At 33.5% G+C, this 229,122-nt stretch overlaps 3 protein-coding genes and 1 long non-coding RNA gene across 5 annotated transcripts; 3 read left to right on the plus strand and 1 right to left on the minus strand.

Moving 5' to 3' along the window:
* Positions 1–31,909: 31,909 nt before the first annotated feature.
* Positions 31,910–161,233, plus strand: LOC128997873 (neuroligin-1-like). The gene is made up of 12 exons (XM_054423651.1): positions 31,910–31,946; positions 80,717–80,964; positions 88,670–88,970; positions 134,488–134,640; positions 147,214–147,399; positions 147,515–147,701; positions 149,623–149,805; positions 150,499–150,745; positions 152,176–152,309; positions 153,856–153,959; positions 154,973–155,113; positions 156,727–161,233. Exons 2-12 carry the CDS (start codon positions 80,854–80,856, stop codon positions 157,128–157,130), a joined length of 2,151 nt encoding a protein of 716 aa, XP_054279626.1. The 5' UTR covers positions 31,910–31,946; positions 80,717–80,853; the 3' UTR covers positions 157,131–161,233.
* LOC128997874 (uncharacterized) lies at positions 137,794–141,368 on the plus strand. 2 transcript variants are annotated; one of them, XR_008491162.1, is made up of 3 exons: positions 137,794–137,881; positions 138,520–138,684; positions 139,601–140,136. It is a non-coding gene; the product is annotated as an uncharacterized LOC128997874 (long non-coding RNA). The 2 variants fall into 2 exon arrangements; XR_008491163.1 differs by lacking the exon at positions 137,794–137,881 and adding an exon at positions 141,355–141,368 and having other exon boundaries at positions 138,251–138,684; positions 139,601–139,711.
* A 10,954-nt stretch (positions 161,234–172,187) lies between the features above and the next one.
* Positions 172,188–178,312, plus strand: LOC128998875 (peptidoglycan recognition protein 1-like). The gene is made up of 4 exons (XM_054425232.1): positions 172,188–172,368; positions 172,985–173,189; positions 175,227–175,354; positions 177,954–178,312. The coding sequence occupies exons 1-4, from the start codon at positions 172,188–172,190 to the stop codon at positions 178,310–178,312; spliced, it is 873 nt and encodes a 290-aa protein (XP_054281207.1).
* Positions 178,313–181,988: 3,676 nt separating this feature from the next.
* LOC128998340 (pleckstrin homology domain-containing family M member 1) lies at positions 181,989–224,240 on the minus strand. The gene is made up of 10 exons (XM_054424442.1): positions 224,166–224,240; positions 211,607–212,028; positions 203,547–204,138; positions 201,877–202,193; positions 198,656–198,721; positions 195,796–195,914; positions 194,882–195,113; positions 190,523–190,654; positions 186,691–186,861; positions 181,989–183,255 (listed from the first exon to the last, which is right to left on the minus strand). Exons 2-10 carry the CDS (start codon positions 211,910–211,912, stop codon positions 183,127–183,129), a joined length of 2,064 nt encoding a protein of 687 aa, XP_054280417.1. The 5' UTR covers positions 211,913–212,028; positions 224,166–224,240; the 3' UTR covers positions 181,989–183,126.
* Between the last annotated feature and the right edge of the window lie 4,882 nt (positions 224,241–229,122).

Below are 229,122 nucleotides of genomic sequence, written 5' to 3' on the forward strand. Positions count from 1 at the left end.
TGATTATAAGCCCTCACATACGTTGATGGTTGGTGGTTCTCACCACAAGTCCGCCGTGCGACCTCCTGTGCTCGGTGTTTGGATTTGGCCTTCTTAATTTCCACAGGTGACACCTTTGAAAACTGTGGCTAAATTTATTTCATTTACTCTATTTATTTAAACTGCGTTTTTAATAAATTATAACAACAGCTCCAAAACTAAATAATATCAAACCGATGAGTAGGTATGGAACAAATTAGATGCTAGGATGTTAAAATAATTCGAAACTGAATGTTCAAATATTTCCAATTACGGATAAGTTCAGCCGTTATTCACTATTTTGTATTTTCGTAATGCTTATTTTGGAAAACCACAAACATAGCACTGATTCAGAAGAGGTAGGGTCATTACCAATGGTTATGATCCTGAACATTTCTCAACAGATTATTTTAACTTTGTGGATTCCTAACAAATGCTCTTACTAAACTTTTTATTCTGTTATCTATTTTATATTATAAATTTGTATCTATTAGCAAATATGATTCTTAAAATACCCCTCCTTGAATTTTCTTTTCGGAGTTTATTACGGTAAATAATAAATTGTATAAATTGTTATAAATTGAGCCCTACCTAGATAAATGATAATTATGATTAATAGCAAATTGAAAATATCGCAACCTGATTAAAGAAAACAATCTGGAAATGAAAACCATCAACAAGTATACAAAATGGCGGATAGACCTATATATTTGAATATTTTAGGACATTTATTTGCTATAACTAATTTATTCGATCTAAATACTTAAGCCAAGATTTCCACATTGACAATATATTTTAGGAACTTATAAAGTCACTATTTCCCTCGGTATAACTTATAGATAAATAAATTTTGCTGTGGTTTAGTTAGTACGGAGCGATGGTTCTAGGTTAAACAACATGTATTATGCTGGTTTGATGACGTTGTGCGGACGCATGACGCTCTGCATAGGAAGCTGAGAGAACGCAATTATTTTTTGTGTAATCCCATTTACGCGGAATGGCCTCAGACCTTTCTGAGCCACACAACACAATACAACACGATCGTAACACTGCCCGACTGTGTTAGGTATTGCGGTGGATGAATAGCAGTACAGCTAAAAAGTGGTTACATTGAATATGATCACACACGTAATCCAACCGACCAAACAATAAACATCAAACGTGGTATGTAGTAAGGTATAAACGAGTTTAACGTGTTTGAATTATTGAAAATATTTGAATATCGATGAGTATTTAAAGGATAGTATATGACTGGCTGGGTAGCTGGGTGATTATAACGCTCGCCTATCAATCGAAAGATCACCCCGAAAAAAGGTCCCGAGAAAAGTTAGAAGCTTTTTGGTGGTTCGAAACTGTACCCAGCTGTCCCTTATGCATTGGGCTTTAAATAACTGATCCTAGCCAATGTAACAGCTGATCTTAGTAACAAAGCTACATAGATCATCTACTCACTCCATTCTACACTCATTCTTCGCTCATACAGTATTTTGCTTAAAATACACAGCTAGTCCCCATCTCAATGGATAATTGATAATAAATTGATAATTGATTATTTATAATACAAAAAAGGCAAAATCCCCGTTTCCAATGTAGATAATAGACATAGTAAACATAAATACCCCCGCCGCAGCAAACCTGCAGACTAAGCGAATTTCCATTTGACTGATTGGATTTACACTGAAATGTCTACTTAAAAATATAACATTTATTCTTGATTTAAATAGAATTAGTTTAACAAGTACTTAGGTTTGCTGCATCAGGGAGGGTAAAACTGTTTTTTTTTTTGTAAAATGTGAATAGTTAGTAAGAAATAAAAACATTTTCCAAATTTGATCAAAATATGTTCACAAACAAGCAAACTACAACAGTTTACTTATTCTCCATAAGAATAACATGGGAATTTTAAATGTACAATTTTTTGGTATTTTCTCCGTAACCATTAGGCGCATAATAACGCTTCAATATACTAAATTATTTGTTTTTTTAAGCTCTACAAAATGGTTTGGAAAGAAATTGCTAAATTTTATTTTTTTTGGGTCAAAAATGGGAAAAACCTATTTTTACCCCATAAAACCCCCCGTAAACCCCCGTTCCCATGGTCCGATCATGCTGGATCGCGAACTCGTTCGAATAAACGTACGTTTACACGTTTGTACCAAATTTCATCAAAATCGGATCATTTTTGCTCGAGTTATCGTGCTGACGGACACACACACACACACACACACACACATATATATATATATATAAATATGTAAATATATAAATATATATATATATATATATATATATATATATAGTACAGGTAAAATAATACAAAAACACTCCATATAAACAACAAAATGTGTACATTCATGAAATTTCACCCGTGAGTTACTAATAATATGAGAAATGAAGATCCGATGAGTCCCCAAAATTTTGGGCGTGCTAAGGCCCTTTTTGTTCCGAAGGGCCCTTAATCCTGAATAATTTTGTTTTTACGTTTAAGGTCGTGTGAGGTGTGGTTTTCGATGGTTTTAGTTATTTTAAATCTTTAATTATTGAAAATAACTGCAATTCTTTACTATATAAGAGGGAAGGATCACAAGGAGTAAGAGAAAATATTAAATACCCCCGTCACAGCAAACCTGCACACCTAGCGAATTTCCGTTTTACTTACTTGATTTTCAATTAAATCTAAAATAGCGTTGCGTTTAATGATAACCTAGGTTTGCTGCTACAAGGCGGCTAATAAAGTGTGTTTATAGTAAAATATTAAAAGCATAGTATAAAACAAATAAATTTAATAAGTTTGATCAAAATATATCTATTAACAAAAAAAAAATCATTTTACACTATTCTACATAAGAATAACATGGGAATTTTAAATTTATAATTTTAGTATTTTTATCCGTAACTAGTATCATACAAAAACACGTTAATATACTAAATTATTTTTTTAAGCTATTTAAAATGTTCTAGAGAAAAATTGGGAAACTTTGTGTTTTGAGGGTAAAGTAAATAAGAAAACCCAATTTTTACCCCATAAACCTCGTTCCCATTGTTCAGGACAAAAATGCTTGTGCCGACAATGCTGCTCTGATGTCTTAGTGCTGTCCTGGTCGTCATAACCACGAAAGATAACTGTACTTGGATTGATTGAAAATAAGTTTGAGGAACTTAAGATACAAGTTGCAAACGTCAGTATGTATGAAAGGTGTTTTTGCACCACATTGTTCGTGCTTTAAGATTGGTGTTGCCTGTTCTGCAATATGCTAGGTTTTAGGTTTGTAAAGGGGAATCCTGCTTGAACACCAACTTGGACAAAATCAGTAAAGATGGACAAGTTGCTAAGAATAATAAAATTTTTAATGAGTCGTCTGAGAATAATTATTGTGATAATGAAATTGTAAAGAGAGATACTACATAAATTGTAGAAAAATAGCTTTAGTTTAAGTACTTCATTTTAATATGTAATGTAAGGTTATATACAAATGCAATTGTTTTAATTTTTAATAAATGTAAAAAAATAACTTAAATACTACCTTAGAAAAATACATATCAATTTGAAATTGGTCTTAATAGATTTGCATAATAAACACGTTGAAAGATTATTCACACCACCTTAAAAGTTGAAATTTTTGCTTAGTAACCTATGTTATCATGTTATAGTGTGAAACTACATCCATCCCCTTCATCCCCTTTTAGCGAACATCCCATTTAGGAGATAAGCTATTACCGAAGGTCTCATGGTAAAACATAGACCCGAAACCGATTTACGTTTTCATTTCGATGGCCCCAGAAGCCTAAAGCACCATCTACTCAAAATAGTATATATGTGTTTATATCCATATATAATATAATATATCCATGTTATATACGTGTCCATAAACATGATAACTCGAGTAATTTAGGTTCAATTTTAACGAAACCAGCATAATCGGTCCATGGAACAGGGTTTTATGTGGTAAAAATATGTAATCTTTGACCCTCAAAAGACAAAGTTTCCCAATTTTTCTCTACAGCATTTTAAAGAGCTCAAAGAAAACAAATAATTTAGTATATTAACGTGTTTTGTAAGTGTGTTAGTTACGAATAAAATTCAAAAATAGTAAATTTAAAATTCCATGTTATTCTTAAGGAGAATAGTGTAAAATGATTTTGTTTGTTTGTTTATAGATATGTCTTAGTAAAACTTGTCAAATTTATTTGTTTTATACTAGGCTATTAAGATGTTACTATAAACACACTTTATTAGCCTCCTTGTAGCAGCAAACCTAAGTATTCATTAAACTATTAGACCTCATTTCATTAAACTATTAGATTTAATTGAAAATCGGGCAAATTAAAATTCGCTTAGTCTGCAGGTTTGCTGTGACGGGGGTATTTAATATTTTCTCTTACTCCTTGAGATCCTTCCCTCTTATATAGTAAAGAATTAGTTATTTTCAATAATCTCCTTTTATATAGAGCATGCATGGAGGTAACTAATTTTATCACTTTATGAATAAATGTTTAAATATCGTAAAAAGTAATAATATTTCTAAACACCCTGTACGGAGTGGTTTAATACACATAAAACTAGTCCCAATCGATTTAAAATAACTAAAACCATCGAAAACCACACCTCACACGACCTTAAACGTAAAAACAAAATTATTCAGGATTAAGGGCCCTTCGGAACAAAAAGGGTCCCAAAAAGGGCCTTAGCACGCCCAAAATTTTGGGGACTCATCGGATCTTCAATTCTCATATTATTAGTAACTCACAGGTGAAATTTCATGAATGTACAAATTTTGTTGTTTATAAAACCCTATTTTACCTGTACTAATATATGAATTTGAACGGATGGTGTTTTTGGCCTCTAGGGACCTCAAAACGAAAAAAAATCGGTCCCGCGTCCAGGTCTTACCAAGAGTACTACGGTAATAGCTTATTCCCTATATGGGAAATTCGCTAAAAACGGGAATTTTCACATTTTTGGCTGCCTTTTTTGAGTATTTTCAAGAAATGCGTAATAGTAAATTGTAAAAAATTTGATTCTCCTTCGGAAAATTTCCTTCCACCTTGGTCGATTTCCTCGTCATTAAAAAGTTATTTGTAAAAACGTAAGCAACCTCTGAATTTAGAGTGTTGAAAAAAGTTGGGAGAATCTTTTTGAACATTGTACAATTAAATCTACAGCTCTACTGGATGGATTTTGTTAAATAATGTGTCGTTGGAAGGCATTAACACACGTTGTGTTGTTTTTTCATCTAATGTGTTATTTATAGCGGTAAGTTTTATAGTAAGTTATAAAGCGTTAAAACCCCGATATTCATTTGTAAACACCTGGTATATTTAGATAACCGAACAAATATGGTGGGGATATACAAAATGTATGATTAATAAATAAGTCCTATGTATTCAAAAAGGTTATAAAAACAAAGATAATATTTTTATAACAAGTTTTATTGCTTATACGTATTTATAAACAGCGCTAGTGATCAGGGTGGGTGCATGGGTGCCGGTGCCCCCCTTAAATACACTAGTATCATTAATTTAATAACTGTTCAGTGGTTGGATTTATTTTTTATTTTTATTGAAATGAAAAGTCCTTTTTTACCTTGCATTAATCTATAAGAATGCTATTTTAGTACATGCTACTGTTTGTGTCAATGATATAAGTGACCTAGAGTTTAAGTTACGTAAGACAAGTTGGTTATTCATATTCCATTAGAATAACCCGTTATAAGTTATAATTAAGTTACTCGTTTCACAACATGGTATGACCACGGAATATAGAATAGTGAAGAAAATATTTTGTCTTTCGAATCTGTTGTATGTTGATATGTTATCACCACTAAATGTATGATATGTCGTACTTTCTATAATCAATGGCCTTAGAAAAGGATAGATACTGAAATGGCTTAAAACCTGTTTATTTTATTATCTTAAATTATTAATAATAAATACGTAAGTTTAATATAAAAAAAATTAAATAAAAAAAAATAAAAATGTAAATATAGAGACCAAATGTAATAGTATATTTCATTACTAGGACCGAAAGTGGCATTTTTTTTCCGGCGCGCGAACCAAATTTCACGTACGAGGCGAAGCCGCGAAAAGTGTCGGAAAAAAGCGGAACGATACTTTTCATCACGACGCAAAAATACACATTTACAGAATAACATACCTCAGTAGTATTAAAATAGGGTTAGACCAATATTTATTATTTAAAATACACTTCACAACGTATGTAGGCCTATTATTATAGATTATTTTAGATAAATACATTAAAAAATACTTCGTCACTTACTTTAGTTGACTTAACCTTAACATGTTGTATTTTGTACCAGTTTTTAAACTTTCTGTATTAATCTTCTTATCTTTCTCGTGATTTCTCTGGTGCAAGGTGATTAGGTACCTCTGAAGTTGTTTTCATCAAATTATCAGAAATGTTGACATACTTGGAGCAAAGAATAAATAAACACCATTATGAAAAATTTCAAACATGCACTATGCTAAAAACACGGAATAACAAACTAATGCCTGCTTCTGTTCTAGGTATACATTTAGATTGTGCAACAATGAAAACAGCTGATTCTAATAAACCGTAACAAAACACTAGCGTGCGTAGTGGATAAATGGATAACTAATCAATAGTGAGGGAAAGTAAATTTAAAGCGAGGGAAAATGTAATCATTGTTGTTTTTTAGATAACTTAATGCTATTAGTTTCTTCGATATAGTAGCTGTGAAATTTCAGCTAGTTTTATCCAGTAAATTTTGATTGAGAGAAAGACATACAAGACAGAGCCGTAATATACATACACTAAAATAAATTTAACTACAATTTAGACTTTGGATATCCAATAAAAGATAACTGATAAACAAATAGTAGCAAGATGTGAACCAATCCTGTTTTGAGTATCACATTCTAGTCAATGTAGGCACCCTTCGATATTTATTATGGACCAAACGAGTTTTTCTTTTACAAGTTGTTTAGCACAGTGCATAATTGACCGTAGACTTATTTTGGAAGCGTATAACAATGATAATTTAATCATAAAAGAATGTTCACTTTTTCTACCTATTGAAAATATTTAGCCAAAATCCCATATAGGAAATAAGCTATTACCGTGTAGGTCCCGGATATGATAGGACCTGGTCCCGGGGTCAATGAAAACGAAGTTTTCATTTCCCCCAAGACGAAAACACCATCCGTTCAAATTCATATACTGTATACCAGGATAACCTTAAACTGAAAAACTCCGTGTCTTATGGTCTTTTTAGAATGTAGATGGAATTTTAAAACTAATTTATTCTTTGAATTTCCTCTCCAAATTTACTCTTTTAGGAGCTAAATGATACAGAATGTACACAGCAAGCCACGTTTCCCCCAGGTCTAACAAAAAAATAAAATAATTAAAACACAAGGCGTTCTATACGAAGTTTTACGCCACACTATACTGTTTTGACGAATTTCCCTTTCAAGGATTTAGTCCAGAAAACAGCTGTTTGGGGTTTCATTACGTACTACTGTACTGTAATGAGTTTTACGCCACACTACATCATTTTGATGAACTTCCCACGCAAGGATTTAGTCCAGAAAAAAGCTGTTTGCCACCAGCTTATTTAAATGGGGTTTCATTTCGTACTACTGTACTGTAATGAGTATTACCGGACACCAATCAGCTGATTATACTGTATTTAGGTGGCAATGAATGGTTATAAACAAAAACATAACCTCTCTTGCAGGTTATGACTAGTGATTTTTAGTCCTTTAGTTGGTGAAAATATATAAGGATTCGTACAGATTTAGTAGTATGGCGTAAACTATCGTACGTAACTCGTCCAAAATGTGTGTACCGGACTCGTATGGTAATCCCGTACTCGACTTCGTCTCGCACGGGAACGACCACACTCGTCTGGTAAACAGCTATTTTCAGGACTAGTAACGTAAATACTATAAAGTTACACTAAACCCTTACAAGTATAAAAAATGCTTTACCGTTTCTTCAAGAATAAGCTACGATAGGTTAGAATATTGTAAAATGTGGTCCTTAGTGTAGAATGGAGTACGATGCCATGTGTATCTTTAGACCAGCTGGTTATTCAGCCAGGACTGATCATTTAAAGCCCGACTATCAAGGACAGCTGGGTCCAGTTTTATACCATCAAAAAGCTACTGGCCTTCCTCAGGCTTGAAACGTCGACCGACTTTGCACATTAGTTTACTCAGCTACCCAGGTGCATTTATATCAGAATATTTCTTGTATTTTGAGCTTTACTTTACAAAATTGAAAGATTAACATAATGTCTACCAAAATTGGGGAGCATTAGTCGTAGAGTGTCTGTGGAGCCAGTAGCGCGTGTATGAGAGCTTGGGAGCGTTGTGGTAATGTTTGTTGAACGGTTTGTTTATGAGTTTGTTTATGCAACATTTTGAAACCACCAGGATTGTGGACATAGGAGAGATTGGCTCCTTGAAACTACGCTACTCCGGAGTTGAGTGTTTATATTTTAGTGGATTTCCCATATAGGGAATAAGCTATGACCGTAGATATCATGGTAAATCAATGTTAAATCAGCTTGTTTGTGTTAATGTCTACAGAAGCAAAACACTTCAAAATCATCCGATTTTGATGAAATTCAATACAAACGTGTAACCCTACAACTATTATAATTATTAGTTTTCCCCATTTTGACCCTCAAAACAAAATATTTCAAATTTCTCTTTAAACCATTTTGAAGATCTCAAAGAAATTATTATTTAATACTGTATATAGAAACGTAGTTGTACTCCTTAAGATTACGGAAGAAATTCCATAAAACTGTAAATTTAAGATTCCCATGATATTCTTTTAGAGAGTAAGCAAACTGTTGTAGCTTGCTTGTTTATGATATTTTGATCAAACTTGACAAAAAACACTTTATTAGTTTCCCTGGGGGTAAGTACTCCTGAAACCCTATGTTATTTAAATAGGGAATAAACCTGTCATTTCAAAGAATGTATTTCAGTGAAAATCCAACAACAATTCTGTACATTATAATCTCGATTCCCTTAATTCAATGTACATGTCAGAGTGACTTAGTTACAAAATACAGAGTAACTTAGCGATAAATGTGGACAAGCAAACATAAAAGGTAGTATGGTCTTACAAATACGATGGTGTTACTAGGGCATATGTCAAAGCTTTATACACAGTAATTGAATGATCGAACGAAGAGTGAGAGAGTACATTTTCTGTTAGCAGTATATATATGACAAGGAATCTAAAACGCATGATAAATAAAAAAAATCCTTTAAGTTGAAATATTATTTTGTAGTAAATTAAGACGGTTGATGACTATTTATACGGGATCAACTTATATCGTTGCACGGGATAAATAAAACTGTCCTAGGACGCTAGGCACGAGCCCGGAATTGTTTTTCACATTACTTCAGGCTAGACCTAGGGTTTACGACATTGTCACTTAGATAAAATCCATTGGTGATTTGGCGGGATTTGAACTCGGGACCCCAGGAACCGGAGTCCCGCGCTCCAACCACTAGGCCAGCTCGCTCACCCATTTATACGGGATATGACTCATGACTACAGTAATCTTAAACAACATACATATGAACACCTCCTTACTTCGCTGTGGTTTTAACAACAAAATAAGCATGTAATTCATCTGTTTTAGCGAATTTCCCTATAGGGAAGTAGCTATTACCGTAGGAGGCACGGTAAGACCTAGACCCGGGACCGATTTACTTTTTCATTTTGATGTCCCCAGAGGCCAAAAACACCATTCGTTCAAATTTTTATATATGTATATATATATACTTATATAGACTTATATATATATATATATACGTCCATAAACGCGATAACTTGAGTAATTTTTGTCCGATTTTGATGAAATTTGGTTTAAAGGTGTAAAGCGGGATAAACTTGAATGAGTTCGCGAACCAGCACGATCGGACCATGGGAACGGGGCTTTACGGGGGGTTTTTATGGGGTAAAAATTGGTTTTTCTCACTTTTGACCCTCAAAACACAAAATTTCCCGATTTCTCTTTAGACCTTTTTAAAGAGCTTAAAAAAACAAATAATTTAGTATATAAAAGTATTTTTGTTCGATTATTATTAACAGAGAAAATTGAAAAAATTCTAAATTTAAAATTCCCATGTTATTGTTATGGAGAATATTGTCAAATGTTGTAGTTTGCTTGTTTATGGATATATTTCGATCAAACTTGGCAAATTTATTTATTTTGTACTAAGCTATCAATATTTTACTCAAAAACACACTTTATTAGTTTCCTTGTAGCAGCAAACCTAGGTACTCGTTAAACCTAATGTTATTAAAATATATTTAACTGAAAATCAATTCGGACAAATGGAAATTCGCTTAGTCAGCAGGTTTGCTGCGGCGGGGGTATTTGTTGTACACATCGATGTATTATTAACCCTACATATTAGTACCGGTATTATACCTACAATATACATCGATGTCAAGATTGATATCAAGGCAAAACCATCTCATGGTATTACCGGCCTAACGGATGTTACTGTTGATGCTTACAAGTTCTAACAAGCACGAATAGCGTACAGTGTCACAATTTTTAATTAATTTAATTCAAAATAAGTAAATAAAGTTAACAAATTTAACTTCACGCTGTATTCCAATACTACATATATTACATACGCGTACATTATACAATCTGTATCTAAAGTTGCAAACGAATTAAATTTCGCGATCAGATACCCGCTACCTACCATGCAACCGACACCACTGCAATGCTGGATAATCTTACAAATTTTTCATAACTGTGCAATGTTAGTTTGCGAAACGATCGCGTAAAGATAGTGTTAATGACACGAGTAGAAATTTAAGATACACGCCTTGGCGAGTGCCTTAAAACCTTTACTAAGTAGCCGTTTCAGTTCAGTTTTTAGAATTGAAAAGTTTCTCATAACAGCATTGTTTACTTTCATAACAGCATAGTTTTACTCATAACAACACGGGTAACGGACCAATGAGGTACAAGGATTGAGAGAAAAGAAGTAAAATTGTAACGCTTCAAACTTCAACTTATCAGGCCAATTTTATTGTTGAGTGGTGCAATTAGTGATTGGTACAATGAGTCGTTGCATCACTGTCAGTGGCAATGAGAGGTTATAAACGAAAACATGACTTCTCTTAGAAGTTATGAATAGTGATGTTTAGTTATTAAAAAGCGGTCGCAGGTAAAGTAGTGTACGCAACTCGCGTAAATAGTCTTAACGAGACAGGTAGAAGTTTTTAAGGCACTCGCCAATGCTCGTAACTTTACGTGATCGTTGCGCAAACTACTACAGTATTGCACAAGACCAGCCACAACAATGCATTTGTTTGAGGCCAATCACAAAACATTTGAATGTGTTATCACAGCAAATTTAAACATTGATATTTGCCAAATGACGAAAGTCAGCATTCATTTAAGTGCGTTCACTTAAAAATTCGTGTTCAAAGATGTAACCTAGGTTGGGTCTACGCATTAGATATAGTTAACCTTAACAGTTAAGCTTTAAACTGAGAAGTTTCGAGTCAATTATTGTTTGTGTGAAGCTGCAAGAGGTTAACATCACTTCAAATTAATTCAATTATTTACACCATACATGTAAAAAAACAGGAAAATGTTTTAAATCAATGGATCCTAATTAACAGTCAAGTATACCCCTTAAAAACTAGTAAAACCAAGGCATCTAACGATCTAACGAACGAGGCATTCTAACGGTTTTATTTATTAGGATGAAAATAAAACCTCAAAATTGTCTAACTGATGTAAAACCAACGGAATAATATATCTACCATGGGTCAAGCTGGAAACAACAGACAATTAACAAATTATGTATTTAAATGGGGAAAACACAAAGTTTCTTTATTATAGATCATTATAATGTGAGTAGGTATTTGTTAAAAAATCAATGAGCTATGACAGTGCGTAAGAAGGAAATACAATTATCCAATTTTTACTTCTGAAGCAATAGCGTTGGACTAAAAGAAATTTTTCTGACTTAGGATTAAGAAAAAGAATATCTTTACTGTCGTTACATATGACGGTAAAATAGATAACGTCAGAATGAATATTTCTAGAATTGATCTTAAAATAATTTAATAAAAGAAAAATTACAACTATCGTAAAATATTGTGAGGAAAACTAACAAAGCAAAACTACAAATTACATATTTTATATTCTAAAACCCCTCCCATCTGTCTAGAAGCCATTCAGCCGAACTATTTTTAAATTTATGAACAATATGATAAAATATGATCAGAATTTATTTCCGTAAATATAGCTAATACCATACAACTTTTAGAGTAAGTATGTATACAGAAATAGATTGTATTCGAGACGATATTTTTTCTACGAGGTAATTACTCGTTCCCTCTACGACTACACGTTTCAAAGCTATGATCAAAATATGAACAGACAGTATAATTATTTTAATTCCTCCCTGCACATGTAGTTTATCACGATTACTACAGTAATAGTAATTTACACATAGCGGTATTTGTGAAAAACTAGTTCTCTTAATGGAAAAACATTTGTATTTATTACTTTGAATTTAACGGCGATCAGTAATTTTTCATTAAGTCGTAGTTATTTCTCCAGGGGTGCTTTAAAAGCGGATGTTGATGCTACTCTCCCCAGAGAGGGTGTATTTATCGTCCAAGGCAACACTGTCAACTTGGTGAGTTGAAACATAAAGCTGAAGAAACTTAATTAAGCGCTTGTTTGAGTTACAGTATAATTAAAATCTATTTTGGTTTACGTTGTATATTGAATAAAAATATATATATATTGAAATTGAAGTGATTTGGAAATGTTCTGTGAAACAATTTACTACCTTTTCAATATTTCGTTTCATTTTCAAGTAACATATACAGAACACCTTTTATGATCGCTGGGGTTTCAAAATCGCCATTCAGTACCAGTATATAATACTCAATTGTTGTGTAGATAATAGATTAATAGTCAATACTGTAATATCATGTAGGCCTTGAATATAAGTTTTCCATTGTTGGTAATTGAAGTAGATATAAAACCAGAATATGACCCCACTTTCGGCGTTTTTGGACTCAGGACTTTTAAATTTTTTGGCGAAAAAACACCCCAAATAGGTATAATATGATGGTTTTACCCCATTTTTGGCGTTTTAGAGGCTATATGGGGGCACTTTTTTGGTAAAAAAATGTTATTAATACTGAAAAACATGTCTGGAAATGAAGAGCTTTTTTTGACCACTTTTTTTAAAGACCCGGCTCTCGGCACGCGAACTCAGGCGCACTCCCGACCTATAGGCATACTTCTGATCCCCAGCGATGACAAACTAAAAGTCTTATGAAAAAATGTTTGAAACAAAAATTGAGGAATATCTAGTCATCTATACTTTTCCCACTGGCAGTTTTTCTCTGACCGAAAAATAAAAAAAATCCTCGCTTACTCACTTTTTCATGTTTACTCAAAGTAACCTTTTTATATTTTCCATAATTAATAATTATACACTAGCACAAATTAAATTATATTTATATTGTATTAAACAGTAGTTCATGTAGAATTTTAATATATAAATTTCATGTTATAAATATTTTTATTAGAAGCTAGACAAACATGTAAGTGATAGGAGGCGCATCACTTTGAACATCGTCATGCCTCCGACAGTGCCGTGCTGGCAACACCTGGAGTTTGAAACCATTGCTATTGCTGAAATTATATTATAACACATTTACATACAAAAGAAACTGGTAAATGGTTTTAATTGTTTAAACTTTTTATGCTGTATTATTATGTAGAAGGTCATGTAGTATGTAGGCTGGAATTTTAGCTGTTTTGTTGTATATCAAGCCTTTTTGAGATATAAATAAACAATAAAGCAGACCTTTATTTACTAATGCTGATATTATATTACAATGCATTGGCATACAAATGAAAACGGTTTGATTTATTTGTACTCATATAAAATAATATAATTCTTTTGAGTTATAGGGACGTCTGGTGATAAAATCACAAATTTAGAACATTTATAATGGACTTTTAAAATAATGGAATTAAGTATAGACTTATAACATTTTCATGATAACTGTTTGATTTATTTGTACTCATTTAAAATAATGTTAAAATAGTATTTGATTTTTATTGTTTTTTATCAAAAGTTGAAACCAATGTAGTGTGCCTAAATGTTTATTTACTGTTTTTTCTGTATCTCAAGCCAATAGATAGAATAGGACAAAGAGGTGTTTTTGGTGTTTTACCTATGAGAATAACATGGGGAGATTTTAAGCCACTTTTTAAAAATTGTGCTTACTCTCTATACATTTCTATGCAAATGTCCATCTCCAAAAATATTTCCAATCCCCATTAATGTCTGTATCATGTGAGATTTGCACCAGTTGGTTTGAAATATTTATAAATATAACGTGTTGCTGGAATCACCTTAGATGGCAAGAAACATGTAGTCTTGGGACCTCTGGTAAAATATTGGAGTTTTCCTAGTATGGACTAAATATTTTTGAAAATTGAAAAAAATATGTTTTTTACTCAACTATTTTAGTGTCTTGAAACATGTATTACCGAGGAATCAGGCAAATATTTCGTGCCGAAATTATATTTTACCTTACGTGAGAACTTGGAATCATTATTTAAACTCAGTCCTACTCCACAGTATTATTGCAGGCTTGCTTCTCGTCCCAAGTGGTGAATTGTGTACAGTTTATGTGTGGTACAAAGACTAGTTTCTCTTTTTAGTTGTGACCAGCTCATTTCTAAGATGCTTAATGGTATCCACTTTGCCTCTGAACATAAGTAAATTGTAATCTTCAGTTTAGGACTTAAAGTTAATGTCGGATGCGATGCCTCTTTAATCGGAAGTTTGGGTTGTGATGAGCTCAACCTCTATCACCAATATCAGCATAGATCCATTGAACTATTATGTGTTATTGTACTTTGTGCTGATTAATATGTGTTTGGTAAATTAGCATGGCACAACACACAATCCCACATCTTGCTAATCGTAGTTGGTAGTTTAACTTAGCAACGATAATAACAAATTATTATGTCATTGCATTATTATGTCATGTCGGGGGTCTATTTGGTGGTCAAAGTAGAAGTAGGGAGCATTGACTTTCTACAATCATGATGAGATATCCAGCCAGAGCCTCAGACTGTAATAAAAAAATAGATGAAAATGCAAACTCTAAAGGCCCTGACCATGTTGTATACTTCCAGGCTGGAACAACCTTTACGTGGAATATTGTATATAAATTGTTTGTATACATAAGACTCTTGTAGTGAATGTACTCTTTGATGAAAATACAAAATAAAGATGAAAACTACTTTATGCAAAGAAGAGAACGTAATTGTGAAGGGTAGCTACAAACAATTGCATTTTAGTGAGCAATGAAAGTTGCTATAATTATTGGGATTGTTTTGGATAAGTTTATAGATATGCATTGTGTTTACAGGAATTAATCATAGTGGGGATGCCATTTACATCGAGACATATTGATTTTGTTAAAGTGATAAAATGAAGACCATGATAGTGGTGGATAAAGATTTTAATTGTTGAGCAATCGATATGAGAAGGAGTTTCTTGTTAAACAATAACCTGGAAAACCAATACAACATAATGCATTGTCATCCCTCATTGGTATTGTACCTTACAAGCTCTTTTGTTCTTTACTCATTTTCAAAAACATATAAATTACAAAATAAGCCATTTGTTGTTTATTTTACTGTTATGTATTGTAAGTTTATATATTGAAATAAATGGTTAAATAAATGTAAGTTGAAAAATGAGCCTTATTTTGTCACTAGTTTATTTACATTGATTTGAATCACATTTTTGAACTAACAGATGATTAAATTATTAATTGCATAACATTTGAAACATAGAGATACAACATTTATATTATTAACTGGAAACTATAGATCTATATTATTGTATGAGCATAATTTCTGTATTTCATATATGTAAAAGCAATGAGACCATGCTAAATTACAGAATTCAATAACAAAGGAAGTTGATATTGTGCTATATACCTGAGGGTGTAAATATAGAGGTGGGTATTTCCATAGAGACCTAATGATGAATCAGAATGTGAAAGTTCTATGGTAGAAATATCAAGAAAGCAAGAGTGATCATCAGAGGTAACATGGTCATTAGGGAATTCATAGAGAGGGGTCAGTCAGGTTGAACTAGTATATTGCAATGATTCATCCAATATAGAAACAATAGTTACAAATAACCAGAACCAATCACTGAATATTGTAGTTAGTCTTCCTATCCTACTGTTAAAATATGAAACTCATTTTTACATGAGTTAGTGAGTTCATGCCCGGCAACATGAGTGTAATAATGGTTCCAAATGTATTTATCTTATTTTATGGTAGATTTCATTGTGTATGCTTACTCTATGGTAAAACTCTTTGAGATCATTTAATATTTAACACACTTAGAGATTAGTGAATAAATCATCAAAGTGTGATATAAATATGCTGGGTGAAACGTATTAAAACTTGCTATTATGTGTTATTGTACTTTGTGTTGATTAATATGTGTTTGGTAAATTAGCATGGCACAACACACAATCCCACATATTGCTAATCGTAGTTGGTAGTTTAGGTGGTCAAAGTAGAAGTAGGGAGCATTGACTTTCTACAATCATTATCAATTAATTTTATCAATTAAAGGATTGTCAAATGTCTCGGTTTTGCTAACTATGACCTGGTGTCCCGAAAAGGGCTCTTAAGACCATAAGATGACTATACATAAAGTTTGGACTATTGAATGTGATGTGAATTTATGCATACTTCATCATACAAATGTTACACTATAGTATTTTTACGAGTTCTGACTGTGACTGTGATGTGAATTTGTGTGTATTTCATCACATAAATTTCACACTATTTTCACACATTTCACACCACTATTATGATGTGTTGTGCCTGCATGGGTGTGTTGAGCCATGGATATCATAAACCACAAAGCTATAAGGACGTATGCTAGAACTGATCTAACCTCTGCCAAACCCTGAATACGAGCCTGGAGGCACAGACTTCGGACCAAGGATCAATTGTAAATAGACAAACCTGCATGATAGGATATAGAACACTGAAAAATGCAAATGTTAGAAACTTTAGTCTTTTACTTATTTAGTCTTACCATCCTCTGTTTTGGAGGAAACTGCCTTACAACCAACATGATGAAGATTGTATTAATACTCATGATCTTGGTCATTATAAAATTGATCAAACATAAATCTGTATTTGCCATTATTCATAGACCTTTCCTTGTCTATTATGAAAAAGCCATCAAACACTGGTGGTAAAGACTTCTATATTGATTAAAAGTCATTATTAATATGATTGTTAAATATAAGGTTTTAAATTTATATTGCCTTGTTTGGATAATATTAGAAAATGTACGTTATCGCATAAATGTTTGTGTACTTTCTAAGTAAAAGCAGTTAATATTTTTATGTTGACCCATTGAGAGAAATTGTATACTATTTGTACTATAAAAGGTCTATTCATGCATATCAGTCCAGTAAAAGTTCTGTTATAATCCAGTCATAGGTCAGTCTCAATTGCATCCATAGTTTCTCAGTCAACCTGTCAGTCATTTGGTTACAGTCTGTTTTTTAACTCTTCATTAACCGATGTTATATAACATTTTTTATTTGAAACACAATATTCTATAACATTTTCATTGGCCAGTTTTTGTTGATTGTTATAAACTGTACTTGATATACAAACACATACGTTGTCATCAGTCAGGCGTCCAAACAATTAAAAAATATCGTTGAGAAGAAATCGGTTGTTGTATTTAACAACATAAAGGTCGATTCACAAACGGTATGTAATAGTTTAATCACGTCTCAGTGTATACAGCAACTGACTGTGACTGTGATGTGAATTTGATTAGTTGTGTGTAATGTGTGAAAATAGTGTGAAATTTTTTAAATTGCTTCCAGTTTATATGTTGTCATTAAGCAAGCGTTTAAAAATCCAACAATATCGTTGAGAAGAAACCAGCTGTTTTATTTGACGACATAAAAATCAATTCACACATAACACGTCACAGTTCAATCACATCAGTTACGACACAGTGTATACACCAACTGACTGTGACTGTGATGTGAATTTGTGTGTACTTCGTCACACAAATTTTACACAAATTTCACATATATTTTCACACATTTCACACAAATATCATAATAGTTGTGTGAAATGTGTGAAAATATATGTGAAATTTGTGTAAAATTTGTGTGACGAAGTACACACAAATTCACATCACAGTCACAGTCAGTTGGTGTATACACTGTGTCGTAACTGATGTGATTGAACTGTGACGTGTTATGTGTGAATTGATTTTTATGTCGTCAAATAAAACAGCTGGTTTCTTCTCAACGATATTGTTGGATTTTTAAACGCTTGCTTAATGACAACATATAAACTGGAAGCAATTTAAAAAATTTCACACTATTTTCACACATTACACACAACTAATCAAATTCACATCACAGTCACAGTCAGTTGCTGTATACACTGAGACGTGATTAAACTATTACATACCGTTTGTGAATCGACCTTTATGTTGTTAAATACAACAACCGATTTCTTCTCAACGATATTTTTTAATTGTTTGGACGCCTGACTGATGACAACGTATGTGTTTGTATATCAAGTACAGTTTATAACAATCAACAAAAACTGGCCAATGAAAATGTTATAGAATATTGTGTTTCAAATAAAAAATGTTATATAACATCGGTTAATGAAGAGTTAAAAAACAGACTGTAACCAAATGACTGACAGGTTGACTGAGAAACTATGGATGCAATTGAGACTGACCTATGACTGGATTATAACAGAACTTTTACTGGACTGATATGCATGAATAGACCTTTTATAGTACAAATAGTATACAATTTCTCTCAATGGGTCAACATAAAAATATTAACTGCTTTTACTTAGAAAGTACACAAACATTTATGCGATAACGTACATTTTCTAATATTATCCAAACAAGGCAATATAAATTTAAAACCTTATATTTAACAATCATATTAATAATGACTTTTAATCAATATAGAAGTCTTTACCACCAGTGTTTGATGGCTTTTTCATAATAGACAAGGAAAGGTCTATGAATAATGGCAAATACAGATTTATGTTTGATCAATTTTATAATGACCAAGATCATGAGTATTAATACAATCTTCATCATGTTGGTTGTAAGGCAGTTTCCTCCAAAACAGAGGATGGTAAGACTAAATAAGTAAAAGACTAAAGTTTCTAACATTTGCATTTTTCAGTGTTCTATATCCTATCATGCAGGTTTGTCTATTTACAATTGATCCTTGGTCCGAAGTCTGTGCCTCCAGGCTCGTATTCAGGGTTTGGCAGAGGTTAGATCAGTTCTAGCATACGTCCTTATAGCTTTGTGGTTTATGATATCCATGGCTCAACACACCCATGCAGGCACAACACATCATAATAGTGGTGTGAAATGTGTGAAAATAGTGTGAAATTTATGTGATGAAATACACACAAATTCACATCACAGTCACAGTCAGAACTCGTAAAAATACTATAGTGTAACATTTGTATGATGAAGTATGCATAAATTCACATCACATTCAATAGTCCAAACTTTATGTATAGTCATCTTATGGTCTTAAGAGCCCTTTTCGGGACACCAGGTCATAGTTAGCAAAACCGAGACATTTGACAATCCTTTAATTGATAAAATTAATTGATAATGATTGTAGAAAGTCAATGCTCCCTACTTCTACTTTGACCACCTAAACTACCAACTACGATTAGCAATATGTGGGATTGTGTGTTGTGCCATGCTAATTTACCAAACACATATTAATCAACACAAAGTACAATAACACATAATAGCAAGTTTTAATACGTTTCACCCAGCATATTTATATCACACTTTGATGATTTATTCACTAATCTCTAAGTGTGTTAAATATTAAATGATCTCAAAGAGTTTTACCATAGAGTAAGCATACACAATGAAATCTACCATAAAATAAGATAAATACATTTGGAACCATTATTACACTCATGTTGCCGGGCATGAACTCACTAACTCATGTAAAAATGAGTTTCATATTTTAACAGTAGGATAGGAAGACTAACTACAATATTCAGTGATTGGTTCTGGTTATTTGTAACTATTGTTTCTATATTGGATGAATCATTGCAATATACTAGTTCAACCTGACTGACCCCTCTCTATGAATTCCCTAATGACCATGTTACCTCTGATGATCACTCTTGCTTTCTTGATATTTCTACCATAGAACTTTCACATTCTGATTCATCATTAGGTCTCTATGGAAATACCCACCTCTATATTTACACCCTCAGGTATATAGCACAATATCAACTTCCTTTGTTATTGAATTCTGTAATTTAGCATGGTCTCATTGCTTTTACATATATGAAATACAGAAATTATGCTCATACAATAATATAGATCTATAGTTTCCAGTTAATAATATAAATGTTGTATCTCTATGTTTCAAATGTTATGCAATTAATAATTTAATCATCTGTTAGTTCAAAAATGTGATTCAAATCAATGTAAATAAACTAGTGACAAAATAAGGCTCATTTTTCAACTTACATTTATTTAACCATTTATTTCAATATATAAACTTACAATACATAACAGTAAAATAAACAACAAATGGCTTATTTTGTAATTTATATGTTTTTGAAAATGAGTAAAGAACAAAAGAGCTTGTAAGGTACAATACCAATGAGGGATGACAATGCATTATGTTGTATTGGTTTTCCAGGTTATTGTTTAACAAGAAACTCCTTCTCATATTGATTGCTCAACAAATAAAATCTTTATCCACCACTATCATGGTCTTCGTTTTATCACTTTAACTAAATCGATATGTCTCGATGTAAATGGCATCCCCACTATGATTAATTCCTGTAAACACAATGCACATCTATAAACTTACCCAAAACAATCCCAATAATTATAGCAACTTTCATTGCTCACTAAAATGCAATTGTTTGTAGCTACCCTTCACAATTACTTTCTCTTCTTTGCATAAAGTAGTTTTCATCTTTATTTTGTATTTTCATCAAAGAGTACATTCACTACAAGAGTCTTATGTATACAAACAATTTATATACAATATTCCAAGTAAAGGTTGTTCCAGCCTGGAAGTATACAACATGGTCGTCAGGGCCTTTAGAGTTTGCATTTTCATCTATTTTTTTATTACAGTCTGAGGCTCTGGCTGGATATCTCATCATGATTGTAGAAAGTCAATGCTCCCTACTTCTACTTTGACCACCAAATAGACCCCCGACATGACATAATAATGCAATGACATAATAATTTGTTATTATCGTTGCTAAGTTAAACTACCAACTACGATTAGCAAGATGTGGGATTGTGTGTTGTGCCATGCTAATTTACCAAACATATATTAATCAGCACAAAGTACAATAACACATAATAGTTCAATGGATCTATGCTGATATTGGTGATAGGGGTTGAGCTCATCACAACCCAAACTTCCGATTAAAGAGGCATCGCATCCGACATTAATTTTAAGTCCTAAACTGAAGATTACAATTTGCTTATGTTCAGAGACAAAGTGGATACCATCTAGCATCTTAGGAATGAGCTGGTCACAACTAAAAAGAAAACCCAGTCTTTGCACCACACATAAACTGTACACAATTCACCACTTGGGACGAGAAGCAAGCCTGCAATAATACTGTGGAGCAGGACTAAGTTTAAATAGTAAATCCAAGTCCTCACATAAGATAAAAATATAATTTCGGCACGAAATATTTGCCTGATTCCTCGGTAATACATGTTTTAAGACCCTAAAATAGTTGAGTATAAAACATATTTTTTTCAATTTTTCACAAATATTTAGTCCAAACTAGGACAAATCCAATATTTTACCAGAGGTCCCAAGACTACATGTTTATTGCCATTTAAGGCAATTCCAGCAACACGTTATATTTATAAATATTTCAAACCAACTGGTGCAAATCTCACATGATACAAAGATTAATGGGGATTGGAAATATTTTTGGAGATGGACATTTGCATAGAAATGTATAGAGAGTAAGCACAATTTTTAAAAAGTGGCTTAAAATCTCCCCATGTTATTCTCATAGGTAAAACACCAAAAACACCTCTTTGTCCTATTCTATCTATTGGCTTGAGATACAGAAAAAACAGTAAATAAACATTTAGGCACACTACATTGGTTTCAACTTTTGATAAAAAACAATAAAAATCAAATACTATTTTAACATTATTTTAAATGAGTACAAATAAATCAAACAGTTATCATGAAAATGTTATAAGTCTATACTTAATTCCATTATTTTAAAAGTCCATTATAAATGTTCTAAATTTGTGATTTTATCACCAGACGTCCCTATAACTCAAAAGAATTATATTATTTTATATGAGTACAAATAAATCAAACCGTTTTCATTTGTATGCCAATGCATTGTAATATAATATCAGCATTAGTAAATAAAGGTCTGCTTTATTGTTTATTTATATCTCAAAAAGGCTTGATATACAACAAAACAGCTAAAATTCCAGCCTACATACTACATGACCTTCTACATAATAATACAGCATAAAAAGTTTAAACAATTAAAACCATTTACCAGTTTCTTTTGTATGTAAATGTGTTATAATATAATTTCAGCAATAGCAATGGTTTCAAACTCCAGGTGTTGCCAGCACGGCACTGTCGGAGGCATGACGATGTTCAAAGTGATGCGCCTCCTATCACTTACATGTTTGTCTAGCTTCTAATAAAAATATTTATAACATGAAATTTATATATTAAAATTCTACATGAACTACTGTTTAATACAATATAAATATAATTTAATTTGTGCTAGTGTATAATTATTAATTATGGAAAATATAAAAAGGTTACTTTGAGTAAACATGAAAAAGTGAGTAAGCGAGGATTTTTTTTATTTTTCGGTCAGAGAAAAACTGCCAGTGGGAAAAGTATAGATGACTAGATATTCCTCAATTTTTGTTTCAAACATTTTTTCATAAGACTTTTAGTTTGTCATCGCTGGGGATCAGAAGTATGCCTATAGGTCGGGAGTGCGCCTGAGTTCGCGTGCCGAGAGCCGGGTCTTTAAAAAAAGTGGTCAAAAAAAGCTCTTCATTTCCAGACATGTTTTTCAGTATTAATAACATTTTTTTACCAAAAAAGTGCCCCCATATAGCCTCTAAAACGCCAAAAATGGGGTAAAACCATCATATTATACCTATTTGGGGTGTTTTTTCGCCAAAAAATTTAAAAGTCCTGAGTCCAAAAACGCCGAAAGTGGGGTCATATTCTGGTTTTATATCTAGTAATTGATATTCTGCAAATACAAAATAAATAAATTAGAAATTGATTGAAATTCATTTGGATTTGTATGATGGTAATATCACGAGTGTTAACTTTGAAGTATTGTTTTTATTGTTGTTGTTAATGTTGTTACAGGTTTCAATTTCACTCTACACAAATTCAATTCAATTGACAGCTATTTAAAACAATGCAGTTTTTGTAAGGGACAAGTTTTTCTGTTTTTGGACACAAATCTCTTTGGGAAATGGAATGCGGAAGAGGTCACTTGGATTTGGACATTAAATATGAAAAACGACGCCAAGGGACGCAAAGCTAAACGCTTTGTGGTGGATATGCTGAGATAAAAAACTGAAATTGACTTCAATGTTAATCGAAGCTCCCATCAGTTTTATCGTAAAGGAAAATTAGAAATTAATAAACAGAAATGGCTTCATGCTAGAAATTGATTAGTTAATTAAACGTTACATGACATATGTGTGATCTTAAACAACTAAGAAACATAATTGGTTATTGGATTTTTGCTATACAGTATTAGAACGCTACTGAGTATTTTTAAAGCTTTGCCGTGATAATATGTTTAAGAGTATAAAACAACAAAAAACCTTGAAAAGTTCAGAATACAGTTTGCAATACAAAATGTGTACCAAGAGAACACAAACAATTCCTATATTTCGCAATAACGATTGTAACCCTATTTAAAATAATAGTTTAAAGCTTCAATTCTATTGCGGCAGTTTGCCAGTTGTTGTATTGTTTCTGTTCTTCCATAGAACGAAGCAATTTACAGGGTAGGGAGGAATTTGTATGATGTACTCGAACATATTATTCTTAAAACATCTCCTCCATATCTGAAATTTTGAGAAATTCAAACAATGGATCCAGAGTGAGAGTCATACACAAATCTACTAGTTGCGTATAGAAAATTAAAATAATAGTCTGAAATATACGAAAACATAACTAACTTGGAAAACAATGTGTGATTAAAAATGATCTTGCTTTGACATTCTCTGATTAAAATGTAAAGTGTAGTATTGGTTTTTTGCCCTTTAGTATGACTACATAATCAACGGGCTACAGGCATTTGGTGTGTACCGTAACGCTTGAGCATTTTTGAAGAGTGACGAATAGTCGGTGATATTTGTGTGGCATGCGTTTCCCGTTCGCAGGAAATTATTGTTGCAGTTTTTGGTAGGCAGGAGAGAAAATCTAAATTTACGAATTTAACTTAATCCAATAACTATACTGACCTTTAGATTGCCTTTGACACTTAAAATATTTCATAAATTGTGATATTTGACCAATAGGTTATTTCTTATTTTATTGCAATTGAAGTTGTTTGTATATTATTAAAGTATTAGTAGTAAATTATTTAAACGAAATTCTCCGTTTTAGGGTTAAACACAAGCAAACGTTCGACCCAAGATACTTTTTATTTCGAAAATAAGAGTAAAAACTACACAGCATGCGAGGGAAGCTTTAAGGATGAAAAATATTGGGGATTTAAACTAATCTTTCCATCGACCTTTTAAATTGATACACCATCGTACGACTTGCCTCAGAACTCCTCTCCTATCGTGCTTCGAAACTCATTAGTGAAAATGAAAATACCTACCATAAAGTAAACTATTAGTTATTTTTCCAAATTACAAAATGCATTCTAGTTCGTTAAAATGTAAACGTTTATTCTGAACGAATGTCTACAATGGCTATTATAACATGTACTCAAACATTTCTATGAGTAAATTGTTACCAAGTTTCTTAATATATGGGAAAATTATATGTATTACAATTTACAACTTACCTTACAATTTATTTGCTATAAATGAAACTATAAAATGTTTCATGAGTTTAATTGTTTGCTATTTCTTAAATTTTCATAGTTTTAGCGAATTTCCCATATAGGGAATAAGCTATTACCGTAGTACTCATGGTAAGACCTGGACCCGGGACCGATTTAATTTTTCGTTTTAAGGTCCCTAGAGGCCAAAAACACCATCCGTTCAAATGTTTGATATGTGTCCGTTAGCACGATAAATTATCAGATTTTGATGAAATTTGGTACACCTACAAATATTCGAATGAGTTCGCGAACCAGCATGATCGGACTATGGTATCAGGGGTTTATGGGGGTTTTATGGTTTCCCATTTTTGACCCTGAAAACAAAAAAAATCATTTTGTAGAGCTCAAAAAACAAATAATTTAGCATATTGAAGCGTTATTATGCGCCTATGGTTATGGAGAAAATTCCAAAAATTGTAAATTTAAAATTCCCGTGTTATTCTTATGGAGAATAAGCCAACTGTTTATGAAGATATTTAAATCAAATTTGGAAAATAAATTCTTTTGCTTACTAAACAACTACAGTATTAACATTAATAAAAAAAATACATTTTTTACCCTTTCTGTTGCAGCAAAGAGCAAACCTAAGTACTCGTTAAACTAATTCGCTAAGTCTGCAGGTTTGCTGCGGTGGGGGTATTTTAAATTATATTTCTTGTTTCTTTAATTTCTTGTTCAGTTTTTCTTCGTAATAAATTAATAGTAAATGTATTTCTTATCATGCATAGCTTTGTGTGGTCACATTACTTGGAGGTTGTAATGTTTATTGTAACGTAAAGTCGTAGCAAATTAAGTTTTTAGTCTTAAACTAATTAATTGATATCTGTTTACGTTGGTGGTTTTAATTGTGACATGACCTCGTTATTGTGTAACTGTTTGTGTACCAGCCACGAGTCTATGATTTCTTTGATGCTATCTAATGTATCTAAAATGTAATGTTAAGTAAAATAAGAAATATTCGTAAATAAAATTAATGAAAAACACATGATTTATAAGAAGCTGAAGTTTCAGCTCTTATTACCTGAACTTAATATTAAAAATATATAAAACCAACATTTTTAGCAATATATAATTTATATACCCAAACAAAAACGAGTCGAAACAACTTATTATTGCACATGCATTGAAAGTATATTGATTGTTATGGGTATATTTGTTATAGTGTAAAAAGATTAGTGTATAGGTTTGCACTAGAGACTAGAGCTTAAGCGGTACCACCATGACCATGCCAAGCTTTATGTTTATCTGTTTAGTCGCTCTAGAAATAAAGAGACCGGTGAGTAAATGGTATAAGGGTTTGCACGTGTATAATAGTAAAATAAACCTACATAACATGATGTTTTTAAAACCAATCACACTACGCATAGTGGACAAGTTTGAAATTTACTAATTATTATAGGGGACATAATATATATATATAAACTCGAGTATTCCTAACGATTGCTCAATATTTGAGAGTACCGCAGTCTAGATTCTTTAATAAAATGGATTACACGATAGTTAATTACGCTATAAAAATTATTTCAACATTTTTGAACCAGTGCAGGGTGATTTTTTACGCGCAACCCAAATTTAATTGTGAGACACATTTTAATGAATTTTGGTAACTCTGTCTTCTTTACTTCATTGCCAATCTCCTGTATGCGTTGTTGGATACCTATGAGGTTCAGTGTTACAGTATTGGGAATGTATTGAAAATAAGACACAACATGGCGTTTCTCTAATCTCGAAGTTGAAAGTAAATCATTGATAAAACCACGGATTTGATTTCCTAAAATTTGTACATGCCAGTAACAGTAAAAAATTTACTAAAACCGAATCATTAGTAGGCTAAACAAAATACCCCCGTCGCAGCAAACCTGCAGACTAAGCGAATTTCTATTTGCCTGATTGGATTTTCACTTAAATCTAGAGATTTGAGTTTTCCTTAAATTATGATTTGGTTCCCTTAAACTTGTAAACTTATATGTCAATTGAAAGTTGATTTATTAGGTACTGAAATCACACCTAGAAACTTAAATTCAAACCCTTACGCCGTTTTATTGAAAATAAATATAAAAAAACCCAAAGCCTAAACCTATGCAACAAAAAACGCATACCAGGTGATCGGCAATAAAGTAAAGAAAACAGGGATACTAAAATATAAGGTTGTTTTCGTATAAAAATGTGTCTCACAGTACTTTAGGGGTAATTTGGGCTGGGCGTTATGAAATCAGAGTATGCTTAAGCACATAAACTAGCTGACTAAATCAATTTAATATCTGTAAGCAATTTACTCACGTTCCTTCATTTCAATTCATTTATTTCCAACGGTAAACACAATTTTTACAATAATAAATAAATTTATGGTAGAGACAAGTCAGTCTTATGAGTAAACAATAATAAACAAGCAGATTAAAACTTTAAATTTGAAAACAAAATGGGTATTTCAAAAACAAGAAATCGTAATGTATAACAAGAATCTAGATTTAGAATAGAATTGAGGCAGTGTATAACAGAGATGATAAAAATGTGAAATAACAACCAATAATAAATATGAAACGACAACAATAATGAATGACAGTGGATATAAATATAAAACAGCAATAACAGCATAAACAGATAATAAACAGCAAGAGATGTAGAATAACAATAGCAATAACAGGTCACTTCTTTAACTTATAATACTTAACTTAACTACTCAACTTTAACGTATAATATAATTGATACCATACAAAATATAACCTAGCTTACTTCTCTGAGAGAGGTTATGTTTTCGCAGGACTACAAACATTGTTTGTTTGTAGTCCTGATGTTTTCATTTATAACCTCTCATTGCCACTGACAGTGATGTAACGAAACATTTTACTAAACACTAATTGCACCACTCAACAATTAAATTGGCCTGAACAGCTGATTAGTTGAAGTTAGAATCATTACAATTTTACTTCTTCTATCTCAATCCATAAACCTCATCGGCCCGTTACCCGTGTTGTTATGAGTAAAACTATTCTGTTATGAAAGTAAACAATGCTGTTATGAGAAACTTTTCAATTCTAAGAACTGTACTGAAATGGCTACTTTAAAAAACGGTCGTAGGTAAAAATATTTACAGTATAAACACACTTCAACGTATACAGTAACTTATACCCTACAAAACACTCACCAGCTGAATAAATCTCTCTAATAGTTGTAAGTAGTTTATCAGCCTACCTAATACTGACGAAATATTTATAAACATACCGGTACTTCAACTTATACAGTAACTTATACCAGACAAAACACTCACCAGCTGAATAAATCTCTCTAATATTTGTAAGTAGTTTATCAGCCTACCTAATACTGACGAAATATTTATAAATATACCGGTACTTCAACTTATACAGTAACTTATACCAGACAAAACACTCACCAGCTGAATAAATCCCTCTAATATTTGTAAGTAGTTTATCAGCCTACCTAATACTGACGAAATATTTATAAACATACCGGTACTTCAACTTATACAGTAACTTATACCAGACAAAACACTCACCAGCTGAATAAATCTCTCTAATAGTTGTAAGTAGTTTATCAGCCTACCTAATACTGACGAAATATTTATAAACATACCGGTACTTCAACTTATACAGTAACTTATACCAGACAAAACACTCACCAGCTGAATAAATCCCTCTAATATTTGTAAATAGTTTATGAGCCTACCTAATACTGACGAAATATTTATAAACATACTTCAACGTATACGGTAACTTATACCCTACAAAACACTCACCAGCTGAATAAATGCTTCTAATATTTGTAAGCAGTTTATCAGCCTACCTAATACTGACGAAATATATACAAATTCACTTGGATGCATACAGGGGATTATAGCAAACGACACATAAAGTAGTTGGGAAAATCCATGTATAAATTTTGTAAGCCATTTATCGTCTATTTGATACCGACAAACGTGTCGTACTCACGGCTAGTGACACTTCGTGTGGTTTGCTCAACACCAGTAATTGAAAGCGAAAGGCTGAATCATCACAAGTAATACTGGACGTCTTTAATCGTAATCCTCTAAGATGTTCTTCGGAAACGAGCTTTTCCAGCCGTCTGCTTTTTTAACCGATCAGTTTTATGTATTTGGATGAGACTAGGGATTTTGTCCGTATGGAAATGGAAATCGAACCTAGTGTTGAAATTCTGGGCATCGTAACTTTTTAATAGCGATTGATGATATTGGACAGTACAAAAATTTTTTTGGAAAGATTGAAAAATATGAATAAAAATGAATAATAGTGATGGTATTGACTTAATAATGTATGTAGAGTCTTTACGAGAACGGGATTAAATCCTTTTCATTGCATTTGACGATTTTTATCTGGATTTGTTGTGATAAATAGAGGTTTGGAAAAAAGGCTTTGGAAACATTACCTAAACATTTTAATGGATTATATAGAGTGAGACAGAGCACCCGTACACATACTTTTAACGGGAGTACGTCTTCACCTAGGATTGTTGTTAATTGCATTACCAAACAATGCCGTTATTTTAGTTTTAGACTTTTAAAAGTAAAATGCATTTTATATGGAAAAAATTAGTTTTTTGGTTAATTACTCAAATAATAAAAGAAATAGACACTAGGTGTAAAATAGAAAGTTGTTCATCTTAACAAGACGCTTAAATTGATATGCCATTTGTCATATGTTGCTATTTGATTTTTTGGATTTACAAGGCTACCAACATTACAATGAAATAAAATTTTGGTAAGAAATGATAATTTTAATAATTATTACATGTGCCACAACATTGTAAAGCTGTGTTTACCAGGATTAAGAATGTTCAATAAGAACGGAAAAATGTTTAGCAGTTTAGAAAATACAGGGTATTACGTAAATACGGGAAAAATTCACAAAAATGGCTGCCATTTTGAAACTAATTGAGATAACTGAGTTCTGTTTCCACCAAAATGTTGCTCTAAGCAAGCCCTTTCTAAAAATGTATACTAGGATATAGGTTGACATCAGGATATTTTGAGATTTGAACCCATGAACTCCATTTCTTGAACACCCTGTGCTTGAATCATGCTCAAAGTATTTTAAATGGATTCTTCGTAGGTATGAGGGAATAATTTTATTTTGCGTTTCTAAGTAAAAACGTACTCCCGTAAAAGTATGTGTACGGGTGGTCTGCCCTACCCTGTATTCACCAAACTGGGTACACCTTTTAAAGTAATAGCATTGAACTTATTGAGAAAATAGCTCTAAATGTACCACGGTGCCATTTGAAATAGCCTTCGCCCAATGTACCAAACCAAATCATTATGAATGTAGCCTCATAAATTCGAATATTCCCCCACAATCCCACATTAACAACACTTCATGTAAATGCGTTTGCAAATAATTAAGAAAGTTTAATATTAAAAAATGCCTACATTTCAACCCCGTAAATTTGGTGTCTTCAATATTTAACTTGATAGTATACAGTAATAGTAATATTAGAGAGCAGAGTAAGTATGAACTATAATCTCGTTATATTTCTAGAGAATCAATATTGTATACAGCGTTTCAATTAAGGATAAACAAATTCAAGATAATTATCTCGTGCCAACAATATTGTTTTTGACGTCTAGGAATATCTTTACTAAACAGAATTACTATAAACATGTATTTTTGTAACTAGGGCATACTTTCTATTTTAGGCAACATAAAAAATTGTTCTTTACACTGAATGACTCTTATATTTTTTTATAATAAGAACTACAAACCGTATAAACCATTAATTTAACAATTCAAAGTATTAACTAAATATTTTTGTGAAGAGTAACTTTATCACTGAACTTAATAACTTAATTACAAAACTATTGCCAATTCACTTGCGTATATCGTAGTATGCAGGTAGTGCTCATTTTAAGACTTTTAAGACACAGCTTTCCATAAAAGTTAGTACAATTCTCGTGCTACAAAAGAAAATTACAATATATCTTTTAGTGTGGACTAATTGTTTAACTATGTAATACTCAAGTATTTATGTCTCCTTTTACAGATTTTCATAGACATTTAAGCGAAGTTTATGGTCCAATTTTTCGTCATCCAAGGGATCGGGACTGCGGCGTTAAACTGAAAAAATGGATAACAGCAATTCCTTTATGAATTAGTACAGTTTGTAAAATTACGACAGTTTGAAAGAAATTGCACAGAGTTCATTTGAATTAAACATAGTATAATTTAATTCGCATTTTATACATGTCAGTGTATTGTAAAAGCCTATAGTAAAAATAACGAAATAAGCATTTTTAGGTGACGTTTAATATTTAGCTTATTTAATAAGTAAGGTTTTATAATATTCTAAATAATATATCTAAAAAAGATACAGCGATGATTGTTGTTTGTGTAGGTGGGTCGTTATTGCTAGAAGCCTTTCAGGTTAAATAGAGAATCAAATTATGTCTTCGGAGAAACAAAACCCCCAAAATAAACCGTGATTACTTAAGAGCTTACCCCTCCCTTTTCCAGCGGATAATACATAGGACCATATCCGTGTATGACTATATAACAGATATGTCAATATCTGTATGTCACTGACGAAGGAGCCGCGCGCGCTTGAACCACCCTCCTGTGCTCCCACCACCCCTAGACTCTCACCCCACAGTCACATCTTGTTCCTCTCCTACTACAGTAGTGCTACTTCGTGGTCCCGGCACTCATCCATGCACGAACACCTCTCTCATCGGTAAGTAAATCATCTCATCTCATTGCATCTCTCCAATGAACCCCCTGCTCTAATCAATCTAAGATGATCAAAGACAATAATAACTTTGATCGGGGAAGATTTGTACAAAGCGGTTACGATAGTAATCCACGATCCTATTTGCAGGTGGGAAAGTTAATTTCGCAATGAAATCGTAGTGTATGAATTCGAGATTAATATGAATGTGAATGGCTGGAAATTGGACAGAGACCAGGTTTATTCATGTGTAATTGAATACTGGAAAACGTTGAATAGCGGTAGGCTATTTGATCGCAGCGTATTTTTTATTCACATTTCAATTGGAAAGGTGAATACTGGTGGAAATTATATTCCAGATTCAAATTAAAATATCACAATTAGCTAATTAAAAGTTGATTTATTTCATCGATGAAAGGTATATTAATGCATGTTTTTTTTATTATGTAAACATACACGCCATCGTATTGTAAATATATTTATGTTTTATATCCAAGCTAGTTTTTTTTCTTTTCTTTTTTTATGTCATTAATTATATACAATGAACTGTTACGAATTCTAGGTTTCACTACTGATTAATATGATAACAATTTAAATGTGTGTTGATCAAGTATGTTTCCACTAATACTGAGAAGACAGTCAAATAGTGAATCTATTTTAAGTGACAATAATTTACTAATGAAGCATAAATGTTATTCAATTTAATCGTATTTTATAAGATATTCTAAGGTTTCACTTAACATCGAGTTAAAAGTACCAAAGCTGTAATGTACGTTGTGAAACTTAATATTATTCAGCTTATTACAGCTAAGTCTTCCAAGAACTTAACATCTGCGAAACTTAATTAGTAGTTAATTATCGACGTATAATCTATTAATCAACAAACTGTGTAAAGGTAAAGTATATCAGTAATAAGGCCTCTAAACACCCTCTTAAAGTTTCCCAATGCCGATGGTAAATTGTTAATATCGCCAACCTGCTTTTAAAGGTGTAAGGTAATAAGAAAATGCAAACTTTTTCAATTATTAGTTGCCTTGCACCAACATCGATTTGACGAAAAGCGAAAATCATGTTTTAGAGGTTAAATACAATTTTTCTAACGTTTAGTTAGTTCCTTTATAGATAAATTGGAACCATCCGGCTCCTAGTCACATCCTATATGTAGTCACATTGCATTGTTGTTATCTTTCATGTCATCCCTATGGAAAAATTGATTGCAGCAGATTAATGGATTTATAAGTGGAACATGAAATTTGGCACATTTCTTCATTTCCTCGTCTGCTTACGAAATTGTATAAAACAAAAATTTTAGCTTTTCTCGTAGCAGTAAAGCTATGTATCCATTGAGCCAATCTATCATATCAACTATGTAAAAGATTTTAAAAATGTAAATTGTGAGAAATTGACAGCTCGCAGGATGATGGGAGAAGGTTCAAATTTAAGCTCTTGGTCACAGGGGGTCGAGAGAAATACCAGATTATGTCAAAATCTACCAAAAAGATGATAAATTAAATAATTAAAACATTTTTCAAACGGATTGAAAAACGTTTGCTTGTTTACAATACACATGACACCGTGATTAAAAATGTATTATCATTTTTATTTTACTTGTAATTCTGTTTATAGAGCGCGTAAAGTTTGTTTACTAATCAACAAATAATTTAGATGAATTCTGCTTTCACTAAAGTGATCTAAAAATGATCGACTTACAATTTTCAGAGCTGCTGCGTATCATAGACGACTTGGTAAAATGCATTATCTTTCGTTTGTCCTTTAAATAAACATTTTTATAATGAATCAAGTGACTGTGCATGGAAGGGGACGGCCTGCACGACGTGGAACAGTTCTAAGGAACAGAAGAGAAATAAGGAATAGAGCTCATAATGAATATACTAGAAATATTTCGCAAGATTCTTCATCATTTAGAAGACCATTACATAATGGGTTGACTGTTTTGGCAATTTTTAAAGAAATTATGTCCCCACATGCCTCTAATACCATTTATAATAGCCACAAATCTAAGTGCCATAGTCCTCGTAGTATAACCATGTTTGATTTAATACTTAAATAGCTGTAAATGTGTTAACTCTGTTGTAACATGGGTATCCTTTAAGACTATGATAAATTGAAAATATCGGTGCCAAATATTAATTAAGAAAGAGGTTACTCAGTTTACGTTAAACAGCCTGGAACGTTGAAACGCTGATTAAGTATGCTTTATTTTAACTAAGGCACCGTAATATCCTGTATAGGTCAAGTGTTGACCAAGAGAATTCACTGCTTGCATAAAATGTTGGTCATTGGTAACCATAGTTAGTGTTTGGGTATGTAGCTGAGCAAATAATTTATATTGTAGCATCTGTCCTGGTATTGGATTTTACAGTTCATTAAAAATCTCTAAAAATTTTCCCAAAACGTTGTTTTATGTTCTATTAGAACATTTTACCGCACCACAACGCAATATCTAACATGTTGGTCCTTCGAGCCGGATTTCTTAAGTGTTCTTTTGTAAATATATAACCTTCAAAGTGTTTGTGATTTTTCACTGAAAATCCACTAGCGTAGGCACAACAAGAAAATTATAAATAATATCACAAAGAATGTCAGTGATGGTAATCATAAACTTGACAATTGATCAAGGTTTTTTGATAGATCGTTTAATGTAATGTTGTAACAAAATCTGGAAATATGAACTAAATTAATCTGTAAACATATTAGCTCTAATAAACCAGCAATATTTTGTTGATAATGGTTGAAATTTACAAGTGTATTTAATGCATCATAACATAATGCCATAATAATTATATTGCCTAATATAATATAATATAATATCATACAATATCATGCTATCATCAAATAATGTCAATGTTAACGCATCGTGGCTAATATCATGGTGGAAGGAAAATACATAGGTGTGCTATTCCCGTCATATACTGACGTCACTCTGATTGCAAACACCATTTTACCATTTAGAAAAATTATAAAAACAATAACAATCTAATCAAAACAAACATATACTTATATGGCAATACAATCAGCTGATTTTTTTTGTTTCCAATCTGGGTGACGTCAGCATATGACGGGAATTGCACACCTATGTATTTTCCTTCCACCATGGACTATTCCACCATATAGGAATGGAACTCAGAACATTAGTAAGAGGCGCGGTTCAGATCCTTCCTACCATAGATGATCCTTGATATTCGATGCAGTACAAACAATTACTTAAATCAGTAAATCAATAAGCTGTTCATCCACATAAGAATGTCAGACTTTATTCAGTGTATATGCAATAAAGTTTAAATAAGGAAAAATGTCTAATATAAACAATATTATTCAGTTTTTTCCTTCCAGTTTTTCCCGGTATTTTTTATTCCAGTTACTAGAATAAAAATGTATTGAGAATAATGGAAAAAGGTGGGATCAAATATTTATCTTTTCTTCTTCTCTGATATTTATTCCTATTTTCCTTATTGCGCAACTAAACATAGAGCAACGAGGAAACAATTACAGTTGATTTAGTGACAATATATTTTAACAGGAGTTTACAACTGTTTATTGAAGCCGGGGTTTGGCTATGTTTGTGCCGTGTTAACTGTACGATGGCCATTGGATCAGACCATCATACATCATGGTCTATTCATCAATTTGGACTGTTCATCAATATATTTCAATGAACGATAACATACAAATCTCGTGATCAAGATGGCTCCGCCAAGAAACAAGTCACTAAAATGTGGCTCATGTAACAAAATCATTAATTTAAAATCTGACAAAATCCAATGTAGTGGTGAATGTAAATATATGTTTCATTTAAATTGTACCAGTTTATCAAAATCAAACTTTGTGGGAAATTGTTCTCAAATTGATTGGAAGTGTGATATATGCTCCGTCGCTGAAAGTAACGTGAGTAACAACACAGACAATTCGGTAGCTTACGACACCAACTCAATTGTCAACCATATCTGCCCTTGTTCAGAGAAAATTGAATATTTGATATCAAAAATCAATGAACTATCTCAAAACAACTCAGAAATTAAAGCAGAAATTTCCGAAATTAAAATAGAAAATGTAAGGTTAAAAACTGCTTTGTCTAATCAGGCAGAGGCTGTCAGTGATCTTATGTTAAAAGATAGTAACACTTTTGCAAGTGTTTTGAGAAATAAATCTAAAATGATTGCTAATAGTGAAAAATTTATAGACTCATCTAAATCTTCAAATGACAACTCAAAGAATATTATTCACAATCATAAAGACAATTCTAATTATAATCTTAGTAGTTGTCATCAGTCTGTCAATAATTCGACTACTTTGCCCGTGTCGTCTGCCGCCAAAAGTTCTGCTAGTTTTCCTGCGACGTCTGCTCCTGTAGTAGACAAGCGAAACAGCGAAACTGTTACGCCTGCCAAACAAAAAACATCAGTGAAGAGGAATGGTGGAAAACGTCAAACTGAACTGTCAAAACCGTATAAACATAACCCTAACCTACCAACTACAACAAGTACAAGTGCAGTTAACACTAATGGTCTTAAGAAGGTGTACAAACAAATACAAAGTTCTGGAAAACAACATTTTAATAACGAAAATTCTATCACAGGTTCTGCCAATACTAGCAACAAACTAAAAACTGTCAACAAATACAGGTATTTATTTATCTCAAGGCTGGCTACAGACGTTGACTGTGACACAGTTAATAAATATATAAGTGATGAAATTAGTGGTGATTATAAAGTCACACAAATGAGGAACAGATTCCCAGGCTATCGAACATTTAAGGTAGGGGTTCCTGCTCACTTGTGGGACAAAATATATTTGCCTGAGTTCTGGCCTACTGGGGCATATATAAATGCCTTCAGGTTTGCTAAAAAAGCAACAAGCACTGTTAAGCACCAGGAAAATTTTTTAGAAACTCCCCCCGACTCTGTAGATTTAACGTAGAGTCTGAAGTGTCAGATAACTCTGACACACAACTCTCTTCGCATAACAAAGCGATTGGGAACTCCTCTAACATTTGCTTGCCCCAGTCATCTAATAAAACACTATCTAGGTCAGCTAAAAAATTAAACATCCTCCTGTGGAATATTCAATCTATTACCAACAAACTAGATTATCTACGATTGCTTGGGTATGACAGTAGTGTGGATGTGATTTGTTTGACTGAACACTGGGTCTCGCAAAATGATATTAATAGCTTAAGCCTAAGAGGCTACTTAGTTGCAACCTCTTTTGCTAGATCAATGTCTAAACATGGTGGGTCTGCTATACTTGTAAAAGAGAACCTAGGCTTTATAATTTACGATAAGTTAAATTTGAGTATATTAGTGGAAGAACTCACGTTTGAAGCCTCAGCGGTGTACATCGTTAAGTACAAAACAGTGATTGTAAACTTCTACAGACCACCCTCAGGTAATGTTTCTTTATTTCTGGATAAACTGCATGATGTATTCTCAACTATGCATGGTGTGAAACTTGACTTCTTTTGCACAGGTGATTTTAACATAGACTTCCTGTCTGACAGCATTGAAGTCCGGGAACTTAAAAACCTAATATCTAGTTTTGGTCTTCACACTGCAATTAATGAAATCACTAGGCCTAATGTTGTAGCTGGAAGTGTAAACAAAGGTACCTGCTTGGACAATATTGTGACCTCAGTACACCCAGATAGATGGGAAGCCTCAGTTATACACACTCCTGTCTCAGATCATAATGCGGCCTTTCTGTCAATGAACATTGAGTCATATTCTAAATCTAATCCAATTTCTTTACCGAGAAAAGTTACTAGGAAATTAAATCCTCAGAATTCTTTAACATTTTTATCTAACCTTGGCCAGTTGAATTGGTTTGAACTGTATGACCATAGCCTAGACTTAAATGCTAAATTCAAAGTGTTTTTCGACAAACTGTTGTGGGCCTTAAATAGTTCGATTCCTTTGAAAACTGTCGGTTCTAACAACAAACCTAACAAAAGGTGGTATCATCAAGGACTTGTAAAAATGAAAAATGAGCTGGACCGGCTATATTTTTTGTTTTGTAATGCAGGGACTGCTGAAATTAAAACTAAGTACAACTCATTAAAGTTGCAGTACCGCAAAGAAATCAAGAAAGCCAAACTTGACCATAACAACAGTTTATTGCAAAACTCTAGTAATATTTCTAAAACATCCTGGTCAATCATTAATGAATTAAGCAACTGTAACAGTAAGCCTTTGTCTATTCCTGACTGCCTAACTGCCGATGGACTGAACTCTTACTTTGTCGACTGTGTTGAAAACCTGAGAAGTAATGTTCCCGCCTCTTCTAATGGTCCTGAGCAATATCTAAGTAATTTGACATCTTGCAACGTTCTTCCGACTATTGAGGACAACAATGCTTTTAGGCTTGAACTATTTACTGTAGAAGAGGTGTATGCAGCCATCAACAGTCTTAACAATAGCTCTTGTTTAGATATTTACGGAATTAATGTCCCCATCTTGAAGTTAGCTTCTAGTTACATAAGTGAAGTTTTGACATACCTATTTAATCTCTGTATAACACAAGGTTGCTACCCAAACAAGTTCAAGATTTCTAAGGTTATACCAGTCCATAAAAAGGGGCCTAAAAATGTTATTGCTAACTATAGGCCTATATCTATTATCCCTGCAGTGTCGAAGGTCTTGGAACATCTCGTACATCGTAGATTTTCTCAGTATCTTGAGGATAGTAACCTTTTAGCAAGTAGTCAGTTTGGCTTTAGGCCCAAACACAGCACTGTCCAAGCAACCCAGGCACTGATATCAAATTGCTTTCAAAGTTTAGAGGCCAAAAGTGGCATAGTGTTTAGATCGTACGACATGTCTAAGGCCTTTGACACAGTGGCTCATGATCTCCTTGTGGATAAGCTTTCTTGCTATAACCTTGATGCAGTTTTGGTTAAGTTCTTTCAATCTTATCTAAGTGACAGATGGCAAAAAGTCTATCTAAACGGCACTTATTCTAGCCCTGTTCGAGTGCCCCACGGAGTGCCCCAAGGCTCTATATTGGGCCCTACCCTGTTTATACTGTATATAAATGACTTACCTTGTAATATTAATGACTTATCTGTAAAAAGCTTTCTTTTTGCTGATGACTTGGCCTTGTGTGTACGGGGTAACTCTTTGAATGACGTTACAGATACATTGGATACAAAATCTGCTGTTATTAATGACTGGTGTAATGCAAACAAGTTATGTCTTAATGCTGATAAGACTCAAGACCTAACTATTAGTCTTAGCAGTAATGGTAATGATGTAAACACTCTGAAGTTTTTGGGTTTTCACTTGCAGTCAAACTTGAAGTGGTTTTCACATGTAGATTTTGTAGCTTCTAAGATTGTAAAAGGCATATTTATGATAAGAGCACTTAGATCCACTGTTTCAGTTGATGTCCTTATTTGTATATATTATGGCCACATTCATAGCTATTTGTCCTATGGTACCTCACTGTGGGCCAACAGTTTTTATGCTAACAGGTTGCTCTTTACTTTACAAAAGAAGGCGGTGAGGTTAATTTGTAGTGTGAATAGAAGAACACATTGTAAGCCCCTTTTTGTGGGTCTTAACATTCTCACATTTCCATCTTTGTATGTTTTGGCAAGTTTGTTATATGTAAAAGAAAACATTTCTCACTTTGAAAAGATATCTGATGTGCACAACTACTGTACTAGATCAAAAGATAATCTGTCTACACTAAGGCATAAGTATACAGCCACTCAAAATAGTTTTGAGTACCAAGGTGTTAAAATGTACAATTTCTTGCCTGCATCCATCAAAAACCTGTGTGTTTTAAAATTCAAACATGCTATAAAAACTACTCTAACCCAGGCTTGCCTGTATAAACATGAAGAGTACTTTGGTTTAGAGTTTTAGATATTTTAGTTGCCAGAGCCATCTTGATTGTTTTGTTTTTATTTTGACGATTGTCATGAACTTTGTACATAGTTTTAACGACAATAAATCATTTCATTTCATTTCATTTCATTTCATTTCATTTCATTTCATTTCATTTCATTTCATTTCATTTCATTTCATTTCATTTCATTTCATTACATTTTGTATGAGTATTTCAATTAATATTATTTACATAATTGCTTCAATAAAAGTATTAAATGATATATTATGATGAATATACAAATAACCTGTTGAACACCTGTAATACGAAATATTTATTTTAACAATAAGTATCATTATAACTATCACGATACTATTAATGAAAAACATATTATTGTAATATCATATAAATATCTCTTAGCTTTAAAAGAAACACGAAAAAATACCTTAGTTTAAAATACAGGATGTTCAAAAAATGGTAGGATGTTTCTTTTGCATAGGTAGTGATTTCTTCGGTTAAAATAAGAAGAAAATCAAGAATAAAACTTTTTCCAAAATCGCTTCGTTAACCAGATTTTCGCCATTTTGTATTTTTTTTTTCATAAATATTTTTTATCATTGGATAGATCCAACTGATCTTTATGAAACTTGGTAAGTATGTTAAGGTAGAATCGGCCTAAGTGCGAAAAAATTTGATCGTGTTCAAATTCAGGATGTCAAAATAGTGCCCATTTTAAAGTTTTAAATTTAAATGACTTAAAAGTGGCTGATTTTATGAAAAACCCTTAAAAAAACTTTCATATCGTATTAAAAATGCCCTATTCAACGACACCAAGTTAAAAAAGATCGAACAAAAATGTTTGAAATATTACGATTTTTTGTTCGAAAACAAGGCAAACCAGAAGCTTAGCATTCAATTTCGTTTTACGACAGAAAATTGTGAAATTTCGAACCAGCCAAAGATATTTTTTTTAGTACTTGGGTCCCTTCTACCTTAACATACATACCAAGTTTAATAAAGATTGGAAAAAGTTTTACTCTCTATTTTCTTCTTATTTTGACCGAAGAAATCACTATGCAAAATATGTAATCATTAATAATCGTTTTTTGAACACCCATATTATACATTTTGTGCGAACAAATTATTTTATAATTTATCCTGGGATAACAATTTTGTACGAATACTTCAGCTTGAACAAATAGATAATATTGTGTGTAAACAGAATTAAAATCCAACTTTTAGATTTTGTTTGCTTACTTAAAAACATGAAATGAAAATTATGATACAATAATCGTATACATAGACTTGTCAACGTTGTTCAATGTAAACTTATCTTCTGTTTCACTTTGAAATATAATTGTTAATTAAATGACTCAGTTTTACTCCTGTTGACAAAATATTTGTCCCACGTTACTTCTTGATTCACCAACAATATGCTTCCACTGTCGACTGTCTTATGCGTGACAACGTTATGGCCCCTTGATTTTTTACTCAGACTTTTTAATATTTTATTTAGCTAGATCTAGAGAGCCATAAAAATTCCGTTGTTAAATCTATAATATAAGTAGGGATTTTTGAACTAAAGTTCTCACAAATAAAATATATTAAATGTCAAAAATACCTTAACCATAATACATCCAGTTGTCAGCTCTTAAAATACGTGACCTAAATTAATATTTATCTTCTTACGCAAAAATATAAGTACATCTAGTATACTTTTAATTTATAAAATAACCCAAGTAATAAATAAAACTAATAAATGAATTACTTAATAGTTTCTTCAATGTTTAAATTGTCATCTAGCATAATTTACTTAATTTGACTTTTACTCTCATTGAAGCGTTTTACGTGATTCTGCTATCTACGTAAAGCAGCCCTAGTAATTAGGGATGGGGCACTAGAAAGTTGTCCAAATGAAACCATTTCCTATCATTTTTAAAACTTGCGAGATAAAATTCTCTTTATCCGACGATTACCGGCGATTCGCTCAGGAAACTTGTTAACAAAGTTTTTAAACAATTTGAAACCCCTGCTACCGACATAAACTAGTTCAGTTTAAGCTTAACCTCGATTTTACCGTTACTTATGTTTTGTACTGATACTGGTCTTAATCGGTTGAAAGAAAACTCCAGTATATCCGTGTATTTACATTAATTTTTATTTCTTGTTTCAGTAAAAATAATATTACCAAAATACAAATAACAATCTTACCAGATCATACCATATTCGTAACAAGATTTGTATCCCGAAACTAACTGTAATTAAATGCTTAGGTTTTAACCATTTTTTTTAATGTTATAAGACTTATTTGTAATTATTTTATCAGGCACATAACAATGTAATCAAATTAGGTTTAAATTGTGTGTACGTAAACAGGTGCATACATATGTATATGCTTGTACAGTCAAAACTAGGTTAAAATGAATAAAAATGACACTAAACCCCCCAAAAAAACAAACATGAATATCTTTTTAATATCAAATAATGGTGACGTGCACCTCTCTCTTAACCGACTCCCACGGAACCGGACAATGTCGGTTAACCTAAAGGGTCTATTTCATTGCAACCATGCAAACATGTAGAATACTACGGAAACCAATTTGCATCATTGATTTTATACTAGTTAAATACTCTGCTGCATATATCACTGCTTAGTTGTATTGTTTCCTTATAAAATATATTGAAATATGTACAGGGATTTTGACGTATAAATCAGTCAATTAAATCACACGATTATGTATAATTATGTTCTAAAATGTACTTGAAAAATCAGGTTCATAACATAACTGACGACATTGACAAGATTACATTTTATTGTTGCGATAATAATGGAAACGGACGTATCATTATTCCAAAAAAAGTTTTGTTAAACAAATTAGTTTTAAAATTACAGGCTGATAAATCAACCAATTTTTCCCCGGGCAAAGTTTGGGGGAAGCTTGGTTCAAATTCGAATTAGACCTACAGTAAAAGTATCTGAAATTTTATAAATAAAATTATTATTAGATTACTCTGCACCTGAAAACAAATTAAATATCCTGACCAATCAAAATTGTTGTTATTGTTTTGAACCGTCATATTAAAGCTTAGTAAGCTATTACAACAAAAACAAAATACTGTAGTCTTGTTATAAATTAACCAATTAACCTATTGGGTTAGTAATTATTATCTTTAACTATCAAATGATACATGATAAACGAAAAATCAATTTTTTGTTGTTACTAGAATAGCAGTTATAATTGTTGCTACACAAATCATAAATTTGACATTATTGGTATAAAAAGTGTATTACTTCGGAATGGAAGTTACTCAACCTTTTACTTGCATATCAAGTAAGCGATAAAATTATCGATGTACTTTCAATTTAAAAACAAAAAGAACTTATCGTTGTGCAAAAGTAGACCGAACGCTGGAATACGATGCTGATGAGATATTGAACTTGTTATACTTCAAAACACCGCTGATCCCTGATCCACTTCCACTAGCTTTTGAACGCCGTCACAATGATCCAGTGATCCCTTATTCTAAATGATCCAGAGGTAAACATCACTTTGTGGAGTTTCAATAAAATGTTCAATTCCAAGCATTGGAATTACATCTGTAACTTTTACCGCCTAGGAATAACTAAAGGCGAATCATATACATTGATTTTGTATCGGTAAGCAAGTAAAATATATTGAGCGAAAATACGGGTTTCGTTATATTTTTTTTATTTTTTTTAGGGAGAGGAGGGAAAATGCTTTTACGCACACAGGTAGCCAGCCTGTATTGTGAGACTCCTGAAATTATCACAGACTACTCACTAAAAACCCCCTCTATTTGCGGTTTCTAAAAATGGGTTTCTATTAAACTGCAGTTCTGCGGTTCTGCAGTTAAATTTTTTCTGACAATTAAACAATTTCTTGAACAGCATGTTACGAATATAGGGGGAGCGAGCTGGTCTAGTGGAGTTCGGGCCTTTGGTGCCTGAGGTCCCAGGTTCAAATCCCGCCAATCACCAATAGGTTTTATCCATGTGATAATGCCGCGACGCTCGAGGAATACTGTAACGTGAAATGATGTGTAAAACAGTTCCTGGCTAGAACCTAGAGTAAGGTTTGACAAAAAAGAAATAAAAATATACGGATATAATAACCAACAATTCTTTATAGTATCTACAATTATAATGTAAACAAAATAAAAATAAATAAACAAATACAAGGTAAATAAATAATATAAATAATAAATTATATGACATAGATTTACAAGAAAGTGTAGAAAGACGGATTTAATTATATCAGTTTAGTTTTCCTAAAGTAAGGAAGCAACCTATTATCTTTTAATTGATGTAATTATATCACCCATTTACATCATTGGTCGGTTCGGCTTACAAATTACCCCATAAATATGTCTAGATCACCTAAAATAAACATTCTACTGAAATTGTACAATGTATTGTTTGGATTATTTTCCGATTACTAGCTTACATACCATGCTCATAAAAGTTCATGAAATATACTTTTTTGTTTACGAAAATAATTACAAAACTATTCTGCTATTGCTATATCTTTTATGTTAATCAAGTATAATAAACTCATTAACAAAATTATAGCGTGACACAGTTTCATGCCTGGTTCGCTAATATAGTGGAAATAGTTTTCTTTTTTACATTTAGAACCTTTATATCAAGTAATCTATAACATCAGCCAGTTTTATTTAAAATAAGAAAAAATGCTTAATTACATTTTACCATAGTTAGCAGGTACATAATAGTCTTGTTGTCACTAAACAAGTTTCAATAATGTTATAGCCATAATGGCACCTTAATTTTATGGATAGTAAATACAATTACATTAACGGAAAGTAAATAAAACAAACGTCTTAACACTTAAAACATATATTTACGCTTATACTGTTACTCACAAGACGGTAAATATACAAAAAAAGATGGTAAGTGGTGATCGATTTCGATTACACACTCCAATCATCATCAGACCCAATAGGCGAATGACAAGAATCTTGTATGGCGTCCCTACTTATACCCTATTGGCTACCGGAAGCACCGGCCAATACATTTTTATAAGTACAACTGGAATCAAAATGTATTTGTTCATCAATCAACTTATTTCTATTTTTACATTATTCCTTATAAATATACAATTCTTCCCAAGCATTCATTACATATCCTTTCTTACAATTCTTTAAAATACATAGATTATCCTCTATTCAAGACTAGGGACGCCATTCAATATTCTTGTCATTCGCCGATTGGGTCTGATGATGATTGTAGTGTCCAATCGAAATCGATCTTACCATCTTTTTTGTATATTTACCGTATTGTGAGTAACAGTAAGCGTAAATATATGTTTTGAGTGTTATAAGACGTTTGTTTCATTTACTCTCCGTAAATTTAATAACACGTACAATGCTGATCAAGAAGTTATTTAATTACATTAAATACATCTTTAAAAAGTATGTATATATTGAAATACGTATCTTTTTATGAAACAAAATTCTTTTGGATTGGAAAATTACGAAATTTAAGGTAAAGCAGTTCAGTAGAATTTCAGCAAGATTTTATATACAATATGAAAGTAATTTATTTTCGGATTGTCTACATTGTAAACCAAGTGTGCAGAAGGTAAGCCTATCACGGGCTCAGTGCATATACTCCCACTATGTATTACTTATGTTGCCATTAGCTTGACAGATTATACGCCACTGCCGCAGTCTTGAAAGCTCGTCTTAACCATACAATAGATTTTTAGTATTTCATTTCAATAAAAATCATCGCATTGGATTTCGTAAAGGAAGATCTCATAGAGATAGTTTACCAATAATAAAGTTGATTTTGTTCCTTTTGATAAATGAACATACAGCTTAAAGGAGAATTATACCGCTGCTTAAGGCATTATCAAATAGTAGATATCGGTGATTAATTAATTAATTATACATACCAACGGCAGAAACATTTGGAAAAAAAGCAACAAACAGTTTCCAACTTATACACAAAAACAATGTGACAATCGATAGACAAAAGAAAAAATCTACAATAATAACGATACAATTATAACAATATAAATAAATAGAATATAAATAAATTACAATATAAATAAACAACAATATAAATAAATAACAATATAAATAATAACAATACCCGTTACAATAAATATGTAAATGAATATAATGAATGACAAAAAGTTGAAAAATAGCGTAGGCTGAATAACAACAAAAAGGATTGATGGTGAGCCAATGCACAGACAAAAGTTAGATTAAGGAATTTCATTTCGTTGCTCGCCAAGGACAATGAGGAACTTTCTTCGAGCTAGTTTGAAGCCGTCGAAGAAGTAGTCCATTGCGCTTGACACCGTGTTTCCCAGGCGAAGAATCCTAGCGAGTGGACTGTTGGCGTCATAGGATTGGCTGGATTTGAGCCCGGGCCTCGTAGTCCCTTATTCTACCCATAGATTAGCTGTAGAACGTTTACAATTTTAATAATCCAGATTTTTTATTTGACAATGTCCACGCTTTAATCATGATACGTGGTTGATTCAGCTATGATAATTATTATTACCGATACTTCCATTACCAATTGAGATGAGGGCTAGACTAGACGTGAGTTTAACCAATGACTATATATACCTAGGTATATATAGGACTCTTTATATTTATATATAGTCAATGCTTTAACCCAAATGTGGATGGAGAATAAATAATGAATGGAGTGAGGAGCCAGGATAGTAAAAGCCCAACAGGGACAGCTGGTATGACCTTAAACCAATATCAGACAAATTTTGAGACAAATTCTCCTACAAAATTTAATAAAGTCGACCTACACAAATCCTCAACTACTCAACAAGTATATAGTATGTCATGCCTCACAATATACATTGTATATTGATTCAAGAGCATTATAATAAGGTTCTTAAAATATGAGCTTTGTAACGAGTTTCATACTGAAAGGAGAGTCAGAATAAAAGAATTCATACCCTCACGACAGCAATCCTGCAGATTAAGCGAATTTCTATTTCCCTTGCTGGAATTTTACTAAATTGTTCCCTTAAAATTGTCAGATGTATTTCCTATCTAAATATAATAAATTTTAATGATTACTTATGTTTACTGCTACAGAAAATATAATAAGGTGGGTTTTTATTAAAATATTAATAGCTTAGTATGAAATAAACAAATCCGCCAAATTACATTAAAAATATGTCCATAAACAAGCAAACTACAACAGTTTATTTATTCTCCATAAGAATAACTGGGAGTTTTAAATTTACTATTTTTTGGGATTTTTCTGTAACTGTTAGGCATACAACAATGCTTTAATTTACTATACTAAATTATTTTTTAAGCTGTACAAATTGGCTTAGAAAAAATTGCGAAATTTTATATTTTTAGGGCAAAAATGAGAAAACCCAATTTTTAACCCACAAAACACCTATTCTCATAGTAAAATCATGCTGTCTCGTGTACACGTTTTACTAAATGTAGGTTTACACTTATTCCAATTTACATAAAAATTGGATTATTTTTGCTTGAGTTATTGTGCCAACAGACATATTTATATGAATTTGAACGGATGGTGTTTTTTTGCCTCTAGGGACCTGAAAACGAAAAAGTAAATTGGTACCACGTCCAGGTCTTACCATGAGACCCACGGTAATACATTATTCCATACATGGTAAATTCGCTAATTTGTGATTGTAAATTTAATATAAAAAACTGAAATTCTAGAGTTTTTGTACATTTACAGAACGGTATATGACGTTGCTAGTGTTATAGGATATATCCACTCATGTGTTTGTTTTGCTATATTCGTTGTGCTTGTTGAGTAAATAGAGAAATATTTACTATTGATATGTTTCAAATAGGTTGACTCAACCTTATCTACCTAACTCACATATTACAAATACATATAACATAAAATCAATCTGACGATACTCTACATTTTCTACTGTATACAAGTTCTTATGACAATACAATTCTGTGTAGTACCTCTACTAATACAGAACTGCAGCGTGTCCCTACAAAGACCAAACTGTTTCATAAATAATTCAAAACACTACTTTCGTATATTTTTGTTATATTGCTGTCCTAGCTTAAAACAAACGCTGGTCTTTGATCAACTTTATTTTATTTTATTTTCATTCCAACGGCCAAAGACCATTACAAAAATGATTAGTACGATAGTTATAATCTTAAATTAATAAATATGTACAGTTATACAATTTAATAAATATATATTTAACAGGAATAATGTGTGATGAATAACAGATAAATATATAAATAACATTTTAAGAGTTTAGCAAGACAAGAGAGCAAGAAACACCACTCAGTTGACATGCACATTGATTAATAAATATTCTAACCTATCTATAGATAACAAATATAACAACCTATAATAAATTTTGTTGCTGGCGCAGGGAAGTCAACCGGACCGTAGCCTTCCTTCGAAAACTTTTACAAACGTATAAATTTAATATAAAAAATTTTAGACTACATATATATATTTAAAATAATAGTGGTTTTATAAATAAAACACCAAAGTATTTTCTAATATGTTTGTCAAATCGGTTCTCCAAGCTAAAAAAAGCCAAAGTAGTTTTTGCTCTACTTTGATAAAAAATATTAATTTGGTGCAAAACATCGTTTTGACATTACGAAAACAATATCCCGACTAAGCGTTCATACATGAATACAGAGCTCTTCGATAATAATAGGTTCCACAAAGTCTTCGAACAAAGAAGAACGCTTGAGCGCCAGTAATAGGGATGGCCTTACTAGGAGCGCAATAAAAACTCTTGCCTCCTTCCCCCCCGCGTCCACAAAAATCGCGCCCCCTTCCCCCGCGTCCACAAAAATCGTGCCCCCTTCCCCCCGCGTCCACAAAAATCGTGCCCCCTTCCCCATCGTCCACAAAAGGCGTGCCCCCTTTCCCCCGTGTCCACAACACTCGTTCTCTTCTCCCAGCTCCACAATCTACTTGACAAACGCCCTTTCCAGCCAACGCCGTTTTAACTCTTGTATTCATAATACAACAATATTGGAATGGGTTCCCTATAAAAGCACATTCATAGTAAAAGAGTTGTCATAACATACGTCAAACCTGTACTCTCGACAATCCCTCCTTCACAACAACCAAGTCCTCTGCTCTTCCATCACATTTCGATTTGTAGTTTAATAATATTTGCAAATATTCAGACTTATAATACTTGTAGTTTTGATAGTTTGACCAGTTGGTTTTAATTGTTGTGTAACATTTATGCTAATCCATACTTAAATAAACGTACACATTGAGGGTGTACATAAAGACCCGCACAGGTTTAATTTGTTATGAACTATGACAGACAAATCAAAAAGATTTGGTATATCAACACGACACCTAAAAATCTAATTTTTGAAGGAACTGTGTGTTTTCTTTGATTGTTGCCTGAAGTAGGAGTGTGATATCAAAATTGCGTATTTTTATCGCATTTTGTGTGCATAATAATGCCTTAAAATATTTGACACTGACTACCAAACACCTTGTATAAAACATCCTTAGTAAGTTCTGAAAGATTACTCCATTATAGAGGAAATAGACCAAGATGAACCAGAATGATGGTTAACGGACCTCGCTGTAGCAAATTAATTAAAGAAAATCCAATCTCACATCTAACAAACTTCATGTTACAAAGTTCCCGTCTTTTTATTCCTTATATACCGTCACTTAATCCTTCTAAATAAGATCAACATTATAGCAATGTAATAATATTCACCCCTCACACTGTTGTTCTTAGTTGTTATTGAACCGTTCGAACTACAAATCTTATGTTGTTTACACGACTTCTCTGCTTAAAGAATTACAGTCCTTGCCACTTTTTACCTCTTGAACGAAATAAATGAGGATACATTTAAACGAGTATTTGTGTTGTTCCTATAATAATTCAGATACATTATAACACTATCGTATTACCCTCTATCATTGTACTTTGATCATTGATCAAACTAGTTTCTACAGTTTAAAAATTGTATTTAAATATTGCTACCTATAAGTAAGAGTGCAGACGAAAGCCCTAAAACATATTAACAAATTAATTAAGTAATTACATTTTATCATGCATACGAGCTCGTGTAAAACAGAGTAAATATGATTTCACTTTCGAGATATCCTTGTCAACAACCAGCGTGGGATAGCAAACATATTCTTCAATCTTTTAAAAACAGTTTCCTTAACATACCTTTCCCCATCTTTAACTTTCTCTTCATCAAATATATACAGGGTGTTGAAAATGTCTGGAACCAACATTATATCTGGTGAGTGGTTAAAGAAAAACAACTGATATTTTGTGTATGGATATACTATGGTTTTACCTATCTTTTGGTGCCTTATGAAATTTTTTACCGCTTATAGGGAACGCCCTGTGGAGGATGCAGTAAAAAGTTTTAATGGAAGCCTATGGTAAATGATACATGATTTTAAAGGCCATTTTTTTCTGAGTAAGGAGCCACCAGTTTCATCTCAAAAGGACCACCCTAGCGAAAATGGCGACTGTTTGAAATTTAAAAACCCAATTATAGGGAACGTCCTGTGGAGGATGCAGTAAAAAAAACAGTCGCCATTTTTGCTAGGGTGGTCCTTTTGAGATGAAACTTGTGGCTCCTTACTCAGAAAAAAATGACCTTTAAAATGATGTATCATTTACCATAGGCTTTTCATTAAAACTTTTTACTGCATCCTCCACAGGACGTTTCCTATAAGTGGGTTTTTAAATTTCAAACAGTCGCCATTTTCGCTAGGGTGGTCCTTTTGAGATGAAACTTGTGGCTCCTTACTCAGAAAAAAATGGCCTTTAAAATCATGTATCATTTACCATAGGCTTCCATTAAAACATTTTACTGCATCCTCCACAGGGCGTTCCCTATAAGTGGTAAACAATTTCATAAGGCACCAAAAGATAGGTAAAACCATAGTATATCCATACACAAAATATCAGTTGTTTTTCTTTAACCACTCACCAGATATAATGTTGGTTCCAGACATTTTCAACACCCTGTATATTTAGAGTATGTTTGTATACATTCGGAACTAACAGAGTCTTTATTTTCTGATTGATGACTGATTTTTCAATAGTTTCTTGTCAAAATACCTTAAAATGATTCAGTGATATCATAATTTGAACATATATTCAATTAAATACAAATCAATACTAGTAGTGGCCTGTTTGTTCGTATTAGATTTCGTTAGGTATATTTAATAATACAATCAAAGTAGATTTTCCTGCTAAAATGCCAGACAATTTATTTTATGTTTAACACCTTTTAAAAGCATTGAATCTCGTACAAATCACAGTATAAAGTTGAATGTGTGACAGAAACTAAACATAATACAAGCCAACTACTTGAAGTACAACATTGGTAAATGCTACTCTCTGTTTCCTGAAATGTATTTTTGGAACAAATGTATTAATTCTTGTGAATCGTCTACAATGCACCAATGTTGGAAATATATATGTTTATTTGTGTTTATAAACCGCATGGTCACCTACCATAGTAATCCATAGTAATACCATAGTAATTGACAAAAATCCTAATTCTGATTATGTATTATACCAGGTCAAGTGAGAATAGTTAAACAAAGCGACAATGACTGTTACTCTTGATACACACAATACTTCCTACCACCATAATTAACTTACCTTAACACACAAATTTAACTTTTAGTTGTGTATAAAATGTCATTTAGGTTATGTTAATTACTTACTGAATGTTAGTGTTTTATAGAAACGCCAATGATGAAATCAGCTGATTTAGCGATTGGGAATGGTCATACCCTCTCTACAACGGAAATGAGCTATTTTGCATACTGTTTACAGGTGTGGCAATGTGATCATTCCCATGCAGTGGTAGGAAAAATAATATACGTGAAAATGATCTCCTTCCACAGCTAACTAAAACCATTGAGACCATGCTTCACTTGCGTTATGCAGACTAGCCAATCCCTAGGGAAAGTGATGAGATATAACTAATCATCTATGTGCTCCATAGCTTCAGACTGTTTAAACCCACTAGATTGACCATCTGTCTATCCCCATCCCAACACAATATAGTAAATGCTTTATATCCATGTGGAATTGGATATTAAGAGACAACTTTGATCTTAACCACGTGATAATATCCCATGGGGGGTCGGCTTAAATAAACTGGGAGGTTATCATAGTTTTTTTACGGTTCCTTGATTACTGGTCGGTTCTTGATGGCCTACTGCGGAAGATAGTCGTGGATGGACTGTTAAGATAATTCGATTTTATTGTACACCTCGAGTAGGTAGATAGAGTAGGTACACTGATCATTATTATTTATTGCCGTAGCTGTTCAAACTTAATTTCAATCGCTACAATTCTGGTTTAAAGTAGACACGGTTGAAGAACTTAAATATATAAAATTGGTTACGGTTAGTAGGGCTCAATGGAATAAAATATATAGGCCTATAAAAATAAAGTATACCAAAAGCATAAGAAATAAGAAACTAATATAATCCATGGAATCAATAGAAGGTTTGACTGAATTAAGAGTTTATGTACTAAGTGTTTGAAAAATAAATTTCTTACTCCTGTTTGATAATTTTAATTCCCTAACTAGTAGTGGAAATTCTCATGTAAGTTCAACTAACAATGGAACTATCTTATGCTGTTCACATTGAAACCAAAGCTTCAGGTCCTGGGCAAAGGATAACGATGGCCAGCTTTTAGAGGATTAATTATAATGAAGACAGTCCTCACGTGATGACACGATAAGATTATTCGTACAATAGTTAGAGACTATCTTCATCAAGAAATGTATCTTGTGAAGAACAATGTAGATGCAACGAGATTATCTAAATTTAAATACTTATGATGTGATTAGTTGATGTTAAGGAAACTATAGACCCAATCTTTTTATAAATTAAAATGTTTACAGAGAGTTAATTGTACTTCTATTAAGGTAGACGATGATTTTCCTCACACTTCAGGGGCGTCCCTGAGGAGGTACCGCATAACTGTATTATGTGTTAAAATCATTAACGTATCGATAGGTCAATATGCACATAAAATTAAATGTCTTAATTAGAAGAATACAATGCCACAAATTTGAGCTCAAAAGAACAACCGAGTAAAAAATTAAAGCCGTTAAAAGATTCAAAATGGCAGATCCAATATATATTTGAACGGCTGACATTTTCGACCCGGTTTTCGTTTGAGTTCGGCATTCACAACATGGGTCTTTATAATTGAACATTTTTAGTTAACCCCTATCTACCCATAAAGGGAGAGGGGGCAAACTTTTTATTTCTTGCAAAAATGAAAAAAATCATCATTTCATATGTTGAAGTTACAACATTTTATCTTACGCCGTTTAATTTATTTTTGGCGTATTAAGACTTTTTCAATACCCTATTTCACAACGTACATTAAAGAAATTGCTTCTCAGATTTTTAAATTTATATGTTCATACATTAACTATTTGCACTATTTTGCACTATTTGACTATTTGCACGGAACAAAATAGTCTTCTAAAGTAAGTAATGGAATAGCTCTTAAACCCATTCCGTTTACTATCGTGATGTCTGACTGTTTGAATAACGTATGTTTTACATTGAATTGCAAAATCATCCATTCCTTAATCTTATTTGTTGCAACACCTTGCCGTAAAATAAACTGGAATAACTGCTCTACTTACTTTTTCTAATATTTACACTAACGTATCAGAGTCTTATTTTTAATTTACTGCATCAATCCAACTATTTAGGTAAAAAGATAACCACTCACAAAGCACTGAACTCATAATACCTTTATTTTGTAATCTACATAGTTTAATAACGAAATATGTATCACTAACTACAACGTAAGCAACTAATCTGCAACTGTTGAGGGAGTTCCAATTAGTATTTGATACTATACGGCTGATTAGAATAGTTATGTTCAAATTTGGATTAATCTGGACTAACTGCTATTGAAAATACGTCATGTTTCCAACTGTTGATAACTGTTGTAGTTGGTAACTCGTTCATATCCAAAACCTACATTTAATAACATTTTTATTGTTAATTGTTAAATCCGTTTCCAGTACAAAGAGCAAACCTATAAAGCTTAAAGAGGTACAAATAACAACTGACCCATCTCCCTTTATCAGGCTCTATCAGACCAGGATTCTATGGTAGTATTTGGTGTCTACAGAATATGGTTATAGTTGTGATGATTTCTTTGAACTTCTTTGAATATGTCTGTACTACATTCTAGCAAAGATCCCAACAAAATTATATAAGGTGTCTTCAACGTTGATGTTTTGAATGCCAGGTTTACAACTACCAGTTTTCTATAAAACTAATGCGATCATAGGGTCTTTGCTACACTGTATCATAATTTAAAGTTTTAAGACGGCTTGGTAAAGAGTGTCATCTAGCTAAAATACTGGTTAACATTAAGAAGGAAAACTTCTATCAGTCTGTTTCATCAGTTGTCCCGTTTGTTTGCTTTCTTTGAAGTTAGACTATTTTGACCCACTTAAAGTTGTTTAACAATTTGTTCAATATCGTGATTGTTAAATTAAATTTTGTTTATGGGGTTTAAAATCAACAATCACATCTTGATATATTTAAAATTCATTGAACGCGTTTCATTTATAGTTGTTCTACAATTATTCTGAAAACCTAATTAATGTCAAGGGTTGTTATGTATTCTAATAATATTACCAACACAAATCTGGTTTTAATAGCTAAACATGGCGTAAAAGCTATTTAGTTTTGTTCAAAATATAGCTATCGGTGTGTTAACGAATCTTTATAAAAAAAACTGTATTTAACTTTTTATATGCAAGAAATATGTTTTACATTACTAGTCCGGAAAAAAGGTGTTCACCCGACGAGTATGGTAAACGCATTTTGGACGAATGACGTACGATATCTTTCACCATACTATTCTAGACTAACCTAAAAAAATACCCCCGCCACAGCAAACCTGCAGGCTAAGTGAATTACCATTTACCTAATTGGGTTTTTACTGAACACCTTTAAAATGTCATATTTATTCCCTAGGCCTATTTAAATAACATTATTTTAATGAGTATTTTGGATTGCTGCTACAGGGAAGTTAGTTAAGTGTTTTTACAGCTAGTATAGTATAAAATAAATACATTTTCCAAATTTGATGAAAAGGTTTTCTTAAGAAAATAGACTACACCAGTTTGTTAGAACAATTGAAAATAGTAGCCTGTGTATAATGTTATGTTAATAATGAAACCCATGGAAATATCTACTTTGTGCTGTTGTTTAGTTCTCTTAGCTGTGTGTTTTTAGAAATTCTGTTCTTAAAAGATATTAAAAGTAAATTTAACATAATCCTAAATATTCTCAATAGTACTGTCCTAATTACTTCATGTAAACCTCAAACTCACAGGTTATGGGCCCAAACAGGCCATGGTAATTACATTAAATTGAGATGAAGGTCAATTTGTGTTAGTAAGAGATGGGAACACCAGTATTGTGTGTGCTGAAACATTTTGATGGTAAAAACATCAGTAATTGGCTATTTAGGCTGGAGTTGTAACTGGAACAGCATAAGGTGTTGAATGCCGTAACTAATGATATTACAGAAGAGGAAAACTCTAGGCTGGCATTGATTGAACAGGACGTAACAGCCAGAGGTCTAATTGTTCAACACACCACAGATGATGTTGACCGTGAAGATTCAAAGAACGGCGAAGGGAATGATGGAAATTCTCAAAAAGACGTATGGAACGACGGGGCTTGGGGTACGATATACGCTGGAACTAAGTAACCTGTAATATAGTAGTGAGTTGCCTCTTTTGTCTTTTTTACAAAATTTTAGATGTTGGTAAATGACCTGAAGTCTGCGGGTGGTAGTAGGGATAGCAAAGAGATCATTACCACTCTTTTGTCGTCCATGCCTGCACAGTACCAATCGGTCACTCGTACTGATGATATTCTCTTTGATCAGAATCCTGAATCAATAACATTAGATTTTTTAAAGAATAAACTACTGTCAGAAGAAATTCGTACTAAGGAAGATTGTAAAACAGAATTTTATGATCCTTCTGCCTTTGCTGGTCTAAAGAAGCCAAACTTCCTTAAACTGAAGTCAAATTTTCAAAGTCAGCATGGATCATTACTTTAAGGATTATAATTCAAAATCGTACGTTTAAGTATCGTTGTTATGAATGTAACGAGAAGGGTTATCGTAAAGCAGACTGTCCAAAGCTGAAGTCTGATACAAAGTCTGAACTGATCCAAAGTCTCATGTAGCGAAGATGACACTTGTTTTTTATCTGAAGGTAAGGAAGCTCTCATTGGCACTGAAGATATTGTAGACTTTGTGGTAGATTCTGGTTCTACACATCATCTGGTTGATTATAACACTGGAGCATTTCTTGAAAATTGTAAAATTTGTTGGTTTTAATATTCAAGTGGCAAGGTCACCCAACAACTAAAGACTATTAGATGTGCTGATTTAGGGTTATTACTTCCAAGCAGGAAAAGTGTCACAATCGAAAATCTAATTGAGTGTCCGAACCTTACACGAAATGTATTGTCTATGCGTAGAATTGAGAAAAAGGACATACCGTTTATAATTTCACAAAGTAGAGTTTCTAAGTTTCTCTTAATTAACCTAGCGGGCAAAAACTTCTGGAATGTCAGATATATTGTAACTTAAACTAATACAAGGTAGTGGAAATCAACTTTTGTTGCAAGACCGATGGGACAAGCAAAACTAGAAGCAAACTAGAAACAGTTTTTCCTCTTTGCCAATTGAAAGGAAACCAAAGAAAATTCTTGAGGTTGTTTTAAGTGATGTTTGTGGTCCATTTGAAACTAAGACATATGATGATATGAGGTACTTTGTCTCTTTTCTAGACCATTACTCAAATTATACGTATATTAATTTAATGAGAGCTAAGAATGAAGTATTAGAACATTTTAAATCATTTAAAGCCTCAGTTACCACACATTTTGGAAGTAAAATTGACCGCTTTCGGTGTGAATATACCTTCGGTAAGCGTCTAAAAAATGTGGAAAATGTGGAATGTCTAAAGTGTCGTGGAAAATGTATAACCATAGAGTATACTGTATCACGGGATCCACAACAGAATGGATGCAGTGAACGTCTTAGTTGATTTTGAATTAAATTAGTTTTAAAATATTTGCGTTGCATTTTAATTTACTCAAAAATTCCACATAATGAGTCTGGGGTGATGCTTTACGGTAATCTGTTTATTTAATAATTCGCATACCTACTGCATCTCTTGACGAAAATGTTACACCTGCTGAAATATGGTAGGCCTATAAATATGAACCTGAGCTGGAAAAAATCCAACTGTTAGATTTTTTCCAGCTAAGGTTCATATTATATGTGTAGTGTATTGTCAGGTTGATAAGGAATTTCGGAAGAAGCTTGATGGCCGTAGTTCCAAAATTATCATGGTTAAAGATGTTAAGTTCTTTGAAAATGAACTGCTGTACTATGATGTTGAAGACAGAAAAGACTCTCTACAGTCTGACTCTTCAATCCACATAAATGATGAATACTCAAATGACATTTATGGGTAAGTTAAAGGACATGTTAATCAACTGCATGAAATTGAACAAGAGGAAATATTACAAGAGCCAGAGGTTAATGACAACCACCTAAATGGATCGGACGACAATATGCGAAGGTCAACGGGCCAAAAGAAACTAGCAACAAGGCTGGATGACTATGAGGTAAATCATGTATCTGCTTATTCTGTGGATGAACTTTTGAACTATAGTCCGAAGACCTATGAGGAGGCGATTCAAAATGAAGGATGTCCAGTCCTTAACCTTGTGGACACCCGACGAGTCTGTGGCTGCCCACCATCCGAAGATCTGATTGCTACACGCAGCCAGCTGAAATCTACGGGATCAGGCTTGCCTTCTATTGCAAGATGAAGGATGGTGTATTGCAGCGACTGAAGAAATACACAGAAACGAAACTTGGGATCTGGCAGAAGCTCCTACGATCATTGATTCTCGGGGGAAAGTCTGTTAATGGCAACATAGTTAGGAAAGCACGGCTTGTTGCTCACGGATTTCTTCAGGGGGAGAAGTCATGAGAAGAAAATATTTGCTCCGGTAGCACGCATGATTACAATAAGAACTTCCCTTTAATGTTTTGGTTGTACATAGTTTTTTCTTCAATAGTTTTTTTTATTCAATTTTTTAACCTATCAATTAACCTATTGTTAACTTATTGCGAACCTATTAAGTGCGCATTTCTTAATAGGAATCTTACCAGCCCTGTTTATATGAAACCGCCTAAAGGGGTAAACACTGAGGATGGTATCATGTGCAAACTCAAAAGATCTCTATATGACATTAAAATAAGTGCCAAAATGCATAAGTAATTAGTAGTTTACGTGATCGTTGAGTAAACTACTATTATAATATGTGTAGTAAATCTAAAAATATTGATATAATCCAAGTATGCAAAATATAAATAAATACTGCATAGATAAATACAATACCAGGTTAAAAATTGTGAGTAAGTAATTTTACACAAAAAGAAACATTAATAACGTATTTAGTATTTAATGACAGCTGCTGAAGAGGGGGGGGGGGGGGTTGAAATCGATAGACTCGCGGCATCTTTATGAATATTTATAGTCTTGCATTCAAACCCGTTATTATAAGAAAGAGTTTATGAAGAACTTTTCGATGGTTCAAGAAGTGGAAAAAGTAAAAAAGTTAAATTGGGTAACTTATAAACTTAAGTTATATACCCGATGTGATCAATTGTACCTACAATAACCTATTAGTTATGAAAATAGTACGATATAAACGTACCGGTAGACAATACCTTATCGTTGTTTCTAACTTCGTTATAAGATAATTTCATTGAAAGGATGGTTGTTCGAAGAAAGCTTCTTCGAATTACTTTTCTCCAGCTTGCCCACATGTATATTTTCAATATATCTAGCTGAGAGGTTTTCGAGAAAATTAAATTTTCTAGTTACACTCTTGTGGGGTTTTTTTTATTTCTCATAGCGGTTTTCTTGGAGGGGATTTTCTGATTGCATTGCACTTTATTTTTTTGTGTCGCCAAAATAACATAAAAAGGTAAAATTATTATATTTTCCTCGCCATTGTATTCCCAAACAGATTTAGCCATTGAGGTGTTACGGTAAGTTAATGTACATAGTTAAGGTAAATTTTCTAATCAAAATTTTGATCAAAACAAGATTGCCTCGTCAGAATTCACACTCAATTACATCTAGCATCCGGTTGATCCACACAACATTTCTTATTTATGCAATCAGGGGGCGAAATTTTGAATTCCTCGCGTATTCACTACTAATAAAATTCTAAGTAATGATAATCTTAGTAAATTTGAATAGAGATAGAGTTTCATGTACGATCTACAACGAAAGAATAAAAAATAAATTACTGCAAGTCACATACATTATTGTTTTAATTTCTATAACATAAAGAATTATAATATGCTAATAAATATTTATCGCAAATATACGAACTTAACAATTGTTTGATTTGTATTAATTACGACAAAAATATATATTTGAACTGAAAAATATACTTATTTTGTTCTAATGGTACATGAATTCTCAGAAAATACCCTTTACCTACGCTGCCAGAACAATACACGCTGTTTACTGTTCCAGTGGTTGATTTTAATTAAATATTGTAATATTTTCAAATACTCAGCCTTGGTTTAAACACGGCACTTTAAGGGTAAGTTATTAATAGAAGTAATTATTTACAATATGCAGTAATATTAGGTAGGACTACGAATATAACAAAAAAATGTATTTATGAAACTCTCAAAAACCTTCTAAAATAATTTTTTTTCATTAATCTAGGATAACAATTTTTGCTACAGTTGTCATAAGAAACATGTTTTATACAATTATATATAATAATAAATTTTTTTATCATGTAGTTTATTACAAACTATAAAAATGCAGCTAATTTTATAATAATATAATTATAATTATAGCTCTAATTGTATTGTAATACGCATAATTATATTTAAATACAGTTTGTTTATTTCTTCAACATATTAAAAATATCTAAAAACAAAAGGTACCAACGTTATTGTTTAAATACGGTATTAAATAATTGAATAACTAGACTTAAGTAAAATACTTGTTTTTTAGGTCTTACCTTCCTCGTATATGTTGATTTGCACGCTGGCCATACGTCGTATTCTACCCTTCCCCGGAGAACATACATTGCAGAGCTCCAGGCAACATGCCAACATATACCTTACCCTACCTGGTCCTGGAATTGAGGGGTGTGTTTTACAACTAAGGGTGGATGTTAATTGTTCTTCTATTACATGATTTTACCTTATGTTTAACTTAATGTTTGAAAACTACTATTGCTTATGTAAAACACAATTCAACATATTTTAGTATCAGTTTGAATATATATTTTTTTAAGCGAATTTCCCTACAGGGAAAAGCTATTACCGTAGGTGGAATAGCAAGACCTGGACTTGGAACCGACGTTTTTTTTATTTTTATGTCCCAAGCGGTGAAAATTCCTATGCGCTAACATTTTTTACATATATGTGTCCGTGATCACGGTGACTCTAGTAATTTTGGTCCGATTTTGATTAAATTTGCATGACCAACACATGAACACATGGGCTGGGTACACTTGAATGATTTTGCGAACCAGCAAGATTGGGCTATGGGGTTTTGATATTTTAAAATAATCATTTTCTTCATTTAAGCCCTTTAAACAACGACAAAAAAACATTTGAACCCCCGCACCGTGTAGAGCTGCAAAAAGAAATAAAGTAGTATATCGATATATATAGTATATAGGTATATTGAAGTGTTGTTGTAACTGTTGTAAGATTTATGGTTAAGTAGAAAATTCCAAAACATGATACATTTATTCTAATGGAGAAAAAGTATAATTTTGCAGTTTGATTATCAATGGATGTATGTTGATCAAATTTGGCAGATTTATTTAATACTATAATATTAACATTTAACAAAAAAAAACGTTTCCTTCTTTCTACAATAAGTAATCGTTAGATCTAATTTTATTTAAATAGGGAATCGATCTGGCAAGTTTAAGGGAATAGTTTAGTCAAAATACAATCAGATAAATGGAAATTCACTTAGTTTGCAGGTTTGCTGCGGCGGGGGTAATTTATAGAAACCAAAGTTTGGCTAAAGAAATAAAATAAAATAGTGCTTTAAGCGATGAAGTGTATTTTGGCTCAATTATTTTTTTATATCATTGATAATAATAGAAATTCCTTTATTGTAGTAGACAATATTTACATTGTACGGAAAACTTCGTCCTACATAAGAACAATGATGAAATAATCTACTATACAGTAAGTATGTTAAAATACTATAATTACTCATTGCACTGCAAATTGTATTATTTATTACATTTAAACCCCCAGGGAGCTGTAGTTTTGTTCTTGATATGGGACATAATTGTGAACGTGAAACTCATCCACTGTCTTACTTCAATCTTGGTTTAAACAGAAGGGACCCCTCCATACTAGTAAATCTCAGGGGCAGTTTAGGAGTTCAGCGCTTACTTGGGAAGGGATCATTTCAAACGCAGTTGTATGGTGACAGTAGTTGACAATGCTGAACCAACCGTTCCTCTAGACCCATTGCTGTGAACAACAGTCCTGGACCCAGACAGATATTGACGTCAGCAATAAAATCTCAGTTACCGGTAGTTTATTTAATAAATTCTTATCCTTTATATATTTAATATAAAGGAAAAGTATTTAATATAAAAGCACGTATTATACTTGCGATGTTTTACTAGATTTAGTGTCGCCCCAACGCGTCCTTTTGATTCCCGCCCTGTACACTCACAAAACATCCATATTCTAAAGAACAATAAACATATATGTTGATCAGGCCATAGCGGTTGGTTGTTTAACCGTTTAGTTGTTATGGCGTACTTTGGGATTTTAAAAATAACATGACTATTCACTTTTAATTTGACGTTATAAGCCAAACCCACGTATGAAAGATATTAAAACTGGCAAAATTTGAAAGAGGGTTAAATAAGGAAATAAGAACATTTCAACGTACATGTAGACAGTGGATTTTTCAGGGCTATGATGGCCCGATTGCCTACTCTTTATAATTCTGGAATGGACTCTGTTTACGTGTGTTTCCCAGGTCAGCGCTACATCTGAGTGCATCTCTCAACACTTTGTGGATTCAGCATGAAACAGTTTTTCTAAATTATCCTTCATGCCGCTTTTTTACTGGTTTTATACACTTGTTTGACAAAAATATTATTTCAAATCATCAATTATTTTCCTAATTTTTACTTCTGGTAGTCTATTCACTGAATTAAAGTTCTCACTAGAATCTTGAGTAGAATTCAAATGTGAGCTATATGAGGACCTTTGTAAGGCTATTTGCAATGGCTTAGCTATGGTGGTGAAAACTGAAGGGGTCAGATTTTAATTAAAAGTATAAAATCCAGTACAATGTTGTTTTTAGTTTTTTTTTTATTATTTAAAGGTAATTTTACATGATATTATCTATAACAACGGATGACTGCATCATGTTATGCTTCATAGATTATACAGGGTGAGTCCCTACTGAATGCATCAATTTTAAAAGCTTATTCTACTCGTTAAAATGAACAACGAAATGCATATAGACTCTGGTCTGGCCTTAACCATTTAGTTGTTATGGCGTACTTTGGGATTTTAAAAATAACATGACTATTCCTTTTAATTTGACGTTATTAGCCAAACCCACGTATGAAAGATATTAAAACTGGCAAAATTTGAAAGAGGGTTAAATTTACTGCAAATTAAACACAACACCAAAGTAACAACTCTTCACACAATGGTTTGTAAATAGCCATGTTGTAAATGTAAAATTTATTTGTATTAAAACTTTTGTTTAAATTGTTTGGCTAAAGAAAGTCAGTAAAATGTTTGATATTCTAATATTCAATTAAATAAAAAACGTTGTTATTTATCAATCTTTAAAATGGCGTATTATTAATTATTATTTTTCTAAATGTACCTAATGAGGGGATTTCATATTTTATAATAAGCTTAAATAGAAACCAATTGAATATATAGATATATATATTTAGTTAGGGATTAGTTTATAATTGCTACAGTTCCAATTCCAAATCAGCAGATTCGGTAAACTGATTTATTGGTAGTGAAATTAGAGGTGTACAGTTATTTGTTTTGTATTTTAGCATTAACGCTATGAATTCAAATGCTGCACCTCTATCACGTTTTAAACGAATAGTTGCATTTTTTCCCACAAACCCCCCTCCTAATGTTAATACACCATTTTAAATATTGATAAATAAGGAAGTTTTTTTATTCAATTGAATATTATAATATCAAACATATTACTGACTTTCTTTAGTCATAAAATTTAAACAAAATTTGTAATAAAAATAAATTTTACATTTAAAGCTATTTACAAACCATTGTGTGAAGAGTTGTTACTTTGGTATTGTGTTTAATTTGCTCTTAATTTAACTCTCAGAGCTAATTTAACTCTCTTTCAAATGATAGCAGTTTTAATATCTTTCATACGTGGGTTTGGCTTATAACGTCAAATAAACAGTAAATAGTCATGTTATTTTAAAAATCATAAATTAAGCCATAACAACTAAACAGTTAAGGTCAGACCAGGGTTTATGTGCGTTTTATTGTTCATTTTGACGAGTAGAATAAGAATAAGCTGTTAAAATTAATGCATTCAGTAGCGCAACTCACCCTGTATACCAGTTGCAGGAAAACCCTAAGTAATCTTTTTAAGCATTTTATGATTTTATGACAGGGTGGTAGGTCCGATCCCTGCAAGCCAGATTTTTCTCGCTAGTTTGTAAAACGAACAACATATTTATTGTAAATAATAAAATGTGAATTTTTTCCAGCATCCTAAAACTTATTCAATTTATATGTCGTTACATTGTTTTCATGTTCATATTGGAAGGAAACATTAAATTAAAATATATTTAGTAAATATACCATGATATCATTGCAAACAGAATTATTTGAATCTTAAATATTTTTACGTAACGTATTTTATGGTAACGATTATACAAAAAGATAATATATGTATTATAGCGTATGTATGGCAATGAATTTTGACCATAAGTTGTGTATTTGGTTACGATTCCTATGAAATGTCATTCTTTCGGCGGATAAGTTTCATCGCACGACACATTGTAATAGTTCCCTTCGGCGGCGCTGTTTGATTTGGGTTAGTTTTTCTTCATCAAAAGTCCCTAGAGACTAGAGAAGCTTTTTACCGGAGAAGCTTTTCTGTTTTTGATTTCCCCCCAGAAAATGAGTAAATTGTGTAAGCTACAAGATAATCTTTCATTCTTGAAGCGGTAAATACTTAAGTCTAATTTAGATCAGATCTTCTAAATTCAGTTGAATAAAATCTACATGTTTTAGCGCACATTCAATACTTTTTCCTTGTTTCTATTTCCAAGACAATTTATAGTCAATAATGAGAATTTGTGTTGATGATGTTCTATAAGTAATTAGAAGGATGTCATTTCGACCATGAGAAGTGTCAGTAGCTTTATGAAGGTTCGAAACTGGACCAGCTGCCGTTTAGAATTGAATTTCTGATAAATTAGCCTAGTTAACGATAGCGCTAATCTCAGTCAGTAAAACGCTACACAGATCTTCATACGCCATTCTATACACACATTGCATTCTGCATTAATATCACATTCAGCTTAAAATGTGCATATACGTTTTTTTTTAGTTTTTTTAAGAGGTTTGCGATTTCTTTTAACCTTGCATTTGCCCGTCCACTAAGCGTGCGTGAAACGTATACAGCAAATCAAGGGGTGAGCCGGTACAGTACGAAGTAAAGTGTGCTTCACTGTCTTAAAAGTAATAGATAGTGAAAAGTAACATGCATCATAGTGTTCATGTAATATGCATGCATAGCAATAGATAAATCATTAACAAGCAACAAGTGATGAACAAATTTAGTTTGCAAGAAGTAAATAGGACCAGAGTGAAAGTAAAATAAAGGTTCCAATACACAGGTTCATAGTTTTACGAATAAACATAAATAAGAAACAACAAAAGCACCGCTACAGTTAAGCACTTAAACATAGTTATTTTAAATGTACCAAAAGTTCTAATTCTCGTCGAATTTAATACATTGTGTGATTCCATTTTGTGGCACGCAAGTCTGCAGCGGCAAGCTTTTTCATTAAACCGTAGTTGTATTGCGTTTCTTTACAAGTTTCTAGATAGAAACTATTAGTAATTTTAATTAGTCACCATTCCGCTATTTTGTAGAATGCCTCTTGATTTGAAATAGTTGCCAGCTTGAACGCTCCTGCAAAGTGTGTCCTGCAAAGTGTAAACGAATGAAATCAAGTCTTGTGAAATAGTATTCTATTTGAACTTGTAGCCTATAACCTATATTCCCGCATGATGATTTTTCTATCCTATGTGCATAACTATTGCGATTTTCATCTATCCTTCTATGGATTGGTAAGATGCAACAGTAGCATCAAGTCTGTTGACAATAATCTGTGGATAATGTTTGTCTGTAGTGTAATAGTTGGGTGTTTTATTTATTATTGTGAAAGGGAACTAACGTTGTGCGAGTAGGCAAGATGTGTTGTAAAACAATACCTCAAGGGTTAATCAACAAAGAGCTGTTGCTTTAAGTAGGTCAGTGTACTTGCTCTGGAGGGTGGTTTGTAAGATGCAGTTAGTGGGTTATTTGGGAAACAGGATCCCGTAGGAGGAACTGGAGTCAATGTTTTTAGCCTCGAGTTTATATTGTAAGTAAGTTATATTACAAAATGTGGAGAATGTGGCTTTGAATTGTTTTACAAATCAGAATGCCCATTATTTACACTAACCCTTACTATTAATTGTGAGTGTAGAAGACATAAATTAATTATTACTTAAGAATAAATGAATCTTGAGGATTGTTTTTCACTTCATAAGTCATTAGGCTTTATGGCACACTTTACTTTAGACTAAGCTTAAAGGTTCACTGAATTATCACTTACAATCCATTTTTTATCTGCGGGATCTGAACCAAGGACCTCGGGAGACCTCGCTCCCAAGAACCCTGATAATATCACAACATGTTGTATGGTATGTTTTCTATCATATGGTAAAACATGCATAGAGATAGAAAAATCAAATGGAATAATATTGGCTACACAAAATCAAAATAAATATCTTAAACAACTTCATTGTTATCGCCACTGGATAGTAGTTTAATTATTAGCTTAAGATACTTGCAAATTACTTAATTGCTAGCTATGGATAGTTTGTTGCAGTGGCAATATTCAATATCCAAATAAACGCTGGAGAGGAGAACATTTCCATGGTTGTTAAGGTTTAGTTTCGTATGGTTATTAAGGATTATGTTCCTTAACAAAGGACATATTAAGCACGACATCGCAAGAGCTCCTTATAGAAGTGTATTTGCTGTAGCAGTAACGATTCCTAAGAAAATGTTATTCTTACCTTCACTTTTTACCTTAAAAAGAGAATAATTTCTAGATTTTCATGCATATTTTGATATCATTTACATAGCAATAATGAAATTTAAAACCTTTAAATTAAAATCTGCCTTATTTTATTCTATAACATTCAACCTACGGTAGTAAATAAATTATTATTTAAATGATTATTATTAATTAATTATTGTGTTTTTACAAAAAATAATTATGATGGACTAACCGTTTGTATGGAATAATTCTATTTTACCGAGAATATCATTTTTTATTTTTTTATAAAGCGCTGCTGAAAATTTTAAAAGATTTTAAGAAGATCTTCTACAAAATAACCAACACAGATAATATGGAGTGTCTTACGAAATAGTTTGTAAAATAATCCTCAAAACCCTTATTATAAGTATTAAAATACTTCATGGCCAATTCTAAAAAGATTTTAGTAGTTTACTGGAAAATATTCCTTTGAAAATATTACAATAATAGTCTACTATTTAAAATCTTCACTTAAATGAAATTGCATTTTTTTAAGACATCGCTTTGCTGTCTTTAAACTAGTTCTGATAAATTAATGTCATCATCAAAGAAAATAACGTTGTAACATTTTGTCAAGGCTCCAGTAATCTTGATTTGTTGGCCTTTGAATGTAACATTTCAGTCAACGCTTAGCATTCTTAACATTTTAGGTCATCTGTTCGTAATCAAAAAAGCGATTATATGTATATATATCCGAAAGTACAAAAACTACGTCAAATAACACTTGTACTGAAACTTTTATACTGTACTCAAAAGACTGTAAATACATATAAATATATATATACCACTATACATTGGCATACCAGCAAGATAGGATAATATGAACGGTTGTTAGAAATTGTAAAATTATTCAAGAAATGTTTTTATTTTCATTTTACTGGTAAGACGTTAAAATACCCATTAGCATTATAGCCATCGCATTGAGCTTAAAAACTAAATAGTTCTGTATATTGAAATATTGTTAGATGCCTAATGATTACGGAGAAAAGAACTGCAAATTTAATTGATCATGTTATTATTTTGGATAAATTATTGCAGTTTGCTTGTTTTTATGGATGTATTCCATACAATTTGGCATATTTTTTTATTTCATACTAAGGTATTGACAATTCACTAAAACTCTTAATACACATTCTCTGTGCCAGCGAAACTTAGTACTTGTTCAACCTAATGTTATTTAAATAGGGAAGAAATCATCCAAATTAAATAAAATATTTTTGTAAAATCCAATCAGGCAAACGGGAATCCACTGAGACTGCAGGTTTACTGAAGTGGTGTTATTTTAAAATCAAAATAGCACATATTTTTATCAACAAAATGAAGTTGGTCCGAAATCAGAATGGCCTACAGTATATCCACAAACTCCACGAAGCCAATAAATCATTCATGATTCTAGAGGGCTTGACCATTGATCATCCATGCCAGTCGCCAAAGCCAGCAGGTTATTTATTCTGTAGAACTATCACCAACAGTATTACAGTATTGTCAACCTCACCAATTAATCTACGTTGAAAAAGGCACGATTCAAAATGCCACTATACAAATATACCTCGTTAACTATGTAGATAATTAGATTGGATGATTTTTTAAGTTTATAACTTTAGTTTTTTAAGTAACTTTAATTTTATAAGTAACTTTACTTTTATAAGTTAAAGTAAGAGTACTTGTAATATTAGATAATTTGCTGACTGAAAAAAATGTGAATTGGTTTAAAAAGTCTCAACGGTTTGATTGATTTCAATTTAGATCGAATTTGGGTCATTTCTTAAATATTATTCAAATGTGTATTATTTGCCGGAAAGTCAAGACGAATGTTTTTAGAAACTTCTAATTTTTTCAGCATCATACAGTAAGATTGTAATAAATAAAACAGTGTATATAATTTATAAATAAGTTCTATAGTCTATCAAATAAATTATAATCACTCATATGATTATTTAAGTTGATTTTTAAATCTATTGAGAAAAAATAGGACACAAATTTCCAGCATTTAAAAGTACTCATTTTAAAATGTATAAACAAGTCTTAACGATCTTATGTCGTAGTTTTAAATGTCTGTGTACATTGTAAATGTGCTATTTGCTGAGTTAAGGACACACAAATGCAGGTCACGTTGAGACTTCTTGACAGGGTCGCCATCCGAAGCCCCTTTGACACTCATTAAGACCAATTACGCGCTAATCCTCAGATAGATTGAAATTCGCCAATAAATTCCACCTCTTAACCCCTCACCCTTTAACATAGCTGTAGACTGTTACATATTATTTTGGGTTTAATATATTATTCACATTATCCAAATAAGTTTTAGAACCGTTAGAAATTTCCAAACATATATAATGTCAAATAACGACCAAGAAATAAATTGAAATTCACCAATAGGTTTCACCCTATACGCCTCTAAATAGCTTCTATGTTGCCATAAACTATTTTTATTTTGATTTTTTATTTATATTGCGTACAAGAGATAAACATGTCCAAACACATTATGTGTAAATTTAACCCACTATCCTAAGATGGATAGACATTCGCCTATAAATTCCCTCCCTCTTAAACCATTCTCCACGAGCTTTTATAGTATTCTTGTGATTTTATAATTGGTTTTTATTTTATTTGCGTTGCCTAAAAAGTTTGAAGATTTATTGAAATATTCGAATACATTATAGGTAACTTTAACTTATCTATTAGATTGAAATTCCAATTAAATCCTTTACCTTCTACATAGACTAGACAATATATACTATTATATTGATTTTATACTGGTTTCAGAGAGTTTCCTTTATAACAATAAGATATTGTCGTAGGCCTGGGACTTAAATAATTCTTTTCAGGTGTGTCTGTCAACGATCTACTTTTCCCAGGTTGTGTCCCTTCCCTTGTTGTATTCTTGGACCTGCCTTTGGAAGAGGATGGACTCTTTAAGAGGCATAGCAGGATTTACAACAACCAGCAGCTGTTGAAAATAAAGCAGATTGTAGATTTATTTAATCTTGAACTACCTTGACGTTGGTAATCAAATAATCATGGCTCTTTGCAGTAGATCTTTAATCTGTCTTGTGATAGGTATGATCAACTGCATTTAGTGGGCAGTATTTTACATAAGACGACAAAAGCTCTTCTCTTTTCGATCATATCAATTATCTGACGATTCATTCCCTCTCTGCTTCGTAGCACAGTATAAGAAAACACAATAATTGGTTACTAACACTTCTCATAAGTTTACACGCATTTAGTTACAATACAAACTAATTTACAAGCAGATAGGAACAAAAAGTTTGCCATAAAGTGATATATTGTACCTCTGAAAGTCCCAAGCTACAACACATGGCCAGGTATTACAGTTTTACTTACAACTCTTTCATAAGCTATGTCTGGTGAACTAAGCTATTTGCTATTTCAAGAAAATTAGTATAGTTTTCTTTTACACTAACTTAAAACTCTCTAACGTTAATTAAAAAAAAAATAGGAAGAACTAAGACGAATACCTAAGATACATTTTACTTAGCGGACTAAAAAAATCACCTAAGCCACAATAGGACAGTATGAGAGTGGTCCAAGTGGTTGGAGGAAAAACTAAAATGGTCCAATAAAATATCATGATCAAAAATGTCATCCCAAGGTACAACACCTTCCCTTAATATTAAATTGAACGCAAAATGACTTGGGTAATTTATTTAAACGACCATTCGGTACAAATAATAGATAAAAGGAAAATTGTATTACTAAAATAGCCATTCAGGTACATAATCAGAGTATCAATGATTTGTATGCTTATATAATATTTCCTATGTAGGTCTATCCGGAAATTTATGTCTGTTATTTAGAAAACCCACATAGAAATGCTGTTTTCAATGTGGTTATCAAATGGTTAAAATATTTCTCTCAAAGGCGAGGATTTGATCAAACGAAAAAATTAGTCAATAATTTAAATTTGAAGTTCGCTACAGAATCAGGATCGATTTCAATCAGATATTTCATTGAAACAATTATTCTGAACATAATCTTAAACACACCAAAGATGGTGCAAGTGCTCAGTTGGCTAAGGCTTTATCTAGAATGACCATAAAAAATCATTTCCCTCAAAAGATTGAACTAAAAAAATATTATGCTGGTGAAAATATTTATAATAATCTGATGAATATTTTAGACGATTCAACAGAGGGTAAACACTGTCATTTTGTATAGTATCTAATAACTTAACCGTCCGTGAACGACTCTCCAAACACCGCACAAATCCGGTCAGGAAATCTACTTGTTATACTCCAATCATGCGTGAATTACTTTCAGGTTTACTTCGCTGTGTTTGATTGGTATTACTCGGTTATCTTTTTAAAACAGCTGGATTTTGGTTTCTACAGGGTGTCCCGTAACTCTCTGGACATATGTATATTATTTATCTGTTATTATTTATCCAATCTAAACAAATAAGGTATCATTGAAAACTACATAAAATTTACAAACTTTTTTGTCACTTGCACTTTTTTTGTAAAGTTAACGGTTTTCGTGAAATTTGGCATCAAATATTTTAAATGGCCGCCATTTTGAAACGGTTAATGATTTTTTAGTATAATTTCTAACGATAAAAGATCTTAATAAGATAAACATTTTTGTAAAATATCAAAGCTGTATCTCAAACCATTTAGGAGTTATTCGTTTTTTTGTAAAAAACACATAAATGCCGACAGTCAGTAAACTAGACCCCACAGACCCATGTTCCTATGGTGAAATGTGTTTGTCTTGACCTAAGGAATAACGCTATATACATATGTCCAGAGAGTTACGGGACACCCTGTATATGAATGTTTTCTAGAAAAACTAGGGGAAACCTGTCGAAATCGACGGTTACTTTCAAGGTTTACGTCAATTATTTATCTATTTAAGTTCAAATGAGTGATAAAAAAAAATTGTAACTCAAGTGTATTTCACCGAAGGTTTTTAGATCAAAACATATAGGATAACGTAATTAGAATTGAGTAAATATATCTAAAATTAATTTCCATAGGCGAGAAATAATCAAATTTATGTTTTTTGATTGAGGAATCCAGTATATTGAACTTAACTAATTCAAACGATCAATATCTCAAATGAAAGCCTTTATTTCTAGGAGTATTTTAAGACCAAGATATATAAAATAACTAAAATAAAAATTGAGTTACGTATCATTGATTGCAGATAAGTCCTACAATAATTACAATTATTGTTGATTCGTGATTCAGCAGCGTGCTTCAGGTACGTCCGATCTTAATCATCAATAGCTCAGATGAAAACTGGTATTTCACCAAAGGTTCTTAGACCAAAAAGTATAGGATAATGTAATTAGAACTGGTGAAATACATCTTTAAATAAAGTAAGAATTCGAAAAAATCTAATTTATTTTTTTGGTCGAGTAATACAGTAGATAAACAAATGATAACGTTCCATGGAAAATCTGTGCATGCATGTCTTTAATTAAAGGCCAAAATAATAATGAAAATCGGTCGGGTAGAAGAGCCAAACGAACTCGGAAAAAAATTAACTCCCATAAGAAATGTACAGGGAGGAAGTCACAACTCAAAATATACTCAGATAAATTAATTCCGATGCTTGGTGGCAAAACCTGTGCGTGCGTACCTTTAATTTTAGACGAAAACTAAGAAAATCGGTTGGGGAAGAGCAAAACTAACACGGAAAGGAAAACCCAATACTTTTTAATATAATGTAGAAGGCAATCGTATAGTTTAATTTATTTGCTCTGAACGGCTGAACTAATTTGTAATGTTTTTGGTATAGGAACGTTCATAAATTTAAATGGATTATTTCATTTTGTAAAATCCTCTTGATCGCCGAAATCAAGCTAACGTTTTTCAATCACCATTCACTTTCAAACGTAACCGTAAAAGTCACAACTGAAGATGGACACTAGCAGTTCGAATCTATACTCGAAGCAATAGGGCATTTGAAGGACCATGGTAATTGAAACCATTTTAGCTAATTACTTAATTATTTGTTTTATAAAAACATATAATATTAAAGGTTATAACAATAATAACATAAATTCATTCTAGCAATAAATTACACGAACAGATTAAACACTCAAAAACTGTAAGATTTTGATAAGGCATAATAAAATGTTGACCCGGTATGATATGAACTGCTTCCCTGCAATTGCGTTCTCCTGTAGAAGTTTAGGTCAACTCTATGATCATATTCGAGAATCATTCAATGAAGTAGGTAGGGTTTGACAGGAAACCCTAGACGTCAGTTATTCTCCTCGAAGGACCAAATCGTTCTTTATGGCACAGAACGTGCCATGTCTATCCCTAGTCTTTCTATCCCGTGGGGTAGCTGTACAGTATTCCAGTTATGAAAAACCTTAGTCATATTTACTTGGGTCTTCTCATTTGGCATTTGAAAACTGTATTCATGAGCCATTTGACCTAAATTAGGGTCAGAATGACTTATTTCTGCTAACCACATCAACATGTGTTAAACATGTGACCCAGACATAGTGTCTTGACAGATAACAATTATAATATACAGTATAGTTTTACTTTTACTTATAAAAAGTGCATTACATTCTCCTTCATGGGATCCTATTTACGTAAAACAATATCAAATATTACGTGCCAACGCCAATCTGATATTAATATTCTTTAAAGTTCAATAATGAGTTATCAAAGAGCTATATTGCTTTTGAATTAACTTTTACCATCTAATATCCCAGTGCGTTTCCTAAAGAGGATATTGCTTTTATAAGGGATACTGTAATAGGGTTCATAATAATGAAAGGTATATTGTAATTTACCAAGAAATATCTGACACAAACTTTATTACTAACCCCATTGAATAGGGGTTTACGAAATTTTAAAACTAACGGATAATTAGTCAGATTTTAAAGACTGCATTTTATCGTAACACAATCAAACTTACTTTACCATCACTACGGTCAAATAAGATAAATAAACCCTGGAAATAAAGGAGTTTCAACTATATAATTTTATACAAATTGTAAACCTAAAGCGTACCATACAACAGGTATTAAAGTATTATTGGCTATATACAAAATAAATATTTTAATAAGTACTCGTCTTAAATGCCAGGGTAGCGGATTTCTACCCCTAGAAATTTACTCCCATGAAAAAAACTCGTTAGTGAGCTACAGCGTGTTAAAATTTGAAAAATTAGCTTGCCGTGTGGTTATAGCGTTGTTATTTTCATTTTGTCATTGGCTTTTTTCAAAGTTTAACACGCTGTAGCTCCTAAACTAGTAGGCTTAGAGAGAAAATGTCAAGAATAAAAAATTCTTAAAATTGCACCTAGAATCTTAAACAATCATAAAAATACAGGGTGTCCCATAAGAAGTTTTAGTTAGTCGCCATATTGGAAAATGGCGGCCATTTTTTAAACATTGGAATTCATATTTTCTAATTTCATTAACAACTAGTTGAAGTTCCCCATTTAATGTTCTCTCTAATTCTATTAGTTTCTGAGATAACAACGGTGACACAGTTAAGTTGTTCACCCTGTATACATACAGCTACCATACCATAAACATTTTAACGAATTGTGTTTTTGGCCTCTAGGGACTTCAAAATGAAAAATTATATCGGTCCCGGCTCCAGCTCTTACCGTGCCACCTACGGTAATAACTACTTCCCTATAAGGAAATTCGCTAAAACGAAACGGCCGCCAATTAGGTTGGTTCAGAAAAATCCCTTAACGCATTACATACAATGAATAATTATGATTTGTAGTAAAGGGTTATAAATAATACATCTTTTGAACTACAATTGATTAATAAAAAGTGGCCAGATAATCGGACACAAAGGCTTTCACGTTACGGGGGGTAGATTTCCGGGGGTAGAATTCCGGGGGTAGAATTCCAGGGTTGACAATATCTGATTTGACCACTTGGGGTAGATTTCTGGGGGTAGATGTCCGGGGGTGGATTTCCGGGTGTACTTTTTTTGGGAAGATTTCTGGGATTAGATTTCTGCGGGTAAATGTCCGGGTGTAGATTTCCCGGGGTAAAATTCCGGTATCTGATTTATTTTGATTAATTACAACTGTTAAGTAAACCGTAAAATGTGAGTTGATTTAAATAAAAATAATAATTTATCCTTCCTAAAAGTTCGCGGCCGGAAATCTACCGCCCAACACGTGATATCAAAATGACGTAGGCGTTTTTCATGGGGGTAAATATCCGGGGGTAGAATTTCAGCGTCTCTAAATGCCTACCTTTCTTTTACTTTTTAGCGTGACCAAAAACTGTAGGTTCCAAACCACCGAACGTCGTATGTGAATAGCAAATTGCCATTGGTGGTTGGTGGGAGTTGAACCTAAACCTTCAGGAAATAAGGCCTGCATTCCACTCGGGCAATTGTTTCTCAATAAATAATGTGCAATGTGTTCCAGACATCCGTTTGAAATTCGCCCTAATTTAGATGTTTGGTATAAACTTAAAGGAGATTACATTTTGTCACTAATGCCAGTAAAAAAGATGTTTACAAAAACGCTTCTGAATGTTTAAGTTTCAGTCATAAAATCTAAAGTAGCCAATCTAAACTGATTTTCCTCGCATATAAACTTACGACTGTATGTGCGATAAAATACTCGTATTCATAAGCCGTGCGAAAGCACTTGTGAACTACATTATCGTCGGCTAATAGCTTTACATAAACTGTAGCAGTAAACTAGTGTTAATTTTAGGTGTAATCACAATTTCCATTGTCTTACTTCATCAGGCAAGCTTGAGAATTTAGCTAAGGCCAGTCGATCCCCTTCTCTTGGAATAAATTAGATTAGGAATAAATTAATCTCAGCCGAGTGGTCCAGAAACGGCGTCAGATATAGACTGTTATTATTGTTGGGCGGCTTTTATTGCTTCACTCTGCAGTTTTGTCACTGCACCTCATCATCTGTAAGAGCTTACTTCATGATTCCTGACTTTTCAGTTCGTACAACAATATCCATCCAATAACAGGCTTAGTAGCCTATCCCCCATGTACTGACAATGTTATGGGAAAATACGATCTCAAACGTTCTTACGTTTTGCTATGAACCAATAGTTATTGTTATAATTTGTTTATGTGTATTAAGTGAAGTGCGTAGAACTTTTATTTTGATTTCGCAGCCAAATAAGGACTCTATCACCCTGTGACCCATGTGATCAGAACAGTTTGGCCAAATACAGTATTTATTGCTATTTGTTTGGGATTTCATTTCGACTACGTGTAAAACCCCTATTTTTATCTAAAGAGATAATTATTGATGTCATTAATTCAAAGGAATACAATTTTCAGAAAACTATATCTTGAGGTGAGTTTTACGTCGAATAAACGTCGAATATTTTATTTATTATGGATTGGGTAAGTCATTTTATTTGTTGATCCTACAACTGGAATCCAACCGACTTAAACAAATCAAACCAATACACTGTCTCTGTCTAGTATAGTTGTGGAGACAATATTATTTGAATATACATACAGTTTTTGACTTTCCGAAAAATGAAAATAACAATCGTAAATACAAAACGAGACTAAATATTCCTATAGACGGAATTATGTTTTAATACTTTCTTTCATATTCCTTTCTATTTTAAACAAAATTGAAAAGAACAATAAGAAAGGCAGAAACTGATAAGTTGAATAGGATTTATACATTTTGAAGTAGGAGAAGAAATGCATTTTCATGGAAGAAAGGTTAAGATTCAGAAGAATTCCTTTTTCCAAGAGAAAATAAAATTTCCAACAAAGTGGCTCAGAGTTGATATTCTGATGAATCAGTTTAACGATGAAAAGGAAGGACAAAACGGTTTAACAATGAGTTTAGAATTAGAATTTAAGTGTTATGTCACTTTTAATACAGTGATGCAAAAGTAAATTTCTCACCAAAAACTTATAAAAATTATTAAATAATAAATATAAATTCTGAGATACTATGACACACTTTTAAATAATTCCTTTGATGAAAGCGATATAATTTAAAAACATAGTTGGTACAACAACGTATGAATTCAAGGCAATATAAGATTTAAATTATTAGTATAATTATGTTTCAAAGGAGAACTATGGTAAACCAGGAGAAAAAGAAAAATGTTGTCGTTTACGTGTTTATGAAATGTTGTATACATTAGGCAAATTTATTTATTTCATTCTATACTATGGTGAAAAAGTTTTTTTTTACCTTCCCCGTATCAGAAATGCTAAGCACTTATTAAATCTAATTCTACCGGAAAAGGAATAAATATGTCTTGTTTATGAAAATATTTTAGTAAAAAATCCAATCAGGCAAATTTAAATTCACTTAGTCTGCAGGTTTGCTGTGGTGGGGTATTTTATATATTAGTTGTTTGAATTATAATATGTGATGGGACCAATAGGTTAATGTTGTTATAGTTTAAGTATGTTTAAGTATATGCTAGTGATAACACCTTAAGCTTAGAGTAGCTCACTCTCTGTTCCAAGGCCGACAGGAGGTTTACATTGGAATTGATGTATAGTTTACTTTAGTCTGGAGCTTAATAAATACTCTGAAACCCCTTTTTATATTGGATATCCTGTGAACAAACTAGTCAATTGTTTATTATTTTGCCCACCAAGTGAAATTGTGAATAAACACAATGCATATGGAAATTCGTAAAAATCTTTTTTATTAATCTTTGTATATGCATTGTTATTGTTGCTCTTGCCATATTTTAAATAGCTTAAGAGTTTTATAGAAAATTGTATTAATATTGTCAACAATATCTAAAATAAAATTTTATTTACATAAAATTATATTTCATGGCGCATGAAGTCTATAAAAAAGGAAATGGTAAATTAATAGAATATAATGGTTAATTTTCCTCTTCACTAATTTTGAGGTCCAAAATAGAATTGGAACTGGAGAACTTATCAAATTAGTGTAACTAAACTATTAAACGTGGACCTAATATAATTTCAAAGTTCTAGAATCCAGGGTTCCATGGATAGAATAGATATAAATTACACGAGACATTTTATTTCATCTAAGGAAACAAAATTAAGAATGGTAATCAATCTGAACATTATCCTGCTTATAACTTGGGTAATTTATTCATAATCTTAAACTTTGTCGGGATTCTCCAGAGAAGTACAAGTTGGTGTAAAACTAATTGTGTGTAGGTAAATGGGCCACAAGGGGCTGGGTCGGGAAGGGGGAGTGGTGGCTGTCTCCGCATTAATTTAATCAACAGAACGGTTTAGATTACACTTGACAAGATGGTATAAACCGACCGTTTTAGATACGGTTATCATAACTTATCAACAATGTATCTCAAATTTGGACTTAAATGCCACATCTATTTTACTGAGCTTTGAGAAGTAGATGTGTTTATGAAATGTATCAATTTAGGTCACTTGTGGATAACTTGACTGAATCATGTCACCAGAGACTCTGTAATCATAGTTAGATTCCTACATCAATATTTTAATAAGGGACGCGAGTTAGGCTTTTCCCCCAAATGATGAGCACAGGAAGGGCGAAAAGCCTTGTGTAGGGTCTACTGACCAAGGCCAGCTGTTTAAGATAGGGGTTTTTTCTTTTAAAGAGGTTGGCGGCCTCTTTTAACCTTGCATTTGCCCGGCCACATAGACTAAGCGCCCGTGCGTGGATCGTTTACAGCAAAGCAAGGAGTGAGCCGGTACAGTACAAAGGTGAACTACTATAGTTCGGCCGCTTAGAAAGCGACCTCCTCCAGCATTGGTTTAGCATTAGAGCGCAGGTCGTTTTCTAAGCGGCCGAACTATACAAAGGTGACGCTACCGACGGAGCCACCGACTTACTCAAACAAATGGGCTGAAACCCAGTAGCTATTAACCGAATAGCTACCAAAATGAAAGACATTTCAACCACTAAAAAGGTCTCCGACTATGTTATGGGATCGAACCAGAAAACTCCACATCGTGAGGCAAGCACTATGCTCACACATCTGCTTACCTCTCTCTATTATAAGATGTTTAGATTGGTACGATTTCCCCCAACTTGCATTGTTGTTTTAAATAAAATGAAAAATAATTTCATTTCAATAAACATCTAATGTACTCAATTACACAATTGATTAAGTTTTAATTTGGAGTAGTCAGAGTAGTTCAGAAACTCCAATTGCAAATTTGATTAACCATAAAATCAATTGTCAGTAACTAAAATAATAGTACATATTATCTTAAACGAAAAAGAAAAGTCCAGGACTCGTCATAAACACACACACTGTTTAAAAAAATTATGTTTATCATAATTATCTGAAATCTAGTGTTACATATTCATTTGTTGATTGATATGACTAATTATTTGATCTATTCTTTGAACCCTTCATGTATGAATGTCAATAACTCAATTTAAATTGGTCGATTAAGATATTTATTTATAAATATATGGATTATTTGAACAATCTGAATTTGTTTGATAAGTTAAAAATTTGTTTTATTACTGGTAAAAACTTATTTGCAGAATTTATAAAGCCAATACAAATTATCAAGGCCAATAACCCTGGTCATTTAGGCTGGAGGATATATAGTTAGTCAAAAGTAATTCATTGACTAATATGATGTGTTTAGTTGTTAAACTAAATATGAACAATGAAGTAAAATGCTGTCTCATAAAATAATAAATAAATGGTAGCATTCCTTTCAATTAGATCACTCCAATTCACTTGGCTTACTTTGACTCATTTCCTTTTATCTCCTATGGGAGCATAGGACATCCAGAAGAGCTTTCCATTAGCCCCTATCTCCAGCACGTGCCTTAACTTCTCCTCAAGTCTTGGTAACCCCTTTTGCTTCTTTAATAATGGTCCTCTTCCGGGTTTCTTAGGGTCGACCTCTTCTTCAGACACCTTGCGGGTTCCAATCTAGTGCCTCTTTCTCAATGGTTCCGTCTGACTTCCTTCGTGTATGTTTTAACCACATCCACTTCCTCTCTCGAATCTGCAGTTTGACCTGAATTTGGCTTTTTCTCTCTCCAAAAATCTCCTTTTGTAATGGATCTCTGGCCAATTAATGTTCATGATGCGGCGAATACACCTATTGATGAACACTTGCAGCTAGTTGTACAAAGGTGGCGTTTGCTTTTTAATGCGAGTTTTGATATCATCATTAGCTCCTCCATTTGTTGAAACAACACTTCACAAGTAAGAAAACGTGTCGACTCCTCTATTTCTTCTCAATCGTAGCTTAGAGCGTGTCTGTTTTCGGCATTCATATTCAGAACATTGGTTTTCCGTTTATTTATTTTAAGTCCCGCCGCGTCAGCTACTTCCTTCAGCGTATTCAACTTCAACTACATATCCGTGTATCTCTGTGAAAGCAGGTATATATCATCTGCATAATCCAGATATTCAAGACGTCTGTGCAGTCTCCATTAAATTCCTCGTCAACTACCATCAATTGTCCTCCTAAAAGCTTTATCCAACGCCAAAAGAAAAAGGATTAGGGTCAAGCTGCATCCCTGATGAATGCCCGTTCAAACGGAGATGGGCTGCGTCAACTTTCCTTGATGAAGTTCCTGGCATTGACATGCGTCAAATTATCACAAAATGAAACTCATATACACATGGTCCTTAAATTAACCGTGCCTTTTCTGGTATTTAACTTTATAAAACTATCCTTTAACCATTGCAAATATTTGAGTAGACTACCTATACCCAACCAATATTAACAACTTAACAATATTGTATTCTGTTATGTTTGTATAGAACAAGTAAAAAATAGTTTTAAAGTAGTATGAGTTGTTTCCATTTTTAACTGACTGGTAAGTGTGTATGTGGGCCTAATTATTCCAAATACCATTTAAATATGTAGCAAGGAAGGGGGAAACATAAGGGTAGAACTCAGGATGGTGGTTCCACTTCAGCTCTAGGTCCCAATCTACTAATTCTAGGTCTACTAATTTTGGTGTACACATATAAAAAAAATAAAATTAGGAAATTTCCTACTCCATCAAAGATTTGAAAATGTCCTAGCTACAACAAAATTACGATCCAAGACTGTGTGTTGTTTTCATCAGTATTTATTTAAACAAATTCATAATAAGAGGAATTTCAACTTTAGATCCAAGCCCAAATGATTAGTTGGGTTTGCTCCTATGAAGACAACAAAACAGTTGTACTTAAATATAACAGCAAATGAGGCAATAAAAGTCTTTACTAAATTTTATGAAAATGTGCGAATGAAGATAAACAAGCAATCGCCAATAACGTCGAAAAACGTATTGCATAATATAAACCACTTCAAATATCTCCGTTAAGGGTTTAGAATACACATTTTATATAGGTACTTATCTTTTTCTTCATCTTATTCCATTAGTGAAAACGTATAATTATCACCGTTACTAAACGGTAAAAGGATTTGTTGTTTAAACACCCATGATCTTGATATAATTTCTAGTGAGGTGTATATGTATAGTTGTGTTTATTTTACAGGCATTGAAACACGATGGACGAAGTGTCATGCTAAAGGAGTATTTTCGGAGAGAAAGAAGAGGACTGGATATGAGTTGGTGGTGATGGGCAGCCTGGAGTACAGAGGACAGAAGAAGCATGGCCGTGAATGATGTGGAATGGCAGCGTGGCTGTGTGTCGTGGCGACCATGTGGCTAGTGGGGCCTGTGGAGTCGGGCCCTCGCTACAGCTCACGTATAGTGGACACCCAGACAGGCCCAGTCAGAGGGGTGAGTAGCAGAGTATAGAGTACGTAACTAGTGGGCCCCGTGTAGCTGGGGCCCCGCTACAGCTCACGTATAGTGGACACCCAGACAGGCCCAGTCAGAGGGGTGAGTATCAGAGTATAGAGTACGTAACTAGTGGGCCCCGTGTAGCTGGGGCCCTCGCTACAGCTCACGTATAGTGGACACCCAGACAGGCCCAGTCAGAGGGGTGAGTGTCAGAGTATAGAGTACGTAACTAGTGAACTAGGGGGGCTCTTAGAATAGGGGCCCCGCTACAGCTCACGTATAGTGGACACCCAGACAGGCCCAGTCAGAGGGGTGAGTAGCAGAGTAAAGAGTACGTAACTAGTGAACTAGTGGGGCTCTTAGAATAGGGGCCTCGCTACAGCTCACGTATAGTGGACACCCAGACAGGCCCAGTCAGAGGGGTGAGTAGCAGAGTATAGAGTACGTAGCTAGTGAACTAGTGGGGCTCTTAGAATAGGGGCCTCACTACAGCTCACGTATAGTGGACACCCAGACAGGCCCAGTCAGAGGGGTGAGTAGCAGAGTATAGAGTACGTAGCTAGTGAACTAGTGGGGCTCTTAGAATAGGGGCCTCACTACAGCTCACGTATAGTGGACACCCAGACAGGCCCAGTCAGAGGGGTGAGTAGCAGAGTATAGAGTACGTAACTAGTGAACTAGTGGGGCTCTTAGAATAGGGGCCTCACCACAGCTCACGTATAGTGGACACCCAGACAGGCCCAGTCAGAGGGGTGAGTAGCAGAGTATAGAGTACGTAGCTAGTGAACTAGTGGGGCTCTTAGAATAGGGGCCTCACTACAGCTCACGTATAGTGGACACCCAGACAGGCCCAGTCAGAGGGGTGAGTCTTAGAGTATAGAGTACGTAGCTAGTGGGGCCTGTGGAGTCGGGCCCTCGCTACAGCTCACGTATAGTGGACACCCAGACAGGCCCAGTCAGAGGGGTGAGTAGCAGAGTATAGAGTACGTAGCTAGTGGGCCCCGTGTAGCCGGGGCCCCGCTACAGCTCACTTATAGTGGACACCCAGACAGGCCCAGTCAGAGGGGTGAGTCTTAGAGTATAGAGTACGTAGCTAGTGAACTAGTGGGGCTCTTAGAATAGGGGCCTCACTACAGCTCACGTATAGTGGACACCCAGACAGGCCCAGTCAGAGGGGTGAGTCTTAGAGTATAGAGTACGTAGCTAGTGGGGCCTGTGGAGTCGGGCCCTCGCTACAGCTCACGTATAGTAGACACCCAGACAGACCCAGTCAGAGGGGTGAGTAGTCGTAATTGACAATTAAGGTTTTAAATTTGGTTGCAAGGATCTTTTCTCATGTCATCGTGCAAAGAACTGAGTAGATGGTATTTGATGTACGTTTTAATTGATCTTTTGGTATCCATTCAAGTACCTGTCGTTGAGTTGATATTTAGTGTTAATTATGATTGACTAATTTTCATTATATTTTTTTTTTTATTCTGTTAAGAGATGCCGAAATCTATTAGCGAATTTATTCACCAAAACCCTGTGACACACATCTATTTGAGGACATTCAGATTTAATTCTCTGGCGTAAGCTTAGGGAAAAATCACAGATACTGCTTTGTTGTTTTGTGATTTCATAAAATCGAAATTAAAATAGTTTCCTAGAAATTTCACGAACTATTATGATCACGAGCAAAATATGTACAGTATTCTTAACTAATTAGCCAACTAAGCTTAGTTCCTCTTAAGACTCTTAAGTGAAAAACGTGTGATAACACTTTGATCAAGAACATCTCATATGAAAGTGCGATCGAAATTGATAATCAATTATTATCTGCTATATTTATGTACTGTTTTGAAGGTGGCAACATTATAAGTGCAGTTTTATCAAAAGTTTCAATGTACAATTATTCTTAATAAGAATAAGTAGTTTTAATATGTTGGTAGATAAATTATGTATTAATATTACCACAGTGAAATGTACCATAACAAGGAATAAACAATGTAAGGGGTTCTTGACAAGATTACATAATAAGACTTATATCATTGTTTCCTTTTGACAAGGTACAATTTATTCCATAACGAAGGAATTGGACAGCGTACTGTTTATTCTAGATTTCTTTTTGTTTCAAGATCTCTTCTACCAAGAGAAAGGTTACTTTACCTTCATAACAAATATGTTCAGCATCTTTGAAATCACTTGTAAAACATTAATATCAATATTTCTTTATATTGATTGTGTAGCAATATTAGTAAGAATATAAATAGTCAATGATGAAGTATCTTTTGAGTTGTGATGGCTATTTACTATTGCGTTACACGTAAGTATAAATTGGATTTTGGCCACGAAGGTAGTTAAATAAGTCCATTATCCAGTTCGCTCTTCTTTTGACGGTACACATTTCTCCTTTGATGTCACGTCAGACAGTTAGTTTGGAATAACAAAGCTCCATATTATATACGCGAATGTTCCTGTTGGTTACCTGCTGTCTTACTATGTTTTAACCAAACCTAATTGTTAAAAGTTCTAACCTCCGTGTTTAAATGTTTGTTCGCTTTAGGGCTTTGGTCTTAAAATAATTCATACTCCTTGTTTGTTCAAATTTGCAACTAGTACAAACAATGGAGTTCCAAACAACAATAACTATATCAGCATTTAAAAATAATATTTCAAAGATAACGAAGCGTACATCTTAAAAACTGATAGTGTACAGATAAAGTAAATAATGTAAATAAAATCACGAATCAAAACACCATACCAGTTCTTAATTTGCAAAACAATAATTGCGTTAAATTCGCTGGTCCATTACTTTATATTTTTAGTTTGTCATAGCTAAACAAGTAACAAAGCTAACAAAAGTTAAACCTATACACTGGTAATATCGGTTAATCACATAGAAGTGCAAATAATTGTTTATGCACCCCAAGCACTGTTGTCAATTAGACAGTTAATATAACAGTTCGGGGAATTAGAAATGTTATACACACTGCACTGGAGCAAAGCATAATGAACATTTCCCGAAATATCACATCATTAACAGAGTTTTTTAGATCAATGTTTTGCTGGCATTGATTAGTTCTTGTATAAGGATAATAATTTGAATGTCTTCAGTCATAAAAGAAAGTAAAGTGTTCATAAAATTATCAAAATGTCGATTTAGACAGTTGTTAGGGAGAATAAGAATAACTGAGACACGTCGTACCGTGATGCAGCAAAGCACACATTATGACCAATATCCATTTCATAGATCGGTATTTGTTTGGATTTAAACTTATCTAGGTAATATTGACAATATTTTCAAGAATAATAAATATATTTTAAATGTCAGCATTCATAAAGTTATTAAGGGTGTTCGTTAGCGAATTTCCCATATAAGGAATCAGCTATTTTATCTTAAGGTGTAAAAATATTACTTTGGTATTAATATGAAACATAGAATAATAGGGCTACTATATATAAAGGAAGATTAAACATCCAACACATTCCGATATAGCTACACCGCAAACATTTTCAAGACGATGAATATGTATAACATGTTTTAAAAGAGCTATCAATTTCAGCCATTTAAACTGGTCATTATCAGGCCCAAGACATTAGTTAAGTTTTTTGGAGACAGAATGTCAAAATGCTGTCCTTATGCTAAGGTATTATTTGGTCCCCAGAAGAATTCAGACAACTCTATCAAATCCTTAGTCAAAAGATTAAGGGTTTGATTGAGTTGTCTCAATTCTTTTGGGGACCATATAATACCTTAGAAAACATAAAAAAACACAGTAGGCCTACTTTTATAAATATAACTAAATAATTTATAAATATAAAAGGCTGAAATTGATTATATAAATAAATAAGTACTGTGTTGTTTATGTTTTCAATGAAAGTGTCAGAATACAACAACTTTTGACAGTAATCAAAGTTATACTACAACACTTAATTTGGCCGAATAAATCTAAGATTACCCTTCAAAATTTTTCAATTTCTATTAACGGTGTGTTTACTGCAAGATGAAAGGATATCGGAAAGTGTTGGAAGACGTATTTATATATTCGTGCAATAGCACCAAGACGAAAATTCTAATCAAGACATTATAATATCAACAGTATATGCCTTCAAAAGCTCTTTAACATTAACATTGTACAATGATACCGAAGTTGTTTGAAATATCAACCCAAGAGTAAGACGACTACGGTACATTAAACACCACCCGAGCAGTTCTCAAGGCGGAAAGGATATCCAAGCCATAGCTAATACTCTTGAAATACAAAGTAATAACTCATTAAAATTCTCTATAACTGAAAGAGTTTTCAGTTTACGCTTTACTCTTCCAACCACGAGATATCAAAGAGCACCTTGAAGTTAGTTTCGCTCGGTAACTACTTTGGAGAGGGGCAAATTTTCATCAAAGTTGGTGCCAGAAGATCGGCGAATGTTATCTTAAATCCCCACAAACTTGTGTGGAGTTTATCACCTGTTACTCAAAAGATTTTAATAAGGGGTTTCTACACTCGCTAATGTGAAAGAGAACTCGTTTCAGCCAGCTAGTACAATGAAGGTAATAAGGTATTCATTGTGTTTTATTCTTTTACACAAGACACCTCTTTGTACTCTTAAACCGTTGACGTTTTTACTATACTCAGCCTCAAATGTTTAGACATTGTTGATGAACATATATTAAATTATGGCTAAGACAGTAAAAAATAACGAACAATAAACAATCTGGTTGTTTCTATTGTATTTTGTAATTTTTTGCATAAAACTGGACCACTGGATATCACTGATAAACATATTAAGCCTCTGATTATGATTAAGAACCTCTTAACAGCTCTTTTAATTTCCCAAATCCTTTAAAGATCCCCATAATTGATTTATCTTTTCAGAACTTGGTTGCTTGTTAAAACACTATAGCCAAAAAAGACTACCAGTAACATAAAGGTATTCAGCAGGATAACCGCATCTTTGATTAAGTAGGGAAGTCAGGTCCCTTAAGGGTTTGATGGTGGTTAACTCTGATTTATTTGCTTTTGCAAACAATGGGCATCAGGTTTCCTCAAGTTGAAGAACAATCAAGTTCACTCAAATATCGATGTTAGCATTTTTTAACACAGGCATTGTGCACAATGTATTTTCCTAAGCATCATCGACGTTAAAAGAGTTAAAGAATCAGGTAGATTGGTTTGGGAAAGGTCGTTCAGTAAAATATTGATATTTATACCAGAAGCTCACTAATGATCAAACATTGTTAAAGTATCTTGTTAAAGTAAATAAGGATAGCAGCAAGGGTACTGTTTTATTACATAGCTCTTAGTTAACGAAGCTTAATGTCATTATTGAAAGGGTCTATTTCAATGCAATGTAAAGTGTGTGTTTATTTATTACTTTATTATATTCTTAATGTAATTATTAATTTAACACTGTGTCCAACCAACCCTTTAATTGTTATACAACATATTGAATGCAATATTCATACATTCGAGGTTTCATTTTTGCCACATAGCTTTAGAACAACTTAATTTCCTTTTTCTGGTTTTGGGTACTAATTGAGCCATATTTTGTTGAACGTAATAATTCTTGAATCATAATAGGTGTGTTTTTATGAAACTATAGTTTTGAATGCGGTAAATAAAAAAAGAAGTTAGCTGGAGTTTTTATTGTTTGAAATTAAAACTACATTGTATAAAACTGAAATACGTAAACTAGTAGTCCTAAATTATACTGACAATCTTAAGTATTTTACATTAAAACTTCAATTTCCACCATAATTATACTGCCAGGATGCATGTAAATATATACCATGCTAGCGTAAATAACGATTAACATTTTACCCTAATATTTAATTCAATGTTATGCAACTTAATGTATTATTCATATTAGCGTAACATCTTGTTTTAAGATAGGTTATTGCTGGAAAGAGTAAAATTTAAATGAAGATTACATACAACATAAAAAACAACTTGTTTGATGAATACTTGCAAAATTACTTAACTGTCTAATGTTGAATGATGACCTTTGCTGAACATGGAAATGACAGTTGGATTTTCAGTTTAAAACAACGTTTGGCATTTCTCAATTGTTTGGAGTTTAAATTTTAAACTCCAAACAATTGTCATCGTTTAGGGATTGTAAGCTTTGCTCAATTACTAGATTTATATTATTTACCTTCGTGAAAGCCACTTTAATTCTGCTAGAATTAGTGACACCACTTAAGGTTGGTATTTACAATCTTTCATAAATGGTTTAATCAAACTGCATAGTTTAGCCCTTGAGCTGCTGGTAATTTCAGATTCATTACTCACCAACCTCCGATCAGCTCTAAATAGTTCATGTAAATAGAGCCTGTTTGGCCAAATGCTACCTGGTAAACATAAACACAATGGCAACAAGCCTGGCATGTTATTTTTCTTTACGTGTCTTGTCTGTGATCTTTGACGAAACTCTCGGCTGACGTCATACAGGGTTAGGCAAAAGTCTGGAACCCCCCCAGTTAACTTTTTAACGCGTTGCAGTAGGAAAACCAAACTCGGTACATATTTACAATATAAGAAATTGTACTTTTTCATCAAAGTTACAAATTTTTCCAATCCCCTAAAATGGGGTATTTTGGGGGCAGTCCCAAATTTTGAAATGTAAACGCCTATCTTATGACCCCTCATTTTAAAGGGTTTATCAAGAGAAATTGAATGACGCAAACCAGAGGTCAATATCGCACCACTAATCAAAATGGCAGCCATTTTAATTATTTAAGATGACTTTAAAAATTTAATATTTTAATACTGACCAAAAGGTGAATTTTTTTCTTTTTTTATAAAAGTATGCTGAGTTTAGTTTTCCTGCTATAACCTGTTAAAAAGTTAATAGGGGATATTTCAAAATGACTGCCATTTTGATTAGGGGTGCGATATTGACCTCTGGTTTGCACCGTTTAATTTGTATTGAGAAACCCATTAAAATGATGGGTCACATGATAGGTGTTTACGTTTGAAAATTTGGGCCTGCCCCCAAAACAACCCATTTTGGGGGCCGGGTACACGTTCTAACTTTAATGAAAAAGTGAATTTTTATGTTGTAAACATGTGTCGAGTTTGGTTTTCCCACTGCCACAAGTTATAAAGTTAACTGGGGGTTTCCAGACTTGCTTGCTCATCTTAAATTAAATTGGCTGCCATTTTGATTAGGGGTGCGATATTGACCTCTAGTATGCGCCATTTAATTTGTCTTGAGAAACCCTTTAAAATGAGGGGTCACATGATAGGTGTTTACGTTTGAAAATTGGGGGCTGACCCGAAAATACCTCATTTTGGGGGCTGGGGCAAAGTTGTAACTTTGATGAAAAAGTGCAATTTCTCATGTTGTAAATATGTTCCGAGTTTGGTTTTCCTACTGCAATGCATTAAAAAGTCAACTGGGGGGTTCCAGACTTTTGCCTAACCCATAGACCGTTTAAGGATGTCTGCATGGTGGCGAAACCTGTATTAACCTTCACGGGAGCCTTTGAACTGATCAGCGTTTGGCATTATATCTTCCATGATTTATCCGTATTAGCAAAGGAATTCCCTGATTGACAAAGGAAAACGATTGAGTTGGAAATATATATTTCTTGAAATTCCTGCAATCAATGTTATAAAAATTAATTATAAAAGCCTGCAAACCGCGATATGGAGTTACAATACTTGCCATCAGATTCAAATAGATAACTTATCATTGATGAATTCCCTTGTTTCAGATTATTCAGAGCTCAAACTCACGAGAGCCTGTGGAGATCTTCTACGGAGTTCCGTACGCCGCGCCTCCGACAGAGTTCAGAAGATTCCGCCCTCCTCAACCTCCACCCCCATGGACCGGCATCCGGCTGGCGGACTCCGCCCCTCCTGTGTGTCCTCAGGCACTGCCAGACATCAGCAACGAGACGGAGGCCTTGGAGGTGATGCCGAGGTCTCGCTACCTCAAACTTCTCAGGCTGATACCTTCTCTCCAAAACCAAAGCGAGGACTGTTTAAGACTCAACATTTACGTTCCTGGAAGCGGTAAGTAATCTACACAATTTATTTTTACTTTTTTTTAGTTTTAATATAAGTATAACATCAATTACACCGTGGTGTTTTTAATTATAATATACTTCCCTTTTATAACCAAAATGGGAAAACATTATCCTTCATATTTAATTTTAAGGCTTTTATAAATTCTACTTCCCAAAATGTTTAGTTCATTCCCAGCTCTAGTCAATACAAAGGCTCTCGTCTATGTATACAATTTTTTCTTGTTTGCAAGATATCATTTCCCCTTAATCTATTCCGAGGACATTGCCCATGAGGGTAAAAAGAAAAATAACTGTGCAAATAGAAAAAGTTAAAGACCATTTGATTTCATTTCAAGGACAATACCCAAACTAGGTCTTTGTTCTACTACGCGCCTCTATCATTATAATTTTTGTATGAGCTGTACGAAAGTATGCACATTGTTGTAATCAAATTTTTATTTGGATATCTCAAGGATAGTTTAGTACACTTTTAAGTTAGACGTAGTTTTAAGTGTTGATAGATTCAAGTGATCAAGTGTTATAGATAAAGCTCCAGAGTTCAATTTCTTTAAAAATTTGATGCGTAGGTACACACAGAATAATATACAAAAAGAATTTTGAATACAAAACAAGTATACTAAGTCTGGGTTGCACTGGTCACTGCACAATCGTCGGCTCTGGACATGACTGTGTTTGGATATCGTAGCTTACATAACATAGCATTCATTTTTTTACTGAACCTCTAATATTCTCCACGCTTATTTTAGGATACAACATTTGTCAGGCTTGATTATATGCTAACATAGAATTATCCTCACGGTAGCAATCCTGCAGACTAGCGAATTTCCATTTGTCTGATTGGATTTTTACAAAAATATTTCCTTAAAAATGTCAGAATATCCCCCATTTAAAGTAGTAGTGAAGTATTTTTTTAAATGTATAATTGGTCTTAGAGTGATTATCAGAGCAAAGTTTGTACATGTAAACTAAAGTATCCATTTACGATTTGTGTATTTGTATCAGCCTCAGCTGACAACTTAAACAGCATTCACAATAAATCATTCTAATTCAACACATTAACAACAAAGGATAATAAGATGAAATTTAATTCTTTAATACTATCTACTGATGTTAATACACAAACTGTACGATGATGTCCTACTTACTCGTCATACATCAAGATGAAATGTGCCATCATTTAATATTATACAAAATAAGCTTAAGCGGAAATAAGGCAAACTGGATTATGAAGTATCGTCAACAGGAATATAGAGCGGGTATAATACCGCTGTTGTATTCATTTATATTGGATAATTTCACGCCGAAACTGAGTGGTATCCATAATTCATGAGGATAACATTCATGTCCTCCTATGGTAGAAACAATATGGAAGACTATCATTTATTTTTTTTACGTTGATGTAATCAATAATTAACGATGATATTAATAAGCTGTAAGGTGTAAAATTAAATGCGGATTACTTAACAATATGAAACCTAACTTAAAAATCAGTTTCTAAACAAAGGTATAAGAATATAGTCAATTAGATAATGGTAAATTATGAAAAAATACCTGGTATAATCCGAATTGACTACATTAGCAGGCATTAGTGAATTACAATAGATTCATAATTTGACAATAACAATACACAACTTTCATCATATCATAATTTATAAAAATGTGTAAGATTTTTAAATACCCTCTGAGAGAAGCTTTCCATATAAGCTTTACTGTGGATTAAATTTATAATTGTTTGTTTCATAATATCTAAATAACAAATCAAAACCAATTTTCAAAGGTTATGAAATCTAAATAATCTACTACCAATGGCTTAAGCAGTGTGTTAACACCACTTATACTATAAAACTTATTTTTGGTTCAGTAGCTCCTAAGCATATAAGCTCCATTAATCACAGTGACTGTAAAAATTTATTGGGATTTCAATAAATGTGCTTAACTACATATATTAGAGGCTTACAAATCTTACATGAAAGTATGTCAAAACAAAAACGCCACTCATTGTGATCTTCAAATCCAGTTTGGGTCGAAATTAACTTTAAAATATTAGTTCATTGTTTTATAGGAAGAGTTATTGGCCAACACAATTTTTAAAGTTTCATTTGTGTAAATGTAAGATCGGAATTTTAGACCACGTTGTTGGTAATAAGTTTTTTTTTATATATTTGTGTTTGGTTACGCATTTAAATACAATTTCTACCCCTAACTCCGTTCGGAGTTAAAGTTCTGTGACATAGAAACAATTTTTAGATTATACTTACATTTAAGATTTAAATGGCTTTACATTATTTTGATTACAATGTACAAAATTATGCTCGATGCAATATTTGCAAAATCAAAGGCCAGCTGCCAGAGCACAGTTCCATGACATTGCTTTATGATCATTTCGTTACAGCTTCCATGGAGACGAATCTCCAATTTAAAGACAAAAATAATTGATCACACCTTAGAGCTTTTACTTAATATGTGGATCAATAGCTTAGGGAGGGTTCATAATCACTGGACTTCAGAATAGTCACATAGCAAATTGTCGTGGATCGAACTCAGGCCTCTTGATCAGAATTCCAATAGACCAGTTGAGCCCATAGATAATTAAAAAGAACGTGTAGACTAGATGATAGGTTACAAAATCGTTATTTGTGCAGCTAGTGAGCAAAGTGAGCAATTGACTCACTCGAGAGAAATCCCTACTCACGAGCCATAGGCGAGTGAGGAATGGTTTCTCGAGTGAGGCAATTGCACTTTGCACTCGAGTTGCACATTATATTTTTCCTACATTTACAATAAAACAAATAAATTAGTAAAGAAACGTGGCATATTTTTACACAGAAGTGAACTTTCAATACGACTAATCAACACGATCAACAACAGTACAACAGCTGACCAGCTGATTTACAGCCAGTGCTGCCAACGTATTTCGCGCGTATACGACCTTGTCTGCATGTTACGCGCTCAATATTTCGTGCCTTCACGTTGCAAATCTGGAGTGAGACAATGTAAATTAGAGTGAGACAATGTTAACATTGTCTCACTGATGAGCGAATTGGCCACTATGATTTCTCAAATCAGTGAGAGAACATGTACATTGTTAGGTAACTGTAGGAAAACCTATTTTATACGGAGATATATTTAGTTTTACAACACTTAAGTTTGAAGATTTCATAGATTTTTCGGTAAATACTAATACAGTGATTATAAAATTAGTGAATTAAGAATCGTGGCAATTTATCAAAACAATAACAGTAAAATTAACAGATTATACCCTGCATTTTTCAAATACTACAACTAGCACAATGCTTAACAAATATAAGGTTATTTTTACCAAATAAGCATGATTAAAACTCAATGATTAACCATCCGTGTTAACATGAATAACAACAACAATCGAGTTATGATGTGATTTGTGATGGTGTTTTCAGTGTTAATTCAGGGAAAATTCTACATTGATTGGAAACTACTGTTACCATAGTTCCTTAACACTTTTTATTGTTCGTCAGTAATTACAAAATGTTTTACCACCGGACAGAAATCATTGTTTAAAATAGCAAGCCATATCTACAGAAGTCTCCCTTAAAAATCCTCACCCTTAGTCATAATGTGGTGGATTGCCTGAAGATTATAATTTTGCTATAGATGCTAGAGTCAGTATAAGTTACATTATTGAAGTATAACTTAAATCAATAACTACATACTTAGTGTTATAAATTCCTAGTACTTAGCCATTATGTTATTTATTTACCAACTTTTTTACATTTAGATACTTAAAGTCGTCATTTATTTATTTATTTATTTATTGCCAACGGATTTCACCAATTTACAATAAGAATTACAATATAGTGAGATACTCATCATGACTAAATACTAAAACTAAGTAACAATGCAAAACTGATGAACAATACAATAGGGATACATGCAAGCTCTAAGACAGTGAAAAAAACTACTTATACCTAGGAGTAACAAGACATAAATAATACAAGACATACGGTAATTGAATAAATAGTAAAAGTTTATCATGAATATGAAGATTTAATATGTAAGAAACGATTCGTGAGTAAAGTATTTGACTTACAACGGTATTTGGATTACTAATCTTCTCCTCAAATAGTACAATCTCTTGCAATAATTTTGGTTGGCGACAAACAATACGAGATTTGATAATGCTTATGAATCTTCGGTAGCCATTTGATAACGATGGTCAGCTAGGGACAATATATCCAATATCCGAGATGCCTGGCTTGGCTCTGGTTAACCAAATCCTTCCTATAGGCGACAACCTTCTATTGATTATCAAATAGCCATTCACGCATAACATCCTGGTAATTTATACACTCGGGGTTTCTGATCTGCCTTACTACGTGTATAAGTTCAGATTGGTTACTTTAATTTAGTTTGGTTATTAAATTCGTCAATTTAATACAGCCACCACCGACTGGTCCATGTTGCTACATAATCGAAAAAGGCACTTCACTTTTGATCTCCAAACAGATCAGTTTACATGGATTGTCAGTTGAGGTAAAACATTTTAAAACCACAAGACAAATATTATTTTTATCATGACTAGTAGGGCTTTTATATTTAAAAACGATTGCATTTTACTGTAAAAAATGGACATTTAACAGGACATTTAACAAAATACAAACAGTTTCAACTTTATAATTTATTGGTGCAGATAGTTATAATATCATTAAGGCAACACAATCTTTGTTGTGTAATTATTCTTCATCCCTTAGGTGCATGCACTTAAAACATTTACATATGGACATTTACATTTACTTACAAATATGTGTAAGCCTACTACAAGCTTTGCCAAAAGTAAATCTTTATAAATATTTATATTTTGTACGATATAGATTCACTGTAATACTTCGTAAGCTATTTATCCGGCCACTTATTTGTTTTGTTGTATTTAAGTGCACATTTTAATCAGCCTCTCCCCCTTAAAATTATCATTATTTTTATTATCATTATTTTTAAGTCCAATCAACGAGTCATTGTAATTTAAGATTAAAAGTTTTATTTTAATAAATCAGATGATTTGTATAGTGTTCATTGATCATTTCCACTTAATAGTAATTCAATAGTTCCTTAGTTGTAAATAGTTTATAATACAATAGCCCTAAAATTATTCTGAACAAGCCTCGAATAATAGCTATTTACATTACAAGTGTAGTAAGAGCGTTTTTACATCACGCAGGTGAAAGTTGTGCAACGAGCGAAGCGAGTTGCATAATTTACCTAAGTGATGTAAACACGCTCTTGCGTAACGTGTAACGTACAAGATTTTACCTGACCCGACAATACAGGAGGTTACGAACAATATTTTTCATTACCCATTTCACTCATCTTATAACAGTAAGGTTCATTTACAAACAAAAGCTAGTTTAGGAAAATTCTTCAAAACATAACAATAAAATTCAAGCACACAGCTGATTTCTAGCGTTAAACGTCGTTGGCTCCATAGAGTTATATTTTTTAAGTTATCCACTCAATGTTATTTAAATGGGTTTCATTACATCACCGAGTGAGTTTTTTGATACTTTACATCACTCGAGAAGTAAGGAAGTTGTATACATCACGCTTAGGATAGGGAAGTTTAACATGGCGGGTTAGGTAAATTAAGCTTTTCACCACTTGGAGAAGACTTAGATATTGTATGCAGTTTTATAAATGAACTCAGTACATTATGTTTATGTGTATATATTTAAATTTAGATAAATGGTTATGTGCATTTTTCTTAAAAGGCTCCAACACTGTTTACTCTAAAGACAGTTGTATTACTGTCCTTGTCTTGGTTTGTTGGTTTTACAGACGCGGCTAAAATTTTTGTTGCATCTGCGTAAACCCACAGGGTTGGTCGTGTTATTAGTAATTTGAAGTTTTTATAAATATCATAATATAATCATTTACGTTTAAATTAAATTGCCAGATACTGTATCCACAGTTACTGTTAGGGAAACGAGTTATAGGGTTCTTCTACTTCTTGCTAATTTTCACTGTCCACCAGCAAAATAAAATATTACAAGTAAAATAAAACAAATTAATTAGCTTGAATATAATTGTATACTATATGGTTTGTTAAAATCGAACCAATTAATTTGCATTAGCAGAAATAAGTTTCTGATTATCTGACTAGTTTCGTGTTTAACAAAACGCCCCAAAGATAACGAATTGTAAACAATTCACGCAAACTCGTAATTTATCTGTTTGAGAGCAATACAACATGTTTTTATGTGGAACTCAAAGTGAAAGGTTAAACGCTGAAATGTTTACAAAACATTGAGGCCGTGCGTTTGACACTCCCTTGATAGTATTATTAACGGAATGGAATTAATGACTTAGTGAGAAGGTGCTTGGTTAACTTTACAATACTTTAACTCTTACAAACAATTCAATTAGCACAAAGACTAAATATATTAACAATGCCTAATCAAATCAAAAGTAGCATAGCCTTTTGTATCAGTACAGTTCATTGGTTCCCCAAAAAACCTTGGAAAAACTTTCAAGCGAAGTAATTTAGAAGTAAGGTTAAATTTCATAAACATTTACCTTGCTGATATTGTAATGATGTTTACTTGGAAATTATTTCAATATGAATCAGATTTGAAATGTCAACTTTTAAGAAAATACAATAATTAAGATCTTGTAAAATGATTAAACTACTCACTTAGCAATGAAAGTTGTAGAAAAACTATCGCATTTACAAAGAACAATCGAATTATTACGTATTGTTTAAATATTAAAAAAAATAAATATGTGAAAAGACAGATATCCTTATGCCCTGAGAATTGTTTCGCCCAGTCCGAACTCTAACGTGCGTATCAGAGTTTTCCGCCTTGACTGAGCATTTATTTCACAACACTTCTTTTATAAGAATGGTATAAATATAAATTTAATAATAATAATAAATTTGCATTAAAATAATAGTAGATCGAACGACACTTCATTTATGGAGAACACTTGTAATAAAAGTATGGCTGAGCAATTTTAAATCGTTTTGTTTAGTGTGTGTTTTTTTTTTACATTATGACTTCAACGTTCATATTGATTAAATGACAATAAAAAACACTCATCATAAAAAGATTTGCTTTGGTTTCCATTTTTAGGGGTAATTTCTATTTTACTAACATTAATTGGAGGTCGCATATAAAAATAACATTATGCGCTTTTTTCTTATTATTACTAACTTTTATTTATGAAAATAATTATATTTTTCGATTTGTACACAGTATAAAAAACAAATTTATAAATGTCTACAATGTTAATATAAGATATTTAAAATTTATGGGATTTTTAAGTCCTTTATCAGAGTTCACCAACGTACAAGTACACAAACTTCTAAGTATTTGCGTTATCTATACTCTAAATTTACACATTTAATCAAATTTATATGGTTTCAAAATGAATTTGCTAGTACATTTAAAATAATAAACGTTGCAAGTTTTATTTGTATATACACAACTGTCACAATCTAGAACCGTTGTAGGATTAGGGGTTGTGTAAAAGTTAGAGACACTATTTTTATGGTCAAGGAGATAGGAGACATACTTTTTGTCTCATAGGAAACTGATATGTCTTTTGGCGCAGTATCCACTCTGTATCTTTTAATGGACCACGTGTTTTATTCTTTTATTTATTTCCTCCTCCCAGTTCACTTTCAGAAAAGTAACACATGCTTACCTACATGGTATTATTTTACCTAAACGTTTTACAACAATGAGTTTATTTCATATAAAGCTTCAGTGCTTCTTACAGTGAAATATTTATGCCGTAAAATACGATACTGATGGATGAGATTTGAATTGTACTTTGGTAATCTCGTCCTCGAACTTAAATAATACAAACTAAAAAAAATATATAAAAAAATTATAATTTGTTTTCTCTTTATTTTTTGGTTTACGACCCAAAATCACGCAAATATATTGCACCATAATTATATGTGAATTTCTGGACGTTTCAGAATATGGATGGTTAAAAAAAAAACAATGAAAATGCAGAATGAGAACATGAATAATTGTGATTCACAGTAAAATTAACTCTTAACATAAGACGCATAACCATACACTTCTACAATAAGACTCTACCTTTTTAGGTATTTTTTACGAATTAAGATTAAGAATTAAGAATTTTAAATTTCTAATTCCCCATTTTTAGTCAATTTCTTTTATAGATATTGTTACCTATATGGTAGGATAGGATTTAGAAAATTTACCACAAAACTATTGTAACTTTTATAATGTTAAAACCTTTTACCTGTAGGAAATACAAGATAAAAACGCATAAATGAATTATGGTAAATATGTGTTATTAATAACTCTAAATCTAAAACACTTAAAAGAATTACTGTACCTCTCGATGTAGTGTTCCGTACCTTGCCCTACCAAAGCTCTACAAATTAGTCCCGATTATTTAGCATCAATTCATTGTAATTTTTTATTTCTTATTGGTCATTGATTGTACTGATTTATTTTTTTTAACCGTATACTGGTAGTTTCCACTAGCCTACAAACAACTTAAATTTAAATCCAATTTAAAAATGCAGAGTTAACTGTAATACATAAATAGATACTAATGGTGCAATATTGTAATAACACCCAGTTTCTATTTTCCTCAGAGAAATGCGTCTTACTTATCTGAGTCGTATTGCAAATCAAGTTTGATCGTTAGGCTTTCCAGACTTTCAGAAACTTTTGGCGAAGTACGTAAGCTCTCTGAGTTTACTTAAATGTTTTGTGGAATGCTTTGCTTTACATGTTTGCTGTAAGTTAATTGTAGTGAGACATGTGATTGAACACCTTCGCATCAGCGTTACACTATACAGGGTGATTGATATAAGTGTGCCAGCTGTTTTATTCGAAAACCATAAGAGATATCAAAATAAGTTAAATGGTAAGTGCCTTGGATTTTTTATTTTTTAAATTATAGTCAAGTCGAAAAAAATATTTTAGCCGCCATTTTCCCAATATGGCCGCCAACTTTGATTTTTCTTATGGAACACCCTGTATTTTATGATGTATTCCGGTAGAAAATGTAATTTTAAGACACTTTTACTCTTGTGTTTTTTGTTCATAAACCTTACCGTTTCAAAGATAATAATGGTTAAAGTTATGAAATTTCGGCATGAGAAAGAGTTTCGATAAAGGCCTAAGCAAGCATGCCAGCTGTTTTATTCGAAAACTATTCGAAATTTCACAACTTTAACCGATAATATTTTTGAAACGGTTAGGTTTATGAAAAAGAACACAAGAGTGAAATCGTCTAAAAATTAAATTTTCTACCTGACTACATCATAAAATGAAAATCTAAGTTGGCGGCCATATTGGAAAAATGGCGGCTAAAATATTTTTTTCGACTTGACTATAATTTTGAAGTGAAAAATCCAAGGCATTTACCATTTAACTTTTTTATATATCTTATAGTTTTCAAATAAAACAGCTGGCACACTTATATCAATCACCCTGTATAAGTAAACTTAATTTATAAATGGCTAGCTAGTTATGAACTGCGTCTTCTTATGTGACGTAAAATATCACGATGTCTGGATTCACTGTTTATTTCTCTTTCAACAGCATAACTAATTTGCACTAATTTTGATATGTGAAGATGACGTGCAAATATAAATACAACAAAATTAATAATCAACGAACATTTGGATAAAGTAGACTAATTATCTTTACACTATACAAAAACATAAAAATATATAAGTGACCATAGCAAGCATGAGAATAGAAACTAGCCTGTGCAGGAAGTTAGTAATATACCACTACTATTTATAGGCATATTTTATATTGCTGTATTAATTTGTTATAGATTGATTATAATGTATTAGTTTGGCTATAAAAAATTACGAGAAAATACTTTAATGAAATTGTGATGTTTTTGTACTCAGCCTATGTAAGTACACAGGAATCCTCTTACTAAAGATGTACATTTTTCTTATACATAAACTATACAGGGTGTCGTGAAAGCAGCCAAAACAACCCGCGTGAAGTTGGCCCCACCATAATGAGCACAAATTATAAAAACATGTCCATAATTTGGTGCTGAATTTGTGCTTCTCAAAGGTATATATAAAAATTTGTGCTCAACAATAACACAACAAAAAATTATAAAAACTGTTGGCGGGGCTAACTTCACGTTCAGCCCGCCACCAAAGGAATTAACAATGTATTATACATGGAAATTTGGTGCTCATTTTGTGCTACAAAAACATATAGTTTTTTTATAATTTGTGCTCTAAAAACAACCGAGTAAATGAGGAAAAACTGCCGCTAGTGATGACGTCATCCGCCCGGCCACATTGAGCAAATCGGTTGAAAATGGTGTCATGCCAATTGAGCACAATTTTTTTTTATATATACCTTTGAGAAGCACAAATTCAGCACTAAATTATGGACATGTTTTTATAATTTGTGCTCATTATGGTGGGGCCAACTTCACGCGGGTGCCAAAACAGCCAAACTCCGGGAAATTGTTCTATGGGTCAAAATAAAGATAAAACCAAGAATAACATTTTTATCCAAAATCGCTTCGTTAACCAGATATTCGTCATTTTTTCACATTAACATTTTTATCTTTTAAGTTTTTCAACCGATCATTATGCAACTTGGTATGTATGTTAATATAATATAGACCCATGTTAAAAAAATCATTTTGATTCATTATAATATTAAAACATTACGGCCATTTTAATTTATTAAACTGAAATTACAAACAATTGTCTGATTTTATGAAAAATGACAAGAACACTTTTATTTGGCTTTCTTAATTCTCTATCAAACGATACCAAACTCAAAAAGATCGAATGAGAAATAGCGTAAATATTACGACTTTTAGTTGTAAAATGGGACAAACCGGACTAGCTTAGCCTTTTTCTATCCTTAGCCTATGTTTCTTATACGTTCTTTTAGAACGTTGAAACGAGGTACCGTCTGATAGGGAATTAAAAATGGTAAATAAAAGTGTTCTTGTAATTTTTTTCATAAAATCTGCCATTTTCAAATTAAAGTTTAAAAAATTAAAATGGCCGCCATTTTGAAATTTTATGATGAATCAAGATGATTTTTTTTTTTTCTAGCATGAGTCTCTATTACTTTAACATACATACCAAGTTTCATAATGATCGGTTGAAAAACTTTAAAGATTAAAAATGTTAATGTGAATAAAACAAAATGGCGAATATCTGGTTAAGGTAGCGGTTTTGGAAAAAATGTTATTCTTGATTTTCTCTTTATTTTGACCCAGAGAACCATATCCCGGAGTTTGGATGTTTACTTATGGGACACCCTGTATTTTAAAGTGTTATCTTTCCAACTCCACCCGGGGATGGCTGTTGCTATTCGCAATTAACTGACTTGGTCATTATTTACAGAACGTCGGAACATAGAAGAAATTATTAGCTCGAATATTTGGAAGTGAAGGAGGGTGAAAGGGGTGGAAAAGGAAGGGGGATGAAGGACGAAAAAGAGAAACACACCCGTTGTCGAGAGTCGATAATTAAAATGTCAAGTAGTTTTCTTTAGTCTGCCAAAAGTTCCGTTATTGGAAAATGCTTTAAAACAAATACAAGGGAATGGTTATTTTTAGCGTACTAGAAGATATTGTTCAAATCTATAATTACAATCTATTCTATGTATTTAATGTGTGTTAAAATAGTGAAATGTGAAGAACTACTGTAGGCTACCAGCGTTTTGTTGGAAGGTATCGATATCACTGAAATATCATAGTTATAGGATAATATTGTAGGAAATAGAAATAAGCAAATTTGTTGTATTTAGCAAACCAAGATTGTCTTACTTAGATTGTACAAATGTAGGTGTTCTTAAAAATATTAAAATTGCATTCAACCTAATAACCCATATGATCTTTATAGTTAATTCTACAGTATCAGTTATTGATGTTAACAAAATGTAGGCGTATAAAGTAACACGATTAAACTTTGAACCGTCCATTTACAAAATCCTTAAACTGTTTACATATAAAATATGCCAATAGAATTTTTTAGAATTTATGTTTTATACCAAATATAATTTTTAATTATTTTTTTAAACATTGACGTTCGTGAATGATTACATAGTACGTCCTTAACTCAAAAGGCGAGAGAATTATAAGCTTTGTGATGTAGAAACTTATGATGAGAGAAAATTATCAGCTTTGTTGTGTGGCAATTTCTAAACTTTCGTCCTTACAAAAGGCTAATGGCACACTGGCATTAGAGGAATGGCTTGTCATGGCAAGTGTAACTAACGACCTGTTTATGGAACTTACTTTTGGTTTATACCATTCATAAACTCTTATATCATATTTAACCTAATTGTTTTGTGTTTATCAACTATAATTTTGATAGAATACCTACCTACATAAAAATTGAATAAACATAAGTATAAATACACCTTTAAACCTATCGCCATCACCTACAATGTTGCCACAATACCATTGTGCAGGGATTATGGTGCTTACATTATCCAAATACATTCATTGCCTAAAAGGACTTTCGGAAGAAAACTAGACTTTTGTGCAAACAATATATTAGTTAAGAATCTGGCACTCGAGTTTAATTTTTTAGCTATGAGTTGGCGATAGCACTATTATAGCGTAGTTATAGATTTGAGCAGTATTTTCTATATCTCTAAATGTTCAATTTGTTTATCTTTTACCCTTACATATCATGTGTTTCTCAGTTCCTTGTAACATTTCGGGTTATTGAAATAATGATACACTGCATTAAGTATTATGTAACGTATCTACTTTTACTTGATTGATTACATTCGTTAAAATTAAATATAAAAACTGTATTTTATTCGTTCAAAACCTTTTTTTTATTGTATTCTGACGAATGCCTAGATATCACACCTATGCCTAGATCACACAGTCCTCTGCCCTTAGACGTTTTTACGTGTCAGTAAATTGAGATAGTTAAGCTACACTATACTGAATCAACAATTTAAGATTACTTGTTTGTTCTTGTGTGCACATTAATTTTCATTTCCTCTAATTTCCAACGGTCACTTCCCTTAAATAAAACGATTTCTATGATAGGCTAACTAAAGTAATTCACATAGCTTCCACCTTAACTATCAAATATTGACAAAGCCTTGACATTGTAAAACAAGAATACTTGACCAAATTGCTTGTATGTGTAAATTATGGAACAATACTCACCCTATCTGTTTAACCGTCAGTGGACAAATAAAGACACGTATTTCTCCCAAGATTGATATGTAAAATAATTGGAAATGTTAAATATGTATCATAAATTACACCAAAACCACACATATAGACTATAAACATAGAGTAAATTTGCATTTGGATTGGATAAACTATAAATATTTCTCTAGTTACGTGAATTGAATCTGAATCATTTTACTTGGCGTTTTGTACATTTCTTAGATATGATCGTGTTGTACAATAGTTAGTCTCACTAGGCGTGTCGTAACACTTCGGCCCAAGTAACACTTCGGCCCAGTAACATTTCGGCCCGAAACCCTCAGATGTGGCCTACGGTCCAACTCTCTACCTGCCCGATGTAGTAACACTTCGGCCCAGTAACATTTCGGCCAAACTCAAATTTCTAATGCCCTTAACGGTCATTTTACAGACATTTTTAGATGAGCAAAAGCCATAATGCCCTTAACGGTCATTTTACAGACATTTTTACAGTACCCGAGATCAAAAATGATTAAGTTAAAAGGAGTAAAAGGAATAACCCCCTCCCACCCTGTATGTGTGTAAACAAGATCTAGATGATAAAAGGAATTTTTTTCCTTAGTCGATGTCGTAATATTTTCATTGCTTCTTCACCTAAGGGTAAACATATATTATCGATATGTTGTGTTTATATGGGGTTTGGAAATCGAAATTTCCAATTACTTTTTAAAGGTACGTAGAAGAGAAGAGATGGACGAGAATGTTTTTTCGGTAACTTAAAGCTAAAATAGGTCTTAATGCCATTCTTATATAAAGGATCGCCATTGTAGAAGTTACCATAACTAATTTATTAAATATATATTTATATAGCGTGTAATATGCATACAGTGGAATACAATTTTAAAACTTGCGGGCAAATAATAGCCTCACTAATCTATTCTTTCTTCCATAAAGTACCTAGTTACTAATTTCTACCATTTTCATCTTCCTCAATCTAGTAGGATTGGGTATACTCCAGAACAACGCTATAGCTCTTTCCATTCAATTTTAATATTGACAGTTTTAAACATATTTTGTATTGTGTTAAAATATTTACGAAGAGGAAACTATAGTAGTCTGTTTGTAGCGAATGTTCAAAAAGAGTGCAACAAACACAAAATTCCTGGCTATATTTGTAAGCCATGAAAAATTTAACTTGGTGATTTATATTTTAAAACTGTTCGAAACCCTCGCAAAATATTTTACAAATAAGTAAGATATCAAACAGAAGGAAATAGAATATCCAAGACGATTGCGTTATTACTGAACCCTCGTCGACGATTCCCATAAGCAAATCGAATTGGAAGATAATGAAATGAAATGGAAACAGTTTATTTCCACCTTTAATATGACCGTTTATACTGTTGAGATAAGAAGAAAACTAATCAGTAGAGGGAAGGACGGTTATTATCACATGACGTCATAATTAATGTAATTAGGTAAGAATATAGTGATAGGGAGTATCGTAGTCAGGGCTGGGCATGTACTCTGGTGATGTGTGTGATCACAGATGTTGTAGATGGTATTGTTATTAGGTCAAGGACGTCTGAATGTGTTTTAAAAATATTCTGTACTTATAGGTAAAATATTGTAGTATATTTTCATTTTTGATCTATCCATCTACTAGCTGCCGCATGAGTTCTTCAAACGCCTGATTTAAAAAATATGTTGTGCTGGTAACTTTGGGATCTTGTATTATTAACATAGTTATGTCTACTGTGTTTTGTCCTTGATTACTATTTGAGTTATCTGTTAATGGAGATATATTGTTGTCCGTTGTCGAAGATATTTTGTTTTCTTGAATAGAAGGAGCATTTCCAGAGGACATGTTCACCTAGTGATTGGTAATAGTCAAATGACTGGTAATTCGCACTGTTAACACTTATATAGTGCTTATAGAAGTTTGGGTAATAGGTTTCAGTCTTAATATTGTCTTGCCTAAGACGGGAGGAAAACATGTGCACGTACGCATGCGCGTCACGTAACTTGCTCCATCCTGTAGGCACGACTTTAGGTACCTAGACATCCTGTCTGTGTTGGCTTGAACAATGTGAACAGCCTACTTGGATTGAATAATTGATATATTGAGTTCTGTTTGGAATGTAGCATCTAGACACTTTATGCAGTTCTGCAATTATTTGCATCTTATAGGTAAGTAGCGTTGCACTTTTATTGTCACTGCATAATCTTCAAGGTCTGTCTGCAGCGTCAACTAACCAGTATTCACTTGTCTTTGCTAGTGAACCTATTCCTCGAATACTGTAGTCTGTGAACATTAATTACCAATTATCTTGTTGCTTTATTTAATTTCGAGCGTTTTGATTATATTTGCCGATTTTTTAAGTTCAAGTGTTTCTAGTTCTACATATTCCACATCTACATATTGTGATTTGGGGATTTTTCTGATACAGGTAATTATACTCTCTTAATATATTAGTTCTTACTGTTTTAGACCTTAAATACATAAAGCTATTTGTATGGAAAATATTTTGAGTTCTGTTGTTGAGCTTGTGGTTTTACGAAAATTTCTATATATATTAAATTAGTAGTTTTTCAATATGAGACAGTTGAATTAAGATTGCTTAATCATTTAATGTATGTCTCATATTTTGTAATAGATTTTATTCATACAGGCAATTAATCTTTCTTGTGGCATATATTTATAACTATTATTATATTAGTACTAGAGAACCCGTGCTTCAATTTGAGTAATTCTAGCTATATCTTAGAGTTGTTTAAACACTTGTTAGAAAATAATTTTAAATATCTCTTTTTGTGTTGTAAAAGGTTTGCCTACATTATTTTTTTTTTGCTCTCAGTTTTAACTGATAACTTCCAATGAATGCTAAACGATCTGCTTCAATTTGGGTTAACATGTTACAACAAAGTTTTTACAGCATTGAGAATTAAAGAAAACTGTTGCCTAACTGATAGCCTGTGTTGCGTAATTTAAGTTTGGGTAATTTTATTTCTTTGATTTGAGACTTCCCGCTAATACTAAGGTGGTCTGCCGTTACACTTTAGACGCATAAATGAGCGAAGCATTATTTAAAGATTGTCAATGGCTAAAGCAGCTAACACCCTACAATATGTTCCCTTTCAACAGATGCACCGTTTGTTTGCCCGATATTATTTAAGTTCTAAAGAATGACAAATTTATCTGATAGTTCATACTGTACCTTTGTAGTGAAACTGGCCATCCTGACCATTTGCTTGTACTTTGTAAATGTGCATAGCAGGATGTACTCGTGCAATCAAAATTTGTTCTACAATCGCCAGGTCAGTTAATTCGTTCGGGGCACTTGACACATCCATATTATTTAACGCCGTGAATTACGTTGCATTTGAACGACAACGGGAACAAATTGGTAATTGATTTGAAGCTGTTAGTCGTTGCTGATGACAGTTAGTCCAAAGTGTAAAATTTTAGTGCATCTAATTCATGTTGGAATTGATTAGCTATCTGCCTATCATTATCAGCTTCATCTGGTTCTTTTTGTTCACGACACCACTCTCTTACAATATTTGCATTATTGGTGCGACGACCAATATTACGTTGGGCCTTTGAGCAACAAACAAATATAGCAAAACTGTTACTTCCATTGATAAACTGTTACATTCCAACTTTAACCTAGGATGAAAGTAAACATTGAAATGTAAACAAAACAGTTACAAACAATTAATATATGTTTATCTTATTTAAATGAAATGAGATAAACCCATATGTCATAAACCCAATATAATTTTTATTTCAACTTACATTAAAATAACAAGCGAAATTGCGTGACCCGTAAAATAAAATCCAGAAGGAAATTCGCAAATATTTTTTACCAAAACATTGTACTCAGTATTGTTTAGCTGTTGGCCAAATTTCATATTAATTGGTCAAGCCATTACATTCTGATGCTCTTATAAAGAAGTTACAAAGTGAGGGAAAGTGAGATTCGCTCAATAATGGGGGTGTGACTTTTAGTTTTCTCAAAAGTTTATGGGTGCTTTTGGCTTTATATATAGATATAGTTTGATTCAAATTTTTAAGATGGAAGAAACTGTTAGTGATATTTATTGAGAATAGCCTCTCATCCTGTTATGTGTTAAATCATAACATAACTGCTTTTTGTGGTCATTTGATAACTTCTAAATTAAGTCTTTTGACTTTAGTAAAATATAGCTGGAATAGATTGCTTCTTTCTTATTTGATTTTTATCGAGAATTACCTCACATACTGTTAGGTCTAAAATCGTAACATATCTGCTTTTTGTGATCATTTGATGAATTATAAATTGCTTCTTTCTTATATGGTTGTTTGAGATGGAAGTAAATGTTAGTGATTTCCTTGTTTGATTTTTATTGGGAATCGCTTCACACTGCTAGGTTTTTAAATAATAATAAAACAGTTTTTGTCATCTTTCGATTAGTTTAATTTACGTTTTTGACTTTGTTAAAATGTAGGTGTTTCCTTATACGATTGTTTATAATGGATATAATGTTAGTGATTTTCTTATTTGATTTTTATTATGAATTGCAATTGTATATGATTGAAAATAACTGATAGCTATTTCCTTCTTGCGACAGTAATAAAACTGTTTTTGTGATCATTCAAAGGTTTGAAATTCGACTTTGTTAAAATGTAGCTTTATTGGGAATCGCTTCACACTGCTAGGTTTTTAAATAATAAAACAGTTTTTGTGATCTTTCGATTAATTTAATATACGTTTTTGACTTTGTTAAAATGTAGGTGTTTCCTTATACGATTGTTTATAATGGAAATAATGTTAGTGATTTTCTTATTTGATTTTTATTGGGAATTGTATATGATTGAAAATAACTGATGGCTATTTCCTTCTTGCGACAGTAATAAAACTGTTTTTGTGATCATTCAAAGGTTTGAATTTCGACTTTGTTAAAATGTAGCTTTATTGGGAATTGCTTCACACTGCTAGGTTTTTAAATAATAAAACAGTTTTTGTGATCTTTCGATTAATTTAATATATGTTTTTGACTTTGTTAAAATGTAGGTGTTTCCTTATACGATTGTTTATAATGGAAATAATGTTAGTGATTTTCTTATTTGATTTTTATTGGGAATTGTATATGATTGAAAATAACTGATGGCTATTTCCTTCTTGCGACAGTAATAAAACTGTTTTTGTGATCATTCAAAGGTTTGAATTTCGACTTTGTTAAAATGTAGCTTTATTGGGAATCGCTTCACACTGCTAGGTTTTTAAATAATAAAACAGTTTTTGTGATCTTTCGATTAATTTAATATATGTTTTTGACTTTGTTAAAATGTAGGTGTTTCCTTATACGATTGTTTATAATGGAAATAATGTTAGTGATTTTCTTATTTGATTTTTATTGGGAATTGCAATTGTATATGATTGAAAATAACTGATAACTTTTTCCTTCTTGCGACAGTAATAAAACTGTTTTTGTGATCATTCAAAGGTTTGAATTTTGACTTTGTTAAAATGTAGCTTGATGAAGATGATTCTTATACGATTGTTTAAGATAGAAAATACTGTCAGTGATTTCCTTATTTGATTGTTATTGGGAATGGTTTGAAAACAATAATCAAACTATCTCATAGGTCTTTAAGCAATAACAAAACCGTTTTATGTATCTTCTGATAATTTGAAATTAAAATATAGCTTGCTTAAGATTTTTTTTTCAAAATAAATGCATAAAATGGTTACAATACTTAATAAATTTAATGTGCATTTTCTTTTCTAGAGTTATCGTGGCCTAACTTTATACACCAAGTGTTCCTGATTTCTACTGAAATAGGTAGGTCTAATTATTCTCTGTTCCATATTGTGTTTGCGTAGCTGAAATGATGTGATATATTAGTTGAAATCTACATGTATAATTAAATATATTGCATGGGTTACATATTGGTGTCTGCTAAATGTTGTTGTATTCTCATATTGTAATTAGCTTGGTTAGTAATTTAATTGATTTAATATCTTGTTCTTGAGGCCTGAAGAAAATTGTTTCTCTGATTATATACCATTCTTAAGCGAACAACTTATACCTTTTAATGGACTTTACTTCAGTTTTAAGCATGTATATTGTTTTGGATTGATACAAATATGATTAGTAGCTGCACGTGTTAGTTACACCCCCCCCCCCTTTGCTTCATTATTGCGAGACTTCCACTACACCACTTGTCCGTTGATTGGCTGAGTAGACCACGCCCCCAGTGAGCCCTCCCCACTACACCACCTGTCCTGTGATTGGCTGAGTAGACCACACCCCCATATAGCCCGGCCCCCCACCAGAGCGCATAAGACTAGTTGGAGTTCTTTCAAACTTCACTGTTCATCACGTGCTCTTGCCAGGTACACATCATGTGCACAAGCAAGCTGCACATCAAGTGATGAACGGTGAGCTAACTTATGCAATGTTGGGCCCGCATTCATATATCAGCTCATTTCTTTTTCAGGTTAATAATAACTAATCTTTTGTTGAATTGCTATGTTTACTTGTTTTTTCCTTTCAGGTTAACTAACTTGTTGTTGCATTACTATATTCACTTGTTTTGTTTTCTGGTTAACTAACTTGTTGTTTATTTTGTTTGCAGGTTGACCTCCAATGTATATGTCTAATCATTTTCAGGTTAAACTCTATCCTTCCTTAACACACATAGAGGCAAGAAAACCTGATGTTTCCTTAAAGTGCAAAATGGCATGAAAACCAATTGTACTTAGATCTCCATACCCTATTCAAATCTTGTATATATGTTTAATCATTTTCAGGTTAAACTCTATCCTTCCTTAACACACATAGAGGCAAGAAAACCTTATGTGTTTCCTTAAAGTGCAAAATGGCATGAAAACCAATTGTACTTAGATCTCCATACCCTATTCAAATCTTGTCTATATGTCTAATCATTTTCAGGTTAAACTCTATCCTTCCTTAACACACATAGAGGCAAGAAAACCTGATGTTTCCTTAAAGTGCAAAATGGCATGAAAACCAATTGTACTTAGATCTCCATACCCTATTCAAATCTTGTCTATATGTCTAATCATTTTCAGGTTAAACTCTATCCTTCCTTAACACACATAGAGGCAAGAAAACCTTATGTGTTTCCTTAAAGTGCAAAATGGCATGAAAACCAATTGTACTTAGATCTCCATACCCTATTCAAATCTTGTCTATATGTCTAATCATTTTCAGGTTCTTCATGCATGTACTGTTGTAGTCTTACTTGTAGATAGTCTTGTAGATACTATGCACCAGTAGTTGTGTTTTGGTGTTGGTAGTTTGAATCTTTGCACTACTATTTTTCTTGCATGGCTTTCGGTTTTTTTTTAATAGAGGATGACCTTGACCTACTTTTATGATTGGTTAGTTGAAACTTTATCTTTGAAAATAGTTTATCATTCCATAGCCAAACTCTTCCTATTAGATATAATTATTTCCCACTCCCCACCCTTTTACAACACTCCTAACTTCCCCCACTCTGTCCTATACCTATATCCCCCACCACTTGGAGTGGGTATATATGTGAGAGCATTTTGGTTAATAACATCATTCTGTTGCCTGCCTGCAGAAGAGCCATGGACCCCTGCTTCAGAAAGACCACTAAGCCGATGAAGCCGGTGGCTGGAGTGAAAAGGTCCAAACTTCTCCAGGCATTGAATGGGGAAATAAGGAAAGAATGTACTGTCTCCAAGACGATTCAGGAGCCTGGACCTTCTTCTGCTGCTGCCAACACTTCTTCTGGACCTTCTGCTGCTGCCAACACTTCAAAGCCTCTGCCTGTCTCCAAGATTTCTCCAGAGCCTGGATCGTCAACTTCTATCGTCAAGAATATTCAAGAGCCTGGACCTTCTTCTTCTGCTGCCAACACTTTGAAACCTAGGCCTCCATCATCGCCATCGTCTTCTTCTTCTTCATCCTCGTCTTTTGACTCCTTGTCTTCATCATCCTCGTCCTCGTCTTCTACGTCATCCCCCCGAAAACAAAGAAATATGTCCCCCCTATCAATGCTACTTTCTCCCTTGATTGTCTCCTTACTATCCCCTATCAAATCTCCTGAAAAGCCATCTCCTCCCAAAGATAAGCCGTCTCCTCTCAAAAACAAGTCATCTCCTAACAAAGATAAGTCATCTCCAAAACCTCAAACACCTAACCTAACTCTTCCTAATTTAAATCCATCCTCAAACCAGATTACCAACATAGATTCTCCTGAAATAACCATTCCATTACCTCCACCCAAATCCCTCCCTGCTGCACCTGCTGTTGTAAGAAAACTATTTGCAAAACCCGAGTCCTCAAAAGAATCCCTTCCCTCACAAAAAACCCCTTCTGAAAAAATGCAAAAACTTATGGCAAAAAGACGAGCAGCATTTAAGATCAAGTCTCAATGTACTTATGTTTTCCAAAAAGGGGTGAAAAAAGGTGAGCGCTGTGAAAAATCCTGCTTTTCCGATACCAATGTGTGTAGCCTCCACACTAAGGGGAAAAGCAGGATGGTACCCGCCCAACCTAAAATTGTTAATAATAATCCTGTCACAGAAAATCCTCCATCATTTGAAAGATCAAGACCATCAATTATTGTACAAAATCAGGCTCAGGAAAAATCTTGCTTATCTGATCCGGCACCGAGCACCTCCCGTGTTGTTGTGATAAACAAGATCTTACCCAGCCAACCACGGACGTCAGGCTTTGCTCGACCCTGTCGTCCACCACAAATTATTGCCAAAAAAACCAGAATTAATAGGTTGCCCAAAAACAAAAAGTTAGAAATTCTAATGATGACACCTAGTGGTGAAGTCATTTTAAAAGAAGGAAATGACAGGTTCCGCCTTAAATTACCAAGAGGCATGACCATCCCGAATACACCACACCGATACTACTTAATTCGTGATCGGTCTTCGGGATTGGTTACAGTAACATTGTAAATTGGTTTTTAGTTTTAACGTGTTTTTATTATTTTCTTTATTTTCCTTTAGTATGCAAAAATTGGGAACGCATTTGTTGTATCATAACAAATGCGTTCCCAATTTTTGCATTCAAAGATTGACCTTGAGCTTTTCAACCTATTTTATCGTAAAGGTTTAGGAACACATTTGTCATAACCTTATAATGTGTTCCTAAAGTTTTGTGTATAATATATTTAGACCAAGTTATATTTAACATTTTAATCGTTCATATTGTACAATAAAGATTATATTTCTTCAATGCCATGCTGTATAACTTAACAATTCAAGGTAAAATATATACATATATATACTTATTTGTAGTAACTTTCTCAGGCTAATTCCTCCATATATATATATATTCTATTGTTTTTGAACTCTTATCTTTATACTTAAACTTTAAATTATTCCTGGACTTTCAAATTAAATCAAAATAGCATTTATTTAGCAAAACAAAATTTACTTCATATTAGTTCAATACAAAAACTGTTTACAATATATTTTATATTTTGTCATTATTTGTTTTTTCTATTTAGACAAAAATAAAATGTGCTTGAATGTTATGTTTAGTTTTTCTTATGAAAACCTTATCTATTGTTAATATTCCAAATCATTTTAGGTACTCATAATTAAGACCAATACAGTCATAGAATATTGTTAAAGCGTAATACTGTGCCCAAACAATTAGGTCAAGGTCAAACTGAAGAATTTTTAAAAAACAATAAAATAGCTACATGTTTTATGATTCACTCTCTGAACTAAATGATAATCTTCTACGAACATTACCACAAAACTGTAATATTCGACAAAGTTTGTTTTCACCATTTTCAACTTCATCTGCTTGAACTGGAATCGTTGGTGTTTCACAATAGTCCGAATGAAATTCTTTAATTGGTGTGTCTTCAGTGGGTTGAATTTGTTCATTAATAAACTCTTCGTCCACTTGTTCTTCTAGCATCTCTTGCAAGTCCTCGTCACTTTCTGTATTGTTTTCTTCCACATTCCCTGCTTCATCAAAATCAGTCGGTAAGATTCTGGGCTCTACTCCAGTAAGGTATGTGTGGTCTGTAGGAGGCATTGTGAATGTGTATGCTAAACCCCTATTTCAGGTGTTATTTATAAAATACTTAAGCCATTGGTGGGGGGTTTAACACGCCCCTTCATTGAATAAAAATGGAGTGGGGGTTATACACTGTGCTATATATATGAGTCCTGAGCCCCACCCATATCATTACTGTGAATACAACCATGCAGTGTGTAATGTAGATAGTTTTCTAAGTAGTGTCTTAAACCTGCAAAAATGTATCAATGTGAAAATTGTTGGGAGTCTTTTGAGGATGAATTGCTCTTAAATATTCATCATGAACTCTTACATAGACCTAATGAATCTTCAGCACCGATGGAATATGAAGATTTCGTTGAAGACCCCTTCTTGCAACAGAATAGATCAACAGTTATACAGTATGCACCACCAAACCAACAATTGTCAGTAGAAATATTAGCTCAAGCATTTCCTAAAGCAATAGTAAACCATTTCAAAATTTCTAATAACAATTATGAATTGTCAGATTTTATTTTAAAAGCTAAACCCCTTATCATAGAAACACTAGAAAAGGAACTAACCAGACTTAATTTTATCAAATTCGGCTTGCTCTTGGACACTAGATTTACAAATGTGCAAAATGAGGTTTCCCCGCGGGGGTTTATAACACGAAATAAATCGATCATGGTAACCAGTGATATAGAGGCTGAAGTCGACAGTTGCTTACAAGAAATTGTTGTTAAAATATCTGAACATGAAGGAAGAGGATCTGGGTGGTCTTTGCTAAGTGTAGACAGTTTAGATATACGTGTACATAAACATGGATATGGTGATAGAGGTAGTAGTTTCATTCCACTGCCTAAAAAAATTGCTGATACAAGAACTTGTATAAATGTTCAAAATGAGGACAATGAATGTTTTAAATACGCACTTTTAGCAAAGTTTGTTGAAGATAGGAATGCCTATAGACCTAGCCGGTATTATAGTGAAGTGGCTCATAAATATAATTTCTCAGGTTTGTCTTACCCAGTGTCTTTAAAAGATATCAAGAGATTTGAAAAACAGAATCTTAATTCATCAGTTAATGTCTATGGATTGGATGAGTCTAATAATGTTTTTCCCATTCAGGTTACATCTCATGAGCGTAAAGACCATACTGATCTTTTACTCCTCACAAATGGTAAAATCTCACATTATGTATACATCAAAAACTTTAATGCACTTTTATCAAGACAACTATCCAAAAGGAAGATGAGACTCACTATTTGCAAACGTTGTTTTTGCTATGTTGCCAAACCATTTCAGATGGGTGGTAAGGAATGGTTACTTGACCACCAACGTCTCTGCAATAGTAAGGATGAAGTAAGGGTTAAATTACCTCCCCCTAATAGAGCTTTTATTAAATTCAACAAAACCGCTCAACAATATCGAATACCAATTGTTATATATGCAGACTTTGAGTCATCATTAGTTCCTTTAGTTATAGATGAGTGTGATCAAAGTAAAATTAAAAAATTTCAATTTCATGAACCAAACAGCTTTTGTTTAATGCTTAAATCAACTTTGGAAGAAGATCATCTACGTCGGTATGGGTTAACAACCCAACCACTTGTATATCGAGGTGAAAATGCTGCTAAGACATTTGTAGATAACCTGTATGATATAGCTAATAAGGTAGAAAAACTGTATAGTTATGTAGTTCCGATGAACAATCTTCAACATGATGAATTGACATTCCATGAAAGTGCGGATAGATGTTACCTTTGTGACTGTAGTTTTACAGAAGACAACAGGCGTGTGCGTGATCATGATCACCTGACTGGTTTTTACAAAGGCCCTGCTTGCAACAGGTGTAACATTAATTTTAAATTACCAAAGTTTATCCCTGTAGTGTTCCACAATTTAAGTGGATATGACTCACATTTCATAATTCCTGAATTAGGTAGGGACAAAGGGGCGATTGATGTTTTAGCTACAAGCACGGAGAAATTTATAAGTTTTTCGAAAAAAGTGGGTAAAATAAAATTAAGGTTTGTTGACTCTTTTAGATTCATGGCTTCTAGTTTAGAGAAATTGACAGCTAATTTGCAAAGAGAACACTTTATTGAAACTCAAAAGATTGTTGCATCTGATAAAATGGATTTGGTTCTTCGTAAAGGAGTGTACCCTTATGATTATATTGATAATCCTGAAAGATTCAACGAGACGTCACTGCCACCCATTGAGGCATTTTACAGTCAGTTAAATGATTCTAATATTGACCCTGAAGACTATCAACATGCTTGCCAGGTATGGAACGAGTTAAAAATGAACACCTTAGGCGAGTATAGTGACTTTTATGTGAAGTTAGATGTAACACTTCTTTGCGATATAATGGAGGAATTCCGTAACACCTGTATAGCGGCCTATGGATTAGACCCACTACATTCTTACACCTCACCTGGATTAGCTTGGCAAGCTATGTTAAAAGAAACAAAATGTACATTACAGCTGTTAACAGACATTGATATGGTTCTCATGATTGAATCTAGTATCCGTGGAGGGCTTACCCAGAGTGTTACACGACATGTAAAAGCAAATAATAAACACATTCCAGGCTTCAAGAAGGAGGACCCATCAGTTTATCTAGGGTATTTTGACGCTAATAACTTATATGGGTGGGCAATGTCAAACCCACTTCCATATGGTAATTTTCAATGGATTGATCCAATATTATTAGGTGATGTGACAACTATCCCAAAAAATGGCGACACCGGATTTATAATGGAGTGTGATTTTGAATACCCATCCACACTTCATGATCATCACTATGATTTACCTCTATTAGCTAAATCCGAAATACCACCAGAGGGAAAACACCCTAAGCTGATGATGACGCTTAACGACAAGAAACGCTATGTTGCCCATTTTTGGGTTGTCCAACAAGCCATTGAACTCGGTCTAAAATTAAAAAAAGTTCACCGTGTTTTACAGTTTAATCAATCATGTTGGTTAAAAACATATATTGACTCAAACACAAAAAGAAGAGCTGCAGCATCATCAGCTTTCCAAAAGGACTTTTTTAAGCTGATGAATAATGCGATATTTGGAAAGACCTTAGAAAATAAAAGAAAACATAAAAATGTTAAGTTAGTATCGGATCCCAAAAAGGTAGAAAAACTTGTAAGGCAACCAAATTTTAAATCATCTATTATCATAAATGAAAATCTTGTTTGTGTGTCAATGGACAAAACTACTATTAAAATGGATAGACCTATGTATGTTGGTATGTGTATACTTGACATTTCAAAAACACACATGTACGACTTTCATTATAACAAGATGGTTTCATTTTACGGAAGAGACAATATTGGAATTATATATATGGATACCGACGCATTCCTTTATTGGATCAAAACTCATGATATGTATGAAGATTTACGAACATTTATGTATAAAGACGATTTCGACTTTTCTGACTACCCGAGGGATCATCATAACTATGACAATGGTAAACACAAAAAGGTGTTAGGAAAGTTCAAAGACGAAACAAATGGAATCCCTTTGGAAGAAGTAGTAGCACTGATGTCGAAGCTATACTCATTAAAATTATACACTGGAAGTACTGACAGTGATATTGGTGTAATAAAAAAGGCAAAAGGAATCAAAAGTTTATATTTGAAGAAGAAACTCAAATTTGAACATTTTAAAAAGTGTTTATTTGAAAACCAAGTTCATGTTGCAAGTTTCAAAACAATCAGAAGCTTTAACCATAGACTATATACAATTGTGCAAGAGAAGACTGCATTAACATCCAATGATAACAAAAGATATATACTCGAAAATGGTATTGATACACTTCCTTTTGGACACTATTCAATTGTAACAAATTAACCTAATACATCCAAACTTTTCCTGTCCTAGATTATCCCAATATCCTCCCCGTAAAAAGGAGGGGGGCATTATACACTGCCCCCCTCTTTTTTACACATATTTCAAATGACCTTGACCTATATAACCAATTGATAATTATCAGAGATGTCCATTATTACGACTGACCTGTACAACGGATGTTAAAATTAATTATGGTTTCTAAATGGCAAATTGTTTCTGAAATTCACAAACCTGCAAGGAAAAACTTTCCAAGGAGGAATACAATACTAAAAGGAATTAATGACTTATACCAAGCGGATCTAATTGAAATGATACCTTACAGTAAATTTAATAAGGGATTTAAATATATACTGACAGTGATAAACTGCTTCACAAAAGTTGCTGATGCCATGCCTTTGAAGGATAAAACCGGAAAAAGTGTGACCAAGGCTATGGAGACAGTTATCCGGAGGGATAATAATATTATCAAACATTTGCAAACTGACGATGGAAAAGAATATTTCAATAAGGACTTTTCAGTGCTAATGAAAAAATATAATATAAATCACTATTCAACAAAATCTGAAAAAAAGGCTGCAATTATCGAACGATTTAATAGAACAATAAAAGGAGATTTGTTTAAGGAATTTTCAAATAGAGGTTCTTATGTATGGATTAATATACTTGGAGATTTGTTGAACAACTACAACAATAGGTTTCATAGAACCATAGGTATGACCCCAAGTGAGGTAAATGAAAATAATTCAGAACAAGTCTTGAACAACATTAAAAGAAATACACGCCCAAAGGTTGAAAAGATTTTACCACATAAATTTGTTGAAGGTGATAAAGTTCGTATAAGTAAATATAAGGGGATATTTAGTAAGAAATATCTACCGAACTGGACTAACGAAGTTTTCACTGTTTATAGAGTGCAACCGACATATCCAGAAACATATATTTTGAAGGACAATAAAGGTCAAATTTTACATGGAGGTTTTTATGGTCATGAGATGTTAAAATCTTCTACAGGAGATATTTACCTTGTTGAAAAAGTTTTAAAGCGTAAAAAAGATAAGGTTTTGGTTCGCTGGCTAGGTTTTGATAAAAGTGAAGACACTTGGGTGTCTAAAGAAAATATTATATAGAATACGTCATTTATGAAACAACTATCACAGAGTGATGTCATGGAGATTATACACAATGGATATTCTTTTGAAATTGAGAATATAGACAATTTAACTGTAGATAATGTAAAACTCAAAGAAGGAAGACATGGTAAACTATTACCCGATAGTGTTAGGGCTATTGTAAGTGGACCATCCAATTGTGGAAAAACTAATGTTGTATTTAACTTGTTAACAAACCCACATGGTTTGCGGTTTAATAATGTTTATATATTTTCAAAATCATTGGCTCAACCTAAATATCAACTATTAGATAAAATAATTTCAGACGTAAAAGAGGTATCTTTATTCAAATTTGATGCAAGCAGTGAAATACTACAACCTGGTGAAGCTAAACCTCATTCTGTATTCATATTTGATGACGTGTCGTGTGAAAATCATGACACGATACGAAACTATTTTTCCATGGGGAGACACAACAGTATAGACTGTATATACATTGGTCAAACATATAGCAAAATTCCAAAACAATTAATAAGGGATAATGCAAATGTAATTATAATTTTTAAACAAGATGAGATGAATTTAAAACACATATATAATGATCATGTAGGTGTTGATATGCCATTTGAAATGTTAAAAACAATATGTTGTAAGGCTTGGGGTGAAAAATATGGATTTGTTGTAATTGATAAGGATCAAACTATAAAAAACGGGCGATATCGAATAGGGTTTGATAGGTTCGTTATAATACACTAACAGTTATAAACCTTATCTATTAGTAGATTGAATTTCATCTTGAGAACATGGGTAGCCAAGAAAAGCTTATAAAGGAAATAAAAACACTAAGTGATTCCATTAGAAGAAAAAACAGGGCTCTAAGAATGGGAATAAGTGAAAGAGATAGGTATTTAGAAACAACATTTAAACCTATCATTGAACCCATAAAAGACTTGTCACACACATTTTCTAAATCAATTCAAACTAAAGATAGTGAAATGTTACTACCTGTATCGAAATCAGAAGTACAAGATGGTGGTTTAGAACCAGTAACGACTTATAACGACTACGAGGATTTAGAAGAATTTGAGGATGCTGAGGAGAGTGATGAATCGGATAAAGATTCTAGAGAAGGGGATCAAACTTTAGAAATTCCTGAAGAATATGAAAGTATTAAGAATGCAGATATTCATCCATCTGAAATAAGTAAATTGGGAGAAGATATAACTTCTAAATCTGTGCTTGGAAGGAAGTATTTATTAAAAATGTTACATTCTACAAATGCTAACAGAAAATACCATGTGTATGGTGCTAGACTTGAAGAAAAAGGACTAATGATTGGAAATAGTAAGCTAGACATTGATGAAAATGATGTTATACATGTAGGAAACAAAAAATATAAGGGGACACCTGGTTTATTCGAACTTATATTTAAAAACAAGCCTGGTAAATATAATAAAAAAGATTTAGTTTTATTTAAAAACATTTGTGCTAAAACAAACCTTCATAGAAAAGGTTACAACTCTAATTTACCAATACATAGAAACCAATCTGTTAAATACACAACTATCATTTCAGAACTATTCCCGTCACAAGTCAAAAGAGTTAAAAGAAGGGCAATGTCATCAATCGACATTGATACAATTCATAAGAGAAAAAGGAAAGATGACATTTCAACTTATTCTGGCGAAGGACTATTTAAAGACTGCTCCAACACTAACGTAATATATTACAACAATGCAAACAAATTAATTGATAGAATGAAATTGATACGTGAAGCTATTGAAGCTGGTCATTCAGGGTTAGAAAACGAATGGGTAGCTTTAGTAGATGAACTGCGCAATCGAGGGATAATTGAGTAATACTAATAACTGCTATTTATTTATTAAAATTACAAAGAAGTAATTGTTGTGCTAATACACTGTATTGTTTGTGTACAAAGCTTACATAGACCAGTTTAATTACCAGTGTTTATTAAACAAATCATATAAATTAAAAGAAAAACCATTTATTAATCATTCGTTGATACATATTTATAGAGTGCACTCTTCATTTGTGATTTTACTATAAAACAAATGTTAAACCACAACCGTGCCATTCGCAATCGAGAGACCTTCAAGAGAGGAAGGGGAATAACATCGACGGCACTTTCTATACTTACTAAACCAGTTGGAGCATTAGTCAACAAAGCTATTGATTTACTGCCTGTGGAATTGCATTTAATTGGTGGTTATCAGTACTGTGGTCCTGGAACAAAATTAAAAAAACGCCTTGCTAGAGGAGATCCGGGAATAAATAAGCTCGATCAAGCTTGTAAAGATCACGATATAGCATATTCAAAATTTGGTAATTTAAAAGACCGATCAGTAGCAGACAAAATACTTGCTGAGAAAGCTTGGCAACGTGTAAAAGCAAGTGATAGTAGTATTGGAGAGAAAGCAGCAGCGTTAGCAGTAGCGGCAGCAATGAAAGGAAAAACAGCTTTTGGTGGAGGAAAAAGGAGAAAAGGAAGACATAGTAATGTTAAGAAACGTGGAGGAAATATAAGAAGGAAACGAAACAGAACTTCTCATAGAAAAAAAAAGAACAAACCTACAATTTGGTCTATGATAAAGAACGGAGGAGGGTTATATCTAAGGCCATACCGTGTTTATTAAACAAGAAGAATAAGTTGATAATTCCGGATAAATCCTTAAGCAATATTGAGCTTTTACGATACGCTAGCTGTTTACGCATACCTTTCTTCAGAGGCGTTTTTATGAAGGATGAACTACCATCTGTAGTAAAATATAACGAGACTGGTATAGTGAATCTTGATAATGCTAGAGGTCCTGGCACTCATTGGGTTTGTTACAAAAAACTTGGTGAAATAGTTTACTACTTTGACAGTTTTGGGAACTTACCACCTCCGAAGGAACTTCTTGAATATTTCAAATCTTCAAAAATTGTATACTATAACTATGAAGGACAACAACCAGAAGATACATCAATATGTGGCCATTTGTGTTTAGAATTTTTAAAGAAAAGCATTAGTTGTCTATAAATAAGTGGTAATTAACCTATAGCATTCAGTTATGTCTCAGACCCTAACACTATCAGGTAGGAGCTCTGTGCTCTCTATCGATTATTTCCCGCCTATTGAGTTGAGTTCTCTTGATGAGTATGAAATCGGTCTTCTCAGTTTTGAATCGTACAACTCAATACCAAACGTTGATGAAACAAACAACCTGTTTCATTTCGATAAAGATAAAGTAATAACTATTCCAAAAGGTGCATATGAGGTGCAGGACATAAGAGACTATATACAAGAAAAATTCCAAAAAATAACAACAAAGGAAAAGAAATACTATATCCAACTAGGAACCAACAACAATACTTTAAAATCTATGTTAAAGTGTACTGTGGAAGTAGATTTTTCTAAGCCTAATTCCATTGGAAAACTATTAGGATTCGGTAGTATTAAAGCTGAACCTGGAATCAGTTATTACTCAGAAAACGTTGTAGACATTTTTAAAGTAAACACAGTAAGAATAGATTGTAATATAGCCACCGGATCATTCATTAACAACAAACAAGGTCATATGATTTTCCAATTCTTTCCCGCTGTACCACCTGGTTATAAACTGGTAGAGATACCTAATCCTGTAATTTACTTACCAATCACTACCCGGACAATCAGCAACATTACACTAAAAATCATGGACCAAGACAATAGACTGGTAGATTTCAGAAATGAAAGAATTACAGTTTGTTTACACTTAAAGAAAAATAAGTAGTGCGAAAAAACTGTTTTTCAATTGTGTTTTAATATATAAGTAAATTTCTTTTGGAAAATCATTATTATGTTTGTACACGTTGAAAGTTGAACACCTGAAATGATAAGGCACCACATAATTGATAAATTTGGCCACTCTTTGTATACACAAAAACGTGAGAGACAAGTAGAGCTGGAAGATGATGACGATGAAGAAGATACAAAAAGATTTAGGGTTGCATCTGATTATGAAACAGCACATCAACCGGTAACAAAAGGTTATTTAAACCGTTACTATGTTAATAAACTAGATTTTAAAAGTGTGGAAGAAAAACTTCTTAAAATAGATGAAAAGTTGGACAAATTGAAAGAATTAAGCGATCAATTTTCCACATTAACACAAAACTTGAAATCTTCTAATGATGGTCTTGAGGAAGCGGTAAAAGAAGTAAAAAAGACAATTTCTCCTCCTGAAGGATGTTGCTTTGATGCTAAAAATAGGAGAATCACTAATGTTGCTCAAGGAATCAACAAAGATGATGTAAGCACTGTTAGCCAAACATTGACATACGATCAGGAAAAAGACATCTTTAAATGTGGTGATAAGGAATTCGACTTGGTTATAAATAATCCATTAACTCCTGTAATAATAGCTAAAGATAGTAGTATAAGTGGATTTGCATCTTATCGTGGTGGAGATTACAAATTTCCCACACATGTATATCGGGTAAAAGATCGGCTTATAACATATATGGGATCAAAGTTTGTTTGGAATGAAGAAGAACGCATGATCAAACCTGAATATGATGGTCAACAACTTAAAAATATATCGAAATATCATTCTGAACCCTCGATATCAAATTAGGGAAATTCTTGACATATCCTGATAATAAGTATAAAAAATCAGATACTTTACAGAATGAATAGTAGTTATATTATATCAAACATCTTCATTTATATTTTAGATGAAACCAGGACCCCTTAAACTCTAGAGGGTAAGATAAACTTCTGTTCATTTTCTTATGTTAACCCAGTTTATGAATAATGGGACTATCCTTTAAAAAGAAGAGCACTGGTGATTTAAGAGTTAGTAGGCCACCTGCATCAGAAGAGTTAACAGTTGAAAACATAAAATTTCTACAGGATATTGGTCTGCATGTAAACAATAATGGATATACTGGATATAACGCACGGTCCAACTTTCGACGAGACTCTATGGGAAAAGGAGTATCACACCCACAACCCTTACGCTTCATCGAAATTAAACAATAACGATGAAATTAGAATCCCAATCCAACAGCAAGATGTCTACACCCTTCCTTCTGAGAGTTGTTTATACATCGAAGGAACAGTAACAAAAAAGGATGGAACTATAGGAACAACAATCCCTTTCGTTAGTAACCCAATGGCTTTTCTCTTTGATGAAATAAGGTATGAAATTTCAGGAGTTACCATAGACTCTACAAAAAGAGTAGGAATATCTAGTACACTTAAAGGACTATGCTCATTATCACCAAACACAAGAAATTTACTAGAGGTTGCTGGATGGGTTAATCCCAGTTCAGATTCCATAAAACCTAATGCAAATGGTAATTTTGATTTTTCTGTGCCGTTAAAGCTGTTACTAGGTTTTGCTGAGGATTACAATAAGATATTGATTAACGTAAAACAAGAATTGGTCCTGTTACGATCTTCAAATGACAAAGACCTTATTATAGCTCCTCAATCAACGACCGAAGAAGCTTTGGAATGGAAATTATACTTGAATAAGATAGTCTGGAGAGTCCCACACCTGAAACTGGCAGATGAACACAGGATTACACTTTTAAGGCAGTTGAAAGCTGATCGTGACATCGTTCTACCATTCAGAAGCTGGGAATTGCATGAATACCCTATTCTACCTGAGACAGAAAGACATACATGGACTGTAAAGACTTCTAATCATTTAGAAAAACCTAGATATGTGATAGTTGGGCTGCAAACAGACAGAAGGAGTAACATAACTGCTGATGCAACATTATTCGATCATTGTAAACTTAAAAACTGTAAACTGTACCTTAACTCTCAATTCTTCCCATACGACAATTTAAATGTTTCTTTTGGAAAGAAGCGGTATAGTATTTTATACGATATGTATGCTAGATTTCAATCTTCATATTATGGCAAGGCAAACACACCTTTACTATCGCCAACTGAATTTATTTCAAAAGCTCCAATCGTGGTTATTGATTGTTCAAAACAAAATGAATCCGTCAAATCTTCTAGTGTGGATATAAAATTAGAAATGGAGTTTGAATCCAACATACCTTCTAATACAAGTGCGTACTGTTTGATTCTTCATGACAAAATTGTGACATACACTCCTTTAACCGGTATAGTAAAGATGGTTTTATAAACCACAGCAAGACAAGGTATAAATAGCAGGCACTTAAACAAGGATTCAGTATATATTTGTCAGTGGTTGAAGCAACATATAATACGGTGGACATGAATTCTGTAACGGACAAAGATAAAAGCAGTACCAAAGTGGAAGAAGAGGTGGTGGTTGGAGGAGAAGAATATGACGCAAAAGTTAAGCTTTGTGAAGATGAATTATCAGAGTTTCTAAAATTCCATACTCAAGATAACAATGATTTGAACAATTGTGAAAACAATGTCTTTGCATCTAACTCAGTTCTAAAGAGGAAGAAAACCCCCGAAGACGACCTTCCTCTTAATATGTTGATGGATATTTTCCTCCGTATATTTTACCCCATTTCAAGATGTATGACTAAAGGCATTGCAATCGGATTAGTGAAGGACCTGTCATACACACCTAACGCAATTTTAAACCATGGATCAAAAATGTTGTTGTTTTCAGAGCATGCATGGGACTCATTCATAAAACATTTGCACTTAATCGAATGTTATTTAGCTAAAAACATGTTTGGTAAAAAAACGGCTATTCGGTTATTGGATTGTGACATAGAAATAGATATTTATAAGTATCGTGGAGGACAGCAAATACGTTTCAGAGACCTATCAAAACACGATATTAAGATTCAACTAACAAGGGAAGAATTTTATGTTTTGAGTTGTGCCGCTTCACCTGTAACTAGATACATGAAACAACTAACATTTTCAAGCTCTGTAATAAAGGAATATTTAGTGGATGCTATGGATCAATACCCCGACTCCCAGATTCTACACGGACCGATCGATACATCAATTTTTAATCGAATCCCCTATGAGGTTGAAATGTGGCGGAGTATAAAAGACTACGAGATTAATAAGACCACAACAAATGAAGTAAAAGAAACTATTGAAGAAACACAGCCCATCTAAGTGTGTAATGGTTTGAAATTTAAAAAAAACTAATTTAACCTCGTGGGGTAGGCCTACTGGGGATGATGCCCACGTTAAATATACATCAACGCGCCTTAACTGTACGGCCTGGTATAGATATAAAACCTACCGTGGTGTGGAAATCAGTTACTTAACATTCTTACCATGGAGCAGAGGGTATGGTTCGCAGACAAAGTTAAAACAATAGAAGAGAAACCATGTGTAATTGAGTTCCAAGCTTTTCGTGGAAATACAAATGAATATGTTGTTAAGGAGTTAGTAATTTTAGATTTATTAACATACGTTGTCTATCCCTTTATGTTTAAACCACCACATCCTTTTAAAAAACTTAATACTAAAGCCAAGTTAACTAATAAGTGGCTTACTAGGAATTTTCATCTCATTGCATGGAACGAAGGTTTTTTAGATTACAACACCATCGATGATGTAATGTACCACTATTGTGCAGAATTCAACCGTATATACACTAAAGGTTTGGAAAAACGAAACTGGATTCAAAAATATACCATTGGCAACGTGATTGATGTACCGATTGACTCACATTTTAATGTGTGTTATGACAGTATTTGTCTTGCAGGCAAAAACAAATGTCATCGTCAAGGTCATTGTGCTTTAAAAAATGCATACCGTTTAGCATCATTCCTAAACCAAAAGGAGAGCTGTGGTAGTGGGGGAATCGATGGGTATAAATATGAGGAAAGTGTGCAGACAACACATCAGTATTGTTCTAACCTAGGACAGGAAAACACCTACAGCTTGGTCGATAAAGATGGCATCTCAACTCCAGAACCTTGTTGATCAGTTCAACACTCATTCAAAGTCAAGTGTTTTAATTACTAAAAAGTGTTCGGAACTTAAAGAACAAAAACATTATATTGTGCATACAATGAAGAAAATGGAAACATCTATTGGGGATGCTATTTTAGTCTCCTTAAGCGATGCACCTTTTACTCCAGGAGATGAACCAAAGTTCCAAATGTTTCTTCCAAAACGGTTTGTCAACATGTTACAGAATGAGGATCTACGCAGCATAGAACCTGGCTCACTCTATTTGGTGTCTCATGGAGTTAGTGGAAACAACTCTACAGAACTGTCTCTGCACTGTTGTTAGAATATTGTACATATGATTGTATATAAATAAAAAGTTATAAAGTATGATGTTAGTATTTTGTTTAAAATACTAACATGATATTTTTTAAAAACTAATATGGATGACCTTGGCCTAAATCAGAAACAAAATTATACAAACGATTACATACGAGCTAACCCCCACCCCTCTTCTTATTTGCGTATAAAACGTTGCTAACAGTTGGGCTTTAATCATTTGGATCGTAGCAAGCCATCTAGTACCTTAACATGTCTGCAACCATTTTGAAGATTAAGATTGCCTTTCCAAACTATACCCACTTTCAAACTAGGTTGAATTCTTTTGAAAAAAGTCTACTTAACTCTGTCGTAAACAATTCCAAATGGGAATTATCCGAAGCTGGATTTTTTTACACGGGGAAAAATGATGAAACTATATGTTACCACTGTGGAGGAGGATTAAAGGATTGGCAAGAAGAAGATGATCCATGGCAAGAACATGCGCGATGGTTTCCAAGATGTCCCTTTGTGATTGTTAACAAGGGACAAGACTTTGTGGACAAACATTCCAAGCAAATAAATAAAAATGCGATAGTTAAAAAGAGATGCTCAACCAAAGGCTTGGGAACAAACGAACCGGTGCAAAAACAAGGCTCGGAGTGCATAGTATGTTTGTCCGCAGAAAGGGAAATTGTGTTTTTACCTTGCAAGCATTTTTGCAGCTGCATTATGTGCGCTCTAAGTGTTGACGATTGTGTTTATTGCAGAACCCCCATTATTTCTGTGATGAAAATATTTATGGTGTAATACGAGGCCCCCTTCGAAAAGATTAGTGGTGGGGGTAGCTAGGGGGGGGGGGGTGAGTTTACCTATAAATACATGAAGGTAGTTACATGCTTTCAATCGTTCTGAGGACTTGCTAGAGGCAACTTCAGCTCAACACAACAATCATGTCTCTCAAAGTTAAGTTTGTCCAGTACGACGATGTTTACCTTTCAACCTACCATGACATTGAGGTTTTTGCTGAAGAGTTGAGAGTTCTAATTGCAAGTGGGTATGCAATTACAATAACAACAACAGCTAACAGCACTCTGCTTCCAGACTACGGAGCTTACAAACCACCATGCCCCAATCGAAGAAAATTTGATACCGACCATTCATCAGCATTCAACATATTATACGGAAGCAGCTCTACGACGAAGAACGATTCCAACACTTCTTAGATTTAACTTAGATATAACTACTGTACATTATTATTACTATTTATGATTGTAATAAAAATAAATGAAAAAATAAAAAATATTCTGCACTATTTATCCATTAGTGCAGAATATTTTTTTAAAACAGATTCAAACGACCTTGACCTAATAACAATACCATCTACAACATCTGTGATCACACACATCACCAGAGTACATGCCCAGCCCTGACTACGATACTCCCTATCACTATATTCTTACCTAATTACATTAATTATGACGTCATGTGATAATAACCGTCCTTCCCTCTACTCTAATCATTTACAGAAATCAAAATTATATTACCATATTTTGAATTTATCGAGTCAACATGGTTTTCGAGGTTCAGATCAAGTTAAATTTTAAAAACTATTAAATTAGCCCTAATTCACGTTGTTCTACTCAGGCTAAGATTCTTTCTATGTGTAAGCCAGTTCGGATTATTCTGCTATACTGAATATATTTTGACATGACTTATAATAATGTAGGTAGGCCTATGGATAAATTTTCATTTCCTGTAATTTTCACCAGTTAGGCCTTCTTACCTCAAATAAAATACTGTTTGTAGCTCGTTCGGTATCGTAAGTTGTAAGTAATTATAAGGTTTTTATTGTCGGCATTAAAATATCACATACTTTAAAAAAGGAGTCTAAAAACACAATCTAAACATTTAGTTTTTTTAACAAATTGACAATATCTGGTTAAACCAATTTAGACATTTTAAAATTTGAATATATTTATTTTAGTGTCTTGTAGGAATGTCTTTACTAAAGTAAAATGTTTAAATTTTCTTTTAGAAATTCAAAACATATTGTTTTGTATTTTGATTAGGTAAATCTAAAACAGAAACAATTGATTTGCATGTCTACTACAAATATGAATCAAACGAAATGAAAATGCTTCTTTATTGAGGTATACTTAGGACCTCGATGACCTTTCTTACAGTTAAGCGCTATGAATGGAATATTACCAAACTGTAACTTTTATTTTGAATGTGATGGCAATTAAGTAGGTGTGGCTAATGTTCGTTATTATTTAAATAGCCAATACCCAATATGCCTTGATTGCAGCGGCCAATATGGATGATGGTAAATAACAGATATCAAATGCTTAATGAACGAGACATTGATTCAGATGTTCGTTTGGTTTACATCATTATGTTCTGTGTTGATTTTCAAGAAAAAATTGGTAACGTGTTATAGGAGTTATTTCCACTTTGAGGAAGAATTTTTAATTTTTAAATATCAATAATCTGTCTTTCGCGTCAATTGACAACAATGGTTCTGACTTTTCTGCTTCAACAGTGATAACTATAATGTAACGAGTTCTTAGGTTTGCCGCTAAGGGGAAGGTAAAAAGTGTTTTTTTGACCACACGTCAATAGTATAGGATGAAATAAATAAATTTGGAAAATGTTATCAAAATATATCCATAAACAAGTAAACTACAACAATTTTAATTTTCTGCCTAAGAATAACATGGGAATTTTAAATTATACTTTTTTTATTTACTCCGTGACCATTAGGCATACAACAACACTTCAATATACTAAATTATTTCTTTTTTTAAGCTCTACAAAATGGTTCCGAAAGAAATTGAAATTGTTTTTGTTTTTAGGGTCAAAAATGAGAAATCCCCATTTTTACCCCATAAAACCCATAAGCCCCTGTTCCCATGGTCCAATTATGAAGCCAGGTTTCCTAAGTTTTCCAAGTAGCAAGGAACAAAAGTGATAACTTGACTGAACAAAATATTCATTGAGGTGCATTTAAACCTTTTAACGAATAGTGTTTTGACAGGGTGGTTTCATAACAAAAAGCTTTTACTAGGCCGTTGAATGTTTTACCTTTCATCGAAATACCCAAATATTTTAATATTTGCAATGCATGTAAATGAAAATTGACATCGTTGCTAACATCTTTACTAGTGTTAAAATGGGGTTTTTAATATGTTTTATGTTTAAGTGACCGAAATTTTATCTAGTATTACAATACGTTTTTCAATTTATTTAGCAAGGGTGGTAAATGAGATCCCCCATTCTATAGGTTTAGAGATAATCTACAGGCCTACCAACAATAAAAATGAAAAATTAAATTTCAGACTCAGATCCGATTCCATGATTTTACAGTTTATTGTTGAAAAAGCAAATAATGTCTTTTCGTTTTTAAAACACAATTATCGACCTATATATAAAAAAATTTACATATAAAAACTTATTTATATATAAGTTTTTTTATATAAAAGTGTTAACATATTTACCCACCTGCATCATAATACTTTACCTCTGCTTTATACAAACCAACACAGTGAATTCAACTTTCCCACAAAATAATCAGTCATTAAGAATACCAGTGATTAAGTTAGAATTGAGTGATATTTATTAGCCACATTATGAAATACCACGTAACCAACTAGGTTGTAATCATGCCGAGTTAACGGCTTGTGTGCAAATCACACGTTGCACGTAAACGCAACAGAGGCTCACATAATTGCGGGGGCGGAACTCACCCCTCCCCTCCCCCACATCTGATCGTAAACTGCTCTACTTAAACACCCTTCTACATTATTAAATACCCCCGTTGTAGCAAACCTCCAGAAAAGCGTGTTTACAGTTGAGTATTGAGTTTGATTCAAACAGGTAATATTAAATGTTGCTCAAATCCATTATAACAATATTGACTAAGTGAGTACTCCATAGGAACTTATACATTTTAGGACCTACAATGAAACAAAACATTTCCAAGTGTTATCACAACAAGGGGTATCAACATGGTATATTAATAAGTTTCGATAAACAAATCTGAAGCAAAGTTATTATACTTTCCAAATGAATTCATGGAATTTTGCAGTATTTTCATAGAAACCAATAAGCGTGAACAAAATGCAATGGTCTTGATAAATTATCAGCCTCTTTAACGGATTTGAAATATGAAAATGTTGAATAATACTAATAACAATCATGTATAACCGGAAAGCATAAAACTGGTTTTGGGGATACAAGACTCCGGTTCGCGGCAATGTTCCGAAAAGCATGCACATCCAAGGCACTGCTACGAATTTATGTTAACGATCAGGCCTAGTGTTTGTTTAAATGAAAGTAATTAGCCAATTTTAATATTTTAAATATAAATATTAAAATAATTAAAATTAAAATTAAATTAAAATGTGTCTAACGTGAACACATTGGGTGTGGTGTGAACCGCTTGCAGTTGCATCCTTCTTTATTTAATCCCAATATTTGTAACGATTGGCAGAGGATTATTTTGACCAAAAAATGTAGTTCGGAGTAAAACGTGAATCTCTAACAAATCTCCATAAAAAATCCATTGATAAATATCTACCATAGAAGCTCCTTTTTCTATGGTCAATTTGTTGAGGATGGTAGATGCACATGTATTGACAAGATTGGCGAATGTAGTTCTATTTACTTTGGCTACAAATCTAATAACATAAAAGTGGATTAATTTGGAGTGTTCCAACCTGTTCATATTCAAGTTTGCTACAATACCTTCTTACACAAACATGGTTGGTTGTAATTTGACATGTTTTTTATTATTAATGGAAACTGCAATGTATTGTATATAATTTATAGTGAACATGTTAACTCATTATGTACTCATTTTGAGATCTAAATCCTAACTAACCACTATTGAAAGAGTCGGCCAATTACTGGATTAAACACGACGTTGGATACAACCAGTGATCATCTGTTCGGGTCATGAACTACATTTGGATCAGTTTTCAGTCAACGTTTTGGGAACGATGTTTTATGGATTAAGTACTTGCTAGGAAACACAAAGTCTCATAAAAAATCATGTGGATACACTATAACCAAAATATGACCGTGGGTTAAATATTACAGTAATTTCCTAAATGGCGAGGCAGTGAAACGGTATGATTTTGAATAATCATAAATAATTCATTTAAAAGAAAATTTAAACGTAAACTTTAAGTAGGCCTACATGAGTGGAAATTAATGTTATTCCAAAAAATTGGTTTTTAATACAGTGTCGGGAATTGGTGTCCTTGGATTTACACACATTGTTGAAGATTGAGATGAAATCCGCCCATGACGTTTTATAGCATCTACAAAACGTCTACAATCGTTTTGTAGCACTTTGTCGTGCTAGTAGCTAGTAGTGGCCTCAAAAAAAGTTTATGGCTATTCGCCAAAAAGAAGGAAAACTTAGCTTTCCTTGATGGGACGATATGACAGCATGATTATGACCTTAGAGTTTAAACTAGTAATTTAATTAATAAAATGAATAATTGAACATCACACTAGTGTTTAATAATGCATTCAATTATATACAGATTGTTCATTTGAAAACTTTCCATAAGTGGTGTGTCCAAAGGTAAGGCTTTTAACTCTTGTTCGTTCTCATTTCCCCGTAAATTTGGACATACCGAGTCCATGAAACATTTTTCAATTTTGAAAAATTACCCAAAAGGGCCCAATTGGAGGGGTAGGGTTGCTTTTTGAGAAGTATTCAAATGTAAACATGGGTCGTGTGATACATCAATTTAAAGGTCTAATCGCCCCGATTATTTTAGTGCAAAAAAAGTTAATTATCTTTAACCGTATTTGGCGCTGTTCCGTTTAGTAGTTAGGGTAATACGGTACTTAACATCAAAGTCCTTTTTTAAACGTTTGGACCCACCCTGAAAATACGGCTGAAGAAAACTAACTGTTTTGCACAAAAATGATCGGGGTGATTCAGACCTTTAAATTGATGTATCACAGAAACCATCTTTACAATTGAAAATTTCTCAAAAGCACCCCCACCTCCGAAAGTGAGCTCTTTTGGGGCATTTTTCAAAATTAAGTTTTTTTTATTGGATTCGGCATGTCCAAATTAGGGGGAAATGAGGACGAACAAGTGCTAAAAGCCTTACCTTTGGACACAACAGATATGGAAGGTTTTCAAATGAACATCCTGTATATAGTAGCCCTAATCACAATAATTTCAATAATATATTTATTTATATATGTGTCTGTTAGCACGATATCTTGAGAAAAATTTATACGATTTTGATAATATTTGGTTTAAACGTGTAAACCTACTCGAACGAGTTCACGAACCAGCATAATCGGACAATGGGAAGGGACTTTATGGGGGTTATGGGATGAAAATGGGTTTTCCCAATTATTATCCTAAAAACATAAAATGTTGCTTTTTATTTCCTAACCATTTTATGGAGATTAAAAAAAACAAATAATTTAGTAATTGAAGCATTGGTGTATGCCTGACGGTTACGGTGAAAATTCCTAAACACTGTAAATTTAAAATTACCGTGTTATTCTTATGGAGAATAATTAAACTGTTGTAGGCCTACTGCAGTTTGCTTGTTTATAAACCCATTTTGATCAATTTGGAAAATGCATTTATTTTATATTATACTATAAACATTTAACTAGAACAACGCCTTAATACCTTCCCTGTGGCTGCAAACTTAAGTACTTGTTAAACTAATGTTATTTCAATCGAGAATAAATGCGACTTTTTAAGGAGATATTTAAGTGAAAATCCAATCAGGCAAATGGAAGTTTGCTTATTCTGCAGGTTTGCTGCGGCGGGAGTATATTTTATACCCTACAGCAAACGCCCGTTTTGCATCCATCCAATGCTCCATGGCTACTGGAATTTCCACTTGTCTAGACATAAGATCATATCATCCGATCTATCACCCCATCCCCATTCCCCTTTTAACACTCTGATTAAGTATTATCATTAGGAAGTATAGGATAATACGAAAAGACGTTAAAACTATTACATACACTAGCTGTAGCATAGCATATTTTTCCTTGAAGGAAACAAGAAGTGGAAACTGGAGCTTAAACGGTCATTCAATGAAATACGTTTTGTATAGAAAAACAAAATGTGTTTAAAACATTGGATTTTAAGTTATTTTATGCATTTTTAAAAATATCCATTGATAGTCAAATTGCATAACGTTAATTGAATCTCACGTTCCAACATTTAACTATCTATCACGCCAAGTCACCCCTACTCGTACACTAAGTTACAAGATTAAAGGTGACAGGTGACTTGACATAGTCACTACATAATGGCTATCCAATTTGGCTAAGTGTAAATTCCACAAATAATGGCGGAACTGATCAACATTTTTCTATTTCAAATATGTAAGGGTTTTGGGTAAATTGTAAAGTTTCTCAGTGAATCTCATTTGAGGGCACGGCGCAAGAGAGAGGCCGAAACAGGACCCTCATTAGTACCAACTCATTATTCCTGTTCTGAGGACCCCTAGCTGGATCCTTGGAGGTCCTAGTTTGATAAAATCATCAATAATTTACCTTGTGTAAGAATATCGGGAACAATTTACTCTAATTAACTCAAGAAATAACAAGATAGTGCACTGGTTAAGTTGCTCTTTAACATTATTTAGATCAACAGTTTGGAAGTTATTTACCTCATACATTACATTTTGGGTAAAACATTTTATGGATAAAAACTTTACAGTTAACTTACTCTCCATAAGGATAATGTAGGGAACAATATACTGCCTTGTGACAGTTCTTGGTAATCATTACGCCTAAAATAAAAAAAAGTAACACACTCGCATTTGATTGTTTTCTTAAGCTTATTTTTACCGTGAACATTTTTTTGTTGTTGTTGGGAAAACACTGAATTATGGAAACATTCTGTAGAGATCTATGGTGAACGTATGGTTGAGCCAGAGAGTCTCTCAATATCAATAAATATGAAGGTTATTATTGATGATCGTCAGGGGAAAAATCATAGCATATGTTTATAAACAAAACATTTGTTTATACCATGTGACTTAAAAGTCCCACCCCCTGTTAATTTATTTTATTAATAGAGATAAAATTATAATATTCAGCGAATGTTTATATGATCAAAAAGGAAGTGTTTTGTGTAGGCTATGTAAATTTTTACTCCCTCCCCTCCAAAAGGGTTTGGGGGTAAGTCCAAATTTTTTTATGTAAACCGCTATCGATTTATACTTGTAAAAATGCATTATAAAAGAATGGCGCAAACTAGAGGTATCTACGTCAATTTTATGAGACCTCTAGTTTGTGTCATTCTTTTTATTTTATCATGCCCTTAACAGTTATGTAAAACTCGATAGGTAAATTTTCTACCTACCCCCAAACTACCCATTTTAGGGGGAGGGGTGAAAATGTAAATATACCAAAAATATACTTTTTTATCATATATAAACATTCCCTGAATATTATAATTTTACCTCTATTAATAAATAAAGGGGTGGGACTTTTGAGACACACGGTATTTTATTATATGTTATTTGGTAACGACTACTAAAAATATGAAAAAAAAAATTTACTGATTTTGTTCATGTGTTAATTTGAATCAGAACTAAAAGAAACAATAAGCGGCTTTTAACTTACTGGCTAACGATCAAGTCAATATTTATCCAAAGCTAAGAGAATAGGCTATTAGAAACACGTTGTTTTACCATTGACTAAAAGTAGTAACTTGTTATGAAATGTGATTCATGTCGAAACTATTTTAGTACGCTCTATGTAATCAAATGTAAAAGGTAATTTAAAAAACTATGAACTAACTAGCAATTGTTAAATCAATATTTATCTAACTAGACTATCATAAAAACGCGTGATTAATTATTTACAATTAATTAATTAATCAATTAATTAATTATAACAGTGCAAAAGTAGATTCGTCATCCTATGGTAAAACCTGAACTCTGTTTTGGATGCATGTGTCGTGGAAACGTATGAGGGCGCCAATAGGCAAATTTTTGGGTCAGACTCTCAGTAGGTACAATTGAAACTTAAGCAGTTTTCAACCTCCATTTCAACTTCAAGACTGTTTTGAGCCTATAACATTTAACATAGAGAAAGTGTTATGTGTTTTTCAATAAGAAGGGACACTTAAAGAATGTTTTTCTGGTGGTTTAATTTCAACATTGTTCTAATTGCAGGGAGTCGAGGGATGTACGCACCTTATGCTGTGATTGTGTTCGTTCATGGGGGATCGTTCGAGTGGAGCTCAGGCAACGCCTACGATGGCCGAGCCCTTACCAGCTACGGCCATGTTATTTTTATTACTATAAACTACAGGCTCGGCCTCCTAGGTAAGTTTCTTCAAAACTCGTTCCATTAATAAACGCATTCAGTAGCAGAATGTTTCAACAAACAATACTACATGTATAGTGGTTTAAATTACCTCGTTCTGTCCAAAACGATCCTATGTAGTTCGTAGTGACTACAGCTGTTTCGTGCTGCAGGAGCACATCTTCAGGTCAGGAGAATGTCAAGATGACATTCATGATCGTTTTGGACAGAACAAGGTAATTTAAACTTTCATTTTAGAATTTAGCCTCCGGATTACGTTGAATATATTAAAATGGTGTAAATACCTGCTTCGTGGTAATCCTAATGTTGCTAGTGTCGCAACTAGTTTCGACTTTTTACAAAGTCATCTTCAGGCGAAGGCGTCAAGGATGTCAAATGGTGGTCACTTCATATGAAGGTCGTCATTACACATAAATGTAACATTTATGTGTAATGACGACCTTCATATGAAGTGACCACCATTTGACATCCTTGACGCCTTCGCCTGAAGATGACTTTGTAAAAAGTCGAAACTAGTTGCGACACTAGCAACATTAGGATTACCACGAAGCAGGTATTTACACCATTTTAGTAATTTAAACCACTATACGTTAATTCAGACGATCCAGAGGCCACACCATCATGAATACTACATGTGTAGCTGAGTGGATATAGCGCTCACCTATTGATCATAAGATCTCCAGTTCGAACCTAAGAAAAGTCAGTAGATTTGTAGAGGTTCAAAAAATTTCAGAAATCCAAATTCCCTCAACTCATTATTGACAATAACCATCATATGCTGGATATAAATTACGGTCTCGACAATCTACATTACTGTGGGAAAGGAAACTTATTAAATACCTTGGAGGAGTTTGAAATATATAAGGACATATATGAAAACATATATAACAATATAAAAACCAGGGACAGCACACAAATTTTGAATGAAAAACTCAATTATGAATCCTATTATATTTTCAAGACTACTCAGTCACTACAATAATCCAATATCAGCTGTTGATAACGCAGACGACAATCCAGAGTCCACGTCGCGTCGGTCCTTCATAACCTGGTTCAGTCTACTTCCAGTCCTGCCCGCGACAATGTACGCGCATAAGTTGATAGGCCTATCTGTTAACGTATTTAATCGTTTCGTGTTTTGTGTTTGTGTTACTGTGTGTAACAACTCTGATGACACCTCAAGAAGTGGATCCTTTTGTGTGCCTGACGATGGTGGAATTGAAGAACCACCGAAACATATGTATCAAGTTATTTTCAACACTACAAAACATGTCAAGAATTGAAAGGCCATAGACGTTGAAGACAGAGAGAGCAGAGCTTGTTCCCTCGTAAAAAAACATACAGGGTGAGTTTTAATTGTCCCCCCCCCAACTTTTTTCTACATTTTTTCAAATATCAATCCCAGACCACTTCCAAACATTGTTGGGTAGTAAGTACTTAATTTTGACAAGGGGGTCATTTCCGGCCGCCATCTTGGATCCGCCATATTGAATGCAAAATATTTTTTTCAAATGTAAAGGTGGGATTGTGACCCATTATTTCGAACTACATTTCTACCCTGATTACAATGCCGCAAATCGTTTTTAAAAATCTTGATTCATTCCAAAGTTATGAGGGTTTTTTAAAACTTTATTTTTAGCCCATTTTAACATTGTGCATTTACAAACTAAGACCATAATCTCAAAATAGTGCTAGTTAAAGATAAGTAAACACTACCAGTCATTGTCGACCTATTTTCACTTGGTTATGACAGATGTATTTTATTCGGCCGCCATCTTGGATCCGCTATTTTGAAATGTGATAAATTATTTTAAATATGAAGGGGGTGTTGTGACCCATCATTTCAGATTACTTTTTTAAGCTGAACTCAATTCCATGATCCGTTTTTCATTTTTATATTTTGATTTTGAAATATTGACATTTTTAACAAAAAATTTGCAATATATCATAAATAAAACTTCATAACAAAAAATGGATTGCGGCATTGAGTTTAGCTTAAAAAAGTAGTTCGAAATGATCGGTCACAACACACCCTTCATATTTGTTTATTTTCTCGAAAAAATTTGTTTGTGACGCTTTATGTAGATTGAGGAGGGTTATGTTTGGTTTTAAAGAAAGGTTGTATACGTTTTGTAAAGTATTGCTCAAAGTTTCATTTTGTAATTTATACAGTAAGCTACATGTAAAGAAGATTGGCTAAAAATGAAGAATTATGATAAAACATGTCATTAATGAAGCATCAATATGAAGCAATTGATGCTATTGCTACACTAAGGTATGTTGTCATATTCTTTTGGATCTATTAACATCAAAAGTAGGGGTTTGAAAGTAAAATTAGGTTAAAATTTTAAATCATAGAGTTGGTGTATTTTAAAATACACATCAGCACAACTTTTCTTCCCGTTGCAAAGCACGGGTAAAGCAGCTTGACAATTAAAATTAAATTGACAATTAAAACTCACCCTGTATATCCTGTATAAAGGTGTCTCGTATCAATTTGAAGAAGTAATTCTGAGCAGCAAAAATTTACAGACGGAGAGTGAACCTTTCAAATATTAATGCTGGCAAGATGTTACTGCTGATAAACCAAAGAACATAGGCAATCACAGGTAAAAATGTCTTCCAAGACGAGAACCGGAAAAGAATGTTCTATTGTGGTTGAGCATATGGTGATTAGTTTGTAGAGAGGGGCATCTCTTTACTTCTTTCAGGGAAGAATCTTATAGACTAGTTAAAAGAAGAGCAACAAATCCTCATGTACCACAAGTAAATTCCACCCTTGCAAGCAAGAGCCCTTACTTCAATAGTATAAAGATTTACAACAAATTGCCTCAGTACATCACGCAAGAGCCTTCTATCAACAAATTCAAGAACCTGCTAAAAACATTTTTAAGTCAAGCGGCCTACTACAGTGTTGATGAAATATATGTCTAGGCCATGTGTGTGTCACTGTTAGTTTAGAGGTTGTTATTTTTGTGACTGGGTATTGGCATAACCTACACCGAACATCTTTTCACGTTTTGATCCTCGTATGTAAGTATAAGTCACTATACCTAGTAACATAGACGTATTTTAGGGCTTGGCCTTACCTAGACCTAAGTTAAGCTACTGTACAAATTAAATTGGCCAACTTATCATTCCTAATGCCTTAACTTAAGTATAAATAGATAAATCTGAAACCTCAAAATAGGCAATCTGTTTTAGAGGAAGTATTTTTCTGCATACTAATTAGGCCTAGGCGTAAGCTACTAAGTTCGGCGGCTTGCTTAGTTCTTACTGAACCAGTAGTTTATTTAGCTTCAAAGGGCAACTTCCGGATGAAAATAGTGTTCAATATATAGGCTAGTAAGTAGGACTAACTTACTGGTTTACAAGGCAAATGGAATACCATACTGTGTTGTAATACCTTGTTAGGCTAATTTTGAAATATTACTAAGTTATGTGGGTTATATTTTACGTCAGTCACTAACTTAAGTTTATGTAAATTCACCATCAAGAATAAGTTAACTTAATTTAGGCTAGCCTAGGCCTAACATATTCTACCTCAACCAGGTTTCAATTTACCGGTTTTATAAAAGAAATAGCCTAGCCTATTTGAAATCCATTTTCCTTTTAAACTGAATTGGGGTACACTTCCGTATCTGTTGTCAAAAACAACTGAATGAACATAGGCTATAACGATCGATATTTTCATTCGGTTGTTTTTGACAACAGATACGAAAGTCTACCCCTGTATTGTCCTTAGTCTTTTGTATTTTAGTTGTTGTCTGCTTCCTTTACCAACCAATGATTAGGCCCAACTAATCTTGATACATATTTAGGCCAGAGAAAGGTATGCATGAATTTAACTAAAAGTAGTTTTCTCTCCATTGTTTCAGTTGATAACTCTGCAGCTTTGGTGGAAGTTATTATTTGGTAGCAGTGAATAATTTGCCTACGGTACCAATTCTCCCGAGTGACAAAGTGGCTGTCTAGCAGCCTGTAGGCTGGGAAGGAGGAATAAATTTTCTTTTGCAATCTGCATCTGAAGCCAGCTATCTTGCGTAAGTTTTTTTTAAATTTACAATCTGACATTAATAATAGGTAGACATAGGCTACATATATTTCAATTAGGTTTTCTCAAAGTTAAAATAAAGTTTCAATCTTAGGTGTTTTTATTTCAATTTTTCTGTTTGATTCGCCATGACTGTGTATGTCTTTTTTGCCATAACGGGTACAGTTCCGCAGAGAACCTGCGATATATTATCGGATGAATAACATTATATATCAATAATTATCCGATTCAATACATCGTTCCCTATGTTTTTTCACTATGTAAACATCAAATTGAGTTATGATTTGCAGATTTGGTGAATTGGTTTTGCAATATTAATATCAAATCAGATATAGGCTATATACCGTCCGATAATATATCGCAGGTTCTCTTAGGAACTGTAGATAAGTTAGGCTTTACCACCAAAACACAACCTAATTCATGATAGGTACCTATTGGGTAATAACGTAGCCTAAGGTTCATCACACAGTTAAGAGAGTTTCTCTTTTTTGTGACCCACTTATATAGGAAGTCTTTGATTTACACTATATAAATATTCCGGCAGTGCTAACTTTTGTAAAAGAAAACTAGGTATTAGTTGAATTTTTTTAAACGCACACATAGGCCTATACACACACCAAACTACATCCGACCGTTGCACTCATTTCAGTCAGTGCTCACCCCAATATTTGTCCGTTCAAGTGACTGAGGATTACTTTTACCACTACCTAGGTCAAAATTTTCAATTTTCAGATTTAGATTTAGCTTTAACAAGGCTACTCAAAAGAAGCAAATACCATCAAAATATAAAATAGATTTCACTAACAATTTAATATGTGTACCTAGTTGTAGGCTATCCTGGGTGTTGATCAGGAAAATTAAAATATATACAAATTCTAGTGCTAATACTAATCTCTTTTATACAGAGGCAGAACCGGTACGCAAGAACACTAGGATCGTGGTGTAATGGAAATATATGTTGTTGCTACTATAATCAAGAATTGGCTTCGCCCAGCAAAGTTTAGGATTGATGCAAGGTAAATTTATTGTGTTATTTATAATTTAGGTTAAAGAAAAGATTGCTTATCTAATTACCTAATATAGAACTTAAATTTTATTATAATTAACAGATTAGGCCGACATCTAACTACTGTGATGTTTTCTTTTCAAATTGTGAATTTTCAGTGACAGGCTATGCAAATGAGCAAAACTTAATCTGCGGTTTTATCCATCTCTTTTTTCTTTATTGTCAAGAACTCAATGCCTTATCGACAAATTTAATTATAAAGTACAGGTATAGTAAAAAAATAGGTCTTAAAAATGCCTAACGAAGGGGTCTCCAACCTACAGCCTGTGGGCTACATCCGGCCCTCGTGCAGTTTTATTCCAGCCAGCAGAAAGCCAGCATACGTTTTTGAAAATTATTATTTTTTATAGCAAACACCAATTATATTCTCCCACGATTGCGTAAACAGGTGTGGTCAGGTGGTCTCAGCTATATCGTGATCATCACCCGTGATCTCGCCAAGACTCACGAGCATATTATACTGCAGTCTCGACGGTGCCGTGATTGTCTTTTGCAGTCCCAGCAACACCCTTCATTGTTGACCGTGATTTCCTTGAGGTGTAAAAAGAGAACTTTGTCAATGAATGCAGGCTCAGCCATGGGATATTTATTTACCTCGCGGCTCATAATTAAGAGCAATTAACTGTCTCTTCCCCATTCAACAAAATTTGTGTACAATACCCTGTCTCCAAGTTGGCAGGTTAACGTATTTAAATAGGAACATAGTAAATGTCTCTCACTTGCTAATTTTTTCTCAATAGGCCTAGGGGAATATTAGTAGTAGTCAAGTAGCGGCAGATTAATTTAAATATATATATTTTTAATTGATCCTAATTGGCAGAACTACAAATTGAAATCTTAAACTAGCTGACATTTTAAGTGTCAAATTTTATAGCCTATTCTCACTAAAAAATCATTGAACTTTTTGTCAAAGATTTAGCTTAGAATGTGATTACTTCTTAATTGCACATCTTTCGTTAGAATTAGAGGCATTTATAATTTTATTTTATGAACAGAACTATATTTTAGATTATTAAAAAAGGAAACTATGTAGTTTATTTGTTTATGGATAGATTTTGATAAAATTTGGCAAACTTATTTACTTTATCCTATACTATTGACGTATGCTCAAAAAAACTTTTTACCTTATCCATGGCTGCAAACCTAACCTTGTTAAATCTAATCTTCATTCAATTTTTATCTTGTATATTTTTTTATATTATCAGCAAGTTAGGTTAGCTTATGACAGTTTAATTTTATAATAGAATGCTCTCATTTTGTCCGTAGTAAACCTTAATTCAATTTTTTCACAATCAGCAAGTTTGGTTAATTTGGTTAGGTTACGACATTTTAATTTTATAATAGAATGCTCTCATTTCGTCCGTATCACAAAAAGCCTTTACCTTGTGACAAACGACAACTACAATCGCATTGATAGTAGATGATGTTGTGATTCGATAGAGTAGCGAACAATTAACGTTAGTCGCTAAATCGGTGGCGTTTTTAGACAAAAAAGTGCTCACCGAGGAAAAAGGGTTGGAGACCCCTTGTCTAACATATTATATTTTATCTATAGCTGTCTTAGAAAATAACTCTGTTGAACCTCTTTTACAGGAACAATAGAAAACTGAAGAAGGCCATTTGGGAGATGAAGAAGACCAGAATTATTTTTTTTGTAAATTGTACATATCTTTTTTATATTTGTGTTTAAATAATTTTTAATTAAACTTATTTTATCATACAAACAAACTTTTTTCTTTAAAATGTTTTCCTTGAATGCAATTTTGTTTTAAACAAATATGTTTTGTGATACTTTTGTTAATGTTTTGTCAAATAAGAAATATATATATATATTTACTTTTTTGGGTCACCCAAGAACTTTAACAAACTACCTATAACTTCAGAATAATAAGTCAAATCAAGGTAAGAACAGTAAAGAAGTCTGAACTGATATTATTTTAATCGCCATGAAATTTGAAATGTGAAAAAAATGCAACCTGCTGCAATGAGACATTTATTTGATATTCAATTTAATATTTATTTAATGTCAAATTAAGTGAGGTTGAACCTAAATTGACCATTTATTTGATATCAAATGAATGTTCGCGAATATTAATTTAATATTCGAATGCCAAAAATGTTATATCAATATTTATCACCATCATATTTAAAATGTGAATGTAAATTCAATCATATTCTCTTTATTATATTTTACCAATAAATTTATGAATGTCAAATTTGATATTTATTTTATATTCAATTTGAATATTTATTTGATGTAAAATTGAGTGACGTTTGAACCTAAATTGAACGTTTATTTGATATCAAACGAATGTTCGTGAATATCAATTTGATATTCAAATGTCAAAAATTTGATAGCTATTTGATATCAAATAAATATTCAGTGCTATGTGGGAGGGCTGGGTCTCACTTCCCCTACCCCACGAGTACAAGCCTAGCTATTGCCTAGCAAGCATTGTACATGCTCAAAAATATCATGGATTGATTGATAAAACCTTCATAATTAAGGACCTAAAATATCAGGTCTAGGAGCATTGTTGTTAATTCAACCCAGCAACTGTATGAGCTTCGTTGATGGTTCAGTGAAGGGACTTCTTTGCTAGCTTGTATGCCTTCAACTTACAATATCTACCTATTTATTTAAGATGTTCTTGAACTAACTTGTTGTTGATAACTCTTATAATTATCCATTGTATTTTAAATATTATCTTACTATCTGTGGCATTTCCCCACAACTCAATACCATAGCCAATGTTACAAAGTATACCATTATCTGAGTTTTTCATCTATTATTTTGGAAAGCACTAAAGTAACGTGAAATGCTGCTTTAAGCTTTGATTACAATTAATTGATTTATATGATTTATATGTTACAGTTCAGACTAATTTTATTCCTAAAATGTTGCACAATTGAATTTGACTTAATATGCCTTCTGACGGATTATAGTCAATCTGTCTACTTTTTATGCTGTTAGAATGGAAGTTCACACAATATGTTTTATTTCTTTTTCTGTTATGTTTATGATTAATGGCCAGAAACCATTCAGTCAAGTAAGATCAAAATAGTTTTTCAATCCAACGTTTACATATTTTATAAAACTTTATACTCAAACTGTTTTTAAAATAAGGAAAATATCTATTTATTTATTTATTTATTGCCAACGGATTTCATCAATTTACAATAAGAATTACAATATAGTGAGATACTCATCATGACTAAATACTAAAACTAATTAAGTAACAATGCAAAACTGATGAACAATATAATAGGGATACATGCAAGCTCTAAGACAGTAAAAAAAAATCACTTATACCTAGGAGTAACAAGACAAATAATACAAGACATATGGTAATTGAATAAATAGTCAAAAGTTTAAGTCTAAGAAATATGTACATAACAGAGACAAGTGAGATTAACCTGAAATATAGCAATAAATATAAATGATATATAGCGTGATAAATAATACTGTGGTAACAAGACAATAAGAAAACAGTACATGTGATGGACGTATGATAGAGCTAGGAACTATGATAAATAAATAATACAGTGAAATGGGATACCTAATAATACATAGACATTTAATACTGATATAAGGTGTAATTTGCAAGAACTTTGCGCTTGAAGGATGCAATCGACTCATTAAAGAAGTCTAGATGAGATGCAGCATCACTTCCAATCCTCAGGAGACGTGTTGGTCCAGCATGGTAAGTGTAGTAGGTGGAGTGGTATTTTCTCCTGAAGATAGTTCTAGATCTGGTTCCTCTGGGCGTGACGAAATCAATGCTGCTAAGCAGCTCGGGACAGTCGAGAAAACCATTCACAATCTTGTGCAGGGCAACGAGGTCGAAGTGATGACGTCTTTGGTTGAGGGGAAGTAAACCGAAGTGTTTTTCCAAATCAACAACAGGAGTGGCTCGGTAAGTGTAACCGATTCATGAGCCCAGTAGCCGCAGGAATCGATCTTGGATGTGCTGTACTGGTCTATATGATTTTGCTGGTATGGGGTCCATATGATGCAAGCATACTCAAGTATGGGACAAACGAGTGACTTATACAGCACCACTGGTGTATTGGGGGAGTGGAAGTCCTTGGTTGATTGGAATAGGAATCCCAGTAGAGAGTGGGCACGAGATGTGATATAGTTTATGTGTTCCTGTGGGCTGAATGAGGGTGACAAGACAACCCCAAGGTCCTTCACACTCTGTACTCGCTTCAAGATTGTATTGTTCATTAGGTAGTCGTAAGTAACTGGACCAAGTCCTCGTTTAAAAGACATTATGACACACATAGAGACATTAAGTTCCATGGAGTTTGAAGCACACCATTTTTCTATATCACATAGTGACATTTGGAGATCCTGATGCCCTGAAGATGATGAAACCCTGTTGAACACCTTCATATCATCCACAAACATAAGGAAGTTGGATGAAATGGAACTGCTAACGTCATTTATGAAGATGTTGAAGAGAAGAGGGCCTAAATGAGAACCCTGAGGAACGCCTGAGACGACTGCAAACGGTTAAGACTTGTGGTGAAACGGTGATCTGACATGATTAAGGAAATATTTGAGGAAAAATACCATCAGGCAAATGGAAATTTTCTTTAATCTGCAAGTCTGCAGGTTTGCTGGGGCGGGTGTACTTCTCATTGTAAACCAGTTTGTTGATAACCAGTCCTTCTTCCTCAAAACCCTAAGACACTAACATTGATACACATAATTTTACCATTAAATTTTATAAAAAAATTTCTTAAGAAGATAAAAAAATGTGCTAAAATTAATATAAATCGTAGTATTATAGTATATGTAAGATGTACTACATAAATACCATTAAGATACTTACGTAGTAGTATGTAGTACGTAGTGGTACGTAGTAGATGTACCATTAAGATAATGGTACATTAAAATATTGTGTCCTTTAAATAATAAATTAGAAGCAATGCATAATATAGTTGACATTTTTATTGTTTACCCTTATAGCCAAGTAAAAGGGGAATCCCACAAATAACTTCTGGAAAATTACATACTATTATTCTTATATAAACTCGAAATATTTATACAGTTCCCTACCTACTGTATAGAGTGTATAGAGAATATGTGAAGCACATTTCATAAAACCCAACAACGTATTTCAATAACCTGTCGAACAGAAAAATTCATTTGTGTAACATCCATGTTGTAAATGTGAATTCATTCCACCCATGAATAAACAAATACGAAATTGAAAATTAAGAGTGTGGGGGATGGCATGGAATGAGAGGGGATGGTGGAATATTTTCTCAATGGGGGAGTTGATGGAATATATTTTTTTTTTGTTCACAAATAGCTTTTCTGAGTATTTGGTATTTGTATTGAAACTTGAGATTTTACTGGTAAATCGTTAGTTGTTACATCAGAATGTAAGCTCAGTATATTTTATAGTTGACGATTTTTATAGATTGGCGTAATTATAAGATAATTTCAATAAATAAACATTTGTTTATGTTCCTAGCTAGATGGTTTTTTAAAATATTAGAACGATTATTAAAACGTGACTGTATAGTTAAACAAAAAATAAATAATTTACAATAAATTCGGATCAAATCATACCATTAGCCTGAAATATGTTGTCAAGAATCCATCTTTTGATAAATATCAACACTGATGATTAATTTATGCGTTATAAGTGTATAATTTGTTGTAATGCCCATTGAAATTGCAGAGGTAAACAACTTTATAAATACAAATTTTAATTTTAATTAAGTATTATTAAAACTCAAACTTTTGTAACTTGATGTAGCTGCTCTAATACATAAAATTAACTACTCTTTTCCCTCCAAGATTAGTCTTGATGTAAAATTAGGTTGCTAGTTGCTAGGTATATTTGATAAATAAATGTTTGTTGGCTTTGGCCGAACATGGTTTAATGTTTCATTTTTAGTTAATTTAAAGATAAATAAACAGGATCTCTATGTTGTAGATTATAAAAATTGGTACAACGCTCGTATAATAATAACCCATTAGGAATTGTAAATTAAAGATTTTGAGTTGATTAATAATCTCAGATGTATTTAATTTTAAAAAGATAAAGTATCGATTTCCTGTTTTTACAATATTGTATACACAATTAAATGTTTATTTAACACTGTTTATTTCACATGAAGAAAGTCTGTTATTTTTATCACTGAGATTTTTATATGATCTCGTGGCCCCAAAATATTGGGAAAAGTGTTATTTGTTCTAAGGCATATTTTCCCAAAGAAAAGGGTCTCATGGTAGCCCACTTTATTTCATGACTAGGTGACTAAACATTAGGTACCTTAGGTACTTCCAGAAACTTTAAAATTTAATAATTATATCTTCAATATGTTAACTCTGTATTGCCTATACCAATGCACTTAGCTCTTCTCTAATTGAATTTTCTTACTCGTTGTGAAATTAGCTTTAATGTGATATGCTACAAGTAACGGTTTTTTGAAATAATAAAAATTCCCAAAAAAATAATTTTTGAAAATTTGCAAATGCCCATTGTTCAAAATGTTCAAATAGCAACATATGTCAAGTGGCAAATCATTTTACAGTTTTTTTTATATATTTTTAACAACTTTGTAATTTACCCTTACTTCCGTATCTCTTTTAGGTTTTGTGCAAATAACAAACCTATTTTTCCTATATCAAATGCATGTTATTTGGGTCACTCAACGCAATGGGGCCATTAGTGTTAAACCCAAAATAATTTTATTTCATCCTTGTACGTTAAACCGTTTTCCCGTAATCAATTTGAGACACCTTACAAGAGACACCCTGTATATTTTACAAAGTAATTGTTACATGATAATATGTCAAGATAAGATCAAAAGAAAACCAGCGCAGCTAAACATCCCAAGAGCTACATGGGTACGGATGCAAAATTTGCTATGCCAGAATTCAGATCTAAATTATCAGAAATATTATAGAGACGAACATTATATAGACAGACATTCCTATGTGGGAAACTACTTACATGGTTTGCTTGTCAAGCTTAGAACAGTGAATGAACATTAAATCTGCAAATTGAGAATCTCTCAGGTTCATCCCCAACCATAGAGTTTACATCTTACATAGTTGGAGAATCCTTGAAATGGACAATTTCTAATGTTTGACATATTTTTTAGAGCAACCATGAACAGGATGGGTGAACAGGGGGGGGGGAAGACACGTGTCTGGAGATAACAGACAAGCGGTCTTTAAATGAAGTCACAAATTAATTAAATACTGATAATTCATTAAGGTAAAGTTTTACAAAACTGTAATGTTATTAATCAAGAGAAAGAAGTGTTATAAAAATCTAACAAATTAAGCCAGCATCACAACATACATTTTTTTAAAGTACACTAATATCAAGGACACATTAAAATAAAAAATAAAAGCAAACAGAACATTTCATTCTTTATAAAATTTTGGTGTTTTTAAATATCAGAAATAATGTGTTGCAGGTTTCTTAAATGTTCAAGAAAACGACTCCGAGTGCTGCTTTGCAGTGTCAGACGTGGAGGCTGCGCTGCGTTGGGTCAGTCTAAACATTGGTGCATTTGGAGGTGACCCAAGCCGTGTCACCCTAGTAGGCCATGGCACTGGGGCTGCTATAGCAAACGTTCTCCTCCTCCGCACCTCTGCCAGAGGTTCGTCTTTCATCTTCCAAAATTTTTTGTCAAGAGTTTACCAATTACTATTTATCTTACTGTTTTCAAAGTACTGTTTCCATCTGCTTATGATCTATTTTTGTTTTCCTTCTAGGACTGTTTCACCGAGTTACGCTGTTGTCAGGTTCCATGTTGAGTCCATGGGCCATCGTAAGACAGCCTCGAGAAGTCCTTCAAAGGATTCAAGAGCAAACCAATTGCCTTAACAAAGATCAACTTCTGCAATGCCTCCAATTGTTACCATTGAAGACTCTGATGGAAACTACTGTTGAAAGTCCAAGGTATGGATTTTTTCAAATCCATTACCAAAGTGATAAAGAAAACAATTCACCATTTCTTTAAAGATTTTACTTTTTATGAAGAATTGTATTCCTATTCTACAGCTGCAACTTATTAAAATGGGAAAGGTTGGTTGTTTGTGACTCAATTAAGAAAAAGTGATCAATATATCGCTTATTTTTAAAAGAGCTTATTTTATTAAAGAACATAGAATAAACATAATTAAAGAATTCTAAATATACCTAAAAAACATTAGGTACATTAGGTACTTCCAGAAACTTGAAAATTAATAATCATATCTTCAGTATGTATAACCCAAGAATGTTATAAAAATTTGACTATGAATCCTTTTAGGGTTATGATATAGACCCTAATTCTAATGTAATTGGTAATTTGTGATTGTTTCTTACATTCAGACCTTTTTTGGATTAGATTTAATTTGTCTGACACCAACACACTGGAGTACGTATTTTAAGATCAAAATGACTTAAGGATGAGTGTTGAAGGATGATGATGGGTTTTTTAATGACCAAGATCAGCTGGTTATTTAGGCAGAACCATTAATTAAGATTCCAATGATCAAGGACAGCTGTTTCCAGTTTCAAACCATTAACCACTACCATTACTTTAACCATTACTTTAACTACTGGCTTTTCTTGTGATCGAACTAGTAGCCTTCTCATTACTTGGCGAGCACTACATCTACTCAGCTACCCCGCTTTTTTGATGTCTTATGATATTTCCCTGCTTCACAGGGTATTAAATTCAACATGTTAAGCTTCACCGAAGTATTTTATCTCTGATTCCTGTGCCAACAGAAAGAAATGTTTACTACATCGTTTCCATTTAAAAAGAAAAAAACTGTGTAACATTTTTTAAATATCTTCAAACTAGAGAATCATGTTTTTTTTACTGCAGGAGTGAGTGAGAAATTTGTTTTGTTCTGAAAGGGTTACCGGTATCCCTATTGTTGATGTACAGGGTTATTACAAATGATGTTCATGATTTCATACATACATAAAATGTAGTTTTATTTGTTATACAAAGAAATAAAATGGTTACAACTTTTGAAAAACTCAAAACGTTTTGACACAGATACACAGAACTGTAAATGCTCGATACGGGAACCCCTTTTGGTACAACATATGTCAATAATGTAGTCAAGCTCTTGCTAGACTTTGAAAAGTGTGTCTAGGTCTATTGTTTCGATAGCATTGGTAATCCGTTGCTGGATCTCAAGTAATCTATCTGATAATAGTGGTGTGTACGCCTTATCTTTGATGTATCCCCACAAGAAAAAAATCAGGGGGTGATGTCCGGAGATCTTGTAGGCCAGTTCAGGGGTGTGTCATTATTAGGACCACCGAGCTTGTACCATATTTTAGGCAGCACATTGTTAAGTTCAGCCAGCCCTACTAAAAGTAACATTCAAATGCAGCCATTTCTCTTAAATTTCAAGTGTCACTTGCCAATATAGTGGTTACTAGGAGGATAATTTTTAAACCTGGTTCTAAAGTGTCGTTGCACACTAATAACAGATTGGTTAATGTAATATTCCAACTGGCAAAAAGCTTTCCTGCCTTCAAATTCAGCCATTACACAACACTTACAACAATTGACTTGACAAACAGCTGATATGCACCCAAACCAATGTAAATGAAACCTTATGAGTTTTTCTTTCCAATGGTACCAACTAAAATAGTCTTGAAACAAATTAACCCAGTAATATTTATAATCAAAATCAGGAACATCATTTGTAATAACCCCGTATTATGAGCAGAGTTTGTGGTTTCCTGCTAGGTTCAACATCCTTGAAAACCTAAAGTCTTTGGAATATTTTCATGGCATGTACAGTATGTGAATCATGGGTCCTCTTGATCATGAGCATGAGTGACAAGGTTCTGATAAATGTTTTCATCACAGGTTCCTGCCCCGCTTCGGTCTGTGGTTCCCCCGAAGTCCGTCAGCAGAGATTGAGCGAGCTGGAGACACGTTCATTGACAGACAACTGCTTCTGGGCCTTGTATCCCTCGAGAGCTTCAGTGACTTCTCTGCCGGACACATCGAGAATGGCCTTGATGTCAGCGAAAAAGATCAACTTTTACGGTACTGTACAACAAAAAATTTGGACCTTATTCAAGAAAGTTATCTGGAAATTAGATTGAAAATTTTGGCAGAGAATCAAAGTACATTCAGGTATCTGATTCGTTTCATCTAATGTAACTGTATAAAAATTTTAAATACACTTCATACACATCTGGCTTGATAAATAATTACAACAATTCATTTATTTATAAATGCTATTACCTTTAAATAGTCTATTTCTCGCGAAATTGAGTATGATAACTAAAATAAAATTTAGAAAATTAAAATGATTGCCAGATTGTAACTGTAACGCCTGGATAAGATTTTCCAAGCATGCAGGATACTCAACTAGATTCAAAGGCCATTTCATAATATGTCTTCCCCAAGATAAATCATGGGACAATAAACAATAGGACAACCGTGCGCTTTCAGCTCTCTGGTATGTTGGGGCGGAAATATACTTGTGACGAGCAAGGAAGAATCCAAACGGAGCAGCACTCTGTGTTGGAACTTACATCGCACTGGGCACAAGGTCTTCCTCCACCGTGAGCATTGTAGTACATTAGGGCGAGGGGGGTGTGCCCTTGACCCCAGCACTAGAGCTAGACACCACTAATTAAGTGTACCATGGATTTTATCCTCTGTTTCTTTTCTGTTTCACACATACCTGAAGGCAACAAAAAACTTCTGACTTGATCTTTTTCAACATTTCAGGACGTTTGTGAACAACGTATACCCTCATCATACTAAAGAGATTTTCTCTGCTGTGCGGAATGAGTACACAGACTGGAGTGACGCTCAAGACTCTGCGCTGACTGCGCGGAACTCTGCTTTAGCAGCACTTAGTGACGGACATACAGTAGCTCCACTAGTCAAACTGGCCTACTTACACTCCCGCCGCGGCGCAAACACATATCTCTTCCACCTTAACTATCAGGCAGACCATCAGATCACTTCCTTGGTAATCTATCCCTATCACGTTTGTAGTCAGAGCTAAATCATGTTCGTGTATTATTAAATTTAAATTGGTATTTACCTTTAAGGAATATCTGAAATTAGTGCATTTTTCATCATACTTTATCTTTGAACATGTAAACACTGGGGGAGAGTAAAAATAGCGATAATGTTTCAACCTATACAGAATATCACTTCAAAACCAAATGTTAGTCAATTTTTTTCTTCACTATTAGATGCAACTAAACTATGCAATGTATAAAATGTATATACATTTTTTTTACCTAAAGATATAAAAAATTAATGTAATAGTAGGAAATTTTACTTTAAACTAAAGAAATTCCTAGAAGAAAACACAATTTACTCCTTTGAGGAATTTTACAATTTAAAATATTGTGAATAGACAATAAGTGATTCACTGACTCTATTCATTGTACTTGTACATTTATGAATAAAGGAGATTTGATTTGAACTATTGGATGTAGTTTTTGTAAAATAATTGTTAAGTTTTAAAAAATTTTCATTCTTATTTATACATTATACAAATTTAATTCTGTTTAACTTGGATAAATCATATATTTCAAAATTCAGAATTATCTAAGTTGAAATAATTTTGTAAAATAGTTGAAAAACTATGAAATCTCTAACAAAAATTCTGTTTAAATTTATTTGTATTTTCTTAACAAAGCAAATGTTACTTAACATCCATTGCAACAGAAACACATCACTGGACCCTTAGTTTTCTGGGTCACAAAGTTATCCAACTCCATAATACCAATTATTGAACAATAGGACTAAGTAATTGAAACCCAGCATCTCATCCCCCGTTAGTTAAGAGCTTATGTAACTCAAACGATGCCAACAACTTGTTTCCTTTGATTAATTAATCAATTCCTGAATTTATATTCAGCAAGGGGTGTGAAATCCAGGTTAATTACTAATCTACAAATTAATTAAATGCATTGTAAAGTTATAGAAATTGTCTTTTATTCATACTCACTTACTTTGATTCAATTTATATTTTCCATCCAAACCCAGATTGTTAGGGATAAAAATTATTCCTGGACATTAAAAATATATTCATATTCCAAGCATTCAAAGTGGTATAAATACATGGGTGAAAAATATATATAATCTGAGATTATGTAAAATAAAATAGAAATGGTTTTGTTGTGTTTTTGTGCATTATGTTGTATTTTACCATTATAAAAATACATTCCACTTAATTTTAGGTCTTAGCTATGTATTCTGGTCCGATCTTTCATAACTAAACTAAAATTAAGTTCTGGTAGTGAATTGACGGAATTGCAATAAAAGAAGTAGTGGTGGTGGCTGAACCAAAACTGCAATGAAAGAAGTAGTGGTAGTGAATTAACAGAAAAGATCCCATTATCCCTCACTTGTGCACATTATACTGAAGAGTTTGTATTCGCTCAGGGTTTAGGTAGTGTGCGGGGTGACGCCCTTTCCTTTGTCCTTGGGGAACCTCTTCTGGCTCACAAGGTGGACTCTCAACTGGCCACAGTTGCCCACACTGTCCTTCGCTTCTTCACAAACTTTGCAAAGACTGGGTATGTTTTATGGAATTTTTGTATTGTACTTGGTTTATTTTATAAACCAATTGCTAAAGAAAAAAAAAACTAAGATCTGATCTCAAAACATTACATTAAATGACATTATTTCAATCTCAAGGCTGAACCCTAGACATAACTATCAACTCAGACAAAAAAGTGTTTCTAACTACAACCTGACATTCAGTTATTCATTGATAAAATTGATAATACAGCAGTGTAAGGTTGAACTAAAAACAGGCCCGCAGTTAGCATGTGACCCGCTATGGGCCCAAGAGGTAATGCGCCCCTCCTCCCCATTTAATATGAATTATCAAATAAAAATCGGCATATTTTTACGATATGACACACACAGCTGCAACATAACAACCATAATGCTCGTTCATTACTTTTGTTCATTTCATAAGAGTAATCACATATTAAAGTAAAAATGTAAACTAGCTCTTTCAATGAAATCAAATAAGTTTATTTTATTTCCAAGGGTACGTTTTTAAAAGTAAAATGGGTAAAGTTTTAAAACAGTTTGAATTCAAACAAATTTTGTTTTATTAAAGATTTAAGTACAAACATTTACTCAACTCTTAACACTCAACACTTGACAGTATTAGTTTTTGCCAAAATCTTTTTGTGGCAAACTCGTTATGACATCATCAAAGTTAATTTTTAGTGTTACATCACTAAGTTTGGTACACATTATCATTAATTAATGAAAAAATGAATTATTTTAGAAACTTATTTTTGTAAAGTTATTTTTCTGTCCAAACGTTTTCTGCCGCCCTCTTTCTCAATTCACTGCCACTTATTGGAGGTTTGCTCACATTACAGAAACAGCTTGTGATCTTACAATGAAGATCATGGTGAGCTTAAATACAATCATAAGTAAAAATACAACAATAACTAATTAGGTACTCACTAGCCAGCTGATAAAATGTTTCTCATGCAATTGAAAAAAGGGAACTAACATAAGAGAGCAATGAAAATAAGAAGTAAAAAATTACAAAGTAAGATAAGGCAACGAATAAGTAGTAACATTCGAGCAGTCATGAATGGGAACCGAGAGTGTGGAGGATTTTATTGTTGCACAGTTTGAAATATTTTCTGTTGCTTGCGCCCACAACAAAACCCAAAACTTCTTGGATGGGCAGGAAAGATTAGCTGTTGTATAATCTAGGCATATTTTCCTTGAATTAAATGGTGGATTAATATTTCAAACAAAATGTATAGAATTGGCCCTGCTAAAAAATATACAAAAATTGTAAGTAATAAATTAAATTTGTTATGATTTGAAGCAGGTACAAGTGACTTTTAATTGTTCCACTATCATGGAAATAATATTATGACCTAAAGGGTAAAAAACTTGTTATGTTTATTTGTTTTTCTTTGTAATTAAAATATTAGTTTCAATACCCATGCCCAAAAAGAGAACAAAAATAACAGAAGATAACACTTAAGATTGGTGCTATTGCAGAATATCATGTGCTATGAGTTGTAATTCAGTTGACCTGTTCCTAGGTGCAATTTAATTTTTAATTGTTAACTGTTTAAGGGACCCCAACTCACCAGGGGCTGAGCCAGATTATGAAAATGATAAAGCTGGATCTAACATTTGGGACATGTACGAACCTGTGAAACAGCTGTATCAGTCAATAGGTAAAATCTGACGTTAATACTCTTTCATTCATTTGTAATCTTGAGCACAACCAGTGAAGGGGCAAGTAAAATTAGCTGTTGTATAAACTAGGCATATTTTCCTTGAATTAAATGATGGATTAATATTTCACTTTCGTTGGTTGTTTCTTTTTTGTTGGCAATTCCATGAGTATTGTCCATTTTCATTTATTTTTTATCAATATTGATGCAATATTGCTTTTAGCAAAATTTCATTAGTAAATTTGTTGATATGCAATATAGTAGGTACTGTAAAACTATTTAATAGATATCGTTCATGCTAAACTTATTTTCCCAATTAGAGTAAAACATATCAAAACTATAATTTAGTACTAAACACAATATGCATGTATAAACTAAGCTTTCCCACAAGGGTTGAACTGAAGGTTTAGCTGTTGGAAAGTTTTGATAGTTAATATGTACAATATGACATAGGTACTTCAGAGGTTCAAAATGACAGGCAAATTATGTTTTTATGCAAATTGGTTATTTAAATGGTTAATTGGTTATTGCTTGTTTAAATGGTTATAATCCTAATTTAAATAGGTACTCTAGAATAGCCCATTCAGACAATGATAAAAAAATACCAATCCTTTTTTTGTAATTTTTGCTATAATTCTTTTAGATGAATTCAAGGGTTGTCTGTGTACCTATTAAGATCTCCAAAGAGATGAAGTAGCCTAGGTTAAATCTGACACCAAAAATGTGTCCTTTATTTCCTCTACAACAGTTAGATAGTTTGTACCCTCTTCACAAGGCTTCGATGACCCTTATTAAAATCCATTTGTATTTAACAAATTTGTTCAAATATGTTGGCATTTGGCTTATCAATAACTGAACATGTGGCTTTGATGGCATATACAACTTGTAAACCGAGTTAGAACAATGAAAATGATAAATTTGATGAAAATGAATGACAAAGTTATCTGGGAAAGTGACATGAAAAAGGCTAACAGTGCAATAACAATCACAATATGTTGTTTTTGTTGTTTCAGGAGAAGTGACAGAGGTAAACAGTCACTACCGAGGACACAAGATGGCTCTTTGGTTGAATCTCATCATACAGCTGCTGTCTTCAGATGAAGACCCTCTACGGTACACAGAGTTTGACCAGGATGAAGACAGTCTGTATGCAGGTAGAAATCATCTTGATTCAGACTGTATAGCCAAACAAGGGTGTGTTGTTGTTAGCCTCGTGGGTAGCGTCTTGAACTTGCGTCTTTGGTATGGTCCACTATTACTTGAATTGTTTCATGTTCTTCGTTAGAAAGTTCCACTGGATTTGAAGCCAACCAAAAAGCATAACAATTCAGGCCCGTTTTTGACCCTGTCAGCGCCCTAGGCACAACTATATAGTAGCGCCCCTTTGCTATATATATATATATATACAGGGTGTCCACCGACCAGGAAAACTGGGAATCCGTGAATTATGCTTGAGTTTTTTTGAACCAGGAAATATGAGTGAATTTTGTATATGCACCTGGAATTTTCAATTTACCGCCATTGCAAATAACAATAGTTACGTTTCCGTGACCGCGTGAGACGACAATATGTCTACACACGGCAACGAGGGATTATCAGAATTTTCCGCGATCGAAGAAGACGATGGTGATTGAATTGATTTGAATTAAATATCTACAGAGCCACGAGGGATGATCAGAATATTGTCGCGATAACGGAAGGCGATGATGATGTCCACACGAACGCAGGAAACAGCAAAAATTTTGCCCCGATTGCAGAAGACGATGATGATCGCCACAAGATGGCAGGAAATGATTACCATTTTGCTGCAATCGTGGGAGGCAATTGCTATGTACAAACAACCGCGGGGGACGATCAATGATGTCTTCACGGCCGCGAGGGATGTTTAGAATTTAATGGCGATAGCGCAAGACGCGATGATAATGTCCATACAATCGCGGGAAAATTCAGAATTTAGCCTCATTTGCGGAACACGATGATGATCTCCACAAGATGGCATGAAATGATTACCATTTTGCCTCAATCGTGGGAGGCAATTGCTATAAACAAACGACCGCGGGGTACAATTAATGATGTCTTCACGGCTGCGTAGGGTGATCAGAATTTTGCCTCATTCGCGGTACACGATAATTATCTCCTCACGACCGCGGGAAATGTTCATATATTGCCGCGATCATGGAAGGCAATAATTATGTATACACGACCGTGAAAAATAGTCAGAATTTTGCCTCAATTGCGGGAGTCGGTTACGATTTCTACACGGCCGGGAGGGATTTTTGGAAGTTTACTGCGATCATGCAAATACAACTACCAAATTTTTTTATTTCCCAATTTTTTGGCGCCCCCCAAAAAAGCCAATTGCCTCGCGCCCTAGGCACGTGCCTACCGTGCCTATTCGGTAAATCGGCCCTGTAACAATTACAACAAAGAATAATTTACATTATTATCTGTTTATAGCAGATTCCACAGTTAGAAAATCTATTTTATGTTATACCCTCTCGAAATCTACTCTCCATTTGCACTCTCTATGAAATATTTCGTAACATGACACAATCTATATTACTGCCCTCAATGCTTTTATCAACTTTTATCTAGATATGTATGATTTTCTATCACTGAAATATTTACTAAAACTACAGTACTTTGTCAATTATTGTCAAATGCTAAGTAAATTGTTCTTCATTTTAATTATATTTTACAAACTTGGAATTTTCACCCTGCAGTTAATACAAATCAATTTTTCTTACAACTGTCAATTATTTTTCAGGAGTAGTAAGACCAAAGATTTCAAATCGGCCATCAACTGTGGTGCCATCTGTGAGAGCAATCGCACCAGAAGGACAAGATTGTGTTTGGAATGCTTCAGGAGGAACGATAGAGAGGCCTCTAGGGATGCCAACTCCACTGTCACTACCAGGGGCATTGAGTCTTGGGCACTGGGGCATCACCCTAGCCGTTGGCTCTATCCTCTTGATTTGCAACCTCCTCTTGTTTGCAACAGTTTGTCGTCGCCACCGTATCACTTACGAATTACGAGTCCAAAGTCTCGGACAAGATCGGCTGGTGGTGAAGAGTCAAAGTGCTCCAGAACTTGCAAATGCCTCCTTTCATTCCGAATCATCACCACGAGTTCTCAAACGAGGTGTACCCCTCCATAAGTCTCCAGTGTGAAATAAAATATTTCCATATAAGGGCTGATAATGAGTTTTTGTAGGGTCGAAATTATTGTTTTAAGTTCATGCCAAGAGCATGTAAAACACTTTTCCTAGAGGTGCAAACACAATTTTTCACCACCGGTTGAAGAGAAAATGCAGCATTCAGAGAGAAATAACAGTTTTGAAATTATAGACAAATTAAGAAAAACTTTATTTTTATTTTAAAGGTGAACTCAAGGATTATATTTTCATCCAGTCATATCAATTCAGGCTCTTGTCTTGCCCCACATCACAAGCAGTGTTTAATAGTAACAGGAGATATTTTTATATTCTGTTACCCAAAATAAAATAAAAAATATGACCTTCTTTCTTGTACTGTACCCATTATTTTCAGATTCCTAGAATACCAGGGACAGGAAATTAAAACACATTGTATATCTGACAATGTTTAGTGGAAATGCATTAATTAAAAACTTATACTTATTTCCAACAGTTTTATCTCAAATTAATATGAAACCGTTGCCAAGTTTTGACGTATTGATATCAGTTTTGATACAAGTTTTAAGCTTTTTTATTAACAATTTTTTACTTATTTTTATGCTCAATGGGAATGCAGCTTTTTACTACCCAAAACTGCAGTAGGTGGTCATAATAATGGCTTTTGAATACATGGAACAGAGGTTTCAAAATGTAAACATAGTAAGGGTGGGTTTGTGGCACAATTTGCTTTTAGTATAAGTTCATAGCCTGTTTTGATATATAATTTGACTCTCAAACTTTCTTTTTGAAAATAATGCTGGAGTGTTTCAATGAGTTAGCAGAAGATAGATGAGCATGGTCAAATGCTAAAATAAAACTCAAAACTTATTTTTAATAGTTTTTTCTTGGCTAGTTTTTTATTAGAGTTGATTATATAAATTATGGCCAAAATAGCATTTTACCACATCATGTACTTCAATACAAATTTAAGTTATTTTCTCATCTAATATATTTTGTTCAGTAATTTATGATGGAAATCACCAATGGATTAAATATAAATCAAGTTGGTTGCTACATCTAACCCTTCAATTGCCATCTCGATCATAGTTAATCTTCTGGGAAATATGACTAATTTATACACACATATGGTATGTTATATTTCTTGTAAAAGATAAAACTAGCTAAACATACCTAAATTTTCTTGAATGTTATAGACTTAGAGTTAAAAATATGGCCAGATATCAAAAGATGAGTTAAATTTGTTTGGATAAAGTTACAAAACACTTTTTGTATTTACAAATGTTTACTAAATTTAAACCTTTTTTGTCTTTGGAATATCAGAATTTGTATTGTTGCCAACCAGATCACTAAACATGCAGAAACAGCTTAAGCCAGGCTCACACTCGTCTTTAAACCCTTAACAGTTACAGTAATCTAGCCAATGCAGCAGATTAGTATCAGCTATTGTATTACCCTTCCCCACTTCCATTGTTTTGAGATTCAGCGACATTGTACAAACCAATTCTCCCTTCATAAAGCCTAAAGAAGCCCTTTGTCAATGAACACCTGCACTTCCTCCAAATCTTTGTAATTAATAAGTTGTGCAAATCCCTTATAAAGTACCTACTGTGTTAATTTATCATTGGCGTGTAAAATCTTTCTTGTAGTATACACCATATACAGATTGTGTAGTGGAATTAATTTTGTTCAGATTTTGGTACAGATCTACAAAGGTGCATCACTAAGGTATTTAACACAGCCAACCCACTTGTGCATATATTGGGGCATGTAAGAAAAGGTAGTAAATGTGAACTGGAATTTGTAGGATACCCACATAGATATGGGTATCCTGCAAACCCAATAAGATATTTCAATGTCCAGAAACCCCATTTGGATCATGGCATATCCAGCAAACCCACTCAGTTACAATATCCAACAACCACACTCGGATATTGCAATATCCAGCAACCACACTTAGATCCTAGAATAGTCAACAACCCACTCCGATATTACAATATCCAACAACCAAACTCGGATCCTGGGATATTCAAGAACCCACTCAGATACTATTATGTCCAGCAAACCCACTTAGATATAGGAATGTCCAGCAAAACCTCTAAGATACTGGAATGTCCAGCAAACCCACTCAGACACTGGAATATTCATAGATAACCCACTCAGATATACTGAAATATCCAGAAAAAAACCACTGTTTATCCATAAGGTTCTCAAACGTTAATGGAAATTCAACAAGGTATTATAGCCACACCACCAAAGTTCGGTTATTTGTATTTTTAATACTTTGTAAGTATCCGTCTAGTTTTTTGTAATAAAATTCAAATATATGTACATTTTCCTGGTCCAAAACCTGCCTTAGCTCTTAAAGAGTTGAGAAAGTAATTTAAATAGCAAGTAACTTAAGCTGAAAAACCAGTTTATAGTAAAAGTGTCTAAGCCTAAGAAAAGGTTCTCTCCTTTATATTCCCAATCAATCAAGGAAATAACAAAACCTACGATGTGTAATATCATTGACTATACACCTCTACAGAGTATGTATAGTCAAACATATACACTATACATATACACCATACACATTCTTATGGTGTAGAGGTGTATAGTCAATGGTAATATATATTCAACATAGGTCTAACGGCTATGTGGTACTGTTAAGTTCTGATAGTATATTTTAATATTTTTAATTCAATAAAAATTATTTTTAAAACAGTTTACCTAAGAAAACAGGATTGATTCTTAGATTAGGTTTACTGCTTCATAGAAGTTGCTTATAACCCTAAATATTGGCTACCTACCTAAGAAAATTTGAAAACAACACTACTTTTTCACGATTGTATGGTAAAAAATCAAGTAAATCACAAAACATATAGCACTCTCATCAATAATATTTTTTTAATTTTTTAATAATCTAGGATTTGGTTATATAATTTTACTGATAGGGATGGATTGACTTGGATACCATGAACAATGAACCGTGGAAAAATGAATAAATGTTGGGATCTATATGATGAAGTATTGATTTGATATATTTATAAAACATCACATCATTCCATGGTGTATATTTGTACACCACTCTTTCCAAAGTAGAGGTTACAATAGTTAAGTGTAAACATAGACCATAAATATTGGGACAACACAGATTCCTTGTTACAGGTTTTTTAAGTTGGTTGGTTCTTTTGGACAGCAAATGTTGTATGGAAGAACCTTCCTTGTTTTCTTTTCAAATCCTATTTTACTAGCCAATCAGAACGTTGTTAAGATATTTTTTTATCTAAATAATTTCTTTTTCATCACTCTGTAACGAAAGTAACTATTTTCGATAACAGCTGACATCAATGAAAGTAGTCTTTTCCCAAGCTCTAATTGACTAGCTGATTTTCCCTTGCTCTCGGTTAGTTCTCCATTTACTCACTATGCGCGCTAGTGTTTTGTTACGGTTTAATTTAATGATTTGAATAAGCTTTATGTATTAATAAAACTTGTTTGATTCTTTTATTTTGATGTAAAAAAAAAATTGAGAAATATACCTAGGTTCCTTTTAGAAGATTTTATTTTATATTGATGTTCAAACAAATTAATTTAGAGATAAAATAGTTGTAATATTACTGAGGTCTGTTATTCTGTGTTTGTGTATTTTTGCGTGGTGATGAAAAGTATCCTTCATAACTCGTACCGAAAGTTATTTTCCGGCACTTGCTCCATTATTCCTGTCCTCGGCTTCGCCTCGTACATGAAATTGGGGTTTCTTGTGTTAGGCGTTAAAAACTTGAACGTGCGCCGGAAAATGCCACTTTTGGTCCTAGTAATGAAATATACTATTCCTGTCAACAATACCTGTTTTACAATAGGTGGCAAAGTTCTATATTGGTGGTCAGAAGTATTTTCAGAATCGCTTAAGTGAGTCTCCTATTAGCTGAAAAATGTGAGAGTGTGAGTAGAAACCAGGCTCTCCTATAGAATATGAACATAGTATACTCATAACAAAGTTCACTGACTTTAAACAAACGTAATGTGATTTTATACATTCTTGTAAGAAATAAAATATGGAGTTTTGTACATATTATGAAGTGAACATTTTATGTAAAAGATCTGTTTATAAGTGAAATAAACTTATATTTCTCGTTATGCATAATCTCATACATGTAAAAGATTTTCCTGGATCCATTCCCAAATATTTTAAATTCTGAATGTATAATAATAAACTAATTAAATTATAAGAAGCACAAGTTGAATCAAATTCAGTGCTACCTTTGTAACTGCCATACTAGTACTAGTAGACTAGTAAAATTGTTGGCTAACCTAGAAGTAATTGTAATATCATTTCTATCAATGGATTCTTATGTAAAAATGGCTGAAAAAAACGATGGTGAAAAGTCTACCACTCTACGGAGGTGCGTTGGCCTTGTATGAAAGGTTTTTCAAAATGGCTACCGTAAATATTTATGTTTTTAGCCAATAAGTCCTAAACTATTACAGGTAGCTTAAATAAGTAAATGAGTAAATTTTAAAGAATCAAATTGCGCAACTTTTGGTATATAATAAGTTACAAGTCCTTACATACTTAAAGAAAATAATGTAGTCAGTAAATTTTAATAGTTTATTGTTATTCAGAGAAATGTTGAGTTATGGATTTTAAGTTGGCAACAATGATTGTTTTGTACCAGCTTAGAGTTCTTATTGTTGTTGTTAATATTTCTACATGTTTCTAGTTTACTTTCATGTTCAGTAGTGATGTTTTTAATTTAATTTTAGTGAAATTAGTGTTGCGATGGGGATGTTAATCCCCCTTAGTATGACAACTGAAAATAGAAAAATGAATATCGAAACAGGTTTTATTTGTGAACAAATTATACACGACAGTTGTGAGGTGTTATCTCTCACTCAAAAAGAAATTGAAGCAATACACTGAAAATTACTGAATTCCATGTAATTTTTGGTAAAAAATTAATAAAAAATGTAGAGCGCAGTTTATTGACTTAAAGTCTTCATTCAGAAAGCGGGAGGATGAAACCAGTTGTTCTCGTTTGACACGTTTTAGTGAAACCTATTTTGATTTCAAAAGTAATTGTTTGTTGTGCACAGCTGAATTAAGCCTAACATATAAACAGAGGAATAAAACGAACGGTTTAAAGCTCGGACGCTAAACTTAAGAACATCAGTGCTAGAAAAGTGCAACGAATGTAAAGATGAATGGGCTGTCAAAGTCAAAATACGGCTTCTAAATGTGTATGATTTGCCTGCTATGAAAGCATGTTATCACAAACAATGTTTAGTAAAATTTCGAAATGGAAAATCTATACCACACCAATTAGTGACATAAGCTCTGCCAGGTCGCCCATTCTGCTGCTGCACATAGAGGTACAAGTATGCCTGATCACAATCCACATCTCCTGAGTGTTTTATTCAATATTCTGCTGACAACATTAGCCACAATATAATTAGACTTGATGGTAATGGAACTTTCCATTGCATGGGTATTATAGCTAGCGTAGTTCCAGCAGGGGCATTTTCTGAGGTTATCAAGAAACGTAATGTTTCTTATGAAGAGAGCTTAAGGACGTGGAAGATTTCCATTAGGCTACAGTGTATCCTTCTCAGGATAGTCGAATGCGGTTTCTGAAGTTAAAGTATACATATCGTTTAGTGGTATTTACTCAGGGGAGGTATAGAAGAGGCTACGATGACAGCTGTGGGCTTCTTATTAGCTGAGGGAACGCCATTACCGTAACAAAACGTTCGCAGCCATCGGCTTCGGTGGTCTAGTGATTAGCGTGCCGGGCTGATATACTGTAGGTCCCGGGTTCGAATCCCGCTGGTAGCACTAACTTTTTGTCCAAGATTTTTTTATTATCAGCAAGTTTGGTTGGTTTGGTTCGGTTATTACAGTTTAATTTTATTATTAAGTCATTATAAAATTTTAATTGAGCAAATTCTAGTTTTATTTAATAAAGAGAATTATTTTTCCGATTACTAAACTTTTGTTATATTATTTCTTTATCAGCAAGTTTGGTTAGTTCGGTTAGGTTATGATAGTTTAATTTTATAATTACAAAATAATAAAATTGAATTTGAGACATTTATAATTTTATTTTATTAACAGAACTATTTTTGCTATTAGTAAACCTTCATTGCCAAAGTTCTCTCTACTACAGCGCTGTTCACGGAGGAATTTTGAACTAAATGCCTCATTCGTACCTCCCCTAAGTCAGACCCTCGTTTAATGTACCTATGAGGTAATTGATCTAAATACTGTATGTGCTTGGTCATGAAAAATAAATAGTTTCCATGGTAATCATGAAAATAAATAAATTGGAATAAGAATTAACACTAAACTTTTATGGCCAATGGGGTGGAGCCCCAGGACATCGGATTTTCGAAACATGATTAGTCATTTTTGTGTTGTCCAAATTACTACCTACTCTTATGAAAAGTTTCAGCCCAAATGGTTCTCGAGTTTTGCGTTCTTACTGAAAATATATCATTGCCACACAATCTCGTTTGTGATATATATAGTATAAGTATTATACTACTAGCAGAGTACCCGTCCTTCGTGGGGGTTGGCAAATAAGTACATAAAATGCTTATTGCAGTTATACTCAATCTTTGCGTTTGAAATGTGAGAAGACACGGTTTGAGAAAATTTCCTCCCTCAAATTTACGGTATGCAATAGTATTTATTACACATCTACCATAGTCACAATGCTCTACCACTTCACCTACACAATAGAGAAAAATAATTATTAAGTATTCGCAAAATATCACAAATTATTCATGAAATTAAAAACAATCCTACTTTTACAGTTCTCATTTGTATCACAGGTTTTTTTTGCTGCTTAGTTCAAATTAGCTTTTTTCATAAAATGCACTGAAATTGAATTAAAAACATCACTACTGAACATGAAAGTAAACTAGAAACATGTAGAAATATTAACAACAACAATAAGAACTCTCAGCTGGTACAAAACAATCATTGTTGCCAACTTAAAATCCATAACTCAACATTTCTCTGAATAACAATAAACTATTAAAATTTACTGACTACATTATTTTCTTTAAGAATGTAAGGACTTGTAACTTATTATATACCAAAAGTTGCGCAATTTGGTTCTTTAAAATTTACTCATTTAATTATTTAAGCTACCTGTAATAGTTTAGGACTTATTGGCTAAAACATAAATATTTACGGTAGCCATTTTGAAAAACCTTTCATACAAGGCCAACGCACCTCCGTAGAGTGGTAGACTTTTCACCATCGTTTTTTTCAGCCATTTTTACATAAGAATCCATTGATAGAAATTATATTACAATTACTTCTAGGTACAGGTAAATTTTAAGCTATTTTTACTAGTCTATAGTTGGGCAGTTAGAAGAATCTTCCAACTGGCGTTCCATTAAAAGTCTATTCGTCATCAATTATCAACAGATAAACAAGTTGTCAAACAGTAGGTTGACCTATACAGAGCAAATCTTGCCAGAGAAATCAAAATATGTGACTTGGGTGACATTGCATGGCGAAGTAGTGGAGGGTGGGGATTTGGCACATTCAACTCAAGAGTTTGCCTCAAAAGGGGTTTCTCTAAAAAACTCAATGCAAATCAGACAAAAAATATAGGTGTAAGCCTGCAAATATAGAAAACGTGTGAACAATTTTTTTTGCTTTTTTTTAAGCGTTGCTGTTGAGAGCATCTTCAGCCGTTTTTGGTCTAAAAATCCATAGTTTAGGAAGCAAGGCTAAGTAAGAGTTAAGATTTTTTGCTACAAAATGTTCAAAAACTTTTCAGTTTTACTATCAAATTTAAAATAGCAACTATTCTTTCCAGTAAAAATAAAGTTACTTATAAGTATAAACTATATAAGCTCTATTTTTTCTGTTTTCAAAGGTTCAAGGTTTGAATGATGCCTCATAGCATCTTTCTTACTTACTTACTTGATACTTGATGTCTTTGTTTCTGACCCTGCTTGTGGAATTGACTGCGTCAGATGCCTTTCGGCTATTTCTTTCCTGTGAATAGTAGGATTTCTTATGCATCATTCAGGGAGTATACTGGCCATTCTAAAAGTTCCTGTCTGATGTGGTTCTTGAAATTTGAAGTTGGGAGGCTTTTCACGTCAGCTGTGAGAGGCTGTTGAAAAGTTTTATGGCTGCAATTGGAAAAGATTTTTGTGTTTTACTCAGCCTGCATCTTTGGACTTCCAGAATCCAGATTTTGTGCTTTACGAGTTTGATGTTGGTGTATGGTAGTTCTGTTGTTAAAAAGATTGATATTCTGTTTGATGTATTTTAGAGAGTTGAAAATATACTGGTGAAGACTGGTGAAAATATACTGGTAAACTGTGAAGATTCTGAATTTTTTTTAAAGAGGTTTACAGTGTTCAAGGTCATGATTCGAAACCATAACTGTTAGCGTATTTTTCTGCAGAATAAGAGCATCACTGCAGGCAGCTGAGTGTCCCCACAACAGAAGACCATAGTTCAAATGACTGTGGAACAAGGCATGATAAATTCCCAAAAGGTGATCCACAGTAAACGCCTTTGTTAATTTCCTCAGAAGACAAATTACTCTTGATAATTTTGCACAGACCTTGGCAACATGAAAGTTCCAATCAAGCCTGTTATCCAACCAGAAGCCTAGAAGTTTGACTGGTTTATTGTTCCCCTCTGGAATTTCTCTTTTAAGAGATGATAAAATTTGTTGAGTCTTTATCTTCATTCAGTTTTAACTTATTGCTCTGGAACCAGTTTTTAGCAGAGGTGAAGGTTTCATTGGCATCTGACATCTGACGTCTGACGTCATTGGTGTCTTCAGCACTTAATCCTCTGTTTACCAAGGTTGAGTCATCGGAAAAAGAAGTCTTTCCATTCAGATCCAGGTCATTTATGTGTATAATGAAGAGCAGAGGGCCAAGAATACTTCCCTGTGGGACGCCATGGTCCACAGGCCTACATTGAGAGACAGCTCCATCTAAGGAAACTATCTGTTTACGGTTGTCTAAGTAATCAGTAAGCATATGGAGTGCAACACTACTAACTCCATATAGGCCGACAGCTTCTTGAGCACGATCTTGTGGCTGACACAGACAAATGCCTTACTGAGGTCACACATAGTTAAGGCAAGAATCCCTCCCTACTCAAAGGTGTTGTTTATGCTCCATGAAGAATATCAGAGCACTGACAGTTGACCTATCCCTCCGAAATCCATGTTGAGAGGTAGTTATCCTCAAAGTAATCCAGCAACTAAGATTTGATGATGGACTCAAGTATCTTAGAGAGCCCCGGCAATATAGAAATAGGTCGGTAGTTTTAAATTACACTAAAATCTCTTTTTTTATGAATTGGGACAGTTCTAGCTATCTTCAGACACTCAGGGAAGACCACCGACCAAGCATAGGTTTATCAGTTCTGTGAGTGGATCTATTATATGATGTATAATTGATTTTAAGATATGGCAAGAAATACCGCAGTAGTCGGGACTGGCAGGGTTCTTCAAATTTTTAACTATATTAATTATTTGATTGGGACTCACCATATTGAACTGACTCAGCGTGCATTCTGCGGTTCTTCTTACATTGGTTCCGTCACAGTTCCACACCTTTCCATTGGGGTCCTCGGTTAGCGACTGCACAATCTCCTCCACTGACCTGATGAAAAAGTTATTAAAATCGTCAGGGCTGTTAACAGAGCTTGGTACATCCGGTGTAGGTGAATTGATCTTAACCCACGCAGCTTTGCATTTTCAGACACGCTTCAATGTAACTCATGTTTGCTTTTTTCTTAGCTTCCTGCACCTTGATCCTATAAGACGTTTTAGCCTTCAAATAGAACGAGAACAGCCTATCATTATTTCTACTACTATTTTCAGATTTTTATCAGTCATGCACGGCTTTTACATAGTAACTATGTCTTTTGAGATCTGGTGTATGCAAGGATTTATCTAGTAGGCCTTCTTCATAATTGTCTGGTTTTCTGCCACTAGAAGATTTCTTATGATAACTCTTACAGGGAAAGACTGTGTTAAAATTAAAAACAAGTGTTTCAAGAAACTGATCAAAAGTGTGACCTGGATCCTGGCTTAGCATGTTATTTTGACATGGCGTATTGGCCAATTCTCTCTGAAGCAAGGGAATATTTTCACTTTATACAATTCTTTTTGAAAAACTATTAAGTTTATGCCAAGAATGATTAGACTGGGTGCTTACCAGGGCAGCATCCAAGTTCACCTCCATTACAACAGCAAGGTGGTCAGCAACCACTATTGACACCTTGTAGTCCCAGGAATCCAGATTGGTGGCCATGGTGTCAAGGCAGGCCTCCTCATCATCATTATCATTATTCAAAGTCATCAGAGGGCATTCATCATCAAGGCCAAAGTCATAAGAGTAACAATAAAGTAAGTATGTTAGTGCGGCACTTAGGTTATGCAACACAGTCATGAAAACAGCCTACTTTCCCAAAGTTACAAGGGTGGTTTATTAAGTAAGGGCTGTTTTTGTGTATAGCTCCGTAGTTCACGTGTACACCAAAACAAGGCTCCTTGTCGCTTAATGGCATTCTTTGTGAACAGAATGACACCTTTTTGCAGCTCTGTAGCTAATGTGCACGATTCACTGTGTGTTTTTAAATTTTTTTAAGTTATTGAAGCTCCCACCGTGTGAGTCATAAGGTCAGTGATACGTTTTTGACCACAAGAAACATAATTTATCTGATGCTGACACTCATCCCCAGATGACTGAAGTTTATGGCCCTAATGCAATTAGAGGTAAGATACATTGAGGGAGAAGTGGATAAATTGGCTAGGGAGTTTAAAAATGGCTGTGAAAATTTTCATTTTGGAAGAAAATGTGTTTTTGGTGGGTACCCAGACATCTCACAGAAGAACCCAAAGGAAAAAGGTTTTCACGGCCATTTTACACCCATTTTTACCAATTTCCGCACTTTAGCCTTACTCACTGCATTAAGGACATAACCTTCAGTCATCTGGCGATTAATATGTCAGCATTGATGTTTCTTGTAATCAAATGATGTAACACTGACCTTATCTCACACATGGTGCGAGATTCTATGATTTAAAAAAATCTTAAACACACAGCGAAGGCTACACGTCAGCTACAGAGCTTCAAAAGGTGTAATTCTGTTCACAAATTATGCCAGTAATCGGCGAGGAGTCTCATTGCAGCTTAGACATGATACGTAAAAACAGTCCTTACTTAAAAAACTAACTTTACTTAAAAAACAATCCTCATAATTTTCTGAAAACTAAGTAAACTTCAACATAAGTACAGTAGAACCTCAATAACAAGAACCTTATAGGGCCGGTTTAACATGACTTGTTGTCAAGGTTGACTACTTATCGAGGTTTGCAATAACATGTGATAAGGGGTTGAATAAATTTAAGAGGCTTTGAAAATTACACTTGTTATCAAGGGTGACTTTTTATCGAGGTTCCACAGTAATAGGAACAAGTATGACATAGATTCAGTGACAGAAGTATGCTGCCAGAATATTGCAAAGCTGCGCCTGGTGTAGGCACTAGTCATATCAGTATTCTGAGTATTCACCTACTGTCTCTTCGCTTACGGAAATAGCACATCTGGAGAATACATGTACTAAATACAAAATCGCAGAGCTCTGCAGTTTGTTTTATTTTCTATCTAAGACAATTTTAACATGTCACTCCATACAGAGCTATAGCAAGGATGTCTACGATGGAAACTGATTGCAGGATCATAACGTGAACAAGGCTCTTGTCATACAGAGGCCCACCTTCTGGGAGGGGGTCTTTTAGTACAGAACCTGCCATAGAAATCCTCTGCTTCACTTTCCTAGAGTGAGGCTTGAGTTTGAAAGGAGAAGCTTTTCTTTCTTTGGTCCAAAGCTGTATAACGACCTATCCTCTGGCCTCAAGACATGTTCTTATTCCAGTAAGAAAAACAGACAACTTTACTGGCATGTTATCTAATGAGTGAAATGCTTATTTGAATTTATCTTTTTTTTCTGTGCATTGGCTTAAAATAAAAGTTGTTTGGAAATGCAATAAATGGAAATGTGTAATAAAAGGCTTTTTATTTATTATTTAAGTCTGTACTTATAGATTTATAAGTATTGTCACAAAACCAAAAGTTTGTTTTCAATAACAACAACCTTTAGCAGATATGTAAGGGAATTTATGGTGTTTTGTGATAACAGTATATCAGTTCAACGATTGATGATAACGTTCGTTTGGATCAGTTGCTTTAGTATAAGTTGTAGGTTTATCAATTATACAACAATTAAATTTACGGATAAACAGTGTAAACACACCAATGTGGTTAGTTCTATGTTGTTTAGAGGCATAACTGTAAATAACACCCAGTTGGATTAACTATTACATGAGAATATAGATTGTTCACAACCTAGAATCAAGGTCAGATTTTGTAATATCTTTATGTATCATTTGCTGAAAATGTTTGCCACTTAGTTTGAATGACTGTTCAATAGATTACAGACTTACTTCAAATATCTAAAACTAGAACCCTATTTAAAAACAATTAATGCATTCCAAAGTTTTACTAAATAAATAGTCCTACCTTACCAACTTAAGGAGACTGAATTTCTAGACCTATTTTTTGGAGGGGGAACACCCTTTGTAAAAAGGGGTCCAAAGAAAAATTTGAAAATTAATTGCTTAAATGAGCATCTTTTAAAATCATTTTACACATACAAAAATAAATTAACCTAGTATGTACACACCAAACAGTTTATTATTTAAGGTTCAAGACATTTTTTTTTTTTTTAATAAACATGCAAAATGTGAAGTTTTTACATTATTGAGACTTGTGGAATTTCATGAAAACATGGCTATAACAATGCAAGAATACTGAGAAAATACAATACACTCAGTTTAAAAACTTGTTAAATGATTAATTGAATTGATATTTTTGTAATGGACTCTCACATCAAGGTCCCATCTTTTTCCCAAGCATTATTGATTTGCAAAAATACCCCTTCAACTGGTGCCGATGAGCATGGCAAACAGAAAATGTTTTCCAAAAAAATAAAAATAAACAGAAAAATAGTCAGACTCAAACGATCCCGAGTTTGAAGGTAGGGTTTATATTCATTGCTTCTGTTCACCACAAGTGTAAATTCCACAATGAATTTGGTTGAACGATTTGTAATAAAACTTGTTTTAAATTTCCCCTTTAATACATAATAGTTTACCCATAAAAAAAGATAGAAAGTAGATTTATCTTCAGAGGGGGGGACACGACCCCCTTGTCCCCCCCTGGGACAGACCTTGATTTGGTCTTCCACTGTATAGTTTTATCATAATTGAAACATCTTCCTCATAACATTGACTTTGGAAGCAGAAGCACACATTCCATCTAGATCTAGATGGACCAGCTTCAGCCAGTTGCTTACTTAGTTAATATGCCTCTCATTATAGTGTACTACTATTTAACTTCTATTTTCTACTTTAGTTGTTCAAGCTGACATAATTGCAGGGACACCAAAGATTGTTAGTTTTGCAATAAGTTGCCATTTCAGTTTGTTATTATCAAGATGATGTGTAGGAAAGATAACAGTAATGTAACACAGCAGCACAGTATTATTGTTCATAATGAGGTTGTAGGTATAACTTTGGGATTTTGAAATGTTGAATGAAAGATAAACTGGCACACATCACATCTGATATCATAACAATATTTATATGAGTATTACCATACGCTTTTATGACAAAAATTTGTTACAAAAACAGTAAGAGCGCTAAAAAAGTAGTTTACAACAGATAAAATGACACTTGACCGATCAATAGAAATTCTCTACTAAACTAGGTCAAAAACATTGTCTGCAGTCATGCGTGTTGCATCAAATATTCCTCGTGAGTCGTGGTCTGCGTGAAAGCACTAGATTAGGTGAAATATGAAATTCTACAAAGAAATGTCTACATCAGTAGTTGAAACAAAACTAATAAAACTTAGTATGTTGTGAGTCAGTAATGGAATGCTTACAGAAAGGTCTTTGCCTGACATCCACCCATCCTCCCCCCTCTTATCACTGTTACTGGTAGGGGAGATCTTTTTATTTTTACAGATGCCCTTGATAATCTAGTAAAAATACTGTTGTCCAGTTAATCTATAAGCTGATGTTTTATTATGTATTATGCAATTGTAAAAAAATTTAACTAGTTAATATAAGTGATCATTCATACATGTTGGATTACTGATACCCTCAGTACTTGGCACTTAACTTTAAAACAAATGAATGTAAGTACATTAATAACAGGTTTTTTACAGCTTGGATTGTCTCTGACAGTTGGTCAAAAAGATAGTCATACTATTAAAATGTTTGAAAATATTATTTTTATTCACTACGAGTGATGTTTGTACAGGTATTCAAAGTCTAAGCAAAATAATCTTTATTCATAATGCACATATTAATGTACATTGAATGTTGTCAACTATTAACTAAACTAGAACATGAAATTAAAAAACTTGCTTTTACTAATAATTCGTAATTATAAGTAATAATAATTGGTAATTATTGTCACCATTAAATGAAAATAAGCAAAATGTGTTTTTATAAAAGCTATAAGTTAAGGTAAATTCTACGAAGGTGGATGAAATTCTTTAATGAAATAACCTAAATTGCTTTTTCCTATCAGATATATGTTTTATAGATGTTTTATTTATCGTAATTAAACATTTTCTTCATTTTTACTATAATCTGGTAAATACTTTAAAATTGTTAATCAAAGGTATGTAGATATTTTCATAACAAATGAATTTACGTTGGACTGACATCATGAATTTATCTATGTATGGTATTTGAAACAGCTTACCTGGCTCAGTGGAGACCTTAATTTATGGATAGCCCTCGTAATTGTTATTATTTAAAAAATGTCTCAGTAGACATATTATTTGATGATTTAAAACATTTTTTGTATAAACATTTAAGTAATAAACATTTGAATTTATTATCATAAAGAGATTGATTATGTCTTAAAAAATATTCAAAATTAACCTAGTTGATTTTTTTTAAGAATATAAGGTGCTGAGAAGCTTTCACATTTTTACAATTATTACAGATTTTACCGCCAAAATGCTTGACTCTGAATATGAGCAACAAATGCTTAACTATGACACAGAGTTCGGAGACAAATCTACTTCATCCTACATCACCTCTGACCCAAGGACCACATCCACCTCAACACGGGTTGAAAGTTCATCGTCATCTGATGATTACTACAGCCTCAGCAGCACCGATGATGACAACTGTTTTGGTTAGTCAGTACCAATACAAATTAATTTCAGGGGCAGGGGTTTTCTCTATTTCAGCACTTTTTTTAACAATTTTAACCTTCACTCTACTAAAGGGCACAAATACACAGAATGCGGTGCAGCGTGATGCGGCACGGCACGTCGACAACATCAACCCACGCACAAAGAGCATGGTGGAGCATGTCTAATTCTCTCCCATTCCCATACAACTATCACAAATTAAAAATTAATTGGTAACCAAGCAAAGTGTTTATAAATTATTTAATTACAAGCATAACAATTTGTTTATTCTTGTAAAAGGAGTCAGTATAAACATTAAGACTGATGGGGAAATATAACGGATTTTGACGTATCGTTTGTTTCTACATTTTACTCTAAATTGTCATGGACATAATAGTAAAAAATATATTGATAACTGGCTAAGTCAGTAACAAAGCTACTCAAATATCATCTCGCTCCACTCTCTAGTCACAGGTCATTCCAGCTTAAATACAACCTGTGTGTTAATATTTCAAAGAATTAATTGATTGATGGAACATACAATGTATATTCTGTTACTCACTACTACAAATTACAGTGATAACTACTTTTAACAGTGAATGTTTCTTGCCTTTACAGAAATAATCTCAAGAAGTCAGTGGGGTGCACTACCACCTAACAGACCAGATGAAATGATAGGCATAGAAGCCCCACTGTACTACATATCCCTGTCATACAACAGTGGAGTAGAATCATGCAAAAGCTTGGAGGAATGCTCTTCAAGAATGAGAGAGATCCAGAAAATTCACTTGGAAGAAAGATTTCTGGCAGATATTGGTTACAAGTGAGTAGAAGGAAACAGTAACCATTACTATTCCTAAATGATAAGTTGTTTTGTGAGATCAAATGACAATATACCTTAAATGCACCATTTTTTTATAAACCAGAAACACTCCAAAGAGCAAGAAATATTATGGTTTGATCATTCCTAATCTCACATGAAGTAAAAAAGACCAACAACAACAACAAAACGTACTAACATCAAAGGGTCAAGCTCATTATTGGAAAAATATAAATGCCAAAAGCGGTCCCAGAGAGGGGGGTCATAACACACATAGCTCAGCTGTGTAAATAAACAGGTTTTCATAGATAGGTCATTGTAAATCAAAAGGGAACTTTAAGCTACTGTAGCCTATTTTGCAAATCTTTAATCCAATCTTGTTGTATACACTTACAAGTGTATACAGCCCCCCCCCTGATATTTTAATAAAATTTGGCAATTTTGTTTATTTCATACTAAGCTATCAACATTTCAATTAAAAACACACCTGAATACCTACCCTGTAGTAGAAAACCTAGGTACTCATTAAAATTATGTTATTTAAATAGGAAATAAATCTGACAATTTTCAGGGAATATTTTAGTAGAAATCCAGCCAGGTAAATTGAAATTCGCTTAGTCTGCAGGTTTACTGCAGCGGGGGTATTTTGTTTTGATGTCTCCAGAGACCAAAAATGTTATCCGTTTAAATTAATTTATAACCCACAGTTTTTTGATAACTCAAGCAAAAATTTTTGGATTTTGATTATATTTGCTACAAATGTGTAAACCTACATTTATTTGAATGAGTTTGCGAACCAGCATGATCAAATTATGGGAACAGGATTTTTCAGGGGGTTTTATGGGATAATAATTAGTTTCTTCTATTTTTACCCTAAAAAAATAGCGAATTCTTTCTAAACCATTTTGTAGAGCTTAAAAAACAAATAATTGAATATACTGAAGCGTAGTTGTATATCCAATGGTTTACAGGGGAAATTAAAAAAAACTGTCAATTTAAAGTCTCATGTTATTCTTATGGAGAACAATTAAACTGTTGTAGTTTGGTTGATTATGAATATATTTTTATCAAACTAGGGGATTTTTATATTTCCTACTAAGCTAACAATATTCCAATAAAAACACTCCTTATTACCTTCCCTGTGTCAGCAATCCTAAGTGCTCATTAAAATTGATGTTATTTAAATACAAAATAAATCTGAAAATTTTAAGGGAATATTCTAGTAGAAATCTATCCAGGTAAATGGAAATTTGCTTAGTCTGTAGGTTTTCTACGGCGGGGGTATTGTTTATTGTTTGTATGTATTGAATCAGTTGTTAACCAGTTTGTTTCCCAAAGAATGGTCAATTCCTTTAAAGATTGCTAAGAAACTTTACAACAGAACATAATAGTTCTACATAATAGTTTTTATTTTAACACGTTGACTGCTAACGCCGACTTTAGTCGGCGTCGCTAGCACTTCAATGTGGCGCGCGCCGACAAAAGTCGGCACCAGACCAACAGAAATATATTGAGTCAGTGTGAGCTTAGCCTCAGACGGAGATGTTATAATCGTTGCCAGACTGCCAGCTTAGAATGCGAGCTTTACTTTGGTGTAGGTTGGTACTAAAATTTCCCGTAAAATCCTGTCTGGCAATGCTTTTGTCCCGGTTTCGGGGATTTTTTCTCTTCAACCCACATTACAAAGACACTGGATACGGATCCGTGCAGTGCTGCTACCTTTGGGTGTTTCAGTGAACTACATCCACTCTCGGGGTAACGCAGCACAGTCACCACTGCTCTTTTGTGATTTGTCAGACTGAAATATTTGAATGCCAATTGCGTTCGCTGATTTGGTTGCATGGCGGGGCTTCGCCCGCCACTGGGGAGCGCCTGTACGTTGTTTTCAGCAGTCAACGTGTTAATTTATTAAGTTTGGAATAGGGACCATTTAATAATTTCAATGGGAAATTTCATGAAAACTTGTAGAGACCTTTCTAATACGAGTAAAACCATGTAATGAGACTGTGCCAATTTTAATTCCTAATTCATGTGTCTCAGTTTCCTGATTGGTGCAGACTTGAGGGTCTATGAGGCGAGGGGGTGGATAGATAAACCTGATCTAAGTTTGCGATATCCTGAGCTGGTTAACTATAGGTTGGACATTGCGTTTATCGGAGATTACAGAGGTCAGTATAATAAAACTCTTTAAAATAAACAAAACTAGAAATTGCCCAAACTGGCACAGGAAACACAAAATAAAACTTTACACTATATACACAAAACATTAGAATATTTCACTGTCACTGACAGAATTTTCAACTAAGGAAGAGAGAGTTTTTTTCTAGATGTCCTGGCCAGTGAGTTGTTGAGTCAGTGTTGCCAATAGTATGAATTCAAAAAACACAGTTTCAGTTTATCTTATATGCACTATATACAGGGTGTTCATTTGAAAACTTTCCATATCTGTTGTGTGCAAAGGTAAGGCTTTTAACACTTGTTTGTTCTCATTTCCCCCTAATTTGGACATGCCAAATCCAATAAAATTATTTTCAATTTCGAAAAATGCCCCAAAAGGGCCCAATTGGGGGGGTAGGGGTGCTTTTTGAGAAATTTTCAAATGTAAACATGGGTTGTGTGATACATCAATTTAAAGGTCTAATCACCCCGACTATTTTGGTGCAATAAAAATGTAATTATCTTTAACCGTATTTACAGGGTGGGTCAAAACGTTTTTAAAAAGGACTTTGAAGTTAAGTGCCGTATTACCCGAACTACTGAACGGAACAGCGCCAAATTTCTTTCCAAGCTTATTCTTGATCTACTCTTTAAGATAACTTGTAATAAGGGCATTTTCCATGTTATCTTCTAATTTTTTAAAAATCTCAAATTTTAAGAATAAAAGAAAGGTGAAAACTCAAAATTCTTAAATAGCAAGGTATAACAAATTTCATACCACGTGAAAGGTCCTTTTTTAACAAACATTTTACATATTTAAGTTTTCTTTCTATCTCTTACCGTTTAAAAATTGCAGTAGAAAAACTGAATTTTCTATGGTAAAATTATAACTAGTTTTCTAACAAAACACATTGTACTTTGCTCAACGATGTATTATGATTAATTACAAATTGATCAAACAACTTTTACTTGTGTCAGTTCATCTTGGACCCTTCATCCTGTTTTTTTCTCATTGGGAACTGAGCCAGTTTCAGAAATTTCTTAACCAAATCATTTACAGCTTTATGACTTAAGGTCTTACCTGGATATCTATTGTTAAACACTTTGCAGTTTTCCTGAAACACTTTTGTTCTGCCCAATAAGTAAAAATAAAGTCTATTTTTTTTAAGTGTACACCATATTCGATTAGATGCTACAGAAAATAGTACTTTTTGAAATTAGTACACCGTTGACTAGTCAATGGTACTACAGGAAGCAGCCCACATGTAGGTTGTCCTCATCAGCTATAAGACTTGTTTTTCACAAATTAAAACGTAACGACTTGTTTGTCAATCAGGGTATCAATAATTATGAATTGTTTCCTTCAGTTAATGCACCATTAAATGTGTCTAGAGACGAATTTTGGCTGTTTTATTAGAAAACTAGTTACAATATTACTATGGAAAATTCAGTTTTTCTACTGCAATTTTTAAACGGTAAGAGATAGAAAGAAAACTTAAATACGTAAAATGTTTGTTTAAAAAGGACCTTTCACGTGGTATGAAATTTGTCATACCTTGCAATTTAAGAATTTTGAGTTTTCACCTTTCTTTTATTCTTAAAATTTGAGATTTTTTAAAAATTAGAAGATAACATGGAAAATGCCCTTATTACAAGTTATCTTAAAGAGTAGATCAAGAATAAGCTTGGAAAGAAATTTGGCGCTGTTCCGTTCAGTAGTTTGGGTAATACGGCACTTAACTTCAAAGTCCTTTTTAAAAACGTTTTGACCCACCCTGTAAATACGGTTAAAGATAATTACATTTTTATTGCACCAAAATAGTCAGTGTGATTAGACCTTTAAATTGATGTATCACACAACCCATGTTTACATTTGAAAATTTCTCAAAAAGCACCCCTACCCCCCAAATTGGGCCCTTTTGGGGCATTTTTCGAAATTGAAAATAATTTTATTGGATTTGGCATGTCCAAATTAGGGGGAAATGAGAACAAACAAGTGTTAAAAGCCTTACCTTTGCACACAACAGATATGGAAAGTTTTCAAATGAACACCCTGTATATATGAATGAATATGTAAGCCTGCTAGTTGGGTTGGATACTCCAACTAGCAGGCTTACATATTCATTCATATATATATAGTGCATATAAGATAAACTGAAACTGTGTTTTTTGAATTCATACTATTGGCAACACTAACTCAACAACTCACTGGCCAGGACATCTAGAAAAAAACTCTCTCTTCCTTAGTTGAAAATGCTGTCAGTGACAGTGAAATATTCTAATGTTTTGTGTATATAGTGTAAAGTTTTATTTTGTGTTTCCTGTGCCAGTTTGGACTCTTTCCCATTCAGGTAAGCCTGCTATCCTCTCAAAAAATCCTAAAAAATCTAGGCCCTTGTGCTCTATGCTACACCCTTAAAACTAGAAATTGGTTAGTTCTTATATCTAGCCAGACTTATATTTAATTAAAAGAATTATGTAGTATAGTCTTTGCAGATGCTTGATATATCTTTAATATACATTACTTAAAATTACAAATATTGGTTTTTATAATTTTTATCATGAAAATAATTGTTAACTAAAATCATCTCAGCACTATATATGTTTCAGTCCGTCCTCTCCCGATGAAAATGCTTGAAAAAGCAATAGACTTGGTTCGTCACGGTGTTTCAGAAAACGTTGTTAGCGAAGACTTTGAATTCATCGGACTCAGTGATGTAGAACCACGAGATGATTATATCGAGTTCCAGAAGTCTATACCACCAATAAGTCAAAGGAGCAAAGGAAGAGGAAGAGGTAGAGGTAGAGGAAGGGGAAGGGGGGGAGCTTTTAGTGGGAGGGGAGCATTCAGTGGTAGAGGAGCAATGGGTGGAATCCAAGCAAGTAGTGGCCGTGGGGCAAGTCAGCAAGGGAAGACCAGAAAAAAGTCCAAGAAAGTCACCACAGTTGACGACTTACTCAAATTTTAACATATAATAAAACATGAACTATTATTTCTGTACTACGTTTTTTAATAACTCAATTAGTTTTTAAATAAACATTTTCAAACATTGGTCATTGATTTTACTACAGTAAAGATGGCACCTCTGTATATAGCACAAGATAGCATTATGTTACAATCACAAAACACATTCAAACTACCACAGTTTGGTAGTATCAACATGAACTTTCAAAAGGGTTTGTATGGTGGGCTTAGGGATCCCAAAGAAAGATTCAGAACTGTTAAGTGTTTAATTTCCAGTACATTTTATAAACTATAGGATATAGGTTTAACTGTTACCCCTTTAAAGGTTCTTTGGCTGATTTAGTTTTTAATTATTAAATGGATGTTTTAACTAAATATACAGGAGATATGATAGAATACTTTCAGTGCTATATTAAACTAGGGTATATCAATAAATGTAAAAATAACATGCCTTTGAGGCTTTTATTTAATTCTTCGAGAAATCAAACCATTTTAACGAATTTCCCTAATAGGGAATAAGCTACTGTATTACTGTAGGTCCCATGGTAAGACCTGGACCTGGACTGATTTCCTTTTTTGTTTTGAGGTCCCCAGAGGCTAAAAACACCATCCATTCAAATTCATATTTGTACATGTCAGTTAGCTTGATAACTCAAGCAAAAATGATCGGGTTTTGATGAAATTTCGTATACCATTACCAACTGGCGATCGTTGACCAGATGTCTGGATTGATCTTGTCAAATAAAATTTACTTTTAAGAATTAATAAACTAATATTTACAGTACAGTATAAACCTGTAAACCTACATCTATTCAAACGAGTTTGCGAATCAGCATGATTGAACTATGGGAACGGGGATTTATGGGAAGTTTTATGGGGTAAAAATTTGTTTTTTTCCATTTTTGACCCTTGAAACATAAAATTTTTCAATTTCTTTCCAAACCATTTTTAATTAATTTCATTTATTTATTTTACACGGTTACACTGTTTTTGCAATAGTCATCAGCAAATACAAGATGACATAATTTACAATAACACTACATTACAAATGCAATTAAATAATAATTAAGTAAGCATGCATAGTAGTTAAATAATAGTAAATTAAAAATTCCCATGTTATGGAGAATTGAATTAATAAATCATTTTAATTTGCTTTTTTATGGACATATTTTAATAACATTTGGCAAATTTGTTTATTGCATACTAAGATATCAATATTTCAATTATAGCTTATTTCCTATAAGGGAAATTTGCAAAAAAAAACACACCTTATTATCTCCCCTGCAGCAGCAAACGTAAGTACTAATTTTTTGTAGAAATCCAGCCAGGTAAATGGAAATTTGCTTAGTCTGCAGGTTTGCTGTGGCAGGGCTATTTTAATCAACTCATCGTTCTAATTTCCATATAGATTCTTAGTGAGAAAATTTAAACTGTTACTGTTCTTAATGTTCAAGGTTAAACAATAGTGGTTAGGACACACAATGTCTCCAACTAAAGCTTTAAAAAATAGAAGGGTAGCTCAAAATAATTGTTGTGACATCTTAAATATAAAAAAAAAAATAGCTATTCATCTTTTCTAAGCAGGTTAACATAGAGGATTGTTAAAGGATTAATTGAAATACAATTTATCACTTAGGCTTTTATTACTGATCAAATATTAACAAATTCCATGGCATCAAATATTTATATAATAGGACAAATCAATTTAATCACGAAACAATAATTATTAGTCTAGTTTCATCTTTGAATAAAACATTAAAATCACCTATTTAAAATTGATATGGACAAAGTAACACTCTTTTTGTAAACAATCACAAATTCAAATCATGTTAAAAATACAAACTATTCTAAATATCACAATAGAAGCAACAATAGAAAAATATATTCATCTTTAATACCGAATATTACCTTTAACATTAACTCTCGACGATACACATATCTAAAAAATTAATTACAGTTCCACAAGCTCAATGTGTTTTATTAACTTAAATAATCTTGTATTAACACATTCAATTGTATTGCATACAGTGGCGGATCTAGAACAGTCACAAAGGGGGGGGGGGCGAACCAGGGAGTTTGGGGGGTTCGGGGGTGCCCCCCCCAAAAAAAATTATATAAACCAAGTCTCCAAAATGGCAGTTTTATACTATTTCTTTATTAGTGTGACAAATTATTTTACGCAATTTGTATGCACTACTGTATTACATGCAGTAAAAAATATATGTATATGTATGCCCGAGGGGGGGGCGGTCGCCCTCTTCGCCACCCCTCTGGATCCGCCACTGATTGCATACATATATTTATATTTTGATCTTTAAGGACAGTTTTTAATGTTACAAAAATGTTTTAAAAGTTAATTCAGTTTCATGAGCACAAAAAAAAACTAACATATACAGACATTCAAAAGCTTTTTAACCTTTTGAAAAATAAATATAGACAATCTTTTACACGTAACAAAAAAACTGTGTGGGATTCTAAATTTATATTTTATTTAAATAAAGTGTAGGGTAAATTTACAAAGTTGAAACAAAAGATTTATACATTAGGTTATTAAAATAATGCATTATTTCACAATGATTTTATCTAAATCAACAAGTATTCAGTCAAACTAAATTAAAATTCTGTCACTGTAAATATACAAAATGCAAGTAGCTTGAACTTTGTGTTTTTACATTATATACAACACAAGAGATAATAGGGTCCTAAAAATTTCTGGGAAAGGCATTTTAATTTTTGAACCATTGCCAATAATGCAACAAATTATGCTCATATATCATACCTTAAATTTTATTTTGTGAAGCGAAAATATATTTTTTCATCATACTGGGAACTATTTACAAGGAGGAAATCTAAAATAAGAGCATAGATTGAGTAGTATATTAAATTACAGGTGTCTATTAGGAGAACATAGTGAAACAAACCTGACCTCAAAACGTTCATCCTAGCGAAAACAGTGGCAAGTTAAAATCAAGAACTTGTGCTCAATAAATAGTTGTCACTCCTTGTCCTCCAAAATCCTCTCATTTAAGATTCCCTTCCGACTCCATTTTAATTATCTAGAAAAAAATGTATGTTTGCTTCAAAAAGTAGATTTTAAGGTATGGTACGTATTTGCATTATTTGCAATGGTTTAAGAAATATCATATCATGTTTTATATCCAGTAGGATTTGTGATTTAATGTAAACATGATTCACCACATCCTGCTGACTATCCTGTTTGATTCCTAAGCTATCAGGTGTTGGAGGTCTACAATTACTGGGACTTTAAAACCCTCCCTTTCTTCCTCACGCTCTTCTTTATTTATGAGACTCTTAAGGTAAGACAACGTAAAATAATAGTTTTCAATACGGTAATAATTAAAAATGTTTGTGACAATTGCAATTACAATAAAACATTTTTTATGAGAGAGGTCCCGGCCTCAGATGATGTCCTGCTTTTTATTCTTATTACTTTTATATTTATTTATCGATTTGATTTAATTTAAGGCTGACTTGCTTGTTCTATTTATTAGATTAATTAAGGACAGCCTTAAGAAAGATAAAGGGACAATGCCTTGAAGCTGATTGTGCTTTTAAAATCAAATGTAGGCAATGTAATGTAATGTAATGTAATTAAATGTAATGTATATTTATTAAAGTATACAGGGTGTTTCCAAATTGTCTGGACATATTTTGTGGACTTGTTCCTTGGGCTAAGACAAACATAAAATGACATATAAGTATGGGTCTAAAATGCCTAGATTTATGTTTGTCAGTCTATTTGTGATTTTTAAGAACTATTTAATATCTTAGGCATTTTTCAAGATACAAATTTCAAAATTGGTATAAATGTGTATTTTAGTAGGTAAATAGAGCGTACAAAGTTTCGTTCCTATATCTCAAGCCGTTTCAATATGGCAGCCATTTAAAATCTGTAATGCCAAATTTCATGAAAACTGTAAATATTAAGAAAATTGTTTTTCAGATAAAAAAGATAGAAAATTTAAATCCAAATCAAATGAGACCTTGTTTGTTAAAATCAGATGACAAACAACTGAGTTATTAGTTTTTTTTTCTACATTCGGTTAAGCAATTTAATAGGACTACCATACGGCTCTATAAAATAACAATCATAATAAACATTATGGATTGGATCCTATTAAGTGTAACCGAATGTAAAAGAAAACTGATAACTCGGTTGCTTGTCAACTTTGTAAGCTCTTTTTACCTACTAAAATACACATTTATACTAATTTTGAAGTTTCTATCTTGAAAAATGCGTAAGATATAAAATAATTCTTAAAAATCACAAACAGACTGACAAAACAGAAATCTAACTTATACGGCATTTATGTTTATCTTAACCCAAGGAACAAGTTCACAAAATATGTCCAGACAATTTGGAAACACCCTGTATAATAAAATCATTTTAAAAATATTAATACTACACATTAATTTAAAAAAGGGCTGATATTTAATTGAAACAAATAAACAATGAATTACAAGCTGATGAAATGAACAAGCTGTTACACACCCCAAATGGTACATTCTCACATATTTATCCCTCCGTCTTTCTCTCTCTCTCTCTCTCACACACACACACACACACACTAGTCACTAACTTGACTGATCCTTGAGACAAATACCTTTTGTACACTTTATACAGCTACAATTAGACTCCTTAAAATTGATACTGACTAAGTCCATGGTAAAATTGTGATAATCAATTAAAATAAACATTACGATAAATACATTATAACAATGATAAACTATTCAAAAAATGATTTAACAAACTAAAAATAATTACTACATATAGAGAGAGAAGTCCATAGAAGGGGGTCAGAGTGGATCTACAGGAGGGTTAAGGTCGTTTTGAGAGGTCAATCTTTGTTGTATCCGTAGACATTTGGGGCAAAGCTGGCCCGCTCTAAGGCACTCGGAGTGATATACAGCATTGCAGTTTTTGCACTAAAAAATCAAAATTAATTATTAACCCTCATTTAATATATTTAACTAGGGGTCTGCAAGTCAGATTATTATACTTTGGGTAATATAAACTTGGGAATCGTAACACTACAGTCAGCTTATACAATATAGTACATCATCTCCCCTATATTGCAGTTAAAATCTTCTGTGGTCACATTGAAACTGTGAACATCACCCGCAATCGTGGAAAAATAAAAATAGTCAATTTTTTATCTCTTATCTTACTGTGATCGCAAAATAAAAGCTCTTCTCTGCTTGACTTGACCCAGGCTTGGTCCAAAACATACTTGCTAACATACTTGACTTGCCTAATCAGATCCTTTGGGCCAACTGTTAGCCTGACCCAACCTGAAAATATCGGAGATCCACAGACCCCTATTTTTAACAGTATTAACATAAAAATATTGATTTGATTCAATGTGTTTAATTCGATGTCAACTTTTGTACCCCAGGGAGTATGGTTGGCATTTTCTTATATCTTGTAGAATTTAAAAAGTTAAATTAAAATTGAATTGTTTTTCTTATACACATATTTTAACAACATTTATGGTATTCATTTAAATTCTAATACAACTTGGCTAATGGTGTTTACACTCTTCTGACAATAACGGCTATTTTCAGATGGGCTCAGGAATCATGTACTACACTTGACATACAGCAGAACCCCTCATTTCCGACATCTGCATAAGCAACTCCTAGGGATATCCGACCTAATGTGGCCGATCACGGGTGTTTCCATAATCACGGCAAATGACCACAGCAAGATATTCTTACGGATGTTGTCGCGATCGCAGAATTCGATTACCGATGTTCCCGTAACCGCAGAATATCCTCACGGGTGTTGCCGCGATCGTGGGAAACGATTACGGGTGTCACTGAGACTGCAAGATATGCTCCTCCCAATATCCTACATTTTGGCTGTTCCGACCATGGCCTGGTCCTGTCATGGTCGGATATCAGGGGTTCAACTGTAACTTAACTCAATTCCTAACCATGGATTAAAATATTAATATTAAATATTAATTTTAGTAAAATTTTCCAACTTTAACTTTAATATTATTTTCAATGAAATGGCGACCATACAAAGTAGGTATCAATCAATTACCATTATTGATTGGTAAAAAACATATTACGTAGAATTTTGTGTTTTCCAAACTACCTACAGGTGCATTTTTGTATAGCAAGCTTCGATTAGGAGTTGTAAGCCGAAAACTGGTCAAATAATCAACTTTTTGGCCATGTTGATGAAAATGACCTAACTTTAAAAAGCTACAGCGGCTAAACGGCTCAGCCGATTTTGACGTATTTAACACTAATCGACGCAGAATTTAATGTACTAAAAGAGACCTTCGAACAACATTTTCCGTAGGATTCGTTATTTAGGAATTATAAGCGAAAAACTTAAAAAAGTGCAAAATTTTCATAGTTTTTCGACTCCCAAAACTTACTCAGACGTCAGAATCCGTTGCAAACTCACAGGACTCTTATTTGGGACCCCCAAAAGGTATTAAAACACTTTCCAGCTTTAGACGATTTTTTGGGGAGCACTCCCTATATTTGATCTAATTTGCCTGGACTATTAGTTTGTTTTGACATTTTTTTTCTATTGTAGATTAAACAAATCGAATATCTATCTGCTGATTCTACATTTTCAGTACATTTTACACAATCAACCAATGAATCACAGCTTCACTAGCCATCATTTTCATTTATTCAAAAATGACAACACTACTATACATTTTGAGTTAGTCAAGCTGTTAACCTACCTATGTTGATTTCTCATTTGTGCAATTTTAATATAGTTTTAGCTACATTTATAGTATTTTATTTTTAAGATTATTTTTAATGCCCAACACCCTACCGCCACTGTACTCGGGTAGTCCGTACCCCCTCTTCAGGAACTTGGTGTGTACTCTTCCTGGTTGAAAGTAGAACACCATAAGGATCCAGTCTAACTCTGCTCCATTCCTCACAATAACCCTATTGAGTGCCGTTGCGTCAATGTTGTAAGTAAATTAATCCAAATTAAATTTCCTATTGTAATAAACATGATTCAAGTAAAAAAATTATAATAATAATAATTTTTAAAATCTTTCAAAAAGAAAAAAAGAATTTCTATATTTTTCAAAAGCAATGTCAAAGAATTTAGTATAAATATTTTTTAAAACTATTTCTTGCTTTTCCCTTACTTTATTCAATTCCCTACATAAAATTTTTAATTTATAATTATATCTACAATAGTCTATGTTTTACAGCTACTGTCTACCCTCTAGGCTACGCCGATAGGCCTACGCCGATAGGCCTACGCCGCCCAATTCGCCGTCACTTTCACTGTAATTTTCGCACTAAAGTTTGTCAATCTCACTCGAGAATATGCAATATTTGCATGCCCCCCCCCCATTTTTAAAACATAATAATAAACGTGTAACTAAGTTATAATGAATTATCACCACTGAATTTACGAACACAAACAAACACAAACGTCTGAACATCAAGAATGTAAACAATCACATTACATCTGTTGCACGATATTGTCAACCGTACAAATAAAAATAATATCCTTTGTCAAAGTCTAATATGACAGAGAGAATAAGAAAACGATTCTATTGTAAAACTGTAGACTTATAACAAATAAAACACGTCAGCTGTTCCGTAATAACAACTTTCAATGATGTAATATTTTTACACTTTTTGTTACTTGTTTTCTACTTAATATTACTTTAAGTTTATTCTTAAATAATAAGTTTTTATTTAAACTATAACTCTTTAGAAATATTTCAATACATAAAACTTAGTAACTACGCAACAATTAATAATTGACAAAATCAATAATAATGCTATGTCGTCATCACCAAACGGTTCCGTGATAAGGTGTTTGGGCCTATTCAGCCGATCACGGAACCATTCCGTGATAAATCTCCAATGGGTTAAAATGAATGTAAAATTGAATGTCAATGAATAATTATAAATTGTGTTATTTTAACTCAAACTTTGAACAAGAGAATAAACTGTACCATATGTCTGTCTTGTCCATGAAAATATTTGATTTTAACTCATTAAACCCCATCTAAAATTAGTATTTTAAAATGCACAATCTAATAATTTCCAAAAAAAAAAAATTAGGCCAAAAATGTTAATAAATAAGTATTTTTCTATGACCATTTTCCTAAACATCTGCATTTATGTGAAAAAATGATCGACATTCCTAGAAGCAACACCACATGTAGGCCTGGCAAACCTCAAATAAAATTGTTTCGCCCGTTCAAGGCACTTGAAGGGATAATAGCACCCTCCCTACCATCGACAGTATTAGAGACAAAGTCCATAACATTTGTTGGCTGCTAAAAGATGAACAACTGAACAAAAACTTAAAAGTCTTTAATATGAAGATATGACAAACTTACAATTAATACTTACTCGATAAGTAGTGTCAAGATCGAATGGGAAGATGATTTTTGGATTATTGCATATTTCGCAGATGTAGCCTCTTAGTGAGCAGTGTGAGCAGGACATTACATGGGTACGAGATGATTCAATACATCCTTGCAGAAGTGACTCTAACTGACCAGTAGATACTTGGATGAGATCCTGAAACCAGCAATTGACTCTTATATCGCCATCTTAACTTAGGCCTATATAGAAGAGGAAATGATGAATTAACACATCCTTGCAGAAGTGACTCTAACTGACCAGTGGACACTGGATGAGATCTCGAAACCAGCAATTGACTCTTATATCGCCATCTTATTATACCAGAAGAGGCGGGCCGGAGCCTTCTGGATAGGAGGTTCGTTGCTATCTTGGATTAATTTCAAACAGCTGCTAAAGAGTTATATACTATCCCAAAATATTTTTAAACACTAATGTGCAGAAAGTAAATAAAAGAAACGTCTTATAACACTTAAACTATATATTTACGCAACAACTCACAAGAGAGTAAATTAAATATAAATACAAGATGGTAAGTGGTGATCAATTTTGATTGGACACTCCAATCATCATCAGACCCAATAGGCGAATTACAAAGTAAGTATCGTCATTCGCCTGTTGGGTTTGATGATTATTAGAGTGTCCAATCAAAATCGATCACCACTTACCATCTTTTATGTATATTTACCGTCTTGTGAGTAACAGTATAAGCGTAAACATATAGTTGAAGTGTTATAAGATGTTTCTTTTATTTACTTTCCGTAAATTTAATAACATGTACAATGCTGATCGAGAAGTTATTTATACCAAAGTGGTCGTAATTTAAATATCTAGAACACTTAGGGATCAGAAATTATCTCTATAGTTTTATAATTGTTTTCCAACGGAGTCCTCGGAAGCTGGCAGCCATCTGGAATTTGCACGCCATAAGAGCAATACTAATTTCACGGTAAATAACCGTGAACATTTACAGTTGCTGACCGGTTATTTACCATCTCAAAATATTTTTTTTTTAATATCCAAAGGGAATGTAGTTGAAAAATTTAGGGCACTATGAGATCAGAATTATTGATCCTTGTAATTTTGTAATTGTTTTACGTGTTGGCACAGCTAGGCTCCAAGGGCTCATAATGTATAAGAGCCCCGTAAGAGCCCTTCATACATAGATTAAAAATGTTGCGCGCCTCATTAGGTTGATGGATTCGCAAACCTACTGTGTATGCTTGATGAATGTCCTGATGAATGCTTGTATTCATATATAGGGTGGAAAAAAAGTTCCGGGACGGTTAAATATTTCAAAAAGTAATAAAGATAGAGCTTCAAAACTTGCTATACAGATAGTGGGCATTAAAATAATTTTGAGATCCAAGAGGCAGGCCTAGCCTTCAAGTTTCAGCAAAGTTTTGCCAACTAAAACTGGTAAAGTAAGTTAAATTTAAAATTATGCAACAAAAGTGTTGTTGCTCCACTCTCCAAACGACGAATAAAATATAAACGATGTACCTACACGTTCACAACAAAACTGTAAATTTAAACTCAAGCTTTCAGAGCTTGCGAAACGTTACTTGCAAGAATTTATCAAAACAACGAAGAACGAGTCAAACAAAATCACTTCAAAACGAACGAACGAATAGCCGAGACGGGAATGACCAACTCTTTACTCTTCTCTCTTCACCAACCTCACAATTCGAGACGACAATAAAGTCACCCGCCGATGGGCCAGCAATTTACAAAAAAAAAAAAAAAAGCCGAGACTCCGGGTGAGACGCTCATCCAAGCGGCAAAATCACTCAAAAAGGTGACCCGTCCTCCTTTTTCCTCCCGGAGCCTGTCACAGACGGAGTCAAACAACCAAACACTGACACTGACGTCGTCTGCGGTCTTGGATTTAGAGGTTATGTACAATGCCAGTTTAGTGCCGCGACTAGGCCTTCACAGCAGCCAACGTCTAGCTGTTTAACTTATGTGGTAGTGACGTGATAATAACAAACAGTTTGAGATAACTGTTTGTAATTACAAATAAAGTTATTTTACCCCTCTAAATATTTGGCCCATTACAGTTTAACCAATACAGTAGACCCCCTCTTAACCGACTCTAATGGGACCGGACCTAGGTCGGATAGCTCAAAAGGTCGGTTAAAATGGGCAATCCCTAAAATCATATCATAATCAAGTGCTATTCATTTGGAATTATATAATAATTATTTTGAAGTCATACTTGCATTATTTATAAAATAAACTACTCTTATCTCCTTTTTCGTATTGATATAAAAGTCACAAATAAACACAAAGTTCGGTTAAGTCAAATAGGCCTACTTTCAGTGGAATATATTATAATACTAGGCAAGAGTCAATAAAATTCCTATTTTAATAACTTTAGTACTGTAATGTATTAATTGATGCTTTCCAAATCCATCGTAATACAGTACAGAACCTTTTGTCGAAATTAAAGATACAAGCAACCATTTTGTTACAAGACAGGTAACAACTCAGATCAGATGTGTTCGAGCTACGAACGATGATGACAAACTGACAATAGGCTATGCTATATTTTTTGTGATCAATACAAAATAACTTATTCTTAGTCATATCCTGTGGAGATAAGCGTATGGTTCAGTTCTCATCGCCCAGTGTGGGAGCGGAAATGCCGAGATTCCTAGAAAGCGAGCGGCGGTTAAACCGAACTGCTCTCAAAGCAAGGTCGGTTAAAGCAAACTGTATTATTTTACGATCGAAGGCGGATAATCCGATTATCGGTTAATACGAGGTCGGTTAAGAGGGGGTCTACTGTAGCTTTGCTCGATCCACAGAATCAAATGCCTTTTTTAGGTCTAGGAATACTAACATGCTCTGTCTATTACAAGAGATATTGTCATTTATGTTTTAACTTACTTTGAATAGAGCGTCAGATGTATTTTTATCTTGTACAAAGTACTGTTCTTTACTTACAATTTCGTTTGTATCAAGGTACCTAACAAGCTGATCTTTCACAATGTGTTCTAAAATTTAAAAAAAACACTTAGCATAGATATGGGATGGAAGTTATTGACGTTTGAAAAATCATTGGATTTGTAGAGGATATATTTTGGCTGTCTTAAAGGGGGTAGGAAAAGTGCCTGATGTTAAACTAAGGATAAAAATATGTATTTGTTGTTTTAGAAAATCAGCAGATATATTGTCAAAGCCAGGTCCTAATGTTCGCCTCAATAAAAAAGTATTTTCATTTCATTTCATTAATTTTGCTTCTATAATATTCTCTCTTTGCATTTTTTAAAAATGAACTTAAATTGCTTCTAATATTGATCAAATGAATCCTTAGGTTTTCATTAAAAGGTTTTTTTTAGTTTTACTAAGTTTGTCCCTCTAACGGATATGTTGAATCAGATCCAGCGTTATCCAAGGTTTTATCTTTTATCTTTTTAAATATTTATTATTTGATAACTTTCTTGAGCTTTCATTAGACACTGAAATAATTTTGTTATTTCAACAATATAATATTTCGTTATTATAATAATGTTGTTGTTAGTACTATTTTTGCTCAACTACAGCTGTTGTCGCGAACGCTGTAAAGCTGCAAGGTAAAAATAGTTCTTTTGATCTCTAGGGGGAAAAAATCAGCTAAATTTAAAGTTCTAATTGCATAAGCGGAGTAATACCTGTTCTTCAAACTTTCATCAAAAGGTCGTATTCCTTTGTATCACTGTGTCCTTCAGAGTTTAAAATGTTTAAGTCATGGTCCGTCTTCTAAACACTAACACAATAATTACAGACTAAATACTTAAAATATTGGCGACCACCACTTGTTCATGATTAGACTCACCCAAAGAGAATAAAGATGATCCTTCTCATACAAATACTCCCTTGGCCAAATTTGTTTTTGTAGTGTCTGGATGGGATTCTCTCGGCAAGTTAATAGGTAGGCACTTAGGAAACGTAATCGCACACGCAATTCCTGCAAAATATTATAGAATGAAAAACAACAACTTTGTTTTGCAATTCAAAATAATAATAGATAATTTGGTACTATATAGGAATGAGTTTTTAAAATCTAACCTTTAGATTTTACATCTCTAAAAGGCGTAGCAAATGTGGTCAATTGGCATGCTATAAGTCATGGATGAATGATTTTTTATGAACAAATCTAGAATCAAGTTATTTGTTGTACCAAATAATAAAAATGATTTGTTACAATAGTGTTTATTTAAATTGTTCAAATCAATTGCGAAAATTAATTAACTAGCCCAGTTAAATTAGACTAATCGGGTGAAATAATTCCCGGAGAGTTGGAATTTTTTTTAAACGGTCCTTTTGTTCATTAGATTGAAGAAAATAAAAAGTCCTGATGGGTGGGGGTCGAGCTTGACTAAGGGAAGGGCTCTGAATGTAACTTTTTTTAGTGTTTCGCTTATATATCGGAATCTGTAAGTCATATTGAAAAGTGTTAAATACAAAAGTTGCAGCTGACAAAATTCCCTACAAAAATGACTGTGTGCATTTTTTTATAGGACTTAACCATTTAAAGCTAAAGGTTAAAGAAAATAACAGTAAATTAAAATGGTGTTTTATTTGCATGGAAGATGAAACAGGCTCGAAAAGACAAAGTCTTATCATTGGCCTCAATGAGCAGCACTAGCAAAATTAATAACGTAGTGAAATTTTAACGAGTTGCAATTTGAAAGAAAAACAACGAGGATCTAGAGGACCTTCTGTGCTACGAGCTGCACCTTTCCCCTTATAGCTCTGTTTGATGAATTGATAGTTGATAATTAATTGATAATTGATGAAAGAACCAGAAAAAATGTAGCCTAAAGTTAAAGTTATTTCTACGTTGGATTACAGAAATGTGATGATGAATTGAATAAAACTTTGCATTTGCCAGAAGCATTCTTCATTCAGGCTGGGAGATAAACTACCACTAACTGGGTTGGAGAACGGGCACCGAAGGACAACTACAACCCCTTACTACCCTAGATCCTTATACTCCGGCCGCTATCCTCACAATAATCTTTTGTAGTTGTACAAAAGGTTGTGAAACACGTTGTGGGGGCCGTAAAGCGAGGATCCACTGCTCAACAATGTGTGGAACTGTTAGGGAGCGTGCACCAAAGGCCCTCTGGTAGACGACGATTCCTTGAATGTGGATGATACTGACGAAACCCTGGATCTCATAGCTTAAACGATATGACCCATGTTTGTAATCATTAAAATTATGTTTAGTAATATTAACTTTAAGAACAGAAATGCAAATAAAACACGATTTTATTATACTGTTATTTTCTTTAACCTTTAGCTTTAAACGGTTAAGTCCTACGAAAAAATGCATACAGTCATTTCTGTAGGGAATTTTGTCAGCTACAACTTTTATATTTAACACTTTTCAATATGTCTTACAGATTCCGATATATAAGCGAAAAACTAAAAAAATACACATTCAGAGCCCTTCCCTTAGTCAAGCTTGACCCCCACACATCAGGACTTTTTATTTTATTCAATCCAATGAACAAAAGGAACGTTTAAACAAACTTCCAACTCTCCGGGATTTTTTTCACCCTAATGGCAATTTTTTGTTTTATTTGACTGGGCTAAACAATCAAAACAAATTTTTAAATACCGGTAATAGTATCAGCTTTATAATCTTATATCTGCCATTGCCAATTGGAACTTAAATCATCATCACCTGGCTACACAAAACCACCGTAATGGAGCAGCCGTGTACACTAGGGTGGGTCGAAAAAAATCAATAATTTTTTTTCAAGTTTTAATACCTTGGAAAAGTTGCTAAATTGTAAGACCAAAAAACAGGGTAAAAATATTTAAAATATTGGTTGTTATCTTCCGGTCACGCATGTGCTCTAAAGTTTGAACAAAAAATGAAAAACTCAAATTTTATCAGACATTTTACAATTTTTAAATTTTTGATTTTTAATATGTAATAGTTGAAAATGTTATCTACAATACACTAAGAAATTGATATTTAAATAATAGTATTGTATGTTAATATCTTCCAGTCGAGCATAGGCTGCAAATATTGCAAAAAATCAAGAAAAAGGTCATTTTGTACTAGTTTTATTTAAAATATAATAACCGATATCAAAATGTAATACCGAAAATCTGTTTGTACACATTCAGATAGTAACTTAACAAAAACACCCGGGCGACGCATTGTGATTCCGAAATTGAACAACAGGATGGTGATGATAATGTATCCCTGTGCTCACAAACTAATGACAGCAACCAAGAATATTTACCTAAAAATACCTATGGTAGGCAAATGAGGATGGACTTAAACTCTACCGTTTTGGTTAGCGTACGGTACGTTATGGTCTTTCCAATAGTGCTACAACTGCAATAGCCTCTAGAGTTTTGCACGAAGTTGGCATAGTCACTTTTTCTAACAATTTGCAAGTAACAATAATTGTTAAATAAGGTGATGGCGAGCCATTACATTTTGAGCAAAGTAAAGTATCCGTTCACGGATATAAAATGATTTGACCCTGAGCTAGGAATATTCTACCCAAGTTTGATAACCAACGTTAATGTTATCTTGTATTGTTGTGTTATATATTTATAATTTTATTGGTTATTATAGTTTGTTTACTTATTTTTAAATGCTCATGGGTTTGAATAATTTTACGCCTGGATAAAGCGTTTTCTCACTTTTGTCCCCCTAGATTTGTTACTTAGACTATTTCCTTTAAGCCATAGCTAACTGTCATTTTAGTGGATTATAATCTTTGTTTAACGCCTAATAATTATGTAGGTGTTTATTTATGTCAATAATGTTTTGTATTTTACATCATTGACAGGAAATTGTAATTTGAAATAATACATTAGCATAATTTTTATTTTTAGTATAATCACAGAGAGGTACAATTTTTTTTGTAAACATTAACCATGTAATGTTTTGTAAGGATCTAAGTAAAAACTTTGAATACCGTGAGAAGAGTTCTCATAGAATTGTAACAAATGAAGTTTATGTTTTGATGTTTTTCGTATTTCACTACACTAGAGTCTATTGCATTTGTAGCACGATTGAAAATACCATAATGATCGCTAACTAATGCAGTAGAGTTAATCCTCATTCGCCTACCATAGGTCTTCTTTTTTTTGAGTTTAGGTAAAGATTCTTGGTTGCTGTAACTAGAATCGAAAATTTCAGTTTTTGAGCACAGGGATACATTATCATCACCATCCTGTTGTTCAATTTCGGAATCTTAAACTTCAGTATCACAATGCGTCGCCCGGGTCACTGACTCCATAGCACCGCGCTAAAGTAAATTTGTGCTACTGGAAGATCAATTCTGACTTTGTCTGTTATTTTTGTTAGGTTACTATCTGAATGTGTACAAACAGATTTTCGGTAGGCTATTACATTTTGATATTAATTATTATATTAATTTTAAATAAGACTAGTACAAAATGACAGTTTTCTTGTTTTTTTTTGCAATATTTGCAGCCGATGCGTGACCGGAAGATATTAACATATAATACTATTATTTAAATATAAATTTCTTAGTGTCTTGTAGATGTCATTTTCAACTATTACATATTAAAAATCAAAATTTAAAAATTGTAAAAATGTCTGATAAAATATGAGTTTTTCATTTTTTGTTCAAACTTTAGAGCACATGCCCGACCGGAAGATAACAATAAAAATTTTTAATATTTTTATCCTGTTTTGGTCTCACAATTTTGCAACTTTTCCAATTATTACAGCTTGAAAAAATAATAGTGATTTTTTTGACCAACCCTAGTGTACAGTTTGATAACTAAGGCAAGATATTTTGAAAAACTTTGCAAAGTGACTACAATACTGTCTTTTAAGACCTAAGCAAGATTTAGGAAGAAGGAGCTAGAACCACCTTATCTGCTCCCCGATCAGTTCCATTCGGGACAAGATATTTAAATCACCTTATTAATAACATTATTAAGTTCCAATCAATTATTAAGGCTTAAGTCACAATATTCCAATACTGTCACAATCTTTATCAGACTTTAAAGAATGGATTATGTCACAAAGACTTTGTCTGTCAACTGAATGACCTGGTCAATAAAAAAACAGGGACAGCATTCATCATCTCAACTGGACAACGCTGCTTTAACTTTAAGCTGTAGTTCATTCCTATTTGGTATACCAGACAAAATAAAAATAAAATCTCCTAACAACTGCTATACTTACCTTTAACCGTGCCATTTCTGGGACTGCTCCATAGATTTTCGGGTTTATCAAGCTCAAATCAAAGAGAGGATAGATTTCTATCTGTTTTAGAAACTTAGCTGCTTTCTGAGATACTGTATATGGCCTGAAATCCCAGTTGTAGATGACTCGGGCTGGGATGATACAATTCTCTTCTGTCAAATGGTCTGAGAAACAGTCGGAGCAGAAATACTTTCCACTCAACCCACAAACTCTAAGGAAACAATGAATGGTGTGAGAAACCCCACTAAATGGGCCCTAATTTTACATTAAAGCCCCTCATAGTTGGACACCATCTTAAACAAAACAGTGAAAACACTAGCCCATAGCTTATTATGAAACAAACGAAATTGCAATTTTACAGTGCGTCATTACAGTGCGTTTTTACAGTGATCAAGTAACGTAAGGCTTGCATGGAATGGTCTTTGGTGGGAACACTGTGGAGGGTGGATTTTGGGTGTTGTGATGAGTTGATAGTTAGCTGTGTATTTTGGAGCTAGGTATTTGAGGAGTAAGATCTCCCTACAAAAAATAAGCGGGCTTTACTCTGTCATAAGTTACTTTCACATTTTTACCATGGTGAATTATTGTCGTACACTAAATGACAAACAAACCATTAATATTAATTGAAGAAAACATATGTTTGAAATAATTGTCTCTGGCAGGATAGTGGCACACATAATCAACTAGGCTATGTAGCTTGCTTGTTTACAAATAAGTTTTCATAAAAATTGGTAGATTTAATTTTTAATTTAACTTAAATACACCTGTTTCCTTCCTTGTAGTAGCAAACTTAAATACTCGTTAATGTAAATTTACTTAGTCTGCAAGTTTGCTACAACAGGGGTATTTTGTTTCATAATAGAGAATTATTAATGAAGTAAAACAATACTTACTTTGCAGGGCCAAAGTTTATACCAATATAATGAGAGCAAGTTGTACATTTGTAGTTTTGTGAGTCCAACCCCATCTCTATGGATATCCTGGTGATATACTGAATAAGTATTTTGAAATCCTACAATACAAAAATAATCATGTTATAAGCAATCCTAAGATCAATGGATCTGGTTGTTTTGCATAAATATACTTTAGAGTATGGATGAGTGTTTAGACATTTAAACTTCTTAACTACTAAAGGTCTCTTAAAATAGAGGCTAGGCTTTCTACGTTAAAAATAAATTGTCGAATCTTGGTAATCTGTCGTTTAGCCTGATATTGAAAGTCCTGACCACTTACCTTCGCCCAACTTCCACAATTGAATTTTAGCTTGTACAAAAGGTGGATTGCTAAAAACAAAAAGCATCGTCCAGTACTTTTGGTAGTTAAAAAACGTAGCCATCTCCCAAATACCAAGATTCTACAGTGAATTACACTCCCAACTAACCAAGGTCCTAGGGATTGAGACTACCTTGGTTAGCAAGAATCTCGAATGTAGGCGGCACAGATTTTGAGGTTAGGGGTTACAGTATCATATCAGGATGTCAAATATTTTTTAACAATGCATAGTGAATGAAAAAATAACTTGTTAAATATAATTTGGGTTTGAAATAAAAATAATAGAAACATATTTATCACTTCTTTGATCGTCTTGAAAAAATTCAAAAACAATATTATTAGAATTATGCTAAGCCAATACATACTACAGTAGTTGGAACAAAACAATAAGGGGGATCTTTATAGTTTGAAAAGCAATAAAATTTTTTAAGGGGGGGGGGGGTTTGACTTGAACTGTAACTTGACACAATTATGTCTAATAAAGGGTGTCTCAAAAAAACAGAGACAATTTTAAAATGTTATTACTCAGCTGTTATAAAGGCTGGAGAGTTCATTGATGCGACAATTGAATGTTTATTTGATGCCATTTAGTGTATAGTTACTATGGATCATCAACGGTTACCGCAACATCGTGCCTTTGTCCTAGAGAATTTTTGAAGAATAATTTTTCTATCACTTCTACTCAACGTCAATTTCGTGTTCACTTCAACGTTGGCTGTAATGGTGCAACCCCACACCAAAAAATTACTCAAAGATGGGTAAGCAATTCCCTGAACACGGCCTCTGCACTCAAGATCAAACCTAGTGGGAGACCTCGGACTGATCGAACGCCGGAAAACATTAAAATGGTTCGCGCGAGTGTGCTGCGTGTCCTAAGCGTCGAGCGTCTTAAGTCATCCGTTTGCAGAACATTGCGTTTAAATTTAAATTTGCATAGGTTTAATTTAGAGAACAGAAGCCGTGTTCAGGAAATTGCTTACCCATCTTTGAGTAGTTTTTTTTTTGGTTTGGGGTGTCACCATTGCGGCCAACATTGAAGTGAACACAAAACTGAGTACAGTAGAAATGATGGACACATTACTCTTGAAAAAATTCTCTATGACAAAAGGAAGATGTTGTGGTAACCATTGATGATCCATGGTAACTATACACCAAATGGCATCGAATAAACATTCATTTGCCACAACAAGGAACTCTCCAGCTGTTATATAGTCCTCGCCACCCTAAGTTGAGGCAGCCCAAGGCCGCACGGCGTATATCTAGTGCGGCCTTTGGCTGCCTCAACTTAGGGTGGCGAGGACGATAACAGCTGAGTAATAACATTTTAAAATTGTCCCTGTTTTTTTGGGTCACCCCGTATCAAAACATCGTAATGAAAAAAAACAGTGTTCATCGTAATGAAAAAAGTTGTCCAGCTTGCCAAATCCACAGGTGCCTGACTGTATGATTTTCATTTTCTAGGTTATTGTAAATCATTGTTATCTTATAATTAATGGTTATTGGTTATTTATTTCAAGAATTCGTTTTAACAATTTATCACAAATTACTAACTATTTTCACTTTTCTTCAAACAGAAACATGCTTGTAGTAAAATTATTATTATTTTCTGAATGAAAATAAAAAATATATATTTCGGTCTATAACGACCTTGGATAACCGGGGCTTTTATAACTAGGGCTCCGGTGTGCACTGTAGTTTAAAGTGTGAATGTCTCAACAAACATCTTACCTTTAAGAACTCAGGAAACCGCAAGAAAGGTAAACCTAATTTAAAACATTATATCTTTTTGTTCTGTTGAAACTTTAAGCTATTCGAATTCATAAATAATCCCAGTCCAAAAAAGCTAGGTACTTAACTTGAAAAAACATGGTCAGTTTTTTAAGACCATTGTTGGAAACGGGTCAACTCCAATAATGAATGAAATTTGACAACATATTATCATTACATTTGGAAGTTAATTGTTTAAGAATATACACATACAGTTATAAATAGTAAAATGTAGGATCACAGAGGGTGCCTGCTAGGTGCATGATTGCTGCTAAGTATTGTATTTCATACAACACTTCTCTACTTTTTTTTTGCTGCACCAAAGTTCTGACTTCTTTTGTTTTTGTATCCAAGGGTTATTGTAAGAGTAAACATGTGAGATTGTAAATTTTTTAAAGAATTAAGAATGTACATAATAACAATCATAAAATACAAAATTGAAAACGGAATGTGTCAGTTTTTTTCTGACAAGGATGTTGTGAATTTATTTCTTCAACAGGTAGTGCAGTTGTAGGCTCACAGATTATACAGCATATTCAGCCCAGAAAAATTAAGGTGTGGATAGTCTGCATTGTAAGGGCTAAAGATCTAACAATCAGGAAAATGTATTCTTTAATAAAGCCCTTATAGTTACGATGAGCCTACTTGTAAACAATTTTGTAACCCAACAACCCTAGTTAAAATGTATTTATATTATTTTCATAAGGTACTTACAGGCATTTCGGTTTGCTCTATGTTGTCAGATACCACTTCAAAATCTAACTTTTCATTTGGCTCCTCCTAAAAATACAAATAGGATTTATATTTATCAATATTGTAAACCAATATTATAGGTACTAGAAAAAACAGTATGTTGATTCAAAAGTGGAAAAAGTATAATTTTGTGACAGAACAAACTTAAATAATAATGACAAGACTGTTCTTCAAAAGCAATATCCGATATCTTCTGATATTACTGTACAAAGAAAATACCCCCGCAGCAGAAAACCTGCAGACTAAGCCAATTTCCATTTGCCTGATTGGATTTACACTAAAATGTCTCCTTAAAAAATCACATTTACTGCCTATTTAAATAACATTAGTTTAACAAGTACTTAGGTTTGCTGCAACAGGGAGAGTAAAAAAGTGTTTTTTAGTAAAATATAATAGTTTAGTATGAAATGAATGTATTTTCCAAATTTGATCAAAATATGTTCATAAACAAGCAAACTACAACAGTTTACATATTCTCCATAAGAATTACATGGGAATTTTAAATTTACAGATTTTTGGAATTTTCTCCGTAACCATTCGGCGAATAATAAAGCTTCAATATACTAAATTATTTGTTTTCTTAAGCTCTACAAAATGGTTTAGAAAGAAATTGCTAAATTTTATGTCTTTAGGATCAAAAATGGGAAAACCCAATTTTTACCCCATAAAACCCCCCATAAACCCCTGTTCCCATAGCCTGATCATCCTGGTTCGCGAACTCATTGGAATACACGTAGGTTTACACGTTTGTACCAAATTTCATCAAAATCAGATTTTTGCTCGAGTTATCGCGCTAGCGGACACATATATAAATATACATAGATATATATATATATATATGAATTTGAACGGATGGTGTTTTTGGTCTCTAGGGACCTCAAAACGAAAAAGTAAATTGGTCCCGGGTCCAGGTCTTACTATGAGTACTACGGTAATAGCTTATTCCCTATAAGGGAAATTCACTAAAATTCCCTATATGGGAAATTCGCTAAAATGCTGAGTTCGCATGATATGACAAAAAATCAACATCACCAAAATGTAAAGAGTTAATAACCTCTAAAAAGTGTGTCTTGCCCTTTCAACATGCCAGACAAAACAAATATAGGAGGGCGGTTTTTAAAGGAAGGGCTAGTTTTGCGTGTGAATCTGAAGTTCGCTTATAAGCCGCAACGAGGCTCCTCACCACTTAGTGGCATCATTTATGAACAGAATGATACAAATTGCAGCTCTGTATCTGTCATGTACGCTTAAAAGTTGAATGAAAGCTATTACCGCAGGTCTCGTGTTAAGAACTGGACCTGGAAACGATTTACTTTTGCGTTTAGGTACCCAGAGGCCAAAAACACCCTTTTTTCAGATTCATAATATATATGTAAATACGTAAAATACAAAAAACCACAAAAAAGAAGGCATTTCAGGGTACTAAGGTATTTATTGTTTTGCGTATTTATTTTTAAAAAAGAGGCCCCCAATACACGGACATTCCGGTCTACATCTACCAAGTCAGTCAAGTCTGGAGTTACCACACACGATCCAATCAATGTTCCTACCACCATTCCGACAGCAGAATCTTCATTGCAGAGTAGCTTTGGTTTTATTTTGTTAGCATCAGGCCTTCACACTTCAGTTTGGGACGGAATGCTTGCAAGTGAGATCACACTTTCAAGTGGCTTCCTCTATCTTGAAAATTACAACTTTCCTCGCAAAAAAAACTATGGGTAAGGTCAAAGAGATGATAGCGTGAACGTGCTTATTACTGCCACATGACACTGTTAAGGGAACTTAAAGGAAATGAGCCGAGGAATTTTATAAACTATTTAAGGGATTTTTCTAATTCATGTCCGTATCATGACCTAAGGTTAAATCGATCTTCTGCTTTACAACTTTGATCGTAGCTTGCGGTTCAATTTCATGGAGTTTTCCAGCAAACTACCCAAACTCTCTTGCCTCAAGTGTTTGATGCTGTACAGTTTACTTGTTGCTTCGTTTGTTCCATAAGCACGGCATACTGTACATTTCAACTAAATCCCCCCAAACCCTTTTATCGTCACTGCACATTTTTAATCATATTTATAAAGTCCAAATTAAATAAAAAAAAAAAAACACTATTGTGGGGATATCACAAATTGTTTATTAAATTAAAAACACAAACATTACTGTAAACAATCCTACTTTGACAGTTCTCATTGTGTACCTATCACAGCTTTTTGTTTCTCCTTAGTTCAATTAATTGTTGTCATAAATTCAAACAAAAAATTAATAATGCTACACCATAGTTTGTGAACCTAGTAACCTGTTAATACTATTGAACATCACAGAACTAACTTGTTAAGTTTAAAACACTGTTAAAATTCTTAAATTCCTTTTTTAATATCGTAAGGTTTTAACTCATAAGGTTAACATGGGAAACTCCAGACAGAGCCACAGGGGCGGAGCCCAAAAGGAATTTTGAGATGAGAATAGGCTTAACTATGTGTTAATCGGGAATGAGAGCTAACGCTTTCATCATGCCAAATTTCAGCCCAATCCGACCATTAGTTAATGCGTGTTTGAACTTCAAACAAATAAACAAACCACACAAACTTTTACATTTATAATATTAGCATGATTTTTATCAAATTTGGCAATTTTGTTTATTTTGTATTAAGCTGTCAATATTTCAATAAAGAAACACCCCTCATTACCTTCCCTGTAGCAGCAACCCTAAGAACTCATTAAAAAATGTTATTTAAATAGGAAATAAATCGAGAGTTTTAAGGGTATCATGAACAAAAATGTACATTTTACAAAATAAATATAATTAGTATGATTATGATGAAGGGAAAATCTTGGTGAAAATCTAGCCAGGTAAAGGGAAATTCTCTTTAGCTTAAAGTCTGTAGGTTGGATGTGGCGGAGGTATTTTAATACTGTATATGTATTATCCAAATATATTTCAGAAGAACATTTTACTACGTAACAAAACCACTTTTGATTTTGATTTTATTTTCCTTAATTTTTGGGTTATGCATTTTTTGACGCCACCGTAAAGAGTTTTTTTAGTTCCTAGATCCTGCCTAAGGGGAGAAAATTATAGATTGTTTTCATCTTTACCCAACAATGATGTCACGAGAAACGGAGAATAAAATAGAGATATATGCTCAAATAAAACATGTTTAAAATCAAGGCACAATCCTACTTACTAGGAGTGGGTCACTGGTGGGATGTGATGGTTGTTCAGAGGTAGATGGAGAGGTATCATTGGGTGACTGGAATTTCTGTAGTAAATCTTGTAGATCTGGAACTTTGGAGGATGTAGTTGATAATTTGTTATAGCTTTCTACTAATGAATTATAACTCTGCAATATTTGTTTTTTCTCGTCTTTGTTTTCTGTTGGTTTGATGCATTCTTCATGTCGTACTTTATCTTTAGAGTGTTCTGACTCACATTTACTACTTTTGCTTTGTTCTATCTCTTTTGTATCTTCCACTTTACTTTCTTCCATGGGATTTTCATTGCCTGAAATCGTAATAATGAACACTAAAAATACTTCGAAGGTATAAAAAAAGCTTTATAGTTTTGAAGCAGTTTGGATAGTAAATGGGTAGTTCCAGTGGTGGCAATTGCCCATTGGAAGTAGGGGCGGGTAGGTGAAAACCATGAGGTTATATAATGCACAAACATTACATTGTGTTGTCGATATATTCCTACAAAACCACAGAAAATTCAATTTGCTGTCCCTAATTGTTGCCACTCGGTATTTAACTCATTTCTATTTAGGCTAAGTCTAAAAACAATAAGTTAACGTTTTAACCCTCTCTCTGTCGCAGAAAAGCTCCTTTAATGTCACACGAATTTTAGCAATTTTGCAGGGTTTATTTACTTACAATTTTTAAAACTTATTATTAGGAATAAATATGAACTATTGTATATTACTTTGTTCACCAAATTTAGGAGTATACTAATATATGATAATAATAACACTAACCTGCTACTAAAAAAAATTTCAGCATATAAATCCTAAGTTGTTTATAAAGAATTTTCATTTATGGAAGTTTTTATTTGTCACCACTTCAACCCACTTCACAAAGAAAAAGTTTCAATATAGCAAAGATAGAGATAAAATATAGTTTTAAAAAACATACAATGTTTAAGGTCTAACCCTAAAAACATTAACACTGTGTACAAAAAACTTACGTTGAACACAGGCAACAACACAGAACTAACCTTACTAACCTACATTGCCGGTCTGACAGCTGAATACATCGCATATACACAGCTACCTAAATAATAAGAACATTCGTCGCCAAACATACAAAGTGATACTATAAGAAAGCTTATGATTTCTACTTTAAAATAGTGAAAAAATCATGCCGAAATTATTAAAATTATGCAAACGGTGAGCATCTAAGTGAATGCTTGCTAAATGCCTCGGAATTACGACTTTGACAGTTCACAAATGGGGTAAATGCGTCGGAAAACCGACGTGTAACAGAGAGAGGGTTAAAGCATACAGCAGTATATGCCCTTACTAAAAAAGATATTTTGAAAGGAATAATTTTTAGTGATAAAATATAGCTTTAAATGAATGGGGTGGTCTGGTATTGCACAACAATTACTACCTATTAATTTAAAAGAAGTGATTTGAAAAAATTTGTTTACATAACTTGTTTGGGGCCATCTGTCTAGTTGTTTTTCACAAGTCTACAGTTCAACAGCTAAACGACAAACAAATTCCATATGTTCCAATATAAGTTCAAAATGTGTTACAAGTACTGTACAAGTCATAAGTAGCTACATTCAAATATTAAGTTTTTTGGCCAACTGGCCATGTAATTCGTTATATTTCTATGAAAGAAAACAACAACTTACCAGAGCTAACTTTAGTTTCTTCTACCCACTTATCCATACGTTGAGCATTCTCTTCACTGTGTGAAATATCATAACCACTTTCTATATCGTTTTTGATAAACCCATCTTGACCTTGAGTAGTCTTGCAGCCTAATATTATCTTTAACGCTTCATTTTCGTCAAAGGGATTAGAACCGAGAGAGGATTCGTAAAAGGAACCAGATACAACAGAACTGACAGAATCTTCAGCGATTCGTAAGTCTTCGTTAGTAAGTGACTGGGCAATATCCGTGCCACTAGAGATCGGGCAGTTCTTCATTGCTGGACTCCAAATACCTGCCATTAGCAACGGCTGGTTAGTCCACATGTTCAACAGACTGGAGTTGCTGGCCAGATTGAAAGGATAAGCTTCCACACCGGATACTAGTGTAACAGACATATCTAAAAGCTCCTTATCTCGAAGATAGGCTGCTCGTTTGTAGAAAGAACTGAGGGAGCTTCTCTGAGACAGCATAGACTGCATGTAACTTGTCAGTAGTGCTTCGTTGAGGGCAAGTCTTAGCCATGCTCTGCACCTCCCGACGTCAGTTGAGATAAAATTAAGTCCTGTGATCTGTAAAATAAAAAAATGTTGACATTTTTTTCAATCGGACACTCAGAATTGTTGACATGATTTTACAAGAAGACTTAACACTGTGATTTTTTCTCCCCAATAAAATTGTGTTTAACAGACTATCAAAAGTGATTTTTTAAAGTTTCAAGATTATTTTGAGTGTATAAATTATTTACAACTTCTACATCGACATTCATGTTTTAACTTTAAAGTTTGTGGCAAAAAATAACCTCACTTCAACCATGCTAGATTAGTGTCTTTAAGATATTATTTTTGCTGAGAAAAACTGACAGATAAATAAAAATATATTTATTATTTATATCTGTGAGCTAAAAATATTTCAAAATAGTTCTCAGTTTGTGCAATCATAGGCCTACCAATTTACCAACTTTTGGCAATCTGTTTAATGTAAGCCTGTTTTATTAAAATGACTAATAATAATTAATTCTTATAGTAAAAATGCTTTATTTAATTACAAAGGGTAATCCTGCAATATTGAAGAAGCCTATAATATTTAAGCTTGTGCAATTTGGAAAGTACTGATTTAAAAAAAAAAATTATTAATCAGTTCAATTTGGCAATAGAAAAATACGAGGGCTATCCAGAAAGTAGATTGCGTTTTGGAATTAAGGATAAACAAAGTCTTGGAAAAATATTTTATTACATACAATTGAAAGCCACACTTAAACCCTACTTTTCAACATAATCACCTTTAAAATTAAGGCCCTTGTCGTAGCGATGAACAGGCTTAGAAATACCCTCGTCGTAGAATTTGGCCGCCTGCGTCTTCAACCACATGGTTACCTCTTCTTGTAGCTGTGCGTCGTCATCAAAACGCTGCATAGCCAGCCACTTCTTCATTGCTGGGAATAAGTGAAAGTCACTCGGTGCCAGGTCGGGACTATACGGCGGATGAGGAAACAACTCCCACTTAAAAGATTCAAGAACTTCGCGAGTGACATTGGCCTTGTGGGGCCGGGCATTTTCGTGAATCAACAGGATCTTTGAGCTTAACTTTCCCCTGCGCTTGTTTTGTATCGCTCTTCTAAGGTTTGGCAGGGTTTGGCAATACCTTTGAGAGTTTATTGTAGTGCCTCTTTTAAGGAAATCCACAAAAATTACACCTTCCCTATCCCAAAAAACAGTCGCCATCACCATCCTTGCCGACATCGTTTGTATGCATTTCTTGGGTTGGGAGGAATCTGTGTGCCCCCACTGCATTGACTGCAATTTTGTCTCGCAGTTCACATGTTTGACCCATGTTTCGTCACCAGTAACGATGCGATCGAGTAGTGAGTCACCATCTTTATCGTAAGCGTCCAGAAACATTAGTGCTGCAGCCATTCTTTGATTTTTGTGACTGTCTGTCAAGATTTTCGGCACCCATCTTGCACAAAACTTGTGGTAACCAAGCTTTTCGGTGATGATCTTGACTTTTTCGACAAGTTCAGCAGTCACAATGCTGGGTCTTCCACTTCGCTCTTCGTCATGAACGTTAGTTCGGCCATTTTTAAATTTGATGACCCATTGTCGCACTCCACCCTCAGTAATAATGTTCTCCCCATACACTTCACAAAGTTGCCGATAGATTTTTATCGGTTCACAGTTTTTTGCAGTCAAAAACCTTATAACTGCACGCACTTCACAGTTCGCGCCATTTTCAATTAGCACAGACATTTTAAACTGTCACAGCAACTCAACGGAGTACAGCAGCAACCTTTTACTAGCACGGCTAGATGCTGACTGAGCTACATAACGAACTGACACCAAGATTGTCGCACAGCCCCGCCCCTAGCGGATACAGACAAAAACGTAATCTACTTTCTGGATAGCCCTCGTAATTAAGGAAAACTGCAGAAGTTGTAATTGAAGTAAATGATCTCAGCAATAACTGCACTGCAATGACTACAACTACACTGCAATAGATAACTAGCTGGCACTACTTACTTGTTCCAGGGCACCTATAGCCTAAACCTAATCAGGATTTGTTATCCATCACCAATGATAAGACTTTTGTGCTCACTTCTATAGTTCTGTGTCGACCCTAAGATCTAGTCAATAACCATACTTACTGATAACACCTAAATCTAGTTTTTAGCCTTTATAGCATCTCAAGAATATATAGTCTTTATTACATAAAACAAATTAAATAGGTACTGTAAACTCATTTCACATACATAAACAATGTCTAAGGAAGCACATTTCTTTGTAAATAATCTAGTCTTTGCAAGAGTCAGAGGACACCCTTTATGGCCTGCAAAAATTACTGCTATAGATGAAACTTGTAACAATGTTAACAAGTTTCGTGTAATTTACTTTGGATCAAATTAAGTTGGTTGTGTCGGAAAAAATATATTTGTCACTACTCAAAAAATAAAATCAAATACACTTTAGAACAAGTAGCAACTAGGCACAAAGAGAGCTACAAAAAATCTCTGCTAGAGATTGGTAAGGAATATGAGAAAGATTCACTATCTGCTCCAACCCCTAACAAGAAAAATAAATCTTTGAGCTTGATAAACCCCACTAATAAAACCTCAACCCTGATAAATTTAAATACACCAAATGTCTCTTTTATAAATCAACCAAAAGTAACACCTAAATAAAATTCCATCACAAAAAATTCTGAAACTAGCACTACTGAAGACAGTGATCCTGGTTTGCAACTCAGTGCTCTCACTAATAGATGCATAGATTTGGAAAAAATGTTAATGGAAAAAGAACAAAAAATCCTCCAATTACAAGAAAAGAACGCTGAAAAAGAAAAACTGTTACAAGTTCCTCAAGATTACCATACCATACACAGATCATTAACAGGAACTTACCAAATTTAAAAAAGAAAATAAAAGCCTACAAACTTCCTTGGAAATTCTTCAAAATGACTATGAGAAAATAACAATACCCCGGCCGCAGAAAACCTGCAGACTAAGCGAATTTCCATTTGCCTGATTGGATTTACACCAAAATGTCTCCTTAAAAATATCACATTTATTCCCTAAATAGAATTAGTTTAACAACTAGTACTTAGGTTTGCTGCAAAATGGAGTGTAAAAAAGTGTTTTTTTGTTGTTGTTTTTTTTTTTTTTTTTTTTTTTGTAATATGTTTATTGAGACCTGTAACTCAGAACTATTGGCTTTGTCTTTGGAAAATAACATCAAGTTCTCAATATTTAATCATGAATTAAGGGGAGGGTACACTGAAAATTCTAAAATCCTATTTATATAATTATATTTTGTTTACTTCTTTTCTTTATGTACATATAACCTATTTCATTAAATATAACCGGTTTTTGGCCTAATTTACACGCCCCTCCCCCCCACCACCCCTCTTTTTAGAAATTTTGTAAAGGTTTACGGTAAACGCTAAGGTTCCTAACCTATAGCGTGTAGACACATTCATTGGCTAGGAACGGATTACACCTAAACTCAAACTGAAAACAGATAGTCAAAATGTTAGCTGACTACAGTAAACAGGAATTTTTTTTCATTTGCGCATTGTATTTCAGCAGACATGTACCATGAGAAAAATATGTCAGAAGGCACTTCAAGGAGGGCAGAAGGTGACGTTTAAGGAATTCTTTGGTAAACCATTATCCACTGACTTAATCCAACCCAATCTTGCATATCAAAAAATTAGTGAAACATCTGGTATTTATAGTTTAATGACGAAGGAAGAGTATTTTTAAAAACCTTCAAGAGCTACATATGACAAAGCATTTCATGGTTTGACTTAAGATTTCAAGAGTAGAAACTTCAAACACCTTATATGCTCCCCAATGGGATGTACTATGGATCAAATTTTATAAATTTTATACAAAATTTTATAATTAAAAAGCATAAAAAAGAATAATTTAAAGAAAGTCCTGATTATAGTGGGGTTAATTTTTTTCATTCTCTCCCTTGTAGCATCAGAAATGAGGAAAACAGAAATAAGTTCAAAAAAAAGCTTAAGAATTTTCTAATTAATGGAGAGTTTTATAACTTTGAAGAATTTACTGCACTATGTTCAAATATGTAAATAAACATGTAAATATGTAAAAAAGAAATAAAATGGATCAGGAAAATGGTTTTAGTATTAGTTATAGTTTAAGATTAAGACGCATTCATGTACACATTGTTGTATGTCTCAATAAAGATTTATTTGACTTTGACTTTGAAATAAAACTTGAACACTTTGTATGCAACCTAACAATGCTTCAAAAAGAGACAGATGCACAGATTACAATAGTAGTCCATGAAGAGGCAGTAAACAGTCGGCTGAGAAGAGGTCTGTATGACTACGACTTTGTGAAGAGGCTACAGCAACTGGTACGTCAGGACCAGCAAACTCCAGGTCAGCCTCTGGCAACGTCAAGCAGACTGATGACAGGACACATCACCAGCAACACAAGATATCGTCAGACCTACAGCATCAATGCAGCAGCGGTGTGTATGTGTCTAGTGCAGTGAGGAGTAATGCCTGTTTATTCCCATCCACTGTTTTGCACTGGGCCCCCTTTCCTCTAGTGAAGCCGTAGTACAAGGTAATAGTGTAGTGCCCGGCGACATCACGTTTTGTGAGGCGCTAAAGCAGAGTACAAGTGAAAGTGCCAAAAGTGTTCCTGTATCTCTTTGTAACTAGTCCTATAAATAGTCCTTGTATTTAACACATCCAAAGTCATTGCTTATAATGGTACGCCTTTATGAAGGGTCTGAATAATTTATATTAAATGTCCAAGGTTTAAAAGACAAGGTTTCAGTTTTGGAGGGTTTTTTAATTAACACAAATATTTATGTTATTCACCTCTAATCATATTGTCCATAAATTATCATATTGTCCATAAATTATAATTCAAGACAGTTGTTAAAGAACAGTGATAAAGGTAGTACAGTTTTTTTAGCAAAGTTTTTGGTACGGTAATATATGTTGATAGTCAGCTAACATGGGATTCACATATAGACCATTTTTAAATACCAGACTTTCTCGTGTAATATTTTTACTAGGCTGTCTGAAAAAATTCATTCCACTAAATTATGTCCGAACAGCATATTCAGCAATCCATCTTCAGGTATGGGCTGATTTTTTGGGGGCAATTGTGCTAGGGTAGAGGAAATTCTTGTTTGGCAAAAGAAAGCGGTTAGAGTTATCTAATAAAGGCCCGAGAGACCACAGCAAACCACTTTTTCAAAATCTTCAAATTCCTACTACTGTATTATTAACGTTTATATTTACGACTTAATAGTTTATATCTTGGAAAATCAGCATCTTTTAAAATTTAGAAACAATACTCATAATCATAATACCAGAAATAAGAACCATACATCAACAGAATCCCATCGTTTGATAAAACTCTAAATAGTCACATAGTTTTGTTACTTAAAGTGTATAACATTCTTGAATCCATAATTAAATTACACACTATAAAGGATTTCAAGAATAAATTTTATTGTTGGCTTACAAATAACCCGTTTTATAGTTTGGAAGACTTTTTTAACAATAAGATTCTTCAGTTGTAATTTTTTAAATAAGTATTTTAAGATGTCTCCTTTTATTTATTTAGCTATAAACATTGTATTAATTCACTGACTAAGCTATAATTTTAGCTGTTGACATTGTCGATAATTTGTAAAAATTCTAAAGACAATAAAGAATATTTCATTTCAATCATTTCCGTTACTCTAAATGCCACAAATTTTTCTTAACATAAAGATCAGTTGTAATATTTAATATATGTAACTATTGTAACATGTCTACTTTTGTGTAGTTAGCTACTTGTTAGTTTGTCTTGTATTCAATCCCTGACAATGCTATAATTTTAGATATTTTATGACATTGTCAATAATTTGTAAAAATTCAAAAGACAATAAACATACTTCATTTCATTTAATTTATATTCAGTAGTAATATCGTAAGTTTACAGTGTTACAAACTTTTTTACATTTTTTTGAATTTCATCACCCACCAACAAATAGGAGTTGCTGGTGGGATTTGATTGTTTTTATACCAACCCTATTTGGGTGGGTGATGAAATTCAAAATCATGTTAAAAAGTGTGTGACATCACCCTGGTTAAGTGTACTGAAGGTTATTTGAAAATTTACAGCCATGAAAAAAATAAAAGTGATGGAATGTAAAGTTCCAGTTGAATTAACATCTAACTCTAACATTTCTTGCAGGCGGTTTACATTTAAAATATTTGAGTTGCCCCCCAAATCCCCCCTTTTGGGGGGACATTAAAAAATTCAAAATCATAAAATGAAACTTCCTTCTAAGATTGCACGACCACCAAAAGGATATCTCTGTATATTTACTTGGAAAAATATTAGATGGAGGGGTCTTGACTTTTTATTCACCCTGTATATTACTTCCTTACTTGGCCTACTTATGGAATATAGATAAATAGTATCTTATCTATATCTGCATTCAAAAAAAAATTATAAATCAGTTAATAGAAATTAAATAGTGATAATCTTTTGGTAACTTGTTCATAAAGAATTATGGAGACTATTTACTAATTTAGAACCTTCAGAAGTGTTTACATTTTAGCAATTTAAAATACCAAAAATTTCGGGAGGCTCTGACCCCCCTCCCCCTATCTGGGGGGGTTTTTCATGTCTTCCGGATTTGCCCGCCCCCCAAACAAAATCCTGGCTACACCACCGTGGTGGTGTTTACATCAGTCACCATAAATTTTAACAACAGATCTTTCTAGATTACTTATTTTATTTGACATTCGTTAATTCCTTTGCTTCTTTGGAAGCAGTGCCTACTAAGCACAAATAAAACCAATGTTGGCTGGTTGAAGCATATTTAACTTTTTAAATAATATAAAACACTTAAAGTAAACATAAACATTAAATAGATTATTTAGATAATTGTTCAAATGAGCCAGGTAATGTGAATATATTACACTGGTACTGTATATTGTATAAAATAAACATGTATTTAATCTTGCAGTATATTATGTGAGCTATGTATTATTTTCACATCATTAATTTATTTATAAGTTTTAAGCCTAGCCTAAAAAACTTGATTGCATCACCAAAGTTATTCAAGATATTCAAAGATTGTGAAGATCAGCTTTTATCTAAGCCTACAAATTTAGGGGTGGGTTGAAATTTTAAAAAGTGGTTTATAAGACTTTCAGACTTTCATCCAAGAGTCGATGATCTATGGCAGTCATAAAGTATTATTTGAGTAACATTTTAAGGTATTAACAATTTTGGACTTATAAATTAATTTGATACTGTAGGCCTACTTATTCGATACTTACGGTAACATACATTTGTTGTGATATTCCTTTGGTATTGATACTGCAATTCCAATACTGTTTCCACACTAAGTATTGGAAGATCGGTAGTATCGAAACATCCACAATATAAATGACTTGTCAAAAAAAAACTAATCTTTTCAAATTCAACCCCTATCCTAATTATAATTATATAATACCCCTTAGAAGTTGTAGAACATTTTAATTACATAACATTACCTGGTCAATGAGTTCCCTGTGAGAAAACACAAGAAGGAAAGGCCAGAAGTTAGGTTCAGGTCTAGTATCGGGATCCCCCATTGCCAAGACCATTTTGTCAACCAGTGATTCCTTGATGCCATGAAGGAAGATTGCCTCGAGCACGGTGCAAAAGGCTTCTGCCGCTTCATTGCTGTTTTGAAACTTTCCACTGTGAGCATGGTCCAGCTGAATATCCTTTACACAGGCAACCAACTGATTTTGTAGTGATTCTTTAAGAAGCGAGTCTTTGCTTCTTGACAGCACATTGTGAAACAATGAACTCATTTTAATATCATAATTGAGTTATATCGGTTTTACTTACAAATCATGTTATTTTGAGGTTCTCTTCTGTGTTAAGTAAACATAATGTTTACCAGTCAATTAAGCAAGAAGTCTGGGTTCTGAAAATAAAAAAAAATTATCAGGTTTGAAAGCATGTCTAGCATTTGTGGGTAGTAGGCTAAATTTCTTCTTAAAATCTGACCACATGTCAGGGGCGGCTTCAACATAGATTCTCGGAGGGGGCCATTGCTTGGAATGAAATGAAATGAAATGCTTTATTGTCGTTATAACTAAGTACAATGTTCACGACAATCGTCAAAAGAAAAAGAAAAACAAAACAATCAAGATGGCAACTAAAATAACTAAAACTTAAACTCTAAACCAAAGTACTCTTCATGTTTATACAGGCAAGCCTGGGTTAGAGTAGTTTTTAAAACATGTTTAAATTTTGAAACACACAGGTTTTTGATGGATGCAGGCAAGAAATTGTACATTTTAACACCTTGGTACTCAAAACTATTTTGAGTGGCTATATACTTATGCCTTAGTGTAGACAGATTATCTTTAGCTCTAGTACAATAGCTGTGAACATCAGATATCTTTTCAAAGTGAGAAATGTTTTCTTTTACATACAACAAACTTGCCAAAACATACAAGGATGGAAATGTGAGAATGTTAAGACACACGAAAAGGGGCTTACAATGTGTTCTTCTATTCACACTACAAATTAACCTCACCGCCTTCTTTTGTAAAGTGAAAAGCAACCTGTTAGCATAAAAACTGTTGGCCCACAGAGAGGTACCATGGGACAAATAGCTGTGAATGTGGCCATAATATATACAAATAAGGACATCATCTGAAACAGTGGACCTAAGTGCTCTTATCATAAATATGCCTTTTACAATTTTAGATGCTACAAAATGTACATGTGAAAACCACTTCAAGTTTGACTGCAAATGAAAACCCAAAAACTTCAGAGTGTTTACATCATTACCGTTACTGCTAAGACTAATAGTCAGGTCCTGAGTCTTATCAGCATTAAGACATAACTTGTTTGCATTACACCTGCCATTAATAACAGCAGATTTTGTGTCCAATGTGTCTGTAACGTCATTCAAAGAGTTACCCCGTGTAACGAGTTATTTTTCCTAGGGGGGTAAATTTTTGCTATTTGACCGCGCACCTATTGCTGGCATCAGCAAGCGGCGGCGGCGAAGCTAGCGAGCGCCCTTTGACCCGGCTTATCAGTGCCGATAAGCCTGGGATATCCTAGTTTCTCAGGACAGTCTAGGACAGAGACATTCGAGTCGTGGCCTACGGTGAGTGAACAGCTGGTTGGTGATTGTCGAGTGAGACGTGGAGTTGGTGACATCGGTGTCGTGTGAGATTGGTGCTCAAGGCGTGTTGGTGTCAAGTTGGGTAGTGAGTCAGTGACCCACTTGTGGTGAGTGGACGACTTGATATTATTAGTTTGATAATATTAATATCTGGTTTTATTGCGAGAGTTAGAGTTGTAACCGTGCTGGTCAAAGCCTGACGGTAGTTAGGATTTATATTAGTCAGGAATAATATTAAAGTGTATTCCTGACGGTTCTGGGCAGGTGCTAGAGCGCAAATAATATAATTTATTGACTGTAGTAGTTATTATTTTGCGTTGTACCAAGAGTTAGTTATATTACTAATAACTCTGAGGCCCGACAAACCTAGGCTGCATGATTTAGCGTGCGTAGTTGGGAACACGTGGCCAGTAGGCTAGTAGTTAATATTATTAGCCTATTAACAGAAGCCCAGCTAAGTAACATAAAGTTGGTAGTAGCAGTAGCAGTAGTAGGGTTGTTATTGTTTATTCATTTGATTATTTTAATTTAACCTGAACAGCTTGTTTGGTAATCCAACACGTTATCTTGGTAGCTTGGATAGCGGAGTACCGGCTCTCAGATAATATATTTATTTATCTAGTGTTTGGAACGTATTTAATATTTATTTATCTGCTACTAAGTAATTCAATAATTTGATAGTAGTGCAATTGGCATTTAGCTTTGCTTGTTTGGCTTGGTATTTATTGAGACCAGCTACTAGTGGTGTAGTCACTCTACCTATAGTGCACTTGTATTGTTATCTGGTATTATTATTGAGTGAACTGTTCGATTGTTAGCTTGAGCATTAGAGTCTTGTATTGGATTATAGTGGCCTAGTAGACCCCGCCTGTTGATAACTCGCGTTGCGGTTTTTATCGGCAAGTCGTCGTGTAACTCACCGTGTTTTAGGCACTCTGGGCTTAACTATTGGATAGTTAGGACGAAGCCCGAGTTGCGTAGTCAGCAACGACCCCCTAGGAGAGTGGAGAATCGGCGTAGGCCTGGTAGTGATTATTGCACGTTTGTTTTGGTGACTTGTTTTTGACTTGTTCACAGTGTCCGTGTATGAGCCAGTCCTATACCGGTTAGACCCGGCTATTGGCCTAGTGGTTTCCCTGACCTTATCGCAGACCCTGGAACAATACCCAGCCATTGTAGGCTGAGCTATCCCCGGCAAACGGTTGCGACTGCACTGCACTTTTAATTTTTTTTCCAGTCCATTGTAGGCAGCGTCGCACCCGTACACACAAGGCCAAGTCATCAGCAAAAAGAAAGCTTTTTACAGATAAGTCATTAATATTACAAGGTGAGTCGGAAGAGCGTAGCAAGAGGTCAAACTACTTAGATATTGCTCAGGTCCATTTGAAGAGGCGGGAATCTTGGGTTGTAGGCTGTTTACCTCCGAAACAACGGGGGGTCTGGGGGAAAATTTTGAAAACTATAACTACAAACTCGTGTTTTTAGGCTATTTATAGACATATAAACAAGATTTTTTAATTGTAGAAAAACATGTTTGATTGTGAAAAAATCAAGTTTTAAAGGTCAGAGGGGGTGGAAACCCCTGAAACAATAAATCCTGAACATCTCCAGCAGTCAAGGAGACATCATCATATTCCCCCACGATTGAAGACAAATCCTAAACAACTCCCGCGATCAAGAGATCATCATCATCGCCACGAGCGATTGCGGCGTTTATTATACAATACCCCGTGGTCATAAACCACGGCATAGTCGTAAATCCAACACTGTCTACCACCACTCATAATTCAGTAACATATAATATTGATTGATGGTTTACATTTCAGGCTTCGAGTATTTAATTCTAATATAAAGTCAATAGCAAATTAACATTAAGCTGTGTGCCATCACATTTTTAAGGCCGTTACCAGTAACTGATCCTTATCAAAATCAGATCTCTGTATCAGTAACCCCACAGTCAAGCGTCGATTATCTAAATCCCAGTCATCCGAAACGTGGCCGAAAAAGCCGATAACCAGCGTTGACGCAATTGCAAAAGACGACCAGCGCTGACGCCGAGACCGCAGAATATAGTCACGGATGTTGCTACAATTGTATGAGACAATAAACTAGTAAAAAATACTTGTAAACATGAAAAATATGCAATGTAATCTTGCCTACACATATACAAATATCTGTCAATGTTTATCAATTTATTAAGGGTGCATCTGTGAAAGCAATTTGAAAATTGTATTGTTTTCAAGTATTGTAATTTGTAATAATTAATTGTAAATCAAATAAAGTTATGGGGACTGAGGACCAGAATGTTGAGCTGATCTCGATACTGGAAACATTGGGAATTGTTGTAGAATTCGGAAGACTGAACAAAAGCTAGAGTTAATTGTCAGTAGACTATGTAAATTTTGATTAGAACCGAGAAATTTACTATATATTTTTTAAATTTACTTTATATTTTGAAAAAATCACCTCCAATAGCCTATTGCCATGTGTCTTTTCCATTTATTACCTTAGAGCACATGAATATTTTATGTGCTACTTTCATTACCAAAAGGAATAAAACCGCGATCGCAGGAAATACAAAACTATGTTGCCGTGATCACAACAGTTGCTGACGGGATGTTCCCGTGAATTCTGTGACCTCTTTTCTAATGTTGGTTTATGTTTTGGCCTTAGACACATCACTTATACCAGTGAGACAAAAGTGACTATCGTATGTGATCTAGACAGGTTCCATCAGAAAAAATATACGTGCAGATGTGAAGTAAATGGGCGTTTGGAAAAATTTGTTTCTCTTGCTCTGAAAGTCTCTACACGTGTGCAAATCACGTGGACTCACAAAAACCAATCAGCTGAAAGGAGAATGCAGTAAGAAAAATAAATGTATAATGAAAGTAACAACCGCCGTGCCCGCAATTCGTCTGATGCCGCCAGGCGTATCGTTTGTCGTCATCGTCAAAACATAGGCCCTTATAGGCTCCTGCCCTGTTGTTATTGAAATCTTTGTTCCGTACTAACATTTTAACTTTGATTGTTGGTACAGATACTTGTCCGAAAAACCAATGGTACCGAGATTTCCCTTTACGTATCAACACAAACCTAATTATAATAATATTAAATGGTTATGAAATACATTTTTTGAAAATTTTCTCCTGGTCTCGGGGGGGAGGGGCTAAGGCCCCCATGGCTCCCCCCCCTGGCACATGTCCACTAGGTATACGACGTGTAACCATAGGCTGATACAGATTCAATTCAGATTCTTAATTGATAACTAAACACATACAGTACAATAGATCTTGTCAACCAGCATATGTAGTAAAATGCAATGAATAAAACAATAGCCAAGCTCTGAAAATGCAGATCAGCCAAGGCCTCCTATGGTTTGGAATTTTTTCAATAAGTTCTTATTCGGGGAGTTCCCCAGGGTTCTATCATCGGCCAAATCCTCTTTTTTCACTTCATTAATGACCTGCCATCTTTTGTATCAAATAATCCAAGTTCAAATGTAGATGTTTGTTTATATGCATATGACACCTCACTTTGTGTCTCAGCTAAGGACGTGGCTCATCTAGAGACAATAGCATTTGAGAGTTCCAATAGAGCTTTGCAATGGTTCCAAAACAACAAACTTCTTCTAAACTGCAATAAAACAAAAAAGTCCCACTGACTGTTTTGATAGGTGAGGAAGAGATCTCTTCTTGCAGCAATGCTAAGTTTATTGGTTTGGTCTTAGACAGGCAGCTCAACTTTCATGACCAGCTCATATCCAGAAGAATTAGCACAGGAATTTTTGTGATTAGAGGTCTTTCGAAGTTTACCGATTCTCGTGTAACCTTGAGTGCCTATTATGGACTGATTTACCCATTATTGTCGTATTTGAATTTGGTGGCAGTTTGGGGCTGTGAGAGCGTACCAACAAACTTTGTCTTCCGTCTTCAGAAAAAAGCCCTAAGAGCAGCCTTCAGAATATCCCGTCGCACTTCTTGCAAGCCTCTCTTCAAGGAATACAATATTCTCACATTTCCATCCATGTACATAAACAGTCACGAACAGTCACGCACATCCATATACAATGAACAGTCACGCCGGTCCCATTTAGCTACTCATCGAAAAAGAAGCTAAAGGGGACCGGTGTGACTGTTCGGGAGGATTTGACCGCGCGACGGATGGACATTTTGAAAGCAGCGGTGGCGAAGTACGGAACATGGAATACTTGGACAATGGATGGTCGAGTGCTGTGGATCGACAGTCATGGCAAAAAAGGTGTTGCGACGCGGTTGGCAGAGGTGGTCACAGCAACTAACAACACAAGTGGCAAGTAAATATGTATTTCTTTAATGTGTTTTATTAGAATTTTTTTTATTTCACTGTTATTTTTGACTAGATTTATTTTTTTAATAATTTCACCAGCAATTTGATTTTGAGTGATTTTAGGTTTTATTATTATTATTACATCAAACTGATATGCTAATTAATTGACCAGTTTAACTAATTTACTATTCTAAACTCAATACTTATCTTGTAAAATAGATTTGCTGGTTAAATTCAATAGTTTGTTTTAATAGCCATTTAAAATTAAATATAGTTTGTTTGATTAATAGCTCGTATTTGTTACAGAAATTTGTTGTCAAATTACAAACGATTGATAATCTTATATCCTAATTTATTACTAACATTATTATCATACTAATATGCTAATTAACTGAGCAATTTAATTATTTATTATTGTTGCAAGCTCAATCAAAGTAATTTATTTTGTCTCAAAGCTGTTAAGTGTACCTTCAAATGTTATTGGGCAATTAAAGAGATTAAAATCCTTGTAAGAAGCATACAATTGAATTTTGTTAAATTATAAATTTATTAGACTGTAGCCATGCCATCATGCATGCCCAAATTTATCTGATTTATATTTAATGTTTACTTGTGTATATTTTGTTGATTTAGAGGGATTTCAAAATTTTGTTATTTATTCGTGCTGATGTTTTTTCCGTACAAGAATGTTAATTTTTTATTTTACTAGGAAACTGTCAGGATGCTATTGTCTAGGCCTAGTGTGTGCGTGTGTGTGCGAATGTTGTACGAGTGTGTCGCCTGCTTCCCGTCCGCCATTGTCGTGTGCCGCCTCTGGCCTGCTCATCAATGCTTATCAGTTCAGTAACTGATAACGCTGCCCCGACCCTGCTCGGTCCCTCTCTCTCTCCGCCGTTATCTCAGCTTCTCTGCCAAACTCTGTCTCCATTCCTCAACTTCTTAAAGGCAGCTCATGTAAATGCACAATCTCTTTTTTGTCACATAGACCAATTTCGTACAATCTTTCAAGATTCCTCAATAGACATAATTTTAATTTCTGAAAGTTGGCTCAAACCATCGTTAAATGACAAATGTGTGGAATTATCTGGCTAGTGGCTACCACATTTTTATAAATGATCGTCTCCATAAGGGTGGTGGAGGAGTTGCTGTTTATGTTAAGTCTCACTTTCCTTCCTTTGTACTTTTAAAGTCTAACTCAGAAACAGTGGGAAGGCCTGAATATTTGTTCTTGGATGTTTGTGTTAACAAAACACATTTTTTGATTTGTGTTTGTTACAGAGCACCTCACATTGGGTTCTTGGCGGAGTTTGAACAGGATTTGGTGGGTCTGCTGCCTCGCTATAGTCATGTCATTGTGATGGGTGATTTTAACACTGACCTACTGGGACCACTTACTTATGACCAAACTACACTTACAAATTTGTTTTTCTCCTGCAACATTACTATCTTACCTTTACTTGCCACACATCACACTGCGACTGCTGACACACTGCTGGATATCATAACTGTTAGTGACCCATCCCTAATCGCCTACCACGGTCAATATTCTGCCCCTGGACTGTCTAAACATGACCTGATTTTCTGTGTATATAAATTAAAAAAGCCCAAATTTAGCCCAAATGTTATCAAATACAGAGACTACCTATTGAAATCTTAACCTCATTGCTCTGCTTTTAGACGCTTCTACCTTACCGTGGGATGTGGTTACTAATGATCCTGATGCCAATGGTTGAACATTTTACTTCCCTCATTTCTAATCTTCATAATAAACACTGTCCAATTGTATCTAAAAGAGTTTCGAAGCCACCTGCTCCTTGGATAAATGATTTTATTAGACAACTTCAAAAAAATAGAGATGCTGCATTTCGTAAAGCCAAGCGCACCAAGCTCCCTAATGACTGGGCCTGTTACAAAAGGCTCAGGAATCAAACCCAACAACAGATCAGAAACTCAAAAGCTAGGTAGCCTATTATTATGCATCTTTCTCCCAGAAACAATCCTCCAAAACTTGTGGACCAAAGTTAAGAACCTTGGTATCGGCAAATCTGACAATTTACATCAAATAACTATTAGTCTCGACACGATTAACAACTTTTTTGTGAATATCCCTATAAGTTCTGCAGGTCCCTTTAACTATGTTGCCGATATCACATCTAGACCATCTTGAGATATGCCAGAAAATCAGTTTTTCTTTTCCCCAGTTAGTGAATCTGAAGTCCGCAGGGCAATTCTGAGGATGACAAGTAACGCAGTCGGCGCCGATGATATTCCTATCAGGTTTATTAAAGACACTCTTCCAGTTACTCTCCCGGTACTAACATCCATATTTAACAGATCATTAGCAACTTCTACCTTCCCTTCCATCTGGAAATCTGTCATTGTTCGCCCACTTCAGAAAATTTCCTCTCCCAATAGCCCTTCTGACTATAGACCAATCAGCATTCTTCCTGCCCTTTCTAAATGCCTTGAAAGAATAGTGCATAATAAATTCTCTGTTTTTTTGGAAGAGAACAAAATTATATCCGATTTTCAATATGGGTTTCGCGCTCAATATAGCACAACCACTGCTTTGTTAAAAATTACAGATGACATCCGCCGTGCAATGGATAATAGACAGGCCACAATTTTAACCCTCTTTGACTTTTCAAAGGCGTTTGACTGGGTATACCATCCTCTTTTGCTCCTTAAACTGGGCTTGGCTGGTTTCTCTGACAACTGTGTTGACTGGATTGAGTCCTATTTATCTGATCGTCAGCAGTGTGTCAAAGTCGGTGACAAATGTTCTATCAAGAAGCAGATTACTAGAGGCATTTCTCAAGGATCTGTTCTTGGCCCAATACTGTTCTCAATTTACATCAATGACATTACAGAACATATCACTAACTCACACTACCATTTGTGTGCTGACGACCTACAGATTTACTCCCACTTTAATGTAGACAAAATGGATATTGCTGTACGACTCATGAACATTGACATTGAATCAATAACTCACTGGGCCACAAACAACGGACTTAAACTCAACATTGACAAAACACAAGCAATGATTGTTGGTTACCCCAGACTAATGACTAAAATCAACTTACTCACTGCACCACGACTTAACTTTGACGGAAAGGATCTCACCTACTGCGACAAAGGGAAAAACTTAGGACTCATAATGAACAAACATTTGAATTGGTCTGACCAAGCCAAGTCCACTTGTAACAGGGTCTTTGGAGCTATTCACACCATCAAACGTTTTGCAGACTACCTTCCACTGAACTTGAAAATCATGTTAGTAAACACTCTCATCTTGACTCATTTCAACTACCGTACTGTGATGTGGTGACATGGCCAATGAAGTTTCTAGTAGACTTCAGCGAGCGCAGAATTCCTGTATCAGATTCATGTTTGGCCTTAGGCGATATGACCATGTAACTCCCCATTTCAACCTGCTTTCATTGATGAAGTTAAATGAACTTCGGGAATTTCACACCCTCCGTCTTCTACACTCCATTATCAATAGTAAAATTCCCAATTATTTATCAGACAACTTCCATTTTATTTCTGACATCAGCACCCGTGCCACTCGTAGAGGCTCTGACCTTTTATCTACACCAATTCACCGGTCAACAGTTTTTAACAAATCCTTGGTATCTGCAATTCGAATGTGGAATTCTCTTCCTGACCATATCAAATCCATAGGAAACCGTGCAAGGTTTGGGGCAGAGATTAAATCTATTATATTAAGCAGCAGCTGCGTGAGTGAGTCTCTGGCGCTGGTGTGAGGGGTTGTTGGCGGCTTGTGTGAATGGGATTTTTTTAGGATTACTAAACTTAATTTCTTCATGTTTACTCATTTAATGTATTACTTTAGGTAGATTATTTAAATTTACTTATATAAGTGAATAAGTTTATATTTATTTATGTTTTAGAGGTTATGTTTTGTGTTGTTGGAGGTAGCCTAACTTCGCCTCTTAAATAAAGACATTTTTCATTTCATTTCATACATACTGAGTTGTCTATTGTTTTTAAAAAGAAATTATCATCTGTATCAACCGCAGTTCCATTCAATACAGTACACTCTCAGGCAAAAAACAATACCTAAGCATAGGACAAGGTTCTTTGAGAGACACCTCTTTTATAATAGTAATTAGGTTTTTCAATGTGTTGCCTGAACCCCTGAAAGTGGAGCAAGACAAAGACAAATTTGGGAGAGCGGTCAAACGCATACTCTCAGAACAAGCTCCCTACACTGTGAAAGATTTTTTAAGTTGCCGATCAAATTAAGATACTGTTCAGTTACGTTTTAGTTCTAACAGCATTTATAATTTAGTTTTATTATATATTCTTGTGACGCTATTATAGGCTACTGTTTTTTCTGTGCAAAATAAAGATGATTTGATTTGATTTGATTTACCTGAAATGAAAATCCTTCTTAGCATCAATGAAAGAATGGAATTATTTATTAGCTAGTGCCCTACCCACCTAGGTTAATTCGCCGATTTGATCGTAAAAAAATTTCAAGTTCATTTAGTTAAATCATCATAGAGGGCCCTCTCTGTTGTGACCCGCCGGGGGCTAGGAGGATTAACATTAATGTTTTATCCTCCTAGCCCGGAGGCCACATTGGTTCTAAATATGGCCCTATTATAGCCTTTACACAGTCCACAAGTTGATGCAACCTGCAAGACTGATAATAGTCTTTGTTTACCTGTTAAACTGCTTGTCCTAGTGACCTTACTGGTTTTAACAAATTTTCGTCATAAAATAACATATGATAATTCTCATATAAATATCGTTATGATAGGGGGCCCGTGTGGCTGAGCCTGTCACACAATCGCGGGCCTCTGTCCTGGTAAAATTTCCCAAAAAATCCCGGTCAAGGCCCCCCTAGCCTGCGATCCCCCGCACAGAAGGCCCACTGAACACAGTTGTTTATTTCATAGGCCTAAGACCTAAATTCTGGGTAAGTGTGAGGATTAAGCATAACTTACAATAAAGCCTATATTTAAAATGACAATTGAATTAAGCCTACCATTAGTTACAATGCATAACAAGGTTTATCCGGGCAAAAGCTTATTAAAATCGTAAACAGGGTGGAAATTGTTTAGATGGGGGTGACCAAGCGTTCTATAGTAAGTTATATATCATTGGAAACTAGATTTTTACCTGAAAATAATGGTGCAAAAATTTTTCTGCTGCCACAAAAACTGAATTTACTACGATTTTTTAAAGTTTATTACTGTAATGCATCTTGTTGGCTGGTCTCTGTCGCCATAACTTTACTGTGAATTGACAAAGAGGACAAGGAGGTAGAGGCATTTATAAATTCAACTGAGCGTTGATTATGAACTACTTCAGTTCTTATTTAGACATGTGAGGTGGGTAGGTTGGGTGTTATGCGGACTCGTGACTGTATTAAGTGTTTTGAAGTTTTAGGTTAGATTAGGAAGGTAAAGTTTAGGTTATAATGAATCAAGCTGTTGATTTATATTATCTCCAGACTGTTTATGCACTTTGTTAAAAGTACTACTAACAGAATAAATAACAATTTCAAAAATGCGCAGCATTTTTGAAATTATTATTTAATGTGTTTGTAGTACTTTTTACAAAGTGCATAAACAGTCTGGAGATAATATAAATCAACAACTCGATTCATTATAACCTAAACTTTAACTTCCCTAATCTAACCTACCTTCAAAGGACTTAATACAGTCACGAGTCCACATAACATCCAACCTACCAACCTCACATGTCTTTTTCAACTTATAAACAAAATTTTAAACTGTACGAGAAGTTTGGTTAGGTTAGGTTAGGTTAGAATAGTGTCAATTTGTTGTTTATTCATTTTATTAAAACTGCCACTACACTAAATACAAAATACTTATGGGACAAAACAGTTAATGGTCAAAACCTAAGCTAAGCCAGCTTAGGCTACCTTTCTAAGTGTGGGTTGTGAGGGTAATATTTACATTAAAATGGCATATAATCAATTAATACAAATGTGAATTGTGCTATTAACTTCGATTATACAGTGTAAACATTGCAGTGCAGATTCAATGTTCCTAATATAAAACATTAAAATAAACTTCAAAAAATCGTAGTAAATTCAGTTTTTGTGGCAGCAGAAAAATTTTTGCACCATTATTTTCAGGTAAAAATCTAGTTTCTAATGATATATAACTTACTATAGAACGCTTGGTCACCCTCATCTAAATAATTACCAAAAGGGTACCTATGGTGATGCACATCCACCTCTAAAAATAAGGATAGCCTAACTTATGTGGATAACCAAAACTCATAGGCCTATTGACAATAAGGTTTTAGTCCTTCTAGGCTATATATTATAATACACAAAAATAAGTATTTTACCTTAGACTTATCTAATAAAATGCATTTTGAGAATTAGCACAATTTGTAATAATATTTGACATTCTTGTATAAGGCCATTTCAGATTGGCCATAGGCTACAAAAAATCTCAGTTTGGTGAATCTGAATTATAGGTACATAGTTAATTCAACACGTTCAGAATAAAATATAGCAGTTTCTTTTGTTGTGAAAATGTATAACACGAAAATATTGCACTGGCCTTACCATGATCACGGTTAGATGATAACATACTTACTTTGTTGTTTTGTTGTTTTAGGTTTGTTTGAGTCACTCATAACATAACATGACGACGGGACACACACAAAGTGACAGGTGTAGGTAGGTAGAACAAGAACAAGTAGAAGCTGCACAGCTGCAGCAGAGTGTAGGTAGAATGCAGAGCAGAAAACAATAAACAGCTGTTCTTTTGTTGTACCCAGTCCATTTAAGTTGGGTTTACAGTTTACACTATGTAGCAAAACCTGCTACATAACATTGTTATATAACTTTTGCTATATAACTTTTGTTATACAAAAAAGTTGCAGACAATTTTAGTGATTCCGGTGCTCGTGCTATATGCTATAAAATGTAGCACAGCCATGATGGCATTAAGTTTAGTCTCGGTATCCGTCTGTCCAAGAATAAAGATCCTTATATTGCTATGACTTATCGACCAATTACTCTTGATAAAACATATCACTTTATAGTTGCTCTCAACTCAGTTGATTGGAATATTTTACTTGCGGGTAATGCTAATGTTATTTTTAGTAATTTTTTAAGAACATTTATTTTGCTCTTTCAAGAATCTTATCCTAAAAAAGTGTCTAGACCTAAGAATACAAAGCATCCACTGGCTCCAGAGTGGAAATCAGAGACTATTGTAATATTGAGAAGATGGTTGCTTCTTTCTTACGATATTTATAGACAAGAAAAAACCCTTGAAGCCAAGAGGAGGTATCAAGCGATAAAGAAAGATTACCAGGTGAGTTTAGTACGGTCAAAACAAGAACACAATGCTAATTTCATTGAGTCCTCTCAAAATTCTTGTGCTGCCGCTTGGTCTGTCATCAAAAAAGAGGGGGCCCCTGCAAAAGCAAAACCAACTACTAGACTTTCTGCTGAGGAGCTGAATGATTTCTTCATTAATTCTGTCCAACAGACTCGGGATGCAATTGGTACTCCACCAACCCCCGCTGTAAACCTCCTAGCCCAGCATCCTAGACCAACATGTTCTTTTAACATTGAACCTGTCTCTTGTGAGAAAGTGCTATCTGTTATACATAAGATGAAAGTAAGGATGTTTTTGATCTCTCTGCAATCTTAATTAAGAATGTGATTTATCATATTTTAGTTCCACTCACCTATTGTATCAATGTTTGTATCAAGGAGGGCGTTTTTCCAGATGTCCTAAAAACAGCCAGAGTAGTCCCTGTCCATAAAAAGGGGAACCATAATGTGCCTGAAAATTTTAGACCTGTATCTATTCTCCCTGTGTTTGGTAAGATTTTTGAAGGTATAATTAAGAATCAAATGTTACCTTATTTTGAAAGTAATGGACTGCTTGTGTCAGCCCAGTATGGTTTCAGATCAGGCCGTTCCACAATCGATGCAGTTGAAGTTCTGACTGGGGTTGTTTTAAAATCATTTGAGAGGGGAGGCTTTGCTGGGGCCACAATGTGTGACCTCAGCAAGGCTTTTGACACCGTGGACCACAAAATTTTGCTTGACAAACTCCATTTTTATGGAGTTAGGGGTAAGGGTTTGGACTTACTGGGATCATACTTGGGCGGGCGCAGACAGTTTGTCTCTGTAAATGGTCAGTCCTCTGTTGTCAAATCTTTAACTCATGGCGTCCCACAGGGGTCTGTCCTTGGGCCCTTGCTTTTCAACATAATGATAAATGACCTTTCTTTGCATTTGGGAGAGGGGGTTGTTTGCTATGCTGATGACACTACTCTAATTGGGGTAAATGATAACTTAAATGTCCTGCAGGGCACTATGTCTCAGACTCTCCAAATGGCCTCGGCGTGGTTCCGAGCTAACTTTCTCTTCCTGAATGAGAGTAAGACTCAGTCCATAATATTTAGTCTTAGACAGCTTAAGCAAGATGTCACAAGCGTTAAACTACTTGGACTAATGTTGGATCCTAAGCTGGATTGGAATAGTCACATATCTTTTGTATGTAGTAGACTTTCCAGGGTGATTCACTTGCTCAGGAACTTGAAGAACTCTGTACCCACTGAATGGCTAAGAACTGCCTACCTTGCCTTTTTTCAGAGCATAATTCTTTATGGTTTAAGACTTTGGGGTGGCACTCCGGGAGTCGAGAGGGTTTTGACGCTCCAAAAGGCGGCAGTCAGAATCTTGGCAGGTGCTGATTTTCTAGACCACTGCAAACCTATCTTTATTTCTGAATCCGTTATGACAGTGTACAGCTTATATATTTACCAATCTCTTCTGTGTACTAAGCAGGAGTCAGGCTCTCTCGAACTCCGAAGTGATATCCACCCTCACAATACTAGGAGGAAGGACGACTTGAATGTACCCTATGTTAGATTAAGAAAGGTCCAATCTAGCTATTGTATACAGAGATATAAGTTTTTTAACAAACTCCCTTGTACAGCTCGGAACCTGCCGGAAGCAAAATTCAAAATGGGGATTGAATCTCTTCTGTTGACAAATCCGATTTACTCATTCAAAGAGTATTTTGAAATTTCACCTGGCCAAGTAAGTAAGTTTTTTTAGCCAATGAGTGCCAATGTGTAATGATAAATAAGTTTTGTTTTTGTTTTTCAATTCTCTGCATGGTGTGTTGCAGGCTTAGGCTAAGATTTTGATGTATTGACCTTTCCTTGTACATATTATGCTTTCAGGAAATAAATCATTCTCTCTCTCTCTCTCTCTCTCTCTCTCTCTCTCTCTCTCTCATTCCCATTCCGTACCGAAAATGAAGTGTCGCGCCGAAGACACCTATTGTTCGCGGCAGCTATCACATTAATCTTAGGAAGTCAGAGGCGGAAGCGAAGATTTTATGTTCGGTCAATTCTTGCTTAAGAGAAATAAGTACAGTGTAGCAGACTTATTACGGGACCTTAATGATGAGGATCACGCTGACGATCCATGATTAAAATGATCCTCAACCCCATCAAAAGTGCTAGCCCTGACAATATACCGCCTCTAGTTCTCAAATATTGTGCTCTTTTTCTTGCTCCCTAACTAGTGGTTTATTTCAATATCATGATTAGACAGGGTATCTTTCCCGACTTTCTTAAAGAAGGCTTTGTTGTCCCCATCGGAGACAGATCGAATGTTATAAACTATAACTCATAACTCATTTATTAAACCAAAATAACAAATACAAAATTTGCATGGGTCATGTCAATTAATAGCGTAGAACTAAAATTAAAATAAACAATAGACAATGTTGCTTCAATAAAACTATACCAATTACTAGGGTGCGCAATAATTCGATTTCGGATGAAGTGCTTTAAGGTCTCGACCTGCCCCTGTTAGATAAGATACCAATTACTTCTTTCAAAAAAAAAAAAAAAACTAACTAACTAAACCCATCAGCGACACAATCTCGAACACTGTAGTAACCCTTGGTCAAGAGTATTTTTTTTTTATTAGCTTTTAAAGCTGTTCAAGTCCGACTCCAGCTGAAGGGAGGGAGGGAGGAGATTAAAAAGTTTAATGCCATTGTAATGAAAGTGTCTCTTGAAAAAAGTATAGTTGAATGAGATGGCAATTTAAGATAAGAATTGTTACGTAGTGAATAGGAATGTGTAAGTGAAGATTGGTATTGGTGTAAGTTTTTTTTTATGAGAATCAAAGTTTCCAAAATGTATATTGAGGGAAATGTTAAAATTTGTGATGAAATAAAGTATTGCCTGCAAGATGTTTTTCTTTTCAAACCAAAGACTGCCCTAACTGCCCTCTTCTGGAGTCGGAAAAGGAAAGACGTTTGTTGTAGACCTATTGTTATTCATTCTACACTGGCAAAGGTTTTTGAGAGCTTACTTCTGGACTTCCTCTACTTCCACTTGAAGAAATACATAGTCGATGAGCAGCATGGTTTTCTTCACGGACGATCTACAGTCTCCAACCTTCTTGTATTCCAAGAGTTCACTATGGCCATCACCCTTACCGCATCGAACCAAGTTGATTGTGTCTACTTGGACTTTTCAAAAGCCTTTGACAAAGTCAACCATCGTCTTTTAGTTGCCAAGCTCTCTATGGACCTGCTGACACTACTAGAAAGTTACCTTACTGGAAGACAACTAATGGTTAAATATGATGGTGCCATATCTCAGCCTTTTCCTGTGCCATCTCCATCTGGAGTTCCACAAGGTTCAGATTTGGCTCATATTCTCTTTAATCTGTTTATAAACGATATTGGCAAGATTATACACTGTGTGTTGGATCAAGATAATCTTCAGAGATCCCTAAATAGCATCAGTGACTATGGTGCATTAATAACGGCATGAATCTTACTTACTTACTTGATTATGTCCCACTAGCATCGCTCCTGCGACGTGGTCGTCAAAATTGGTAGAAAACACATAATAGGCCTAATTGATCAGATCTTCCACTTTAAAATAAATATTCACATAAATATTCTTTTAACATCTTCATAAATTTATTGACATTTTACTCTTCAATTTTGATCCTTGGTAGTGAGTTGTAGACCTTGACGCTACTAAAATATGGGCTCTTGCAGGCCAAATTTGAATTAACTTGAGGTACATGTACTTAGTTAGCTCTTCTCGTGTTGTACTGATGGACCAGATTGTTTGTACAAAAGATGTTCGGATTATTCCTCACCAATATGACAAATTTAAAAATAGACAGTGATGGGAGGGTTAACATTCCAAGGCCCTTGAACAGTGGCATAATGTGAGCAAGAGTTGAGCTGAGCACCACACATTCCCCTAATAATTCGTTTCTGGAGGAGAAAGATCCTATTGACCATGGTACTACCACCCCAAAGAACACTATTCCATAAGATATTATACTGTGAAAACATCCATTATATACTTTTAACAAAATGTCAGTATGGACCAATTTCTGGAGCCTAGTAATTAAATTGATTACAGATCTTAATCTTGGAGCTATTAAATTAATATGTTCATCCCACTAAAGATTTTCAGTTATGTGCAGGCCAAGATATTTTACTTTTTCACAAGAAGTGAGTGCAACCCCATCTAGCACTA

Source organism: Macrosteles quadrilineatus, unplaced genomic scaffold, assembly GCF_028750875.1.
Source record: "Macrosteles quadrilineatus isolate MER2022 unplaced genomic scaffold, UCM_ALF_1.0 Scaffold_7__1_contigs__length_78375512, whole genome shotgun sequence".
In the NCBI taxonomy this organism is placed as follows: Eukaryota; Metazoa; Arthropoda; class Insecta; order Hemiptera; family Cicadellidae; genus Macrosteles; species Macrosteles quadrilineatus.

Excerpts from the sequence above, each read along its gene's own strand:
- LOC128997873 (XM_054423651.1), top strand. The coding sequence starts at position 80,854 with ATGGCAGCGTGGCTGTGTGTCGTGGCGACCATGTGGCTAGTGGGGCCT. Across the intron at positions 134,641-147,213 it reads CTACAGGCTCGGCCTCCTAG|GTTTCTTAAATGTTCAAGAA; the intron begins GTAAGTTTCTTC and ends AATGTGTTGCAG. Across the intron at positions 147,702-149,622 it reads ACTACTGTTGAAAGTCCAAG|GTTCCTGCCCCGCTTCGGTC; the intron begins GTATGGATTTTT and ends TTTTCATCACAG.
- LOC128998875 (XM_054425232.1), top strand. The coding sequence starts at position 172,188 with ATGCTTGACTCTGAATATGAGCAACAAATGCTTAACTATGACACAGAG. Across the intron at positions 172,369-172,984 it reads CGATGATGACAACTGTTTTG|AAATAATCTCAAGAAGTCAG; the intron begins GTTAGTCAGTAC and ends TTGCCTTTACAG. Across the intron at positions 173,190-175,226 it reads CTGGCAGATATTGGTTACAA|TTTCCTGATTGGTGCAGACT; the intron begins GTGAGTAGAAGG and ends CATGTGTCTCAG.
- LOC128998340 (XM_054424442.1), bottom strand. The coding sequence starts at position 211,912 with ATGAGTTCATTGTTTCACAATGTGCTGTCAAGAAGCAAAGACTCGCTT. Across the intron at positions 204,139-211,606 it reads ACAGGGAACTCATTGACCAG|ATCACAGGACTTAATTTTAT; the intron begins GTAATGTTATGT and ends TTTATTTTACAG. Across the intron at positions 198,722-201,876 it reads CCACCAGTGACCCACTCCTA|GAGGAGCCAAATGAAAAGTT; the intron begins GTAAGTAGGATT and ends TTGTATTTTTAG.